The sequence below is a fragment of the Lissotriton vulgaris genome, chromosome 1_2 (genome assembly GCF_964263255.1).
Source record: "Lissotriton vulgaris chromosome 1_2, aLisVul1.2, whole genome shotgun sequence".
NCBI classification, from domain to species: Eukaryota; Metazoa; Chordata; class Amphibia; order Caudata; family Salamandridae; genus Lissotriton; species Lissotriton vulgaris.
Window position 1 is genome coordinate 294,369,238 of NC_141686.1, and position 288,358 is coordinate 294,657,595.

At 47.5% G+C, this 288,358-nt stretch overlaps 1 protein-coding gene across 1 annotated transcript; it reads right to left on the minus strand.

The window, feature by feature from the left end:
• Positions 1-83,913: 83,913 nt before the first annotated feature.
• Positions 83,914-218,361, minus strand: ANKRD13D (ankyrin repeat domain 13D). Its single transcript, XM_086953269.1, has 15 exons — positions 217,708-218,361; positions 194,321-194,456; positions 188,373-188,497; positions 188,151-188,196; positions 185,847-185,990; positions 183,309-183,498; positions 182,907-182,973; positions 161,110-161,191; positions 141,530-141,591; positions 140,875-141,005; positions 133,852-134,009; positions 118,569-118,742; positions 117,424-117,596; positions 101,912-101,994; positions 83,914-86,568 (listed from the first exon to the last, which is right to left on the minus strand). The coding sequence occupies exons 1-15, from the start codon at positions 217,795-217,797 to the stop codon at positions 86,325-86,327; spliced, it is 1,905 nt and encodes a 634-aa protein (XP_086809395.1). The 5' UTR covers positions 217,798-218,361; the 3' UTR covers positions 83,914-86,324.
• Between the last annotated feature and the right edge of the window lie 69,997 nt (positions 218,362-288,358).

The following is a 288,358-nucleotide window of genomic DNA, read 5'->3' on the forward strand; positions in this document are numbered from 1 at the left end:
CTTTGGTATTCAAACTGAATGAAATAATCTTAAACTTTGAAACACCAGTTGTAAATATCATATCAACCACACATAATGCCCAGTAGGAACCCACTGCCACAGGACCTGGCCAACTGGTCCATTTTAACCACGGAACTAGGATATGTGACATCAAATCTCAGTTTTATGATGCAAATAATCCCCATGTTCTAAAGCCGTGGCGATTTCCTGGGAGGGGCAGCCGCTTCACCTTGCCATCAGAATCACTGACACTTCAGTCGTGGTCTAGTGAATTAGTCAGAGATGTGGAAAGAGGAGAAGTATTTTTTTAACCCTGGTCTCCCATTTGGCCTAACGGTGTGCTCTTGGGTAATCAATTTTCTGATTTTTTTGCCACGCCCACTGGAATAATGCTATTGTGCGGCCACTGGATTTTTCACATAATCAAAGATTTCCTTCATATTCCATCATCTGCAGGTTTTAACAAAAATATGTTTTGTTTCTAGCTCAAGTGTTCCTAATAACACACATTTTGCTTTGAATGGAGTCCCCTGTTACAACTTAAGAAAGATTTGATTTTTGTCTGATGTGCACCAATACAAATGGAGATTGGGTTGATGTTCTAACCCCCTGGTGCTTTGCTTTTGGGACTACCACTTTGTTGTGCACTCCATTGTAAATTAAGAGGAGGCACTTACTTTAATTGGTGTATATATATTCTTATATATTTCTTGTATTTAGGGTACAGATAAGTGTTTGTTGATATTGTAAATGTTTTGTATATTTGTATATGAAGTATATGCGATGTTTTGTATATAGATTGTTGGTTGTCGTGCCTCCCTGGATGTCCGCTCATATGTGTGCATATGAATTAACCTATATATTTTCCCAATGTTTAATTTGTTATTCACAAGATAATTAATTGTCTCTTGTTTGAAAATTAAAAGTGGATTGATCCCTTCGGTACCCCTTGTTGCTACTTTCTCATCCTTGGATGTCTCCTGCTCAGGTACGGGAGGGTTAAGTGGGCAGAACCCCTAATCATTTTTGCTAGTCCTAATAACACAATGACACATGTGGCCCACAGCCGAACATCCTTTGCAACGCTAGACTGGTTACCTTTCTGTTGCTTATTGCTACCTTTGGATGGAAACTAGTACTAATTAAGTGCAACCAATGCCAGGAGTTGCTAACAAGTGCAAAAAAGGACAATATAGTGAAGTAATACTATCATAAAAAGTGCAGAATCACGTCGCATAGTCTGCCTTTTCTTGGTGCAGAGTTTACTCAGAAACACGTTTGGACCCTCCCCTGCCACATAATGTCAGTGGCTCTTCCTATTACTCTGCTGCTCCCTTTTCTGGCAAGATTGGAGTATTTTGATTCAATGTAAAAGCTGCCATTCACTGAGATGATTTTTTTTAATTTACAGAATATTCCCTGAGAGAAGCTAGGTTCCCACTCATATGTAATAGGCACCTAAATGCAGTACAGTGGGAAATATATACCTTTGCATCAAGCAGCAGTGTACTGTCGTCCTAGGTGTAATAGTTTAACAAACAGTTTGATCCTGGGCAAATGATACTCTTTCAGTGCCTCGTTCACTGATCTGACTACCCAGCAGCAGGTTGAAACAGGCTTAATGTGAGAAATGGACACCAAGGGACACTGCAGGGCCCCTCCTGTGCAGAAATGTCCCCTCAAGGACACTGATAAGAATCTCTTACACCTGCATGGTGCAGGACCCATCCTGTGCAGCAATATCCCCTCCCGTGCTGTGACAAGTATCTCTTTCAGAGCCCATCAAGGGCTGAAAGAGTGAGAGTTACCTGTCTTTTGAAATGGCCCCTTTCCCTATTCCTGGCGGGGCTACATGTGCCTGCGAGGCCCAGGAGAGAAGAGCCCCTCCTCAGTCCTGGAGCATAGGTGTGCGGCCCAGGTTAGGAGAGACACTGGTGCGAGGCCCCCTATTGGTGGGCTGAGCGTGGAGCCCTGGGCAGCTGCACATGCTGCCCACACCTAGCACCGGCCCTGTCAGGCACCAAAGGCACACGAGCTGGGGGTCTCTAAATGACATGGCACGGAGACAGGAGTTACACAATTTGAACCCAGAGTTCTTTTTGGACATCCTACACCCTTAAAAAAAAAAATCTGAAAAAATGTTTGTCAAAATTGACAGGAGTTAGCTCAACAGATCTGCACTGACTGGTACGGAAAGAAAAGAACAGCGGTCAGTGCGCCGAGGTGGTGCCTATATAGATGACGAGGATGTCACCACAACGAACTCTACGCCATACAAAGTCACGTGGAGTCGATCAACGCCATCTACCATCACGTCGGGGTACTAAAAAGAAAAATCTTCTGGATTCAGCCTGACGCCTGGAAGTTCACAGGTAAGGAATCTGCAGCTAGATGTCTCTATCAGATAGAAGAAATTATTTCAAAAAACACAGAAGGAATCATATTAAAATCTCCCATTTAAGAAAACGTCTAGTCACTTTTAAGTAAAAAAAAAAAAAACCTTTATAGGAAACACAACTTATTTCAAATGTTTTTGCTCCCATGAGCCACCTGTGGGTCAGAACAGGAAGTACACCCTACTCAGAGATCCTGCAGGGGGCTTTCATTGTCGGTGCTAATAGGCCATTTCATCACGGATGCCATTAAACATGCCATGAGTCATGTAATATGTAAAGCCCTAAGCCTTGTATGGCAGGGGTGTAAAGATAGTTTGCTCTGATAATTAGAACTGGTGAAGTTTTTGTTCAGAATGGTATGTTTTAACTGACATTTTCACCAAACTAAAACATCACTTTAACCTTTGTTTTTAGTAAATTCCAAAGTTTTTTATTTAAATGTTTTACAATAGGTAAGACATTATTACCAGACCCAATAAAAATGATGCATATGGTAGGTATGACTCTCTTGGGTCCCTCCATAAAGGCCTTGACCACGGATATCCTGAACAAGGACATGTGTTGTCTGCTCTGCATGGAACCAGCAACTGCTGGTAAATGGATGTGAATGGAGGTGTAGAGCTTGCTGATTGGCCACGGTGTCCACACAATAATGTTATGTAAAAGTGTGCGTGGTTGATCTGGTGACTGCTTTGCAAATATTGGCTAAGGGTCTGCTGCGGTAGTAGACCCTTTCTTGCGAGCAGTTTACGACCTAAGAAGGGCATGGAGAACCCTATTTTTCTTTAGTTAGCTATATGCCAGCCTTGGAGATAAACTGCCCGTGTGAGATTGAGCAAAGGAGACAAAGACCTGGGTTGATGATTTGGTCCCACCGATGTTGTACATGAGAGATCTCTTACCATCTAATGTGTTCAATGCTTAATCTAACACAGCATGCAGCTGGGTAAAGGCCAGGAGATCTATGTTTTGTTTAAGGTGGAAGGGTGACACCTTCTTAGGGAGGAAATTAGGGCTAGTTGTAAGACCTGGATGAAAGTTTCCTGTATTGGCAGTGCTTGCAGCTTGCTGCTGTGCCTAAGGGAGGTGATGCCACAAGAAGGGCAGTGTTACAGGAACGTCTGGTGAGGACTATATTGAGGTTCCATCCCAGAACAGGAAATACTCTGGTAGGTATGACTCTCTTGAGTACCTCCATAAAGGCATTGGCCACTGGTAATCTGAACAAGGATATATGTTGTCTGTTCTGCATATAAAGCGGCAACTGCTGTTATATGTATGCCAACGGAGGTGTAGGCAAGAATCTCCTGCAATGTGGGTTTAACCTTTACCTTTAACCTTTAGTTTTTTCATTATATATATATATATATATATATATATATATATATATATCCGAAAAAACTCCAAATACCACTTCCTGGTCAACCAACGTCGAACCGGCGAGGCAACATAGGAGACGGACCACAGAATGCGCTGCACAGGATCTTTTATTTTGCAGAGAAGCCGGTAAGCCAGAGGGCACTACGCGTTTCGGGCTGGAAAAGCCCTTGTTCACATGCAAATGAACCAGTTTCAACTTTTTAATTTTATACTGCTGTGCACACCCAATTGGCCCGCCCTGCCACATGGTATACAACTGCATAGACATAAAAAACATTTTACTCCCACATCTTGAGGAGAAAGGTACTGCCCAGTCTACAGTTTTCCCTTGTTTTCAAACAAACCACATTTCAATATTGTATATTATATATTATTTGTATACAAATTAATATAAAAATAAAAATGGGATGTCATGTTTTAAAATCAAGATAGTAGGCAGATTTGATAAATACGGTATCACAAATTTCATAACAGGATAAATCCTTATATACATAACCGTAAAAATGTCTATATACAGTATTGTAGTGACTGGGGAATTGTAGGATTGCTGAAGGTGCCAATATTTACATTTTAGCCTGGTTCCAAGTCTGCGAATAGTGGAGAGTGATAAAGTGCATAGGGAGGAGAGGTAGGTGAGAATAAAGTGCTGAATCCACATGTTATTAAGTACCTTTTGTCATCATTGCATAAATGCATAAAGTCAGAGATAGGAACATGAACCTATATAAATCTCATACAAAAGTTTAAAACAATGGATACTTAATAAAACCACCATGTATAGAATTCATAGTTGCTAAAAATACCCGGTGTAAAATACAGTGATAAAAAGTGTACAAAAATATTTTTTCATTTTTTTGATAAAACACGTGTATCTAAATTATTATATAACAATATTTACAATGTTAGAAGAAGGTAAGGAGTTACATTTATCAATGGTAGGTTGACCAACAAGGAACTTGACTGGTCAACTATACAGCTAGTGAATACGGCACCATAATACATTACTAGGACTCAGAAGATTTGACCCACTAGATAACAGGGAACCTGACTATCTAGTGGAAAAGGAACCTAGGTACTGTTTACTAAAGAGCATCTCATAGAAAGTGACGGAGATCCTCAGTAATGTTAAGCCCGTTAGGCCATTTACTGTCAAATTCGAGGATCATTTGTGATTCCAATTGCCTGAGTTTAAGCTCACGGTTGCCCCCCCGTCTTAGCTTTGGAATCGAGGCTATCACGTAGTAAGATAGACAATTAATATCTTTACTGTGAGTGCTCAAAAAATGACGTGCTACTGGGTATGTTGGATCCGAGTGCAAAATTGCTCGTAAATGCTGTAAAATTCTGACATGTACAGGTTGTATGGTGCTGCCTACATAATTGAGGCCACACGTACATGTCAGGACGTATACTGCATATTCTGTTTTGCAAGTATGCTGGCCTTTAATTGGGGTCTCTGTATCACTGAAGGGAGTCGTGTAATGAGTCTTATTTATTCCGAATTTACATGCTCTACAAGTAGAGCATTTCCGGAATCCCTCCTTGATTAGCCAGTTCTGTTTGCACTTGAGTTCAGGGCTACTTTGGTCAAGCACAGCGCCCATACTGAGAGCACGTCGAAAAGTAACCATGGGTTTGTTAGGAAGCATATTACCTAATACGTTGTCCGTTAATACAATAGGCCAATTATGGTTAATGATTTGTCTTATTTTATTTTGTTGGCTACTGTAATTGGTGATGAACCTGGGACATTCCTGTTTGGTGGTATCAATTGTCTCACCAGGTAAGTTAGTTGTTTCAGAAGATGTGCTTAACAGACTTGCCCGGGTTCTGTCTTTTGATTTAGCTAATGCTTGATTAAACATTTTTTCAGTATAACCTCGGGCTTTCATGCGAATGCGTAAGTCGTTAACACTACTCTCAAAATCATTTGTACTACTGCAAATTCTTTTCAGCCTAAGTATTTCCCCATAGGGAATACTTTGGATCGTGTGCCTAGGGTGTAAACTAGAGGCATGAAGAGTAGTGTTGCCTGCAGTAGCTTTGCGATGGAGAGTAGTTTGCACTCTATCATGTTCATCAATGTATACAGTCACATCCAAAAATTCTGCTTATTTGTTACTTATTTTGGAAGTAAACTTGAGGTTATATGGGTTATCATTGATGGCATTTATAAACGCACATGCTTCTGTTTCATCACCTTGCCACACTAAGAAGATATCATCAATGTAGCGAAGGTAACGGACAATTTTTTTACGTACCCACACCTGATGCGTGACATTGAGGACCCGCTCCTCCCACCAGCCAACGTGCAAGCACGCATAGCTGGGGGAGAAGCAGGCCCCCATAGCCACGCCTCTCAGTTGCTTCCAAATCTCTTTGCCAAATAAAAAATAGTTGTTATACAAACACCATTCTATTAAGCCCAAAATCACTTTGTTGTGTTCATAGAAATCAATTGGCCGTTGGCCTAGAAAGTGAGAAACTGCATTTATACCATCTGTATGTGCAATGCTGGTATATAATTGTTCAACATCCAAAGTTATTAGGAGCATATCATTCTGCCATTCTAAATCCTCTATTTTGGCAAGAAAGTCTCCAGTGTCGCGTACAAAACTAGGTAGTCCGCTTACCCACTTTTGCAGAAAGAAATCCACGTATTGACCAACTCTTTCACCACAGCTGTTAATTGCCGAGATTATTGGCCTCCCGGGTATCGGTGATTGTCCTTTATGCACTTTCGGGATCAAGTACATAGTAGGTAGAGTTGGATGTTCATTGAGCATAAATAAATACTCTTCCTCTGAGATAAGGCCCTCTCTTCGATGTTTTTGTAGCAATTTGTTCAAATTCTCATTAGCCTTAATGTATTCTTTGTTTGTAGATTTCTTGTAACAAACTGGATCCGATAGGTGAGGACTATATTGAGGTTCCATCCCAGAACAGGAAATACTCTGGTAGGTATGACTCTCTTGAGTACCTCCATAAAGGCATTGGCCACTGGTAATCTGAACAAGGATATATGTTGTCTGTTCTGCATATAAAGCGGCAACTGCTGTTATATGTATGCCAACGGAGGTGTAGGCAAGAATCTCCTGCAATGTGGGTTTAACCTTTACCTTTAACCTTTAGTTTTTTCATTATATATATATATATATATATATATATATATATATATATATATATATATATTAAACCACTGTTATACCTAGGGATTTCCTAGCCAGCACGTGGGTAGTATGGCACAGAGGGGAAGACTAATTCCAAAGGCTAAATGTGTAAGCTTGCGTAAAACCTCTCAGGAACTCAGCGCCCATCCATTCCAAAAATGACACTACACCTTGTTAGGAAAATAAGGTTCGTACTTTATAAAAATAGACTGTTCTCTTTGGTTTGATAGCTTTCTCATTACATTAGTACATCACCTTTCAAATGAATGCAGTTCTTATCACTTCTTACGTTTCATTACATTACACGTTGCAATTTCAGTTTACATGACCCTCCTTCTTCTTTTTAGAGAAATCAATACAATTCAGTTGCTTACAGAAAGATTAATAAACGATTCCCAAGAAGGAACCAGAGTATACTTCACCCCCGCTGCTTCAGGTTCAGATCACTTTTAACATTCACTGTACACAATACTTCACAAGGGTTGGCACGGCTGTTACACTAGGAAAGAATAGGCAAATTAACATCACATTTCACTTCGGCCCCAGTAACATCACCCCCGCTGACATATAGGCAGCTTAGTAGGTTCTGCTTACACTGTTACCTCAGATTGGAGGACGGTATCTACACTCTTCCCTATGATAGAGATTGTGCCTATCTCCCCACAACTCCTTGTTTTCTAACCCACAGCCCCCTACGAGTTCCACTCGATCCTCTCACTCTCCTCGTGTTTATAAGGCTTGGTCCTTTACTGGCTTACTCGTATTGTGAAAGTCAAGTTCAGGGAAATACTCTGGCCGGCTTCTAGTTCATACGGGAATCGCCCGTCACCCCTTTCAAGCGCTGCTCCTCCAAGAACCGATTCCACCCTTCTCCCCAGCAATGCCCCAGCTTACTTTCGACACTGCCGGAGTTCGTCGGCTTGGGCGAAACAGTCTCGGGAACCACCTCACCTCAGAGGTCAGGGGGTCGGCATGCGATACTTCTCCACAGCGACCAGGTCAAGGGCGGGACGTCCACCGGCGGTGTTGACAGAGCGCGTCACCACTCCTCCCGATCTCCTCACCAGTGCGAGCGCTGTACCTTCCTCTGCGTAGGACCGCCCTCACCGATGTCGCTCGGCTCTCCTTCAGAAGCTCTTCCTCGACCCCGCCTTCGCTGTCGTTGGTCCGTCTTCCACCACTACAGTATCGCGGAAGTTCCGGCCCTCAGATACACCAATGCCGCTTCAGGTGATTCCGAGTGGGACGGATGATCTCTTCCTCGATCGCTGCCACAGGCTACTCTTCCTTTTACACGGTAAGTGTGCCTCGCCTGTTGTGAAGACAGACACAGCGGTTGTAACTTCAGCTCCTCTCCCTTCTTCACGTTAATGCCGTTTCAAAAGGGGTAATTCAGTTGAATGTTGACAGGAGCGACCCAGGGGTGTATGAACCCCCGCTAAGATCAAAGTGCACCAAGGGGATTTCCGGTGCCTTTGAGGTGAAAGTCTAGGTGCGAAGATGATACTCAGACTCAGTGGGGTTCGGTCGGATCCAAGGGGGGTCACATCCAAGCAGGACACAGTCGGCCACAGGACAATTGGGCCCCTACTGGTGCAAAGCTCTCCTCTGTAATTCGCCTCTCTCCACACTGGTCACTGCTACCTCTCTGGTCACAGGCTTACACAAAATGGCCACCTGAGTACTGGCCTTTTATAGGCTGACCCTAGTCCGTTGGAACTTGCCAGTTGGTTCCAGAACCTTCCTCAGGCAACTCAATGGGTCAGCTTGGTTGGGATGACCGTTATGTCAGTTGGTGGACTCCATTTTAGGTTTCGGGGATCTCACTAAATTTTCCTGTAGATGACTAGGCCTCAAGGGTAAGGCACAACGTCCTACTCAAGGAACACCTAGCCCCACAGTCAATGCTGACAACCAAAAATCTGGGTGGACATAAAAAAAAGAATAATAACACTCGGAGGCCAAAGGGGGCAAAATAAATCATAGTTGTGAGAGGAGCCCCAGAAGCAGACAGGTCTCACAACCACATAAAGAAGAAAAATTTGACAGGGATGAGAAGGATTATAGCCAAGGCAGAATATTGACTTTTGCCAAAAAAGATGAGAATACAAAGAAAGAGTTAAGGCAAAGATTGCCGCAACATCAGGTGGCAGTCCCTGAAACATCGGAGTCTGAGATTACAGGAGATGAGTCCTCAAATGAAGATGGAGGTGGAGTGTCATCAATGGAGCCTCCTTTTCACGAGGAGTTTAAACTCATCAGAAAACAGCAGCTACAAGGAGGCAGAGGCAAGCCTCCGGAGCAGTCCACAAAAGGAAAACGAGGCAGGGGTGGGGGCCAGAAAAATCGAAGGCTCGCCACTAGTAGCCTGGAGCAAAAAGTTTTTCAACAAGCGGAAATGAAACAGTAATCTGTATTGAAACTTGGTCTCTCCTTTTGTCCACATAAAAACATCAAATTTACACAAAGAATTGACTTGTTTAAATTCACGTGCATGTTAAAACTGCATAAGTACTTTAAGCTGAAACATCTTCACAAAAAGGGAAAATCCTGGGACAAAGTGGATCAGCAACTGATGGTTTGACTAGCAAGGATATTGCAGCATTGAAAGTATTAGAGGGCTTAAGAACGGGGAATACTGAAATGGAAGACAGTGATCTTGATCTTACGCAATTGGTGGCTCAATTCGAGATGCCATAGATACTTTCTCTGAAGCTGTAATAAAAGATCTCAATCCCTTTCACAATGATAGCAAATATACCATGAGTAATGGAAACCTTACTAAGCAACAACAACTGGCACTGAATGGATTATCTCAAGATACCTCCTTGGTTTGCAAGCCTTCTGAGAAAGGTGGTAATATCGTCTTGCTCACCAAAGACCACTATGAGAAGGAAGCCTATCGCCAGTTTGATGATATCATGTACTACGAAAGAACCAATGAACATGAGTATAATCTAAGCATAACTGATTTCCATTTATTGATCACCTCTTGGTATAAAAAGAATATGTTGGACTCGGATGAGTACCTATTGCTGCGATGTTTGAATCCTATCACTCCAACATTCTATTACCTGCCTAAGGTTCATAAGGACATCAAGAACCCGCCAGGAAGGCCGATCATCGCCTCACAACGAAGTTTAGCTGAAATTTATCTATGTATATCGATTTCTTTATTTCACAACATGTGGTGACCTTGAAATCGTATTTGAAAGACACAAAATACTTTCTGACACACATATATGAAATTGAATGGAAAGAGGCCTATTGTCTCATGGTACTTGATATCACCAGCCTCTATACATGTATCGCACATGATGACGGCCTTACAGCTATACAATTCTTCTTGGAATCCCGTGAATTGAAGTATTTTGAACATAGCCGTATGATATGTGAATTTGTTGCTTTTTGCCTGACCCATAACATTTTTTTGTTTCAGAGACAGCTGTTCAGACAGGTATCTGGGACCGCGATGGGCACCTGCTTCGCCCCCAGCTATGCGAACTCGTTCGTAGGCTGGTGGGAGGAGCAGGTGGCCTGGGCGGAACCTAATCACATGTGGAACAAAAGGGTGAAGGCATGGTATTGTTACATTGACGATTTGGTCATTGTATTTGATGGCTGTCCGGATTTGGCTAAATCCTATATTGATATTTTAAACTGTAGTGAGGTCAACCTAAAATGTTCAGGAAGAGTGAGCATTGAAGAGGTCAACTATCTAGACTGGACAGTGTTTATAACTGATGGACAGATTCACACAAAACTCTATCGAAAGATAACTGCTGGGAATTCTACCTTATTTGCTACCAGTAGTCATCCCAAAAAACTCATTAACAGTATGGAGAGTTACTGAGATTAAAAAGGAACAACACATGTGAGTTAGAGTTCCAAAAAGCAGCAAGGTTGAGTATGCAACGCTTTAGAGTGAGAGGCTATAGTGAGGCTGTTCTATCATCTGCTAACTAGGGTTACTGACATCCGCAGAGAAGATCTATTAGTGGACAAAGGGAGCAAAAGATCAGGGAATGGTTCCTTTTGAATGATAGTTCTAGCTTTTGCGCAAGGTAGGTGGGGATTTTGAAGTGGAGGGCTTTGTGGACTATGGACAACTTGATATAATGGAAACATTACCATATAGAACAATGAATTGAATTTTAAATTGATCTCAGAAAGACCTCTCTTTTCTTCTCCCAGATTATGGGAACAATATATTTTTTCGGTCAGCTGTTGGGTCCCGTTGTGTATTTTCCTAGGGACCTATATGACTTTCAATGTTACCTCTGGCTATCCATCTATCTCTCTGGACCTGTTCATCCTCTCGGGATTTCAAACCTTCCTGCTTTCCCCCTTCTTCTCTTTGCAATCTGGGGAGGTGTTCAGGGTCTTGAGAGCCAGTGGTCTGACATTGCAAATGATCAAAGACAGATGCCCTATGCATGGTTTTGTCCTGTTAAGAATGACCATTTCTTCCTACCTAAAAGTACACTTGAATGTGATGTTTGTTCTGTGGTTTTTACCAGATCTAATCATGTAGTGTAGGTTAGACGAAAAGCAACCACACAGTGTAGATATAAAAATAGTTCTATTTATTACACAACACTCAATAACAAATTGATAGATCTCTTACCGGGAGATATAAACACAAATACACAAGAATACTTCAATTGCAATAGGTAAGCACAATATACAGTAGTCTCCAGGGGGAGGGGTGTGGGAGACCAAACCATTTATTTAGAAGGTGGAATGCAAACTACTACCAAAGTTGGGACTTAGAGCAGGAGACTCAGAGGAGCTGGTGACACAAGGAACCACCCAAGGTAAGTTCCCAGGAACCCCATGGAGGCTGTGTGCAGAGGGGAAACATCTGTGTTTAAAATGGAAGTCAACAGGGGAGTTGCAGCTGCAGTTTGGAAGAAAAAAATACCCTCCCAGTGAACATTGAAGAAACCCCATGGAAGACAAAAGGTTCAGGAGTCACCCCACCCATGGTTACTCCAGGAACCAGGATACCTATAACAGGGAAGCGGGTGCATAGATGCAAATTGGCGTCGGCAACCGCCATAGACCACAATGGAGGACTTCAGGAAAGAACCCACAGGAGTAAACTGTACAAGAGCCCGGTGGAATCCAAGGCTGGATTCTAGAAGAGGAGAACCTGTAAGCAGAGGGGACAGTGTCTATGCCAATCAGAGGTGACCAGGAGGCATGGAAGAGCAGTGCCCACCAATGATGGATGATTTAGAAGGGTTGACTGTGTCCTTGTCGCTGCAACTGTCAGGACCAGGCGACGCTGAGGAACACCAGGAGCCATGCACGAGCTGTCCCACATTGGATGTCGAGAAAGGGGGGCCGGGGGAATCCGTGCCAGCCAGAGTACCAACAAGCCTTGGCAGCTGCAACAGGCATGGAAAGCAAAGAAGGAGCAACGTTGGGACAAGCAAGGTCTAAGGGACTCACCACAAGCAGTAGAGTCAGAGCAGGCCCCAATCAATCAATCAATTAATCAATTTATAAAGCGTGCTACATACCCGTGAGGGTCTCAAGGTGCTGGGGGGGTGAAAGGGGGCCGCTACTGATCGAAGAGCTAGGTATTGAGGAGTTTTCTGAAGGCCAGCAGGTCCTGAGTCTGTCGTAGGCTGGTGGGGAGAGCGTTCCAGGTCTTGGCGGCGAGGTAGGAGAAGGATCTGCCGCCGTCGGTGGTTTTCCGGATACGAGGAACTGTGGCTAGGGCGAGGTAGGCTGAGCGGAGGCTTCGGGTGGGGGTGTGGAAGCTGAGTCGGTTGTTGATGTATGTAGGTCCGGTGTTGTGTAGGGCTTTGTGTGCGTGGATGAGTAGTTTGAAGGTGATCCTCTTGTTGACGGGGAGCCAGTGCAGGCCTCTCAGGTGGGGTGTGATGTGGCTGTGTCGGGGGACGTTGAGGATCAGTCGTGCCCAAGCAAGCAGGGGAGCCCACTGAAGCAGGAGAAGACCCTCAAGAGGTTCCACAGGCCGAAAGCACAGGCGTTGCAAGAGGACCTCGAACAGCTCACCAAGAAGGAAGGCCGACGGTGCAGAGAATGCAGTGAAGACACTGTACTTGGCAGAAAGAGATGTTGGAGGCTGGAGCTTCTTGTAGCCCGAAGATCTTTGGAGTGTAGAGCCAATAAGCCTTGACAATAACAAGTCGACGCGGTGCACAGGGGTTTTGTTCCAGCAGTTCTGACGAGGGATACTGGCCTCACAATTGCAGAGAGGACACAACAGAAGACTGGTCAGCTGTGTTGCGGTGCCTGCAGATGGAGGAGAGTGACTCCACTCCAAGGGAGATTACTTTGGGTGTTCTTGATGACAACAGGTCTGTTGACGATCCTGGAAGAAGCACAGACAACAAAGACAACTTGCAGAACAGCGAGACCAGGAGCAGCAGGAGTCAACCTTGATGCAGTCTCTGTTCCAGGCGAAGTACAAATGCCCAGACGGTCGAAGGGTGACCTGGTTTCAGGGTAGATTCTTGTCAAATGATGAATCTGAAGAGACACACATAGGTAAGCCCTCAAGTACCCTAGGGAAAGGGATGGAACGACTCAGGGGTCCCTCCTAGAGGAGGAGCTGGACAGAGTGTAGGAGGAGCTGGGCAGAGTGTAGGATACTCCCATGTCCTTTGTCCAGTTTTGTGTCAGAGACAGAGCCAAGGGCTCCCAGAACTGGTTCCAAATGGAGTATGCAAGGAGGGCACCAAGTGTGCCCTTCAAAGCAGTCTGGTGGCGCTGAAATGCGCCCCATGCCCACTCCAATACACTAAGTCATATTTGGGGGGTGGTCACACCTCCCTGTAACAGGAAACCTATTGTTCGGCCTTCCCCTGCTCGAGCTTAGCTCAGCAGCATGAGGGCAGAATCACGTCTGTTGTCGGCAACAGCACTTGCTTGCTGTCAGATCCTGAAAGGCTGTATCCGCGAGTACAGGGGATACCTTAAGGGAGCCCCCAGCACATGGGATCATACTTCCAACACTGGAATTGGTGTTGGGGTATAACTGCAACATGTTTGATGCCAAACATGACCGGGTTCGGTGCAGCCTCTATATTGCTAGACATCTCAGAATGACTGATGTTCACTATATGTATTAAAATGGCTGACCGCACTTAAAGCCTGAAGAAGCGACTCTGAGGTTATAGTGGTGTCCTGCTCATGCAGGGGCACCCTCACACTTATATCCAAGCACCCTGCCATCAGGACTGAAAGGCCTACCAGAGGGGTGACTGATAGGTTTTAGGTGTAGTGACCTCAGATAAGAATATGTATATCTGTTGTGAGGCGGGCTAGCTCTCACTCACACAGGCTGCAATGGCAGGTCTGTAGTCACAGTTTGAGTGGTCTGTCATGGGAAGCACAATACATGCTGCAGGCCATGGGAGACCCCTGGTGTACCTATGCCCCGAGTATCTAAGTACCATATACTAGAGACTTACAAGGGTACACCAGTAGCCAATTATGGTGGTACAGAAGTGCTTACCATGGTAAATTTATGGAGGAAGCCCATTGACTGTGGTCCTAATTAGCAGGATCCCAGTCAGACTAGCCAAAACCATACAGACACCAGTAAAAATGTGGGGGTAACAATGAAAGCAGATCCTACTTTCCTACAGCTGGGACCTTTTGAGTTATCTCGCCCATTTCAACTGCCTTGTCATTGAGGCGAACTGCCTGGAAAATAAAGGGGGTGGGTGGGGGCGGATTATTATTCTACCCTTCCTGAAGGATGAGCTTAAGGACATATTAGTGCAAGTGGTATATAGGGCCAATAATTCCAATTACATAATATATCTTGTTTTACAGCTAGACCATTGCTAGGCAGAATGAAGGAATGAAAAGAAGAGCAGCCAGTCCCGATTTCCTCTTCGACCAGATCATATTAAGCCTCTTCAGGAATCTGCTGATGAGCCAAGGCACATAGGTTCCATCCGGTAATTGTTAACCAACCAAGAAAAGGAGCATAGACGACAAGGTAACCTGTGTATGTATTGTGGAGGGGAAGGACATTTTGTAAAGTATTGTGGGAAAAAGTCCAAGAAATCTTGGAGGCCACCTTCCCACCATGGGGGAAAGCTACTGCTGCAACCACACATCAAGTTACAATGGACATATCCTTGTTTTTCCCTGGTATACTCTGTCTAACAATATCCGTAAAGACAGATTCTGGGGTGACTGGCAGTAGATCAACAAGCACAAGATCCTGGTGTCCTGTAAACTACCACCAGAACAAGATATGGCAGTTGATGGCTCCTTGTTGTCATCGGGTCCCTTTACTCATCAGGCCCAAAAACACACTATGTTGAGCCATGGGGTCATATAGAGGAACTCACTTAGAGACCTCCGACACCCCCCAGTATGGCATCATCCTTGACCTTACGCCAGCACAATCCATTGATCATTTGGGTACAGCGTTCCCCCCAATTCACCTCCACATATTGTAGCAAACACTGTCTTACCACTGCACGCACAGCATGTTCTATTCAACTGGAAGGCCTGCCCAATGAATATCATAATTAGGAGGAAATGTTTAGCAAACAAATGGCTGAAACTCTACCTTCTCATTGCCTTTTCAATTGCGAAATCTACCTCAAGCCAGGTTACCATGCAGTCGCGTCTATGCCCTCACCGAACCAAAGACGAACACCTATGACTATACCTGGACAAATACTTGCCAAATGGATTCATTCACCACTCTAAGTCACCGTTTCCATCTTCATTATTCTTCGTTCCCAAGAAGTATGGGGAACGCGGCCCCTGAAGCGACTTTAAGACCTTGAATAATATGACCAGAAAAAATCAGTACCCATTAAACTATAGCCCAGTGTTATTGGGCGAGGTAAAGAAGGCCACCTTTTTCTTCTAAGCATGACCTTTGGGAAGCTTATCACCTGGTGCAGATAAGCGAGGGGGATGAGTGGAAAAATTGCCATCTGCACATAATTTAGTCTATTTGAGTATCTGTTCATGCCATTCAACCATTCCTCACACCCACACTGTCACCACCAGAAGTTCAAGGAGCAAGCACAAGGGGAGGGTCTAGAACACACATACTAAACTAAATCAAATTAATGAAAAAAATGATCAACTATAACAACAGTGTGGCGAAGGGGCTTAGACCTGTATATGGCAGCTGAGAGGGTCACATACAAAGCTAGGGGTTGTCCTAAAAAATTTGGTAGAGTCTGGAGTAAGTGGAGAAAATATTGTGGACTTGATGGGGGACTGTAAGAGGGGAGGGAGGAGGAGGAGGGGACACCCAGATCTGAAAGAGCGCCGAAGACTTATGGACGAAAGTAGACGGATTGGAATACAGTCAAGGCTAAAGCATAGCTGTGGGAAGTACAGTGAACTATTGTTTTTAATAGAGTGGTCTGGTTGGTGGGGGGCTGGAGGTCGGGAAATGTTGATCAGTGATGACATGTCTGTTTTGTTACAAAATGAGAAAATGCAAATAAAAATGTTTATAAAAGAAAAAAAAACTATAACAGTGTCTCGCAGAGTGGTAGTTGGGCAATCATACAATTCCCACAGGTTACTGCGCCCCTTAACACCAAGAACGACCAGATATCCGTTGCCTCACAGGCTATGAACCCTGGCCGGTAGACAGCTGTTACCTCACGGGCTATAGTATAGGGCAGGGCCAACATTCAGACTACTTACAGTAGTTCCCTTACAATGCCAGGTTGAGTGCCTGTAGTGCCAGAACTCCAACAGTAATTTCCATGGGATGGACACAATGTAACAACACACAAACAACAATAAGTCTTTCCTCCCTTGGAGCTAAAGGCGGGAAGTCCTTCTGAAAGGTCTTGCTGCTTGGTGCTGTGCACCCAACATCATTCCCTCTGATACCAAAGTTTTTTCTTCAAGCGGAATGCAAGGCGCTAGGCGGCAGTGGTGTCTTCTGGGTAGAGGCAGAGATTACAAACCTGTTGTTGGTCAGAGCAAAGGTATTTGGCATACTGGAATTAGTTCCATTACCAGTCGGGCATTCTTGGGCAACAGTAACTAGAAACAATGTTGGGCCCCTGAGTGTTTTTTGATGATGACTATGATCTTGGAGGCATGAAGGCTTTCTGGCAAAAATAGAGACGGAAATAGAGCTCAAAGGAACCGGATGCAATAACTGAAGAGGAAACGCCAACAGGACCAAAGAAGCACAGCAAACTCTGAGCCCACTCTGTGCATATCCGAAACTGATGACGGGGGGGAAAAAAACAGTCTAACAGGGAGTCAGTTTACATGCGCAAGAGGAGGACCTACAGCAAATTCCATGTCTAGAAAGACTTCTTTGAAGAAAAACGTACAAACTTCCAAGGCCAAAACTAGGTAGCTGGAGTACGCTCTTAAGATAAATATATACAGGTATATCACCTTGTAAGCAACTGCTCGTGACATGTAGTGCTATAGGTTCACATGGTCTGCATGCCATATAGTGTTGGGCTCGGACGCTTGCAACTTGTTTTTCTTCGAAGAAGTCTTTCGAGTCATTAGGTATAGTGATTCCTCCTTAATTTGAAAATGAGCATAGGCATCAGCTCCATTGTTAATTGTTTTCCACACATTGGATGGTGGTAAAGATGGAGCTTCAATAGGAAAGTGTGATGGCATGCAAGAAAGGATGTCCCAGGAATTTAATTAGGAGAAATTTACATCTACAACAACCAAACGTTTCGGGTGAGGTGGGTGGGTGCATGTGAATTAACAGCACTACCGGCCACGAACAGAAGCCTACAAATTAAGTAACATTCACTTCGTAGCATATGTGGCTGTAGATACAGATGCTCTGCATAGACTGTGAAGCAGGCCCTCCCATAAGCGGAGGCTAGCTGGAGGATGTTGCAGAGGACTGAAACAGAGTTCTTAGAACAGCTTGGCCTACTCTTGCTTGTTGGCGTTCTGAGAAGTCCACACAATAGTGCTTGGTGACTATGTGTGGAGTGGACCATGTAGCTGTCTTACATGTCAGCTATGGGTTTGTTTCCTGGTAAAGCCATAGGGGCTCCTTTTTAGCTTGTGGAATGAGGCTGGGGGGGCAGGCAGATTCCCTTTATCTTTAATGTTGCAGGTTCGGATACATTTAATTATCATTTTCGCTATGCCCACCTTTGAAAGAGTGTACCCTTTGCATGGCTTGGTGAAAGCAACAAAAAGTTGCCTAGTCCTGCAAAAGGGTTTGGTACTTTCAAAGTAATACAAGAAGGCACACTTGACATCAAGGGTGTGAAGGATCCTCTCTGCCACAGAACCTCGCTGTAGAAAGAAATCCGGGAGTCAATAGTTTGATTAAGGTTGTATGGGGATACCACTTTGGGAAGGAATTTTGGGCTGGTTCAAAAAATAATTCTGTTATGAACCAGTTAGAAAGACTCTTCAAGGGTGAGAGCCTGCAATTCGCTAACAAGGCCTTAAAGATGTAATGGGGACAAGGAAAGAAATATTCCAGGAAATAAATTGTAATGGGCACGAGTGTAAAGGTTCAGAATGAGGGCCCATGAGTCTGGTAAATATATCACTAATATTCCAGACAGGGGAGGTGGTACCCTAGGTGCAGTAACCCACCCGAGTCCTTCCATTAAGGTCTTGATGACCGGAGTCATGAATAAAAAAAGAAAGTGTTTCTGGTTCTGCACGTAATCTGTGATAACATCGAAGTGAAGCCGTAATGAAGTGTAATCGAGACCGGATTTCTGCAGGCAATATCCTTAAATGCAGACTTAACAGGTCTATGTGCTTTGGGATACAGTAATGGACATACCCCTTCCATGTGGCAGCTTAGCAGGCTTGTGTGGTGGGTCTGCATGCTTCTTTGAGGACAAGCAGATTTGAGGGAGGTTAAGATAGCTAAATTCTAGAACCTCCAGAACTAGATCACTAGATTGAGTTGCCTGTGGTTGGGGTATCCAATTGTGCTGTTCTGTATGCAAAGGTTCGGCCTATTAGGGAGCTTCTCTTGAAAGAACTACCATCACCTCACGAAGGTTCAAGAACTGTGGTTTTCTGGTCCATGTGGGATCCACTAGTATAAGAGTGAGGGACATTTGCCAAAGCTTCTGGACTAAGTATACAAGGAGGAGGGAAAGCATAGGCAAATATCCCTGATCAATCCATCAACAGAGCACAATCCAAGGACTGTGGGTATGGGAACGTGGAGGAAAAGTTTTGGCATTCTGGGAGTGATGAAGAAATTTATCGCTAGAAATCACCGGTGGAAGAACGGGAGTAGGACCAGCGTGTGGAGTTCCCGCTCATGGGCTCGATGCAGCTACCTGAGGAGGCCTGCAAAATCATTGTTCACTGCTGGAAGGTACTCCATCAGCAAGTGTATCTGGTGGTGAGGCACCAAATGTTTGTGCAAATACCAACAGTTCTGGAGAGTGTGTTCAGTCTTGCTTTTGGAGAGAATACATGGCAGTCATGTTGTCAGTTTATGCTGAACCAGGTTAAAAAAAAAGGCTTTGAGAGATAGCTGGATGTCCAGGAGCTCGAGGTAATTGATGTGGATGCCTCTTTGTTGGGGTAACCACATGCCCTGAATGGTCAGATGCTGAAGATGTGTGTCCACCACCCAGAGAGTGAGGTGTCTGATGGTCACCTGCAGAACCAGATATATGAAGGGCCAACTCTACAACAGGCTGTTACTGTTCTACCACTGCAAAGAAAGATGGGTGCTGGCCCATATCAACACTAGATCCTCTCAGTGACTCTCCTCTTGCAACCACTGTGTTGACAGGCGTTGTTGGAGCGGATGTATGTGAAGCCTGGCATGGTAAACTATGGCTAGAGGCCATCATGCCAAGAAGGTGCATGTATAACTGTTCTGATCATCCATTAACGAATTGGCTGAAAAAGAAGCTGCATGCACTGGAATGCTTGTACTCTTGCCTAGCTGGGATACGCCTTGCTGGTGATTGTATTGTGTAAAGCTCCCAGAAACGATGGAATCCGAAGAGGCTGAAGGTAGGACTTTACAGTATTTATGGTGAAGCTCAGATTGTGGAGGAGGTACATGGTGGTCTGGCTGTGAGCGAGGCACTGTTGTCCGCTTGCACTCTTGATCAAACACTCATCTAAGTAATGGAATATATGAATGCCACTCATTCTTAGATGTGCAGCTACCCCAGTAAGGCATTTTCTGAATAACCTTGGGACATTAGTGACCAAGAATGGTAACACTTTGAACTGAGAATGCGTACCACTTTCCACGAAGAGAAGCTAGTGGAGATAGGTAGGGTGGATAGGAACGTGAAAGTAGGAGTCCTTCAGATCGAGAGCAGTGATGAAGTTAACTTGCTGCAACAGTGGGATGACACCCTGCAGAGTGACCATCTGGAAATGTTCTGAGAGGATGTACTTGTTGAGGGGCTTGAGATAGACTATTGGCTTTTAAAGACAACCCCTAGGAGCGCTAGGTGGCGCACTAGCGGAATGGCCACGGCGACGTGAGGCTCCCGCTGTCCGGAGAATTATCTGTTAATTATCCTATGTCTACGGTCACCTAACCATCCCAGATTCACTGCTCCTGCTTTGCCAGACATGGGGGTGGCAGTGGAGCGCTCAGATATTTGCTCCCGCTGCAGACGTGAGTTATCTGGCGGGCGGAGAGGCAACGGGAGAGCCTGTGCAGCACTGCGGAGCTCTGAGGTGGACGATGTTGCTGCGCGAGTGCCGTGGTTCCCACGTGGAGAGTGGGCCGTGCAGGTGCGGGCGGCTAGCTCCATAAGCCCAGCGCACTGTGAGTCGGTGGGGCACGAAGGAGCGCCCCTGAGATCGGGCAAATTGGATCGAGGAACCGCGGGCTGTTTGCCTTGAGGATACTCAGTGACAGAACGGGACAGGGCGACTGCTCCGGTAAGAACCGCAAAATGGCGGTGGCAATGTTGAAAGCCTAAACTGGAGGACTTAACTGTTGCCACACACGGGGAATGTGCTGTGTATGACGCTCGAGGGACAAATACCATATGCATAGTGAGCAGTGCACCAATGCTGGTCAGTAATCATCTTATACTCAGCAGAGTTATTGAAGTGATTCGAGTTGTGGAAGGCATGCCTTCCTGGTGTGCAGATGCAGCGTGGTGATGGACTACCTGTTACCTCGTCTACTCCTGATTGAATTGTGATCACACTGCTGCATGACAGGGCCCTGAAGAGCAAAACGCACATTCAGCAAAGCTGCGGAGGTTCTAGCAATATCGTGCTAGCTTTTATTGAACCATACCTGGGAGCATCTACTGACGGAGCTAGGACGGGGTGTGTACGGCCTAAATCTGTGGTATCATATACTAAGTTGGCTGTACCATTGCTGAGATTGTGGATTGAGGCCGCCGCATTGGGCTGGTTGCATGGCCTAGCTAATAAAGTTAAGATCGTGTACAGCTAACTAGGCTGCATTCTTACGACTAGCTTTGATACAGAGATTGGGTGCTGTATTTGCTAAGCCCAGGTGCTCCAATATGGGCAGGATGGATTCAAGACAACCACGTCTCACTTTTGAGGCCAAAAAGACTGCAAAACAGAAAACTTTGGAGACGGGGACTGAAGTGCCAGAGACGGCGGCGGAGCGGAATCCTAGCGCTGACAGAGATATGCGCACCATACTGACGGAAATGAGACAGGGGTTTTTGTCAATAGCATATAAGGTGGACTCTCTCACCACCCTTATGGACAGTATAGTGCGGAAGCTGGACACTCAAGATACCCGGCTCAAAGAAGGGGAGCAAAGAATATCGGATTCGGAGGATGTCATGGAGCAGTTGAAGACAGCTGTGACTCAATTGGACAAGCTCATGAGGATCATAGATTCCAAAAATGAGGACATTGAAGCCCGAAGCAGACGCAATAATGTACGAATCCTAGGTGTGCCAGAGAGCACCAACACTGGGCGGCTGGAGAATTACGTGGAAAAAATGTTGGCGGCAGTCACTGGTGAGGGTGTGCTCTCTTCCCAGTTCATAGCCGAGAGGGCGCATAGCACACTTGGCCCAAGGCCGCCTCCAGGAGCCACCCCTAGACCCATTATAGCGCGTCTTCTAAACTACCGAGATCGAGATGCGGTCTTGAAGGTTGCAAGAGAGAAGAAACAACTCAATTATGATGGTGTTATGTTTACTGTCTTTCCTGACTTCAATTTGCGGGTGCAGGAGGAGAGAAGAAATTTCAACAGCGTGAAGCAGAAGTTGAGACAGGAGCAGGTGGACTATGCCTTGTATCCTGCGCGGCTTCGTGTTACCTACCAGGGAAAGCAAACTATACACATGATGCCACAATTGGTGGAGAAGTTTCTAAAGACACTCAGACGCCGAAAAACAGTGCCTATGGAGCGGGATGATGTAGAAGAGGAGCCACTTTCTGAGGTGGAATGATCTGTAACGTGGCTGCTGGGCCGTCGCACATCGAAGAGACTGCACCTGGATGGTTGCTGAGAGACATTGATTGCGCTGTGGCAAACGCCAACTGTAATGTATATTTTCTTCTGTTGCATTGGTTTATGATTCCTGATATTTGTAAGCTGCTCACCACCTAAGGTATGGGAGGGCGTAGCACGTTGTATGTCTCTCACCGGACGCCCTCGCTGCCTACTGTGGACCGGCGAGTATAGGCAGTTCCCTGTTTAGGGGTGAGGTTCAAGTGTGCCACCTAGTAGGAAAACCTCAATGGGAGAACCCTTGTTTTTTTTTTTTTTTTTTTAAACCTTTATTGAACATTTGCAATCAAATACAGACAAGGGCCTACAACCCCCAGGGCTGACCGCTAAGCATAGGATCTCAATTCACGAAACGCATCGGTTGCAAAGGTAATACAATCCAAACACAGGATAGGAGGTTTTCATGTTTAAATAATAAGTCGAAAGAGCCAGGTATCGCACAGTGCCTCGGATCACAAAGGGGGCGAGCAAAAAAACAACGTATCCAAAAGAAACTCTTCATCAACTAAGTCAACAGAGTTAAGACGTAAGTCATCAGGATAAACTAGCACATTTTTGTTCATCTACTCCCCCAGTATTGTCCGCCCCAGCGCACCAAAACCTCAGAAAGTCAAGGTACAGTTATAGAGTCAAGGATGTAAGAAACCCGAACCCACTACACTAACCCGGAAAAGGAAAGGAAGAGAAGAAAGAAAAGAGGCCATAGAACAAAAATAAAAACGAACACCCATCCCCACACCCCCCCACCCTGCACCCCTGCTGATGACTAATGCCACCCCCCTCGCAGCGTGCCTGTCGCCCAGTAATCAGAACCCGAAATATAGAAGAAGAGAAAGAAGAAAAGGCAAAGAACCCCACTCGGTGAGGGAAATCGGAGGAGGGCATATTTTACGGATTCCCGGTCTCCTTTCCCCGTCACACCGCCCCGGACTCCGTTAGATCAAGAAAACAAACCCGTTATACCTAGTGCACAATCAGAGACCCAGATAACAATCTCAACCCTGGCCACTTCTATCAAATTCACAAAAGTCGCTAATTAAAAAAAGCCCTTTCCGCAAATTATTGCAAGAGTCTACAGAACAGGAGTACACAGATGAGAAAAGTGCGGCAGATCTCAATGTGGATGGTTGGTGCCAGTGATGCCCCTCCCTGTCCCCGAAGCCAAGCTTTAACCCATCCGCCATCTTGAAAGACCGACAGGGTAGGGGAATCGACAAGGTCCAAAACAGCAAAGGATAAAAAGTAGAAAGTTCCAGGATAGAGATGTCATGTAAATGTTCCAGGGGATACACAATCGAGAGTTCCAACGGCTCCATTGGGTAATCGGGCACAGTACCGTCGGGTAGATCCAGTACAGTAGAAGCAGACCCTGTTTCCAGCGCCGGGTCAAAACAAGTCTCCGAGACATATGTTGAAATGCGGGCTGGTTGCCGGGGCACGGGTGTCGAGTCAGGATCCGCTCTCAGGTCTGTGCGTCCATCCGTCGCAGACAACAAACTGCAAGTCTGGACTGCAATGGTTCCCTTAAGTGCCATGAGTGCCTCCAGAACCGTTCTCAGTGTCGGGCCAGTTCGAGCCTGCCTCGCTAGCTGCCTTTCTTCCTCCAACATGGTGGTCCCCACGGAGTGACGCCTTCTCCGGGGCAAAATTAGACGGAGCAGGAGTAAGCCATGAGGGATTGATGGTTAGCAAGCAATAGTACACAGCGAGGTACCGACCCGGGGGGGGTCGACAATGTGAATGCCGAACCCCCGGTCAGGGACCCCCGCGACACATCCCCGTGCGTCACTCGTCGCCTCACCTACTGTAGGGCTGTAGGCAGTTGGTGGTAACAGGCTAATCAAAAGTCCGAGCGTTCCGGAGAGCGGACCCGATCACCTTCGCCAGTCCGTTGTTATTCAACTCGGACCCGGCAGAGCCCGCACTCGAGACCCCGGCGTCTCTGCTGGGTTAGGCCTCAGACGACCATCGATGTAACTCCGCTCCACAACGGCGGAGAAACTCCGGGATTGCAACACTAGAGAGCAGGTCAGATCACACACACGGATCCGGTGCGGGTAACCAGGATAGGCGACAGGATAATAGGTCGGAAGACGGAGGTCAGCGGAGCCGGGAGACTATGCGGCCATCTTGGTTGGTGTCGTAGCTCCTCCGGGAGAACCCTTGTTGACTTATGGTTTTGATGAGGGGGAGGGGGATAGGGAGGGGAGACGTATGGTTCATTACTGGCATAATTGGGATGCTTCAGTGGGAGGGCGGTGGTGGGAATGGGGAGGTTTGTTACATGCAGGATGATGTTATACACAGTATGGCTCAGCTGAATACTATGTCGAGGGGAGGTTTGATCATCTTTATTACTTTGCAGAAGTATTGTACAATATATATTGGACAGCATTGAAGGGAAGGAGAATGATTCGGCCTTAATGATTAGGACTTGGAATATTAGAGGGCTAAATGATGCGAGGAAATGCAGGAAGATATTGGCATACTTAGACAGACATCAGGTGCATATTGCACTATTACAAGAAACGCATATTCATCCACAATCGCATAACACTTTTGCTAGTAGATGGGCGAGTGTCCGATTGTTTTAATCTTTTTCTTCATACTCCAGGGGCACTGCCATCTTGATAAAAAAAGAATGTACCCTTTATGCTCGCTGGAGAGATTCTGGATCCAGCGGAGAGATATGTCATTATATGGGGTAGATTGGGTACTGAATCTGTGACCATTGCAAATTGCTACGCCCCTAACATGGCACACCGGAGTTCTTTACAACACTCTGTGGTAAAATACTGAACATTGGATCTATGCACATTTTTGGGGGGGACTTTAACGTCGCTCTGATGCCTACTCAAGATAGGGCTGATGGGGTAGCACATTACCATAGTAGAACTAGGAGAACTAGGGAGGTGCTGCAGGGTATTGTAGTGGAGGGGAGGTTGCTGGATAGTTGGAGGTTCGTTCATCCTCTACGTAAAGAAGGATCACACTACACGTCATACACTGGCACCTGGGCGTGTCTAGATTATGGTTTGATATCCAGAGGACTGAGCACAGGGTCTCACTGCTGCTACACACTTGGCCCGGACATATTCGGACCATTGTCCTGTTCTGATTAAGTTGCATATCCCTGGATATGATAGACCCAAACCAGTGTGGCGTCTTCAGCCTCAGGCCTTGCTGGATACCGTATTTCAGATGGAACTTGGGGAAGAGATCGCAGCTTTTTTTCCACGCAATAAGGGGTCAGTTGATAGTGTCGAAGTAATTTAGGAAGCCTTTAAAGTTACGGTGCAAGGGTACTGTATATCAAAGAGCTTCGGAGTTCTAAGGGATATACAACAGACACTGCGTACTTTGGAACGAGAACTGAAGGGATTAGAGGGGCTCATGCTACTTGGCTACAAACACACAAGGACTTCAGGGCCAAATTGTCAGAATATGAGCAGGAAGCTGCTAGGGAAGCCAAGTTTAGGGGTCGACATTGGGTGGCGCGTAGGCACGGTGAGGGGGAGAGGCTGGGGAAGGCATTGTCTGCAATTACAAGAAGTCCATGTTTTCAAAACAGTATTTTGGAAATAGGCAGACCAAAGGGAGGGACATGTCAAGACACTAATAGTATTCTGGATGTTTTCACCACCCACTACACGCAGCTGTACACCACGCAAACTACAGGAGAGGTAGATATTAAGGGATTTATGGGAGATATTGCCCTATGCTGGTTGAGTGATGTTCACAGGGAATTCCTTAGTGCTCCCTTGGAGATCGACGAGAGTAGAGAGGCGATAATGTCACTAAAGAATGGCAAGGCACCGGGACTTGACGGGTTGCCTGCTGAGTTTTACAAATGCTACATCGATATTATGGCTCCGGTGCTGCAGGAGGTGTTTACAGAATCACTAGAGGTAGGGATACTTCCTCAGACGATGCGTGAGGTAGTGATCACGTCCCTTTTGAAGCCTGGTAAAGCTCCCGAGAATTCTGATTCATATCGCCCATTATCATTGATTAATTGTGATACGAAAATACTAGCTAAATTATTTGCAACTCGGTTGTCCCCATTAATGACAATAATTATACTCCCGGATCAGTCGGGATTTGTCCCTGGCAGAGCCACTAACCATAATTTGCGTACACTGTTTTCTTTGATACAGACTGTGGCGTCTGATTTTCCGGTTGCAGCGGTGTTCCTCGATGCCTCCAAGGCATTTGATTCAGTTGAATGGAAGTATTTATTTGCAGTCCTGCAGCGAATGGGGTTCCCTAAGATGTTTATATCCTGGGTGCAATTGCTTTATACCCAACCCACTGCTAAAATACTCATAAATGGCCATCTGTCCTCATCACTTTCCATAATGCGGGGTACAAGACAAGGCTGTCCCCTCTCTCCTCTCCCCTCTCCTTTTCGCCATAGCAATCGAGCCTCTGGCATGCCGTTTGCGACAACTTCATAGACATAGTACTTTCAATTGCTTCCAACGCCAGATTTCGATTTCCCTATATGCCGACGATTTTACGCTTTATGTTACCGACCCACAACACAATCTAAATCCGTTGTTAAGGGAATTCTTGGTATTCAGGAAGCTATCAGGGGTGCACATAAATTGGGGGAAGTCGCAATTCTTCCTACTAACACCTGTAGTAGCAGACTTTCAGTTGGATTGCCCTCTCAAATGGTGTTACTCTGATCTCCGCTATCTAGGGATTAAAGTCTCAAGGGATAGGGAGGAATCGCTCAGACTCAATTATGGTACTGCAATCTCTAAGTTGAATGCCAACATTACGCGCTGAATATCACTGCTGCCCTTGTCGATGGCGGGTAGAGCCTCACTCATTAAAATGATAATACTGCCAAGTTTTTTATATTTCTTTCAAAACATCCCTTATTATCCGGGTGCCTTTTTCTTTAAAACTTTACGCTCGGAATTGATACGTTTGTTGTGGGGCGGCTAACAGCCACGACTCAAATGGTCGGTCATGGCGCAGCCTTACGATAAAGGCGGGTTTGATATACCTGACTTTGAAACTTATTACATTAGTGCGCAGGCTCACTATGCATACCATTGGATGGTGCCCACGCCCTACATGCCTCAAATAGCTACGGAGGATTGGTTGGTACGTCCCCTGCCCTTAAATGGCCTAATACATAGTTCTATTGAAATACTGGAGACACCACCCACAACGGTAACTGGCACGATTGATGCTTGGAGACGAGTGGCGAAGATATTACAGGTGACACTATTGTATTCGCCGCAAATGCCTCTCACCTACCACTCAAAATTGGTGCTATTACAGGAAGGGGGTTTCCAAGCATTGTGCCAACGCCTCCATGTTGCTACATGGGGTGACTTGTTTCTGAAGGGAATATTTCGATCCAAGGCCCTATTTTTTAAAGACATATGTCCCACACCGCTGGAAGTCTTATTATGTGAGGCTGAGGCAGGGTATGCTGGATATTTTACCGGATTTTCCAAGGGAGCCTGAGTGTTTAGCTCCGCTGCATCTCATGCTCAGCTCTGAGGATGGAACACATTTGGTATCTAGAATATATGGCAGTATCAGGATGCAGAGGCAAGAGGTCGAAGGGTCGGCTCGTGGGCGTTGGAAAGAGGACATGGGTAAAGAGATTTCTGATGCCCAATGGAAATATTGCTGTGGGGTTACGGAGACTATTTCTGCGAGCAGTAGATTCAAAATTATTCATTATATATTCTTGCAGAGTCTACTACACACCCACCAAGAAATATAGATTTCACTTGTCTGATACCGACAGATGCGAAAGATGTAGGAGAGCCGGAGCTGGTTTTACGCTCCTAGCATGGGAATGCCCAGATGTATGGGAGTATTGGACACAAGTGCATAAGGCGCATGAGTCCATGTTGGAATTCGCGTCGTTCGAAAGAGATCCCTTACTCATGTTGTTAGGATACACTGCACAAATACCAACGAAATGTAGGAAATTCCTGGACATCACCCTACTGCTTGCTAAGCGGAGATTACCCTGTCGCTGGGGTAGAGGAAGAGCTCCTAAGTTTAAGGATTGGCTAAATGATGTTATATATTGTCAAGAGCAAAGTGTTATTCATGCTGAAGCGCAGCCGCTAGCAAATAGGCCCAGACACATATGGGGACCGCTACAGACCTATCATTTTCTTGCAGCGGATCAGGACTCGGATGTGTCGCCTCAGACTACTGCTTAGGACTGAGAAGATGGGGGGGGGGTGTATTCCCAGCTTCTGCGGTGTAAATGTGATGATGCTGCTGATTTTTTAATGAATCGCGTACAGGGATGTATTACAAAATGAGTTGATACTAGGAATTGTGGACACTCCAGAATGTCTGTTTCACCATTTAAACTGACGTGAATTGTCTTTACTCAGCTAGTATTATGTGTGCCATGCCTACAGTGAATGTTAGTTAATGACCTCGCACTCTATGGATATGACTACTGGGGATCGAATCCTTTTCTTCAATGTACGACATATGGTCTATAATTGTCAAACCTCAGATAATGTATGATGCATGAAAAAGACCATACCGATGTATAACTATGTTTGTATTACAAAAAGCTATAAATAAAGTTAAAAAAAAAAACCTGCCCTTTCTGGGGATGAGAAGGAACAGGAAGTACACCCCCTTGTCAAACCAGATGGTATTACCTTAAATAACCAGCTCTTGCCTATGCCATCTATACTAGTCAGGACGTGCTGGAGGAGTTCCTCCATCTCAGGAGAGTAGGCTAAGAGATGCAGCAAAGTGCCAGTGTGTGGCTGGTTGTGCTGCCAACCTCTTGCTCGCTACATCAACCTTTTTACTCTTCTCGTCAAAGAGTGGAGAATCCCCTATACCCTGGCGCGTTTATGTGCTGTGTGGACCATGCAGGGGTCCAGTAAAATGTGGGCACTGATGTAGGGCTGTTAGAATTGAATATGGTATTGCCCCATCATTCATGCTTTATACTGTGTTATGTTAGCATTCATGTAGGTGTTTTTGTATTGACCACTACTGTATATGCGTGCGACCAGTCCCTTCTAACTTTGTGCGAGTTAAAGTTTGCATCTGTGATGCCATTTCGCTGCCATATTGCACTGTGACCAAAACAAAGCCTCTGTTACCCTCTCTGCTTGCCTCAGCAGAAAAGCTGCTGTTCAGTTATTTCCCCTTATCGCCTTAAAGGCTGAAAACCATATGTACTAATGAATAGCTTATTCTGCTTTCACATGCCTCTCCCCGATCGCAGCTATGCTCCCACACTGGAGAGAGTTGAGCCTGACCAAGACGATCGTGGGAGTCGGATAATGTGTACCCATTCTGCAGGTGGTAGCTCATCCTTTTGTGTCTCCTTTGTTTAGCTTCTGTCCAAGCAGTATTTTTCTACCAAGGGCGGGACTTGAGAGGTGTTGGAAAGCTTATTATGTGTTGCCAAGTGTTCTGGAGTCAGTCCCCTCGATAGCATCTAAGGAGGTTAGTCTGATTGGACTCTGCTGTAGCGCATTTACAATACAATTCCTTGGTTTGTATTCTCCACTGCGTCACCGACTCTTTATTTCTTGGAATGCTAAGAGGAGGTCGTGTGTAACCCAGGTGGCCCATTACGGGTCACTCCCTTCCATTGGCGGCCAAACAGGGGCTCCGCAGGCTAACCCATCTCACCCGCAATCAGGTGTGGTGGACAGGGCCATGTCGGGTTGGATCGGGGATCGCCACACAATAGAGCTTAGTTCTCTCAGCAACTCCACCTGTATGGTCGGCGGTGCCTAGTCCAGAGGTCCTGAAAAGGCAAAACACTTGGATCTGACAGTTTGGTCCGAAGAGTAGGTGGTGGAGAATAACCTTGCTTGACCGGTGTGCACCAGGTGAGTTTGTCTTGCCTCTTGGTAAATATGGCGTCATCTTGAATATGGTCTGAGGACCCTCCTGGCAGGTCGCTCCCCACGCCGCACAGCACCACCTGTTGTGCCTGTGTTCCCTGTCACTGCTGCTGCCCTTGCAGCTGGCTCGAGGCTGTGGTTGGCCGTAGGTTCACTCTTGCTTGTTCTGTACTGCCTATCGTGTTTTTGCTTGTACTGGATTGCCCCTGTGTTAGGGTCTAATCATTTTGCTTTGTTTCCCCTCCTGTTTTACTATTAAACTTGCCCCATTTTTTTCCTAGTATTCAGTGCCCTGTGCCCTCACCACTCCTTGCCCCAGTTCTCCTGCCGCTGCCCCCCCTGCCCTGTACTGTTTTGCCTCAGTTTTCGCTTGTTTAAATTAACTCTTTTTTCCTCCTAATCATTGTACTCTGTGCCCTTTTTCCTTCTGTTCCCTCGCCGTTCCCCGATTTCCCTCTGCTGCGGCCCGCCCCCCGCTCGTCTATGTGTCCGCCCCCTCCTCCCAGCTGCTCCTCCCTCCCACCTCCCCTTTCTATGGAAGCCGCTGCGCGGCCACGCCAAAGGCGCACCTAAAGCAAGCCCGTCTGCGCCCGTCCGCACCTGGACCCCTGGCCCCCGCAAACGCCACAATGCCAGTCTCCTCTGCTACTCCAGCACCCTCCACGCACTCAAAGCCGGACGATCACGCACCTGCTACCTGGCCGCCCCGAAGAGCACCCAAGGGCCCTTCTCCTGCCGGAACTGCAGCTTCACCAGCATCTGGCCCACCGACTCATCCACAAGGAAAGAACCCAACTACCTCAGATGCTTTCTCCTCAACACCCGCTCCGCCTGCAAACACGCCGTTGAGCTCTGGGACCTACTTGACTCAACCTCCCCAGATGTCGCCTTCCTGACGGAGACCTGGCTGAATCCCTCCTCGGCACCCAACATCGCCATTGTCATCCCGGATGGGTACAAGATCACCCGCAGGGACTGCACCAATGGAGTAGGAGGAGGAATCGCCATCGTCCATAAGAACACTCAGTCACGACCAATGCTGACAACACCCTCAGCACCGCCGAACACCTGCACTTCCAGATCCACACTGACCTCAACACCACCCTCAGAGACCCCCCCCCCCCGGACCCCGACCTCAGTTCAGCGACTCCATCGCCTCCAGGGACTACATCCTCCTCGGGGCACATGAACTTTCACCTAGAGAACAACAACACCAACTCCACCACCCTGATCGACAACCTCGGACTCAGACAACTCATCACAACACCCACCCAAACTGCAGTCCACACGCATGACCCCATCTTCTCCACAAGCCCCCAAGTCTACTTCTACCACTCCACGAACTCCACTGGACCGACCATCGCTGCATCCACTTCACCTTCCAGAAACCCACCATGCACCATCGTACCAAACAGATTCCTCTCCGCTGCTGTAGCAAAGTCACCAAAGACCAGCTAACCGCCACCCTTGCCCGAAGCACCCCCGCCGAACCCACTGACCCTGACACCGCCGCCCGCAACCTCAGACAGTGGATCGACAACCGCGCCAAACACCCTCGCCCCGTTCAAGAAACCCTCCAACAGCCACACCAGCAAGAAAGCCAGCTGGTTCACTGAAGACCTCCAGGCCTCCAAGCAAACCTGCCGAAAGCTAGAGAAGAACTGGCACCGTGAGCAAACACCGGACAGCTATGCAGCCCACAAAAACGCCACCCGCAGACACCATCACCTAATTAGATCCACTGATGACATCAGGGCCCTGCTAGACAACCGAGAAACCGAGGCCCTCATCCTCCTGGACCTGTCAGCCATCTTGGACACAGTCGGTCACTGCACACTACGCACACGATGCCGGAATCCAAGAGAAGACCCTGGACTAGACCACCTCCTTCCTCTCCAGCAGAACACAGAGTGTCCGCCTCCCCCTTTCCGCTCCTAAGCCACCAAGATCATCTGCAGCATACCCCAGGGCTCATCCCTCAGCCCAACGCTGTTTAACATTTACATGGCACCACTCGCCCAACTGCACAACCTCAACATTATCTCCTACGCTGATGACAACCAGCTGATCCTCTCCCTCACCAAGGACCCTCACACCGCCAAAACCAACCTCCACGCCGAGTGGATGAAGAAGAGCCGACTGAAGCTGAACTCGGACAAGATGGAGGTCCTCATCCTCAGCTCCACCCCTCAGCCTGGGACGACTCCTGGTGGCCGGACACCCATGGACCACACACGCAACCTAGGGGTCATCCTCAACTCCACCCTCTCCATGACAAAACAGATTAACGCCGTCTCCTCCTCCTGCTTCAACACCCTCCACATGCTCCACAAAATCAACAAGTGGATCCCCCCCGAAACGAGAAGAACAGTCACCCAGGCCCTTGTCAGCAGCAGGTTGGACTACGGAAACGCCCTCTACGCAGGAGCCTCGACCGAACTCCTGAAACGACTTCAACGCATCCAGAATGTCTCTACGCACCTGATCCTCGACATCCCTCGGTGCAGCCACATCACACCCCACCTGAGAGACCTGCACTGGCTCCCGGTCCACAAGAGGATAATCTTCAAGCTCCTCACCCACGCACACAAGGCACTCCACAACATCAGACCAGCGTAGCTCAACAGACGACTCAGCTTCTACACCCCCACCCGCTAGCTTCGCTCTACCGCCCTCGCCACAGTCCCCCGCATCTGAAGAGTGACGTCGGCCGATCATTCTCCCACCTCGTCGCCAAGACCTGGAACACCCTCCCCATCCACCTACGGCAGACCCAAGACTTGCTTACCTACAGAAGTCTCCTCAAGACCTGGCCTTTCGAGCAGTAGCAGCATTCCCCCCCCCCCCCCCCCTCCCAGCGCCTTGAGACCGTCAGAGGTAAGAAGTGCGCTCTACAAATGCTATAACTGATTGATTGATTCCTAGCTTGCTTGAACTTGGTGGGTCTGTGGACTCTTGAGATACAGTGTGTTTGCGAACGCTCTGCCAGGCCACCTGCTGAATTTGGTTTACTCTTGAAAAGGCCTGGGGCTAGAACCTATCTTCTTGTCTTGGTACAGTCTCCAGACTGTCTTGGTTTTGGTGCAGTCTGTGGGCTGCATCTTGGGTTTTCTTTGTTTTGTGTGTTATTTGTTTTGTATGAACAGTGAACGTGTCTTATATAAAGATGCCTTGTCTGAGAAAACCATGGTGTTGTTCTGCCGAAGCTCGGCTGGAGGAGAGACAACATGCACCTCTGGAAGGCACACGGAATTTTGATATGTATACCAAGCACGGCATTGGGACAATGCAGAGTTGAAAAAGACCGTTGATGGGCACTTTTGAACACAAATAATAGTAATAATATATATGGTTGTTTTCACATAGGAATAGGAGGCACTCTGTGTTTGATTACCTTTCAACATGGCGGAACGAGGCTAATAGAGGTGATCAAGGATGGAAAGGAATTTAAACAAGCATTGGCATAGCCAATAGGTCTCACCTTTGGGACCGTATACGTTTTTAGTTATCCAGCACAATATCCTTGGTGCAACAACATCAAGTGTTGCATGGCTAAACACTTATATGGTTCCAAAGGCGAGACCTACTGGCTATGCCAATGCTTGTTTTGAGTGAGTGGCTCGTGCAGGTATACCACTGTGCGGTAGAGATGTGGTGAGAGTGGATGTGGTGGTGGAGGTGGACATGGAGGAGGTGGACATGGAGGTGGTGGACATGGAGGTGGTGGAGCACATGGTGGTGGTGGAGCACATGGTGGTGGTGGAGCACATGGTGGTGGTGGTGGACGTGTTGGTGGTAGTGGACGTGTTGGTGGTAGTGGACGTGGTGGTGGTGGATGTGGTAGTGGACGTGGTGGTGGACAACGTGGTGGTGGACGATGTGGTGGTGGAGGATGTGGACCTGGTGGTGGACATGGTGGACCTGGTGGTGGACGATGTGGTGGTGGATGTGGGGGTGGTGGACGTGGGGGTGGTGGACGTGGGGGTGGTGGATGTGGGGGTGGTGGATGAGGGGGTGGTGGACGTGGGGGTGGTGGTAGACGTGGGGGTGGTGGTGGGCATGGTGGTGGTGGACGTGGTGATGGATCTGGTGAATGTGGTGATGGACGTGGTGAATGTGGTGCTTGGATTGGTGGATGTGGTGGTGGACATGGGGTGGTGGTGGACGTGGTGGGGGACGTTGTGGTGGTGGTGGAGGATATGGTGGTGGACGTGGTGGTGATGGTGGTGGTGGACGTGGTGGAGGGCGTGGTGGTGGTGGACATAGTGGTGGAGGGTGTGGTGGTGGTGGACATGGTGGTGGACACAGTGGTGGTGGACGTGGCGGTAGATGTGGTGGTGGTGGATATTGTGGTGGACATGGTGGTGGTGGTGGACGTTGTGGTGGTGGTTGTGGTGGTGGATGTGGGTGTGGTGGTGGTTGACATGGTGGTGGATATGGTGGTGGTGGTGGACATATTTGCGGTGGACGTGGAGGTGGTAGACGTGGTGGAGGGCGTGGGGTGGTGGGCGTGGTGGTGGGCGTGGTGGACATGGTGGTGGTGGTTGATGTGGAGGTGGTGGATGTGGTGGTTGACATGGTGGTGGTGGACGACGTGGTGGACTTCGACGTGGTGGTGTTTGACATGGTGGTGATGAACGTGGTGGTGATGAACCTGGTGGTGGACGTGGTAGTGGTGGACACGGTAGTGGTGGTGGTGGATGTGATGGCGGTGGACGTGATAGAGGTGGACGTGGTGGTGGTGGACGTAGTGGTGGACATGGTGGTGTTTGACATGGTGGTGGACGTGGTGTTCAAATAGCTGGCAAATTTGCAGTTAGGATCCATACAGCATACTGATACAGGACATTTGCTTCAGCAAAACTTCCACCGGGAATTGATTAAAAAGTGCTGTCAGTAATAAAGTTAAATAGGGGAGATGAGTCATCGGCAAGATGACAAAACAAGGAATGCCCGCGATGGAGAGGGGGAGCAGGAGCCGAGCCCGGGAGTGGTGCGTGGGTTCGCAGTCTGCTCATTTTCAAGCACTGCACTCGTGCTTTGGGCGTGCCCATGCTCGCTCACACAAGGTGGATTCCGCCACAAGCACAAGTGTGGGCTTGAAAATGAGTAGAGCGACGGCTAAAGGCCCTCCTATGTAGCGCATGTGCGCTGCGTAGGTGAGACCTAAAAAGGGGGAAGAATGTAAACTAAAGTTATAGTGCATGATGTAAAAAAAGTTGGGAGGGGTGCGTCCACCCGGATTTCATCTATAGCTTCAGGCATTGTTCAATGACAAAAGCTGCTTTGAGTCGCAGATGTAAATTGCATTTTAAAAGTGGCATGCAGAAATTAGGTGCGTGACAAGAGAGAAAACAAAATGAAAATTCATGAATGAGGCATGCTCAGATGCGATCAGTCTAATGTAATATGATAATTAATTAATTCATGATTGATTGATTTGAGTGTGCTTAATTTAGGTTTGACCTCACTATAGATATACATTTAATTTAGGAAATGTATTATGAGCTTTCAAGGTAGTATGTATTTTTGCTGAATAAGAACACATTTTAAAGTGTAGGAGAAAAGGCTGAAATACACAGCTCGTGATTTAGTCTGCTTTTGAAGGTTCACTATTCAGCCTTGAGATAAGAATGGAATTTCTTTCGCTGTCTCAGCTCTGTATCTTCATGGAAAGGACTCATGCAGAAATACAAGTGGGGGGGGTGGATTGGGCAGCTTCTGTGAGAAGACACAGAGAAGCAGGCAGAGATAATTGCAGAACGAGGGCGATTTAGATGCTAAAAGTCTTCATTTTATGTTTTCACTAACAGACTTTGTAACATTTTAATTTGTCCTATGCATTTATTTCTCTTCATGGTGTAGTGTAGTTTCTATTTTCCCTATAGGCCCTGCGCATTGGAATAACATAAACAGTAGTATAGACGTAGAAGTGTGGTCTTCCAGGTCTCCACTGACTATGCTAAACTTAATTGGGTTTGTACCAACTAGCTCAGAGGTCACTGGAAACTTTCTTGACTGAATAGGAAGTGATCAGCTTCCCTGGTACAGACAAGAAGGGATTCAGTTTTCCAACAACCGCATAAACATGACAACTTTGCTCCTTAGAATAAGAGTCAATCTCTAGAGTCGTGTGAAAAAATAGACAAGTATTTTACTCAGTCAGTTGTGCAGATTACTTTCACTAAGATGCAGAGAATAGAGAGACGGGCGTTTTCAATAAAAGGTATTATTTATTGAACAGTCTTTCTTCTCATGCAAGAGAAATGAATTGCCACAATTGCAAGACTTGTTATTATAAAAAGTGCGTACAGTAAAATGAGGATTGCGAAATAATACTGTAAAAGCATTGATATGGTTTATTAGCCATACAATGGTTAAAATGAATAAAATATATACATTCATATATACATTTTAGCTAACGTACTCAACTGGTGCTTCTAACTACGCCTACCCCAGTGTACCTGACCTAAGCCTAATACTTGGGAGGGAGTAAGTAAGTAGCAGTTTTAGTTAAGTTGGTTTTGCCAAGGTTTGCTTCAAGAATTCTCTCTAAAGGTTTAGTCAACACCATACCTCTGAAATAGAATGTTGGAGGTCTTGTATCTCCTTCCAGGACTCGATATCCCAGTCACTCGCAAGAGTAGGCTGGAAACGCCTGAGCTGGATTTTCTCGGCAGGAGAAAAGACAGCGTCTCTCTCAGCGCGTCAAGGAGGAGGAGGGGCAGCGTCCGTGGGCTGCTTGCATCTGCTGGGCTCTGCAAGGGACAGCTGTTCTGCTCCTGTATTCACCACACCATCGCTATCATCGATGTCGCCGCATTTGCTTAAGGCAACGTTGGTAATATTTATACCTGAAAGGTGCCTTGTTTGACGTAAGTTTTTGGACATAAGACGTCAATAAAGATGTCACTAGGAAGTGATCGTCCTTTCAGTGCTCATTAGAGTTCTATTACTAATCAAAACATAGCAAGTGGGGCTTTCCCAGGTTGCTGAGTTTTATCTTGTTGAAGAACTCGGAGTGTAATCTAGGAATCTAAGATAAGGGCTTCTGCTGTGTCATCTACTGTAATGAGCTGCAGAGGTGAGTTTCAGAAATGTGGCTGAAATATGGCTCTGATCGTGTATGCCATTCTAGGGGTATGAATGGATTATAGCCGTATAGGGGCATAAGGTCACAGTATTGATCGGGGTCCTAGATTAGAACACGACACCCACTCCACGAATTTAAGTCCATCAAATTACTAAAAACTAAAGCAATAAGATGCATGTGTAACATTACCCACCCCAAAATACATATTTGCATTTGAAATGGCGTATTTTGAAATACATGAAAATATAGGTACTGTACGTCTTTAAGCATAGAAATCATTCAAAAATGATAGCATATGTAATCAGTGAACAATTTTGCGAAAAAATTACACATGAAATATCTCTTTATACAGAAAAGAAGGGCGAGATTATTTCATCACATATAAATGCATTTGCTGTAACATGTGCTAGAGGCTGATGTAAACTTATTATGTCTCTAGATCTACCTAAAAATAGAAGTTCTGTTCTTTATGAATAGGTCTACTTTAAGCAAAGAATTTCGTGCCAGAAAAAAGGTAAATATTTTGGAAAATAGTTCAATTCCCCCAAAAAATTTCTTGGTGAACCGGGGAATAGAGTTCCAACGCTTTTCAGTAGTTTTTGTTGATCAAAACTGAAGGCCGAATTCAGAATTCATGGGAATGCTGTGTGTCGGAAAGCTTTGCAAAATTATTGTTTCTGTTCAGGGGAGAACATCATATCAGACAGGCTCTCAAAGAATTGGTCTACAAAATCAGTTGACAGTTCGACCAAGTTCGATAATGCTGTAACTTGGCAGGTGTGAGAATGATTGCTATCATCAAAGTCTGGATCAGCAAGTGTTCACAGAGGGTCGTACCTGGATGATGTTGCTTTTATTTCTCGCTCCACTGTCACCACCTAGTCGTAGCACAGGAGTCTCAACGAATGCTGTCATCAGGATTGGTAGCCGCTGGGGACAACACAATGTGTGAGCCGTTACAGGACTTAGCAAAGTATCGATATCCATTGGTACTGCTGATGGAAGTGCAAGACAGGTGTCTAACACGCATTCTTCTCCGCATAGCATACATCGAAGCACAGGTAAGATGCAGGTCTGCCATATAGGTCTGAATGAAAGAAACCAGGTCATGTTCAGATCTCTCAGCCTGGCCAATCCAAGGACTCTAGTTATGCGGTCCCGGTAGCGTATTGCTAGGATCGTTTCTTCCATCCCTGCCGGAGTCATGTCTGTATTTTGGCTTGCCATATTGGAGCAGGAGGGTCAAAAATAAAATGCCTTCTACAAGTCCCAAAATCAGGGGTATGCCGCCAAAAACTGAATGGACAAAATTAGGAATGATTCCTAGAATTGCTTTGAATGGTGTTAACAGTCCCGAAAAAATGGTCTTAAATACGCCTGGGATGCCTATGGCACTTGACATATTTAGAATTTGGCTAAGCATTTCTGTGAAATGCACGGGGCAATTTGTTGATAAAAGGTTATGAATCTCTGATGTTGTCTTGCAACTTGGAGATCATACGTCTCTTTTGATGACGTGATGGGCACTGTTGTCTGCAAAAGCACAGACTTCATTCTGCTTAAAGTATCAATTCGTATAGAAGAGCCATTCAAACGAGGCCAAATGGGAGTCTCGGAGTCTCGGAGTCTCCAGGGCCGTTTGGAAACAATGCTTGCATACAGCATTTGACCATGGAAGTTACGCTTACGAGATATGCTTTCCCTGGCAAAAGGCCACAACAGCTGTGATCCGTTATTTGAATGTAACTCCCGTTCGAGAGCTGCTTAAAGAAAGGCTCTATCTGCGTTGCAGGTGTGACGTGTTGGTGGCATGAAAGGTTGTTTGAATTTCCTTCACAGGCCCCGTGTAAATTAATACCTTGGCACAAAAGTATACCGCTTAGTGAATGTTTGCAGTTTTTACCACTAAGAAATACTTTTTTTTGCTGTCACTATAGAATGTGTGTGTGTATGGTAATTTCCATGCTGACTTAATGTACCCTTTACCCAATCGTTCATACTGGCCAGTCGGTATGTATTCAAGGCAGTTTTTAAATCGGAAAGTTGTTATCGGAATTGTGATAATCTCGTGTATTATCCATTCAATGACAGGACTTTCTGACATTGTCAATGGTAATCTCTCAAGTTTTTCGATGGTCAGGATTGTATAGTCTGCTCCTTTCTGTGCCAAGCTGATTTGTTTATCAGTAAGGTTAAAGATGGAAAACAATGACGTTGTGTTGATTAAACGCCATGGCACATAGCCTGAACGAAGATTTTGCAGGGTCCAGCCTAACTGTACAATAGAACGCAATTGTGACTGGCCATGCTGTAACATTATCAAGTCTTTATCTATTATATCTATGGCAGATGATACAATACTGTCCAGTGAATATATTCTGGAGGACAGAGTCATTAACCCATTGTCCACAACAGAAAGTGATTTCTCCAAATTAATACGATCAATTTCTCGTATTTTTTTCAGCTGTTTCAATTTGTGTTACTTTCCAAGCCTCGTTGTAAGCCGCATATATACTGGTCGCTATGAAACGTTTTTGACGCTGTTTGCGTGGTCCCAGAATGAAATTGCACAAATCAGCACCATCTTTAAGTAAAGATAAGTGTTGCTTAATTTCTGCCAGTGTGGATGATTCTAGCCATTCAAGGCACAGCTTCCCTACACTGTATGTTGTTACTATCCCTGGATGTTGTCTCTGGGAGTATCTAGGGTCTGGTCTGGTCAGTTTTAACCCCTGTGTTTTGTTCAGGAATCTATCTTGACAGTTGTTCGTGTCAGTAGGCCAGATTAACCACTTTTTACAATCAGGATGTGTTCTGTTTAGATGTAAAATTTTAGATACGTCTATTTCAATATCTGTAGTTGCATTATCAGGTATTGGCTTTGGAATAGACGGCTTGTTAAGGTCTTTAATCTTAGCTAGGCCAAGACAGGTTGTTTGGTGAATTGTGTCATTTAAGAACATTATTTGTTCTGGGATCATGCAGGCTCAAAATAATGCTTCTAGGCCTTGTACCTGCCAATCTTTTGTACCCCAGATTGTTTTTGTTTCAATGTTATTTCTCCAAAAATCAAAACCAAATGTCATCATTTTTTCATAAAATGCTTCTGAATATATCAATTTAGTATTTGTCAGCATTGTTTTCAACCCTGTTTTATCCAACAGTATATAATAAAACGTTTCTGCATCACTGGTGTTAAACCCTCAGAAGTACTGGAATTTCTCATAGAATGTTTTAGAACTGCTTTTAGGTGGAGTAGCACAATGTTCCCATTGGTTATATTTAAAAACATTTCTAGGTTGTGCAGATTTATGTAAGTAATGATCTCCGTAATGTGAGAAGCAGTACATTTGTTCATAACTAGACGAACCTTGTAAATAATCATGTTCTGTAAATCTTGCTGACAACACTAAATCAGACATCATATTATTAATACTTTCAAAATCCCAATCATCAGAAAATGTACTTGGTTTTACAAAGTCACTTAAGGAAACCTTGAACTGGTGAGGATATTTCAGGATGTCAACCGGACCATATACTTCATAGTCAGTTTTGTCCCATACTACCCCCCCCCCCCCCCCGGGTATTGGAAGGGCTGTGACATTTACAGTTGATAGTTCTCTTTTCTTCACGTGGGATGATCTGTGTGGTTTGAGGACTAAGTTGATGTTCTAACTTGCTGTGTCCATTGAACTGTATTTTCCCTCAATGAATTTTCCCAAAGTACCATGATGAGCCAAAGCAGGAGGAAAAATACACCTAGTCCAAACCAGAACTCTAACCATGGAGATATAAGGTAAATTTCCTTGAGTTGATGAAAGAGTTCTGTTGCTTTTTCTTTAAAAGTCTTTGTTTCTGGCATCACTTCAGGGTCGTTTTGATCTTCAGAAAAGTTGTCGAAATTGATGAAGTAGCCAGAGGCAGTTCTGTCAATTGTTGGAATTGTTTTCTCAATTTGTCTTTCGTTAGCACATTCTGATGCCACATCATTGTAGACTGGTGTTTCTTGACGAACTGATTCAATCTGTGTTCCAAGTGGCACGAGTTCCATGGCATTATTGCATAGTCCCTCTCCGTGCACTGCAGGTTTATCAAATGTGATTAATCTTTCAGTTTGAACCTCTTGGATTGTTGCAAGTTTGGGTATTCTGTTGTTTCTCGGGAGTCCACTGGGCCTACTGTTGATTATAGGCCACATGATTGTGGTTTTACCAAGTCGATTGATACAACTCGGTTCTCCTTTTTACCAGCAAGGGGCGGTAGTACTACTGATCTTGTTCCGTTGATTGCCAAGACAGGTACTGCTTTTCTGTAAGAAGGCCCAAATTCCTTCTTCACCGCTATTTTTTCTCTGACTAGATCCCCAATCTGTGGAATCCAGACAGGCCTTGCTGGGGCTGGTGGTGCCTCGTCAGTGGTAGTTGGCTGTTGCTTTAACTTTATGTTGCTTATGGATTTTCTTGTTTCATTCAAGTCCTGTAAAACAGCCAAACGATCTTTGATGTCAAAGTCTTTATTCTTATCTTTTACCACTGATACCTGACTATCTAAGTCCTGAATGTGCATTCTAGTTCCGAACAATAGTTCGTATGAGCTGAAACCTTTTACAGAATTTCTTGGCAAATTGTTTAGACTAAGCTGGACACTTAATAAATGTTTGACCCACCCATCACCCGAACCTAATACCTTTGCTGTTATAGATTGCTTTATGTCCCGGTTTTTTCTTTCCACTACACTGTTCCCTTCGGGGTGTGATGGACAAGAGTATCGCAACCCAATGCCCATAATGGCCATGGCCTCCTTATAAGCTCGAGAGCTGAAAGCAGGACCTTGGTCAGAATGGAACATGGCAATTGTGTATGTGCCGATAAAGACTCGCAGATCTTTTATAACCGTTCTGGCGTCAGCCGAGCGCTGGGGTCACATTTTTTAAGTGAATGTAGTCTTAAATGATATACAATGGGGCGCATTTCTCTTGTTTGATTATGCGTATAGATCGCCTTATGCTTTCTATTAGGGTTCCTGACACTACGCTGGCCGGTTCTCCACTGCGATCTCTGTTGCAGTCTTCACAATGTTTTGCAAAATAATGAATATCTACGCTCATTCCCGGCCACCAGTACTCTGACTGTAATTCTTTCAGAGAGTCCCTGATTGTTTTGTGTCTCAGACCCAACCCCATATGTGCTTCCTGTGTGAGGAAACCTCTCCGGTTCGTGTTTGGAATTACCCTATCCCCCACTCCAGGGATTCGAGCAAAAGGAACGGAGTTTGCATCAATTACGTATGCATAATTGAGTGGATAGTTCACGGGTAGTGCTGCACAGTCGCCTTTTAAGGACGTTTTTATTGCCAGCATTGTTTCCCCGTCTATGTATTTTTCTGAACGCTTTTTTGTGGCTACGGAAGCCGGTTTAGTTGCTTCCGCTATGGCTGTATTAGCCAATGAATTCCCAGCAATGTAAACGCCATCACGTTGATGACTCAGAGTGTGTATCACGTGAGTCTTTTGTAGTTCTTTTTGTAAAAGAACTACCTGTTTCCAAAGCATTTTATGCTTGATTGTGGCACCTGTGTCATCTTTGTAATCATTTTGAACCCAGCTCTGTAACTTGTTATTGTAAGAGTTGACGCAAAAATGCGAATCGCACACGATTAGTGTCGGGAATTCACGTTCTGCATTTTCAAGCGCCATCTTTAAACATCTGATTTCAGCTCTCTGAGCCGAACAGTTTCTAACTGATTCAGTTTTTGTTATTTTCGGTCTGAATTTACCGCACAGCCAGCGACCTTTAACAATCGCGCAGGCTGCATCGTAGGATTTGTTCTTTACGTTGTAGTGCTGTACAAATCTGTCTGTGTAGATTATACAGGAGTATTGTTGGAGAGGCAGAATTTCGATTGGCAGAGGATATTCTTGTTCATATTTTAAATCATTCAGTTTTTCGAATTGCGGAGCAAAATAGTATTTCACGTCGTCCGCAGCAAGAGAATTTACATACTGTATCCATTTCGGATCCAGTGACACTGTAGGAAGGTTTACTGGGCTGAATAGCGCCTCGAAGGCGGATTTCGCTGTGAGGACATTGATCCTTTTGCTGTGTGCTTGTTCTCGTTCATTAGCTATTGCAGTTAGTACTGCTTTCACAGTATTTTCTGTGAGACTGAATGTATTTTCTGCTTGTGTGTACAAGTGAGATTTGTAAGCTATTGGTACCTTTTCTCCCTCATTAGAGGTCAGGTACGTGAATCCGCATCTTCCTGGGATGACTCGGATTACAAGGTTGCGTGTGTTATCGCGTGTTTCTAATTTAGTTTTAGCTAACATGTCTGTTTGCAATGATCTCAAAATTTCTGTGTGTTTTTGAGTCCAGTTGATTGGTTTAAAATCAGGTTTAATTAGTTCGTAGAGAGGTTTAACTCTCTCCGCATAATTTAGAATGTAAGTTCTTCCGAAATTCAGGAAGCCTAGAATCGATTGTAAGTTCTTCAGCGTTTTCGGTGCTTGGAGTACAGCGCACTTCTCTAAGAAGTTGTCTGCTAGGCTTTTTCCTTCACTTGATAATTTGTATCCTAAAAATAATACTGTCAGAAGGGCAATTCTTGACTTTTTAAATTTGAATTTGTAACCCTCTGCTGCGAAACCAAGTATTATGGTGTTCACTCTTTTCAAGTGAGTCTCCAAGTCGTCGTCTGTTATATAGATGTCATCGACATAAGATAATGCCTCATCATCATATATTTGTAGTAACTCTGTGACTCTGGCTGAGAATAGTCCTGGGCTGTTCTTGAATCCCTGTGGGAGCCCACAGAAATTTTTCTGCGACCCCATTACTGAGAAAGCGGTCAAGTATCTGCTTTCTGGTGCAATATTTTGACAAAAGAAACCATTAGATATATCTAATGTCGTTTTATATTTTTTCCAAACTATGTTATTCATTAGTGCAGCACTATGCGAATTCTGTACTGCAAATGTTTTGCAACATGAGTTAAGGTGTCTGTAGTCCAAAACTAGACGATATGAATTGTCTGGTTTGGAGACAGGAAACAAAGGATTGTTCATTTGAGAGGTGCATGTTTCAATCACCCCCTGGTATTCAAGTTGATCTAAAATCTCCCTGACTTGCTTTTTAGCTTCTTGCTTAATGGGATACTGCCTTTGTGCAGTCGGTTGACTTTTTAACTGGATTTTGTGAGGAGGAGAGTTCTCATCCCATCCTACATGATTTTTATATAATGCTGGTGCCTGGGCCACTGCCCATTTCCTTGCATATATATATATTTAGTGTGAATCGGAATGTGATTCGAGAAGGCAGGCATAATCATTTCTTCGCCACGAGGGCACTCCCTGACAAACTCCGGGGGCCAATCTTTTTCAGCTAACAGTATATCATAGCCTTTTGAGAGTTTATCCCAAAATAGACCCCTTATTTTCCTAGTCTTATCACCCTCTATACGCATTGTTATTTCGTATATCTTATGAGGTTCGCTAACTCTGGTGTCGGCAGTTTCTACTTGAATGCATTCATTCGGGTCCACTGTCTCCAGATGACTCATCAGGATCTTGCGAGCTATGGTGATTTCTGCTGCACACTCTAGCATTGTCTGTGCCCACTCCCCGTTTTTCAACTGTTTCCTCAGTATTCTCGGCATGTTCGATTACTCTAATACTGGCTACCTTCTTTCTTGGAAATTGAGATTTTTTACTCTGAGCAGGTTCCTTGTCTTTGGACTTGGTGTGCTCTCCTGGGTCTGACCGTCCTCTTCTTTCCGATTTCTGCGAAAAAGATCGAGAGGGACGTGTATCAATACTTTGATATCTATCAGGCTTTTTCAAGTTATCCCTATTTCTAAGGTTATATCTTTTCTCAGAGGGCTCCCTCTGGGGAGACTGGTGTTCTCGAGTCGGAGTTCTTTCCCTCAGTCGAGGAGACCTTCCTCTGGACTGGAAAACTTTTTCCTTGGGAGTGGATTGTTTATTTTCATCCCAGCTCTTTTTAGGAGTGTTTGAATTATTTTTAATAAATAATTTTTCAGGATTTTCGAGCAGTTGGGGCTTTACTGGTTTTCCACCCAAGCTGTCTCTACCTAGTTCTTCATAACATTTTTCTATAATTCTGGCAAGCTCAATTGGTTGGTCTGTTATATCTGTTTCCTTCAACTTCTGGCGGATCGTTTTATCCTCCATTGCCAATTGAACTAACTCTCTATATGCCTTTGTTAATTCTCTTATTTTAACTAAGAGTTCTTCACTTGACATTTTATCAATGTCTGGATGTGGTGTGTAGCTGGCTAGAACCGGCCACGTTGCACCTGGTCTATCTAGTGGACCGAGCCTGGTAATATGATCATTATGTTTTAGGGCGCCTTTAAACCAGAGCAGGTGCTCTTGGTATTTTGGATCCCCTATTTTGTAATAGTGGAACTCGTTTGTTGCAGCGTTTGCCGCTGGAAATTTTATCCATGAATAGAATACCTCTGTCTGCTGATATTCGTGTGCCTCTATCACGAAGACGACTGTGCCACCTTGTGTGGTCAGTCCATTTTCTATAAGTTTTGACATTATAGTTTTTCTTATGTTGACCGGGATGATTATTGCACCCGGTTCAGTAGTCCCTGTACCATCGGGACCCTGCTGAGTCGCATTTACTGCGGCATCAACGGTTCCGTTTTCAGTGTCTGACATTTTATTGTCAGAAATGTTTTGCAGAGCAGGTCTCCAAGGAGAAAAAGATTAGGTGCACAATATTTTGGAACACTGTATCCTTCAACGTTGAATAAACCAGAGCTTTACATAGGAATCGCTTCCTACTAAGTTCGGGCGGATTTTAACCTTTCACCCACTCCAGACGTCTAATGGAGTATTTACGGGAGAAAGGGTCTGTGTGAAAAATGCACGACTGAGTTACTCTAACGTCTTGCGTTACTTTTATCGCCTTACCAAACGTTGGGCGCCATGTAGTGTAGTTCCTATTTTCCCTATAGGCCCTGCGCATTGGAATAACAAACAGTAGTATAGACGTAGAAGTGCGGTCTTCCAGGTCTCCACTGACTATGCTAAACTTAATTGGGTTTGTACCAACTAGCTCAGAGGTCACTGGAAACTTTCTTGACTGAATAGGAAGTGATCAGCTTCCCTGGTACAGACAAGAAGGGATTCAGTTTTCCAACAACCACATAAACATGACAACTTTGCTCCTTAGAATAAGAGTCAATCTCTAGAGTCGTGTGAAACAATAGACAGTTATTTTACTCAGTCAGTTGTGCAGATTACTTTCACCAAGATGCAGAGAATAGAGAGACGGGCGTTTTCAATAAAAGGTATTATTTATTGAACAGTCTTTCTTCTCATGCAAAAGAAATGAATTGCCACAATTGCAAGACTTGTTAGTATAAAAAGTGCGTACAGTAAAATGAGGATTGCGAAATAATACTGTAAAAGCATTGATATGGTTTCTTAGCCATACAATGGTTAAAATTAATAAAATATATACATTCATATATACATTTTCGCTAACGTACTCAACTGGTGCTTCTAATTACGCCTACCCCAGTGTACCTGACCTAAGCCTAATACTTGGGAGGGAGTAAGTAAGTAGCAGTTTTAGTTAAGTTGGTTTTGCCAAGGTTTGCTTCAAGAATTCTCTCTAAGGGTTTAGTCAACACCATACCTCTGAAATAGAATGTTGGAGGTCTTGTATCTCCTTCCAGGACTCAATATCCCAGTCACTCGCAAGAGTAGGCTGGAAACGCCGGAGCTGGATTTTCTCGGCAGGAGAAAAGACAGCGTCTCTCTCAGCGCGTCAAGGAGGAGGAGGGGCAGCGTCCGTGGGCTGCTTGCATCTGCTGGGCTCTGCAAGGGACAGCTGTTCTGCTCCTGTATTCACCACACCATCGCTATCATCGATGTCGCCGCATTTGCTTAAGGCAACGTTGGTAATATTTATACCTGAAAGGTGCCTTGTTTGACGTAAGTTTTTGGACATAAGACGTCAATAAAGATGTCACTAGGAAATGATCGTCCTTTCAGTGCTCATTAGAGTTCTATTACTAATCACAACATAGCAAGTGGGGCTTTCCCAGGTTGCTGAGTTTTATCTTGTTGAAGAACTCGGAGTGTAATCTAGGAATCTAAAATAGTGGCTTCTGCGGTGTCATCTACTGTAATGAGCTGCAGAGGCGAGTTTCAGAAATGTGGCTGAAATATGGCTCTGATCGTGTATGCCATTATAGGGGTATGAATGGATTATAGCCGTATAGGGGCATAAGGTCACAGTATTGATCGGGGTCCTAGATTAGAACACGACAATGGGAGATTTTTCAATTATTACTTGTTAATATAACTAAATGCGGAACAAACTCTTGCATCATATTTCCTGAACGCTTTTAACAGTCCCGGCTGCCTCACTTTCCATAGACATAGGGTTTCCTTCCTTTATGAAGTGCTTTGCATGCAATATATAATATGTTTTGTATTCATTCTGTTTTGTCCTTTATTCAATTCTATAACAGGATTGACATTTGACTAATGAATAGAAGAGTCAGGGAACATAAAAATTTGATTAGAGAATAAAAAAAAATAAAAAAAGAGAAAATATATACACATGCCTTACTATGGTCTTAAATATTCAGCTGTTCTTTTTATTTCTGCTGCTACTGATTCAGATGTTGCTCAGGATGTTTTGGGCTACGGCACAGCTTGCCTTTTCTTTGTCTCCACCACCTGTGACCATTATAACTGTTAGTACTTTTGACACAGGTTTTTCATCCCCCGCTATTAGTGAGTACTGGGACACAGGTATGTAGATTTGAGGATAGAGACTGATGAAATTGGAGGAACGTGTGAGTTCGTGCCTGTGATCTGAAGTGGGAAAGAGGGTAATAGCTAATAAAGGTGCTCAGTGGGTTTGTGTGAAATGTGATAAAAGTTATGAGCCTTTTGGGCACCAGCTTGTCTTTAGGAATATGATGGCTATATTGCTTGGTTTCTAGGAGCAATGTTTCCAAAAATGCTGCGCTGCAGATTTTGTGTGAACTCAACAGGGATACTCATTTTGCTGGGCTGCATTGTCATGCCTTTGGGTTCGCTTATTCCACCGAGAAAAGGGATTGTGGTAAGTTAACGGCTTGTCGCCAGAGGACAGATGAGAGTATGTCTGATGTTTTGTACTTGACTTGAAGGTGTTCTTAGATTATAGTAGGCAGGAGTTGCCTCCTGAAAGGGGATTTGATGGTTTGTTCATAGATTCCTTCATAATGTGTTTTCTGAAATAGCGGTCTGGTTGTAGACATTTGAGAGTACTTGGTCTACATTGCCTCTTTCTGTCACATATTTAACATAGCACAATATTATGACTGTTTCAATGGGTTTTTCCCGATGTATTAGCACACGTTTTGCACCCTCTTGCTTTGACTATTGGTCCTGATTACTGTGGATTCTCCATTAGTGTTAATGTCTAATTGTGGTGAGAATGTGATGGGTTTGGTATCCTACTATTATTTGGACGCCCCCTGAGTTTTGCAAATGCGCAATACACTTTGTGGGCGACAGGCGAAGCAGAGGTGGGATTGCTACAGATCGTCGGTTTGGACCTTTGCGATAGGCAATTCTACTTTGCCTCGTGTCCGTTCCCATCAGATACGATAAGCGGGGCGGCGAGCCTTGTGTGCATGATGCAGGATTTGGTTGAGAAAGGTGTTGGTAGGGAGATGACTGTTAAAATTCCAATAGCCCCATTATTTCGATTGTGTCTACAATTTTGTGACCGATTATTGTGAAGTTAATGAAAATGTCGTTTTCCAAATTCCTGCGGTTCTAGGAATTGCTCTCCTTCTGCTAATGGTTCTTTCTGCTGCTAAATATTTTTCTATCACTGATCTAAAATACATTCTTTGCCGGTACTATTTATTTCAATAATAGGTCTTTGTCCGGATTCACATTAACTGGTAGGAGTCATAGGCTCTGCTGCGCTTCTATGCAGAAAGACAGAGTATCTAATGTTTCAGACACAGGACAAAGGTGTAGAGACAGAACAGTTAAACAGTTATTGCATCTAGCTTCGAATGACCATGAAGAATGCTTTTCAAGAGGTAAGTATTGTTGACCGAAGGTCACCTACTTCGGTCACCTACTGTTGAAGGGGGGTAGGAGCTTAGCTCCTTGGTGAACTAACACATTAAAGAAGTGCATGAGGTGCCTGAGCCTTTATCCTGAATGCCTGAAGCAGTCTTTTGGGCAACTAACAAACTGCACTTTCTGCAGCCCCTGTGCTTGGTAAACAAATTGTTACGTGCGGTTTAGTGTTGTAAATACACAAGATGCTTGTTGCGCGCTTTGTCTTTGACGCTCCCGCAAGAGCCCTCCCGAGCTCTCTAGGGGCGGTAATGACGGTGGCAATCGATTTGACTCGTTTTAGCCACATGATTTCACATATATGGTACTCCATGCTGTGACCACACCTTTGAACAAAGAAAGACACAGCATTTTACCAGTGCACGTCTAACTGGCTACAAATCCAAAAAAAAAATGTATCATGATTAAAAGGTGTGTCACATTGAACTCAGCCATGTTACTTCCCCTCCCTTCTGCAAAATGATGGAATTGAAAAGGAGATGAAAGGACGGGTAGACTAGAATGATGTTCCCTTAGCGGACCCTCAACGGGAACTATATGGCTCTTGTTCAAATTCCCAGGTCGCACCACCAGTATAGCTTATATTACAAGCAACACTACATACAATCGCAGAGACATCACAAGCCCAGTATCAGTTAGTTCGAGTAACTGAACTAGCCGTTTTTTGTGTAAGTGTAGTGCCCAACGAAAAGTACCTGATGAAGTGGGAAGGGATGATTGCAGATCAGACAGCTAAGGACAATGATCAAACTGAAATGAAGAGAATGTTTGTAGTAGACCCGGCTGGGTGGGTACCGGAAGTCACGATGTTGAAGTTGAAAGTGCGGCCAATTGAAAGGATGAGAGATGGTGAATTGATAGGCTAGGGAAGAAAAAAAATAATGTTGCAAGATGCATTTGTATTTCCTGCAAGTTGTGATGACCCATTGCCCAGCCCATGTACTGTATGGTGCGTATAATGCACAATTCTGAAAAGGGTAACTGTATGCCTCCCCCTGATAATTTTGCACCACACATTTTTCCTCTTTGAGGTTATTCAGATGAATAATATAGGAATAGACCGATGCAATGATTCGAAGGATGTCGTGAATGTTCTTTAAGAGCTTAGATAATGGATTAAGGCTTACACCACTACTCATTGTGGGTAAACAAAAATATATTTGCCAGTTAACTGAAAGTTTGTATTTTATTCGATCATAGGTCCGGGACACATCTGAGGGGCCCAGACGCGATGCCCAGCCTGGCTGCTTGTTATAAGCAATTTCAAGAAAATAAGACTAAGAAGAATATGCAGAGTAATGAAGTACTGAATAAGGCAGTACCACCGTAAAACAAAATAGGAACTATCCAGGAGCCCCAGCATGTTGGTACACCTGTGCTTGAGCCCCAGCCTGTGGGCTCACCTCTGTTTGAGCCTCTGCCCCTTGGTCCCCTTGAGTCTGACCACCTTTTCCCTGAAACCTCTGTGCCTGGAGTGATAAGGTACAATCTACTCCCCCGATAGAGGAACAGTGGACCAAAAGGAAAGTCAGATTAGTAGGGATGGACCTCATTGTCATAGAATAGGGCAAACGTACCCTGCCCGTGGTACCACCGATAGCTTGGGGAAAGGGAGATTGGTGCATTGTTTGGACAGTCAACGATCTGGGCAAATGGACTGTGATTCTAAAGATAGAAATACCTTGTCCTGCAACGTGGGATTTAGATCAGAGCTAGAAGAGCAGCTTCACCGCCAGTTTTCAACAGCGCCTATGCCATATGAACAATGAGAGCCTGCCAATGACTGCTCTCTGAAGTACACTGCAAAGATGAGTTTTGCCCATCCTTTTGTTCCCTGGTCACCAATTCCATTGTATTGCATTTCTCTCCCAATCACCATGTATCCTATTGGTCGCTCTATTATTCAAGGAGAACAGCCATTAGCAGCACCGCGTTTAGAGCGGCTGGTCCAAAAAGAGAAAACCCTCACTGCCTGAACATGTTGTAGGCCCTGCATAAGGCCACACATAGATTGTCCTATATTGAAAATGTTTTCTATCAGCTGAAATATACGAAGGAACAGGTACATGGATATTATCTGGGTAGGTTTGGATTTTGTTTGTGACATGGGGTTCGAAGATACTTTTTGGTTAAGTCGCAATTGCCGATACTATTTTTCCATGCTGCTTCTGCATACACGGTCTCCCAGTTAGTTTGCTTGCAGTGTGAGTACTCTGACCCCTCAGCAAGGATATCCATATGATACAAAATATAAGATTATGCTTCAGAAAGATATTGAAGAGATGGGCTTGCATCTGACATACACCAAGAAAATGACACGTGTTCACTCACAGAGCTTTTCTTCTCCCCCTCCTCCTTTAGAATTGTAAAGACCATTACTGAATAATAATAAAAATGTAGCTATGAATGCTAAAAGGGGGGTCTGTTAGAATTGAATATGTTATTTCCCCATCACGCACGCTTTATACTGTGTTATATTAGCATTCGTGTAGCTATTTTTGTATTGACAACTACTGTATATGCATGTAGTCAGTCCCTTCTAACTTTGTGCGAGTTAAAGTTTGCATCTGTAACACCATTTTTGCCTTTTAGCCACTATATTGCCCTGTGATCAAAACCAAGCCGGTTATCCTCTCTGCTTGCCTCCGCAGAAAAGCTGCTGTTCAGTTATTTCCCCTTATCGCATTCAAGGCTGAAACCCAGATGTACTAATGAATAGCTTATTCCGTTTTCGCATGCCTATCCCTCATTGTAGCTATGCTCGCACACTTGAGAGAGTTGAGTCTGAACAAGACTACCTTGGAGTCTGATAACGTGTACCCATTCTGCAGGTGGGAGCTTATCGTTCTGTACCTCCTTTGATCCGCCTCTGTCCAAGCTGTATTTTTCCACCAGGGGCGGGACTTGGGAGGTGTCGGAAAGCGTATGTGTTACCAAGTGTTCTGGAGTCAGTCACCTTGGTAGCATCTAAGGAGGAGGCTAATCTGGCAAGGCTCTGCTGCCGAGCATTTACAATAAAATAACTTGGTTTGTATTCTCCACTGCGTCATCGACTCCTCATTTATACGTTTCGGGTCACTTGCTTCAGGGCGGGTCATTAGGTGAGGGCTTGCATTTTTTGTTGACCCGCGTGAGTGATGTCCGGGGCCTTGACTGGCTCTTTAAAGGTCTCGAGCATCCCTTTCAGCATAGGGAGAAACTGGAGAGTGCGCAGTGTTTCGAGAAGTGTTATAACCAGAAGTCACAGTCTTCCTGGATGACGGGCAAATCTACTTTATGAAAAGTAGCTGCACTTTGTATAACCTCATGATACAAGCTGCTGTCATGAGGTGGGAATGGTTTGTCGGGTAGAAGTAAGGGTTTGTATCACGCCCCCTGCATGATACAAACCCTTACTTCTACATCAATATCTTAGTCATCCTACTAGTTGTTCCTGGTTTCAGAATCATAGGGGTCATCATAGGGTTCCTATGGATAATGTGAGCTACCATAACCATAAGAAGAGTGCTGTGACCCCTCCTGTGAAGCTCAAGCAGGTGTTGCGTATGTTGGTGGCAGTGAGGAGGAGGAGGAGGTGCAGGGAGGGGACAGGTGCCCCTGTCAATGGGATATTTGTGCCTTGGAGGAAATGTGAGTTACAGGGCAAGTTGCTCCTCAAAAGATAGCTTCCGCTTTCTTGGCTGTGGCTTAGGTGGTAGCTTGGTGGTGATTTTGCAAGTCTGTGAATGTATGAAGTCACTTCTGGTGAGCTTCTAACTCCTCCTACATTCGGTGGAGAATAGGCAGCTCCGAGTCGCCTGAGCCAGCCATCCATGTTTTCTGTGCTGCAGGCAGCTTTTATGTTGACGCAGAGTTCAGCCCAGGTGGCGACACCAGTTTTGATTTCACCTTCAGCTCCAAGGAAGGCAACAGCTTATATGGGGTTTTTGCACACGGCAGAGGGAGTGGTGTTGGCTCCGAAACCTTCTGTCAGTGCTGACCATGGCCAAAGGCAGTGGTGGACCAGCGTGATGTTGTTGAGTCTCATGGATCAACACTCAACACCCTCTGGGGAAGTCCTCTGCCTGTTCAGGGGGTTGCTAGGCTGCCCTGGGCTGTTACTGGGTAGGGATCATAATCACTGTAGAAGTCTTCTGGGGATCTTGATGTTGCTCTCTCTCTAATTCAGAGGGCAAGCATACCTCCAAACTGGAGTACACCAGTTGGGATTCAGAAGAGCTAGCATCTTTCTCCAACTCAACATAATGTTACCTGAAGATTTTGGAGTTGTCATCTCCATATCGTCTCTACATTCTTTGATGGATCAACCTCGGCTCATATTGGTATCGATGAGTCAGTCACAGGCCTGGCACATGGTTTTGTAGTGTTCTGGGGAGAGACAAAGATTGCAGACTTGATGGTAGTCAGTCAAGGGGAACTCATAGTGTCACTGGAAGCAATATTGGAAGGGTGTCTGGTGCGTCACTGACCTGGCATTCTCATTGATAGGGGCATCAAAGATGCGGGCGATGCACCAGCAGAAGGCATCCTAGTGAGCGAAGGTATCAAAGTTCCTTCATTGACAATGAAGCAGAATCACTGATCCGTGAAGACTATTCCATAAGAACAGGAGTCTAATTGTTGCGAAGGCCCCGTGTTAAGCAACATTATGGGCTGAACACAGAGCCTGATCAGTAAACATCCAAACCAGAGGGAAGAAAAACACATTCTAACAATGGAGCCAATGACCATGCACATTACACATTATGTATGGTAGGAAATGTGAACTGTGGAAATATCGGTTGGGTGTAGAGCGCAAGGCCTCTCCACCGTACAGGCCAGAGTTTGGGTCACAAATTGAGTCGGATAGGCCCTACTAGATTCCATGTTAAAAAGTCAACGCTATTTAGAACTGCTACCAAGGAATGAGATAGAATGACATTCGCGAGTCTTTGTCTCATATAAAAATTCATAGAGCATAACTCCGAAACACTTGCAAGAAAGAAGTGATATTTGCAACCTCACACGTAATCAATGCTAAAGAGCATCGCTAGCAAGATACAAAGAAGTGACTTGATTTTAGGGGTAGTTACCTGCCTCTGGAACAACTTGCCTGTGTATATATGCCTATCTCAATGATGATTAAATTCAGACCCAAGTTAAATACCCACCTAGTTTATTTCCTAAACCACACGTTCTCACAATAATATCCTTCCACTTCATCTCTTTTTTGTTTAAATATTTTGACAACTTCTCACCCAACCTCTGTATGTCCTTTTATTATTTTTACTATTATTTAAGGGGATGTCATGGAATTTCCAGCCTATACACTTCACTTAATGTTGGCCCAGCAAAGTGGCTGGACTAGCAATAATGTCACTAAACAAGATGTCATGTCTTCAGAGTTTTGAATAGATTCCAGTGGGGGTTGAGAAGGGGTTCCACTGTTTTTCAGAGTTCTGTAAATCAATTATACAGTCACTACTTCAAAAGAATACACACACACACTATTTTCCAGTATTTACATACCATGCTAGTTTCATGGTGGTGTATGTACGATAAGGAAAATGCTACTTACCAATATGCTTCTGTTCTTGGCATGTAGAGCTGTAGATTCGTACACTGTAGCATGGATCGCCATCTGGTGTGGAGCTCGGATGTTTGCACTTTGTTATTGTAGAAGTTTTGTAGTCACAATATAGGTGACTCCTCCTTAGCTTAGTAGTGCGCATGGGCATCGACTCCATCTCCAGATTGTTTTCGCCATAAAGGGTGAGGATAGAGTTAGTTAGAAATAGAAAGATGCCCATGAGTAATGTATATAAGTAAGATATTACTGCAAAAGGCACAGGTATCCGGGTTGGTGTATACAAATCTATATGTGCACCACATATAGAAGTTGTGCAAACTAGGTCACAAGCTTGACACAAGAGAAACCAAAAATCAATTCCAATACAGTTTTTATGATAAAAACTGTTTTGGAATTGATTCTTGGTTTCTCTTGTGTCAAGCTTGTGACCTAGTTTGCACAATTTCTATATGTGGTGCACCTGTGCTTATAAATTTAACTGTATTTATGTTCTGTATAGAACTATCATTGTGATGGTGGGTGGATTTCGGTGTGCACACTTTTCCCTTCCTCAGATTTAAAGGGAAAATATTATTTTGGTTATTGTGGTCAGGTGCATTGGTAAAGAAGGTTCCACCATCCTTTTGACTTCTTTTATACAAATCTACATCTCTACATGCCAAGAACAGATGCATACTGGTAAGTAGCATTTTCCGTTCGAGGCATATGGGCTGTAGATTGTATACTATAGCATAGACTATACAGCAGTTTTGCCTTCGCGGTGGCTACCTGTATCGGTTGCAGCAGTTTGAAACAGTGTTCTTAGTACAGCTTGGCCCACACTAGCTTGTGGTTTTGCTTGTACATCCACACAGTAATGTTTAGTGAATGTGTGGTGTAGACCATGTTGCTGCCTTACAAATGTCCTCCATGGGGATATTCCCCAAGAATGCCGTAGATGCCCCTATTTTGCATGTGGAATGCACCCTAGGGGGAATTGATAATATACGTTTTGCTTTTTAATAGCAAATTTGAATGGTTTTAACAATTCACCTGGCAATTCGCGATTTTGATATAGGATTGCCCTTATGTGGTGGTGAGAAAGCTACGAAAAGTTGTTTCGTTTTCCTGAAACTTTTTGTTCTCTCAATGTAGTAAAGAATAGGTCTCTTAACACCTTGGCTGCTAAGGCAATTCCCATCCTGTGCTGGAAATTGCTATTCTTCTTTATTCATGACGAGCTCAGCTCGTCATAAGCACAGCTCCAGTGTGCCTCATGACGAGCTGAGCTTGTCATGAGCAGGGAAGGGGTTAATGTCAATTGTATGAAGAGCCCGTTCTGCTACTGAGTCTGGTTGATGAAAAGAGACTGGGAGCTCAACTGATTGGTTAAGGTGAAAAGGAGAGACTACTTTAGGTAGGAATTTAGGGTTTGTCCTAAGAACCACTTGTTGTGATGTATTTGCAAAAATGGTTCTTGTATGGTTAATGCCTGGAGTTCACTAACTCTCCTGAGAGATGTGATGGCCACAAGGAAGGCTACTTTCCATGTGAGAAATCGTAACTCACATTTGTGTAAAGGTTCAAATGGGGGACCCATGAGCGTGGTAAGGACAATGTTTACATTCCAGATTGAAGAGGGTGGAATTCTGGAAGGAATTATCCTTTAAGACCTTCCATGAATGCTTTAATGGCAGGAACCCTAAACAATGACAAGGGTTGCCTGTATAGCAGGTAAGCTGCTATGGCAGCAAGATGTAATCTTACAGATGTGTATCTTTGTAGATGCAGGAGATAACAAATAATGTTTTGAATGGAAGCATCTAATGGATTGATTAGGTTGTTATTGCAGTAAATCACCAATCTTTTCCATTTAGCTGCATATCAAGCTCTAGTAGTAGGACGTCTAGCCTCATTGATAACATTCTTGCAGTCAGGTGGGAGGTTGAGATATCCACACTCTAAGACTTCAGGAGCCAGATCACTAGGTTCAGTTGGGCTGGATCTGGATGCCTTATGTCTCCATGGTTCTGTGTGAGAAGCTTTGGAGACCGGTGTGACTTTTGGTGTGGAACTACTGAGAGTTCTAGTAGTGTTGTGAACCAGTGTTAGCGGGCCCTTGTTGGGGCAACCAGGATCATTGTGAGAGACTGTTTCAGCTTGCATACCAGTAGCGGAATGAGTGGGAGAGGCTGAAAAACATTCGCAAATCTGCCTGACCAGTTCATCCATATTGCATTGCCCTTGGACAGTGGGTGTGGATACCTGGAGGCGAAGCTTAGGCATTTTGTGTTTAAGTGTGTGGCAAAAATCTATGTCTGGATGGCCCCACATTTGAAAAACTGGATGAAGAACTTTGGGATGAAGTTCACACTCGTGAATCTGTTGTAGCTGCTGCCTGAGCAGATCCGCTATCTGATTGTGTGTCCCAGGTAGAAGCTCTGCTAAGAGGTATATTTTTTGAGGAATGGCCAATCTCCATATGCTTTGTGCTAGTTGTGAAAGCTGTAGGGTGTGTGTCCCCCATTTTTGTATGTAGTACATTGCTGTCATGTTGTCCGTCCGGACGAGGACAGCTTTGAATAGGAGTTGTACCTGAAATGACTTGAGCAAGAAATATGGCCAGTAACTCCAGATGATTGATGTGAAGGAGTTTGTTGAGGGGTCCATATACCCTGAATGGTATGGGTTCAGAGATGAGCTCCCCAGCCGGTGAGCGATTTGTCAGCTGTAAGCACTATTTGTGGAACGATGTCCAGGAACGGCCGCATCTGGAAAGATTTTGTGTGTTCCACCACTGCAGAGAGCGATGTATGTGGCTGTCCACCAACCCCAGATCTGTAAGCTGACCCTCTGCCTGGTTCCACTGATGTGCCAAACATTCCTGTAACTTACGCATTTGGAGTCTTGCGTAAGGGACAATTGAGATGCAAGAGTCCATCATCCCTATGAGCTGCATAAAAACTCGAGCTGGTAGTGATTTTTGTGGTTGACATTTTGTTGAAAGCTAGCATAGTGGCTATTGTGGCAGGATTGGGCAATGCTAGTGCCTTGGAAGTATCTATTGTTGAACCTAGATACTGTTGGGTGTGGGACGGTTGAAGATGTGACTTGGTAAGGTTTATTGTAAACCCTAAGGTGTGCAGCAGAACCATTGTCTTGTGTGTTTGTTGTAGACAATCTATGTGTGAGTTGGCTTTTATGAGGCAGTCGTCCAGGTAAGGAAACACATGAATGTGTTGTCTTCATAAGTGGGCTGCTACCACTGCAAGGCATTTTGTAAAGACTCTGGGTGCTGTTGTGACTACGAACGCAATGACTTTGAACTGGTAGTGTTAACCATCCACTACAAACCGTAGGTATTTCCTGTGAGCAGGGTGAATAGGAATGTGAAAGTAGGCGTCCTTGAGATCTACAGTGGCAAGGAAATCGTCTTGTTGGAGCAGTGGAAGAACTTGTTGCAGAGTTACCATGTGCTTTTAGAAAAGGTCTCAAAACCTGGTTGTTTACCCAGTAGGCCGCCTTGCTGTTGTGTGTCCTTTCTGTCTGTGGTCTTTTCTTCTTTTAACTGTGTTATGTTATTACGCTGTAGCCCTCCTTACTCAAAGCGCCGGGACACTCTTTTTGAGTAGCCGCGCGCTATACAAAAGTAAATATAACATAACATAACAAGTGGTCGGATTGTATGTACAGGTTTAAGGGTCTGAGGTCTAGTATTGGCCTGAGATTACCGTCCTTCTTTGGAATGAGAAAGTTAAGGGAATGTACCTTGATGGTGTGGAGGCACTGGTTCGATTGCATTTTTTTGCAAGAGATAGAACCTCATGCTTTAGAAGTGTAAGATGCTCTGTGGCCATTGGTCGTTGTCTGGGTGGTATGTAAGGAGGGGTAGAAGTGAGTTCCAGGCAGTAACTATACTGGATAATTTGTCTCACCCACTTGTCTGTGTTGCTGTTGTCCCAGACAGATAGGAACTGTGATAGTCTTCCTCCGACCGGAGTGGAGTGGTCTGGAGGAAGTGGAGGAAAGTCATAGTTTGGTAGTGGGGGAGGTTCAGTTGTAGTTACCTTGAGCTCTCCCTTATTTATTTTCTTTGTAACCATCCCTAAATTATCCCCTGTTGGGAGATGTTTGTGTAGGAGTTTTATAGGAGGAAGTTGTGTAATGTTTTTGGATCCACCCCTATAGAAGGAGCAACAAAAGGAGCCTGTGTAGTCTGAAACTGTAATGCTCCCATAGATTTGGCAGGGTCAGTGTCTTTCTTCATCTTTTCTAGAGCTGTGTCTACAGCTGGCCCAAAGGGTTGTTCTTGATCAAATGATTGATTTAAAATAGTTGTTTGCACTTCCTATTTCAAACTGGAAATGCGCAAAAATGCATGTCTAAGGAGTAAGACACTTGTTAACAGATGTAGCTGCAGTGTCTGCTGCATCAAGGGCACATTTGATAGTGGCATTTCTAACTAACTTGCCCTCCTGGACCAAATCATTGGCTTTGTATTGGTCAGGTAAGTGTTACATGAGGTTTTCTAGCTCATCGTAGTGAGCCCTACCATATCTGGCGAGTAGAACATGTGCATTGGCAATCCTCCAATGATTAGCTGCTTGGGAAGGAATATGTTTGCCTGATGCATCCAGCAGTTTAGATTCTTTATCTGGGGGTGGTGCATCACCAGAAGTTTGGGAATTAGCCCATTTTCTTGCATTGAAGACTACCAAGGAGTGTAATGGGAGTTGCGCCTTGATGTACATGGGACCTTTAGGGGCAGGTCTATATTATTTCTCAATTTGTGGATTGAGAATCCTGGCCCGACAGGGTCTTTAAATATGTTGGGTGTGTGTTTAGTTATCCCTTTAAGCATGGGCAATGTGTGGATGATTTTATGGGACTGAGCAAAAGTGTCCATTAAAAAATCTTCCTCCATGGGGTCTGAAAGTAGTGACACTCCATGGTATTGAGCAGCCCTATTAATAAGTTGGCTAAAACCTATATTGTCGTCTGGGGGTGATGGCTTAGATGGGTATGCTATAAACAACAATGGGCCTCACCTAAATTTCACCCAATCCTAACAGGAACGACAATACAAGGGTTTTCAATATCCTTCTCAATTACCTTGAGTGTGATTACTTTCACTATTCTGATTGTCACGGTGTATCGATCACTATTTTAAAACCCATCTATGCTAGGTTCCACCTCCCACTAATAGATATATAAAAAGAGTGTGAAGAAAGAGAGTACCTCACAGTAGTAACAACAAGGGGGCTGCTGACTGGTAAACGCCAGCTTTCCCGCTTATCATAGGTCACTCTCTCGCTCTGTGGGGAAAAAAGAAAGGAAAAGTGTGTGTTCGCCTTTTGGAAGAACTGTAACGTAAATGTGGTGAAAAGTGATAGTAAAACTTCGATATAAGTAAACCATTAGTGCCTACTATTTTTATAAGTGCCCATTGAACCCCTGTGAGAATCAGTGAACATAATTCTCACCTTTAAAAACTGGTGAAGCTTGCTGGACTGACAATCTTATAAAGATGCTGCAAGCTTCCCCAATTAAAAATGGTTTCCGCCAAACCATAAGCAATTCTAGATTGCCAACATGTTTTGTGCTAAACCATCTCGCAACTTCTTCAGGGCTAAAAGGGGTTCCAATTCTCAGCTTCCCTCAAAATTCATCTAAAACCACTGATGGTACCAATAAAAAACACACAAAATTGAAGCCAGTTGTAATATCCATCTGCCTTCCACGAAGACACAATGAATTCCAATGTTGTTTAAGCACTTAGTTTGCTACATATAATGTACATAATCTTTACCTAACGGTTGCGAAGCCTCAGCGTACCTGCAACCGTCTTCACAATGGACAACGCGTCCTATGATCACGTGTCTTTGGGGTGACTGCCCAATGTCTAGCCCCCCTGCAGAAATGTAAAGAAGGCATAACATGTTATTTCCTTATTCTCTCATGTAACATCAAACTTCCCATCAGTACGTGGTACGCAAATATTTCAAACCACTGTCCTGCTCACACACTCCACACATCACTGCAGTCTACGTGAGGTGCAGAGCCCAAAGCCCAGAATCTATATACACCAACTCCACGTATGACAACACCTCCACATACAAGTTAAGGCCATGGCAATCATCCACACACTCCTTCAACGTACAGTGCACGTACCTGTTCACCTCTAAGCTAAAAGCCCCCTTACCCCGTCCCACCAGCGTGTTAGAAGCTCCGACCATGAGCTAACACGGCCCGCGGTTTAAGGGTATTCTCAGCCCCGCCCAATCTAGTGTGGCTGGCAACCACAAACATCCGGGGCCGTATCTTGCCGCTCGTATGGGGCAGCCATCTTAGAGCGGGAGACAAACTCAAACGTCCACCAAATAAAGTTTTAACTGAAAAGACCCGGCTGCACAGTGTAATGTGATTCCAAACACCCATAGATCAGCCACTACATACACATCCGGGGCCGAGTAAACACAGACTCCATCTTAGAACTGAAAATAAGCCTCAACAATGCCAGAATAAAGTTTTAAACTGACTCCTAAGAAGAACCAAATTGTCTTTGCTCTTCACTAATGTTTATAAAAATGTCTCTTTACTCCATTAAAGCCATCTTGTGTCTACACAACACTAATGACTTGTCCCATGATGTACTCAAATATCATTCTCACATCCCTTCAGATTTATTGCAATGGACACTGCATGCAAACTTCAATTTCCAATACAGTCTACAACTTAAAAACGGCGACATCTTGAACTGTTATTAATATTGGTGGCATGTAAGAGGATAGGTGTTTTTATAATGCTGGATGCAGTTCCCTAACCGCAAAGGCATTCTATTTTACTAACCTACTAACAACGGTATATCATCCAGAGTCCACATAACCATTAGAAAAGCAGCTGGAAGAATGGGATAAAAACGGGGGAAAAAGCCTATCGGTAAAGATCCAACCCTGAAAACGGACCAACATCTCCACATATATCTGTCACATTAGTGTGTTTCCTACATGACTGGCTATGACCCCATTATGGTGTGAAGGAGGGAATGCCACGACAGACTATACCTAATATTCATAGCATGTGGGGGAACAAGTATTTTAAAGTGGTAGTCTCTCCACACACACCTCAATATCGCTGATATACTACCTCCATAACTTGCTGTTACATTACAGTCTGAAGGGGGGGACCAGGCCCTTAAAATGTCAAGATATGAATGTCCAAACACACATAACTAAGCACACCCTCCTCAGCGTCTACTGATCCTGTTCCATTCAATGGAATCATTCAGTCCCTCCCGGTCTACTCGTTCAGAAAAAAATCCATTCAGCTTCTTTCCTTGCCAATATGGTTTCAACATTGTGTGCTTCACCCAGCACCTTCTCAAGAACGGTCCATCTCAGGTCCCTGGGATCATGTCCTTTCTCATTGAAGCGTTGCACCAACCGCGTAGTCCACTTTTTGGCCTTGATAGTAATCAAGTGCTCTTGTATGAGCACTTTCACCTTTCGTGAGGTTAAACCAATATAATGTAAACCGCAACTACAGGTCAGTCTGTAAATAACATTAGACGTATTACAATTATTGAACCTGTTCAGGAACCAAGTTTTACCATTATGCAGGGTTACACTCTTGGTCAGGGTTACACTCTTGGTCACTTGTGTTATAAAAGATGAAAAATTAGTTGGCCCTCTTCAATGAATACATTTAAATGAACCGTAGTTTATATTAATTTATGCCTGACATCTGCCTGTAAATGATATGAGCCACTCATAATGGAAGGTAGCTCCATGCTGCACAAATGGTTAAAATTAAGTTGTCTGAAATTCAGCTGAAACCAGAAAGAATGGCAAGTGAACGTGTACGTGCCCATTCTGCTGTAACTCCAACTTGTTTAATGATTCACTAGCTTTCACCTCGGTATAGAGCCAGTTCAGCGAGCCAATTCCTAGAAAGGGTTCGCTGACCTAGGACGTGCCAAGTTTGCTCTACCCTTGCCCGGTTAAGTGAAAGGGTAAAGTGTTTGCTCAGCACAGATAGCAAGTGCGTCATTTGTATGGGGAAAGCAGAAAACACGGGCCTCTGCTGATAAGAGCAAACAGTGCACATTGACATTTCAAAGATAACCGACCAAAGGCTGTGGGTCAGGAGGTAGTGGTGTAAAGATTAACCAGCATCTGCATGGTCAGATCCGTCAGGAATAATGTAAAGTGTGAACGTAGACATATTTCTGAAATGCACCATGATGTTGTAATGTACACGTGGCTGAGATGGTCACACCACAATGTATTAGTTAATGAATAATGTGTCAGGGGTCTGTGAAAACATATATAAAGACTGATTTCCTCACTGAAAAACCAGATCACTTTGCAGTCCTGCAAATTGTCTCAGCTGCAGCTTATTGGCAATAAAGCCATTTTCTTTTGAAACCTTGTATGTGCCCTTCTTATCCCTATTCACAAAATTTTGTGCTTTTACAGATGGTGCCAGTGACTCGCTGGGAACTGATGGTCTCTGCAGGGGGTAAAGAACTGCGGTCTCAGGACTCTTCAGGGGCCTTCCAGTCTCGGTGTATGCTGCGCAGCTGCTGATTGGACATAGTTTCCTGCAAGGCCCAGACAAGAAGGCTCCCGTTGATAAGCCTTTGACAATAGACACCACCAGCTTCCTTCGAGCCATCAGGTGATTTTGCCACAGCAAAGAAGGACGCATACAACGGCATTACTGGTCTGATGATCAGGTAGGCAGTGCTTAACTGCACTGAACTCAATTTTATCAATTGAATATTGTTTTTCTAAATACATCAGAGGGTACACACTGAGATTCATTAGGGGTCTCTAGGGGAGGTCTGAGGGCGCCTTTAAGATGTGTGCCTGAGGAGGACTGTCCAACCTGTGAAAGATCATAAGGATCCCAAGGACAGGAGAGGGACCGTGGGAGGTTGCCTCAAGACAGAGCATGCTTCTGAAAGACGTCTAAAAAATATGCATATTGTTGAAGTAAGGTGTACAACAGTGTATTTCTAGAAAAGAAATATAAAGTGACAAAGGAAGAAAAATAATTAAATTAGTAACTAAATAAAATTAAAAGTGCTTAGCAAATTATTTCTGAGCACAGCTAAAGGCCGCAGGGCAGCCTTAGATGTCACCCAACCGACACCTCCTCGTGGCACACCAGCATGGTACGTGTCACGGAAAAAAGGGTACCATACAGCTGTTCATCTAGATCAATGGACTCATTATACCAGGAAAAATTCTGATTTACAATGGCCAGAATATGGCACGTTTGATAGAGCTAAAATGCTTTATTTAGAAGATTGTTTAAGGGAACGTGAAAAGAAAGGGAAGAAAGTACGTTTATTACAATGGGATGCATTTCATGCATGGCGAACATATGCCGCCAATAGATGGTCAGGGGAACCTACAACAAGGTGGGCAAAGGCCATAGAACATGATAGAGAGAAGGCACAAGAACGACGTGTAACTAATTGTAGGGACAAAGAAATGGAAATAGACAAATGCTTCACAGTTCATAAAGCAATACCAGATGTGTACCCCACTCTACCTAATGCTCCCTTAGAACAGGAAGATACAGAGGATCCTGTAATAGAAGAATTATTAACAACTCCTCCTCCATATAGCCCACAAACGTCACAAAAAGCATCACCGGAACAAAAATACACAACTACTATACAACAGAAAGAAGTATCTGGTACCTCTATAGGAAAAAGGGGTCTGCGATCACAATTAGCACTTTCACAGAAAGAACAGAGTGAGGTACAGGCATGGGTAGATGAAGTTATGAAGAAAGGGTCCTCATTGTGGTTGAATGAAAGGTGCGCATTCCCAGCGCATTACACACCAGCATTTCAACATTTTGCTTTGATAGATTTGGACACCAAGGCGTTTCACAGATTTAAGAGTTGGGAGAGGTTTTGGCCCTCTTCTGCTGGATACCCACGTGTTGAAAATTTGCCTAATAAAATATATAACAAATTACTAACTGTACTAGAAGACACAGCAGCAATAGAAAAAGAGAGATTAGAAGCACTCCAGATATTAACTGAATGGGTGGACGCACAGATAATGATAGAAAGAAAGTGTGAAGGGTTTAAGAAAAGTAAAGAGGAGAGGGAACTACAACAGCCATCTAAGTCTTGTGTTCTTTCACCTGATCACATCATGCCTTTGAGAGAAGTACCAGGAAGTCAGTCAGGACACACTACTATTAAGGTGCACACACCATGGTCTAACGTTGAGTTACATAGATTTGCACTTCAGTTTCCAGATATTAGACAAGACAGAGAAGAATGGTATAGACAGACAGAAATAATACTAAGAGTTGGCACTCTCACCCTGGATGACATAGAACAAATGTTTTCTATTATAATGCCACCAGACATTTGGGGAAAAATAAGGAGAGAGGATGATGAAGGCTTAAAAATACAATGGGAAAATATTACTAAAGCAAAAAGGGAACAAGGAGAGGATATATCGGATGATATTAGAGACTTACCAGCAAAAATATTGGCTAAAGTAAATACACTGGTACCCAGAAAACAAATAGACTGGTCAAAATTAAATGCATGCATTCAAGATACTGAAGAAACAGTATCTGGGTTTTTCGCTAGAATACAGAAAGTCTTCACAGCTTCAAGTGGTTTAGATACTGAAAAAGAAGCAACACAAAGCGCACTTGTCTCCTGTTTTGTAAATAATTTAAAACCTTCAATTAAAAGAGGGATTCTAGAGTACAACCCTACTTGGTCATGCAAACCTCTGACAGATATTTTACAATTAGCACAGTATTACGAAATGCTAGGGAAAAAGGATTTGGAAAGTAAAAATAACAAAATAAAGGAGTTAAAAACAAAGGTTTTGATTCAGCAAGTAAACCAGTATAGCGGCAGAGGACAAAGAAGCAGGGGGAGAGGAAGAGGCCGTGGAGGCCCACAAAGGTCATTTTCGGGTCCCCCTACACAGCATACCACCACAAATGAACAAACACACACACAGGGATGCTTTAATTGTGGGGAACATGATCACTGGAGAGCTCAATGCCCACACCCTGTCAAAGAGTCACAAAGAGGGGGTGGGATGGGGAGATCAAGAGGCCGGGGAAGGAGCATGGGAAGAGCTGGATATCAACAGCAAGGACGTGACTCACAACCTGGCCCAACAGGGTATCCCCCCAACACAAATTTCTTTTATAATGAACAAATACAAAAAATGCAGGTGCATCACCCTTATGATGGAATATATCAGGAAGGGCCCCAAGGGGAATGGGACTATTATGCACCATAGGGAGGCCCGAGAGAGTTAATACAGAGGATGGTAATCCCTGTAGATCCCACTGGACCATATGTGAGGGGTAAGATGGAAGGTACACCTGTGGAATTACTAATAGATATAGGGGCCACCAATTCCTCTTTAACAAAGAAAAAGTTTCCAGATGTTCCTCTCTCGGAAAAAATAAATAAGTCAGTGGGATTCACCAACATACTTGTAACAAGCCCAATTTCAGCACCCTTGAAATACAGTATAGGCCCAATTCAGGACACGCATTCATTCCTTATATCAGACAAATGTGCATTTAATTTGTTGGGATTGGACTTGCTAAAAAAAATGAATGACACAATTAAGTGCACTGCAGACGGAGTTTTCTTGGAAGTAGATGGGCCAATGACAGAGGAAATGGGCAACTGTTTCCTATCAATAGGAATACAAAACATTACAGCACAAATAATGGATCAGATAAATTCAAGGATATGGGCAAAACACAAAAATGACACAGGGAAAATGAACATCACACCTGTAACAATTACAGTCAAACAGAATGTGAAATTACCATGAATACCACAGTACAAAATAGCTCCAGAGGGTCTAAAGGGATTGCAGGATATAGTAGCTGACTTACTAAAAGAAGGGATTGTTAAAGAAATATCAGACAGTCCTTGTAACAGCCCTATTCTTCCGGTCTTAAAAAAAAGCGATGGAAATACTAATGAAAAAAGTTACAGATTCATAGTTGATCTCAGAGAAATTAATAAAATTGTGGTGCCACAGTTCCCGGTTGTCCCAAATGTAGTATCAATATTGTCAACATTGTCACCAGAAATGGCATATTTTTCTGTAGTGGATTTAAAAAATGCCTTCTTCTCAATTTCAGTAGATGAGGGTAGCATGTACCTCTTTTCATTCTCTGTAAGTGGGAGAACCTTCTGTTTCTGTAGAATCCCTCAAGGGTTCACAGAGAGCCCGAGCATTTACAACCAGGCCTTGATAAGAGAACTAGACACATTCAATTTATCACCTAATTCTGTGCTAATACAATATATAGATGACCTGCTGCTTGGTAGCATCTCTGAGACACAATGTACAACTGACACAATTAATTTGTTAAATTTCTTAGCTGAACGTGGTCACAAAGTTTCACCAGAAAAGATACAATTTGTTCAACAGGAAGTATCCTACTTAGGACACATCCTGTCAAAAGGGCAGAGAAGATTGGATGATAAGCGCATTAAATTGATTCTACAGACACCAGTGCCACGCACCCAAAAACAGGTGTGAGCCTTTTTAGGTATGGCCAGTTATTGTCGACATTGGATTGCTAACGTTTCCTTGATTTCAAAACCTTTATTGGCCCTGACCCACAAGGACACGCCCGAACCCCTTCAGTGGTTGCCAGAACATGAACAAAGCTTCCGTGCCGTTCGGCAAGCTCTCTGCTCTGCTCCTGCTTTAGGCCTACCAGACTATTCTAAGTCTTTCCAACTCTATGTTCATGAGTCTGACGGGAGTGCTCTTGGGGTTCTATGCCAGCAGTTTGGCGACCACAAAAGACCATGCGCATATTTCTCTGCCACCTTGGATACTGTAGCCAAGGCTTTACCTTCCTGTATACGTTCTGTTGCAGCAACTGCCTTATCACTACAACGTGCAGAAAGCATAATAATGGGACATGAAGTTGATGTCTATGTTCCACATGCCGTAGAGCTGATACTGAATAAGACACGTACGCAGCACCTCACAAATGCCAGGCTCAAGCAGTATGAGATCTGTTTATTTGCAGCACATGTAACACTTCACAAGTGTAATGTGCTTAACCCTGCCACTCTGTTACCTATTCCCACTGATGATCTAGTGGACTCAGACCATGATTATATTTTGTTAACTGAGGAGCAAACAAAAGGGAGAATAGATATGACTGATACACCCTATGCAGATGCTGAAGGAGAATTGTGGGTGGATGGTTCCTGCCTTAGAACAGAGGATGGAAATACATCAGCAGCCTATGCAGTTGTAACAAATAAAACTGTAGTTGAGTCCTGTAAGATACCTGAGTTGTCTGCACAAGCAGCAGAACTTGTGGCACTCACACGAGCTTGTGAATTATCTGAAGGATGGTGTGTTAACATATATACAGACAGCCAATATGCCTTTAATGTGGCACATTCCTTTGGAAGACTCTGGAAGGAAAGAGGTTTTATTACCTCACAAGGCACAAAGATACAGCACGGAGTGCTGATCACCAAATTACTTAACTCCCTGGCACTTCCAAAGAAATTGGCCATAGTTAAATGCAGTGCTCACAAGAAGGTTACAGACAAGGTAGGCCAGGGAAATGAATTTGCTGATGCAACAGCAAAACAGACAGCACAAAGTTATTCAGCATTAGTACTAACAGCCCAAGAATTACCTGATGAAGCGAAGTCACTAGATTAACAACTGAAGGTATAAGACTAATGCAACAAGGAGCAACAGCAGAAGAACAGATGGGTTGGTCAAAGGACGGGTCATTTGATCAAGGATGTTGGATGAATGATACCAAGGAGAAATATATGTTATCAGACAGGATGGTCTACTCCATGTGTTTGGCCATGCATGGCCCGGCACACATATGCAGGGATGCCATAATAAACTGTATGGACAAATTCTGGGTGAACAAGAACATAAGAAAAATAGCACAGGAGATATGTCAAACATGTATGGTATGTGCACAGTACAATGTGGGTAAGACTGCTCCAGTACCCAAAGGCCACTTTAAAAAAATAACAATGCCATTTGAAGCCCTGCAAATAGACTATGTGGAGATGCCCCCTACAAATAAGTATAGGTATATCCTGGTGGTGGTGTGCATGTATTCAAAATGGATAGAGGCATACCCGGTAAAACACAATGATGCCATCTCAACAGCCAAGTGCCTGATAAAGGAGTTGACACCACGTTTTGGGGTCCCAAACACAATATTTTCAGACAATGGCAGTCACTTCTGTAATGAAATAATAAGATTGGCATGCAAAGCCTTGGGAATACAGCAGAAGCTACACTGCGCCTAACATCCGGAGGCCGCTGGTGCAGTAGAAAGAAAAAATGGCGTGCTCAAGGGCAAGATAGCAAAAATATGTGCTGACACAAAATTGACCTGGATGGATGCCTTACCTATTGCCCTAATGAGCATGAGGAGCACACCAGATGCCAAGACCAAACTCAGTGCACACGAAATGGTCACTGGGTTGCCAATGGTAGCTTGGGGAGTTCCAGACAAAAATGCTCTGCCTATTATGACGAATGAATTGTTGAATGATTACTGCATGTCACTTACACGCACTCTTGCTTCTATCAACCAGCACATGAAGGGGGCCCTTCCAGAGCCACTGCAGGTCGAGGGGCACAAGTTCAAGCCCGGTGACTGGGTACTCATCAAAGCATTCCAGAGGTCCAACTGTCTCCAAGCTCGCTGGAAGGGTCCGCAGCAAGTCCTGCTCGCCACAAAGACAGCAGTGAAGTGCACCAACAACAAATCTTGGATACATGCCAGCCATATAAAGAGGGCACCTCCTGAGACGGCATCCAGCCAAGACCCAGGTCAGCAGCACATGCCAACACCAGAACTGATCAAAGAGGAAAAAAGGTACAATTTGAGGTCTACAAAGAAGGAGATGAAATGTCAGTAATTCTGGTAACTGATCTTCTGCAGGAAATAGATGAAGTACTACTATTAGATATTATCCTAACAGATATTTTGACAACACTTTTTTACTTTGAGAATAGCAGTGAAGAAGACAACGAAGACGCACTCATTTACCTTGAGGAAGTATTTGATCAGCTAGAATACCAACTAATGCGAGATTTAAATAGTATAGCATTACAAGAAGCCTTGAGTAGAGTACTTTCTGACTAAGAAAATTCAACTAGGGTATATTGCACACTACCACCAGGAGTAATAGCTCAGTTGCAAAACAAGAAAAGTTTAGCACACTTCATCAGGGAGTTCTTAGTAAAAAGTGGGCCAGTACAACGTTGAGTAGATGAACTGATCCAGGAGGTATTTGCGAGTCCTCCTGTAACTGCATAGTGCCCGTGCCACTGCAGCAATTAGTAGATGAACTGATCCAGGAGGTATTTGCGAGTCCTCCTGTAACTGCATAGTGCCCGTGCCACTGCAGCAATTAGTAGATGAACTGATCCGGGAGGTATTTGTGAGTCCTCCTGTCACTGCGAGCACCCGTGCTGCTGCAGCAACCAGCAAATAACTTTTCACAGGTTGGCAGGACAACCTGCTTTAAAAAGCTACCTTTAGGGTGAGGTACAGTGGACAATATTGTAAAAATTAAGTAAGGTTGCACTAAAGGTTGAAATACGTGACCAAAGGGTCGTGCATTACAAGAATTACATGCATATCTTTGAGAGGCGAGAAGTACCAAGAAATTCTCATAGACCATCTGAAATATTAACGAATAGCTGTTCGCAATATATTCTATACTACAGCCTCACCTTATATGTGTTCATGCTTTTTGTGTGTTTAGCTTATATTATAGTAAAGATTCATAGTGATAATTCACAACATAGTGTCATCAATAGCACTACATCCAATTAAAGAAAGTATAAGATTAGATAGGTATGGATAGGGAAAATACAGCTCTAAAAATGAAGAAAAAATGGTATAAGTCTAAAATGTGCATACCTGGGGTGATATTCTGTCTGTTATTGCTAGCATTAATTACTGTATATCTATTGGATGTGTTCTATCCCATGGAACAGTTGATCCCAACACCAACAACACCTGCTACAATACCTGCATACACTTTGTCACCTGAAGAAATAGCCCACAGAGAAGATATGCACCACAATTCCTTTGTAACTTTGTTGCATCATACAAATAAGATATTACCAAGGGGAATTTGCTGGATATGTTTGCAATTCCCAGCTTCGGTGGACCAAAGTTTGCCCCTGGTTCAAGTCCCACTGCCTTTTGCAGCATCCTGTTATGCCATTTACATAACAATAGTAAAAATAGAACTAATAGCCGTTTTGCAGAATTAAAGAAAAGTACTACTGGTGCAGGGACAACTATGGCCCAACCTGCAGGAACATTATATAACAAATATATGGCAGATATTCTGACACTGGGGAACTGCACGGAGGTAATAGAACAGAATGCAACATTCCCCCTGTCTGACATCTTTACTCCGCTCTTTCCAACTCAGAATACAAGCACTGGGATAGCAGGCCCATCAAAAGAGGCAAATAAGAATATACCATTTTTGAAGTTAAAATTAAAAAAACACAACGCAATAGGGAGTATTTGTATTAAGAGTAATGGGGCCTATCAGGTGGGCAATAGTACAAATTGTAACATGGCATTTGAAATGACGGCCGGAAATATTAGCATTCCACTTTACGTAGGTGACTCAATTTATTTCATTTGTGGAGAGAAGGCTTATACATGGCTTCCAACAAGTTGGAGTGGTTGTTGTCACCTAGGTTTTGTATTACCTGCTATAGCAATAAAAGACACAAAGGAAGAACGAAGGGACATGCACCACGGCGAGGCAGGAGAAGTGTGGATCAAAGAGATGCAGCATCACAGATAGCGGGTGACATATTTAAAGGAGTGATACCATGGATTGGTCCATCTATCAACTCAGGGGATATACGTACATTGTCCAGACTACTAGAAGCAACAATAAATGAAACGACAAGTATACTTGAAAATATTACAGTAGAGCTTCAAGCTGTGAGATTAGTTTTGTTACAAAATAGAATGATTCTTGACATGATGCTAGCAGAAAGGGGAGGAGTCTGTGCAATTATAGGGGCGTCCTGTTGCACCTATGTCCCTGACTCCTCTGTTACTGTCAGGGAGGCAATAAAAAGATTGCATCATATAGGTGTAGAAACACATCAGGATTCTGGTACATGGGATATAGGAGGTTCACTTTGGAGTTGGTTGAGCGCATGGGGTTGGAAGATAGGAATGGTGTTCATAACAATTTTCCTACTAATAATAGGCTATTGTCTATTAATTAATTGCTTGCCAATGTGCTGTCAACTATTGGGACAGCTGACAAAATGCCAAGTGAGGAAATTAGAGGAAAAAGAAAGAATGCTGATGCAAACAGTCACTACTGAGTTGATGAACATAGACATTTCTGACAATGATAAGAATGGACAATATAATTATTAAATTGTGATATGCTTCGTGATGAAATTATTTTAAACTAAGGTTCAAAGGGTCGTTTTGTAAAAGATGAAAAATGAGTTGGCCCTCTTCAATGAATACATTTAAATGAACCGTAGTTTATATTAATTTATGCCTGACATCTGCCTGTAAATGATATGAGCCACTCATAATGGAAGGTAGCTCCATGCTGCACAAATGGTTAAAATTAAGTTGTCTGAAATTCAGCTGAAACCAGAAAGAATGGCAAGTGAACGTGTACGTGCCCATTCTGCTGTAACTCCAACTTGTTTAATAATTCACTAGCTTTCACCTGTGTATAGAGCCAGTTCAGCGAGCCAATTCCTAGAAAGGGTTCGCTGACCTAGGATGTGCCAAGTTTGCTCTGCCCTTGCCCGGTTAAGTGAAAGGGTAAAGTGTTTGCTCAGCACAGATAGCAAGTGCGTCATTTGTATGGGGAAAGCAGAAAACACGGGCCTCTGCTGATAAGAGCAAACAGTGCACATTGACATTTCAAAGATAACCGACCAAAGGCTGTGGATTAGGAGGTAGTGGTGTAAAGATTAACCAGCATCTGCATGGTCAGATCCGTCAGGAATAATGTAAAGTGTGAACGTAGACATATTTCTGAAATGCACCATGATGTTGTAATGTACACGTGGCTGAGATGGTCACACCACAATGTAGTAGTTAATGAATAATGTGTCAGGGGTCTGTGAAAACATATATAAAGACTGATTTCCTCACTGAAAAACCAGATCACTTTGCAGTCCTGCAAATTGTCTCAGCTGCAGCTTATTGGCAATAAAGCCATTTTCTTTTGAAACCTTGTATGTGCCCTTCTTATCCCTATTCACAAAATGTTGTGCTTTTACAGTGTAAGATTACAAACCGAGCATCCCCCACACGGGTAATGACCTGTTGGAAGAGAAGTGGACTGTGTTGTCATGGGAATAAGAGTATGGACCAACTTGTCCTTGAGATTGGGCTCTCTTTTAAACGCAAAACGGGGCAATGGCATTTTACTCGTGGCGGTGTCAAGAATAGACCAGTGTTTTTTCACTATCTGTCTCATTTTTGTTGAGGGGATCAAAAGTGGTGACCACAGGGAGGCAATCTTTTCTCTCCTTGATATTCCTCTCCAACAAAGTTTCACGCAGAGTGTTCAAAGTCCGCTTACGGGCTTGCTTGATGACTCGATGGGATATTCCCTTTCCTTCGCTTTGGTCACCAATTCTTCCGATTGTTCCATAAATTTACCAGTTGTTGAACAGTTGCGGCGATAACGCAAAAACTGGCCCACAGGGAGATTATCCCTTAGGGCTCTAAGGTGAAACGAGCGATAGTGGAGGAGGGAATTACTGTCCGTTGTTTTATGATGGACATTAGTGGCCAGCCTTTGGTCCACAGTAGTGATGTTAACATCTAAATACACAGCAGATGGATTGCTGATAGTCCACGTGAACCGGAGGAACTCATCAGCCTGGTTCAACCAGGTCAAAAATGTCTTGAGATGGTCCTCTGTACCTGTCCAGATACACAGGACTTCGTCATTATACATCCTCCACAGAGAGATATTCTCTTTAAAGGGGTTGGAGGTGTGGTGGATCCCACTCTCCTCAAACTGGCCCACATAAATGCAGACCAGACTCAGGCCGAATGTGGCCCCCATTGAAGTCCCCGAGACATGTGAACACAGTTTGTTGTACTCAAAAAAACTCTTGTAAGTGCTAGTTTAATACATTGCAGGAAAAATGACTGGGGGGTGTCATAAAACCATTCAAGTGCCCCCACAGCCCGCGCTGCTACCACCAGCGTGGCATCCTGGGGGATGCTGGTATATAATGATTCAATATCAGTAGTGACCAGCAGTTGGTTCCTTGGATCAAACTCAACGTCCTTAAGAATGTTCAATATGTCAGTTGTGTCCTGCACATATGAGCGTTGCGTAATGACTGCCTTCCTCAAGAAAAAGTCCGCAAATTGGGACAAGGGTTCCAAAACAGATTGAATACCCGAAACAATCGGGGGCCCTGGTGGCGGATGCTGTGGCTTATGAATTTTAGGCAAGATGTAAAATGTCGGAACTTGCGGTTTCAGATTGATAATGAAATCCGCCTCTTTAGAGGTTATCCATTTCTTCCCTACTGCGTCCGCCAACGGGCTTTTAATCATGTCAAGGAGTTCAGGTGTGGGATCCCGGATCAATAGGTGGTAATTTGTGGATGATATACAGCCGTTAGTAGGCTAGTGAAATAGAATGTCTTTGCAGTTAGGGAACTGCATCCAGCATTATAAAAATACCTATCCTCTTATATGCCACCAATATTAATAACAGTTCAAGATGTCGCCACTTTTAATGGTAGACTGTATTGGAAATTGAAGTTTGCATACAGTGTCCATTGCAATAAATCTGAAGGGGATGTAAGAGTGATATTTGAGTACATCATGGGACAAGTCATTAGTGTTGTGTAGACACAAGATGGTTTTAATTGAGTAAAGAGACATTTTTATGAACACTAGTAAACAGCAAAGACAATTTGTTTCTTTTTAGAAGTCCGTTTAAAACTTTATTCTGGCGTTGTTGACGCTAAGTTTCAGTTCTAAGATGGCATTCGTGTTTACTTGGCCCTGGATGTGTAGGTAGTGGCTGATCTATGGGCGTTTGGAATCACATTACACTGTGCAGCCGGATCCTTTCATTTAAAACTTTATTTGGTTGGCGTTTGAATTTGTCTCCCGCTCTAATATGGCCGCCGCATACGAGCGGCAAGATACGGCCCCGGATGTTTACGTGGCTGCCAGCCACACGAGATTGGGCGGGGCTGAGAATACCCTTAACCCTTTCGCTGCGGCGGCTATTCCGCTGCAGCACTAAGGGGGTGGGGCGGCCGCACGGCGGTTCCGTGCTTGTGACGGAACCGCTCCGTCACGAACCCGCCCGCCCATTAATTCTTCAGCGCAGGCACGGAATTCGCTCCGCACTGGCGCGGCGAGCGGGCCGTGACGGAACCGTTCCGTCACAAGCACAGCTCACCAGAGGCTTGTGACGGAACGGTTCCGTCACAAGCATACAAGGGGTTAAACCACACGGCAGTGTTCGCTCATGGTCGGAGCTTTTAACACACCGGTGGGACGCGGCAGGGGTAGGGAGGCATTTAGCTTAGAGGTGGACAGGTACGTGCACTGTACGTTGAGGGAGTGTGTGGATAATTGCCATGGCCTAACTGGTATGTGGAGGTGTTGTCATAACTGGAGTTGGTGTATATAGATTCTAGGCATTGGGCTCTGCACCTCATATAGACTGCAGTGATGTGTGGAGTGTGTGAGCAGGACAGTGGTTTGAAATATTTGAGTACCACGTACTGATGATGGGAAGTTTGATGTTACATGAGAGAATAAGGAAATAATGTTATGCCTTCTTTACATTTCTGCATGGGGCTAGACATTGGGCAGTCACCACGAGGACACGTGATCATAGGACGAGTTGTCCATTGTGAAGACGGTTGCAGGTACGCTGAGGCTTCGCAACCGTTCGGTAAAGATTATATACATTATATGCAGCAAACTGTGTGCTTAATAGGCAAAGGTTGCAGACCTGGTGATGATCACTGTGTGGAAATTTAGCTCCACACTGTGGGCATTTTTTAAGTGGAGTATTTTCCACTAGCCGTGGGCCCAAATGGCGTCGACAACCAGAGTCGAGAAATAAAAGTTAGCGCGTCGATGGCACGCGAATGAGACAATACCATTGAACATGATAGATTGCGCGTCGAAAACATTTTAAAAACAGGGTGCCGAGCCAGAGGGCAAGTCCCATCCGAACCCGATGGCGGAAAAAAACAATCTGGAGATGGAGTCCATGCCCATGCGCTCTACTAACCAAAGGAGGAGTCACCTATCTCGTGACTACAAAACATTTACAATAACAAAGTGCAAACATCCAAGCCCAACATCAGATGGTGATCTATGCTTTCATTTTAAGGAGGAATATTGCAATATAAGTGCAAGTCCTCTACAGCTCATATGCCTCGAACACATTTTTCATTTTAAGGAGGAATATTGCATTATAAGTGCAAGTCCTCTCCCCAATGGCAGTAGGTACAATTGAATTATGGAATTCTCCTCTATGCAGTTTTTTTGTGCTTTACACTGTTCTATATCAGTCACAGTGGCGGCTCCCATTACTCACTCTGCTAGGTAATATGCGCTCATCGCCTCGTACTCATCCATTCCTAGGACTATATTTGGTTTATAGCGCAACAAAAAATAATCAAGATGCTATTTAACAAATACATGCATATACACAGCTGGAGATCACTCATTTAATGCATTGTAAAAATCGTAACATCTCTAGTACAAGATAGCCCATTATGGGACTTTTAAATGTCCAAATTGCACTAGATTTAGATCCCTGCATTCTTGAATACACAAGATCTTGTTCAGTCTTTGTTTTGCACTGCTTAAATTTTTGGAGGGTGCTGCAACTGTGTGGACAGTCATAGTTGCCATGTGTAACCCCTTCAGAGAGGTCTTCTAGCTAGCATCAAGTTGCATTCTAAGGCTTGCAGTTGTAACATTGTAGAAATGGGCTCAACAGCCCAGGAATGCAAAGTGCTGTAGGTTAACGTGCCCCACATTACGAGGCCAGGTGGTAGCAAGGGTTATTGATATTAGGCGGTTTATCAGTATCCCATGCAGATGCTCCGCACACCCTTTACAACATACCGGCCAGGCCTTCATATACTGAATCATGACAGGATGGGATATTTGGCTTGTGTTGGGCCTTGCATGCGGGCAGAAGAGCATTTATTCTTGTAAACCAGCCATTTTGACTACCACTAACAGAATAAAAACATCATGAACAGATCAAATATGGTTTCCTTTTTTTTCCAATTTTGCCTACAATGCAAAGGTAATTTGATTAAAAGAGAAAGCTTGATAGTATACCCTACATTTCTGCAGCAAGGGGAAAAAAGAGAAAGGAGTAGTTTCTTACCTGTAACTCCAGTTCTGTAGTAGAGGTATCTCTGTGATAGTCCTAATCACTGAATAGTACCGCCCATGTACGGGGACCCCGGATCAATCAAAATAATCCCTTAAATCGTCTTCTTCTGCAGTCCTGCATAGACACTTTAGAGAAAATGAAAGAAATAATGCAGCCTGCAATTAACAAGGCTACACTGGCCAGCACTTCATCCTGAAGTGAAAAGGATAGCCAAATAATATCATTAAATTTACACATTTTACAGAGTTTCACCACACATAGAGAAACTCCCCTTCCCAAAATCCTTTATCATGATAGAGAGGAAGGGTTGGACAGACAAGCCTCATAGGCTGCCATTATGTGTCTGGAAAAGGGATACCGTGCCTTTAAGGAACCCTCCAGAGACCCTTGGTATCCCATGATGCACAGCCAAAGGCAAGTTACTTTCAGATCTTTTTGAAGGTCCCTTAAAGCCAGGCCTGTAGCATCCAGGAAAAACTTTTTCTCCCACCGGGGAGGAGGATGGGTCGCTTATGACTATCACAGAGATACACCTACTACAGAACTGGAGTTACAGGTAAAAAACTATTCCTTCTGTAGTAGGGGATCTCTGTGTATAGTCATAATCTGTGAATAGAATGGCAAGCCCATCCCAACAACCAATCCAGCGGTGGAAGAAAACTAGAAGATAAATCCTTACTGAGCAAATAAATTCTTCCGCGAAGGCTGCCCAACTTGCGCATCTGTTCTGGCATCAGAATCCAGGCAGTAATGTTTAGCAAATGTGTGGACAGACTTCCACGTAGCCACCCTACAGATTTCTGCAATGGGAACGTTACGTAGCAAAGCAGCTGTAGCAGCTTTGCCTCTAGTCGAATGAGCCTTAGGCTTACCCCCTAGAGTTTTGCCTTCTGGTAACATAGTTGTATACAGGACACAATCCACCTAGATATGGACTGTTTGGAGGTGGCAAGGCCAGTCTTGGCTGAACCGTAATTCACAAACAACTGATCTGACCTATGAATGTGTTGGGTCTTATCTAAGTAGAATTTCAACACCGCCTAACATCAAGTGAATGAAGGGACCTCTCCGCCTGAGAGGATGTTGAAAAAACGTAGGTAACATGATCGTCTGGTTGACTTGGAAATCAGATATCACTTTAGAGAGAAACTTGGAGTGAGTCCTCATGACAACCTTGGAAGCATGAAATACAGTATACGGCTCCTGACAGCACAGAGCCCGAATCTCACTCACCCTGCGAGCCGATGTTATAGCCACAAGGAAAGCCGCCTTCCAGGACAAATGCTGTAGAGAAGCCTTATAAATAGGCTCAAAAGGCTCCTTCTTCAACCTGGACAGCACCACATTCAGCTCCCACGAAAGACGCCTAACGGTGGGGGGGAAATACCTTCTTCAAACCCTCCAGAAAATCTTTAATTACAGGTATCTGGAAAAAGGAGGTTTGTGAAGGGCATTTCCTATACTCAGTTAATGTTGGTAAACCTTAACTCCTTCGACGCTCATGACGAGCTCAGCTCGTCATGGTGTACACCTCCATACACTCATGACGAGCTGAGCTCGTCATGAACAATGGGAATCAACATAACTCAGCACAGGAGGAAAATAACACTAGCATCGATGGTGTTAATGGAATGGAAATTAAGGCCAGATTTAGCTAAATGCAGTAGGTATGGAAGGATGACATCTTCCTTGCAGGAGGTAGGGTCGGCATTCTTGGACGTGCACCAATTGCAGAACCTTTTCCACTTGTAGGCATAGGAGGTCCTGGTGGATGGTCTCTTAGCCTCCTTCAGTATGTCCATGCAGTTGTCAGGCAAGTTCAAGTGTCCATACTGTACTATCTCAGGAGCCATGCACCCAACTCAACGATCAGAGGTTGGGGTGCACCATCTGCCCCTGTACTTCTTTAGAAGGTCCGGCCGACATGGAAGCCGCAGATGGGGTTGGAGAGACCAGTGGAGCAGGTCTGTGAACCACCACTGTCGAGGCCACTCTGGAGCAATGAGGATCATTCGTGCTCTGGATTGAGACAGCTTGATGAGCACTGCTGGAATCCGGGAATGGGTGGAAAAGCGTACAGAAAGCTATTCGACCAGCTGATCCATAGTGCATTCCCCAGAGTCCCTGGTTGGTAAACCCTGGAAGCGAAGTCTCGGATTTGCGGTTTTCGGCGGTGGCGAACGGATCTATTTCCGGAGTGCCCCATCTTTCGAAGATGTTTCCTAGCACCTCGTTCTTTAAGACCCACTTGTGGTTTTCCTGAACGAGCCTGCTGAGTGCATCCGCCTGATCATTCTGCACACCTGGTAGATGGGTAGCCGTTATAGTCAGTCCTCTGGGAAGCAGCCAGTGCCAGATCCCTTGAGCTTCCTGAGAGTGTGCGTGATCTCGAGCCCCCCTGCTTGTTGAGGTAATACATTGTGGTCGTATTGTCCATCTGTACAAGCAGGGAGCTGGTCCGGAAGGACGGATGAAAGGCTTTCAGCTCCAAATGAACAGCTCTGACTTCCAGAAAATGTATATAACACGTGGACTCCGCCTGGGACCATGTTCCTTGGATCTGTAGATGGTCCGAATGCACTCCCCAGCCCTGGAGAGAAGCATCCATCACAATGGTCTGTATTGGAATGTCCTTGTGGAATGGAACCCCCTTGAGGAGATTCTCTGCTGAACACCACCACTTCAGGGACTGCTGAGAGTGCGGAGACAGTCTGATACTGTCCTCCCAACTCCCTCGTTTCTGGTCCCATTGATCTTCCAGACATTCCTGCAGTTGTCTCATGTGAAGGCGTGCATGTGGTGTGAGGAAGATGCAAGCAGCCATCAACACCAGGAGAGACGACACTGTCCTCACCGTCATAGATGGAACGGACATAAGAGTCTGAGCCTTCCGAAGGATCGATAAGCGGCGCTCCTTCGAAGGACACACACTTGCTCTGACAGTATAGATGGAGGCTCCCAAGTACTGCAGACACGGAACAGGAGTCAGAACGGACTTGGACATGTTGAAGTGCAGACCCAGTTGGTTCAACAGAACAGCCGTCGTGTTGAAATGCAATTGCGCTTCCTGGAAGATGGAGGCTCTGATCAACCAGTCGTCTAGATACGGGTAGACAAACACCTTGTTCTTTCTCAGGTGCGCTGCCACCACTGCCATGCATTTCGAAAACATCCTGGGTGCAGACTTCAGACCAAACGGAAGTACAGTGTACTGATAGTAGTTGGTGCCGACTAGGAAGCGCAGGAACTTGCAAGGTTTCTGTGCAATGGGTACACAGGAGTATGCATCCTGCAGATCTCTTGCGCAAAGCCAGTCTCCTCGATGCAGCCGAGGATAAATCTGGTGCAAGGACAGCATGCAAAATCTATTTGTTTGTTTGTCGCAAATCCAGAATGGGCCTGAACTCGTTTTTGTCCTTTTTGCGCACAAGAAAGAACCTCTAGTATAGACCCTTTCCCCTTTGAGACAGAGGGACGCCTTCTATCGCCCTTTTTCGTAACAGGGTATCAGCCTCCGCTTGAAGTTCGCGCAGCAGGTACTGTGAGCGAACCGGTGGGATAGCTTAGAAAACGTAACTGTATCCATTGCAAACAATATTCGGCACCCACTTGTCCAGAGTCATTTTTCTCCACTCTGCCTGGTAATTCTGAATGCTTCCGCCCCCCCACCGGAGTGGGTAACAGAAAAAGGGGGGGGGAAGTAATCCCTTAGGGCTTAGACCCAGCCGGGCCCTTATTCCCCAAAGCGGACTGGTGGTTGCCTCTGCCCCTCTGACGCTTCTTGAAGGGCTGCCTCTGATATTGTTGTTGCTGCTGCTGTTGCCCAGCTTGGCGACCCTGTCTGCGCGGGAATCGCTGGGAGGAGTAGCACCTTTGGTAGGGACAAAAAGACTCCTGCTGTTCCTTTAGCTTCTCCAAGCCCACAGCCTTCAGCGGTTCCACTTCCGCCTTCATGCGGGACATTTCCTTGTTCGCATGGATCGAGAGGGTAGAACCCGAAAAGGGCAAGTTGGCAATCCGCTGTTGCACCTCCGGTTTTAAGGAGGTAAGTCGCAACCAGGAATGGCTTCTCAAATTCACCCCGTGGCAGTACCCATTAGCAGCCAGGAGAGAAGTGTCTGCAGCCGCGCTGATTATTTGATTGGAGACCATCATTTCTTGAAAATCTTCTCTGTCCCTCGTGAGTTCAATGAATCGTTGGAGAGACTCCCATAACGAACTGTCATAACGACCCAAAAGCGCAGTTGAACTTGCTGCTTTCATGGAAGAAGATGCTGTACTGCAGACCTTCCTTCCCACCGAATCCATTTTACGGCTCTCCTTCTCCGGAGAGACCGTAGAAGAAGGAGCAGTAGAATGTTGCTTCTTGGCCACTGTCACAATGACTGAATCTGGGGCAGTATCCGTTCTCAGAAATGCTGGATCCGAATCTGGGTGCCTGTACTTCTTCTGAAGTCGGGATGGAGCAGACTTCACCGAGGCCGACGTCAGGAGCAGCTCCATGGCCGGTTGCTCCAACCGTGACACCAAATGCAGTAACGGACGAGAGAGGTGCTTACGCTGTAGCATTTCGCCAGTGATATCCCCAGTTTCGCTGCTCCCCTCAACAGCATCCTGAAACGTAACAATGTCATCCACTGACGAAACTATCGTAGGCGGAGAGTCCGACAAATTGTCAATGGAAGAGTCTGTGTACCTTGTATTCCTGGACCGCAACCTTTCTCTACGACGACGATGTTGTGATCTGGTCGAAGATCTGCGCCCACTGTGAGAGCGATGTCTTCCCCGTGATCGGGACCTTGGCCTCCTGGGCCCCGCCAGATACACCAGTACAGGTGGTTGCGGAAGAGGTGGCGGCTGAGCCGAAAGCAAAGGCCTCGGAGGCGGTGGAGGTTGTTGAAGAAGAGGAAGAGGAGGAAGAGGCGTAGGTGTCCTAGGCCATGTGGGTGAGTAGGTTCTGGAGTATTCAGAGTCCAGAGACCGAATTACTCTCCTCTTCTTACGAGCTGGCCTCGGGGAGGGTGCTCTGGAGGTCGATTTCCCTGATGAAGAGAGCCAGCGCTGCCGCGACCGGGGACTCTCTGATGTGGAAACGCTAACCACAGAGGATGAACTTCCACCATACACTGTTCTGGGCATCGACTTTCCCTTAGACGACCTTCGCAGCGATGTTGACCTTCTCCTCCGCGTCGACGGCGAACGGCGGTGTCGCCTCGACGGCGAGCGCCGATGTCTTTGGGACTCAGCACGACGACGATGGTGTGTCGACGTCGGCTCTGAAGTCCTCGACGTCACTCTCTTCCGAGGTCTCGACGTCCTTCCCCCTCGACGCCGAACGTCTACGTCACTTCGACCCAGAGCCCTGGGTCGACGGGGAGCATATCCTCATCATACCTCTCGATGCAGACGTCATAGCCATCGACGTCGACAGGGACCAGTGCAGTTTCTGGGCCTTCTCTTGACTGGGAGCCCCCTAGAATCCGATGCACAGGCAGAGGACGAAGAAAGAGTCCCTCAAGGCCCAGAGGTCCTACCTGCTTCCTCATGTCTTCTATGCTCCAGGCCTTGAAGACGGATCTTCTCCCCGTCACGCAGGGTCATCCTGGAGAAAGAATAGCAAGTATCACAAGAGTCAGGCACATGTGTAGATGGAAGACAGAGTATGCATACTCTGTTGGGGTCTGACTTGGCCTTCTTCCTACCACGCTCAGGGCACTTGTCAAATAAAGCTGGCATTTTGACAAGAAGAGGTGGTTAGGCTGTTCAAAAAAGACAGCAAATGAAAGAGAAAGACCCCAGACGTCGAGTGAAACACTAAATATCATATATACCAATAAAGGTAGAGCTCAATGCTCCAGGGTCATGCTAGCAGGAGCCGGAAAAAAGAACTGAAAGTAATTTGCCTTTGGCTGTGCATCATGGGATACTGAGGGTCTCTGGAGGGTTCCTTAAAGGCACGGTATCCCATTTCCAGACACATAATGGCAGCCTATGAGGCTTGTCTGTCCAACCCTTCCTCTCCATCATGATAACGGATTTTGTGAAGGGGAGTTTCTCTATGTGTGGTGAAACTCTGTAAAATGTGTCAATTTAATGATATTATTTGGCTATCTTTTTCACTTCAGGATGAAGTGCTGGCCAATGTAGCCTTCTTAATGTCAGGCTGCATTATTTGTCTTTCATTTTCTCTTAAGTGTCTATGCAGGACTGCAGAAGAAGAATACTTAAGAGACTATTGTGATTGCTCCGGGGTCCCCGCACAGGGGCGGTACTATTCACAGATTATGACTATACACAGAGATCCCCTACTACAGAATCAAAGTATAACAAAACACACTTGAGAAGTAGTATTACTACTCCGGTCTGGTTTAGCAGTGTTCAAGAAAGTAAGCAATCAGAAGTCTTGTGGTATGTCCCTTTGTTCTTAATTTTAAACTTTATTACATGATCATCCAAAAGTCCAAAATCTGGCAAACATAAAACAAAAATAAAATTGCCACGTCATAAAGGTGCCAAAAACATTATTATGCGAGTTATATCCCTTTATACTCTTCATTTATGCATTTTTAAAAAACAAAAGATAAATAAATTAATTTAAAAAACAGGGAAAACCCACAGAAACAGTCTCACAGTGGTCCACGCTGACGGCAGTTTAACTGCTGGACAGGTAGGACGTGCGCTTGTGGACGGGGAGGCTTCCTCTCATTCCCGACAAGAGTTGTTCCTTTCTCCTCCTGTACATAGGAAACTCTCTTCCCTTGTACAGAACAGGCTCTTTCTCATTCTGGACAGTGGAAACTCTTCCGATGTACAGAAGAGGCACTTTCTTATCCTGGATTGGGGAAACTCTCCCACAACCTGGATGGGGCAGGCTCCTTCTGATCTTGGACGAGGGGTCTCTTTCTCACGTTGGAAGGGGTCCCTTTCTCATCCTGGACATCTGGGGGGGCAAGGAAGGGTATCTTTCTCATTCTGGACATTGGGAGGAGGTAGGAGTCTCTTTCTCACCCTGGTCATCAGGGACTGTAGTGAGGGTTCTTTCTCCTCCTGGGTACAAGGGGTCTCTCTCTCTCATTCTGTGCATGGATGGCTCCTTCTCATCCTGGACACGGGGAAGATGCTGTTCATCTGACCAAGTCAGGTTCTTGATCATCACAAATGAGGCTTGTTCTTGCTCATCGTGGAGCAGAGGACTCTTCCTGGTGCTTAAAGCCAAACTATGAGCAATGGTAGAGCTAGTGGCAGACAAGGATGAGGAACTAGACAAGGTTGCGGGAAATAAATATAATATATGGGACAAAGGTGGTGGGAAAAAGAGCAATAGATCATCTTGAGGTTTTGCAGTGACTGCAGACTCAAGCTCATTTGCTCTTTAGCAAGGAGTTCTTTGCTGGATGCCAATGTGTCAACAAAAAGATAATTTGGTGCAGCTTTAGTGACGCCACCAAACATGGAGATTTTACAGAGAGTGGTTGGAAAGTCAGTGTGGTGTTAAAAGGTAAGAGATTAAATCAGTCCAGATGGGGATGTGGGGAGTTTCTCTAGAGCATTCTCTATGATCCCCTAACCAGGAAAATTGGCAAATAAAAACGGCATTTTGCCGCCAGCAAAAGAGACACCCTTCTACTCCTGATGAATGGACATGCCATAGAGGGCTGAGCTCTGCATCTGTCACAGACATGGAACTAGAGAATGGAGCAAAGGAGACTACAGGCAACATTCCACACATGATACACCTCAAAACATCGGGATCAGCATCTCTATCTAGGTCACTGATTGTCCTTAAATGTTGAGCCTTTTTATTTCCTCCTGTTCAGGCCAGGCTATTGAAAAAGAAACCTTAGCGATGGGGATGGATGGTTGCATTGGTTCGTGTGGATAGGATTTGAATGTTATCTGCGCTCATGATCCAAGAATAACTTTCACCTCTCTTCGGTTGTAATCATATCTGGGCTTTTTTTGCCAGTTCCCCTTTAACTCAGAAGAAGGGGATCCTTTACACTTAATGTCCACTGACAGCCCTTTGCACTGAGAGGGTGCTTTTCGCCTTGTTGCTGGGATAATCAGCTGGATGGCAATTAGAACTGTGGTCTTCATGATGTTGACCCAGTGACCCACTTCACATTAAATGGTTCGGAACCAGGGAGAGGAACAGAAGCAAATCGGTCTAAATCTGCAAGCTTAGAACCCAAAAACGAAAAATTGTCATCCCACTCAACCGGGTCTCAGTGCCACTGAGCTCCCCTGCGCCCCTTTCTGACAGATTCCTCACAAACCCTAACACTACTATATCCCCATCCCCACTATACCCTCTTCACTAATGAGTGGCCCATCAATGAATCCCAGTCACTCCATCTTGCCCATCAAGTTATCCCCCACCAATCACTTCTTGGCTTCTCCTTGCCATCCAGACCCCACTGCCCCCTTACACCTCCACCCTATCCTGAGACTCCGAATCTCTCCAATCAGCCCTCGTACTCCCCAAACACTCCCATCTGCCCACAACCCCATTTCTCTGTACGTGCTCCTCCTATGCACCTCACTCTTTCCTGCCATTTAGCCTCACTTTGACCCCTGTCCCTCCATACTCAAGGCTCAGCTGAGTCTTCCCACTCCATCGGTGTGCCTGTTACTCTCGCCCCTCGCATAAACCCCACCCGTTCCATTGGTGTATACCCCCAACCTAGTCTGTCCTTCATCGAAACCTCTCCCCCTCACTTTGACCCCACCAAGCTGTCTGAGGGTTTCTAACATAAAGCTTATGAAGGCCCAAAGAGGCTCCTCCTCCTGAGGAGTGTGGTGGCATGCAGCCCAATCGGGTCACTTTTCGGTCAGTGAGAGCTGCAGGATACGCTCCAGCTCCTCCTCTTCCTCCTGTCGGCGTCGTTCACGCTCTTCCTGCTCCCGCGTGGACAGCTCCATGGCCAGCCGCAGCTGCTCGTCAAAGTTGCTGTAGGAAGGTGGGAGACCGACTGAGTTGGCAGAGCCATTACTGCTTGGAGCAGGGCTCAATTCTGCTGGGGCGGCGTCTGCAGGCGAGATGAGCAGGCTCTCCTGGAGAGCACTGTGGAGAAAGCGGGAAAGACACAAGCAAGTGAGACTGAGTAAGTGAAGCATAAAAATCAATAATGGACCTCCTTAGCTCAGAGCAGCTGTCCATAGTATCTCATAATGCCAATGCACAAACTATTGTTACCAGAAAGTGGCCTGCTATCTACAGCTGCTGAGCCTTCCAACATACACAGGCCCTTAACTGAATCTTAAGAAATATCCAAACGCCAAGGGAGGAGTAAGTAGTCTACTACCTAACACAAAAGACATCTGAGGAAGACCCATACCATCGAGGAATGACCATTGGAATATGATTCAGATTCGAATGCCTGAAAAATATGGATGGATTTCCACCAGGAAACGGCTGCTGTTCCTGTGAGGTAAAAGGGCAGTGCAAATTAAAATATTGAGAGGCACGGATAGAGCATGCAGGTGAAAGCGGGCAAGCCACAGCAATCACAGAGATAAGAGGGAGGCCAAGGTTCAAAGAATGCTCTGATACAATTTTAGCTGATTGAATATTTAAATAAACACACAAACTGAACTCGCTGTGGAACCCATCCACGGTTTCCCTTAACACAGAGTTGATTTTATCCTCATTCGAAGCGAGGTCAGCTCAAGGCGTGTCCCCACAGTGGAAGCAGTCAGCCCTTCTGAGGCTCAGCTGGCGTGCTCCAGTTTGGAGGCAAGCTCGCCTTCCGAATCAGAGGAGGACCACCATCAAGATCCAGAGAAGACTTCAACTGTGAGTGTGGTCACCACCCAGTCACAGCCCATGGCAGGCCAGCGACCCGTGAACTTGAGGTGAGCGCAAGGGGTGTCATCACAGTGGAAGCCTCGAATGAGGATAAACCTGCTTGCATTCCAAGGGAAGAGGAGATGTCACCCTGCATTCTGGTCTAACCTACACCATTTAGGCAGGGGAAAGATGGTTTGCATATGACTTGATCCCCAGCACAAACAAGCTTAAAACAACAAAATGGAATGCTACCCAGAGGACCTCCTAGTGAATAAGAAGAATTGGCTGAGATATTGTTATTAATCATTTTTAGCTGTATCACTACAGATAAACATCTATTCTAACACGGGGTAGAACACATCAACTACTTAGATGTAACAATAGTTTTGAAGCTTGAAACTGGAGTGTTGCACACTGTACATTTTTCTCAATAAAGCACTAGAGTCAGTATTGTGTGTTCTTTCACAGACCTAATTCACCACATTCGGTTCCTGAACAAACAATACTAAGTGGGCTACAAGCCAGGTCCACTGATCCAACCTCTCTTCGGAGTACTCAGAGAGGTTCAAATTACCCCGGTGTCCGCGTGTATGCGGATGTACGTACACAATGTTGAGGAATGTGACCTGGTGAATTAAGTAAGTGAAAGAACACACGAGACAGGAATATTTTTGTTTTGGGCTAATGAAAGAAACTGCTTTCAGCTACGGATGCGGAGAACTCTGATCAAGTCTGAAGATGAAACTTGTTGGCTAACTGGCAAAACTGCAACTTGAAGGTTAAGTGGTGAAATTGGAACATCTGAAAGAATTAAGTAAATAACTGAGAAATGGGACGCCACTGATCTTTATATTATTGATTTTGGACAATAATGTGGATTGTGAGCTCGAGGGTATTGTTGTAATCACCCGCAATGATGCAAGGCCTATTTACAACCAGTTTGGGCTTCAAATCCCCAGCTAAACATGTAATATGCGACACAGTAAAGGTGTTTCATAACTACACGCAAGAGGAACAAGGGGTGGAGCCAAATTTACAAGTTTAAAGTTACTGCAGCCAAAAAAGGAGCACCAGCAAGTCCAGGACCACAAATGCTCAACCACTGATGCTACAACACCCTCCCATAGAAAATAATATTGGCACAGTTTAAAAGCAACCTCATAGGAAATAATGTTAAAATAACTAAACTGACTTTTAAAATATAATCTCAATGCATTGGATCAGCTAAATAGCTCACTTGAGGGTTGATGAGCAATTAAGTGGATACATTGGGAGCAGTGCTGCAATGTTTCATGTATACAACAAAACAACTGCCAATACTGCCAATTTACTTCTGCTTTTAGTTTTGAAAAACGCATTGATCTCAAACAATATGTATTCTAGGCTTCTCTTTCTGTCTGGCGTACACATTTTAATTAATTTTTTTCCATATCAAAATGTACACATTTAATACAATTCTAACACATATTTGACATTTGCACCTCATAATATCATCAAATCAGCTAAAACATTGTTTACTTTGTCCACTCAACCTTCCCACACACCCTAGATTTTAAATTCAAAAAGAAGACATTTTGCTTGTGTTATTGTGAGAAAGTGCCATCTTTCTTGCATTGGTATCCCCCACTTTTTTCTGAACTGCTGATGTGCTTTGACTGAGTGTAGGGTTCCTGCCAACCAGGTACCCAGGGCCTGTGTTCCTTCCATAAAACTGTGTTGAAACCAAAACCAAATTGGCATCTCTGACCACCTATCAGCCCCTAGTAAATGGGACCCTAGGTACCCAGGGCATGGTGACCAGAAGACCCCTGAGGACTGCAGCACTGATTGTGCCACCCTCATGGAACCTGTACCCTGGCACCCACACACTGCCTTGGCAGGCTGAGTGCCTAAGTACAGAACCAAAACAAGAGTCGACAGGGCACACAGCCATGTGTGCCCTGCCCACAGAACCCACTGCCCTGGCATACTTCAGTCACCCTTCTAGCTGGGTGCCCTTTGCCAGAGGTGAGGGCACAGGTGCATGAGCACAGTGCCCCTACAGTACCAGGGTAATTCCTGGGCCCTGTAAGTGCAGAGATGCCAGTTAAGAGTATTTGGTGCTGGGAGGTCATCATTACGAACTCCACAGCACCATACTGGCTACACTGAAGACTGACAAGTTTGGTACGAAACTTCTCAGCACATTAATCCCGCACTGATGCCAGTGTGGGATTTAATGTCACATGCACGAGAAGGCATCTTAGAGATGCCCCCCTCAACCTGAACCTACAATCCACGTCTGGGCTGAGTGGCTGCAGAGGCTGTCACCCAGCAGACATGTTGCTGGACCCCTGGGTAGGAGAGCCCCCGCTCTCCTGGGCCGGCAACAAAGCACATCCTGGGCAAGGTGCTACGTCTCCTCCCCCAGAATGGACAGGGGGAAGCTTCAAAGGCATACCGCCTCTGAGAGCTTCTCCAGACCATTTGCTGTACCCAGCAACCAGCCCCCCACCAGCTCTACCCCCACTCTGGCGGGAAGACTGGCGGAAAAACTACGTCAGGAAGGGGGGTGTGCCAACCTGTGCGAAATCCACCCCTCAGGTGAAGGAGGTGAGGTGAAGCACGACCCCGGGCTCCTGCCATCTTGAAGATGGGGAGCCCTGCCCAATCCCAGCTAGGTTCCTGCCCCCCCCCCCCCGTCCCCCAGGAGAGGAGCAGGCTAGGGGGCCCATTGGCCCCTGCCCTACCTGTAACGTACCTACATTTAGTATTTAGGGGCTCCCTGAACCTCCCTTCCTCAGATTCCGACAACAAGAAGAAGAAAGAATACCAGGACGACGACGACCCGCCGCGCAGCTACTAACAGGACAACCCCAACTGACTTGGCTCCAGCCCTTCAGGCCTGTTGCTCCTAGAACCTGCTCCTGCCTAAATCCGGCGACTACCGTGAGCAGCCACCTAGGGACACCCAGAGGACCTGCCTGCCTGAACCCCCTAAACGATTGGCACTCCCACCAGCAGAGGCTCTGCTGCAACAACCCACCTGGTGCCGATCAGGAAGCTCCGGACCAGCCCACTCTGCACCAGCAGAGCCCGGGCCTGGCCAACCCGAACCAAGACCACAAGGACGTCCCCCTGGCGACTGGGACCCGAAGTCCAGTGCCCAAAGACCCTCCTCGACGAACCAGGCGACTCCTGCAGACTCAGAACCAGGGCCCCCCTACCGCGACCAGCCGAGGGTAAGCTTTTCCGACCCCTAAAGACACAGCTGCACCCGGCGTCCTACAGACCCCTGTGCCTACCTTTGGGGAACCTACCCGTGCTCCAACATTCCAACTTACCTCTCGAAGTGCTGGTCGCCCCTGGAGTGTCTCCGTCCCAAGCCTGCAGCCTTTGTTCCCCTTTGACCTTTCCCATTGGATAACATTGAGCGCCCGACGGCTCAAAAGCACCCTGCACCCAGCTGCCAGAGTGCCGCTGGCTGTGACCTCTTTGCCCTAGCCTACTCCCCACTTTGTCCTGAACAAGTGACCAGGAGCTCAGCTCCCACAGCCGTGTGGCCTGCTAGCCAGCAGTCACCAACCGGAGGCCCTCTTTCCCTCATTGGATTATTTTGGGCCTAACTACCTCTGCATCCGGCCACCCTGTGCCGCTGGGACTGAACTAACTGTACTCACCTGACCCTGGGAGACCCCTGAGTCTATGCCCAGAACTATAACCTCATAAACCAAGTACTCACCTGGAAACCGGTAATTCCCTTACCTGCCATCGGATAACTTAATGTTTAAATTGTTTTGCAGCAAGGAGAAAACACATAATAAGCATGTCAGTATCAAGCCACACCCCGCACTCCCACCCCTTATCCCCCCCACTTCCCTCATGGTCCAGTACCCCAGTGCCAGATTTCAATCAAATGTGTACATGTTTGTGCCTCCTTAGAGTCCTCCATCTAGTCCATGATAGTGTCTCCATTTACCCCATACTCTGCACCCTCTTGCTTTGTATGTGACCCTTTCGGCCGCCATGTAGAGGTCCATACCCCTCCTCCATTCCCCTAGCTGTGGTATATCTGGCGCCCCCCATTTCCTAGCTATGTCCCTCTTGGCCACTACCAGGTCTAATACTAGGAATATGCCATTGGATAACATTGGCCCATTTTTGACTCGAAAATTTTTTAAGTGTGAAGATTTGAAAACTGAAAATATTCACATAAAATCAGCCGAAGTCCGAATTCCGAAATACTCACCTGGGATCAGGAGAGAAGCCAGTACTGTACCTTGTAGCCCAGTACTGAATCGTTAAAGTAATCCTTACCGTGTTTCCTGATAACCTGTATTTTCTCCATAGGAACCCATTATCTGATTTTCTCTGAAATTTCTTTTAAGTGTCTACTTTTGAAAACTGCTAATATTCTTTAAAAATCATATGAAATACTGAAACGCAATTACCTGTTTTGAGTTAAGCCCCTAGTGCTGGCCGTAAGAGACCAGGGCTGGGTTACAAAAGTAACGCGAACGTACTTTACCTGCAACCTGAATTTTCTCCCATTGAATAACATTGTCAGATTTACCTTGAAAAAGTTTTTAAGTGTGAACTTTTAAAACAGCTTTATATTCCTGAAAATTCACTACAATAACTAAAATGGTTTTGTGTTTAGACCCCAGGAATGGACACTAGGCCTAGTCCTGGAACTTCCAAAGTAATCCATAAAGTAATCACCTGTAATCATATGTGGAAACCTCATTGAGCTTAATGCTAAAGTATGTTCTAAGATTGTGTCGCTTACTTCCAATATTGTAACCTGTGTGTTCGAACTTTATTGCTCCTTAGCAAAGTAATTACATGAGAGTACTCATAACCTGAAAAGTATATTTTTATAACTGTTTGTTCTAAAAATAAAACAACTATATCTGAGGATATAATACCAATTGGCCTGGAGTTCAGTTCTTGAGTGTGTGAAACCTTTTGCTGACTGAGTGTGTACAACAAATGCTTTACACGGTCCTCTGGCACTCCCTTACTGCTCGACCAAGCTACCACTTTGGAGAGTAAGGTCAGTTCTGACTTTAACCTCTGTTATACCTCTGGGGTTGGTGGACTCTATATACACTGTACTGCATTCTAGTCCAGTACATATAGAGCCACTTTCTCACAGTTATTTACAAAAAACAACCATGGGAAACAAAAATCACAATATATCAAACAATTCTTTGCACTTAATCATTGAGGATTCCTAAGGCTGAAAGAAGAACTGGTCTACGCGTTTCGAACTCTCTAGAAATTAAGGAGTTCTCGTCAGGGCCACGTAGCTCAACACTGTTCAAATCAACAGACTCTGTTGGAAAGAAGGATGTACTCTCGAGGTGCCCGTCTATTTGGGAATGTGAAATGGTTGCTGCCGAGCTTGTGCAGAAGCTCTCTTGAAGCTTACACCTTCCGTTTTTTAGTATAAGCCGATTTCTTTATCATGAAGGTCCCCAGGGTACCTTAGTTTACTCCCTTAGGAATCCTCAATGATGTTTAAGTGCAAATAATTGTTTGACATATTGTGATTTTGTTTCCCATGGCTGTTTTTTGTAAATAACAAGCAACATTTCTTCTTTTTGAATGTAGAATCTAGTGTGTGAGGGAAGGTTTAGGGGAGAATATAAGAATGCATGTAGAGAGCATGAGAGAATGACAAAGTAAAGAATGTTTTAGCGGATTTGATATTATGAGGTACAAATGTCAACTATGTGTTCGAATTGTCTTAAATGTGTAAATTTTGATATGGAAAAACTTGAATTAAAAGAATAAGATTTACTCCAGACAGAAAGAGAAGTCTAGAATACATATTGTTTGAGATCAATGTGTTTTTCAAAACTAAAAGCAGAAGTAAATTGGCAGTTGTTTTGTTGTATAGTTTATTGAGGCTTGGCCTTACTGCTAAGAGCCCCAACCCAGTGGTGGTTTCAGCAATGTTTGATGAGCCATCTTTGCAAAATTACGTCCAGTCCGAAAAGCACCAGTCTTGGGACTACCGTATGGTGTTCAATGAACGGAGGTGTTTTTTTGCTAATAAAGTCACTAACCTGTGAGTGCACTTCGCCTGGGAGCACCTTTTTGATTAAAATAATACAGCCGGCTGGGTTGTAAAGTTTCACCACCACACAAAGGAGAAGCAGGTCCGTAGCATGTTTCCTTGAACAGCAACAGACAACCAGGATGGCATGGTATTTAAAACTGACTTTGTTGTGATTGACACTGGCAGCAAGAAGGTTTTCTGGGCACAGGCTTTCAGGGCAACCCACAGGGTAATACTGGGTCTCCCTATCCCATAATGCATCGTCAGCTAAATAGCTCACTTGAGGGTTAATGAACAATCAAGGGGATAATCTGGGAGCAGTGCTGCAATGTTGTATGTGCCACCTTTGAAAAAGGACATCAAGGCCGAAACACAGGCATGCGGATGCCGTATGGTGTTCACTGAATGGTGCTCCCACGGGAAATGTACTCACAGGTGATGATTTTATCAGCAAAAATCCAACTCCATTCAGTGAAAACCAAGCGGTAGTCCCATGCCTGATGGATTTCTGACTTAATGGATAAATACATATATATACATACACACACACACACACACACACACACACACACAGTTAACTGTTAACCCCTCCGCTGCAGGGGTTATTCCCCCCCTGTGCTGGGGGGGAGGGGGCACGCACAGCGCCCGCATGCTCATGACGAGCTCAGCTCGTCATGAGGCACGGCGCTCCTGTGCTTATGACGAGCTGAGCTCGTCACAGGTGCATTGGCTCCCATGGAACGTTCAGCACAGCAGGGGAATTCTCCCTGCACCTGAGCGTTCCACGGGCCATAACGAGATGAGCTCATGGGAGGGGTTAAAACTATAAATATAAAATAAATATTTTATGATCAAATACTTTTTAACACTTAATTTGTGAAATAATTCCAATTAATTCTACACAACATTTGTAATTTTTAATACCTAATAGATACATATTTTATTTTAGGAGGCATTAAAAAAAAAAGGTCTATAAAATAACAATGGTAATTTAATGTATATAAAAATTAAATATTTAATGTAGAATTCAGTTAAGGGGCTTTAGCATTTTTTTCTATATATGAAATTAAATATACAAGTCATTTACATTACTATTCAACATAAAACTATATTTTAATAACCCCCCGCTCCCCCAAATTTAATTATTTTTTTTAATATATTTTCCTACACTTTAAGATATGGCACCTCTGTCCTAATGACTACAGCACTGTTGACTTAATGTGTGAAACCAGTCATGGAAATCATGTGGCGCGTTAGGAACGGTGTAAGGCAGCTCACGTAGCACGGATTTTGAGAGAGTCTAAGTGAACTGCGTACATTTGATGAAAAAGATTGAGAAGTTCCTTTTTTCAAAATCTTCAGTAGTTTCCAAAATCTGTTCAGTACACAGACACGACAAACAAATTACTTACTTTCGGTAATGTTCTATCTGGTGGAGACTCCAACCACAAAGTCCTCACTTTTCTAATATTCCATCATCAGGGATGGTCTGCAGAAGACCCCCAGCACAAACTCCTGTCTGCCACTAGGCGGAGCTATAACCACCTCGCACTGCCTTGGAAGTGGAGCGGAGCCTCAAAGGTGCCGACACTGTGTGCTGACATCAGTTTCTACATTTACTTCCTTGCCCGCAGACTCGCATATGTCTTAACACATTTCTGAGGAGTGTGCAAATATCTGGCTTGGGACATTCTAACAATGTTCACTCCACAGAAGGGGAGGAGGGAGGGCTGTGAGCAAGCTGGTGCATCCACCAGAAGGAAACGAATATGCTACTTACTAGTATGCATCTGTTCTTGGCATGTAGGGCTGCTGACATTCATATCTGTGCATAGATCGCACTAGGCGGCGATCTATGCACAGATATGAATTCAGCAGCCCACATGCCTCGAACCGAATATGCTACTTACCAGTATGCATCTGTTCTTGGCATGTAGGGCTGCTGACATTCATATCTGTGCATAGAGAGCCGCCTAGTGCGATCTATGCACAGATATGAATTCAGCAGCCCACATGCCTTGAACTGGTACTTACCCTATAAGGATCTCTTTGTAGTGTGGAGTGCTTCAAATTCACATGCTCTGCATTCACCTGCCATCTTGTTTTGGGCTCGGATGTTTATAAATTTCAAAGAAGATTCGAGTTGCGACTCCGCTCTTAGTTCACAGTGAGCATGAGCGGTCTTAGATTATTTTTTGCATGGTGAGTTGGAGAATGTATGGAGTGTCAAGCGAGCATAGTTTGGTATATGCTACATTTTTCCAGTGTAAACTGGGTAGTAAAAGAAGACAAACTTTCGGGGAGAGGGTGGGTGCATGTGAATCTATAGCACTACTTGCTGACAACAGATGCGTATACGTTTGTACATTTCCAATCATTGAATCGGTGACTGTAGATACAAATGCTCTGCATCGACAAAACCAGGGCCCTCCATAAGCAGTAGCTAGCGAGTAAATGATACAGACGTCTGGAACAAAGACCATACAAATGTCAGGCCAATCAGCCCGTTGGTGGGCTGAGGTGTCCTCGCAGCAGTGCTTGGTGAAAGTGTGGTGCTGACCAGGTGGCCGCTTTGCAGAGGTCAGCAGGATGTTCACTAAGAAAGCCATGGTGGCCCCTTAAGGGTGGAATGCGTTTTAGGTGGAACAGTTAGTATTCTTATGCTTGTGGCAGCAAGTGTGGATACACTCGACTATTCATCTAGTTATGCTTACCTTTGAGTTAAGGGTCCATTATGTGGTTCCGCAAAGACTACAATGGGCTGATCACATTTGTGAAAGGGCCTGGTCCGACCAAGCAATATGTTTAACATTGATCATGTGTAAAACTCTTTCTGCTACTGAATCTGGCTGTGGAAAGAGGCCTGGGAGCTCTACAGTCGGACTGAGGTGAAAGGGGGATACCACTTTTGAGAGAAGCTTAGGATTGGTCTCGACAACAACCTGCTCTTTGTGAACCTGAATAAACAGTTCTTGTAAAGTGAAAGCTTGCAGCTCATTAATGCATCTGAAGGAAGTTATGGCCACTAACATTGCGACCTTATATGAACAAAGGGTGGCCCGTGACAACTTTATTCAGGTACCACACAGGGTGGGAGGTATTCATATTCACGGAGGTGCGACCCTCTTAAGCCTTGACTACAAGCATCCTAAATAGGGATGAATGTTTGTGGTTTTCTAGGTCACCTGCTTCAGCTGCCAGGTGTAGGCATATTGATGTGCAGGCAAGGCCCGACTTCTGCAGCTGTAAAAGATAAAATGCAACGTTTTGGATGTTAACTCTTAGGGTGTCCAGGTGTTTGGCACTGCTGTAGTGGGGTTTTCAGAGTAGCATGCCTCGATTGTGGGCCTACAGAATGATCCTGCATTCCTGGGAGAGGCAAACTCCAAGACCTCAGATGTCTGGTTGCCAAGTTCAGCCGTCTTAGGTCTGGGTGTCAGGTATGGCCTTGCATCTGCATGAGGTCGAGCCTGATCAACAGCTTCTCGTAGGGGCTGTTGGACATCTGCAGGAGAATGGAGTACCAGGCCTGCCCAGCCCAAGAGGGAGCCACCAGAACGAGCATCCGAAATGTTTGTCGTATCCTTTGCACCACTCACAGGGGTGAGACAGGAGGAAAGGAGTAGACCAAGATTCCTGACCATTCATCCATAGGTCATTGCCATGGACTGTGAGCGTTTTGGCAGGAGTAGTAAAGGGCTGTGCTAACAAGTTCATTTACAGGGTACCTTATTCCGGGAAGTACCTGTGTAGGATTTGTGGGTGCGGTTCTCACTTGTAGACTTGTTGAGAAGTGATTGTCCATGCCCAGAAGATGTTCTCCAGAAGTTCTAGGTCGTGGCGGATTGCCCAATACCAAACACCCTGCATGGGTTCCCTGACTGGTACACACCAGCCTGCCACCATGAGAGATGATTCTGGACCCCTGGGGTGGGAACCTTCGCTCCCTGATCCCCGAAAAAATATACTTTCTTGCCTTTTGGTGTAGTTTTGCAGCTTGAAGAATGTTCTGAATTCACATGCTGTGAATAATTCCGCCATCTAGTGGTTAGGTCCAAAATTGTTGTATTTCTTCTTTTTTGGTGTTGTTGGTGGGCGTCGACATACCACCATCTGGTGTCCTCCTGTGACGTCGAAGTGCTTCCTCCGGAAGCTCCCACCTTTGGTCCCCATCTTCAGATTCTTTTTTTCCGCCATTGGGTCTGGATCCCCTGCCACCACAAGATAAGTTTCTGGACCCCTGGGGTGAGAGCCTTCACCCCATGAGCCCAGATACAAAGCCTTTCCTGGGCGGAGGTGGTCACACCTCCCCCAGGCCAGGAAGAGCCATCTGTGGCAGGAGAGCTTCAAAGGCCTTTACACCTTTGTAATGCAACCCCCAGCCTCTCCTGCTATCAGGAGCCGGCCCCCTTTCAGTCTCCCCTCCTTTTCAGCGTGAAGACAGGTGAGAAAAATTAGTACAGCCCAGAAGGTGTGCCCACCTCCGCCAACCCCCCCCCCCCCCCTCAGGTGGGGGGAGGAGAGGTGAAGCCCACTCCTCAGTGCCCGCCATCTTGCAGATGGCAGGCACTCTATAATCAGGGCTAGGGATTGTGCCCACTCCCCCACGTGGGGTGAGCACGCATAGGGTGTAGTCACCCTAAGGTCAATAGCCCATTGGCTACAAACCTCGAGACCCCTAAAAACACCCCCTAAATACAGTATTTAGGGAGCAAGAAAGCAGATTCCTGCAACCTAAGAAGGACGAAAGAAGAAGCCCAGCAGAGAAGACTGCAGGAAAGAACTGCCTTTGCCCCAGCCCTCCCGGCCAATCTGCAGGTTCCAGAGATCCTGTGCCAAAAGTCGCCTTGTGCCTTCAACAGAGGCCAGATCTCCTGTGAACAGCAGCTCTGTTCAAAAGAAACTCAAAAGATAGATCTGAGCCTGCTGAGGACAAAGAAACACGATGCCTGAAACTACCACTGCACCAGTCGCCTACGGCCAGAGTTAGAGTGGCCCACCGGTCCCAGCGAGGTCCTCTGCAGGATGACCCCCTTCACCCCAAACCGCAAGTGGCACGGTAAGTTGAAATCCGACCTCAAAAGACACCCCTGCCTCCAGTCGCCCTGCGCCCTGGAGAAGTGAACCTGAGGTGCACCTATGTCCCTGAGCCCTTCAACTTACCTGCCTAACTGTTGGTTTCTCCCAGAAGTCTTCCTGGTCCGAACCTGCAGTCAAAATCCAAAACCGGCAACTCCCATTGAAAACACGGCACCCGACGCCAGCACAACACCCTGCACCCAGCTACCTCTGCGCAGCTGCAGGTGCACTTGGTTTTCTAAACTGGATCCCCCTTTGCCATGAGTTGAACAGCAGGAGCTTTGCTCCCACAACCCAGTGGCCTGCTCGTGCGCAGCCACCAACCAGAGGGCCCCTATGCTCCCACTGGAAAACATTGAGGCTCAGCACTCTGCACCCGGCTGCCCTAGTGCCGCTGAGAGTGTTGAGAGTGCATCCTTGACCCTGGGGGAACCCTCACTCTAACTTCAGTATACCAACTCCTACAACAAAGTACTTACCTGTTAATCAATAACTTAATTTCTCTCCACAAGAATATATTGATTGTTTTTCCTTGAAAAATATTAAAGTGTGGAGTTGGTTATTTATGGAACTTTGAAAAACCAAAAAGAACTAAAAATTGCTTACTTACCTTCTCTTTAGGAATATGTCCCAGTGTGATATCTATGTGTATCAGACAGAGTAGAAAAAGTTATCCAGAAAGTAATCTATAAAGTAATCAAAAGTAATCTAACTGTATTTCAACTGAATTGAAAAGATTTACAAACCTGTAACAAAGACATTTTCATTCAGCTTGCTTGTATTGTTCAGCCTGCCCTGAAAATTATTAAATATACTTACCTGTGCCAGACTTGCTTGGTTCTAGGAAATAAATATAACTAAATATTTTTATACAAATCAAATTGGTCTGAGTTCAATCTTTAAGTGTGTGACATCATTTGCTGATTTTATTGTGTAGAAAAAATGCTTAACACTACCCTCTGATAAACTCGCCCACTACCACAAATAGAGAGTGAGGTGCTATCTACTTTTACCTCTGCCTACCTTTGGGGCTCCACTGGACTCTGTGCACACTATACCCCACTTTGGTATAGTATATACAGAGCCAGCTTCCTACAAATGATCAATACATGACACACACAACTCAAAAAGGAGATCTACTCCAATTTATAAAAATAGCAAGGATATTTGTATGTTTAGGCATCATAGAGAAATCGTTCAGGTAAGTAAGGTTAAAAAAGTGGAAATTTAGTGCATTTTTTGAGTTGTGCAACGTTATCCTATGGAAGGAAGAACATGTTTTGCAAACAGGTACAGTACATCGACTTACAGGACCAATCAAGAGTTAAAGTGATAGATGGGCAAGATCTAAGGCAGCACCACCAGTGTCACAAAGGCGGCCAGGTGCAGGGTGCATAACTGTGTTGGGAGTCCAATGGTTTTCTACGGAGATCTGCTTCTGCGAAAAGAGGCTGCAGGCTCTGGCTAGAAGGCCAGTTGGGCTGAACCAACAGGGGGCTGAGGCCTTGCGATACTAAAGGACGTCCCCTTCTCCACAGCCGGGGGCGAAGAATGAAGAAGTGACTTTAGTCGTCGGGTTTTCTTAACAGGAGCAGTCGCAGTAGAGGGGACCTGAGTGCAGATGCTGCAGGCAACACCGGAAGGTTCACGAGGAGTGAAACCACAATGGATTTGAGCTCAGAAGGGGCTGTGGGACCTTGTTGACAACGTTGGTCCACTTCTACTCAGGCTTGAAGTGATGGGTGCAGTGGTGTCTTCAGGTGGCTGGTTTTGGCTGTTCCGGTGGCCTTAGAGTCTTTGCTTCGGAGTTTCTGCAGTATGTTTTGCTGGGATAACTTTTTTTTTTAATGCTGTATGGTTTTGAAGGCCTTTGGATTCTCATCATGAAAAAGTTATCTTCCTTATGACGATTAAGATCTAGTTCCTCCGACTCATATTGAAATGAGAACACTTCAATATTCTTGGACACACTACTACACTTTAGGCAGCTGTAGGTATTACTTTTTATGTATCAATCTGCTGGTCCCATGACAGAGCACCAGGCAACATGTACCTTCTTTGGTTTTGTCTTTCCTCCTGGTCTCCTTATCCGTTACTTATTAGTTCCCAACATTCAGAGATTCAGGAGATTCAGTTTAAAATGTTCTGTACTAAATGGATTGAAAATATGGGATAGGAAACTGAATCGCATGCAATCGGTTTCTAGTAAACTAAACATATGGAATTATTAAGAAAAACAGAAGCTTGATTTCTAATGAGACTGCTACTATCTATGGTATGTTGACCATTACATGAGCTTATGAGAATTATTTCTCTCAAGAACAACCTATTGTCCCTTACCTTCTAATTATTGTCGGAGTGCGCTTGGGTTTGCGATACAAGACTTATAGCTGTTGATCATGGAACAAGTTTGCACATCAAATGATTGGTACTGCAAGATGCAGAGGATCTCTTATTAAAACAGACTATAATCCACCACATAAAGAGGTGGTCTAGCTTGAACACATTTGCAACAATACCACAAGTACCCAGTATTTGAGAACGGGTCAAAGATATACACAATCTAATTTTGGCGGTAAACCTTGTACTTGTTTTCAGTCTAGCTTTTCCCTCATTTAAGGTTGATAACATGAAAAGGTAAAAATGTCTTGAAAAATATAAATTATCTCAATTTATCAATTCTTGAAAGACCTTCATTAAAAAAAGATGAGAAACCGCACAAAACTATTATATTACTTATTTCTGCTTTTCTTTTTTTCTCTCTTATGTGTTGTGTGTTTTACAGCCTTGAAAGGTGCTCAAGCATTGCGAAACACGTGCTGGCTGTACCATTTTATAACTTTAATCCAATATAATGTTTGACATGTATTGATATTTGTACTAACAGAAGGCCTGTTTTAATATAGTACTGTGATTGAGTACACTATATGCTTGGTAATACAACTGCCTATATATCAAAGCATTTTACATATATAGACCCTTAGACCCAATAATAAACTTCAGATTTCAAGGAGAATCTTCAATTCACAACCAGTGAGTGTTACATTTAGATATATGTCCAGTGATAGAGGGGTAACTGTCCCTAGGGGAATCACCTTGTCCTGGACAAGATGCTCCAAGATTACCTCCAATTATTTAGACATCATTACTTATTAGCCAAGGTCCTTTAGCTAGGAAATCATTTGCAAGTGACTAATGTGGGTACGTTTACTCAGGAAAGAAACACATGCTGAAGAACAATCCACTTCTCCGTGTAAACATCTGAATGGTTTACATCCGCCTTGAGAAAGTATTGAATCAGTTTGCAGATGTTCGGGCACTGGCTGCACTTTATGGAATCCTTGAAGCCACAATGGTGCTCAATCTGTGGCCTAACTTACTCTTTCTGTGAGATGTTTCTGTACAGAACTTACAACGAATGAACACATTCTCTAAGGAGGCCTTTCACGACGATGACCAATTCCAACCTGCTGAAACACCGACAATACTCACCGCTCCAGTTGAAGTTCATCCTCGTATGGAGGTGGCGGGTTGGATTCGGGTCTTGTATTTGTAAGTGCCTCCCAGATTGTGACCTGAAAAAATGGAAGAGATTGTTACTCCGCAAGCTTTTGCTTTTTACTCCTCAGTTCCCTCCTGGGAATATGTTGGCTTTAAAGACTGTTGTACTTCTTCACACTAGTCTTCCAACCCCTTCAATAAGAATCACTAGTGTTCATTATATCATTAAGCATAACTAACCACTGGCTCCCTTTCCGCCAATACTACCTCTGCTCTAGAACCAACCCTCAAACACTGTTTTAATCAGAAATTGGTAGTGCCAGTCCTAGTGCACCAACCTTCAAGCACGGACCCTGCTTCAGTGTTGTTTCTGATGGTATTTTACCAGGCCATGCAACTATATAAGTGACTGTAGGAAGAATAGGATACCCTGCACTTCTTTGAACAACCTCAAAGTATAAATGAAAGAGAACTCCGCTACATTCTCTGCTAGAGGGGTCTGGGATATAGGAATTTTCAAAACAGGAGAGCCAGTGACCCACACTCTGTTCTGGTGACAATTTCTCAGTTAAATCCCTTCTCTGCTAAATCTCCTCCTTTCCAAACCCAGTACATATCTTTTGCATTTTATTATATATTTATTTGTAAAAGTGTGCTGCTATTCTCTTTGCGCAGAATAGTTTATCCATAGTTTTGAAGGCAGATGGGGCAGGCCGCAACAGAAATGTGAATGCATGAAAGTCTTATATGGGCTCCTTAGGGGACCAAACTGCCACTTTTTAGGGCTCGGCCTACGTCACCACTTCGTCAGAAGTGGGGCGGAGCTCCGAGCCGTCTTGTTACGGGGCTCAGAATAGTGAAGTACAAATTCCTCACTGCGCGAGATTTTTCCGTAGTTTATTTTGGCATCTGCATGCTAATTGGTCCTCGCAGTGCTGTGTTTCTAGTAGCCTTCACGCAATAGGCCATATGGATTTCAGTTTGTGCACTTCCTGCATATTCTGTGCGGTTACGCGCAGGGGAGTGTAATAAATAGTCAATTACGAGCTGTCAGGGTGCCGCTGTAATTGAACCCAGATGTTCGGGGGCGTTCACCAGTTTGCAGTGAGTTTGGTGGGCGCGTGTTCGTCTGCATCCTTTCATGTGTAAGTGTTGGCCTTTGAAGAGCTGGCTTGGTCGTGCGCCGACAAAGAGACACACAGTCTTCATTACCCCACAAAGTATGTAAGTGCGTTTGTATTGGAGACAGTAATGTCCAGGTACGAAACTGAATTCTTTTCACTGGCTTACGAATAGTCCCACATTTTGCCGCATTCTCCTGATCTCATCAAAGGGGCTCATGTCTTGTTCAGCAACAAAACCAAACCTCCGAGAGCAGGAATGTGTTTCTGCCTGGAGGGTCCCAGCAGCCGAGTTGCAACAGTTGGGCTTGTGTGTCTAACCTTGGGCCTCATGACAAGTAGGTTGATTTTAGGTACAGGGATACACAGGCACTGCTCACACACACAGGCACTTCTCACACACACAGGCACTTCTCACACACACAGGCACTGTTCACACACACAGACACTGCTCACACACACAGACACTGCTCACACACACAGACACTGCTCACACACACAGACACTGCTCACACACACAGACACTGCTCACACACAGACACTGCTCACACACACAGACACTGCTCACACACACAGACACTGCTCACACACACAGACACTGCTCACACACACAGACACTGCTCACACACACAGACACTGCTCACACACACAGACACTGCTCACACACACAGACACTGCTCACACACACAGACACTTCTCACACACACACAGACACTGCTCACACACACACAGACACTGCTCACACACACTGCTCACACACACAGACACTGCTCACACACACAGACACTGCTCACACACACAGACACTGCTCACACACACAGACACTGCTCACACACACAGACACTGCTCACACACACAGACACTGCTCACACACAGACACTGCTCACACACACAGACACTGCTCACACACAGACACTGCTCACACACAGACACTGCTCACACACACACTGCTCACACACACACAGGCACTGCTCACACACACAGGCACTGTTCACACACACAGGCACTGTTCACACACACAGGCACTGTTCACACACACAGGCACTGTTCACACACACAGGCACTGTTCACACACACAGGCACTGTTCACACACACAGGCACTGTTCACACACACAGGCACTGTTCACACACACACAGGCACTGTTCACACACACAGGCACTGTTCACACACACAGGCACTGCTCATGCACACAGGCACTGCTCACACACACAGACACTGCTCACACACACAGACACTGCTCACACACACAGACACTGCTCACACACACAGACACTGCTCACACACAGACACTGCTCACACACACACAGACACTGCTCACACACACAGACACTGCTCACACACACAGACACTGCTCACACACACAGACACTGCTCACACACACAAACACTGCTCACACACACAAACACTGCTCACACACACAGACACTGCTCACACACACAGACACTGCTCACACACACAGACACTGCTCACACACACAGACACTGCTCACACACACAGACACTGCTCACACACACAGACACTGCTCACACACAGACACTGCTCACACACAGACACTGCTCACACACAGACACTGCTCACACACACACTGCTCACACACACACTGCTCACACACACACTGCTCACACACACACACACTGCTCACACACACAGACACTGCTCACACACACGGGCACTGTTCACACACACAGGCACTGTTCACACACACAGGCACTGTTCACACACACAGGCACTGTTCACACACACAGGCACTGTTCACACACACAGGCACTGTTCACACACACAGGCACTGTTCACACACACAGGCACTACATACACACACAGGGTGCTCACACGCATAGGCACTGTTCACACACACAGGCACTACATACTCACACAGGCTGCTCACACACACCGGCACTGCGCGCACACATAGGCACTGGTCACAGTGACTGCAGTATGTGAGTGTGCAGGGTAAACAGTGTGTAGTGAGTGCGAGAGTGCCGGTGAGTGCGAGAGTGACGGTGAGTGCGAGAGTGACAGTGAGTGCGAGAGTGACAGTGAGTGCGAGAGTGACAGTGAGTGCGAGAGTGACAGTGAGTGCGAGAGTGACAGTGAGTGCGAGAGTGACAGTGAGTGCGAGAGTGACAGTGAGTGCGAGAGTGACAGTGAGTGCGAGAGTGACAGTGAGTGCGAGAGTGACAGTGAGTGCGAGAGTGACAGTGAGTGCGAGAGTGACAGTGAGTGCGAGAGTGACAGTGAGTGCGAGAGTGACAGTGAGTGCGAGAGTGACAGTGAGTGCGAGAGTGACAGTGAGTGCGAGAGTGACAGTGAGTGCGAGAGTGACAGTGAGTGCGAGAGTGACAGTGAGTGCGAGAGTGACAGTGAGTGCGAGAGTGACAGTGAGTGCGAGAGTGACAGTGAGTGCGAGAGTGACAGTGAGTGCGAGAGTGACAGTGAGTGCGAGAGTGACAGTGAGTGCGAGAGTGACAGTGAGTGCGAGAGTGACAGCGAGTGCGACAGTGAGTGCGAGTGCGACAGTGAGTGCGAGAGCGACAGTGAGTGCGAGAGCGACAGTGAGTGCGAGAGCGACAGTGAGTGCGAGAGCGACAGTGAGTGCGAGAGTGACAGTGAGTGCGAGAGTGACAGTGAGTGCGAGAGTGACAGTGAGTGCGAGAGTGACAGTGAGTGCGAGAGTGACAGTGAGTGCGAGAGTGACAGTGAGTGCGAGAGTGACAGTGAGTGCGAGAGTGACAGTGAGTGCGAGATGACAGTGAGTGCGAGGGTGACAGTGAGTGCGAGGGTGACAGTGAGTGCGAGGGTGACAGTGAGTGCGAGGGTGACAGTGAGTGCGAGGGTGACAGTGAGTGCGAGGGTGACAGCGAGTGCGAGAGTGACAGCGAGTGCGAGAGTGACAGCGAGTGCGAGAGTGACAGCGAGTGCGAGAGTGACAGCGAGTGCGAGAGTGACAGCGAGTGCGAGAGTGACAGCGAGTGCGAGAGTGACAGCGAGTGCTGCAGTTGAGCGCAGAGCGCAGTTGAGCGCAGAGCGTAGTTGAGCGCAGAGCGCAGTTGAGCGCAGAGCGCTGTTGAGCGCAGAGCGCTGTTGAGCGCAGAGCGCTGTTGAGCGCAGAGCGCTGTTGAGCGCAGTGCTGTTGAGTGCAGAGTGCTGTGTGCTTTTGAGTGCAGTTGAGTGCAGAGTGACAGTGAGTGCAGAGTTCTGAGTGCAGAGTGAGTTCACAGTGAGTTCAGGTGCAAAATGAGTGCCGTTGCAGAGTGAGTGCAGGGTGAGTGTTGCTTGTACAGTGAGTGGCTGCAAAGTGCAGAGACAGTGAGTGCACAAAGAGTGAGTGCAGAATTATTGTCCAGTGAGAGTGAGTGAAGCTTGTGATTGACTTCAGCTTGTGAGTGAGTGGAAAGTTAGAGAAGCTGCAGAGTGCAGACACAGTAAGTGCAGAAAGAGTAAGTGCAGATTTAGTGTAGAGTATGAGTGACATAATAATAAGAGTGAGTGCAGAGTGAGTGAGTGTAGAGTTATTTCAGAATAATTGCAGAAAGAGAGTGAGTGCAGAATAAGAGAGAGGGCAGAGTAAGTCCAGAGTGCAGAGTGAGTGTACAATCAGTGCAGAGTGTAAGCGAGTGAGTCCAGAGTGTGACTGAGTGCAGAGTGCGTGCAAAGTAAGTGGAGAGTGCAGCTGTGCTCCTATTGCGGAGCGCTCTGATGCCTTCCTGTGAAGTCCATGCAATGTAAAACCATACTTATATTGGACAAACTGATAATTCAGGGTCTAAGAAGTCTGCGCAATGTAAAACACCTAGAAACTCACTGGGTATCCTAGCTCCCACACGTTCATCATGCATTGTTCTGCTGGCACAGAGGGGCGCTGAGCTGGGGCAGGCTCATTCAGTTTGTAATACATAGTTCTTGCTACACAGAGGGGCTTCTGTAGGACAGGGTCAGTCTGCTTGTAGGGGAGAATTTTTGCGATACAAAACTGCGCTTAACTGTGGCAGTGTTACTGTTCGCCAACACACACCACATGCTTCCACTCCAAAACACATGCCTAAAACACATTGCCATTTACAATGCCATTATCTCTAACTCAAACAAACCCGAGCCCTAATGCATTCCTAATGCTGGTTTCCTTTTACTGCCACTTCTTCCCTCCAGTCTCTGTGCAACTGCTTCTAACTACACCATTTCACACCTGCCATCCTGTGCAATGCTGTGATGCAGTGCGGGCTGCTGCTGGTTTTTATGCGCTCCGAAACATGCATTGCAGGATAAGAAGCTCATTCTAGTGCGAGCCCACTCAGCAACTATGGGTTTATGTCGGAGTGCTTCAGTGTTCCAGTCAGCGCTGAGACAGAATGCTTTGGTCTCCATCAAATGTTTATTCTATGACTAAGATGCTCTATGGTCCACTGTACTAAATAACAAATTACATTTCATACCAATTAACCAAATCCAGTGCAGTACAGGTAGGTCAGCATTCTTGATCATGTCTAGAGAGTAATCTAATTTTATAGTTGTATGACAGAATCGCGCATGGCTAAACCACACGTGCCTTAACAACGCGGTGTGAACAATGAATACGTCTTAACCACAATTTGTCTTAGGGAAAGCGCTGGACTTTGAACAGTAACATTTTCGATTCCAACTCCAGTCAGTGCAACAGTAGGGAACGCATTGGATTTTAAAGTTCAATGCCGATTTACCGTAGCATGTCATCATAAGAACATGCGTGGTAAAGGAATGCATGATTAAAACACATTTGTTGATTCAATCACATTGCAAAGGCAACAAATGGTTCGGCCATCGTTATTGCTGTTTCCCTAATTTTATATTTGATGGTAAGGCAAGAAGCTTAGCAAATAACTCTATTTACTCACGAGTAGACTTTGAGGTCTTTTCCAACAAGTCATCTTGTTATAGCAAATTCATACAGATATTGCAAATGATTTGCAGAAACACTCTGGAAAGCTTTTTGGAGGTGCATCTAGAAACCCTTCATTGTCCTCAGTTGTTAATTCACGGAAATGAACCTCTTGCTTTCTTCCAACCAACCTCTAATGCTCTCATAAACCTCACCTGATATTCTCTAGAAATCGGATTCTGTAAGTAACCACCCAGAGGCAGTAAAACCCTAGTTGCGACTCTTCCTCTATTGCACTGCATGTTTTGTCCACTATAGAACCCAGGAAGACTCTTTTTTTACCATCTGCCTCATTTTCTGAGCTGTAGCATTCCCCTATACTCCTTGGTCTTTTCCTACCAATCATCCAACCCTGGGATGAATTTTGGTAGGTGGTGGTAAACGAAGTCCTTTGTTTGCTATTCGTCCAAATGCCACAATTAAGACTGAAAGGGATTTCATTGTTGGGTGCTGGGACTACAAGTCCTGTTATTAGTGTTCTCAAATCAATTTTCTGTTCTTGGATTCGGTAACTTTACTGTTTGAAGACACTTAAGGTTTCTATGTACACAGAGTAGGAGAGCTTCACTCTACCTGATATTTGTCTGGCTCTAATACCTTTATACTCCCAATTATACTCTAGACTGATCACTTCTGGATAATTGCATCAATAATCTAGGATTTCTTGAAGCGTGCAAATAAAATATTAATAGTATTAAATATTAATTATATATATATATATATATATATATATATATATATATATATATATATATATATATATATATATTTTTTTTTATTAATATGTCCTCATGTAACGCAACTAGTGCTATGTAAAGCGCTCTGATACCAGATACCGGGTCAAGTTTGCGCTATTTAAAACTCTGTAAAATAAATAAATAATATTTTCACTGGTACTGGGACTGGAAAACAGTTCAGGAAATTTGCTAAGAAAACAAGTTACTTACCTGTAACTTTGTTTCCCCAGTATTGGTAACTTTCATAGATTCCCATGCTTTGTATCATTCCCCGTCGTCGGAATGGGAGCCTTGGTAGTATCACAACCATAGAAACAAAAGAGAAAAATAGGCCTAGGCCTCATCACTCTCTTTGTGTAAAAGAGACCAAAATCCTGCCAGGACCAATCAGAGCAGCCTCACCCCATAGAACCTTCCTGAGAGAGCTCAGAGCCTCAGATTTTCGTAGCCGTTGTGCAAACCGCCACTAACTCTGTAAAAAGACTGAGCTTTCCCAGGGGAGGAGGGTGGGCGCATGGGAATCTATGAAAGTTACCAATACTTGTGAACCAAAGTTACAGGTAAGTAACTTGTTTTCTTGCCCCAGTATTGGAACTTTCATAGATTCCCATGCTTTGTATCAGAGTAGCTAGCAGTAAATTACCAAGACACATTTTGTAGATACATGGTATCACATAACCACATAGCAATACTTATAGCATAGCAAAAAACAAGAAACAAAATGTGCTCACCAGGAAGGAAGGACTGTAGGGAAAGCTCACCTCTCAATGAAAAAGATTCCGCAGAACTGCTTGACCAACAGCCGCGTCGTCTCGTCCTGCAGATTCCAGGCAGTAGTGTTTCGTGAAGGTATGAGTACTGCTCCACGTTGCTGCCCTGCATATGTCCTTAATGGCGACTCCAGAGAAAAGAGCCACAGACTATGCCACAGACCTTGTGGAATGTGCACGGACCTTTCTGTCCAGTGGCTTGCCCGCCTCCTGATGGCAGAATTGAATCGCACTTGAGATCCAGCGGGAAATGCCACTCTTTGCCAAAGGAAACCCTTTCCGTGGTGCGCTGTAGGACACAAACAATTGGGATGATTTTCGAAAGGGTTGTGTGCGTTCTAAGTAGAATTTCAAGCATCTTTGAACGTCCAAAGAATGTAATGAGCGTTGCGCAGGCGTAGAAGGGCGCGGAAAGAAAGACTTTAAAATCAAAGGTTCATTCAAGTGGAACTCAGACGACACCTTCGGAATAAATTTCGGATTGGTGCGAAGAATAAGCACATCCTTTTTGAATTGAAGGAATGGATGCACTATGGATAGGGCTTGAAGCTCACTAACTCTTCTCGCTGATGTTAGAGCAAGAGGAGGGAAAGTTTCCAAGACAGGAATTTCAAGTCCGCCTTGTGCACCGGCTCAAACGGAGCTTTCATGAGTTGAGACAGGACAAGATTGAGCTGCCAAACTGGCGGAGGAGGACGAACAGGAGGATACATCCGAAAGAAGCCTTTCAAGAATTGTTTAATAATCCTAGAGGACGAGGAGGAGCCAAGCTCGCAACCGTGATGGGCGCATTGTAGCTCGGCTCCGTCAACCTCCTGCCTGAAACGCATATCCTGTACCTCATCCTACCCCGAGGAGACACATTTGGCGGAATATGGGAAGGTGAAACACTGCTCGCACTTAATGTCTGGCCTGGGGGCTCCGGGGTGCCACGGATCTGGAGTTGTGCTCTTGTTTGCTCCGGAGCCTCCGCGGCGTGCGGGCCGGGTACTCGCCTGTGACGCTCGGCCGGAGCGGGGCATCGACGCCGGCCCCAGGTGGAGGAGAGGGGGGGTCGGCTGAAGTGGCCATTGTGCGGTTGTGCCTGTGGCGACTGACCGGGCCCGGTCTGGTGGCCCGGGGGCTCTGTAGCGGGGCGCGGCCCGCCTCGGACGGGGGTAGACCGTACAGGAGGCTTGTCCGCCTTTTGTTGTCCTGTCCGGCCATCTTGAAGCCCTTCGCCCGGAATCAGCGAGGGGCGCCCGTGAGACGGTGGCGCCGGCGACCCCTTGTTTTTTGGCGGCCCATCTTTCTGCACCAAGATTGCCATTACCGGGGCTCGACAGAACTCCGGTGGGCCTTATTCGACGGCCCGGTCCGAGGGTTGAGGAGCGGAGCGACCCTGCTGCACTGACAAAATGGCGGCTGGCGCCCTGGGTCCCGGACCTCCTTGGGGCGGCGAGTCTGGTCTGTCGAAATGCACAATGGCTGAAGCTTGTGGGAGTGAGCCCACGATTGGCGATGTCCTCGCCGCCCTATGTTCTTGACGTGCTGCCATGGCCTTTGACGCAGCTGTGCAAGATAGCGGTTCTGCCGCCATGCCTGTTGGGCCGTCCCCCATGAATGCGGCCCGACTGAAGGAGTGTGCTGCTTTGCCTCCCTCGGCTGTTGCAGAGAGGGATGCCGCCGCTCATCTGGGAGACCATATGTCTGCAACCCCGAACCTCCAGGAAGTTTTGATTGTGGCGGACATGGGTGAGGGCCCCATGTCGGGGCCCGTCCAGGTCAGTCTGGCTGGGGAGCTCAGCTGCTGTTTGACTCGAACTGCTTTGGTGGGGTCCCACGGCTGCCCCGCGGGGGATACCTCGCCCCCTTGGGCAGCGGGACCGCACCCAGACTGTTTGCTGCTCCTGATGTTGCTCTTTGACAATTTGGGCTGCTGCCGCCATTGTTTGCATTGCTGCTCGGGACTGGGATGCCCTGTTCTGCACCCTTGGCCTGCCTTGTTTCGATCCTGTGTACACTCTATGCCGAACTGCTTGCTGTATTCTACTTTATTGTGTACTAAAGTTATGACCAGGAGAGGACAGGGGTGAGACAGAATTGCCTCAACGGACTGCTAATTATGGTATGGAGATGAGGACTTCTCGCAGCTGTAACAATATGACCGATTCCTCTTCATGTTCCTGATATTTGAGGTTGTGTCGATCTCGTTTCGATGTGGGTTTCATCAGTGTTAAGGCGGGGGGTAGGTGCTGAATGTTCGATTGCAGATCTCCTATGCCACTGGTTTTCTTTCCCCCTTCCTTTCTCTTTTTGTCGGTTGTGCTCTTTTCTCACTTTCTGATTCTGCTATATTTCGGGTTCCACTTAGGGGGACAGGCACGCTGCTGGGGGGGTAGGCCGTAGCCTTCTGCAGGGGTGCAGGGTGGTGTGGGAGGGATGGGGTCTTTATATTGTCCGTTCTTTCTTAGTTCTATGGCTCTTTTGTATCCCTTTATCGGGACGCTGTGTCTGCGCGCGTCCTTCATGGAGTGTTAGCCGGCAGTGTGGAGTATGACTTCCTAACGTCCATGATAATGATAGCACATATATCATGACTTACTCGCCTCGACCCCGATCGTGGGTCTCTAGTTCTGTGTACTTTATTCGCCATGGGACGCGTATAGCGGCGCTGCGTTCTTTCTTTCCTGTTTAATATTCCTTTTTCTGCCCTTCCCCCCTCTTTTTCCCTTTATTTGGGTTAGTATAGTGGATGGCTATCTTAGCGTTGCTGTTCTGATTCCTTTGAATTGTACCAGCACACATTCAGGTGGTGACGGGTGGATGGTGGGCAGCGGTGGGAACTGATTTGAAACGGGGCGACTATATTGATTTTTGCCAATTGCTGCTATTACTTCCGCTTCTCACTGCTCCTTTGTACTGATGCTTTACCAACTGCCCGCCATAGGACTTCAGATGTCAAAAGTTGATACTGCTCCTGCTATACTTCCTATTATATTATAAAATTAACCTTCTTTAATCCTGCTCCTAGCGGTTATATTCGGCCTCTTAATGTTGATTGCTTGTTTATACACTGCTGAGAAACTGCTGGGGAATTCTAATGCTGACTTCGTGCGCTTATAATGTGTCGTGGCCGGCCTGATTGGTTGTAGGCCCGTATTTGTATGCTTCTACTTGCACAATAAAGGTTTAAAAAAAAAAAAAATAATAATAATAATAATCCTAGAGAACCATAAGGACGGGCCTGAAGAACTGCTCCTAAACCTCGATATGGCTGCAAGATGTACCTTCACAGACGAATGTGCCAACCCAGACTTAGCCAATGATAGTATATATGGCAAAAGTTGATGAGGCAGAGATTTGTAAGGATGGAGACCTTGTCTTTGACACCACAGGCAGAACCTCTTCCATTTCGCCTTGTAAGTTTTATTAGTGCTTGGTGCCCGAGCCTGGGATAACACTTCTCTACACTCCTTGGGGAGATTCAGATGACGGAACTCTGTGTTCAGGAGCCACGCTGTCAAGTGCAGCGATATCGGATCCGGATGAACACCTGCCCCGGATTCCTCGATAATAGGGATGGAATTGGTCTCAAGCGAATTAGATGATCCTGTGAGTAGAAGGAGCTCTGTGCACCAGAATTGCCGGGGCCACGCCGGTGCAATGAGAATCATCTTGCAAGCTTCCGCCTGGGGGATGGTTGGGGGTGGTGAAATCCTGAATGTCAGACCTTCCGCGATATTGTCTTTTACTAGCCACCACTCGCATGCTGTTCTCATTTGTGGCGTCACCAACACCTTGTCGTTGAATGATCCCTCTGCCTGGCACCATTGCTTGTCTAGCTCTTCTTGCAGAGGACGCATTCGCAACCTGCAATGCGGTATTAATGGTATGCAGGATGACATCGACCCGAGCAGGGACTTGTATTGTCGGACTGATAGGCATTTCTTGTTGAGCACCTGGCGAGCCGAGACGATCAACTTTTGTTGACGTTCCTCCGAAGGACGAGCTGTGCATTGCGCCGTGTCCAAAATGGCCCCAAGGAACCTTGTGGATCTTGAGGGCTGCAGAACTGACTTGTGTTTGTTTAGCTGAAGGCCCAGGTGATTGAACAACAAGATGCAAGTTGAAACGGCTTGAGAAGTTTCCTTGAAAGATCGAGTCTTGACGAGCCAGTCGTCCAAGTAAGGGAAAACTTCCAGGGATTGTTTTCGTAGAAATGCTGCTACTGGTGCTAACACTTTGGTGAAGACCCGTGGTGCAGACCGACGGCCAAACAGAAGCACCTTGAATTGGAAATGGCTCTTGCCCACTGTAAAGCGTAGATATTGTCTGTGAGCTGGGTGTATCGGTATGTGGAAATACGCATCTTCTAAATCCAGAGACGCCAAAAAATCGCCTGGGTTCAAAAGAGGAAGAATATCTTGGAGAGTGACCATCCTGAAAGAGAGTTTGAGGAGATAAGTGTTGAGCTCTCGTAGGTCTAGTATGGGACGCCAAGTCTCTGCTGTCTTCCGAACCAGGAAGAACCTGGAATAAAAACCTCTGCCCATCTGAGAGAGAGGCACCGGTTCTATTGCCCCCTTGATGAACAATTGGTGGGCTTCGAGGTGGAGCAGACTCAGATGTTTTCTGCGGTTGGCGCCCGGAGCTCTTGTTGGAGGAAGATCTTGGAATTCCAACGTATGGCCACTCTGAACAATATTCAGGACCCACTGGTCCGATGTTATACACTTCCAGCTGTTCAGACAAAAGGATATCCTGCCCCCCACTGATGTTACTGGGAGGGAAGGAACAGTAGGTAGAGCCAGGAGGCCGCTATTGCATCTTGGCATTGTCACGTCCTTGGCGGTTCCGACGTCCTTGCGGAGGCTGGCGAGAGAAAGACGCAGATTGTCCCTGCCGTTGATTTGAATATTGAGTCTTGTAAGACTGCGAAGGCTGTGAGGAATATCTTTGCTGGGTGTTTCCTCTATAAGAAGAGAAGCCTCTCCCTCGTGCACCTCTAAATGGGACCTTACGATAGTTCAGTGATCCAATGACTTCGCCGTGTCCGTAGCTTTCTTTATACTTTGCAGGGCATCATCAACATGTTTACCAAAAAGCATCTCCCCATCAAATGGGAGGTCCAGGATTTTATTTTGGACCTCCTGACGAAAACAGGTGGCTCTCAGCCAGCCCTGACGACGTAGTACTGCTGACCCTGCTAAGGCACGAAAAGCTGTAGAAGCAATATCCATAGCACAGTCTATTACTTCGGAGGAAGATTTTTCTCCCTCCATAAGGACTCTCCTGGCCTCTTCCTTCGCGGAGTCTGGCAGTTGTTCCACAAATGGCTCCATGTCACACCACATCTGGCGATCGTATCTGCCTAGAATGGCGAGAGCATTTGCTGCTCGGACAAGCAAGCTGGCCATGGAAGAAAACCTTTTTCCCACGTTATCCAGGCGCCTACCGTCCTTGTCCGGAGGAGTAGTCAAAGGCGTTGATGGGTTTTTGGATTTGCTTTGAGCAGCCTGGGAGATCACCGAATCAGGCTTCGACTGACCAAGAAGACAAGCTGGACTGTCCTCTGGAGCCTTATATTTCTTTTCCAGCCTAGGAAGAACCGGGATAACAGTAGCTAGATTTTGCATGATTTTTATCTCTTCATCCCACACATGCTCAATTATGGGAATGGATTTGAATGATTTTTTGTATTGTCTTTGAAGTCATACAGGAAACATTCAGACTCTTCCCTTGTATTTGGTAGTCCAAACCTCTTTGACGCTCTCTCCATGAGGTTATGGAATCCCCCTATATCGACTGGAATGGAAACAGAAGTATCTCAACCAGTGGCGTCTGGATCTTGTAGTCCACTGTCACCGGGATCCAAGTCTCGGTCCTGCAATGGATCAGTCAAAGGATCCACCTGTACTTCATCATCAGAAGAGGAGTCCTGCTGAACAGTACTGGCGGGCTCGGGATCCGATGTCCGGGAAAGGACCGTTGGTATGACCACTGGCGTGAGAGGTACCACTTGCGAAGGAGGCTGCACGACCACTGGTTGCGCTTGCGGCAACACCTGAGGCGGAGGTTGCACAGGCTGCAATAAAGGTTCCGAAGGAAACCTGGTTCTATAGTCCTGCAGCATCATCTGTAGATCAGAGATTAGAGAGGCCGGCATGGCCACCATGTCCTGTCCTAAACCAGGTGGACGTCGCTCTTGAGGAACATAGCAATGCACCTCTTGATCATATGCATGCTCATAATATTCCTCCATGTTAATTTGACATGTAAATCTGAGGGACTGTAGGAATCCCCATATTGGCCTCCATCATCCTCTTCCTCATCCGACTCGTCATCCAGAATCAGTGTAGGTGGAAGCGTTGAAACCAGTCTTGGAGACGTCATTTCAGGTGTAATCTTCAGCTTTTGAATAGGAAATTGCAGTTTTTGACCCGTGGACGACCTAGTCGACGGAGCAGTCGTCGACGGTGCGGCAGTAGTCGACGCTATAGTCGAGGGAATCGTCGACGGTACAGTGGACCTAGTCGACGGAGCCTTGGACGTCGTCGACGGTATTATCGTCAACGGTTTCGTCGACGGACTCGGCGTCATCACCATAAGCGTCGTCGAAGTCGTTGTCGTCGACGACGAGGCCGTCGACAGCACCTTACCGGAGATAGTCATCATCGTCGACGAGGAAGAAGTCATCGTCGACGAACCTGGTACCTTAAACGAAGATGAAGTCGTCGACGTCGAAACCGCCACCGACTACGATCCCATCGACGGGGCCAAGGAAACAGCGGGAATTTTCATAGAAGCACTCGTCGTCGACATACCTGATGTTTTTGTCGTCGACGGACGCTGTTTTTTCACAGGAACGGTCCCTGGATTGACTGTAGAGTATTTTTCACCAGTCTTTTCCTTTTTGGACAGAGGAGAAGTGATAGAAACCTCCTTTTTGTCCTTAGTGGCTGTAACTAATCCAGCAGCCTGTCCCTGCCTCTCCTTTGCACTTCTGTGAGGAGATTTAATGGGACTAGCCCTCTCAGACCTGTCAGAGATCTTATGAGGGGCCTTGATAGGGGGCTCGGCTGAAGAAGAAGAAGGAGACCTACCTCTCTTCTTGGATCTGTGAGAGGAAGCCATAGATGTTGAATCCTCTTCATCTGATGAGAGCACCTCCTTCCGAGTCTTCATTTTCTGAAGCCAGGTCAATAGCCGGCCCTCTGTCCCGAAGCATTTTTGTAGAGAAGGTTCTACAAATCTTGCAGTCAGTCAGTGGCCTTGTGGTCCGGGTATAAGCAATATATACAGTTTTCATGCTTATCTTCCACAAAAAGTCGTTTTTTCCCCACAAGAGGCACAGGACCTTCTTCTCCTTGTCAGACATGTCTTGATTGTAGTAGAAAAGTTGAAGAAATAACTAGTAAGAATGAGAAAACTGAGCAGAGCTCAGCGGAGACCCCCTAGCACAACGTGCAGTAGAAAAATCTGAGGCTCTGAGCTCTCTCTTCGGAAGCTTCTATGGGGTGAAGCTGCTCTGATTGGTCCTGGCAGGATTTTGGTCTCTTTTACACAAAGGGAGTGATAGGATACAAAATGAGATGAGGCCTAGGCCTATTTTTCTCTTTTGTTTCTATGGTTGTGATACTACCGAGGCTCCCATTCCGACGACGGGGAATGATACAAAGCATGGGAATCTATGAAAGTTCCAATACTGGGGCAATACCCAATTATTGACAGCATCTGCAGTATAGTGTCCTTAATAACCCTCTTGAGGACCATTTCAACAGGCCTATGATTCTTTAAAACAAAAGCATCATCTTTGCTAGGCAAACTTGACTGTTGTCCCCAATTTCTATATGATTCAGTGTCTTGGTGACTCTTATGGTCCCTTGACATAACTCTAGGACTAATATCTCTCCACGATTCATTTTATTGGTGGGACTAGACAACATTTCTGTTGCTTCCTAACCATGTGTTCCGTTTACCTGGTCAGTCTCTGTGCCCGCCTCAAGAAGACTCTGTTGGATGGCAAACTGCAATAGGTCATCATCTTCATCTCTCATTGGTTCACTTCTACCAGCGCCCAATGTGGCGTATCCCTCTGGCACCTCGAAGACTGAGGGATCCACCTGACATGGGAAGGGGGACACGGAAGCTCCTATAAGTTTGAGAGAGGTGGAAAAAAGTTACACATACCTGCATAGGAACAGCCTCTCAGGCTACTTGTTACCAAAGACAAATGTGTTTACTAAAAATATATGGCAGAACCTCTTAGTGCCTTCTTTAAAACTAGAACTCAAAGACCTCTCACTATTACTCAATGCATTTGGTTTAGCTTTACAGAGGATAGAGCGGGTCATCCCAAGGGTGTACTTTGTTACTTGATAAGGTTTCCATTTAAATAGCTTGTAAAATTGCAACCAGACCAGTAGATGGAAGATGCCGGAGGTTAGGAAAACAGGGGCAGGTATGTTGGTGGAGACCTGATGCTAGTTTCCTGGATAGATGGACTACTTGTTCCCAACCAGTATTGCTGTTGGTCCCTTTATCATCTGGTATGTAATCAGAGTAGACCTTTGAGATAGCACTTCATGGAATGCTGGTCCAGCCTGCCACTGTTCTCCGGTGTCTGCTAGAATCTCTTCCAGGGGAACTTTTACTGGAGCTCCTACTGGAGTACTGCTTACCAGGGATACTAGCAGCGCATTCCTGCATCGGAGGCAGGATATGTGGTTTTAATAACTGAGCTGCCAGCTTTGGATTGCTGAGACCAGAGTTCTAATGCCGGCTCTGGATCTTGAATAACTTTGTAGGATTCTGGAAAAATCTGTTAACCTGTGTGTGCCTAAACCTGTAGTGCACATAGGTAGAGCCTACTGCTTTGAACCTTCCAGGTGATTGCAATAGCCTATTTACTTAGAAGCCACAAGGAGTGCCTACAGTGCTAGGGAAGGGTGCTGCTTCCTCCTTTCCTTACAGAAGAGGTTTTTCTTTATACTATACAAGGCGGGCCCAAGCCTGTGCTCCTAGGATACAATGTATGAAAAGCCTCCTACTTTACTGGTTGATAGCTTCCCACCATTCCCTTTAGCAGAAGGCCTAGCTAAAACTTCTGTTGGATGCTGCTTACCTGGGTTACCTGTGGATCCCCCTTCTTCAGTGCCACTGCTGCTGCCCAGGCTGTCGGCACTAGGGGACTGGCTCGGTGCCCTCTCATTGGCTTGCACACTGCTGATAGGCTCATCACAGCCGCACAAATTACTGAAGGTGATACGGGCATTCAACACGTGAAATAGAGGGATTTCTGCGAAAAGACAAACAAGGAGTAAGGGGTCAGCACAAGCCAACAGAAGCAAGAACAAAACCAAGATAAAACATTTAGAAGAAATGTATTTTTACAGCACGGCCAACCAAGCTTCCCATTATACTCACAAGAGGTTAAGCAACGTACGTCCAGTACACTGGAAGGAAAGTGGGCTCACTACTGCTCTCAAATGGTGGAACCATCTCTGTCCTGCTCACCACGATTAGAGAACCGAACAATCTTGAACAGTCTGTCCTCACCACAATCAGATCAATCTCTGTCCAGCTGAACAAGTGAACCATCTCTGTCCTCATTACGATTAGAGCAAACTCTGTCCAGTTGAACAATTTTGAACAGTCTCTGTCCTGCTCACTTTGATTACAGCAAATTCTGTCCTGCTGAACAATCTTGGAGCAGTCCCCGTTCTACTAAGCAGGGTGGAGTGACATCTGCCTTACTGATCAAGAAGAAAACTCTCTCTATGCTGCTCACTAAGTATATCTTCTTATTAAGGATGGAGTAGTGTATGTTCTTACTTGCTATGAGTGGCTAGTTGTCTATCCTGATCGCTTACAGTATAATGGTCTCTGCATTGAAGAATCTGTCCTGCTCACCAGGTACAGAGTGGTGTCAGTCCTTCTCAGCTGAAGTGGAGAAAGTCTGTTACGCTAACCAGGGAGGAGCAGTATGTTATGCTTATTAGTAGGGAGGCGGTGTCTGACCTGCTGACCAGAGGAATCTGCCCATGCATATCACTACCCAACACCTTTTTCATTCCTCTTCATGTCAACGTTTTCTTCAATTATCCACCCTAAGTCTTCTCCTCATTTAAACCCCTCTCTGCAATTCCATTTTCTCTTTTCTTATACAATGCTCTTCTCTGATTCTCTGCTCTAGCCCTCAACTCCTGAGCACACTTTTCATTTCACCATTTATTAAGTGCAATCTTCCACTCTTAGCAATCTTGGTACTAAATTAAGTTGGTTAAATGGTTTTACAAGCTTTCCTTTTATTCACTGCACCACTTTCATCTAAAGGCAGTCAGCTAGAGCAAAGTTTTCAGCGGATTCCTAAATTGATCAAGTAATCATCTCGCATACTATTCCACAGTTAAGCCTCAGCCACTGAAAAGGGTTCTGCATCCCAATGACACTCTACATCATTCGATAATTTAGCCTTTTCTTACCTCAGACTGTGAATGAAATGAAATGAAAGCAAATTTATAACGCGCGTACTCAGCCCAATGGGCATCATGGCGCCTAACCAAAATGTTTGCATGACCAGAGAGCTAATTACTAATGGGCTTTCTGAAACACCATGTTTTGAGGGCCTTTTTGAAGAGGGGCAGTGAGGATAAGGACTTAAGCTCCAAGGGGAGTGCATTCCAAAGACGAGGGGCAACTGTAGAGAAAGCTCTTCCTCCCCATCTAGTCTTCTTAGTCCGAGGGATCACCAAGAGATTCAGTTGTGATGAACGTAAACATCTGCTGGGGACATAGCCAGAGAGAAGTGATCCCAACCCATCAGATGTTCCAGCTCTCAGAGCCCTATGCACTAGACAAATGATTTTAAAGGAAATACGGTGCTCTATCGGAAGTCAGTGGAGGCTCTTTCTGGCTTGTGTCGCAGAGGAAGAGCAGGGAATGTCTAGTACAAATCTTGCTGCCGCATTCTGTACTGTTTGGAGGCGTTGGATCAGTCCCTTATTGATCTCTGCATACAGTGCGTTGCAGTAGTCCAATCTTGAACCGACCAACGCAACCACTGTCTGTTTCCTAGCTTGCGGGGAAAGATAATGCACTATTTGTCGGAGAATTTTGATAACTCCCCAACAGGTGGCCACCGTTCTATTGACCTGAAGGGTCATTGCCAGCGAGGTATCAAAAATGACCCCAAGGTTTCTAGCTGAATGAGAGGGGACCGGGCAGGTTCCCAAGGATGGAGGCCACCATTCATTTCACCACACATCCTGGTCCCTTCCAAAGATCAGCACCTCGGTCTTATCGCCATTCAGCCTCAAGGAGTTGAGTATCATCCAGTCAGAGACTGATTGCATACAACTCCTGAAGCTGAACGCGGAGGCGCTAACCAATTGGCCAGCGACACCATGATCTGAGTGTCGTCTGCGTACGACACCACCTCCATTCCCTGCGCTTTTACTAATCTCGCTAGAGTGGCCACATAAATGTTGAATAGGGTCGGGCTTAAAGCCGACCCCTGTGGTACCCCACATTTCAGAGATTTAGCAGGGGAGAGGTATTCTCCCAGTTTGACCCTCTGTTCTCTAAGGTCTAGAAAAGAGGACAGAAGGCTCAAAGCTGGCCCCTCCACTCTTATCTCCCTCAAACGAGATGTTAAGATCGAGGGAGATAGGGTGTCGAATGCTGCGGTCAGATCGAGTAAGACCAGCAGCGTTGTCTGTCCCTGGTCCACTTTCATTCTGATGTTGTTTGTCACCATAGTGAGCGCAGACTCCGTGCTATGGAGTTTCCTGAACCCATGCTGGGTCTGATCTAAAAACCCAGAGGAGTCCAGGAAGGCAGACAAGTGCGAGTTCAGGTGGGCCTCAAGCATTTTGGCGGGGCAGAAAGTAAGGAGATGGGTCTGAAATTTTTCAAGATTGCGGGGTCAAGGGAGGGCTTTTTAAGTAGCGGCTTGACAATCGCTTTCTTGCAGACTGAAGGAAAAACCCCCTGCAACAGGGCACTATTCATTACCTCCAATAGAGGAGGGAGTTATGTGTCCCTACACTCCATCACTTTGAGAGGACAGGGGTACAAAGGAGAGGAATATTTGGTCCTATTCAACAGTGAGTTAATGTTATCAAGAGTGATCGGTGGGAAGTTAGAGAGGGTCTTGGCAGGATCTTTAAACCAGGCTTCTAAATTTGTGAGAGCCTGGATAGTGTGGTTCCCAAGTGATTTTTTCTGCATTTCCAGATTAACGGAGATCTCATCGATTTTAGCATAGAAAAAGGTTGAGATCTTGTCACAGAGCTCCTGCGATCCTATCACTGGATCGGGAACTTGTAGTGAGCAGAGGGAATCCACTACCTTAAACAGCTCCTTCGCTGAGGTGAGGGAAGTTGTAAGGTCAGAGAAGAATTCTTGCTTTGTCTTGATGACCGTGGCCTTATATTCACCTAACAGTCGTTTATGAGTCTCTCTGTCCATAGTGTCCCATGTTTTCCTCCATTTTCTCTCCTGCCTCCTGCAACCCTGTCTCATCAATCTAAGTGGCTCAGTAAACCAGGGGGCGGAGGGCCTGCGCCTCGCTGAATATCGGCGAATAGCTGGAGCTAGAACATCTATTGCTCCAACGATGGAATTGGCAAGTTTTTGTGCTGCCTTCTCTGGATCTGACGGCAGAGAGACAGAACTAATGAGAGGGGCCAGGGAATCATTAGTGATGTTTTTATAGTTCCTTTTACCCTCTCCCTGAGCCTATCCCTTCTTGGATGGATCAGAGTGAGAAAGGGTCAGTTCTATAGGTACTGCCAGGTGGTCTGTCCAGACCAGAGGTTCAGGAGTACCCGTCTTAACCCTGTGGCTTAGATTACAGAATACATTTTGGTTTTGGTCAATGCTTGCATTGTGGTCCCTACAGTGCTCTTTCAACCAGACCAATTGCTTTAAATGCTATTTATTAACTAGCTAGTAGCCAATGATGTTATGTTATGTTATGGGGTTTTGTAGAGCGCACAGCTGCCCCAGCAAAGGGGCGTCCCGGCACTGATCCTAAACAAAACACAACAGAGAACAGAAAGACAACCAGAAATTAAGGAAATAAAAAAGTTTTAATGGCTTTCCTGAATTGGTACAGTTCATTTATTTCTCGAATGTGGCCTGGTAGAGTATTCCATAGCTTAGCTGCTAGGTACCGAAAAGAAGTCCACCAGCTCTACTGCGCTTGAACCGGGGGATTACAACCAGATTCTGACTGGCTGAGCGAAGGGCTCGCGTGGGCACATACATCTTCAGTAGAGGTTTTAGCATTCTGGGGATAGACTGTCTTAAGATTTTGAAAGAGATGCAGAAGGCCTTAAATTGTATTCGCTGGGCTACTGGAAGCCAATGTAGTTTGCGAATAGTGTTGGAAGTAGAGCTAAAGCGGGGCTGGCCAACTAAAGCTCTTGCAGCCGCGTTCTGAACGCGTTGCAGAGGGGCCGTTTCTGTTTTGTTGGTCCCAAGAAGCAGAGAGGAGGCATAGTCCAATCTGGACAGCACCATAGATTGGACAATCACTTGTCTGGTATCAGACTCGAAAAATTTCAAAGTAGTTTTTAAACTCCGTAAAATTCCGAAGCAAGTAGCGGCCACTTTTTTAGTTTGGGTAATAAAACTTAGAGCAGGGTCTAACCAAACTCCCAGGTTTTTGACTTCTGGCTTAGGTGTAGGAGCTTTTCCTAGATTGGAAGGCCACCAGTGATCTCCCCAAAATTCTGGGTTTTTACCCACCAATAGCACCTCCGTCTTTGCGGCATTAAGCTGTAGACAGTTGGCAGTAAGCCATTCTGCTACAGCAGCCAGGCCTGAATTGAAATTGAGAGGGTCCATGTCCCTTCCCTCCGATAAAGCAACCACTAGCTGCGCGTCGTCAGCGTACAACACGATGTTAAGGTCCCACGCTTTGGCGACAGCAGCCGGCGGCTGGACGTACAAATTGAACAGGGTGGGACTCAAGGCTGAGCCCTGAGGGACCTCCTGTCCAATAGAGTAAGCCTTGGAGAGGAAGGGAAGAGTGGAAACCCGAAAAGACCTGTTGGTCAGAAATGACCTAAACCAGGCAAGAGCCACATCAGTGATCCCTGCCTCTTCGAGCCGGCGAAGCAGAATCTGGTGTGACACAGTGTCAAACGCGGCACTCAGGCCTAATAAAATAAGTGCCGCTGTTTGGCCCAGGTCTAGGGAGGCCCGAAGGTGCTCAGTCATAGCCAGGAGCGCCGTCTCCGTGCTATGACCAGCACGGAAGCCATGCTGAGTGTCATCCAGAGTGTTATTGATGTTTAAAACATTAGTAAGAATGGTGTTAACATGGGCCTCAGCGATCTTAGTGGCCCAGGGGAGCAACAATATGGGTCTATAGTTTTCGGGCTTCTGGGGGTCTAAGGTAGGCTTCTCTAGTATGGGGGAGATCCGCGCTTGTTTCCATTTAGCTGGCACCACTCCGGTGGAAAGGGAGGCATTAATTATACTGTGCAATGGGACAAGACAACACAGGGAAGAGTCTCGGAATTGGGCAGGCTTAAGAGGGTCAATCGGGGAGCCCGATTTAATGAGCTTAGTGAATCTTTCAGTGGATATTTCGGGGATAATAGATAACCTAGAAACAGAGCTAAGTCTAGCATCGAAGCCTCTGCTGGATTTCAGCAGTAAAGGCCAGGTAGATGCCCCGGATCTTTTCCAAGAAGAAGGAGGCTATTTCTTCACATTGAGCCGCTGATGTAATAACATTAACAGCGGATCTCTTTGTGTTGAGTTCCTTTAGGATTCTAAAGATCACTTTAGCAGGATTGGGGCTGGTCTTTATCTCAGTGGCATAATAAGCTGCCCGCGTCCTACAAATGGCTTTGTGATAAAGTTTAAGTTGTTTTAGGTAGTCCGCTTTTTTTTCTGTGGAATATTCTTTCCTCCAGTTGCGTTCATAACGTTTACAGGTCTTTTTAAGGCCTGCCAAAGTCACGTCATACCAGGGATTAGCATCCTGAGTTCGTCTTGTGCACCAGGTTTCTGGAATGAGCCTGTCCAGTGCCTGGGTAAACCAAGTACAAAACGAGTCATAACCCGAGTCGACATCAGAAAAGGAGTTCAAAGGATCACTTTCCAGAAGGGCATGGAAATCCGTAAGACGGAGTTTACGCCAGGGTCTTTTATGTATGACTGTTTAAGTTTTACAGTTATTGGGGGTATATGTGCAGAAGGACAGTGCAACCATTAAATGATCCGACCAGGCAATATGTATAGGAGTAGGGGAGCTCGAAGAATCAATGTTGGTAAAGATAGGGTTCAGCGTATGGCCTCCAGTGTGCGTGGGACCTATAACTAATTGGACGAGCTGGAAGGCAGCAAGATCCACAATCAATGTACAGATCATCGGTTCATGCTCCAGCTCGAAATGAAGATTGAGGTCACCCAATATGCTAAAATTAGCTGATCTCATAGCACATGCTTCCACAATCTCCAAAAGAGACGTGTCAAAACCACACATTGGGCCAGGAGGTCTATATATAAGTAGCCCCGAAAAAGTAAAGTGGGCTTTAATAGAAATGTTAAAATATCCACATTCAGCCCCTTTTAGATTAGTTTTCTCAAACGAACAAGGATAGATAGTTTTAGTAATTACAGCAATACCTCCCCCTCTTGACGCCCTATCAATCAGGGTAATCGAGAAACCAGGCAGGAGTGCTAAATTAGAGATAGTCGTTAGATCATCATTCATCCACGTTTCAGTAATGAGAAATATATCGGGGGATTCGTCCACTAAAAGATCGAATATTTCAGCATGGTGCTTAGGTAAAGATCCAACATTAAGCTGAAATACTTTGTTGACACTGTGACATGGGAAGACTAAAGGCTCCTGTGGTACTAGGGACCGGGAGACTGAAAAGGTTACAAGAGCAGGTGACTGGGCCGCTCAAAGGCTCAAAGGGGGGGAAGACAGTCCTTAATTATGGTGGGGCGTAGGCTCAGTAGCTCAGTTCTAGAGTAGGCTTGCTTATCTGGCCTAATTTCACCAGCATCTCTGGGGACAGGCGCAGGACTAGCGCGGACGGGCGCAGACGGGCTTGCCTTTGGCGCGCCTGCGGCGCGCAGCCGGCACGCCCGCTGCGCCCACCCGCTGCGCGGACGAGGTCCTATGCACATTTATAGGTCGTGAGGAGGGTGGGAAGGATGACAGCTAGTCCGCAACCCTCCAGTTTCCCCCAAGATGGTGGCCCGCCCATCCACAGTCCGGCGTCAGCAAGCAATCTGCTGAGCGAGGACAGGGGATCAGGACCACAGAGGAGCCAGGGCAGATCAGCCCCTAGAACAAGTAGCAAGCGCAAAGCACTTCAACAATTTTAAAATCAGGTAATTTTTAAAATACACAAGTTGCGAGCACACAGTCTCCCGGCTTCCGCCTCAGGAGCGCTTCACAAAGGATCTGCGCGTGAGCGCTATGAGCTGGGTTTTAACTACCTGGGAGGGCGGGAAGGATGACAGCTAGTCCGCAACCCTCCAGTTTCCCCCAAGATGGCGGCCCGCCCCTCCACAGTCCGGCATCAGCAAGCAATCTGCTGCGCGAGGACAGGGAATCGGGACCACAGAGGAGCCAGGGCAGATCAGCCCTTAGAACAAGTAGCAAGCGAAAAGCACTTCAACAATTTTAAAATCAGGTAATTTTTAAAATACACAAGTTGCGAGCACACAGTCTCCCGGCTTCCGCCTCAGGAGCGCTTCACAAAGGATATTTAGCCAACACTGAGGAATACAGAATCATATTTCCTAATGTTAAAAATCTATGTGACCTTCACATTCTGAATCATTTGCAGTCCTTTAATCAGTCTGGCTGGAAGTTCACATTAAAGCTCACTGCAGGGCTGGGTGGTTCCTCTGGCCCCTACACGGGTTCTTTTGTGCATCACTGATGGATTTGATGGTAGCAGGGCCGAAAAGCGGTTTCTGAACACGGCCTTGGTGGTAGCAGAGAGAGATATCGCTGCCCATTGGCTGACTGCTACCGCACCAACATTGGCGCGTTGGCGCAGGGAGATTGACAGGTGTGCCACTTTATGTGGCTAGGGGTTGTCCCGAGAAATTTCGCCGAATTTGGGGAAAGTGGGTGGGAGTGGTAGAGAGTTAAGATGGGCTGATTTGATCTACAGATTGCCTCTGGATATGTTGACCGTACGTCACTTTTCGTATTGTTGAATGTGCTTACCCTGGACTACTCTAATGCGATGTAATTCTGAATGGTGCTGTTTGTTTGGTTATATTGAAAACTCAATAAAATTGCTTATTAAAAAAAAGCTCACTGCAGCAGTCCAGACTTGCTGACCCCAGCACTCAACGGAGCCACCCTCGCTCCTCCCTAGCGCCTGGAGACCCTCAAGGGTGAGTAGGAAATGCGTTACTTACCTGTAACAGCAGTTATCTAGTGTTGGTGTCTTTCATAGATTCACATGCCTGAATCATTCCCCGTCGCCGAGACGGGAGCCTCCGGTACATAAAAAAGTAATGTCCTAAGGACATACATAGAGAATATAGGCCGAAGGGCCTCCCCTTTGGGGCCTTTCCACGTCCTTATGTAAAAAAGGACCGAACTCTCATCGTTAGCCAATCAGCTCCGACCTCCCTCTAGAACCTTCCCGGGAGGAGCCTCAGTCCCTCAGATTTTCGTACGCACCCAGCTAGGGTGTCGCACTGTAGACATAGAGGTACGTGAGTCCTTACCGGGGAGGCGGGAGGGGTGCATGTGAATCTATGAAAGACACCAACACTGGATAACTGCTGTTACAGGTAAGTAACGCATTTCTTATCCAGTATTTGGGTGTCTTTCATAGATTCACATGCCTGAATCAGAGTAGTTAGCAGTTACACATGCATAGTGGTAAAGCACATTCCTACAATCAGCAGGCCTGTATAAATCACAGACAATGTGAGAGAAACATGGTACTATACAGTCATGCATACAGCAGAGATAAACAAAGACCATGAAGAATGTGCATACCTGGATGGCGGGACGAGGTAAGGCTCACCTTATTGGAAGAGATGGCGCAGCACCGCTTGTCCCACTGCAGCGTCCTTCTGCAGTTCGATGTCCAGGCAGTAGTGTCTGGAGAAGGTGTGAGGGGACTTCCAGGTCGCCGCTCTGCAGATGTCCAGGATCGTCACTCCAGCGAAGAGCGCCACTGACGTTGACATCGCTCTGGTAGAGTGGGCAGCCACTCGGTCCGTCAAAGGCTGTCCGGCCTGATCATGGCAGAAAGCAATCGCTGAAGAAATCCAGCGGGAGATGCTCTGTTTCGTCAAGGGCAACCCCATGCGTGGGTTGCTGTAGGCTACAAAGAGTTGAGAAGACTTTCTGACGTCTTTGGTCCTGTCCAAGTAGAATTTGAGACACCTTTTAAGGTCCAAGGAATGCAGCGCTCTTTCCGCTGCTGTGGAAGGGTTCGCAAAGAACGACTTGAGGACAATCGGTTCGTTCAGGTGAAAGTCAGACGGCACCTTAGGGATGAATTTAGGGTTGGGCCTGAGCACCACCCGGTCGTGCCTGAATTGGAGATACGGTTCCTGAATAGACAGCGCCTGAAGTTCGCTGACTCGTCTGGCTGACGTCAGGGCTAGCAGGAGTGCCGTTTTCCAGGAAAGGTGTTTGAGTGAGGCCCGGTGTATGGGCTCGAATGGGTGTTTCATGAGTTGGTTGAGCACCAAGTTCAACTGCCAGGTTGGAGGGACTTTCCGAGGCCTCGGAAAGGATCTGTAGAGCCCTTTCAGAAATTGCTTTATCAGTCGACTGGACCATAGGGAGGGTCCAGATGGGGTCCTGGTGAATCTTGAAATCGCAGCCAGATGAACCTTAATGGAGGCGTGAGCCAGCCCCGATTGAGCCAGGTGGAGGAGGTACGGTAGCAGCTGCACCGGGGTGACCCGGAGGGGGTGTAAGTCGTGTTCCGAACACCACAGGCAGAACCTTTTCCACTTCAGCGAGTAGGTTTTGTTCGTGCTGCCCGCCCTCGCCTTGGCTAGTACTGCCCTGCAGTCCTGCGGGATCTCTAGGTCTCCGAACTCTCGGTGCTCAGGAGCCAGGCCGATAAGTTGAGCGAACGGAGGTTCGGGTGGTGTACCTGGCCTCCGGACATCGTTAAGAGGTTCGGGTGTTGTTGCAGGTGAATCGGGGGCCTGATGGACAGGCGAAGCAGGTCCGAGAACCATTGTGTCTCGGCCAGTACGGAGCAATCAGTATCAGGGTGCACGGTTCCGTCTTCATCTTCCGGAGGAGCCTCGGTATCAGCGGGAACGGAGGAAAAGCGTACGCAAACACGCTGAACCAGCCGATGGAAAAAGCATTTCCCAGTGACCCCCGTTGGGGATGCCAGCTTTGGCATTTGGCGTTCCCTGCCGTCGCGAAGAGATCGATCCTCGGAGTCCCCCATTGCGAGAAGACGTGGGCTACCGTGTCGCCGTCCAGCTCCCATTCGTGGGAGAGAGAGGTCTCTCTGCTGAGGGCGTCCGCGATAGTGTTGTCCTTCCCGGGAACGTACTCCGCTTTGAGGGAGAGTCCGTGCGCCACCAACCAGTTCCAGATTTTCTGCGATTCTCGTGAGAGAGAGAGAGATCGCGTTCCCCCCTGTTTGTTCAGGTAGTGCATCGTCGTGGTGTTGTCTGTTTTGACGAGCACCGGGGAAGTGCCGATACGTGGTAGGAAGGCCTGCAGAGCCAGGTACACCGCTCTCAGTTCCAGCAGGTTGATGTGTAGTTGTTTCTCCTGGGCGTCCCATTTTCCGCTGACGCGAAGGTCCAACAGGACTGCTCCCCAGCCTTCCAGCGAGGCGTCTGTCGTGATGACCAGTGGTGCCGGTGGCAGGAGGAACTGCAATCCGGCCGTCAGGTGAGTTCTGTTTCTCCACCACCGAAGGGCCTTTGTGATGGCCGGTGTGATCGTGATAATGTCCTCGAAGGAGCCGGAACTCTGTTTCCATTGCCTCGCCAGCGCCTCCTGCAGGGGCCGCATGCGGAGCCTGCAGTGTGGTATGAGGAGAATGCATGAAGACATCATCCCTAGCAAGGAGGTGAATGTCCGTACCTTGATGCGAGGCTTCTTGGCCACCGCCGCGGCCAGGGACAGTATTTTGTTGGTCCTGTCCTCTGAGGGGAAAGCCTTCGCGCGCTTCGTGTCTAGGGTAGCCCCTAGGAAGGTGATCCTCGTTGAAGGGGTAGTGCAGGATTTCTTGAGGTTGATCGTCAGACCCAGCTGTTGAAAAAGAGCGCTGCAGGCGTTGGATGAAGCCGTCGTGCCTTCCGGGGAAGGCGCCTTCACTAGCCAGTCGTCCAGGTAGGGGAAGACCTGGTGACCCCTTTGCCGCAGGAAGGCCGCCACTGGCGCTAAGCACTTCGTGAAGATACGTGGTGCGGATTTGAGGCCGAAAGGCAAAACCTTGAACTGGTAATGTCTGCCTGCTATTTCGAACCGTAGGTACTTCCTGTGCCTTACAAGGATGGGGATATGGTAGTAGGCATCCTGTAAGTCCAGGGAGACCATCGAGTCTCCTCTTTCCAGTGCTCCCAGGATCTCCTGGATTGTGACCATCCGGAAGGGTTGACTCCGCAGGAAGGCGTTGAGCGCCCGAAGGTCTAAGATCGGCCTCCACTTGTCCCCTTTCTGTTGGACTAGGAAGAAGTGGGAATAAAAACCCTTCCCCTTCTGGGACTTTGGGACTCTTTCGATGGCTCCTTTGACCAACATGGCGGATACTTCCTGGAGAAGGAGGTGCAGGTGTTTGTGAGCACGCTTCAGCGGCGGAGTGTTGGGAGGGGTGTTGACCAGTTCGAGGGAATGTCCAAATTGAATTATTTGCAGCACCCACCGATCCGTAGTGATTTTTTGCCAATTTTTGAGGAAGTGGGACAGTTTTCCTCCAATTCGAAAGGATTGAGACGGTGGAGGGACTGGCTGGAGTAAATGGTCACTGGCGGCCGCCAGCGCCCTTCTTGGCGGATTTGCCTCTGAAGGACGACCTCCCATAGGACGACTGACGGGACTGTTGTTTGTGCTGGGGCTGGTTCCTGTTGTTGTAGGAATAGGACGATCGATTTTGGTAGGAACCCCTGTAGGAGTACTGACCTCTGGAGCGGCCCCCCCGAAAGGATTGGTTCCGGGACTGTAGGGAGCCCAGAGCTCTCGCCGTATCGGTGTCCTTCTTGATGGCCTGGAGCGCTTCGTCTATCTTCTCTCCAAAGAGGAATTGACCGTCGAACGGCATGTCCAGCACCTTAGATTGGACCTCCTGCCGAAAGGACGTTGCTTTGAGCCAGCCTTGGCGGCGGAGCACGGCAGCCCCGGCCAACTGGCGGAATCCCGTCATGGCTGCGTCGATGGCGCAGTCGATAAGTTCTGCCGTGGAGTTTTGTCCTTCCGCTAGAAGAGCTTTCACCTCGTCCTGGACCGCGGCTGGCAGACTTTGTAGATAAGGAGCTATGTCTTCCCATAGCTGGCGGTTGTAGCGGCCAAGGAGGGCGATGGAATTCGCTACCTTGATGGTCATGGCGGACGTGGTAGAGAACCGCTTGCCTATGGTGTCCAGCTTCCTTCCTTCCTTGTCAGGGGGCGCGGACAGCGGCGAGGAAGGGTTGCGGGATTGTTTTTGGGCCGCCTGCGTCACAACCGAGTCCGGTTTGGGGTGGCCGGTCAGGCAGGCAGGTGCGGTGTTCGGGGCCTTATATTTCTTGTCTAGGCGCGGAACCACCGCAGGCACCGAAGCAGGCGTGAGCATCAGCTTCTTGCCCTGTTCCCACAGAAAGTCTATAAGTGGAATAGAATTGGCCAATTTCTGGCTGTGTTCCTTGAAATCATGGAGGAAGCATTCCGTTTCCGCGGATTCCACTGCCATGTGAAACCTCTTTGCAGCTCTGTCCACCAGTTTGTGAAAACCTCCCACGTCCGCCGCCTCAGAGTGGCGCGGTCGCGGGGATGCCGGGGCAGACGAATGGTGTGATGACGCAGCATCGGCATCGTCGTCTCTGTGGTCCGAGGCGGCGTCTTGCACCTCGCCTTCCTCTAAGTCCGTCTCCTCCTCCTCGCTTTCCGACGAGTCCTCCGCCTGAGTTTGCGGTCGAGTGCGAGGTTGGGGTTGGTTCCGAGGACGGGCCTGGGGAGCGGAAGGTTGCGAGGACGATGGTTGCGCCTGGGTGACTGGCACGTGGGTGCCGCTGTCGGCGTCCGGGAACCGTTGTTTATAGTCCTGCACCAGGGATTTCAAATCGTTGACCAGGGACAGCGGTAAACAGATCATCGGGGTGTTCACCGTGTCGACGTTCCGGGAGCGCCCCTGATATATAAGTTCGTCCCGGATCTCGTGGACGTCCTGGTGTTCCTCGTGAACCTCCTGTTCCTCGTCTGACTCCTCACTCTGGAGTGTCTCCTGTTCTTGCTCGGGTGCCAACTCCACCGTAGGGTGAACCGAGGGCGTTGGAATCGAGTGAATAGAGGCTTCGACCAATCTCGATTCTTTCCAAGATGGCGCCGGGGTCTCTTCCGACGACGCGCGTGAAGATGGCGCGCCCGCCGTGTGTGTTGGTGACTTGGGCACCTCCGTTAGGGTCGATGGCGTCAAATTTTGCGGGGATAAGAGTTTCGCCGGCTTACTGGTGGTAGGGCCTTGGACTTGAGATATCGTCGTCGAAGGCGTGCCTTTTGAACTTGACCTTGACCGTTTAGGTGACGATCCTTCGGTATGAGATGTTTTTGGCGAAGGTGTACTTGTAGATTTAGACCTCTTAGGTGACGAGGACTTGGTATTCGTTCTGGATTTTGTATTTGTACTGGATGAAGGTTTCAGAGGAATGGTCGAGGAGACCGGTGCGCCTGAGGACGCAGTGGTGGTCGTCGTGGCCTTCGCGGAGGGTGATGAGGCCGTAGTGGTCGACACAGTGGTCGTGACCGAGGTGGTCCGCTTAGTAGATGGAGCGGGCTTCTTGAACCTCTGACCATCCTTAACAGACACGGAGGAGGTGGTGGAACGTGCCTCCGAAGGTTTCCTGTGCGCCTTCTTAGGAGGAGTGTCTGTCTCTCCAGGGGACTGCACCCTGGGTCTCTTCTTGGAGACTTTAGAGGTCGCGGAGACACTACCCTCGGAAGATTCCAGAGTGTCTCGGACCTTAAGCCTGTCGAGCCATTCGCGGAGGCGAGTTTCCCTTTCCTTAACAGTCTTCTTTGGGAAGGCTCTACACACCCTACACTTGTCAGTGACGTGGTCAGGGTACAGGCAATATAAGCACAGGTCGTGCTTGTCCTCCGCTTGAATCCGTTGCTTGCCGCAGGAGGAACAGGCCCTTAGGAGGGCTTTCTTCTGCGAGTCCGCCATGGACGAAGCTTTCTTATCAGATTCCGACATGTAGTCGAAGATAGGATATATAACTTTTCCGTACAAAGTGTACTTCAGCGAAGTTTGAGACTTCGAAGTCAGGAAAACCTGAAGAGCTCAGGTTGGAGACTCCCTAGCACAACGTGCGGTAGAAAATCTGAGGGACTGAGGCTCCTCCCGGGAAGGTTCTAGAGGGAGGTCGGAGCTGATTGGCTAACGATGAGAGTTCGGTCCTTTTTTACATAAGGACGTGGAAAGGCCCCAAAGGGGAGGCCCTTCGGCCTATATTCTCTATGTATGTCCTTAGGACATTACTTTTTTATGTACCGGAGGCTCCCGTCTCGGCGACGGGGAATGATTCAGGCATGTGAATCTATGAAAGACACCCAAATACTGGATAATCACGATTTACAAACCCCTGATAGATTGAAACATCCACATTCATAGTTTGAATTCTTTGCTGAATGCTAAAGATGTGAATTATATGTTTCAATAAACTTAACTGGAAAAAACATCTTTACCACTGAAACCACTTCCGGTTCCTTTGTTAAAGTTCCATTGTTAAACCGGAGTTGAGCATTACACTCAGATGTTTTACATTTTGGGACACACTGGGTTCCTGCCCCATTCTAAAAGGCGAGAATGTTTGGTTGCAGAATCCATTTGTCTAAATGGGCACAGAGTTTTAGTCTTTTCTCCATTTAATTGAAGGTGGCTCTGTGTCATGTATTCCTGCATGTTTAATATACAATCAATAAGTTTGCCATTTATTTACCCAGCATCCTTTAGCCAGTTCACATCTCTGACTGGCTCTCCTCACCTCCACTGAGCCAAACTCCCCTTTTCTCCATCTTCCTTTTTAAACACTTTGTCATGCTGCCTCAACTCTTGTCCTATTACTTCTTAATTCACAATTTCACATCTCTCAGCCATTATGTACAATTTCCTGTTTCTCAGTCACCTCTTTGCCCCCTCTCGAATGCCATCCTTTCACACCTTTCACCCACTCCTTTCTATTGCCCAATCACCCCTCGTGCTCTCTATTACCAATCTTGACAGGAAATCCTGGTGGCAGCCGCAGCATGATGAAGTCCCGGAGCTTTGCAAAGTGGGCATTGCTGATCGCCATGAGATCAATGATGGGGGTAACCTGCTCGACCAGGGAGAGGGGGTGATCCTCGCAGAGCCAGAGCGTCGCCTTGAACCTGCCAATGAGAGTCAAAAATCAAGGCGCAGTATGGAAAAGTTGCATCTCTCTTGTCAAGCAGCAGAGGGTAGCCATAACATAACTACACAATCCAAAAGAAACAGAGTCAGGGAGCAGTGGGGTCTGGTCAGGGCTAGGACAAACACTACCTTTGTCCACAGAGAGCAAAAAATAGCAATAAAAAACAGCATCACTTGAGGGGTGAAGTATGGTGCAGTACAGACAAACAGTATCCTCGTCCGGTGGACAGCACAGCGCATCAGGAACAAAACACTATCACCTGAGAGGCGAAGAATATTTCAATATGGAGACAGGAGACAGCAGAGTATCAACAACAAAATACACATCTGAAAAAGGAGCCAGGGATCGTCATTGGCTAGAAGTGTTTCAGCCCTGCAAGAGCAGATGGCAGTCAGCACAAAACACGATGATCTTAGAAGCAGGATCTGGGAATGTGAAGGAAGCTGGCTCTTAATGTGATATATCAAAATGAGAATATATTGTGTAAAGAGTCCATGGGTTCCCTTATGAGTGGACAAGGGCTTGCTATGGCTAGAGGGTAGTGTGGTGGAGAAGCCTTAGACTTATCATAGTGGAGAGCAAGACATCTGAAAATATACACAATAGTCAATAAGTAAGACACAAGACTCAAGAAGGAGATCAACACCAATTTATAAAAATAACCAGTATCTTTATATATACTTTGGCACCAGAATCAGTTTCTTCAGGTAAGTACGTTTTTTGAGTTCAACGAGTCGACAGTGCTAGTTTTGGAGGCTGAAATGTTATCCTATGGGAGGAAAAGTCAATGCAGCATTCAGTTATATTACAGCAACTTATGGGACCAATTTCCAGAAGTTAAAGTGAGTGGTGGGCAAGGTCCAAAGCAGCACAACCAGAACACCACCAGCAGCACTAGGGCGGACGGGTGCAGATGTGGAAAATAGCTTTGGGTGCCCAATGTTACTTTATGGGGATTGGTCTTCACATAAAGAGGCTGCAGGCTCAGACTGGGAGGCCAGTTAGGCTGAACCAACAGGGGGGCTCGGGCCTCACAATGCCTGTGGGCGTAGGGACACAGTTGGCCCTCTTCTCTGAGGCCCAGGGGTAACAGGAGCAAATGTGTCCTTCGGCGTCAGGTTTTTCTTACCAGGAGCCGGCGCAGTCAAGGGCGTCTGCGTGCAGAGGCTGCAGGCTACGTCGGGGAGGCTATGAGGTGTCACCACATTGGACCTGGTCTCTAGAGGGCTGTGGACCAGCTTACCCTGTTGGTCCACTTCAACTCTGGCTTGGAGCAACAGGTGCATTGGTGTCTTCAGATGTCGGGTTCTGCGGTCACTGAGTCCTTCCAGGGTTCTCTGGGTGTCTGCAGAATGCAGGGAAGCAGGTATGCTGTTTCTCGGGGGCTCTTGGATCCTGGGTGAAGTGCCTTAGGTCTACCGGGCTTTGGGGACTTAGCAGCTGCAGGAAAGTCAACTTTTGAACCACTGGCGAAGGCAGCAGGCAGCCCGGCAGGATTGGAGTCAAGTGGCAGCCCGGCAGGATTGGATTCAAGTCAGTTGCTGGATATTCTTTTCTTGCAGGATGAGACTCTTCAGATCCTTCTTCATTGGTTCAGGGCCGACCCTACTGAACAGGTTTTGGGTGTCTTTAGAAGACTTTGTTTTTGTCATTTGCTTGATCACCAATTTTCCTTCGGTGAACGGCTTAGCAAACCCTTTCTTTTGGTCACCTCACCAGTGGTAGTTTGTCACCCTTGTTTTGACCCAGTAGTCGGCCTTCTTTCTACAACTCATGAGGAGAAAGTGGACCTAGGTCTACCAGGTACTGACGTAACTTCTCAGGAACACAATAACAGATGCTCTTTCATAATTAAATTGTAAAGCCCATCATAGTCATGCACATTGTTACCTTTCAACCAGCCAAATAGTGTCTTCACTGAGAAGTCAACAAAATCTACCCAGGTCTGACTCTGGGTTTTTAGAGTCTCCCTGATCCTGTATTCTTCAGTGGTGAATCCAAAGCCCTCAATCAGGGTGTCCTTCATGAGGTCATAGGACTCAGCATCTGCCTCCTTCAGTGTCAGGAGCCTATCCGATCCTTTCCTGAGAACAGATCCCATGGAAGAAAGCCCCAATACTTCTTGTTGAACTACCTTGTTTTACAAGCCCTCTCAAAGGCTGAAAAGCATTTGGTGAGATCATCACCCTCCGAGTACTTTGGGAGCATCCCTACGGGGATTTTAGGGTTAAAAGCGTGAAAACCTATGTATGATTTTGCTGCCGCCAGAGATAAATCCTAGGCTCATCTCAGCTCTTTCCTTTTCTATAGCCGGGAGTTTAGCCTCTAATGCTATCCTCTTCACTAGTTTCTGTAGATCTGCACCTTTCTGTGTATATCTCTTCTGGGACACTACTAGGAGGGTTCTCTTAGTGGAGTTGCTTTCGAAAGGGGTAGTGGTGGAGTCTGTGTCAACATCATCCTCGTCTAGGTTCTCATTTTCTTCCCCAATGGGGGCTCCTTTACTTGCCAGAGTTTTGTCATTTTCGGCTAGCAACTGCTGCAGATGGGCTTTTGTGGGTCAAGGCCCCATGGATGGCAGGTTTCTCTGCTTTGCAGAACTTTTTTTTTTTAATATCGTGAACTAGACCAGAAACACCGGGGTATCAGAGCGCTTTACATAGCACCAGTTTCGTTACAGATGGACACATTCATTTTTGTTAGGCATGGGGAGATTATAAGTGACTTGCCCAGAATCCCAGGATGTTGAGCGTCGTTGCCCAGACTCAACCGGGTTCCTTGGCTTCGAGGGTGACCGATCTAGCCGTAAGGCTACATCGTCTCCTCAAGTTGGAGTAACCCAAGGTGCTGATAGGGTACCAGGTTGAGCTCCTGGGAAGGTCCTGCCTCATGCATGGTTTTAGAGTGAATATTTTAGAGTTCAAAAAGTCGTCACAGTGCAATTTCTGGAGGCTAGAGTGTTATCCTATGGGAGGAAAAGGCATTGCAGCATTTGGTTACATTACAACGTCTTACAGGACCAATCTCCAGAAGTGAAGATGAGTGGTGGGCAAGGTCCAAGGCAGCACCAGCAGAACACCACCAGCGGCACTATGGCGGCCATGTGCAGAGGTGTAAAACAGCATTGGGTGCCCAATGTTACTCTTTGGGGATCGGTCTTCACGTAAAGAGGCTGCAGGCATGGACTGGGAGGCCAGTCGGGCTGGGAGGCCAGTCGGGCTGAACTAAACAGGGGGAGTGGAAATCAGCCCTCACGATGCTCAGGGTTGATGGGCCACTGTTGGTCCTCTTCTCCACAGCCCAGTGCCGACGGGTGATGAGATGTCCTTAGGCATCGGGTTTTTCTTAAAAGAGCAGGCACGGTAGAGGGGGCCAGCTTGAGATTGCGGCAGGCGACATCAGGAGGTCCACAAGAGGTGTCACCACACTGGACTCAGTCTCTAGAGGGCTGGGGGACAACGTGGACATCGTTGGCCCACTTTACCTCTGGCTTGGAGCGACGGGTGCAGTGGAGTCTTCAGGCGTCTGGATTCTGCAGTCACGAAGTCCTTCTGGGGTTCTTTGGATGCCTGCAGAATGCAGGGAAGCAGAGCCGTTGCTTCTTGGGAGGTCTTGGTTCCTGGGTGAAGTGCTGGCAGGTTTCCCAGGCTTTGGGAGCTCAGCAGCTGCAGGACCGTCGATGTTTGGTGTAATTGGCGAAGGTAGCAGGCAGGCCGGCATGGTTGGTGCAAAGTCAGTTGCTGGTTCTTCTCTTCTAGCAGGATGCAACTTTTTACGTCCTTCGTCTTTCAGGTCAGCAGGATCTGCTATTCTAGAGCCAGGGCCTCCCCATAATAATGAATTTAGGTGTGTTAGGGGACTGTAGGGTAGTAGCCAAAGGGCTACTGATCCTCACCTATATGACCACTTCCTGTGGGAAGTAGGCATAACCCTATCCCAGAATTCCTAAGTATACCATTTTCATGACTACTTCTGAAAAGTTATGTCCAAATCAGTTTAACCTCACTCCCTGGGTCCGGGGGTACACATTTAATAGGGACTTGCAGAGGGTGCTAAAGGTTTTGCAAATTGGGGGGAAAATTGTACAATTTTGGGAACGAGCTAAGACACTGGGGACCTGGTTAGCAGGAAACCAATGCACTTCCAGTCAAAAACATTTACCAGGCAAAAAGTGGGGTTGACCTTGGAAAAAAAAGGGCACTTTCCTACACCAGCCTGACTGAGAATGGCCCAGGCATGTGAATATATCAAAGAAACAGTGCTGGAGAACTGGGCTTCCCTTCACAACATGTCAACATGCAGAGGGAATTAGAGGTCACGCCATCATCCAGCTCTCTGCTAAACAGTGAAACTAGCTGCGCTTTACTCTTCACAATGAAACCAATCGAATTGCCTTTTGAAAATCTTAAAAAACCTGGTGTCAGCATTTACTGGACTCTCAGTCCCACCTACTATTCAGTGCCAGGATTGTTTAACTGGCATTTAAGCTCTTAGCACAGCATATGAATTAAATATAAATATGGGATAGTTTCATATCGCAGATTCTGGCCTCTTGACAGGACTCCTGTCCCATTAAAATAGGGTAGATTCAAAACACAGGCCTGGAGCTCCTTTCATATCTGAGGGTGGAGCAGGTCCATAAGCAAACACTGGGGTTTCTTTCACATCTGAAAATAAGCGAGATTAATACAACACCTTGCTGTGTCTCTTCTCAATGTTAAAATTCTGGCTATTTCTAGCCTCACCTTGGGCATGTTCAGCAGGGAATGGTGAAAGCCTAGCATAGACATTAGCACATGGTCCCTTTCTGAAAGAGTAAAATCCATGGAACAGCACTGGGGCTGCTCAGCTTTGAGGGTGAAGTTCATTGCAGATGTTTTCACCTCATACATCCATGACAGGGAAGCCACATAATTGAGTCCTGCAACTCCTAATCTCCACGGATAGGAGAGGTGAATGGCACAGAAAAGATCATTGCACTTCCCACCGCTGAGACTGGTATAGATTCAAGCAAGCAAGGAAAGCTTTATTCGACTGCTATATTAACAATCATAAAAGCACATAAAAATACAGTCATAGCACAGAATTACAATCAGAATAAAAATATTAAAAATCCAGTTAAAGGTTTACACACCATTAATAAAACACCCATCTAGAAAGCGACGTATGCCTTAACATTTATAGTCCGTCCATTCTGATAGACTTCATTTAATAAAGTACTTTCTTTAAGAACATAGCCACACACCAGGCAGAATATTCCTCTGCTAAAAACTGTAATTTGAGCAGCAATGGTGGGCGGCATTGCTGCAACCCATAACTATTTAAAAGTGGGAAAATCCACGCTTTCCTTAAGACCGTATAAAAGTTGCAAAAAGAAATAAAAGACTAAATGGGTAGTAGATTGGGCAGATTGATTGTCACACGGACATGATTGTAGTTTACGTGCCCAATTGTTCACACTTGGAAAAGTCACAAGTCTGTGGATAATATCAAATCTGAACCTGGTAAGTAATTGCCTATCGTAGCCACCTGGCAGGTTGCATATGTGAAGTAGTGACAGTTAGCTGATGTTGGCTTACACTTGGCTTTAAGATCTTTCCTGCATTTCTTATTGTGGCCAACAGGTGAAGACCTTCCTTCCTTAGGTTCTTCCTGGTTATTGACTGCATGGACCCGGGTCTGTAAAATATTCTAGGTGTCCTAGGTCGCTCACAAAATTATGCACAAAACTCATCTTTAAGGCCCCCTCCAGTTTAAGGCAGTATTGTAAAATCTCCCTATTTAGCGTAGTCTGGTCTTTTAACCAGATTCTATGCCACAGGAGAATAGGTTCCAATTGTATACGGTCTGAGATATAGGAGAGGCCCACCTCGTCGTGGCAGGCATATGAAGATGTACTGGCTGGGACTGATAAAATGTATCTCAAGAAAGTCTTTTACAGTTTGCAATGCATGGGTGTTGGTAAAGCCCCAAACACCAGCCCCATACTTTGCGGTGGTTATGCATTTAGCTTTATATATTTGAATAAGCTCACCAGGCGGTTTTTATGCCTAACTTCTTCGAAAGAAGCCAGTGCTTCTATTGTCTTTATAAATGCCCGTTTTTTCGCAGTTACAGCTATGGGCCCATGCATCTCCTTGGTCGAATAGGATCCCAAGGTAAGTAAAACTCAGTCTGCACCAACTTCTGCCTCTGCACAAACATGCCTTTTAACCTCTTGCTCCGACGACCACAGGACTTAGTAAATGTCTTGGAGATATTAATAGCAAGACCAAGGTCCTTCATAAAATTACTAAAACTATTAAAAACCCTCTGGAGATCAATTTGAGTTCCTGACATTAAAACTGCGTCATCCGCGTAAAGGAGAGCAGGTATGGGTAGTCCATTCACTGAAGGAAAGTCTTGATTATTATTAAGCAATGCCATGTCCAGACCGTTAATATACAAATTGAAAAGAAAGGGGGTCATCACACAACCCTGCCTGATTCTCCCCCCCCCTTTTCTGATGAGAAAAGCCACTGTGGGCTCCCTGCCCAATCCAAAGCACACGCTGGCTGTTACATCACTATACAGGCCCCTTAAAAAGAGAATAATGTAAGGGTCCACCCCCGCAGCCTCGAGAACCTCCCACAGCCTATCATGCATTACAGAATCAAAGGCCACGGTGAGGTCCACGAATATAGATTCAAAGTAAAGACTTTCATACTTCCTACAACTGTAGATAATTGGAGCATAGCCCTGGGACCATACCATACCGCATGTGAAACAAGAATTACAGCACAGCACCACAAGGTCACTAATCTCCCAGCATGAGACTCATAAGACTGACTCTGGTTCCTCACCTCTGAACCTTGGTGGACAATTCAATAGGTCGGCCGATGTTCCGGGTCTCCAGGTCAAAGTTTTCATCAAAGTATTCTTCCGGGGTGATGGCAGTGGGGTTGGTGGGAGTGGCAGGCTGAGGAAGAGAGGCCTGCGGGGGCAGGAGTAAGGGGGGAAACCGTAAGATAGGGGAAAGGGCAAGGCTGGAAAGGAAAAGAAAACAGAAAGGGAATCGTGGAGGGAGAAGATGAGAAAAGAAGAATGAAATATTGTGGAGAGAGATGGAGAAGGGGAGGAGAACAAAAAGGAAGAGTGACAAAACATGGGAGAGCGAGGGAAAGATAGGTACTGGGACAGATAAATGGAGCACGAGTGGACTATGAGGAGGCACAGGACGTTAGACAGGCACAGAGAAGGACAAAGAGGGCATCGTATGTAGAGCAAGGGGTACAGCGACCGTAGGAGAGACACAGACAGTAGGGGGGTAGGGGCAGACTTTTACAGGGAGGCACTGAAGGAAAGGGAAGGGCGGGGGACAGAGGACTGGTTGTGTAAGAAACAGAAGGAAAGAGTGATAGCTGATGCACAAAGACAAAGATCAAAAACAAATACATTCTGGTAGAGTAGCAGGTTTGGATGTGGGCAGATGGACGGCCAGATGTAGGCTGTACTCACCCCATTCTGTACAGAGTGCTGCTGAGCTATTCCTAGGAAGGACTGGAAAGGTGTCTTGGATCCTGTAAATTGGAAAAGACACTATTAGGGAAAAAGGACAGCAGACACAAAAATGGAGTATATCAGAAAAAATAGAAGCAAGAGGATGTATATGGAGAGGCAAGAGTAGAGGAAGGAGAAGGAAAATAGATGAGGGTGCAGGAGAAACCGAGGTAATGCAATAGCTGGAAAAAGTTGAGAGGATGGAGCAAAAAAAAGGTGAACAGACAGCAAAAAGGTGACAAGGTACCAAAACCCTGAGGCTAGATAGAAAAAACATAAGTCAGCAGAAGAAACAAATGTAGGAAGCAAGAGAAACACATAGGAGGAAACAAGGAACAGTAAAGAATTGGGTGCAGAAGACATAGGAGCAGGATAAAGAAAAGGAAATCACATGGCCAATGGGGAAAAAAAGAAAGGACAGGATAAACAGGTACTAGGTGATATCACGATAAACAGGCTTGAGAGTAGAAAGCAAAGAGCAGGGATATGAGAAGGTATGAGAAATTGAAGAAAAAGGGAATGTTAAAAGAGCAGAGAAAGACGTACCAAGGTAGAACTGCAAAGAGGAGACAAAAGAGAAACAATAAGAAAAACAATGTGTGCCAGGGAGCTAGAATAAGAAGTGAAAAAGAGGGATGAGGGAGAGCAAAGATAGCGTATGAGCTAGAGGTGTAGGACAGAAATGGAACATGAGATGTACAGAGAGAAGGTAGTGAGAAAGAGGTGAAAAGAAGTTGAAAGGAAGGATACAGAGTGACAGGAACAGCGTCTCGCACTTGACATTGCCTTTGAGTCTTTTATTGCACACACTGCAGCTGAGAAAATGCATCACTCAGTCCAATCTAAACAGTCACAGCACCCTGGCCCAAAGTCCATTACTGAGCAGTTATGATGGCAGGCATAAGCAGATTGCGCACAATTTTACTCTTCAGCACCCAATTCCATTCCATTCATATGATTCTAATAAATAAAGCAGAATTCCGCCCTTCTCAAATGCAGCATGTTGTGCACTTGGATCTAGCTCGATGACTCAAGTGTATTTGTGTGATCAACCTAGCCAATAGACACTGTGCGGCTCTAAGCAGAAATAGAGGAAGTACTGGGCAAAATGATGCTCTGTCACGCACAGCAAGGTTGATCCATCTTGCTGCATGCTTAAGGAAAAGTGTGCACCATGTTTCAGGTGCATGCCGAGATGTATTAACTGCCCGCTGTGGAACACATCACATTAAATGCTCTCACCCGCTACCACTTACAATGCAGCCCCCACCCCTTTAATACCTTTATTTAGAAATGTCCACTAGCCACGGGCTAGCTTTAGTGAGAGCTGCAGAGCATGAAGAACATTTCTGTGATGGTCCTCAAGAGCACACAAACTCAAAAGGAAAATGCTACTTATCCAGTATGCATCTGTTCTTGGCATATAGGGCTGTAGAGTCATATGCTGTACATAGATCGCCATCTAGTGTTGGGTCCGGATGTTTGCACTTTGCTTTTCTTCGAAAAAGTATTTTCCAGTTACGAGGTAGGTGACTCCTCCTTTCGGTGATAGTACGCATGGGCATTACCCCCATTGTTAGATTGTTTACCCACAGAGTGCGATAATGGAGTTACGTAGAATAGAGAAGTTCATGTGTATATATCTAAGTAAGGTATTACTGCAACAGGTATAGGTACCTGGGGAGGCATGTGAGCTGTAGATCACATGCTATGCATAGACTATACTATTGAAGACAAAGATCCTTAGCTTTTCAAAATCAAACAAAATAATAAAATATAGGCCATAATATAGGAGACTATATTATTCACTGTCCAGCCATATTGGGGAAATCACACAGATGGGACATCGCTCCCCTGGCTCTCGTATTGCAGATTGATGCACAGTGAAGGAACCCCGCTCAAAGTGAAGACCAATCGGTATTCCAAAGCGGTCCCCCAATATCTACTGTAATGTGTGGACCCGGTCATTAATTAGACAATCTATAAATACACAAAAACCTGGAGGTCTGAAATGAAAACAGTGTGTTCAAAAGACCATACAGAATATTAAGTCAACAGAGTACTATTTGGAATAGCAAAATGGTCTTTTTTATAAAGTTTAATAATCCAACGCATGTAACCACCAGCAAAGGTAGGTGAGACCAAAGATCCAGAGATGGATTACCATCAAAATCTTGTTGGTGATCTATTTTCTCATCTGGTCATCCACAGTCACTGTATTTGATTTCTTTATTATTTTGAGTGTGGTTTGCACTAGCAGTAGCAAAAGTTGTTTAAGAACAGACGCCCTGAAGAAAGCCAAGGGAGTATTTCCTCCGCTGCTCTCGCTGAAGCATAGAAAGGGAAATTTCTTCCACTGCTCTCGCTGAAGCATAGAAAGATCATCGTGCAGGCTTTGATAGGTTCGCGTCTGGATTACGCAAACGTTCTCTATCTTGGCCTGCCGAAATATCTTTTGGTCCGACTGCAGATTGTGCAGAACTCTGCGGCTAGAGCCATTTTTGGCCTCCAGCGCAGAGCTGGAGCCACAGAGCTCCTAAAGAAATTGCACTGGCTTCCAGTCGCTAAAAGGATTGCTTTCAAGGCGCTCACTTTCGCCTACAAGTCCCTTCATCGGATAGGCCCCAAATACCTTCAGAAACGCTTGGCTTTTTATGTGCCTCGCAGGACGCTACGATCTGCGGCTCTATTCAAAACCTTGATTCCCTCTATCCGCCTGACTAGAATCGGAGGACGTTCCTTTCGATTTCTAGCGACTCAAGGCTGGAATGACCTGCCTGTTCCGCTCAGGAAAACTGAGGATTTGCTTTCCTTTAGAAAAGGACTTAAAACCTGGCTTTTCACCCAGTAATTGGTCTCTGTTTTCTTTCTTTTCGTGTTTGTTGTGCTATGTTTCTCCTTATTCCTTAGGCTCTTTGCGAAAGCGCCGGGACACTCCTTGGAGTAGCCGTGCGCTATAAAAGAGCATTTTTAACATAACATAACATTTCCCCTATTTGGCAGAAACATGTCGGCCCCTAAGCAGTCATTTCTTTATACTGCGTTTTTGCGCCTTTCTGGTTTTTAAATTGAAAGAGGCTTACAGCCATTAAAGTTTCCTTACTGTGAGTTCTCTATTCCTTTTTAACTTCACTTTTCTCTACACTTTCACCCTTTGCACTGCATTTTGTCCCATTTGGTGATCCCACGCATGGTCAGCAAGCGATTGTGGGCTTGACCCTAGTCCTGCCAGGCGGTTCTGGAAGTAGTCTCACTGATCTAGAGACACTCCAGCCCAGCCCTGTGGATGACCAGATGAGAAAATAAGATCACCAACAAGATTTTGATGGTAATCCATCTCTGGATCTTGGGTCTCACCTACCGTTGCTGGTGGTTACATGCGTTGGATTATTAAACTTTATAAAAAGACCATTTCACTATTCCAAATAGTACTCTGTTGACTTAATATTCTGTATGGTCTCTTGAACACACCGTTTTCATTTTAGACCCCCAGGTTTTTGTGTATTTATAGATTGAGTATCAGGGGATGATAACCTGGGCAGGTCTTTAAACTTCCCTTAGACCTTCCAACCCCCGTTTTTGTTTTCACATTAATTAGACAACACAAGTCATCTTCACAGGCGGTTGTTAAATTGTTTTAATAAATCTGGCAGGCAAATGCTGTTAATATGCCAGTACCGATGATGGTCCCATAAAATTGAGCATAAGGGATCGAAACGTCGACTACTTACAGTGCTTTCACGACTTAACTATTATGTTGAATCGTCTGGCACTCATTTGGCATAACTTTAATTTGACACTGATTGAAAAGTGGCCAACATATGTTCATTTTTTGCCTGTAAAACTCTACCTAATTGTTGTTTGTTTTCCCCAATATGGTACAGGATTGTGCCTTATTACCAGTTGTCTATTCTCTTTACACTGTTGAAAATAAATATCCTGTCCGGCTGGGCAGTGATTAATATAGTCTCCTATTATGGCCTATATTTTATTCTTTTGTTTGATTTTGAAAAGCTAAGGACCTTTGTCTTCAATAGCATTGTTCACCCACGGTCCTCAGCAAACTGTTTGAGTTCCCTTGTTGTATAAAAAAATGCATAGACTATACAGCAGTAATCTCCAAAAGCCGTGGCAAACCTGTAGTTGTTGCAATGGTTAGAAAAATTGTTCGTAAAACTGCTTGGCTCACACTAGCTTGCAGTCTTGCTAACACATCTACACAATTATGTTTTGTGAATGTGTGAGGTGTAGACCATGCTGCAGCTTTGCAGATGAGAAAAAGGACAAGGGAACCCAACTAACTAAGGAACCTGGGTAGGTAAATTGTCAGAAACAGTGCTTCCTGTGGAATAATAGAATCAATATAGATAATAATTTTCACAATCCCAATGGAAGGGGTAAAATGTCAGAGGGTGAAGAAACCACATACACCTATGGTGAAACCACATACACCTATGGTTTAAGTTTGATACAATCATATTTTCTATTTTACAAACAAAATTGTATTATACAATGAAAAGAAAAATGTGTGTGGTGTCCCCAGTGAGACACAGGAACCTACAATATTGGAGACATAATTGTGACAGTATTTTAAAAGGTTTCCAAGGTATTGAAAAAAGTTGACCATTTAGCAACTCAATACATAATATACAGCAGCTATATACAATAATACGCGCTGTGAATGGTTCACTTTCTTTTGTTGTTGGTGGAGCTTTGCAGATGTCAGCTATGGGGATGTTTCCCAAGAAAGCCTTAGAAGCCCCTAGTTTGCGAGTGGAATGTGCTCTAGGGGGAATTGTTAAGGTTCTTTTTGCTTTTGCATTGCATGTCTGAATACATATGACTATCCACCGTGCAATACCAGATTTTGAAATTGGATTGCCTATTTGAGGTGGAGCAAAAGCAACGGAGAGTTGTTTAGTCTTACGGAAAGGTTTTGTCCTTTCTATGTAATAGAGTAATGCTCTTTTAACGTCTAAGGTGTGTAGAGCATGTTAGTCAAGTCAAGTCAAGTCATAAAATTTGTATAGCGCACTACATACCCAGAGGGTTTCAAGGCGCTTAGGAGGGGAGGGGGATTATTTGTCAAATATCCACGTTTTAAGCTGCTTTCTGAACGCTAGGTGATTCTGGGTGAGGCGAAGGTAGGCGGGGAGTGAGTTCCATGTTTTGGCAGCCAGGTATGAAAAGGATCTGCCTCCCATGGTGGTCTTGTTGATGCGAGGTACAGTGGCGAAGGCTTGACTGGAGGAGCGAAGTTGGCGGGAGGGGGTGTAGAAGGACAGTCGAGAGTTGAGGCAATCTGGTCCGATGTCGTAGAGTGATTTGTGTGCGTGGGTAAGCAGTCGGAAAGTGATCCTCTTATTGACGGGTAGCCAGTGGAGGTCTTTAAGGTGACTCGAAATGTGTTCGTTGCGTGGGATGTCCAGTATGAGCCTGGCTGAGGCGTTTTGGATTCGTTGTAGTTTCTTCTGGAGTTTAGCGGTGGTGCCTGCGTATAGGGTGTTTCCGTAGTCCAGTCGGCTCGTGACTAGAGCGTGAGTGACTGTTTTTCTTGTTTCAGAGGGGATCCAGCGAAATGTTTTTCTGAGCATGCGAAGAATGTTAAAGCAGGAGGAGGATACGGCGTTGACTTGTCTGTTCATGGAGAGTGAGGAGTCTAGGATGACGCCAAGGTTCCGTGCGTGGTCTGTCGGGATGGGTGCTTTTCCGAGGGCTTCCGGCCACCAGGAGTCGTCCCATGCAGAGGGGGATGTACCTAAGATGAGGACTTCTGTTTTGTCTGAATTCAGTTTCAGACGGCTTTGTTTCATCCATTCGGCGACTTCTTTCATTCCTTCGTGTAGGTTAGTTTTGGCGGTGCTGGGGTCATTGGTGAGAGAGAGGATCAGTTGAGTGTCGTCCGCGTAGGAGATGATGTTCAGGTTGTGTTGGCGGGCGATGGTCGCGAGGGGGCTCATGTATACGTTGAAGAGGGTGGGACTGAGTGAGGATCCTTGAGGTACGCCACAAATGATTTCAGAGGCCTCGGACTTGAATGGTGGGAGGCGGACTCTCTGGGTTCTTCCGGTGAGGAACGAGGTGATCCATTCCAGTGCTTTTCCTTGGATTCCGATGTTTCTGAGGCGTTGTAAAAGGGTGCTGTGGCAGACAGTGTCGAAGGCTGCAGAGAGGTCGAGGAGGATGAGGGCGACTGTGTCTCCATTGTCCAGTAGAGTTCGAATGTCGTCTGTTGCTGCGATGAGGGCGGTCTCAGTGCTGTGTTTGGCTCGGAAGCCGGACTGTGAGGGGTCGAGGGATTTGTTGGCTTCGAGGAAGGCGGCGAGCTGGTTGTTGACGGCTTTTTCGATGACTTTGGTCGGGAATGGAAGAAGCGAGATGGGGCGGTAGTTTTTGAGTTCGGTGGGGTCTGCTGTTGGTTTTTTCAGAAGGGCGGTGAGTTCAGCGTGTTTCCAGTCTTCTGGGAAGGTAGCGGAGTTGAAGGAGCAGTTGATGACGTCTCGGAGGTGCGGAGCTATGACGGAGTCTGCTTTGTTGAAGATGTGGTGAGGGCATGGGTCTGTGGGGGATCCGGAGTGGATGGAATTCATCAGGCGGATGGTGTCCTCAGTGGAGATTAGGTTCCAGGCGTTAAGGGTGTTTACGGGGGGAAGATGGTCAGCAGATGGTAGGGTGGGTTGGCTTCCGGGTTGGTTGTCAAAGCTGTTGTGGATGTCAGCAATCTTGTTGTGGAAAAAAGAGGCTAGGGAGTCGCAGAGGGTTTGAGATGGGGTGATGTCGTTGGAGTTGGCCGCGGGGTTGGAAAATTCCTTGACGATGTTGAATAGTTCCTTGCTGTTGTGGGCGTTGTTGTCAAGTCGATCCTTGAATGCTGTTTTCTTGGCTTTTCGGATCAGTTGGTGGTGAGTGCGGGTGGCGCTTTTGAAGGCGTCCTTGGTGCTGGTGGATGGGTCTTTTTTCCAGGCCTTTTCAAGGGAGCGGCACAGTTTCTTGGACTTCTTGAGATCATCGTTGAACCATGAGGCCTTCTTGTTGCCAAGTTTGTGTTGACGTTTTTTCAGTGGTGCTAAGGTGTCGGCGGTGTTGGATAACCAAAGGGTGAGGTTGGAGGCGGCTTCGTTGGCGTTAGAAGAGAGGGCTGGGGAGGTTTGAAGGAGTGAAGTGGAGATCTGCTCTGTGGTGATTTTGTTCCAGTTTCTTTGTAGAGTTGGTTGGGGGTGGTTGATGGGTTTCGGCTTGTTATAGGTGAAGTGAACGCAGCTGTGGTCAGTCCAGAGGAGATCCGTAGTGTGGCTGAAGGAGACATGGTTGCTGGAGGTGAAGATGGGGTCGAGAGTGTGACCTGCGATGTGGGTGGGGGAAGTGACCAGTTGTTTAAGTCCGAGGTTGGTGAGGTTGTCCAAGAGGGTGGCGGTGTTGCGGTCGTTGATCTTTTCAAGGTGGAAGTTGAGGTCTCCCAGAAGGATGTAGTCTTTGGAGGGTAGCGCGTGTGGGGTGATGAAGTCCGTGATGTCTTCACTGAATTTTGCGCGGGGTCCTGGTGGTCTGTAGAGGAGGGTGCCTCTGAGTGTGGTCTTGGGGTCGATGTGGATCTGGAAGTGAAGGTGTTCGGAGTTGGCGAGGTTGGCATCAGAGCTGGTTGAGATGCGGATTGTTTTCTTATGGACGATAGCGATTCCACCTCCTGTATGGTCGGTGCGGTCCTTGCGTGTGATCTTATAGTCATCAGGGATAGCGATGGCGATGTCAGGGGCGGAGGAAGCGTTCATCCAAGTTTCCGTTAGGAAGGCGACGTCAGGAGAGATGGTGTCTAGTAGGTTCCAAAGGTCAATGGCGTGCCTGTGGACCGAGCGGGTGTTGAGAAGGATGCATTCTAGGTGGTTGGGGTCGGGAATCTGTGGTGTTGTCGTAGCGGAGATGTTGTCGGTGCCGCTGAATTTGCAGGAGAAGCAGGAGAACGGTCCATGGGTGCGTCCAGGAGCGGCTTGGACGCAGTTGGGGGCGCGACCAGGGTTAAGGGCTAGGAGAGTGGCGGCATCGTAGGTAATGCGGGGGGGCTGGGCAGCGCGAGGGGCAGGGGGTCTGGCGCTGGGCGCGGTCCAGGCGCGGACGGGCGTAGACGGGCTTACCTTTGGCGCACCTTCGGCGCGGGTTGGGCGCGGTCGCTGCGCGTGGACGCTGCGCGCGGGAATAGCTGTCATATATGGAAGGTGGAGGGGGAGGGGCGAGGGCTGCTCAGCTGGGAGGCGGGGCGGGCTCTAGGGATCACAACAACAACAAAATGGAGGCGGGGGGGGAGCACAGCGTCGCGCTAGTCAGAGCGCTTAAATAAAGTGAAAAGCGGCACTAAGAATTAATTAAATAGCGAGAGAGAGGCGGGCACACAGCAGGCAAATGAAATAATGCACAAAAACAATGGCAGAGGCAGCACAACGATACCGAGTGCGGTGAAAGCGGCACGCTTAATTAATTAAATAATTATATAGCAGCTCGGCAGGCAGGCACACAGCAGGCAAATGAAATAATGCACAAAAACAATGGCAGAGGCAGCACAACGATACCGAGTGTCACGAGGGGACACTGGGGAGCGACCACTCAGCCTGAGGGACAGGAGCGAGTCACGGCGCTCTAAGGTTCTGCGGCGCTGATGAGGTCTGTGGGAGGGCTGCTCAGCTGGGAGGCGGGGCGGGCTCTAGGGATCACAACAACAACAAAATGGAGGCGGGGGGGGAGCACAGCGTCGCGCTAGTCAGAGCGCTTAAATAAAGTGAAAAGCGGCACTAAGAATTAATTAAATAGCGAGAGAGAGGCGGGCACACAGCAGGCAAATGAAATAATGCACAAAAACAATGGCAGAGGCAGCACAACGATACCGAGTGCGGTGAAAGCGGCACGCTTAATTAATTAAATAATTATATAGCAGCTCGGCAGGCAGGCACACAGCAGGCAAATGAAATAATGCACAAAAACAATGGCAGAGGCAGCACAACGATACCGGTAACACAAACAGATTGGTTGACATGGAAGGCAGAAATTACTTTGGGTAGAAATTTAGGATTAGGCCGAACAACCACTTTCTTTTGGTGTTCTTGTAAAAATGGTTCTTCTATGGTTAGTGAATCAATATTGGTAAACAGTAAATACAATAAGGGCTCACTGCAAATCCAGGGGAAGTAAAAGCAAACAGTATATCAATGGTGCTCCAGGAAGAAAAGAGGTTGGTTACCACAACCCCAATATTATCCACACTCGTGGAAAACACAATAGATACAAGGAGATTCTTCCGAGCACTCTGACTCAATAAAATATTAATACCAGTCCTTCTCGAAATGTTCAGGTTCAGTCGGCACAGTAGGTACGTGTTTATCTTACAATATTGTTTTATTAATGTTGATATTTGATATTTATTGATTTGTATAGCGCTGAATCACCCATGAGGGTATCTCAGCGCTTTGGACGGAGGAACATCAGAACTAGAGGGAGGAATTAGTAGAGGTGTGTTTTTAGCATTTTTCTAAATTGAGATAAATTCTGTCCTGAGAGTAACAGAGAAGGCAGACTATTCCAGAATCGGGGGGCAAGATAAGAAAAGGATTTGCCACCAGTACGAGCTTTTTTGATTATGGGGACGGTTAGCAAATGCTCGTTACTGGACCTGAGATTACGTGTTGGTGTATAGGAGGAGAGTTTGTTAGTGAGATACTTGGGGCCCTTGCCATTACGAGCCTTGTAAATAATACAGCCTATTTTGACTTTACCCTTTTCTTTATGGGGAGCCAGTGGAGTTGATTGAGGAGTGGTCCGGAGGGTGTTCTGGATGGGCCAGATTAATAGGGGTGAAATGCAGATGACGTGCTCTTTTATTTTTATATTTCTTGCAGTGACTTATTATTTCATTTGGTGTAGGAAGTATAATTATTATGATTCGAGTTGAACACGCAATGTGAAGGAACATTGAATGTATGACCAGATAACATAAAAGGTTGGTAGCAGCCCTTGTTACTTGAGAAATATAGAATCTGAAATATTCACTGAATGGCACATACTTTGGGTGACATCTTGTGGCGAACTTGGTTCTATCCCTCCGTTCTTGCTACATGGGTTCTTGGCTTGTGGCTGTTTAACTTCTTTTGATTAAGTAACAGTATTTGCAGAAATGTGCAGATGCATTATGTATTGTTATTTTGGGTTGCAGCCCTGAAGAAGTCGAATGCTAAATTTCAGCAAGACTAAACACTTGTTGGCTGCTTATATTTTGAATTGGAGCTGTGCTCATTGGATTTCAAATTGGAACATTAATAAAACAATATTGGAAGATACACACATACCTACTGTGCTGACTGAACCTGAATATTTTCGAGAAGGACTGTTATTAATATTTTATTACTGAGTCAGAGTGCTCGGAAGAATCTCCTTGTTTTTATGGTTAGTGCCTGAAGCTCACCCACTCTCCTCAGTGATGCAATAGCAATGAGGAAAGCAACTTTCCAAGGGAGAAATTACAGTTCACATTTATGCAATGGCTCAACAGGTGGACCCATTAATCTGGTGAGAACAATATTAAGATTCCATACTTGGGGGAATAACTCGAGTTCTTCCATAAATGCCTTAATAACAGGTACTCTGAAAAGAGACAGATGTTGTCTATTTTGAAGGTATACAGCTATTGCAATGAGATGTAAGCGTATGGGTGCGTACGCTACATTTGAACGTTGCAAATGCAGTAAATAGCAAATGATGTTTTGAATTTATGCAAGTGGGTTGATCTGGTTGTTATTACAATAAATAACAAACAACTTCCATTTTGCTGCATAGCAAGCACTTTTATTAGGACGTCTAGCCTTTTAACCAGTTTGATGCGTCAGCAGTCCCCCGGCGTCCGTCGTCACGGTGGGCATGTGCGAAGACAGCCGGGGGCCATCCGAACCACGCCCACTCTTTATTTTGCCCGCACTGCGGCAGAATTTGCACCGGGGTAAAAGGGTTAATAATGTTCATGCAGTCTGGCGGAAGATTGAGGTAGCCAAACTCTGACTTAAGGTGCCAGATCGTAAGTTTGAGATGACTGGGATCTGGGTGTCTTATCTAGCCATGGCTCTGTGTGAGGAGATAGGATGTGAGATCTAGTTTTTGATGAGGAACAACTGAGAACTCCAATAGGGTGGTGAACAAAGGTTGACGGGCCCTTGTGGGAACTACCAGGATTAGTGAGGGACGTTCGCCTGAGCTTCTCAACCACTTGTGGAATGCGTGGGAGAGGCAGAAAAGCGTAGGCAAATATCCCTGACCAGTTCATCCATACTGCATTGTCCTTGGACAATTGGTGTGGATTCGTGGCGGCGAAGCTTGGGTATTTTGCGTTTTGGTGTGTGGCGAACAAATCTATGTCTGGGAAGCCCTTCATCTGAAAGAACGGTAGGAGAACTTATGGGTGGAGTTCCCATTTGTGAATCTGTTGTCTTTGCTGCTGAGCAGGTCCGCAATCTGATTGTCTACTCCTGGAAGTGTACTGCGAGGAGATATATTTTGTGACGTATGACCCACCTCCAGATGGTCTGTGCAAGTTGTGACAGCTGGAGAGTGTGTGCCCCCCCCTGTTTCTGTATATAATACATGGCGGTCATGTTGTCGGGGTGTATCAGGACAGTTTTGCCTACAAGGTGAACTTAAAAGGCTTTGAGCGCTAGAAATACTGCTAGAAGCTCTAGATGATTTATGTGAAGCTGCTTTTGCTGCAGACTGCACATGCCCTGAATTTTGTGGGTTTGTAAATGAGCTCCACAACCAGTGAGCAATGAGTCTGCTGTTAGCAATGTCTGTGGAAATGGGTCGATGAAGGGCCTCCCTTTGGAAAGGTTTTGTGGATTCCACCACTGCAGAGAGCGATGGGTGCGGCCGTTCACCAACACTAGATCTGATAACTGACCCTGAGACCGATTCCACTGACGTGCTAAGCATTCCTGAAGGGGGTGCATTTGAAGCCTTGCATAGGGGACTATTAAGATGCAAGACGCCATCATCCCCAGTAACTGAATGAATACCCGAGCTGGCAATGAGTGTTGAGGCTCGAACTGGGAAACTAGAGTTTGAATGTTGCGGATTCTGCCCGGATTGGGACAGGCCAGAGCCTTTTATGTATCGAGAGTGGCTCCCAAGAAAGTTTGCGTATTAGAGGGTTGGAGATGGGACTTGGACAGATTTACTGTGAATCCAAGATCATGGAGCAGCTGCACTGTTTTTTAAGTGTGATGTCGACAGTTTGCTTGTGAGCTGGCTTTAATGAGCCAATCGTTCAAGTATGGGAAGTCGTGAATGTGTTGTCTTCGCAGATGAGCTGCAACGTCTGCCAGGCATTTGGTGGAAACTGTGGGAGCAGTGGTCACTCCGAATGAGAGCACTTTAATTGGTAATGTTGTCCCGCTACTACAAACCTGAGGTATTTGCGATGATCGAGTGTATTGGAATATGGAAATAGGCATCCTTTAACCCCTTGTCGGCGGCGCGAATTCTGCCGCGGCACGAATTCCGCTGCGACGTTGGGAGGCGGGCGTGGCGCTTCAGCGCTCATGAGGGAACAATGCCGCCATGAGTCACGAGAGGAGTGTGCTCATGACGGCGTGGTTCCGTCACGGCCCCGCCCGCTCATTAATTCGCCTGCACAGGCGGGGAATTAATGCCGCGTGGGCGGAGCGGCAGCCGCATGACGGAACCACGCCGTCTTGAGCACACGCCGCCCGTGGCTCATGACGGCGTGGTTCCGTCAAGGGGTTAAATCGAACGTGGACAGAACGTCACCTTGCTGAAGGAGCGGGAGCACTTGTTGAAGAGTCACCATGTGCAAGTGATCTGATTGGATGTATAGAATTAGATTTTGGAGGTCTATTATAGGTCAGAGAGCCGTCCATTTTGGAAATTAGGAAGCATAGGGAGTATACGCTTGCCCCATGGTATTGCAATGGAACTGGCTGCATAGCTCCTTTTTCCAATAGAGAGAGAACTTCTTCTTTGAGAAGGTTCAAATGTTCTTGTGACATTGTGTGTGATCTTGGAGGAATGTTTGGGAGAGTGTCGGTAAGTTCCAGGCAATAACCATATTGGATAATTTGTAGAACCCATCCGTCTGATGTGACTGTATTCAAGATGGGTAGAAATTGGGAGAGACGTCCCCCGACAGGAATGGAATGATCGGGGGGTAGAGGAAGGAAGTCACAGTTTGTTGTTTGCAGTGGAAGTGCGTGTTGAGTTGCCTCTACCTCTTCCCTTGCGGTTATTCCCTCTAAAGTAACCTCTTGACGAGAGCGATTGATTATTGCCATTGTAAGATGAGGAGGGATTTTCTGATGACGTGTTCTAGGAGCCGCCTCTGTAAAAGGAGCGACAAAAGGAGCCACGATTGGAAGGGAGTAGCAACCTCTGTATCCTCCTTCTGAAGAAGTTTCTACTGTGGGACCTTCAGGCAACCTGAAGAAACTCAAGGACTTCAAGACCACAAAAACCACTATGCTGAAGGAGAGTACTACACCCGTCACTCCGAACCCGAGATGAGGTGGGCCAATGGTGCCAGCGTGATTCCCCAGCCCTCCAGAGACAGAGTTCACTGTGGTTTCACCTCTTGTGGACTCCCCGACATCACCTGCAACCTCTGCACACAGGCCCCATCTACTGTGACTGCTCCCATTAAGGAAAACCAGACGCCTGAAGACATCTGCACCCATCGCCCCTGGGCCGTGGAGAACAGGACCAAAGGTTCGAGCATCGTGAGGCCTGAGCCCCCTTGTTGGTTCAGCCAGACTTCCCCCGCCTACTAGTCAAAGCCTGCAGCCTCTTTACGCAAAGACTGATCCTCAAGAGTAACACTGGGCACCAGACGCTGTTTTGCACCTCTGTACACAGCCGCCCTAGTGCAGCTAGTGGGGTTTTGCTGGTGCTGCCTTGGAACTTGCCACCCACCCACAATAACTCCTGAAGACTGGTCCTGTAAGTCGCTGTACTGTATCTGAATGTTGCACTAGTTCCTCCAAAATATGTTCTAAAAAGACTCCAGGTCATGCAAAAAACTGCAGCAAGGCTTATCCTCAAACTCCCAAATTATGAACCAGTAAGGGAGTCTCTGAACTTGCTCTACTGGCTACCTGTTGAACCAAGGATTACATTTAAATCAGTTTGCATTGCACATAGGCTATGAAAAACAAAGGTCCAGCTAAACCTAGAGGTCTGGTCTCTCCCCGGTGCCCCAGCAAGGCACCTAAGATAGTCTCAAGAACACCTTCTTAGAACCACCAGAATTAAAAGAGCGAGATGGGGCAGAAGATCATTTGCACACCTGGTCCCAAAGTTATGGAATGGTCTGCCACTTAAGAATAAGACTACTGGAAAACAAACTCACCTTTAGAAAAAAAACTTAAGATTGGTTTATTCCCTCTGTAACCTTTTACCAGGTATAGTCACCCAGTCCAGCACGCACCAGCGAAGGGAAGCCCTCGGGTAGATATGCGCTCTACAAGTCCTAAACATAAACCGCACTACCCCCTAGAAGAGCACCTTGGAATTGCTAGAATAAGCCCCTGTCTCCTAGTAAGGGAAGACCTGGACTCTTTGCAAGCTATTCCTTTTTTTATTTTAAATATTTTTATTTATCGATTTTGCAATAAAGGACATAACAATACAGAACGGAAAAAACAAAAGCAACATCAGTCACAATCATACAATACGCATAGGGCCTGATACAGTGTGGGGGATCCATAACATATAGCAACACAATGACACATAACCGAACATGCATAATACATGTGACATGTTACATAGCAATCAAAAACCACAGAAGAAGTCAAATCAAACATTCAAAGGGGGGTCCTTAAGCAAGTCAGGGTGATCTCGCAAATAATTGGTGAGGGGAGCCCAAATATCAGAATCGGCAGGTAATTCTTCTGCGTATAATGCAAAATTGTCCCTACAGTATACAGCATCCATTATCCAGTCTCTGAACGCAGGTGATTTTCTGCTGTTCCAGTGTATAGACACTCGTCTCTTTGCAAGCAATAACATTATAGCCACCAATTTTTTTGCCATAGATCATAAGGGTATGTTGAGGCCCAGTTAGCACAGTCTCGGGGTACACTCCAGAGCACAAGATACCATCCTCCCCAGATGTTCCACCACTGTTTCCCAATATTGCTTCACCTTCACACAGCACCAAGCAAGATGAGCAAATTCCGCATTATCAATTCCGCATCTCTTACACCTGTCCCTGTCTCTCAACCCGTATTTATATAATTTAGCTGGAGTATGGTAGCTTTGGTGTATGTACTTATAATGGATAAGCCTAAGGTTACCGTTAGGTGTTAGTAGCATAATCAGTGTACAGCAAGCCGTCCAGTCCTCTTCCGTAAGGGGGGCCTCGAGAAGAGTGGACCATTTATCACGTGCCTTCACCGTTTCAGATCTAATATCTAACTAGGCCTGCTTGTATAACCGAGATATGAGATGCGCAGGAGAGGCGGAGGACACCAGCATCTGCAGCGAATGCAAGGGGGGTACATCAGGAAAGGAAGGGTATATAAGCCGAGTAGCGGCCTTCAGTCTATGATATAGGAACCGAAAAAGTAGAGATTGATTGCAAATGTATGACAGATCATCTAAGGTGATAAACCTGCCATTCGGGTAAAGGTCGCCTAGTTGTGAGATGCCGACCTGTTCCAGCAGGGACATATTGTTCAGCTCCAGCGTTCCTGACAATGCAGGATGATGTGATAATGGAAGTGCAGGGGCATATATCGGCGTCTTATGTGCCAGCTGACTAATACGCTGCCACGCCTGAGAGGTGGTTCTGACTGTATTTATCTCGCGTGCGGTGAGATGGGAGCGAGTTTGTCTAAGTACACTGGTTAGCGGGATCGGGTTGGCATCCCCATCCTCCACCGTGAGATGTGGGAGATATCTTACTGGGTGGAACCAATCGTGAGCCAAGTGCGCCAGAGCGCATAGATAGTAAAGATAGCATTGGGTACCGAAAAGCCACCTGCACTGTATGAAGTGAGAGTGTATGAAGACTTATCCGAGCTTGCTTACCCGCCCATATAAGTTTTACAAAGTTAGTGCGTATTCTAGCAAAAACCGATGAGGGGGGGCGGGATTGGTATATTTATAAATAGATAGAGCAGCTTGGGCATGAGCACCATTTTTATCAGAGAGATACGATCTGCCAGTGAGAGGGGGAGTGTGATCCATCTCTGTATTTGTGTCTCCATACGATAGACAGCCACTCCATAATTCTGTCTAATCACCAACTCTGCGTCTCTATGTTATGTTATGTTAGGTTATGTTATTTATTATTTGTTAAGCGCGCATACGCCCTGGGGCTTCTTGGCGCTGGTGAGAGAATCAAACATAACAGTGCATAAAAGAAATACAATTATTTTTTACAGTAGGCCTGGGAAAAAAGAAGAGTTTTAGATTTGCACCAATTTATGTGCAAACCAGAGTAGCGTCTAAACTTCACATATTCTCGCAAAAATGGGGAGAGATTATTTTCAGGGTCTCGAAGGTAGAGGACCATATCATCAGCATATAGTTATATTCTGATAGGACGGAGATGGAACCGGAGGGCAGTGTGGGCATAATGCTGACGTATCCTACAGGCAAGGGGCTCCAGCACTATAGAGAATAGGAGAGGGGATAGCGGACAACCCTGCCTCGTACCACGCTGAATTGGGATACAGTCAGATATAAATCCGTTTGGTGTACAAGAGAGAAATCCACATACGCACCCACAAAGGGAATCCTATCTGCCCCAATATCATCAGCATGTAAGGCCATTCCAAAGAGTCAAAGACTTTAGCAGGGTTGAGAAGCACCGCTACTGCCTCAAGGTCTGGATGAAGCTGGTGTAGGAGGGCAAAGATTGTGCGCAGACTATGACTGGTCGACCTGGAAGGAATGAAGCCCGATTGGTCGGGGAGGACTATTGAAGACATAAGAGGTTGGAGTCTGGTAGCGATAATCTTTGCGAGTATTTTGACATCTGTGTTGATTAACGAAAGGGGTCTATACGAGTCTGCCTTTGTTGGACTTTATCAGGTTTTAGCAGGGTTACCACAAGTGCCCCACGTAACGTTTGTGGAAGAATCTCATTTTCATAGGCCTTGCCATACATTTTAAGGAGACGGGGGATCAGCAATTCAGAATAGGCTTTATAAAATTCCCCAGTAAACCCATCTGGACCTGGTGATTTCCCATTCGGCAATGCATTAATGGCTAGAAGGGTCTCCTCCTCCGTTATTGGCTGAGCCAGATACTCTCGGTGAGCGTCCGAACGCCATACTAGCTCTAAGTCTTTAATATAGTCCAGAATCTCAGCCTCCAATGCCGTATGTGGTGTTGTGTAAAAATCTGTGTAGGTTTTTCTAAAAGTCTCCAGTATACCTGGAGTGTCACAGTGCAGTATTCCCTCGTCATCTTCCAACTGCGTAACTGTGTGTTACCTAGGCTCCACTCGTATTTTCTGCGCTAATAAACGCCCTGGCCTGCCTCCTTCACCTAGTCTACGTGCTTTATGCCGCCGAGAGGTATACCTAATCTCATCTTCGGCCAGATCATTGTACCTATTCATCTCTGCGCGCAGATCAGCTAAGCTAAGCTATTCCTTTTTTTTGGTGTGTCATAAAGAGCCAGCATCCTGTACTGACCCAATCTTGGATGTCAACTAATTGAAGCTGAACCCCAAAGACAGACATCCTCCTGTTTGCTAACGGCATCAATAACCCCAGATTAAAGCCTGGATCTCCAACGTAAAGCCACTTTTGACAGACCATATACATTCTCTGGGATTCACCCTAGATACAAATCTCTCAATCAAGGAAAGCATCCCTGAAAAGACCAGGGCAGCTTGGCTCGAACTACCCCTTTTTAATAAAGTGAAGCCATTTATTCTTCAAGGTAACTTTAGAATAAACGCACAAGACATCTCCCATCTGGACGGAGGCAACTTCCTGTTCAGCGTTCTAGCCAGACACACCCCTACCACCACGGAAAGGTATACTAAACGCAGAGTCACGACTCCTGAAGCACTCGGGGTCCTTGATTAGCCTGGCTGCTTCTCCAATCATCTTCCCAAGCAGGGAGATCTTCAGGAGTGTTAAGGTTGTGTAAACAATTTGAAGCTTGATTCTTTTGACTTTCAATCAGCCAGTTCCTTGAAACATGTTCTTGAACTCAATTTGCATCTCAGCATTTGCAAGGTTTGAGTGTGAAGGTGAACTCGAGCTGAATTGTTTCCACAGCCAGGTGGGTGACTCAAACTACAATGCATGAACCTCTGAAATTTCATGAGACCTCATGCGAGTCTACATGTGTTGCATTGCAACCTTCATGGTTCTTCTAGTGCAGGGGTCTCCAAACCGGTCCTGGAGGGCCGGATTTGTGCCAGATTTTTGGGATATCCCCATTGAGATACATGTAGTTATTTAAAAAAATCTGGCATGGATCCGGCCCTCCAGGACCGGTTTGGAGACCCCTGTTCTAGTGTCACAAGAATTATCTTGCTGTAGAAGCTGGCCTGAATTATTTTTCACATGTTTTGTCAACAAATTTGTACATGTAGAAAAGAAAGGAAGGCATTGATGGTTTCCCTGGTCTTGTTGGTTTGAGAAGCAACCTCTTATAATGCGGGTTCACAGAGGATCCAAAAGGTGCATTGTGCACCACTAGTCCTGCGTTATAATTAGCGGTCAAGCCAATGGCTAATAAATGGAAATGGTTATGAACCTGATCCATAGTGCTGTGAGTAAGCAATGGTAGCCCGACTGCATTTTAAGTTTCTTTGATGGCAGTGAAGTAATTTTCACAGTTTGTCTGCTCCTTTAGCTGTTGATACAATGTTGAATTGGGGGCAGTGGGGTTAACATTGCTGGAAGCATACTGGATGATGGCCACAGTGCAGGACTGAGTGTGCATTCAGGCCAACCGAAGAAGCCTCAAAGCAGGAGATGCACGGGTGACGGTGGAAGGAGGCAGGCCTACAATGCAGCTTCGAGGAACCATCAGAGTTACCAGGCTAGGATGACGGGCCAGGAGCATGTCCGCAACTAAACACTGTTTGGCCAGGATGAACCAGTGAATGCTGACACCAGGGAGTGCAAGATGGGTGTGCTGCACATGCATAGAGGAAGCATAGCCTCAGGTCACCAATTTATTGTGCTCCAGGGTTTGAAGAAAAGAAGAGGCAAGCTGCATGGATCACATGACACAATAGGAGCTGTTAAGGTTTCCTCAGCATACATTTCTTGCGACGGCAGGTTTTGCAAGAGAGGATTTATTAGTGAATGGCAGTGATGAAAGCAACACTAAAATGACATGCCACAAAACTGTAAGATCCCCAGCCAAATAAAGAAAAAACATTCAATTACTTTGGACATCTCAGGAATCGTTGCCTTTGAACAGTAATTATGCCTCTCATTCCTGCTCAATGGTCTGAGGATCTGCACGAAGATGTCCGAACCACATGGAGAGTTATATAGTCTTCCTAACTCAATTACGCCTACCTTTGTTTTTAGACTTGTCCTGATCTGAAAGGTGCTCCATCCGGGTCTTAGTGACAAGTTCCACATTACTGGCACTGTAAACCTAAAAGGCAACAGAGAGAAAAACAAAAAAAACTGGATGAGGCAGCTCTAAATACCCATCTGAAGAAGATGAGGTTGAATAGCACACTGGGTTTATCTGCCTAGCCCTTTTGGGGTCGGTCTCACAATTTAGAAAAAATTGTACCTGCGACAGCCATCTTTGTTTCTTTTTGAAAGAAAGGAGCAAAGAACATGGGAAAATAATCCTCTTCAAAATGCAGTGGAAAAGAATATAATGTCCACAATCATTTGTAGCCATATGGCAACATGCCCTCTATCTATGGTGCGCAGAGACTCAAGACAGAAAATTGGAGGTCAGTTAGCCGAACCTTAATACCTGGACTCAAATGTGTGTGGGAAAGTGTCGCCAGCTTCCTAGAAAGTGGCGGTGTCTGCAGAAGATAAAAAGACGTTCAAGAAGAGAATTTGCAAATTCCAGGAAAGCGGAATACACAAAATAGTGATGGTACTGTGGCTTTCGGACCATTTGAGGGCTCTATATCCTGGCAGCACAAGGACAGCGCGAGCATCTAATCACAAAAATGGTTTTAAAAGATGATTCTATATCTTTACATGTTAATAGGTGGTTTCAGACGTTTCAAATTCCATTAAAGGCATTACAAACAGTTTATTTTCGTTCCTGGAAGCTTTCTTATGTCTAATTAGTATCCAAAGGGTCTGTGTATCTCAATCCATTGGTATTTGTACTACGTGACTTATCACCCCGGGACGTATTCAGGTGCTGAGGTATTGGGAGCTTTAGTCGAACAGACAGGTCTTGAGTTCCAGTAGTCAGTGAGTGAAGGGGAGGTCCGGCCTCCCCTTTGGACTGCCCCTTAACGGGACTGTATATGCTATACATGGTTAGAGAAGAGGAATTATGGAAGAAAACAAGAACGCCAACTGTCCAATTGGCACAAAGTAAAAAAGTTTATGATCTTATTGGGTGTCTCGAATAGAGGGCCTGTCACCCAGCAATGTGGGACAGACTGCTGTTTTTGCTCTTCTGTAAAACACAGGTGAGATCAACTATTAGGGAAATACTATTAATCCACGGTATTACAAGTGGATTGTAGGCAGCTGGCTCTCTATGTGATGTATCAATAAGTTGTTATACCGTGTAAAGAGTCCAGGGGTTCCCTTATGAGTGGACAGGGGATTGCTATGCAATGCCAAAGTGCTTTATTAGAAGGTAGTGTGGTCGAACAGCCTTAGGATTAACTCAAGAAGGAGATCGACACCAACTTCTAAAAACAGCAGGTATCTTCATATAGGTTTAGACATCAGAGAAAAATAATTCAGGTAAGTATGTTTTTAAATATAAATTCTTTTCACTTTAAAAAGGAGGACCCTTAATGAAATTTCTGAGTTCTGCAATGTTATACTAAGGTTCGGATGAACAAGTTCTGCAAACAGGTACAGTACATTGACTTGCAGGACAAATCTCCAGGAGTCAAGGTGAGTGGTGGGCAAGGTCCAAGGCAGCACCAGCAGTAAACCCCCAGCGTCACGAGGACGGGCGGACGGGCGTATGGTGCAAATCCACATCGGGAGCCCAATGCGTTTCAATGGGGATTAGTCACTGTGAAAAGAGGCTGCAGGATCTAGTTACAAAGCCAGTCGGGATGAACCAGCAAGTGGGCTCAGGCCTGGAATTGATGGGGGTGGGACAGGACATCTTTGGTCCTCTTTTCCAAGGCCCAGGGGCGATGTATGCAGGGGTGTCCTTAGGTGTCGGGTCTTTCCTTACCGGAACTGACACAGTTAAGCGGGCCTGCGTGCAGAGGCTGCAGGCCACGTTGGGAGTTCAGGAGGGGTGAAACCATGATGGACTCTAGCTCTGGAGAGCTGGGGACCTTGTTGGCACCAGTGGCTCACTTCAACTCGGCGCAGAGGCATCGGGCTTCGGGTGTCGGGTTTTGGCAGTTCCAGAGGCCTCACAGTCTTCTCTTTTGGAGAATCTTCAGAACAGGTCCGCTGTTCACAGGAGTCTTTTTCAAAGGCATGCAGTCCTCCCACGTTTCTGGAGTCACAACTGCAGGATTAGTAGACTTTGGCACCGTTTTCGCCAAGTGATACAGACTGGCCTGCAGGATTGGCACTGGGTCAGTTGTTTCTCCTCTCTTCACAGCTTTTGCTGCTCTTGGGTGTATTCTCTCTTCTTAGGTCATCAGGATCTGCTTCATTGGTTCCAGGGACCCCCCTAAATTCTTAATTTAGGGGCGTTAGGAGAGTGTAGAGTAGTAGCCAATGGGTTTGTGACCCTTACGGTCACTATGTCCCTTATATGTACACTTCCTGTGGGCGGGCATAACCCTGTTCAAGAATTCTTAAGTATGTCACCACAAAGATGGCTATTTCTGAAAAATCACGTCCACCTCCCAGTAGCCCACCTTAGGAGTGGTACTATCCTGGAGGTGGCGCGCTTAACTGACTAGCAAATGTTCCCACCTGCCCAGGTGCCACGGGGACTTTGGCCTAGGGGGGTGGCTTCCTCTCCTTTGAGGGTAGCTAGATTTGCAATCCAAAAGCATCAGCTTCTTTGAAGCTCGTCTGCCCAAGGAGGCGAATCAGCAGGTCATCTTAAGGGGAAGGTGTGTTATACCCTCTTCCTGTTCAAGGACTAGTTCTGGGTCTCCTGAGAGCAAAGACTCTCACCCTAGGAGGTCATAATAGCGTCTAGAGTAGCAGGCTGGCAGAAATCGGCCTGCAAGAACACTAGAGGCGGTTAGGTTTTCAAGGGGCACCTCTAAGGTGCCCTCTGGGTGCAAGTATTAGTAAATGCAACCCTGACAGCGTGGGTTTACCAATACAAGATGTTTAATACCAAACATCCCTATTTTCAGTGAAGTCCTCTTGTCGCTGGAGAACTCTCTTTCACCAGAGTCCAGCACATGTTTTTAAATGGCTTACCTGTCCATTTGCACTGGCAGTAATAGGACTGAGCAGCACAGGGGCATGTCTGCTCATGCAGGTGTGCCCTCACATGTAATATTCAGCACCCTTGCTTAGGGCTGTTAGGCCTGCTGTAGGGATGACTTACAAATATGACATGCAGTGGTAGAGGACGTGGCACACAGGGATGTGCGACGTGTTTTTACATTTGTCTGCACCAATACACGCAGTCTACAATGGCAGTCCTGAATGTGCTTGGCGAGGGGACCCTTAGGGTGGCACAAATCGTGCTGCAGGCCTTATGGGCTCTCTCTAGTACCCCAGGCCCTAGGTACTAGGGGTATCATATACTAGGGATTTACAGAGGGTGCTAAGGTTTTTGCCAACGTAGAAAAATAATTATGCTATAGCCCAACTGTATAAACATATTTGCACCATAACATGACCAAAAACAACAACGCAATATATCATAAATGTTTTGCTTGTAAAACATTGTGTGTGCGTTTAGATATTGTTTTTCTTTGAACAAAGAACCGGATCCATGAATAATTTTGGGGAAAATGAAGTGAACAGATTTTGTAGTTTTACGCTGCATTCACCATCAGAAAAAGAACAACCTTGGTTTTTACCAACCAACAGGGTTATTTCTCACTTTTTAAAAATGTGGAAACTGTAACAGCAGTATTATTTCTAATGTAAATATCAAAATATCAAAGAAATTTAGTTTACTCCTTTCCATTTCTTTTTTTTTTTAAACTTTATTTTTTGGTTACACATGTATAAACCCCCACCCCTCAAAATGGCATCGTTACAATACATGTAGACAGTTCGATAACCTCATTGCGGCACTTGAGGACAAAGGTATCACCGGAACAGGTAAGACACATGAGGAGTAACAGAATGGCAAAGAGTGAAAAAGTAGCATGAGGAAGCAGCCGAGCACCACCCAATCCCTTGTAATAAATAAGCCCTAGCAGTGCCCCCCTCCCTCCCAGTCAGACCCCGACCTCACTGGCGAGAACAATTCGTCACTTGCCCCATCAGAGTCACTCTGGGATGACCGCCCCCTTCTGCCAGCCCTGAGGCACACATAGTTCGCCAAGCGAGTAAATCATCCTGCAGCTTCTCGTCCCTCTGCGTGAGCTGCATATGAGTTTCCTCAGCCAGGGACATTCCCTCACATCCTTAAGCCAGGTGGGCACCTCTGGGGCCCTCTGTCCCATCCAGGTAATCGCCACCCTACGCCTAGCAAGTACCAACATTAATTGCAATAGTTTGTAGGAAAGGTTCCTTCTTTTGGGCTTGGGAACCAGCACCAGCAAACAATCAAGGGGATTCATGACTATCAGAAGGCTTGTGATGATGACTATGCGCTCTACTACCCCCATCCAGAATCTCTTGACCAATGGGCAGTCCCTGGCTAAATGTAGGAAGCGCGCTCCCCCCACTCCACATCTGGGGCAGCTGTCTCCCCTTTCCAATTATTTTTCAATGAAATACGCTCCTTTCTCTGCTGGGAACGGTACAAAGCAGTACTCCTCTTTCTGTAACTGTAAATAGTCTGGCCCCAATAGGTTCATATTCAGTCGAGGTCTCATTTTAGCTGTGTTGGTGCCCTTGCTTCTCTTAATCTGGGTGCCCAGGCCTATTAACACATCGCGCCTTCTTATTGCATTGTTCTTGCTATTCTTCTTCCTTCCTCTTTATTGCTGTGCTTCTTTTTAATTGCCCTCAAGTTGTGGAAATATTTACTTAGATTATTTTCTACAACTACACATTGTCTTTTCTTTCATATCTGGAAGTCAAGTCAAGTCAATAAATTTATATAGCGCGCAACATACCCAGAGGGTCTCAAGGCGCTTGAAGAGGGGTGGGGAATTACTTCTCGAATATCCAGGTTTTAAGTTGCTTTCTGAATGCTAGGTGGTTTTGAGTGAGGCGAAGGTGCATGGGAAGCGAGTTCCAGGTTTTGGCCGCTAGGAAGGAGAATGATCTTCCTCCCATGGTGGTTTTGTTGACGCGGGGAACAGCAGCGAGGGCTTGGTTGGAAGAGCGCAGCTGGCGGGGTGGCGGGTGTAGAAGGAAAGACGTGTATTGAGGCATTCGGGTCCAAGTTCGTAAAGAGCTTTGTGTGCGTGGGTGAGGAGGCGGAAAGTTATCCTCTTATTGACGAGGAGCCAGTGGAGGTTTTTCAGGTGACCAGAAATGTGTTCTTTACGCGGGATGTCTAGTATGAGTCTGGCTGATGCGTTCTGGATGCGTTGGAGTTTTTTCTGAAGTTTTGCGGTGGTACCGGCGTAAAGGGTGTTTCCGTAGTCCAGGCGGCTTGTAACCAGTGCGTGTGTGACCGTTTTTCTAGTTTCGGTGGGGATCCAGCGAAATGTTTTTTTGAGCATGCGAAGAATGTTGAAGCAAGATGAAGAGACGGCGTTGACTTGTCTGGTCATCGAGAGTGAGGAATCCAGGATGATGCCTAGATTCCGTGCGTGGAAATGCCTCTTTTATTCCCCCTTTCCCCCCCAAAGTTTTTCGACTGATGCTGCTGGTTTCGACTCAGAGCATTGAGGCCTGCTAATCAGACTCAGCGACAGTGCCCCAACTGTAAAGTGTGGGTCAAATTGGCTATACTCAATTGGAAATGGCTATCTGACCTGCAAGTCCCTAGTAAATTGTACCCTGAAATTGTATTTTTATTTTAGAGTTTTATATAACGCAAACTCTACCAGAGCTCTTTAAACAAGCACCAGTTGAGCTACAGAGGACATATAAAAACATTGTTAGGCACGGGGAGATTAAGTGATTTGCCCAGAATCGCACGATGTTGAGCTCCCTTGCCAAGACTCGAACCCAGTTCCTAAGCTTCGAGGTCGACCGCCGTAGCCGTTAGCTCAACTCCTCTTTCATTGCATGGAAGTTAGAGGGTTACCAGAGGGCTCACAGTAAAACAAGCAAAACATACATTTCAACTGAGTGAACACTTTGGTGGCCTAATCAGCAAGTAGAGGGTTACAACTCGTTACATTAAGCCCAACTTGCATCCCAAGTGGAAATAACTATAATTTGATGCAGTGTGCAGCTTTAACAAAGCTGCCACTTTGTTGCCTTTAAAACTCCTGTTCCTTCCCAGCCATAAATGGAGCCTGCTCTACGAGACAGCTTTCTGCTCTCCTGGAGAGAGAACAATGAGGGATTGCAGGCCAGGGATGTGTCCCCTCCCTCCTGCAGAAAGACACTTGGGTGTTAGCTCCAAAAGGCAGGCTTCAAAGGTGAAGCCGCCTTTGATGAGCGCTGGACTGGGAACACAAAGCAGCCTGGCAATTTTGTTAGCCCAGCCCTAGGAGGGGGGGGTGGGGGGGGGTGAAGCTTTTGTTAGTAGGGGCCAATATTGCAGCACCGCAAACAGTAACAAAATCGGCCTCCATCGCTGAAGAACTAGCCCCCTCCCAACCAATCTGGCCCTGTGTGTAGCACCAGGGGGAGGTCTGCCCCATTGTTGAGGTACACAGGCTGGCATAGGAGGCCAAAAGGAGAAACCAGTTGCCAAATATGTTTACCCAGAGGCGTGTAGCCCTGAGGTAGCCACCACCCAGGGTGGGCTTGTGAGGTCTGCATACGAGGAGAGGGGTCTCACCATCTTGGGAGTGGGCAAAATAGTGCATCCTGGGATAGCCAGATGCCACACTGCCGAGGAAGTGGTCAACCGGTGGGAGGCAACCTGGTAGCCCATTGACCACTACCTGCACCTGGTGGCTAGTGAAGAGAGGGGCTCAGAGAGAAGCTGTCTCCAGAGTCTAGTCAAGCCAAGAGAACTCCAAGAGTCAGCTGACTAGCCTCCTGTTCACAGCACAGGGACAGCGGAGGCATGTTGGTAGCCCAAAGTGTTTAAGCCACTACCACCACCACGGTACAGCACAGTGTATCAAGACCCGACGCATGGAGTTGCAGCAGAGTTCTCAGAGCCCGGGAGTGCTGTCCAAGAGATGCTGGGTACCCAAGAAGGAAAGTTATCGCCCAAGAAGGAATGGCATGTGACCTTGACAACGGGCAACTGTTAGTCCAATAGCGACTAGACTTTGGCCCGACGGGAGAGGACTTTGTGGAACACTGACCCACACAATCAGGACCCCCTCGCCATCTGTGCAGGAAGACACCTGTCAGTGTCCCATTCACAGCAGGAAGCATGAAAACTCCCATCAACAGTGTCACGTACACAGCTTCCTTAGAGCATCGTAATCACTTGCATACGGACCACTCCTCAGTAATCCATTGTAACGCGGATATCATGGTTCTGGGGGTCTTGCTGGTCTCCTGGACTATCTCCCTATCAGATTGGGTTGCCCCAAATACTTCTAACTGAACGCATTGACAAGTGTCCAATGCATTGACTTTGCCAAGGCCGGTTTATGGTCGAGTAAAACTGCTTTGATTTATTATTACTTGAAAAATGTATATCTAAAGAACCCTCTGCTGGATCTTTTTGATTCTAGTGTCTAAAATCTTATAAAAAATACAGTATATTTGAGCATCGTGTCAATTTCTTCTTCAATTGTTTTGGTGATGTTTAAATGCTGAACACTTGCTCCTCTGTGTAAGCCCTACTGCCCAGTGCCACAGCTACCCAGGGTTTAGCTGAGGGGTTAACAGATGAAACCTACTGAACCTAGAGGGGTTGGTAAGTGTCTTTACTCAGGGAGGTCACCCAACCACACCATATAATACAACCCATTCCCTCACAACAGCATTGTCGTTTCTCCAAATGGTCACTCTTTCTACACATTTCTTTAATTTTCCTACCCATTCTGCATATCATAAAATGGTCCGCTCGCCTTCTCTGCATACTATAATCTCTTTTTATAATCACAGCCTCATTTCAAGACTTACCTTTTCCAGCATCTCTCGACGTTTGCTGGTCCTCTTGTCTGCTAAGCACCTTTTCAAATATCACCTGCACTCCACATACTTGTCATTATGTGGCTGTGTAAGGAAATGCCTTTTTTGGTATGGCCCCCCACAATTTTCCACCGATACATCTGGTTTTTCCAACTGAGAGTGCAGAGAGGTCTGCTAACCAGACCTCCGTGCTAGTGTCCTTACTGTAAAAGATGTATATTTAATTGGCCTATATCCAATTGGCATAAACAAACTTACTTCTAATTCCCTAGTATACAATACCAGGGGTATCCCAGTTCTGTAAGTTACAGAATCCCTCAGGGACTGCAGCACTTGTTGTGCCACCCTGAGTGGGACACATTAAAAACAGGACTCCTAACCTGCCACTGCAGGCTGGCCCAGTAGTTTAAAACTGCTAACTAGACTTTGCCATTTTAAGCAAATGGCAAAGCCCCCAAATGCCTTCTTAGTATTTGCAAATCATGACCTACAGCAGGCCTATTGAATCAGAGCGCAGGGTGCAAAATACCAAAAAGTAGAACGTGATTCACTTATTCTAACAGTAAAAATGTGTTTTTACTGTGAGAGAGATGGTAGCAAGTACATGGGTACAGGCTGAAGACTCAGCGAGGCTAAGCTCTGAATGGTACTACCAAAGATGGTATTTCAAGGTTTTAAACAACTCCTTACATTAAGCCTGACTCCATGCCCAAGCCGAAAATAATATACTTTGTTGAAACATGCAACTTTTAGAAAGTTGCCACTCTGTGGACTAGTTTTGCGGTGACCATTTGCCGAGGCTGGCCACAAGACAGCCTTCTGCCCACCTCGGAAGACGTGAACACAGCTACCAGAACAGGTAACAATAGAGGCTTTCCATTGAGGGTGTTACCTACTCCTGGAAAGAAGCCACATGGGGTGTTGGATCAAAAGGCGAGCTTCAAGGGGGAGCCACCTTTGAAGGACAAACAGTGAACACACTTGAGAAGGCTGTTCTTTTGTTCAGGTAGACAGGATGGCATCGGGAAGGGGGAAAACACTGGTCAAACTTTTTCGACTGGCGTGTACTCTTGAGGTGGCCACACCTCTAGGGTGGGCTACTGAGCTCCACACACCAAGAGAAGGGTTCAGTCATCTTGGGATTGGGCAGAATAGAGCAATCGGATAGCCAGATGCCATTTTCAATCTGGCCCCGGAATCAGCGGATATCCTGGAATGAATTGGTGCATCACTAGGTGAAGAACGGCATCTGGTACATAAAAGATTAAAATGGACTACTAACCTAAGCACCAACCTCATGGAGTATGTAGCCAGAAGGGAAGTGGCATTCCAGACTCCGCAAAGATCATCATTGATCTCTGGGAAACACTGACAAAGGACCTACAGCGCTACCTGGGAAATGCCAACAGATCACACAGGAACCTAAACCCTATTCAATTGGCGCCATGATATACAGCACCAAAATGCTTGAAACAACTTAAACGTGAGCTCAGAAAGGATATTAAAGCAAAAAGGAATGGATCCCCGCTGTCACCGTCGACTTTAATCTCGGCCCTCCGAACCACATATGAAAATAAAGTGTGGGAGCTGAAGAGATCCCACATGGAAAGGAACTGGCTCAAAGTTTTCACTACAGCAAGCTATGGAGCTTTATTAACAGCCTTGGCTCTTGCACCCACCTAAAGAGAATAACATTGCGGGCAATGTGTAGGAACAGTACGTTTAGGCGCAGTATACAGGCGCACGAGCAAGGAGGGTCCTTCCAGTGTAGAATGGGCGCAGGCCACAGCCACAGTTAACAAGTCACAAAAGGTGCAGGGAGAACCCATAGCCCCATTCAGTTCGATGTATGTACACCAGGACCATCTAGGCTACCAGAACCTAGGGCCAAATGGCATTCCAGCTCAAGTCTTTAAATCAGCTCCAGTCTTTTTTGCATCCACGCTCACGCCACTATTAAATCCCTCATATCTCACAGCAACGGTTCCACAATCTTGGAAAGACTATGCTGTGTCCAATATTTAACTGGAAGCCTGGGGTAGCCAGTCCCCCCTTTAAAGGCCATAAAAGCCCTTTATGAGGGGATACGGGTTCAGGTTAAACTAACCCCAACATCAGTAACCTCAAGAATCTACTCCAACACCGGGCTAAAGCAGGGATGTGTTCTGGCCCCTCTACTATTTAATCTGTACATGGCAGAATGGGGGCTTGCTCTGATAGACGCTTGCTTAGTACCTCCAAGATTCGGCCAGACGACCCTGGGCACTCTCCAATATGCAGATGACACCAGGGTGGGGTCCAAAGAACATTAAAAAGTCAGGCAGCCTACACCCAGGAAAATAATCTGCAAATCAACGAAAACAAATCAAAGATAATCATCTTTGGGAAATACTCCCATAAAAAGCAAGCAACATGGTCCTTTGGCGAGCATCGAATTGGAACTATAGCTATAATTATTTGGGGGTTTGGTTAACAGAGAGGGCCACAGCGTCCAAACATATAAGGGAGCTAAAGCCGCAAATCAACAAAATAATTCTGGCTCTTGGACGACTAAGTTATCGTCTAGCTAGTCCATCGATGGAGCCCATGTTGACGGTACTCCGGGCCAAACTAATGCCCCGCAATTACTTACGGCCACTTATCCTTTCCAGGGGCCTTAACGAATGCTATCAATGCAGCTCAGGTAAAAGCATACCAAACAGTGCTGCAGGTGCCTAGACATGCTCGAAACACCAGGCTAAACAGACCAGACTAGGTTCTTCACTGGGACCTAATAAAATATTACATCAGAGGATTGAAAGCGTCAGAAAAGAATCTTAAACACTCTTTAAAGTGGATCTTTAGGACAGAGAGTTCCCCGTGGCACGTGAAGCTGCACCAAGCCATACATCGCTTAAAAACAGAGGCAGGGAGTATGCCCCTCCATGAAATCCCCTATTCCGTTTGGGCTAAAGCCGTGAAGCGTCAACTTCAGACTCTCCTTCGAACTTGATCAATCCTCACTCCATTATAATTATCTCACATTGCCGCCAAACAACTCATACACCCCTGGGTAAGCTCAACCTTATGTGTGTGATCCTCTCTCAGCCCAGGCTAGAATGAAATTCCTGTTTTCCCATCTCACCGCCCTTAGGATTCTGGACTTCAACACAAAATGGATGCAAAAAGACAATTGCGTCTCGTCGGTTATGCAATTACCACAGGGAAACCTAGCTACTCCTATGCTGTTGCCCAAAACTAGCCACGGACCGTCATCGTCTGATGTGCCCAGCACTAAAGGACAAGGGCCTGAGAACATGGCGCTTTTCGGAAACATCTACTTGCCTTCTTGCTAGAGTCAGCAAGTTCACTCACCAAATAAGAATAGCACCTGACCACCAGCTACCGGTTGCAGACCCCGGGACTTCCTTCTCACAGTAATTAAATCAACTGGCACTCCAGCCCTGGTGGAATACATCTAACTTAGGGCCCACAGTGTGCTCAAAACAGACTATAAGAGAGAGCGGGTCCTTGTAGGGTGCTCAATTAGAACTGGCAACCATGACTGATGAATTCTATGTAAACAGGGATTTTTACAGAACAAAGTAATCATTGGTGTGTTCAGGAGTGTCTTCATGATTTTTAACTTATTGTAACGTAGTCTCTTTCAGGAGCATACTGCTAAAAAGTTGCACCTACTACTCCTTGGGCTAGTGAGGTATAGGACTGGGGCTGCTATGTCCTACTCCTGGAGAAGTCGTCCCCAGAGCTCAACCAGAAGCAGAGTCCAAGAGCAAGTTGAAGGACTTCTTGTTCACAGCACAGGGTCACAAAAGCTGAAGAAGCCTGCCTGGGACAGTTGATGGCCAAGATGAACGGATCGTCACTCCACTTCTCAGTGCAGCTTAAGAGAACGTGACCCGTTTAAAAACAATTTTTTACATCTTTTTATTATTTTTATCAACAAACGTGTAAGGTTGAGCACGGACTTACAAAGCATAATGGTCTTGTATAGATGACCAGTTACGATCCCTTCGAGCCCGATACCCAGGAGTAATAATTAAGAGTATACATCTCAAGTAACCAATATATTCATCAGTAGAACTTCCCAGGCCTTCACAGATTGGAAAGTAACAAGCGTTCTTGCCAGAATACTCCATGCAACAACCCGTCCACATCCCACCCTGAGAACCCTCTTCTAACCCTCCCTCCTGCCGGCGCGAACTAAGAAAGTGATCAGAGCCATAATTTGTACCAAGGGATCATTTGTTGACACCATCAGGGCATCCACGTAGTTCAGAGTGACAGATTACGGAATCGGGGAGCCATAACGTTGTTCCTATCCCAATCAGCTAGGTGAGTGGCCCACTAGTCCCCCTCCACAGTCATATCACTCATCTGAGTCAGTATCCTCATCCTCCCTTTTCAAGTCCACTACCAATGCCTCCCATGCCCGAGCTGCCTCTAAAGCCCTATCGTTGTGAGACCTATGAGCCTGCTGCAAACGCACTGTGCCCTCACTGCTGGCCCACTTAAGCATCTCCGCCCTCCATCTGAGATAGCCAGGCCCTACCTTATCTTTCCAGTGGGGCGTGATTTCACGTTTGGCGAACAGCAGCCCCAAATCTAAGAACTTGTTTGTCACCTTTGTTTTGCTTGTGTGTGGAAACAATGCAAGAGACAGGCCCTCTTTTCCAGGTCTATCTGCTTCTCCGTCACCTTGCAGAGTAAAGTGAGGACCTCCTCTCAGTAGGTACCTAGATGTGGGCAATCCCAAAGCATGTGCACTAAATCTGCATTTCTCAATCTACATCTGGGGCATTTTGCAGAGTCCGTGTGAAAATACAGATTGATCTTTTCTGGTGTGAGGTATGCTCTGTGTAAAATAAAAAATTGAATTAACAGGAAAATAGCGTTCCTAGTACCTTTCCATGCCCTCCTTAACACATGTGACCAGGCTGAGTCCGGGATCTCCCTGCCTATATCCGCCCCCCACTGCACCTGCAGCCTCTGCAATGGTGTCGACCCTTCCCCGAGCATGCGTCTATATACACAAGTTACGGCCTTAAAGGTACCTGCCACCATCACTACGTACTAACACGCTGCATTTACCGGAGGCTCCGACAGGCCCGCCCCCCCATTGTTTCTGAATGGCGGTAACTAGGGCTGCATGAATTAGAAAATGCCCCCTTGGGAGTCCAAAAGTCTACTGCAATGCACCGTAAGGCAGCAGTGCGCCGTCAGCGAATACGTCCCCAACCATCTGCAATCCAAACATCTCCCAATTAGCTAGGGCTGACCAATCCCACCATGTGGCAGAGCTGTGCACATACCTAACGGTATCTCTGGAGCGTAAGGTCTCTGCACCCCTATCCTGTTGTGATAGCGTTTCCAACAGTGCCTTAACGCGCATTCTTCAACCGACAGTCCATCAACTCTCAACCTTTGCTGTAGTACCACACATGACAAGAGATGCCGCAGCACATCAGGTTCAAATTCCCGCTCCGGACCACAAAATTCCTGCGCCACTGCCTGGGTGAAGCTCTGAAACTGCGCCGCTAGATAATACAGTTCGAAGTCAGGGACCGCGAGGCCCCCCTCCGCTCTAGGCCCTATTAGCGTGTCCAATGCTACTCGGCGCCTCCCCGCCCCCCAGATAAAGCCACCCACCGCTGAGCGGAGTAGACAAAACAATGCAACAGGTATTTGTATAGGCAGGGTGCGGAAAAAAATACAGCAATCGTGGGAGTGCCACCATCTTCAATAGTGCCACCTGACCTGCACCGAAAGTGGTAAAGTACTCCAGAAGTGCATGCTGCCCTTGAGCCCCCTGAGTGCCCATCCAAGGTAACCCTCAAGTAGGTCGTCCTGAGTATGGTAGATATGAGTCCCCAGGTAGGGGAGGCACCTGAGTTCCCACGTCACATAAGGCAGGTGCAAAGGCGGGCCGTGAGCCCTAGTTACTGGAAACACGCAAGTCTTTGCCCAATTGACTCGCAGGCCCGAAACCTCTCCGAAGCGACCGAGCAGGTCCCGCGCTCCTACTAATTCCTCATTCGTGTCGTTCAAGAAGAGCACCAGGTTGTCCGCATACAATGAAATATAATGCCTCCGCCCACAAAGCTGTATGCCCGGTATGCACTCCCCATCCTAGCACGCGCCGCTAACGGCTCTATAGCCAGAGCAAATAACAACGGAGAGAGTGGGCAGCCCTGCCTGGTGCCTCGTCCCACTGGGCACGAAGCGGAAATGACCCTACCTACCTTTATCCTAGCGCTCGCAGCGGAGTACAATATTTCTGTCCAGCGGATATACCCTTCTCCAAGACCAAACGCCCTCATAGCTGAAAACAAAGAAGGCCAATTTAGCTGTCAAACGCTTTCGCAATGTCCACAGAGAGGACCACTGCCTGGTCAGTGTCGCCACGCTCACCCCCCAGCACTCGTATAAGCCTGTGAATACTGCCAGCAGTGTTACGGGTAGGGATAAACCCAGATGGATCGGGGTGAACCAACTGCGTCATAAAAGGAAGGAGCCGAGTAGCCAGCACCCGACTTAGGATCTTATAATCCGTAGTGAGCATTGACAAAGGACGATACGCCGCTGGATCCGTGGAATCCGTCCCAGGGTTGAGAAGGGGATCGATAATGGCCTCCCTAGTGGACGCCGGCAACACCCCCAGCAACTTGGCCTCGCCATACATCGAAAGCAGTCTAGGAGCCAGCTCATCAATGTAAGTCGAGTAAAATTCCACAGGCAGCCCGTCTCCTCCTGGAGTCTTATTCCGCGCCAGCTGTTTAATTGCACATCGGATCTCGGCGAGCGAGATATCCCATCCCAGAGAGTCCGCCTGCTCCTCCTCTATCATAGGCAGCTCCAGACCCGCCAGAAATGCCTGAACATCAGTCTCCGCGGCGTGCAGGCGACTCGTATATAGGTCCGCATAGAAAGAGCGAAACCGGTCATTAATTTGATGCTGCGTATAAACTAGGTTCCCCAATGGGGGCGCCGACGCCAAGATAGGGATGTTTCTAGGTATGGGATTAGCCAGCCACGCCAACAACGTGCCAACCTTATCTCTCTCAGCGTGCGCACATGTTCAGCCTCCCTGAGGGCGCTCTCCGCAACCTCAACGTCCTGCAATAACTGCTTTAGCACCCCGACCCATTTGGCGATGCAGAACCCCTGGGTCACCACCTTAAAGCAGTTGTCTCAGCCGTGCCCTCGTTCTCTGCAAAGAATTGTGTAATACCCGTGCCCAGCTCCTTCCGGAAGGCAGAATCCTCTAGTAATTCCGGGCGCAGTCTCCAGGTCTGGATAGCCGGGCGCAACTCAATCCAGCAAAACCCCACCAACAGGGGGTTGTGGTCAGAGATCGTGCGGGATAAATATTCGCTGCTTGCTGCCATAGTAGCCAGACCAGGACTACACAAGATCGCATCAAGTCGTACATGCAGATCATGGAGTGCAGAGGAAAAAAGAATAATCACGTTCAGCCAAGTGCTGTGCTCTCCAAATGTCCACTAGCCCCCAATGATCTTGCCACTGGGCTCTAAATTTAGCTAATCTGTGGATCGGAGCACCAGGCAACGATGGGTGCGATCTATCCATGTCCACGTCTGTAATGGAGTTGAAGTCTTCCCCCAGCAACACCGGCTTCGGGAAATAGCCCGCCAGAGCGTCAGACAAGCACTCAAATAACGGTATCTGCTCCACATTGGGGGCATAAACACTACAAAGGGTTACCTCCCGTCCATTCAAGCAGCCTTCAACCGCCACATAACATCCTTCCGGGTCAACTAACTGCGCGGTCATCTGAAACGGGACCTCCGCTCTAACTCAAATCAAGACCCCCCTCGCGCAAAAGCAGAATAAGTAGTGTAGTAAAGTTGCCCTCGCCATCTTCGCTGCAGTGCTGCCCCCTCTGCCTTGGTCAAATGTGTTTCTTGCAGGAACGCCATCTGCGCACCCCTTCTAACTAAGTAGGAGTGGACCTTATACCTCCGCTGCATTGAGTGAAATCCCCGCACATTCCAAGTCACACATTTCACGTCAGGCAATGGACCCATTCTATAGGTGTGAGATCCCTCCAGAACTCCTCCTCTGCAGCCGCGCCGGCAGGCTCTTCCCTGTAACAAAAACAATCCCTTCCCCCAACAGGCCCGCCCCACCCAGCAAGTTGCCCTCCTCCCCAGAACAGGCACCAACATAGTGAATCCCATCCAAACCAACCCAACAATTACCATCCGGTGGGGATGGATAGAGCCTAGCAAATACTCTGTAGTAAATCAAAACATCGCCCTATTTCCAACTTAGAATCCCCATGAAACAAAAACCCCCCTCCATGAACCCCCACTTATTAGCTCGTATAGCGAATCATTATGGAGTCCCATCGTGTCACGCATCCAACTGTTCTTGGGAGGTACTACCAAGCCCTGTATCGTTCCTAACTAGAGCCAACGCCCCCACATCACGTTAGAATTATCAAGTCTACTCATCTAACAGAGCATCCGCAGTCCCAGGAGTAACCAGTGGCAGATGTACACTGTCCGATGCAGACGAGTCCGCCTTCGATTGCCCCTTATCAGTGTCCAAGTCTGATCCTTTCGGGGAGGACAGCGGCAAGTCCCCGGAGATCTCAGTCACCGCCTGCAGTGCTCCCCCACGCTCCAATTCAGTCTGCGAAGTTGATGGTCTTTGCAGGTCCCTCTTACGGCGCCTCAATCGCCGGGATCGACGGGGCAAGGATTCTCTAGCCACTTCTCGTGCTTCCGCTACCTGTCCATCTTTGCCTGCCTTATAAGATTCCAGTCATGTCCATGCCTCCTCCAGTGTTTCATAAAAAGGAGTATTCCCCTCCAGAGCGATGCGCAGCTTGGCCGGAAATAGCAAGGAGTATTGAATCCCCTCCGCGCAGAGTTCCTTCTTGGTGGCCTGGAAAGACATACGGCGCTGCTGCGTTTCAAACGAGTAATCTGGGAACAGAGTAACTCTGCTGTTGTCTACCTGGAATGGGCCATCCACCCGGGCTTTCTGTAGCAGCAAGTCCCTGTCCCTAAAGTGCAACAGGCGCGCCACCACAGGCCTAGGAGGGCACCCCTGCTGCGGCGGTCTAGCTGGAACTCAGTGCGCACGCTCCAGGGTGTAGAAGGAAGATAAGCCCTCCGGGACCACCACTGTTCGCAGCCAGGTGTCCAAGTAATTCACCATGTCGGATCCCTCAATCTTTTCCGGCAAGCCCACCACTCGAATGTTATTCCGTCTATTCCTCCCTTCCGCATCCTCCGCCTGCTTTTCTAGCACTGCGATCCATTCCAGAACACTCGCCATGCCTTTGGTTAGTGCGGCTTGAGCAGGTTCGATCTCCTGAATCTTGATCTCCGCCTGTTTCACCCTGTCTGCCAGCTTCGAGTCATCTGCCCGTAGTAGGCCCAGTCCAGTCGCCACCTGTGCAATGTCATGTTGTAGGGCAGTGCCAGATTCCAAAATGGCGGTCAGGATTTTATCCAGCTATAGTTTCAGTCCTTGGTCTTGCGGTGGCCGGGATGAGTCTTGTTCGTCTTGGGCTGGGCCTTCTGCATCGGAGGGTTGCAGGTCCTCATTTTTCCTCCCTCTGGGCTTGCCCATATCAGAGGCCTCCAGTGCCCTCCGCAGCAGATCGAAACGTAGGACATGCTAATGCGTAGCAGGCCCTCAAAATGGCCCCCCGGCCCGTCGATCGTAGGCCCCGCCGTTCCAGCACCTCAGGCTTCTGGTCGTCTCCAACCCAGCGGTCACACGGGCACTCTCTCCAGTTATCGTGTGCACCTAGTTGGTCCTCGAGGAGATCCGCCCCACACTCCAGGCCAGCACCATCGCTCACCACTCCGCCAGTTCAGTGGGCGCTTACGAGGGCGACGCCGCCATCTTAATTCTTCTATCCACGACCGGCAAGGGCCGAAAATTGCTCCGTATCTCCGGATTTTGCCGTCCAAAATCACTGGCTCCCTCCAGGGCAGCTACCAGTCACATCTATGTCCCCCCTGGCTACTCAGGGGGGTCTAGGGGTCGATTTACAGGATAATTGCGGAGTTCACGAGCGGAGCTCGGCGCTCACGCTGCCATCTGCCTCGGCATCCAAGCCACGCCCCAAGAGAACGTGACCTGATGCTCAAAAGTTGAAGGGTCTGCTGGACCCAGAGACTTGTTGGAGTGTGGATTGGTAACCCAGAAGGAGAGATCACCAAAAGAAGGGAGCAGCTGGTTTTGCTGTGCCATGTGAAGTGTGGCATCTGAACCTTTGCTGGACCAAAGAGGACTTTGAGGGACGTTCACCCCTGTGGCCAAAGTCACCCCACCAGCACAATGGACCGAGGAGTGGCCTCAGGAAGAGCCCTGTCAACCACACATCCGGCAAGGGACCACTGACGCTAGAATGGATGGAAGACTGCTTCTTTTGTTTTGGTAACTGTTTCTTTGGACCTCGCTGGCCCCACTGGTTGGCTCCCTGCTGGAGTTGGTTGCCCAAAGTAACTCCAAGTAAAGGCATTTCACTTTGACCAAATTTTCTTGAAAAAGTTTTAAGTGCCAAATTTGTTGAATTTGCCAGTGTTTGTTCATGGTTAAGAGAATAGTCTGGATTTGTTGTTCCTTTTAAAATCTATATCGCTGGAATCTTCCAGTGGACCTTTTACATTTTAGTGTCCATAAATTCATAAAAATATAGGCTATTTCTATAAACTGGTGCCAGATTTCACGAGTTTTTCTTCTTCAATAGTTTTGGTAATGTGTATATGTTCCTTTGCTAAAGCTTAACTGCTCAGACCCACAGCTACCCTGGGTGGAGCTAAGGTTTGACAATCGAAGCATGACTCTTCCTAGGAGGGTTGGTCGTGTATTACACAGTGAGGTCTCACAACCACACCATATTATACACCTAGTTTCCTCACACCCTGCATTTAAAATATATGCTCATACTATAAAAGAAAAAGATCCCTTAATGGTCTGAAAGAATAAATAAATCCTCTGTTCTCATTGGGGCACGGGTGAACATCTATTCTGGGGGAACAGACAGTAAGTGAGCAGTAAGCTCGGACACTATTGGGCACCGGAAACACTTGCACCATGTAAAGTAAGCTATACAACTGACAAGTTTTGTAGGCATGCATTTTACAGCACCAGACGTAGCACCACAGACACCACAAAAGGAGGTTTGTGTTCACACCAGGCATGATGCGGATATGTATGGCTGCATCCATATGGTTCACCGTCTTCCCCTAGTGACTAGCTGTCTGCACCGATACTTGGCCTCTCTACCACAAGTGCTACTCACTCTGCCGAGGGGGGCATACTGGGTGTTAACATTTGGGTACCCAGACAAATCATGTCAGATGAAGATGTAGCGTCTATGTGGGACAGCGCGGCAACAACGATCCTGCCCCCATGTATCACCTTTGAGATGTAGCCCGAGGAGGGAAACTAGCTGGCAGCACTACATCCCAAGTACTTGATTGTGAGGATGGTCCCTGATCATGTCACAATGAGCACTCTCTCATAGAATCTCCTAAAGGTACGGTATCAGGGTCACGCAACATAATCCCACAGACCTGGCAGTTCATTGAGCAGGTCAATAACATTTGACAGATCCAGCCATCTGTAGTTGTCACTCAGCCGGACTCACACAACCCTTGAGCACATTCATGAAGATCAAGTTAGTGCACGTTGGACACTAGGGAGTTATTAATAAAATCCAACCTGCAGGAACTTATGTTGGTCCCAGGACAGATAGACTGTGCTGCTCAATGTGCCCTGGGGCAAGCAAAGTATCTGGTGCCTGTGCGATCACAGCATCTGATTAAGACACCCAGAGAAAATCTCAGCCCTGACTCATGGAGCACACCTGATGGACCCGAGTGGACTCCGAGACACAGTCTCAGTCAGTAGAGGTAGTACTACCCAAGCTGGCGACTCTGCTTGCCACCCATGGCATTCCCCAAGAAATCAAAATGGACATGGACTTCCTAAAGGGTCGTGTCTCCATTGTGAACAGCAGGTCAATGAAAGGCGGACCGGATGTTTGGCGCCAGGGGTCGGTCTTTCACTCGAGGTGGCGTGACCCAGGCGGACGCCCATTGTCGTAATCGCGGATACGCGAACTACGTTTCCCGGCATGCTCCGGGGTTAAGACTACAATCCCCATGATCCTTCACGACCCGCCGCATTCTCGCGAGAATCCCATTTAAGAGAATGGCGGTCGGAGGATCAGCGTCGGGAATTCCGGTCTTGGTATTCGTTTTTGGCCTTGCCCTAGATCGAGTACGGTAAGGGTGCTTGCACCACTGCAGCCTTGCAGCGTTTCGCTGTGAGTTGTTTGGAGATACTCTGTAGACTTGCAGCGCTGTGCTGTGAGTTACTCGGATATCTGACTTTGCTTAGGAGGTTGGTGGTAACGTGGGCTCGTGTTACCAGACCTTTGCTTACTGTTGGGAACAATTTTGTATTTGACTCGGTTGGCAATTCGGCCAACGGTGGTGGTGTTACATCTAGTGCTATCAGACTTTGGATAGCCCTTCTAGCTAACTGGTTACATTGCCTTGTTTTTGGATTACTATTTGACTTACCAGCTAAGAAGCATTAGCTGTGATTGGGGACTCTCTGAGCCCAGTGGAGTTTTGTGGATATCGTTGAACTGTGCGGAAAGGCTATTTCTCCTATATTTGTTTTAGGCATTAACTGTGTATTGAATCTTCTATTAACAGGGGTTCAGGAGGTGTGGCTACACTCTTCCCCTGTGATGTTTATTGGATTCAGTCATTGGGTATGTTACAATATCATGTGTATGTTGTGTGGCAGATGAACCCTCTTTCTGGTTGCCAGGTATTACATATCTGTTTTGTCCCTTTATTTAGTTATGCCATCGTGACCCCTACGTAGCCTCTACACATCCACAAGATCCTATTATTTTCTTTTACAGGTATAGGTTGTTGTAGTCATTTGCTATATGTATATATCTAGTGTGCTTGTTACAATACAGGACTTTGTCTTATGCTTGTGTTTTGTTCCTGTCTTTCAGATCTCCCTCACTGCTGTTCCCTTCCTTTCCTTCCCTGGTCTTTTCTATTATCCCCTCGGCTAATCAGACATTGGCTAGATTTAGAGGTGGGCTTACCATTCGACAAACCGATCCTGAGGACTATTAACACAACACCCATCTTTAATATGGCACATATGTTAAGGCAATTGTGCAAGGATAAGTTGTGAATCTGCGACGGCATATCACAGATGGTGCAGCACAAGCGTCTGCAGCTCGATCTCGGATAATATACTGCCCAGGGGCGCAAACAGCATGCACCCTCGCTCTCCCGGGGACACTAGGTATAATACACTCCCAGATGCACTCTAATAAACGATAAACGCAAACTGAATAGAAGAGCACAAAATTATTAAAGCAACTGAAAACGTTATGAAACTAATAACTCTGAAGCTCAGCAGTGATAGAAAAAAATCATAATGGTATTGAAGAGCAGAGTTTTTGCAAGGTGATTCTAGGTCATGGCAATTACAGCTTTGTACAAATATTCCCTCATAAAGGATTACTTTATATTCTAATATCCTAACAAGGGAGAGCATTTAGAGAAGGAGAAGAGAGGGTTCGAAAGAGATGGGACAAGGGGGGGGGGGGGGGGGGGGGGGGGGGAAGGAGTAGTGAAGCAAAATGGAACAAGGGAAGAGAGTGTCAGAGACAGCAGAGGAGAGTGAGCGAAAGCAAGAGAAATAAGGGCATGCACAGAAGAGTCTGAAGAGGAGATGGAAAAACACAAAAGCAGGAATAAAGTGATAATGAGTAAATGGAAGGGGGAGCAAAGTAGAGGTAGAGAAAGATGCTAGCCTGGTTTCTTCCTCCCTGCACTACAGTGAGGCAGTAAATCACACCATTGTACTGTAACAACCCATAAGAAGTGACCCCTTCTTACCTTCGCTTCATACCCGCTGATGGATTCCATCTTCTCTGACCGCCAGCCCCAGATCCCTGACCTGTTCCTGAGGAGGCAGGAGAGGGGATATACTGACCAGAGGGCTCCTGAGAAATGATCACAGTCGGACAAACACAAGCACACATGCAGGCATCCTCTGTCAAAGCATCTCCAGCTTGGAGCCACCTCTTTGTGTCTCCATCTCGCTCACAAACAGACTCATTGAATGCTACACACACACCAGCTTTGGGGGCACCCAACACACACATGCAAGGAGGGAGCGATGAAGGCACACACTCCCCTCTACCAGTCTCTCAGAGAAGAAAGTACAGGCAATGGGAGCAATATTCATCCACAACATTCACATAACTTTCCCCTGGCGCCGCTAGCAAGCATGCTCACCGCTCAAAGGAGACATGCTTGGTGTCCAGATGAGTGGAAACGATGGGTGCAGTGAGGCGATTCGCCACGTGCTCCTCGGAGGGCTTCATGGCGGGCAGCATGAGGTCTGGGTCATGCAGAGCGAGGGACAAGGTCTCTGTGTACACCACTTGCTTGTCATGGTCCACTTCCATCACTACAGCGCCGTCCTCTGCGGGGAACAAAAGCAGACGCCTGAGTGCAAGGCCTTCAATAGGTCTGCGCGAGGGACAGAAACAAGGGCACAGCTTTGAATGAATGATTTTGTATAGCGCACAGCTACTCAAAGAGTGTCCCAGCAGTACGGTAAAAGCTGGGCGGGGAGCAGGACTTCTAGATGAAACAGGCGGGTTTTCAGGGCTTTTCAGAAGTTTACTTCATCTGTGACGGTATTTGGTTGAAGCGGGGGCTGGTTCCATATCTTGGCAACAAGTAACACGAAGAAAGCACCACCCCTACCCAAACCCCACCTTGTTGCTCTCTTGTAAAACAGGGAACAGCAATCATTCGAGAATGTCTACAGCGCAGGGCCCTGGCTGGACAGTATTCAATGATCCTCTAAGTATGGTATTTGGGACCTGTATTGTAGAAAGCTCGAGGCGCGATTGTTAAGGCCTTGAACGTCACTCTCCCGGACTAGCAACCAGTGCAGTTGTTCCCAGAGGTGACACCGAGGAACATGGCCGGACAAGGAGGAGTGTTTAAACACATTGAATAGCAGGCAGATTACGGTGTTCTGCACCATTTGCAGATGGTGCAACAGATGGTCTGGAAATCCTACCTGGACAAAACCAGTGCTCCAACCACCGTTATCAGAGCATCACATGGAAGGAAGCACAGGAATCTCTTTACCATTCTTAAAATCCAGAATCAGTATTTCCCCACTGCTGCTATCTGAGTTTTGAAGGAGTGCTGTGTATGAAACAGTACTCCCAGGTTCCGTACTCTCTCTGTTGGGGGCGGGAGGGGATGGAACACCGCTGCTTGACCAAGTGCATGTCCAGCCCGGAAGAGGGTCAGGGCCGAACAGCTGGACTTCTCTTATCCAGGTTTCACTGTAAGAGATAAGTTCTAGACCAATCCATCGCCGTTACCACACAAGATGTAGACGCTTATTTGGCAGTGACTGGGTCGCACTCACAAGACAGCAGCAGCTGGGTATCGCCTGCATACAAGAAGATTGTGCTGCTGAATTACACTACTAAAACTGTAGAGGGCGCCATATAGATATTAAAAACATTGGAGCTCAATGAAGAGTCCTGTGCTACCCAAGATTTTCATTATTTGAATGATTTTTAGGCCATCATAGTCACTTGTTAACACAATATCCACATCTGGAGCTTCATTGTAGTGAAGAGCCCCAGCAGTTCAAGGGGTGACATGGCAGGCTCTTAAAATACAACCCAGCTTATCGAGGAATAGCCCTACTGCAGAACAAGGATGGTGGGGGAGGGGTAGAAAACAAATACAAAAAAAGAACATTCAGTATAATGTGTATAGTGGGGGCGAGGGTACAAGCAGGAGCAAAATATGGGACACTGAAGTGAGTACACAATGTATTCACAATTTGAAGTTCTGACCTGGTCAAAGGGAAACACAAATAAGCATGTGACATGCACTTCCAGGTCAGCTTTCCTATCAACCAATGTAATCCTGAGCCCAGCTTAAATACTCACTGCCCCCTTCTTTCCACACCCACGTAAAAGGTGCTCCACAAAAATGGCTCTTAATAGTATAGTTTTACAAAAGTTGCAGGTATGTAGAGCTATTACAGTGCCACTGACTGGGCGGAGTCTGGGACTCATGTGATGCACCACCATACCCACACCTCACAGTTGATCAATCAGGTGGTACAAATACCCACAGTGGTACTGGCAGCAAGATTAGAACTTCCAATATAGCCTTCACACTTTAGGAGCTAGCCACAAGGTGGAAAGTCCAGACTGCACACTAGCCACCTATTGGGGCGTCTCCTACACCGCAGCCCGCGTTATCAATTGCTCCCACCCTGGCCAACCCGACCATTTACAAAGCATCACACTCTGCACCTTGTTGATCCAATGACAAAGTCCCCATCTCTGGTGGCTCTCAGCACACCCGCAGCCAGGACCTCCACAGCCTGGAGACAAGGAATGGTCAAAGAAAAAACACTAGGCCCCAGTCCTTCTCTGTTTACACCCAGGGTCTGGAACAACAGGAAGATACACCCCTTCAAAGAGGGCTTCATCACAACACAGTAAATAGTTCCCCTCCCCTATAAGCAAGCACCACAATTAGATGTACTTTCTAATTATATCTACACTGCGGGTCATGTTCACTGCTCTGCAGCCTTTTGAGTAAGTTTGTGTTATATAAAAAAATACAACTAAACTTTAAGCTGAAAATGACCGCAATGACAATTCGGTCAGCCTAATTTCTGTTCTGCGCCACTGTGCGACTATTTAAGTATTCAGTTCCATTTTTCATCTCGAATCACAAGGTCCAATGAATCCCCTCCACCCCCACTGCCCCAATATTAACCTTCGCCCTTGAAGATGTAGCTCCGCCTGCCCCGCTGCCAGGTCATGTGCTCGAAGCCCAGGAGGGTGGTGTCCACTCGGAGGTTGGCCCCCCGCTTCCATACTCGGTAGACATCACTCGGGCAGACCTTGGAGACAAGGGGGACTGAAGAATAGGACAGGGAGAAGACGACATGGAGGAAAAGTCGGATAAGTAGAGAAAGAAGAGAAGACATTCATGAGAGGGCGAGAGAAAGAAAAGAGACAATACATTGCAGGGATGAGAAGTTGAAAAGATGAAAGAGCGAGTAAGGAGGCATGCACATGGGGCAGATGGAAGAGACAGAAGAAAAAAGATGAAGACAGCAAAAAGAAATAAGTTAACAATTGGTTAAAAATCAATTATCCAATTTTCTTTTGTAAGGACACATGCTTTTTGCAGGTGTACCCCCCACCTTTTGTCCCCATTTTGACTACTAGTTACTGGTGTAATGACTATAAAAATCCCTTAGCCCTGCTAAACAGGTCTCACTGCATGTACTCTGACCCTTAAAATGGCACATGTTTAATTGGCCTGTCCCCAATTGGCAGAGCCTAACTTACTTGTATGTCTCTAGCACATTTATTTTTTTATGTGTTTTATATCAGAGCACTTCACGGAGTAAGGACAACGGCAGTAGCATGAGGTTCATAAAGAATAAAAAAAATACATAGCAACAGTATAAAAAAAATGAACCATACACAGTGGGATGTCTAAATAAAATATAGTGTGAGTTATGTAAACAAAATACCAGCATTTACCCTGGTTACATAGGCTTAAGTAAAAATACTCGGTAACCGTATATTAAAGAGGTATAGGATAGACAGTGGAATAAGTGGATGCTAAAGTTCTGAGGTAGTTGTGGTTCAGTGCTACGAGGGTGGGGGGAGTAGAGGCACTGTTAACCTCATGATAGAAATGTTAAATTGAGATACTTATTTATTTGGTGTCTTGCTGATGTCTTTTTCAATTGTCGTGGTGCTGTTTAAATGCGTAACACTTGTTTGTTTGTGTAAGCCTTGCTGCTGAGAGTCACAGCTGCCCAGGGTTCAGCTGAGTGTTTAACAAACGAAACTCAAGGGTCCTAAAGGGGTTGGTAAGTGTATTACATGACGAGGACGCACAACCACACCATATAATACACACCATTTCCTTACACCCGCTGCTGCCTTGCAACTGATATTTCAGTGAGTGACGCTGGTGCCCCATGCAGCACTCCCAAAGTGGGTGAAACTTTCGCAAAGTCTCACTGCAGAAGCATTGGACCATGGCACAGGCAGTGTGAAAGATGTGGGCAAAACACCTCACATTCACACCAGATTTATACAATTCCTTATAACTACTCAAAGAGACGTTTCATAACATTTCTGAGGTAATTGTAGCTATTTTCGGGGCTGAAATATAGGGGTGCAGATGGGTGTGCGAGTGACCGCATTAGTGTTACATGTGCGAGCAGCCATGAGGATGCTAGTAATGGCTGGGTAATTAAGCTAATTTGATATCCACGAAATCGGAGTTTACCATTTTTCGTCAATCTATTTCCTTTTGCACAAATTGAATGTGTCTTTTTAGTTGGCACAAAACATTTCTGCGCCATTCCTGTGTCAGTGTCCCTCGGACCTGCGTGAACGCAGTGCGCAAGTACCACCATACAGAACGAACCACTGGTTTGTCCATGAATTCCTCTAGAGATGACTGACCCTCAATATGACGCACTCCGCAGCGGAAGGCAGCCCCTGGAACTGGGTCAATATATTGTGTTGGCCGAACTGACTCAAACAGCTGGACTAGGTCATATCTGGAGTACCTTCTTTCTGACCCATTTAACTGACACTTCCATTCTTTCTGCACTCAGTCACTTTTGATGTATCTTTTATTTTCTTGTATTATTTTAGTTAGTGGGTTTATTGTGCTTTATGGTAGGCTCTAACCTAAAAATCATTATGTATTCTTTGTGGGTAATCGGTCTGCACCAGACCTCTGGATGAATTCAGCAAGAGACGTCCTCATTCCACTGGTGACTGGAGTTGAACAAAAGCCGCCCAGCCCTCAGTGGTCCTGGAGCCTTCGGGGCACTGTCTAGTGACAGACATCAGACCCCAGGAGGAGGCTCAGTACCCAGGATAGTAGAGAAGGTTAGAGGAGGCCACTATCAAACGAAGCGCCACACATTGTTCTGAAAAGTTCTTGACACCCCCACAGATCCCACTAGGACCGTCCCGTGGAACAAGAAGCTGCATGACACCCAGGAATATAGTGCAGCGAGGCACGCATGTTCAGACCTACCCCAGCTGGTGAACTCCCATTTCATTTCCACATAGAAATCCGGGGCCTGGAAAAAAATCAAAAAAATATTGAATTATGTCTCAAAATGGTGAGACGCATTTGTCTGAAAACATTTTGCAAACTGCTTGTATAAAACCAAACGTAAGCATTAAAAACAAAAGCTGCAGGAATCCCCCACTCGGGGAACCCCGGGGCTTCTGCAGGCAGATCTCGGGTCTGTACCTTGCGCAGGGTGCTGAGGAGGTCTGGGATCCCGGCCAGCCGCTCCGTGGCCCGCTGATAGTCCCGGTACTGTAACACCAGCTGCACCATCTCGGGGTCCCCTGTACTGACCGCCTCCTGCAGAGCTGGAAGAAAGACAGGGGGTCAGCTGAGAGAGAAGAGACATCAAGTGAAGGAGGAAGGGAAGACAAAGAGGAGGGAGACATGAAGAAGGCAGGAATACACGAGGAAGGGTACGAATGGGGCATGGAGCTCTGTTTCCTTGCTTGCATTACAACAGAGGGCACTTTTGCCGCATAAAGTAAGGGGGAAAATGTAGGAGCTGATTTCTTTTCGTATAGGGCAAGATTTGATGGTCCGGCATTGTGTGGATGGGGTGAAAGAAGGAGACAGCCTGCATCACAGGGCCACACCTATCATTAGTGTAGCAGCTGCATTACGGCCCAACAGTGGCAGGGGCTCTTGGCACCCAATTATTGGGAGTAGAGTTTTTGGTCGATTCTATTTGCTCTTTAAAAGTGTTGCACTTAGAGTGGATTATGAGCTGCAAGAAAACGCTTCTGTAATAATCTCATAACCCCCTCCCCCCTGCAGACGTGCCCCTCCCACACCCCAGTTTTTGCCATAAAACCTTGGAGAGGCCAGGCTTCAAAACATTTTACTTAAAAGGAGGGTTGGGCGTGCTCAGTGCAAAAAAGTTTGAAGCGCATATTTGATTCCCAAAGTGATTGGGGCCGTTTAAAAATGTGACGCTGTAGAGCGTCACCAGTGGGTGTTCCCTGTGGAACCCCGAGTATTGCAGGCTAAGGTCAGCCCTTAGACTAAGTTAATACAACCCAATAAAATCCCAAGAAACCAGCATGACTATGCACTAGTGCATGTGCGTTAGAAACTGCCTGATAATAAGCAAGAACGTGAGTATTAGGCAAGCCAAGGCATTATTTGAATAGAAATGGTGATGGTAACTGGTATTTGCCATTACCATTGACATTACTCAAAAAGTTTGGAGGTGGAGCCCGACATCCAGCATCAGCAACCACCACTGGCCTATACACTGCCCACACCTAAACCCTCAAAAGCACTACGTATAACTGTACACTACCAACCACTGCACTGTAACAAACCAGCACAACTCATCCCTGAACCCTAAAATATCCTTGCCATCCACAAAACTTTAACATTCAATTTAAATTACAAAAATATATATTTTATTATCTTATACTGTTAAATATAATGTTTAAGTTACATTTAATCTATATTTATTTTGAACTAATATTACTTATTAAAACCCTAATACATAAATTACTAAATAACTTAAATAAAATATTGATGAAAATATAATGTAACTTAAATGAAAATGTAGTTATGTACTAATTGGTTTACTTAAAGTAATTAATCACAAATTAACACAAGCATTTACAATGCAATGGTCTCGGCATTATTAAAGGTAGAGCTATTGGCATTGCTCATTACTTTTTTTTTAAATCTTAAATAAATGGCATTGTCATTAACATTGCCAATAGCCTAATCGTTAAATAAATGTAATTGTCATTTACAATGCCAATAGGTTAATCGCTCGCAAATGCATGACCTATTGCATTTACACCCACACAGAGCCACACACACAAAGCCACCCACCCACACAGAGCTGCAGACACACAGAGCCGCACACACACAGAGCCGCACACACACAGAGCCGCACACACACACAGAGCCACATATACACACAGAGCCACATATACACCCAGAGCCACATACACACACAGGAGAGCAAGCACAGCCAGGGGGCAGGGAAGCAAGCACAGCCAGGGGGCAGGGAAGCAAGCACAGCCAGGGGGCAGGGAAGCAAGCACAGCCAGGGGGCAGGGAAGCAAGCACAGCCAGGGGGCAGGGAAGCAAGCACAGCGAGGGGGCAGGGGAGCAAGCACAGCCAGGGGGCAGGGGAGCAAGCACAGAGAGGGGGCAGGGGAGCAGGCACAGCCAGGGGAGCAAGCACAGCCAGGGGGCAGGGAAGCAAGCACGGGCCGGGGAAGCAAGCACAGCCAGGGGGCAGGGAAGCAAGCACAGCCAGGGGGCAGGGAAGCAAGCACAGCCAGGGGGCAGGGGAGCAAGCACAGCCAGGGGGAAGGGGAACCAGGGGGCAGAGGAGCAAGCACAGCCAGGGGGCAGGGGAGCAAGCACAGCCAGGGGGCAGGGAAGCAAGCACAGCCAGGGGGCAGGGAAGCAAGCACAGCCAGGGGGCAGGGAAGCAAGCACAGCCAGGGGGCAGGGAAGCAAGCACAGAGAGGGGGCAGGGGAGCAGGCACAGCCAGGGGAGCAAGCACAGCCAGGGGGCAGGGAAGCAAGCACGGGCCGGGGAAGCAAGCACAGCCAGGGGGCAGGGGAGCAAGCACAGCCAGGGGGCAGGGGAGCAAGCACAGCCAGGGGGCAGGGGAGCAAGCACGGGCAGGGGAGCAAGCACAGCCAGGGGGCAGGGGAGCAAGCACAGCCAGGGGGCAGGGGAGCAAGCACAGCCAATGGGGGCAGGGGAGCAAGCACAGCCAATGGGGGCAGGGGAGCAAGCACAGCCAATGGGGGCAGGGGAGCAAGCACAGCCAATGGGGGCAGGGGAGCAAGCACAGCCAATGGGGGCAGGGGAGCAAGCACATCCAGGGGGCAGGGGAGCAAGCACATCCAGGGGGCAGGGGAGCAAGCACATCCAGGGGGCAGGGGAGCAAGCACATCCAGGGGGCAGGGGAGCAAGCACAGCCAGGGGGCAGGGGAGCAAGCACAGCCAGGGGGCAGGGGAGCAAGCACAGCGAGGGGGCAGGGAAGCAAGCACAGCGAGGGGGCAGGGAAGCAAGCACAGCGAGGGGACAGGGAAGCACGCACAGTGAGGGGGCAGGAAATAGGAGGATGGAGGGGGAGATAAGGGAAAATGTATGTGAATATTTCTGTGAATTACCTAAAACTTCTAACTCAAAGTTCTTCTATTCTCTACTCTCTCTGCACCCCAACACTACTGCACCCCGCTTTACTCATTTTACAGGATTTGGGGAGACTCCTAGATTACACCGCACATATTCAACGCCGCCGAGCCCAGGCCCGGCAAGAAGGTGAGCTCCGCCTAACTGTAAAAACACTTCAGGCTGGCAGGAAAGACCTAATCAGAACCCCATGTGGAGGCGAGGCCTGGCCACATCCGCAGTCATTTCATTCTGACAACGGCACATGTGGTACAAACAGAACATTCATTTTTATGTTAATCTTGAAAGTAGTGAAGGATTGCATTGCCCTGGATTCGCACGCACGCACACCCACAGGCACACACACTCACGCACAAATGCTTTTACATACACAGGCAAATACACACACACAGAGGCAAACACACATACACAGATGCGCACACACGCCCAGGCACGTGCACGCACACACACACAGATGCGTGCACACACAGACACGCACACACACACACACAGATACGCACACACACACACACACAGATGCACACACTGATACGCACATGCGCCCAGGCACGCACCAACACAGATGAGCAAACATACACACACATACACAGATGCGCACACACAGCCACGCGCACACACACAGACATGCACTCACATACAAAGGCAACCACACACAGGCATGTACACATACACAGATGCACACACATGCCCAGGCACGCTCACACAGACACACACACACACACACACGTTTCAGGCTGGGAGAAAGAGCCCCATAGACCCAGCACATTCATGAACGCCCCGCCACACTGGGCTCCATTAATATCCCAACAGACCAACATGGCCCGTAACATGCCTCTGGACTGCTTGAGAAGTTTTAGCGGTCTGGCCCCCTGACGCCCTTTTGGTGGCGCTACACACCATTGCCTAACAGATCGCTAGTTCAGTCGGACAGAAAAGCCTTCACGCAGAAAAAACGGCTTACCTCAAGACCTTCCCCACGGCTTGTAGGACCATTTTGCAACTTAACCCGGTCTTGGAGCTGGGAGAGAGTCCGGGACGGTCCCCGCTGAAGCGGCTGTGATCGCCTACCATGATAGGGAGAAGGAGCAGGAAGGGGGCTCGTGGGAGGGGAGGGCTAGGGACAGGGGGAGGCAAACCCGAGGGGTATCAGAAGGATTCGTGGTGGCGCGGAGGCTGAACATATCACGGATCCCAGCACCCAGTCCCCTTCCCAGAACTTGTCAAACTACCTTCGTGCTGGAGCAGCTAGCCGCAGGAGCCCTGGCCCTGCCCCCCGCCCACAGCCAATGGTCGGAGGAGGAAGAGGAGGGAACGGGAAGAAGATGGCAAAGGCAAACAACGGGCCTTATAGGGATTCTGGCAGCCGCCAAGTCTGTGCAAACACGGGGGCTCAATTGCCTGTTTCACGGGGGGGGGGGGCGCAGCACAGAGGTGGTTCCGTGGTCGGGGCCAATACACGCGGCAGCAAGAAAAACGCAAAATGGCGGCCGCAACTCCGAAAATTTTGGATTCGGGGGCGTGTTTTTGGCGTTCTGAGTGACGGATGAGGTCACAGTCGAAAGAACATAAAAAAACACGACCCGAATCCTAAAGAGACGGGGTTTGAACTGAGTGATGCCCCTCTCATCCAATTGCTGGCCTCCGTTTAGGTAGCCAGCCAATGGAAGAGAGAGGCGGGTTCAAGCCCCGTACTCCAAATCATTAAATCTCGCACCGGAGACTGCGCAGCCTTTGGTCCTCGACCTAAAAAAACCTTAATTTTAAAATAAATTCAAAATGTATCTTTCCTCATATGTGCAAATATATATATATACCCACACAATCATACACACACTTATACATAGACACATTTATAATGACTGAACAATAAACAATAAAAAAAAATACGTAGCTGAAAATCTAATTCTGTGATGCAAAGTAATGAAACAACTACCTGCAATGTAAAGTCTCAAGAAGTAAAATCTGCCAAGGAAGCGTATCAGATCCCTTTCCAATTTTGGATTTAACCCAAGAAGAGCTCAGCCAAGTTGAAATCATTGGCCTGATTCAAGAGACTGCTGAATCTCCAGCTTTACTACCATTATCGAGAACTGTTGCGGAGCAAGAAACAACTCCACGAGTAAACCCTGCTGCAACTACATCTACATCTGACCTTGTGTACCTTTTGTTGTTAGGTTTCGTTTGGTCAGAAGGAATTGTACATACTATGCTTGTCATATAACTGTTGTGATATTAAGTATTGTTCAACATTTTCTCGAGTGATTTTTTTCTGATTTGTTCCTGACTCTGCTTGTTTGACCTTCTTTTACCACCTTGTTGGTCTTATTTCACATGCACAGTGTTCAGTATGGTATGGAAGGAATGTGAATGTAAATGTGGAATGACTGATGTGTGAAAGATTCTTGTTCACAACACGGACTGTAGGTCCTACTTCGTAATTTATTTCCTCCATCTCTTGTTTGTCTCTTTTTCATATATATATACTAAATACAAAAAGTATTTTGCCAATGTCTGTTTGTTTATACAAAAAAATAAGGTATATCAAGATATCAAAATAAATATATTTGATTTGTTTCAACAGCCGGCTAGCAATTGATTCATTGTTAGTCTGGTCACCAATTGAGTTGTTGTTTGTCTGTGAAATCAGTCACAGTATTTGCACCTCTTTTGTTTACTCTAGTATTGGACTCTGCTTTACTGTGGATGAGTCAAAGCCCTTGTTTGTTGTTCTATGCAACTACATCTGCAGCACTAAAAGAATCTACATTCGATAAAGACGCTGTACTTTTGCAAGAAACTACATTGTGAAGAGATTAACTCTTGATTGATGCTTCATAACTCCTAGATCTCCTGGTACAACTCAGAAGCTTCAATGGTTATTCTGTAGGAAGGTGCTCCATAAAAAAAAAAAAAAAAATACAAAAATCAAACAGTTTAATTTTACCAGAAATGTTTTGTCAAGTCTGCAGCGGTGCCACCTACCTGACCAGCCACTGCTGTTCTCATGGCTGACTTTAGCGTTGAACCGCAGCAGTGTCCGGGCTGATTCCAAGTTCCCCAGTGACACAGCCAGATGCAAGGGAGTGCGTCCTCTGGGATCGACCAGCTCTATATCGTGCTATGGGGTAATAAGGAGAGTAGTGTTAAAGGGATCCCGGATCCTGGTCTCACACAGACATTGATCCACCATCTCAGAATAATTATGTATCCAGACTCTCTCTGTCCCACCCACACAGGCCTCCTCTGCTTCGCCTCTAAAATCATTTCATATAGCTAAAGAGGAGATGTGTTGTGGACTCACCCTCCCTGCCGTCACCTACCCAGCCGGACCTTTGGTGAATTTTCCCCTCGACTCTACGTCCTATCTTCCTCCTACCCCTTTACCCTATCCCCTTACCCTTCCTTGCTCCATTCACATGGTCCCCTATATTCGTTAAATGCTTTTCTTAATACGTATGTAACTTTTAACTGTTGTAAATTGCAACATTATTGTCCCTCATGTAAAGCGCTCTGATTCCATCTGGTCTAGCCAGCGCTATATAATAACTCATTTAGTACTCTTTCTCTCTTTGTCTTCCTCCCTACCTTGTAGCTCCTATCCACTCTCCCCTAAATCTCTCACCTTGCCTGCTAGTCTGCCTAGCCCCATGTCCTTTGTGCCCTTTGACTAAGCACTCCTCCCCTTGTTGGGGAAAGATCCAATATTTATACTCTGGAGTCTCAGCGTACCCGCTGAGAGAGTCCACTGCACCAAGGGAGCCACTCACAGCTGAGGTATGGTATGGCACCCCTTGCCAAAGCACTCCCTCTCCCCTTTTTGGGGAAGGATCCAATTTGTAGGCCTTGGAGTCTCAGAGACCCCTCTGAGAGAGTCCACTGCGTAAAGGGAGCCTTCCGCAACAGAGATAGGGAAGTGATACCACTTCCCCTGGGATCACAGCTTACTGGACTTTGGACGTTGCTTTGACTCGTCTACCGGTTTGTGTCCCAGTCACCCTTCCCCTCCTCTTTCCTTGCGGTGTCCTTCACCCTCCCCTCCTCTTTCCCGCCTTCATTACCTGTTTACTTCCCCAGCTCCTTCCCCCTCCCCTAAATCTTTCCCCTTGCCTGCTTTTCACCTTACCTATTTGTGCTTATTGTTTATCCTGACCTTACAAGTAACTACGTTGCCATGCTCTAATAACTGTGTAACCTTTGTAACGATGTAACCTGTAACTACGATCTGATGCTCATGTAAAGCGCTCTGATACCTCCGGGTCTAGCCAGCGCTATATAAAACATTTAAAATAAATAAAATGTCAACTAAAAAGAGGAGCAGAAAACATATGTAATGGAGCACCTCTCTGACACATTTTATATGTATACAAATACTACCAGGGCCCTCTGGGCTGACACATTTTATTAGCATACAAATACTGCCAGGGGCCCTCAGTGCACATGGGTTGGAGACGGGTGGCCTGTGGAATGACTGGCCCACAGCTAAGATCAGTTTTTCCACAGGATAAGCAGCCTCTAATCCCACAAACTCCACTTTGGACACAAGTAAGAACACAAATGAGATAGGTTTAGGAGAAGGTGGTCTGCACTTAGTAAGCGGCACTCAAGACCTTAGTCAGTTCTCTAGATGCTGCAATGAGCTGTACAACGACAGCCTAGAGGGTCCTATGGTCTGAATGTGATGCCAGTACATCTGAATCTTTGTAAATCAGAATTGCTTCGGATGCAGATGAACAGTCATACACGATGCACCATAATGCAGCTAGCTGGTTGACCTGCTTGAGCTCGTTGATGTCACAATAATCACTTCGTTCACAGAGATGGTCACCATTTTTTAAACCGTGTTAGGGTTTATGTTTCTCTGTAGTAAGATGGCATGTGATGCTATAAGAGCACGTAAATACTGCCCATTGTGGTCTCCATACAGACCCAAGTCATCCTTTGACCTGCATAGGTTGATAGTCATCCACATCCTATCGTCCCTGATCATGCTGAACGCCCGTCTTTTATATCAAAATATTGAAGTGAGTCAAAACACAGACCTCATGATAGCTTGGTCAATTGATTTTTTTTAAAAACATTTTATTGGGTAAATAGCACAAGGGTCAACATAGGACACATTATACATTCAGTCATCCCACATGTCTTCATTAAAAACCCCAACTCACCCCCCAAATAACCCTCCCCCCCATTGCTGTTGGTGTGGGCATAGTTCAAGCATATAGTACAATGGTCAGAAGAAACCTAATGGATCAATACTCATTTTCAGCTGCATCCCATGGAACTCAATGCAATTCTCACCCTCCCTAGTCTTCAACTTCCACTCAAGAGTTGCTTAGCGCTTGCAGTAACGCCTCCCATGCCTGTGCCATCTCTAAGCTCCTCATTTGCTGTACGGGTGGCCTGCCCAAGTCTGACAGTACTCTCACTGCGGGCCCATTTATATAATTCAGCCGTCCATCTCCGACTGGATGGACCTTCTCTCGACTTCCAGTGCCATGTTATTTCCCTCTGGGCTAGGATTAAGCCTAAATCAATGAATTTGCTGGTCATTTTTGTTTTAGCCGTGTGAGGAAAGCAGAGCAACAGGCACGTCGCCATGTCATACTCCACCTGCCTGTCAGTAACTTCATTAAGGAGCGTCCCCACCTCAGACCAGTACTGCCCCAGCTTCGGACAATCCCATATCATATGGTCTAGTTCCACATCAGGCATCAAGCACCTAGGGCACGCCGCATCTTGTGCGTGGAAATATTTCCGGATCTTCCCTGGGGTGAGGTTTGCTCTATGTACTATGAAAAAGTGTACCTGCTGGAACCTAGCATTCCTACTCTCTTTCCATGTCCTCCTCAAAATATGGCCCCTGGTTGTGTCCGGTATGGGCCGCCCCACACCCGCCTCCCACTTTAGTTTCAGTACTGTCAGTGGTTCTAAGCCCTCGTTTAGCATTCGAGAGGGTAGGCAAGTGACCGCTTTGAATGTTCCTGCTGCCATTACTACATACTGGCAAGCCATGGTGGTCAGTGGTTCCGTCTGCCCAGTCTTCCAGTGTTTCGGTATCGCCGTTGTTATAGCCGCATGTAATAGGAAACTCCCATCAGGAAGGCCAAATTGGTCTTGCAACACCCTGAATGGTAATAACTCGCCATCAGTATAGGTCTCCTATCACCTGAAGTTCCAACTCTTCCCAGTTCATGAGCATGGACCAGTCCCCTCCGTGTGGCAATGCTGTTAACATCCCCAGAGGAATTTCTGGTGCGTATGGGTGTGCTACCCCTGCTCTCCTTTGGCTTCTATTCCAGCACAATCGCAGGGTCCTCTTCTCTAATGTTAAATCCTGTACGTCAAGCTTTTGCTGCATGATTATATACGAGAGGACATGCCTCTATATCCCCGCCCCTCTGGCCAGGTCAGGGCCCCTAAACTCTACTGCCATTCCTCACTCCGTTTTAGGCATCATCAGCATTGTTAGTGCTACCAGTCGCCTTCCGTGCCCCCACAAAACTTCTGTGGTTAGTGTTCTTAGTTCCCGAAATACCCGCTGAGGGATCCATATCGGTAGTGTGCGGAAATAGTAGAGCAGTCGGGGCAAAGCCACCATTTTGAGCAGTGCCACTCTCCCCACTACTGAAAGGGGAAGAGTCGCCAAGAATGCCATACAGCCCCTCAGGGCTCTTATACAGCGTCCTATGTTCCCCTCCAACATGTCGTCAACTCCATGGTAGATACGGACTCCCAGATAGGTGAAACATGGCCGTTCCCAAATAATGTCTCCAGCGAGCTGCGGTTGGGGCGTATCTGCTCGTATCAGGAAAAGGCAAGTTTTACTCCAATTGACCCTAAGGCCTGATAATTTTCCAAATCTCAATAACACTTCCATCGCCCCCTGCAATGCTACTCCCGTGTTCTCCAAGAACAACAGGTCGTCCGCATATAGTGATATGTATTGTGGAGTCCCACAGCACTCAAGACCTCTATATTCTATCCCTGTCCTAGCCTGGGCCGCCAGAGGTTCAATCGCCAAAACGAACAACAGATGGGAAAGTGAACACCCCTGCCTCGTCCCTCTCTGTACAGGATAATCGGGAGCTATCACCGACCCCAGTCGCACCCTGGCAGTCGCTGAGGAGTATAATACTTTCGTCCAGCGCCCAAATTGAGCGCCTAAGCCGAACTTCTCCAACACCTTATAGCTTGGTCAGTTGATAAGCTAACTTCTCTTAGGAGGGCATAAGACTGACATTTACATGTTACTATCAAACTAGATCACCATAAATACTAATCTTTAATTTCCAATATCTGCAGAAATATCGCCCACAGATTCCAGACCTGCCGGACATTATTGGTGTAAAGTGAAATTACTTAGGCTATTCCAGGTACCTCCAATACAGAATGTCCAAACCTCTACCAGAGCATGGATGTTATTTACTCCACCTTTAAGTCAAACAGAACCGTGGACAGCGGACTCTGTGGTGTTGGAACCTGCAGTTTAGACTGCAGCTGGGGTTTGCACATCAATTTTATTCATTGCAATATTTGTATAATGCCAGAGCTTTCCTGGGACATATGTAAGCTGTAATCAATTGAACACTTTTCCAAGTGCGACTGTGTAATCCATTGCTTTTGCATTTGTTTTACCCAGGACTAAATGCAGCTCGTATGGTTCAGGATGTTGCTTTTATTGGGAATGAAGCCAGATAGAGCGTACATAAATGATCATCAATTTATCCACACAAACCTACTCCAGGAGCCTTACTGGAAATGATGTTCAGTAACTAGGGACAGAGATCTATAAGCCTTGCATCCTTCATCTAGCTGGGCAAGCATCAACAGTGGAGCCCTGAGGGCTTCTTTTACCAATGATGGAAAGATGCATTTTCTCAGAATTCCATATACAAGGAAGGGCTCTGGATAGCTGACAACCTGGAATGTGAGACCACTGATGTCGATCTGCCTCAGTCCAGGATTTCAACATCCTATCCAGCCCTGCCACTTACACCATAGCAACACTGAACAATGTCCTCGGCAAACTAAAAGAAAAAGGGTTAACACTACTGGGTTGTTTTAATTTATGAAAACAAAGCCCCAAAGTGGGGCGTGTTTTGGGGAAAATAAACTAAAAGCTGAAAGGTCTTCTGCCATGCAATGACCTAAGACAAGGTTTAGGTTTCACCAGAGGGACTTCTGAACGGGAGGAGGGGGCTGCCTCTGCAAAAAATCAGCAAAAGAGAATAAGGTGGCGCCGTAGGCGGGCAGTCTTCCAAGCCGTTAGGGCACTGTACCGCCAAACATTTTTAAGATCCCCCAAGTCACCTTCACTCTAGTCATGCTAATCTGCATCACAGCTTCCAGGGGCCAGGTGTCAGATAGTGTCCTGTTCAGATACCCCACATACGTGCCCCTTTGGTACATTTATAAATAACTTATCAAGGTCTGTGAAGAATTATGGAAATGTAACAACCTGAACCTCTCACTGCTGTTAACTTCCAAAGACCTTGTTACATTCAGTGATGCCTTTGAGGTCACAGCCAACGGCGTGATACATATGTAGATTTAGCAAACAGTATAAAAAAATAGATTTAAAATCCAACATCTATGTTTTGTTGAAAAAGGAGGAGCAATCTATTACAGTGTCATTGGTATGGCGCCCACCATGGTGCACTGCTGCTTATACACCTACTATGCATCCCTGTGGGATGTTTGCATCTAAAAGCCAGCATTAGGTCCAGCCGAATCAGCACCCCTCTGAGAAGGATATACATGATTAAGAAAACTCAGTTGTGATGAACATCCCCTGCTTGGCTTTGGATAAGCTGTGCTGCCACGCCCTTCTGTAGCCTTCTCGGCAACTCGACATTCATGCGAGCAAACTAGAGCTGCTCCCATTCATTACCATTTTGAGACGTCAGAGCTAGCCTCTGTGTCATGGGGGCCTCAAACTATTTACCCCTGTTTCAGCAAGAATGGCTAATATCTTCCCAAACCAAGTGATTATAGTCAAGGGCACAGGCCTTGTTGGTCCACCTACTAGAAAGGGCCTATTGCGAGCTTACCATGAACTTTCAAAAACCCACCTGATTGCCTACCAGTGGATGGCTCCTTCATTGCCTTACCACACTGCCTCCCTCCCCAGTTTTTTTTATTGATATCTGGAGGATCAAGCAGAACATGAATGCAGGTCCTCCACAAAAGTGCTTTTGCACACTTACAATTTTTTTTACATTTATCGATCTAAGTGGTGTCAGCCATTTTAGATCGGTCAATTAAAAAAGAAAAAAGAAACAGAGTGTCTGGTGACGCATGCAAGTGCCTACAGAATGATAACTGCTTCATTGCGACCTTTCTTTTTGGCTAATACTAAAACAGCGTTGGCAAAAACCATTGCTTATACCAATACTGGATGCTGTTCAGCATCGCTAAAAAGCATTGGTAAAGCCAGTAAGTACCAAAGGCAAGATACATCATCTTTACCAATGCTTGTTTATACATGTCTGTGTAAACACGGCATGCAGGCACTTTCTTGGGAAAAAGCCTGTTCAGTCACCATAAATGATGTCCATGGCCATCGTCCTGTCAAGGACATGCAAGACGGATTCCTGAAACATGTATGTAGAGAGAATGGGTCAGTGAGTGCGGAGGTCCATTTGAGTTTGCGTGTGTGTGTGTGCTGTACATGACAGTGGGGTCCTGGTGGTGCTGGGCTGGTAAAGTCCAACCTGGCCATCCTCCAGGTTCACCATAATGCTTCTTTCTTCAGCAGGCCTCACAGGCACAAACCTGTAGACATATTCTTACTGTTTGTAAAATACACTGCCCATTCTTCCCACCAGCCTCCCTTAGCCTGCTTTTCACCAGGCAGTACAGAGTTCTATTAACTGAACAGCCCTCTCAGCTGTACACCACTGTCTGACGTTCAACATGATCCACCTGCTGATATGCATGTATGAGCGATCTACCTGAAAGATTAATGCACAGTGGCAGAGCCAGGTGGGGCCCAAGATGGCCTTTCTGCCTGGGCTGTGCGGCATCTACTTAGCACTTATTCTTTCCAGATTTTTAAATCACCCAAGGGCACCTCTTATAAAGGTGTGCTGTGGCCATGGAGGGACTTACAGCAGGAGAAACAGTACTTTCAGCTCTACTAACACCCTGATGTATCAGCAGGCCATAAAACTAACAATTTTATAGTAAACGTTCGAGGGGAAACTGGTAGGACCTTCGAATAAGGTGAAGGATTTGGAAAGGGTGTAGATCTGATCAGAACAGAGCTGAGAGTCCAGAGACTGGAGTGTTGTTCCAAAGATAGATGCTGACATCAGAGAACTGACATCCTTTAAAGTCGTGGTGACGGATGCGATCATCAAATAAGATGTAAATGTAGGATACTTGTAAAGCACACAGATGCCCATCACCGGGGGGTCCCGGCGCTGTATAACGCTGTGGAACCCTTCCTGGCTCTCCCTGTGAGAGCCCCTCCTGGGCACCCCCAGGGTGAAGCCAGGCATCCCAGTGTTGTAGGGGCCGTTGTGGAGATTAAGCAAGCTATTGCCCAGAGTTGCAGCGTGGGACCCCATGATTAGAGTAGGCGCCGAGGCGAGAATTATCGAGTCTGCTGACAAATGAGCCCAAGACCATGCCGCGTCGGGTATTGAACCCAGGTCCCGGGCCAGACCTCTGCATCAGGGTATGCCGCTCTAACCATTGAGCCACACTCCTCGAGTGAGAATTGAACAGTTGCACAGTATGGGGCTAGGAGCCCTTCTTAGTGTTTTGGGAGCTCCAGTCCCATTTATACTGAAGCTCTATTTGGGGAGATATGCAAGATGCCCTCTGAGCTAACAGACTCTGGCGAGGACCCCATGCGGCGGAAGGGCAGCAGGCCTCTCGCCTCCCCTCCAAACTACATGAAATAGCTGAGCCAGGAGAGACAGTAATGGTTGTTACACCGCACCCTGCAGGGGAACTGAAGGCAAAACAAAGTAGTACGACCTGCTTTTTAGGTCTCGCCTACGCAGCGTGCATGCGCTGGTTAGGAGGAAACCTTTAGGAATCGATTCACTTTTTGGGCCAAAAACGTGCACGCTTTGCATTGCTTTCAGTGCACGTTTGGCGATTCCCTTGCTAGAGCGAGCTTTGAAACCATCTGTTTGTATTTAACTTGCAAACAGATGGTGCCTCTGCTCGCTCCCGCAAGGGAAACGCCTAGTGTGCTCTCGGCTACACTCCCCCTACCCCTCCCCCTGCATTTATCACATCCCACAGAGTTTAGCCTGCAGGAGCGAGCATTGCCTCCTTGTTTTAATTAACACAGAGTGCGTGGCTTTTACGTGGAGAAGGTGCATTTTACGCAGAGTTAAGTAAACAAACGTAACTAGATGGCTATACTTTGGGATAATACTATTGAGTGGGAAGAGACATTGCTTCTGTTTAAAGGAAAGCAAATGGATAGTGCAATCTAAACTCGAAATCCATAATGGAATTTAATAGTTTAAATTCTTAGACCCCGAGACAGACTCGAATAGTGTTTATTGTTTACACCTCACACAACCTCAGTCGGATATCGATTTATTTTAATGTTTGCACTATCTCAATAAGAGGTTAGGCCGTGACCTTCAGCCTAGGGCCCTGCAGCTCATGGAACCGAAAGCTCATGGAACCGAAAGCTCATGGAACCGATTCTTGTCATTCCCAGCGCAGCCTTTCATCCTTGCGAGCTCGCAAAGTGTGTACCTACCGTTCTATGGGATTTCATGAGCGCCTTATCTGTGCACGCCATGAGACAAGGCAGTTGGTGCTGGGTGCTATGAACTTGTTTATAAAATCGATCTCTTGTTTCCAAAGACAATGTGTTTGTGTAGGTGTGTGGCGGTATGGGGGTCACGAGGATCACTATGGGCTATTCACTTCTTTTTTAAAATAACTTTACTAAAGTAAAGTTTGTTTATTTTTGTGCAGGCAACCGAGGGGTTTATTTTCTTCCAATTAAGTGTTAGTGTGCGAGATAGTGTTCAGATATTTTCCTCCAGGTACAGCCTGTGCACAATAAACTATGACCAAGCCACTTCACTTTTAGCTTTTTTTTCCGTTACAAGGCGGAGATTTTATTCAGAAATGATTTGGTTAATTCTATATTTCGAAGCTTCAGGCCCAAAGCACAAACTGTACACAAGCCACTGGCACACCACATCCTGCCACTATAGCAAGATTCGCTGTCTTTCCCATTCCAGGGTGTCTTCCACTCAGCTCCAGACTCCTCAAATAGGCTGAGGGAGACCCTAGGCTTGGTTTGTTGCAAATCTGCGCATTGGGAAGACTAATCGGGGTCAAGAGGATCAGTCACAAACACATGAACCACCTTTACGATGTCCGAGCCTGTGTGCTGGGCTCAAGGGCCAGTGCTTTAATAGAGAGGATGTAACCTTGCAGCTAGAGCGGTGGACCTCGAAGCTGGGGAACCGGGTTCGAGTCTCGGAAACGACACTCAACATTATGTGATTGTGGGCAAATCACTTAATCTCCCTGTGCCTAACAAAATGAATGTGTCGTTCTGTAACAAAACTGATGCTCATGTAAAGCGCTCTGATACCCAATGTCCTGGGTCTAGTTCACGCTATATAAAACTCTAAAAACAAAAAAGCTAACAAACAATCTCACTCTGGCCACCCAGCTCTTAATCAGACTTATGCTTGTCCCTTCTCTACTGGATCAGAGAGTACAGCTGAAGTGTGGTCCCAGAAGAAAGGCATAGAATTTGGTAACCATGTGGTCTCATCTCCTCTTCTTTGGCCAGATTAGAAAGCTGGGCTGAACTGAAGAGTACAGATGGTCAGGCTGGGTCAGTAAGGGTAGCCGGGACTTGGCCCTAGACTGCAACTGAACATGGCATTGAGCAGCTCCAGTAACTTGGCTGCCGGATCCTCCTCCTCACATCACAACGCTCTACTGAGAAAGGTCCTCAGGACCGGATTACTTCTTTGACCCCGCCAGTGGTTTTCAGGTGCAAGTCCTATATTTGGGGGATTATTATTCTAAAATAGAGTTATAGGAGACTGATGGAGCAATACAAGATCTCGGAAAGTTTCAGCAAAGTTTTACAGCAGTCAGGAGATTAAATGTGGTAGGGAGCTATATACTTTAATTTAGATCTTTTATTAACTTTACTATAACATTTATTATTAAGAAAATATATTATTATTATGTTTATGTTTCTTATATAGCGCCTGAATCGACCCCGAAGGGGTATCTCCGCGCTTGCCTTGGGAACCCGTCCTGGCTTTTCCCTGTGAGATAGCCCCTACAGGGCATCCCCAAGGTGAAAGCCAGGCATCCCGCCGCAGGGGGCCGTTGTGGAGATTAAGCAAGCTTAATGCCCAGAGTTGCAGAGTGTGAACCCATGATTAGGTCAGGCACCGAAGCGAGAATTATCGAGTCCATGGACATTTGAGCTCAAGACCCTGCCGCGTCGGGAATTGAACCCTGGTTCTGGGTCTGACCTCTGCTTCAGGGTCTGCCTGCTCTAACCAGTGAGCCACACTTCTCCACACTATACATAAAAGGAAGCTAATTTACTACAGTAGGTGTTAGCCACATGTAAATGTTTGACAGTAGCCAAGAAGATGAATAAATATTTTGTTAACTTTAATGCCAGGCAGCTGCCCAATCACCACTCTATAGAAAGCGGCATGACCTGCACTCAACAAACAACTGCATATATGTGGTCACAGTCATACAGTACAATGGTGCAAATAAACCAATCCCTAGTGTAGCCACAAGCTCAGAGCAGCACGTTAAGTTAGGCCTGCTGACACCGCACTCAACTGCAAACAGGATCACAGTTGAGCACAGAGTCCAAAGGCACAATAACTGCGATATATGGTACAAGTCGCAGTGACATCCTCCAGGTATCCTGCCTATCGCCGTTAATTTTCAATATTCAAATCCGTCCAATGTAGAAGTTTACCAGATCCTTTGAGCTGAAGGCAGTTTCCTATGCCTATGACACTCGAATGAATGAGAATTCCAGTCGTGCGGCATTGATTTCCGACCATTGAAGTTTTAGACCGTTCTGGCAACCTTAATTACCATACAAAATACAATACTGCAAGACTCCAACCGGATGGTGGATGTCTCCAACTCTTCAAATATTCTAGACAATCTTACTCAACACAAGACTCCAACCGGATGGTGGACGTCTATGATACCTCTTTAGGATTCAGTCAAGGATACCTCTTTAGGATCTAGTCTAGGATACCTCTTTAGGATCCCTACTATGTCCTTTTAATTAATAGGACGAACGGATTCCCATCTCCTGCAGGACATCCGCACCGGATCTCCGTTAGTCATTACGCATCTCTAGAATCCAATTATCGGATTCCTAGTTCGTGTGGCTGTTCGCATCGTTTCTCACAGTCCTGAGGAAGACACGCCTTTAAGCTTGACCAACTGAGCAATTCCCGGGTCGAAACCTTAACGATATGATCATTCATGTCCATACAGTCTCCTTGACCCGACTTAAAAAAAAAAAAAAATCACTATTGGGTCTTGTGAATTCATTTTACAAAATTGGATATAGGACAGAAACATTTACAAAAAATCATACATTTATGTCACATAGGTCATGTATATAGCCTATCACTGACTTCACTTGTCACTTTATGTCACCTAAATTCACAATAGTCTCCTTCTTTGTTTTGCCGCAATTTAATTGTGCCTGTGACAGCCATATTGGATTCTTTTGCAAACCAGAAAAGAGTAAAAATACCCTCCTCACAACTTATGTCTTTTTTGGTATGCTCTTATCGTAAATATACGGTCTTAAAATGTCATTTATTGAAAAGTTAATTTAGGATATATGACTGCTTTTGTATTTGATTACATATAACACAGCAATTGTATTACCCAACAGAATCAATTGTTGATTATAGAGGACACTCAGAACCTCATCAGATTTGATCAGTTGGCCCCCATCTCAGCTATGAGAGTGAAGGATGGACTTACATCCAGTGGATGAACTCTAAAATATGAAATTAACTCAACATAGGCAAAAGTGACAGCCATCTCTTGGGAGAAGACTACGCCTGATGGTGCAACACACTGTCGCAAATATGCCTGTGGACACATCCAAATGCAGTTCACAAAGCAAAGGTTTTGTGAATCACCCTCAATTCAGATTCTTAGTTTAGTTTAGTTTATGCATTTATAGCGCGCGTAATTCACCGTCAGACGGTCTCAGAGCGCGAACAGATGTACCCAGACAAGAATGCAGTGTCAAGCAGAGCTCATGGGAGGTGATTTAGAATACCAATGTTTTGAGGCTTTTCCTGAAGGATCGGTAGTTATTATCAGCTCTGAGTGACATTGGGAGGGAGTTCCATAGATCAGGAGCGAGTTTAGAAAAACTGCGATCTCCATTCCTCACTGTGCGAACTTTAGGGACACATAGAAGGTTTTTGTCAGCCGATCTGAGGGTTCTGGTCGGAAGATAGCTAGTTAGTTTTTTCTTCAAGTAGGCAGGTCCCTGGGCATGAACTGACTTGCGTACCAAGCAGCAGATCTTAAATTTTACCCTTTTCCTCACTGGCAACCAGTGGAGCTTAGTGAGGGTAGGGGCAGAAGGGGTGCGAGGAGGCAAGTTAAGAGTCAGTCTGGCTGCTGTGTTTTGCAGCACCTGCAACTTTGTCAGTGCTCCTTCGTTGATGTTCGCAAGCAGTGCATTCCCATAGTCAAGGCGACTAATTATGAGGCCTTGGATGAGGGGTTTGCGACAGTCTATGGGAAGCCACCTAAAAATCTTCCTGAGGCTTTTCATGATTCCAAAGCTCGTCTGGACTACCTGGTTGACGTGTGGTGACATAGATAGTGTATCATCTAATAGGATGCCGAGGTTCTTCACAGTTTCCTTGGGCATTGGACACTGCCCTAGCTCGTTTGGCCACCAATCGGCTGACCAAGTCTTCTTTGCCGGGCCAAAGAGCATGATCTCAGTTTTAGCCGTATTCAACATGAGATAGTTCTTAGCCATCCAGGTGTTTATGGCTATTCATGCAGTTGCTAAATCTGGTTAGGACATCTAGCAAATTATGTCCCCACTTAATCAAGATTTGGGTATCTTCGGCATAAGATACCGTATCGAACCCAAAGCTTCTAATAATATTTGCTAGAGGGGAGAGGTAAACATTGAAAAGGGTGGGGCTGAGTATTGAGCCCTGGGGGACTCCCTTATCATTCTCCACCATGTCAGATAGGAAAAGGCCTATTTTGACTCTAGATCGTCTGTCCTTGAGATAGCTCTTGATCCAGCTAAGGGCATGGCCCCCGACACCAATCTCTTCCAGCCTCTCTAAGAGTATGCTGTGGGAGATGGTGTCGAAGGCTGCCGACAAATCGAGCAGGATGAGAATCGCAGATTGCTTGGAATCAAGAGCTAGTCTGATGTTGTCCACTATCTCTACAAGAGCCGTCTCCGTGCTATGGGACGCTCTGAAGCCTGATTGAGATGTATCCAGGATGCCGTTATCCTCTAGAAATTTGGTCATTTGAGCGTTAATGGAAGCTTCCATGATCTTACTAAAAAGTGGAAGCAGGGCGATGGGGCGATAATTTATCGATTGGTTGGGGTCAGCATTGGTTTTTTTCAGGATGGGTTGGATCAAAGCTTCCTTCCAAACGGAGGGGACAGTAGCTTGGCTAAGTGATACATTAAAGATGTTGGTTACGATTGGCACCAGTGCGGGGCCAAGTTTGGTCAGGATCTTCCAATAATGCAAAGCTCTTTGCGTGGTGCTAAACAGGTATATAAGCACACAGTAATTTAAACCCCCCAGTGATATAATAAGCATCTTTTGCGGTGACGTTAGTAATGTTAAACTTATGGTTTAAGCAGTAATGAGGATGACTACGGATTTGTGTAAAGTTGATGCATACAGAGTCTAACTAGCACTGGCCCCGAGATCGCTTGCATTGATAATGTTTTTTTTAAAAAAAGGGCTGTAGTAACATTGGTACTATTTTATAATAATATATTATTCATTATTATTCGTTTTTCAGCTACCCCTGACGAAGGGCTGGACTATAGCCCGAAATGCATTGGGTTCTATATAAAATAAAAAGATTGCTGCTCTGAACATTTTTTGTGCATTTAAGATCTTATTTACAAAAGAGGTCCGGATGGGCACATTGAAATACGAGAAGTTACTTACATGCAGTGCGAGAATCATGTGGATTGGTTAAAAGTGACAACAACGTAAAAACAAGAAAAGACAAACAATGTATAAAATGTGAAATGGTGAAACGAGTTTAAATGAAGCTGGATTTGATATCCCCCCGAGCAGTGCACCTGGGAGTGGAGTATGTGCATGCATGCTCCCCATATGTTTATACTTTTCAGTGTATTCGGGCTTGCACAATCCCAGGGACGCACGCATTTGTGTAAATATTTTGGTTGGAAGAAACATGGATTAAAATAGATCAATATTGGAGTGCGGACCACCACCAATGTTCAGGATCTGAACGGAAGCAACGTCGTTGGGAGAGCCTGATTTAGCTTTATTCAGCCTGATATTTACCTCTTCCTCTGTGATTGGATTGAACTTAATGAGCTTGTAGTCGCAAGGAGAGTTCAGAGGATTGAAGGGTTCATTCTGGATTGCCCGCACCCTGTCAATGGGTTCATTGGGAAAGGTCCTATGGATGGCATCGATTTTATCCTTAAAATATGAGGCAAGTGTGTCTGCCCATTTCTGAGATTCAGGGGTAGAAAGTTGGCATTGCAGGGGAGAAGTAAATCCTTTCACTATAGCGTATAGTTCCTTGTGTGAATTACCTGCCTTCCTTATCTTTTCACTGAGATATGTTTTTTTGGCCAGGGCAATGTTGTTCAAATATCTTTTATGAAGGGATTTATAGAGGGTTTTATTTTCGTTAGTCTTGGTCTTCCTCCATCTGCGTTCTGCTACCCTGGCTTCTTGTTTATTTTGCTTTAACTCTTCTGCAAACCAGGGGAGCTTTATTCGAGGGGCATTTTATTTGTCGTTTAGGCGCTATGATGTCCAGAGCGTTGACTATAGCTCCATCCAAGTCGGAAACAATTTTATCAATGGGGGATTCAGAACCCAAATCAGGTGGAGTAAATATTTCCGCAAACTCGGTGACATTGATGTTTTTCCACGGACGGCAGGATTTTAGGTTCTTGTTGTGAGATGATACCCTTTCATAACTTTGTATTTCGAAATTAATAAGACTGTGGTCAGACCAAAGAATAGGCACTAGATCTATCAGTCTGGATTGTTGGGCGTTGGCACACACTACATCCAGCGTATGTCCAGCTTTATGTGTCGGGCCTGTCTCTAACATCCTTAGATCCAAAGAGTGGAAACTATTTATTAGCTCCACTGAATGAGGATCTTGGGTCAGCTCCAAGTGATAGTTAAAATCTCCCAATAATAGGAAGTTAGAGCTGGTCAAAACATGAGGGGCTATAAGCCCGACCAGCTTGGTAACAAAATTGGCTTTGGCGTCTGGTGGTCGATATACTAGAGCACCTTTCCAAGAGGTATTATTACCAATTTTGAGCAAGAAGATCAGAAACTCGCCTTCCGCTATCTGGTGTGAGTCAATGATACTAACTTTTAGCCCAGCTTTGTGAATAATCGCAAGCCCTCCACCCCTTTTTATTGTCCTGTCAAGATGGCATATTTTATAATCCTCGGGTAAGGCCAAGGCAATATCCGGTAGAGATGACTCCTCTTCTATTTCTGCACAAACTGACTGCGTTACTGCATTATGTTTCTAGATGATCCACATGCTTAAGCAGGTCCTACATGTCATTGTGTGGCAACAGCTCTGGTATATCTCGGTTAGACTACTACAATAGTATTCCAGGAGATCTACTGCCCAAATTGAAGTTCACCCAGAATGTGGCTGGTTTTCAAGTTATGCAAATGTGACCATAGCTCGAATACACTCGGCTTTTACACTGGCTCCCTGTTAAAAATGGTCCAGTTTAAGGCAGTATGTATTGTACACAGGAATATCTATAAGGTAGAACCTCTTGATCCCATATATCTCCAACCCTCTCTGTGTTCAACTCACCACCTCCAGGTCACCGTTCCTTGTTTGAACAAAGGGCAGCCCTGGGGGCTTACTGGAAAAGCCTGGTCTTCAGCTTCTGGCAAACGTCAAGTAGAGAGAAGGCTCTGATGTGTTGTGAAAGGTTGTCTGGCTCTGCCCATTTATGAATCAATCAATCATGACATTTGTATAGCGCGCTACTCACCCGGAAGGGTCTCAAGGTGCTGGGGGAGAGGGGTCCGCTACTGCTCGAAAAGCCAGGTCCTGAGTAGCATCCTGAAGGTGAGATGGTCCTGGGTTAGCCGAAGGTGGATGGGGAGGGAGTTCCATGTCTTGGCTGCCAGGTATGAGAAGGATCTTCCTCCGGCGGTGGCTCTGCGGATGCGTGGAACGACGGTGAGTGCGAGGCTGGTCGACCGTAGCTGTCGGGTGGGCGTGTAGAAGGTCAGGCGGTTGTTGAGGTACTTGGGGCCTTGGTCGTGGAGAGCCTTGTGTGCGTGGGCGAGGAGTCTGAACGTGATCCTCTTGCTGACGGGGAGCCAGTGCAGGTCTCTCAGGTGGCCGGAAATGTGGCTGTGTCAGGGGATGTTCAGAATGAGTCGTGCGGATGCGTTCTGGATGCGTTGGAGTCTTTTCTGGAGTTTGGCTGTGGTTCCTCCGTCGAGGGGGTTTCCATAGTCCAGTCGGCTGGTGACGAGTGCCTGGGTGACCGTCTTCCTGGTTTCGGTGGGGATCCATTGGAAGATCTTTCGGAGCATGCGTAGGGTGTTGAAGCACGATGAGACGGCGTTGACTTGTCTGGTCACCGAGAGGGAGGGGTCCAGGATGAAGCCCAGGTTACGTGCGTAGTCCGTTGGCTTGGGTGCGGTGCCCAGGGCCGGAGGCCACCAGGAGTCGTCCGAGGCGGAGGGCGATGACCCCAGGATGAGGACTTCCGTCTTGTCTGAGTTCAGTTTCAGGCGGCTGTTCTTCATCCACTCGACGAAGTCTCTCATCCCTTCGTGTAGGTTGGTTCTGGCGGTGGCTGGGTCGTTGGTGTGAGAGAGGATCAGCTGGGTGTCGTCGGCGTAGGAGATGATGTTGAGGTTGTGTTGGCGTGCGAGGGGGCTCATGTAGACGTTGAAGAGGGTGGGGCTGAGTGATGATCCCTGTGGTACGCCGCAGATGACTTCTGTGGCCTCGGATCTGAACTGGGGGAGGCGGACTCTCTGGATTCTTCCGGCGAGGAATGAGATGATCCACTCCAGTGCCTTCTCTTGGATTCCGATGTTGCTGAGGCACTGCACTAGGGTGCGGTGGCAGACAGTGTCGAACGCTGCGGAGAGGTCCAGGAGGATGAGGGCCGCTGTTTCCCCGGTGTCCAGCAGGGATCTGATGTCGTTAGTGGCTGCGATGAGGGCAGTCTCGTGCTGTGGTGGACTCGGAAGCCGGACTGCGAGTGGTTGAGGGATCCATTAGTCTCGAGGAAGGCGGCCAGCTGTCTGTTGACGGTCTTCTCGATGACTTTGGCCGGAAAAGGGGAGGAGCGAGATGGGGCTGAAGTTCTTGAGGTCGGTGGGGTCCACTGTAGGTTTTTTCAGGAGGGCGCTGAGCTCGGCGTGCTTCCAGCTTTCCGGGAAGGTGGCGGTGTTGAAGGAGGCGTTGATGACGTCCTGGAGTTGGGGTGCGATGATGGAGTCGGCCTTGTTGAAGACGTGGTGGGGGCAGGGGTCGGTTGGGGATCCGGAGTGGATGGTGTTCATCGTGCGAGTGGTGTGTTTGGTGCTGACCGGAGTCCAGGCACAGAGGGTGGTGGTGGGGGGCATTGGTTCGGTGGTTGGGTGCATGGTTGGTGTGCCGAAGCTGTTGTGTATTTCGGCGATCTTGTGGTGGAAGAACGAGGCGGGTGAGTCGCAGAGGTCTTGCGAGGGAGCGATGTTGTTTCCGGCGCTGGGGTTGGAGAGCTCTTTGACGATGCTGAAGAGTTCCTTGCTGTTGTGGGCGTTGGTGTCCAGTCGTTCTTTGAATGCTGTCTTCTTGGTGGTGCGGATCAGCTGGTGGTGTTTGCGGGTGGCGTGCTTCAGGGCAGTCATGTTGTCTGCGGTCTGGTCGTTGCGCCATGCTTTCTCGAGGGTGCGGCAGTTCTTCTTGGAGTCCTTAAGTTCGTCGGTGAACCAAGAGGCTTTCTTGCTTCTGTGTCCGCTGGGAGGGGTCTTCAGTGGTGCGAGGTCGCCTGCGCAGTTGGTGATCCACTGTGTGAGGGTGTTGGCTGCTTTGTTGGGGTCAGCTGTGCTGGCGGGAGCGTTCTGGCTGAGGGAGGTGGTGAGCTGGTCGGCGGTGATCTTGTTCCAGTTCCTGCGAGGAATCTGTTGCGGGTGGTGGTGGGTCCTGGTTCTTCTGAAGCTGAAGTGGACGCAGCTGTGGTCAGTCTAATGAAGTCCGGTGGAATGGCTAAAGGAGATGTACTTTCTGGAGGAGAAGACTGGGTCAAGCGTGTGGCCGGCGTAGTGGGTGGGGGTGTTCACCAGTTGTTTGAGTCCGAGGGTGGCGAGGTTGTCCAGCAGGGTGGTGGTGTTGTTGTCCTTGTTGTTCTCCAGGTGGAAGTTGAGGTCCCCTAGGAGGATGTAGTCGACGGAGGGGAGGGCGTGCGGGCTGACGAAGTCTGTGATGTCTTCGCTGAATTGTGTGCGTGGTCCCAGGGGTCTGTAGATGAGGGTGCCTCTGAGGGTGGTCTTGGGGTCAGTGTGTATCTGGAAATGGAGGTGTTCGGCGGCGGTGAAGGTGTTGTCGGAGCTGGTTGTGATGCGGATGGTGTTCTTGTGTACGATGGCGATGCCTCCTCCCGTCTGGTTGACGCGGTCCCTTCGGGTGATCTTGTATCCGTCCGGGATGATGATGGCGATGTCGAGCGCTGAGGAGGCGTTCATCCAGGTTTCAGTGAGAAGGCGACGTCTGGTGATGTTGTGTCGAGCAGGTTCCAGAGCTCGACAGCATGTGTGTGGACGGAGCGGGTGTTGAGCAGGATGCACTTGAGGTGGTTGCTGCTGGTGCTCGGCTTGGCGGGTGCGGTTCAGGTCCGGAGGCAGGTGAACTTGCAGGCTTGGCAGGTGAAGGGTCCGTGGGTGCGTTTCGGGGTGGCTCGGTAGCAGGCGGGGTTCCGGCGGGCATTGAGTGCTTGGAGGGTTGCGGCATCATAAGTTTGTCGGGTGCACTGGCATCGACGAGGACCAGGGGTTCGGGTTCTGGCGCTGGGCGCGGACGGGCTTGCCTTTGGCACGCCTTCGGCGCGTCCGCTGCGCGGTCGCTCTGAGGGCATCATAAGTAAGGAGCCGGGAGGGAAGAGCAGCTGGGTGGCGGGAGCGGGGCGGCGAATGGGCTGGAGGGGGGGGCCGCACGGAGGCAGCGGCGGGAAAAGGAGACTGGAGGTGGGCGGCTCAGCGGTGGCTGGGTCGTCCGAGCGACAGAGAGCGGCAAAACAGCGGAAAACGAGCGAGGCAGGAAGCAGCAGTGCGTGGAGCGACCTCGCCTAGTTACAGGCTCAGCGGTCAGTGTCTTTTCCCAGTGTGTCCCATCCAGTCCAGCCTTCAGATCTGTCTAGATTGCTACGCACTGCCTCCAGTGCCAGGGTCTGCCTAGTTTCCATCTCTTTTCAGTTTTCCTGGCTCTGCCCAGTCCTATCCTCCATCTGTGAACTCAGTCTGTCAGTCGCTGCACAGTCTCCAGTTCTGCCTGGTTACAATCGCTCACCCCTCTGTCCACTCTGAATGGTTCTGCTCAGAGTGCTAGCCTCTGCTCAACCCACACTCTACACAGCCTCGAGCTCGGTCTCTGCAGGAAGAGGTGTGGTGCAGCGGCCAGGGTGGCTGACTCCGGAACACGGGGGCTCATGGTTGGATCGCTGGCGGCAGGTTAGCCCAGCACCTTGTGACTGAGCAATACCTCGCTTAATCTTCCCGCCGCCCCCCAGCGCCGGGACACCTCTCCGGAGGCAGCAATGCGCTTTACAAATGCTGGTATTTAATTTATTTAATTTCTGTTAGCCTCTGCCCTGTCCAAAGACCAGCTTAGTCTGCCAGCCTTAGTCTGGTCCAAGCCCTACAAATACACCCACATCTGCCCGGCCCAGTCTCTGCCTCCAGTCTGTCAGACCTGGTCCAGGATACAGCCCAGCATCTAGCATGCCAGCTTCTGCCAAGTTCCCAGCAAAGTTCAGTGTACCAGGCTCTGCCCAGATTGACAGATTCTAACCAGTCTTCATCCCCTGTCAAGACTGCCAACCTCTGCCTAATGTCCACCTCTGTCCTTACCCAGTCCCCGGTCTATCAGGATAGGCCCAGGCTCTGCTTCCACTTGGCCAGCCTCTGTCCAGACCCCAGCTGTATCTCTAACCAGTCTGTCAACCTCTGCCTAGTCCCAGCTCTGTCTGGGCCTCATTTAGTTCAGCAGCAGTGCCCAGTACGCCAGGTATGTAGAGTTTCCAGCTCTGCCCAGTCGGCAACCCTAGCCCCCTGCTCTGCCGCCCAGACCATAGCTCTGTCTGTACCAACTCTGTCATCTCCTGCCCAGACTTCACCTGCGCCTCCAGTTAGTCCCAGCTCAGGTTCTGCCTCCAGTATGCCAGACTTCAACCAGTCTCCACCTCTATCCAGAATCCAGCTCCCTCTGTATCAAGTCTAGCTGCCACTGCCCAGTCCCCTAGTTCGATACAGCCTCCATCTGGTCTCCAGATCTGTCTCTGCCCAGTCTACCAACCACCATCTCTGTCTGGACTTCACCTAGCTCTTTAGTAGCTTTGCCCAGTATACCAGGCCTACCCAGTTCCCAGCAGCTCTGTCTAGTTGTCCAGCCTCTGTTCAGCTTCCACCTATGCCTCCGGTCCGCCAGCCCCCACTGAGGCTCTGCCTCCAGTCTCCCAAACTTTACCTATGCTGTCGGCTCTTGCTGTCTCCAGTTCTGCGCAGTCTTCAGTCGCTACCCATCCTCCAGCTCTGGGTCTGTCCTGTCTGCCATCTTCTACTCACCACCCATTCCATCTTGACCTCACGTAGTTCTTCAACAGAACTGCCCAGTATGACAGGCTTGCCCAGTTTGCAGCTCCCCAGCACTTCCCAGTATGCCAGGTGCGCCCAGTGTCCAACTCCCCCGAGTCTGCAGCCTGGGGGAAGCTGGAAACAGGCAGACCTTGGATACTGAGCAGTGATGTTGAGATCCAGATGGAGCTCCTGTCCAGTCCCATCTGCTGTCTGTAGCCAGTCTGCCAAACTAAGCCCACTTCCACCTCTGTCGCCAGTCAGCAAACACAAGCTCAGTGTCTGCCTCCACCCTGCCAGACTCCATCTCTGCTCAATCTTAGCCTTGCTCAGTCTAGAGCCTCTACCCAATCGCCAGCTGTCTCTGCCCAGTCTGCCAGCCACCGCCCATTCGGCCAACCTCTGCCCACCACCAGTTTCATCGGGATCTCACCTAATTCTTCTGGAAGCAATGCCCAGTATAGCAAGTGTTTAGCTTTGCAAGGTCAGCCAGCCTGACTGGAACCCATGTTTTCCTTTACCCAGTACGCCAGACCCTGACCAGTCTGCCAGCCACAGATCCCTCTGTACACATGATTCCCATCCCTCACAGCCCACCGACGTCTTACCTAGCTCTTCAGGAGCAATGCCCAGAATGCCAGGACTACCCTGGCCCCACCTCTTCCAGTCTTCTAGCTCATGCCCTGTCTGCTAGTTCTCCTAGCCTCTGATCTAGCCCCCTCTGTGCCACGTCTGTCAGTTCCTCACCTAGATCTTCAACAGCACTGCCCAGTGTACAATGTCTGCCAGCCTCTGCCAAGTCCCCAGCTTTGTATCTGCCCATTTTCCAGCTGAACCCAGTATGCCAGCTCCTGCCAAGTCTACCTGGTCCTCAACTCTGCCCAGGCTCCCCCGGATCTTGCAGAGCACTGCCCAGTATGCCAGGGCTGCCGGTACACCAGTCCCTAACCAGTCTGAGAGTACCCTGGGTTTGGCCTGGACTCACAAGCCAGGCCTACCCACTGTGCCAGCTCCCTCTGTGCCCACTTTGCCAGCTCCCCCATCCTCGCCTGTTTATTCTGCCACCCTGCCCAGTGTGTCAGCACCCTGGTCTCTCTGTATCTACTGTGCAAGTCTCACCAGGTTCTTCAGCAACACTACCCAGTCTGCCCGTCCCCCAGCTTCGCCTGGGTCTCACTTGGTTCTTCAGCAGCACCACACATTATGTCCGGTCTGTTCGGTGTCCAGCTCTGTTCAAGGCTCCAACCTCTACTCATTCTGTCAAGCCTGCCATCTAGCTCTCTACCCACTCGGCCACACGCCCAGCCACATTCTAGTTCTTCAGGATCACTGCCCAGCGTACCAGCACCCTCTGTACCAACCCTGCCAGCCCCCACAGCCTCACCTAGTTCCTCAGCAGCAGTGCCCGCCTCCTTTGTACCAACCCCCCTCCCCCACAAGCCCACCTGGTTCCACAGCAGCACTCCCCTCCCCCACCGCCCCCCATCACCTCGTTTCTCAGTAGCACTCGCCTGGTTCCTCAGCAACAGTGTTCAGTATGCCAGGCCTGCTCAGTGTGCCCGCACTCAGGTCTCTCTATACCCACTGTACAACCCACACCGGGTTCATCAGCAGCATTGCTCAGTCTGTCAGTCCCCCAACTTCGCCTGGGTCTCACTTGGTTCTTTAGCAGCACTGCCCAGTATGCCAGGTCTGCTTAGCAGATCAACCTCTACCCAGTCAGTCAAGGCTGCGTAGTGTGAAATCTCCCTCTGTACCAACTCTGCCAGCCTCCACAGTCTCTTAGTAGGAGCCCCAGCCTCCTATGTGCCAACCCCCTAGCCCTTACCCGGTTCCATAGCAGCACTCCCCGATACCCCCACCCTTCGTTCCTCAGCAACAGTATCCAGTATGCCAGGCCTGCTCAGTGTGCCAGCCGCCAGCCCTTTCTGTGCCCTCCTCCTCTCACCTGGTTCTTCAGCAGCATTGCCCCTTCACCTGGTTCCTCAGCAGCACTGCCCCCAGCCCCCTCTGTGCCCCCACACCTGGATCCTCAGCAGCACTGACCGCCCCTCTCCTCTCACCTGGTTCCTCAGCAGCATAGCAGCCAGCCCCCCTATGTCCCCCCTGCCCCCCTATCTGGTTCTTCAGCAGCACAGTCCCTTCAGCAGCATTGCCTTCCAGTACCCTCTGTGGCCCCCCACCCCCCAGCCCAGCTCATCTCACCTGGTTCCTAAGCAGCATTGCCCTCCCCCCAAGCCCCCTCACCTGGTTCCTCATCAGCATTGCCCCACTAGCCCCCTCTGTGCCCCTCACCTGGTTCTTCAGCAGCTCTTCCTCCAGCTGCTGGTAGTGGTTGCCCCAGACCTGCAGGTGCAGGGGGTATCTTTCTGCCACCCACGTCATGGCGCCTGCATCTTCTGCTCTGCTGAGTGGGGAGCGTCCTGAAGGGGGGGGGGATCTCACCCAGGTGGGGGGTGGTCGTGGGAGGGGTCTTTGGAGAGGGGGGGGTTATTCGGGCCCACTGTGCACCTGCCGCAGCGGCCGGGCCTCTGCTCTGCGGCCCCGGAAGAGCCGCACCGGGGGCCGGAAGTGCCGCCCCCACGGACGAGAAGAGGGGGGGGGGGGTTAGAATGGACGAATCAGCAGAATGAAGCCGCAGAGGGGGCGGGAGCGGCGCGCGGGCGGATAACCCGGAAATGGCGCTGCGGCCCGCGGGCGGAAGTCTTTATTGACGGGGTGACCCGGAGGGGTGGGGTGTACCGGGGGCGGGAGGGGGTGCACCGGGTGTGTACCGGCGGAGGGGGGTGGGGAGGGGTATGTTGTCAGCTGCGCCCCGCGGGAGTGGGGGGCGCCACCAAGCACCTCCGGGTCACCATGGAAACGGCGGGGCCGCCCCTCCCGTGCCGCAGGGGCCGCCGCAGCTCCTCAACTGTCACCGGGCCTGGGCGCAGCCGGGCTTTGTGTGTCAGGGGAGGGGCGAGGAGGGGAGGGACCGAGGGAGGAGTGAGAGAGGCAGGAAGGAGGGACAGAGGGTGGAGGGACTGATGGAGTGTGAGAGACAGAGGGAGGGAGAGGGACTGATAGAGTGAGGGAGGCAAGGACTAAGGGAGTAATGGAGGAGAGACTGAGGAAAGAGAGAGAGGCAGGAAGGAGGGACAGAGGGAGGAGGAACTTTAGGAAGAGAGGAGGGACTATTGGAAGGAAAGAGGGATTGCAGAGAGGAAAGAGGGACTGATGGAGTGAGGGAGGAGAGAGTGAGGGAGGAAAGAGTGAGAGAGGCAGGAAGGAGGGACAGAGGGAGGCAGATAAAGATTGAGGAGAGACTAAGGGAAGCAGGAAGGAGGGACTGAGGGAGGAGGAACTTCAGGAAGAGAGGAGGGACTATTGGAAGGAAAGAGGGATTGCAGAGAGGAAAGAGGGACTGATGGAGTGAGGGAGGAGAGAGTGAGGGAGGAGAGACTGAGGAAAGAGTGAGAGAGGCAGGAAGGAGGGACAGAGGGAGGCAGATAAATATTGAGGAGAGACTAAGGGAAGCAGGAAGGAGGGACTGAGGGAGGAGGAACTTCAGGAAGAGAGGAGGGACTATTGGAAGGAAAGAGGGATTGCAGAGAGGAAAGAGGGGCTGATGGAGTGAGGGAGGAAAGAGTGAGAGAGGAAGGAGAGCCAGAGGGAGGCAGAAAGGAGGATCTGAGGGAGTGTAGAGAGACAGAGTGAGGGAGGAGATTTAATTTTTAATTTCTCCCCCCCCACATCAGGCATCGCTAGCTTCCAGTCCGTCATGCTGTTTATCCGCGATTGGATGAATGCGAACCACCTCAAACTCAACTCGGATAAAACAGAGCTGGTTCTAACTGGGGGCAGCGGCAACCCTTGGTCTCCCTCCTTTTGGCCCCTTTCCCTTGGTCTCCCTCTCACTCTGTCAAGACCCTCGGAATCACACTTAATCATCATCTCACACTTCATTCCCACATTAGTTCTGTTGTCTCCTCTTGTTTCTTTACCCTGCGTATCATTAGGAAAATATCCAGTTTTTTTTCTTTCCCTGCACTTAAACTGATCGTAATGACCATGGTCCTAACTAAGATCGACTTTGGCAACATCATCTACAAGGCGCCCCTGCCTTGCACTTCAACGTCTCCAGCTGGTGCAGAACCAGGCAGCCCGACTGGTATATGGCCTATCTAAATCCCATCACTCCTCTCCTCTCCTCCTTTCTCTTCATTGGCTTCCTATCAAACAACGGGCCCTCTTCAAACTTGGATGCCTTACTTTTCAAGCTCGGGCGGGCACGGTTTCTGCCTTTATCAACTCTGCCATTACCAACTACTGCCCCCCTAGAGATCTTCGTTCATCCACCAAATCTCTATTAGTCATCCCCCACTTCAAGAAACAATGATCGGGAGGCCAGAAATTTTCGGTCCTGGCACCCACCTTTTGGAACACTCTTCCGCCCTCAGTCAGACACTCCCCTTCCTATATGGAGTTTCGCAAGGCCCTCAAAACTTTTTAGTTCCAGCAAGCTTTCAGCCCCTAGTACTTGTGTCCTTTCAGCTCAGTGTTCCCCCCAGCGCCAAGAAACTGCATAGTGAACGAGCGCTCTATAAATCCTTAAAAATTCAAATTGAATGAGGTTGGAGGGACTGATGGAGTGACGGAGGAGAGACTGAACGAGGGAGGAGAGCCCAAGAGAGGCAGGAAAGGAGGGACTCGGGGAGGAGCAACTTCAGGGAGGGAGAAGGGCGTCATGGCAGGAGTGAGGGAGAAGAGAGACAGAGCGAGGGAGGAGATACTGCGGGAGGACGGACTAAGAGAGGAGGGACTGCAGGGAGGGAGAAAGGACTGATGAAGGAGGGACTGGGAACTTAAGGCTTTTCCTAACAGCTCTTTCCGCACTTTTGAATGCCTATCCCTTGAACTTCAATTGCACCACCGCTCACCCCTCAAATTCCATTTACTCCAATACTCGTTTTTTTTTTTATTGAAGAATAAGGATAAAAATAAAGACAATACAATAAATCTTTAAAGGTACAAATGAACAAATTCTTGGTATCATGACACTTACAATAATCAAAAAGCAAATCAAGGGAAGAAGATAAGAAAAGGGAGAGAGAGAAAGAGAGGGAGAGGAGAGAAAAGATAGAGGAGAAGAGAAAAAAGAGGTGAGAAGAGAGAGGACAGGTGTATCCATAGGGCAATAGTAGTTGGTTTACCCAGACTTGGCACGCTGTGGGCGACCAATACTCGTAAAGTGACAATCAGATCATCGTGGGTGACTTCAATCTCCACTGGGGCTAGTCTCAAGACTCCTCTGCGAATTTGCAGGCCACCTTCCTCTCTGCAAACTATCTTATCCAACACTGCACAGAAACAACACACTCTAAGGGCGCAATCCTGGACCTTGTCATTTCGAAAAGAGGCATGCTTACTATCGCTACCCCCTTTTCATGTAGACTGGTCATCCCATTCTCTCTTCACCTATCACAATCTATAACTCTCTGCCAACCTAAGAGGGCTACCTCCTGGTTCCGTGACCTCGGCACCCTCTGTGAATCGGCTTTGCTTTCACTTCTAAGGCTAGACCTGAACCTAGATGTTAACAAACTCACCTCCCAATGCCTCACAGTCCTTGCAGTCGAAATCAATAACATCGCTCCTCACCAAAGCAAAAAGAAAAGGCCCACTCCCTCAGCACCTTGGTTCAACAAATCCCTCTATGAAGAAAGGAAGTACCTAAGATTCCTGGAGAAACAATGGAGACAAGCGCCCTCCACCGATAATTTGGCCATGCTTCGTTCAGCAAGATCAGAGTACCACAAGCCTATCTTCCTGGGAAAAGCGGCGCACTTCAGAACCCTCCTCGACTCAGCCAAGAATAGACCCAAAGGGGAGGAGCCAAGACGGCGGCCAAAATGGCCGCATAGACGCCGCTCGCCCTCACCTCCCACACTATCTTGGCGTCGATCCTGCATCCCGACTGCGGCCAAGCATGGCTGAATGTCCGTGGAGCCCGGCAATGTTACTCCGGCACGAAATCCGCCCCTGATGGCCGAGATCCATCGCTCCGAACTTTCAGGCCCCTGCATTGAGTGAGCCGGGGCCTCGAGTGGCGCTGCAGCCGGCGCGCGGCTGAACAACAACGGCCCCGAGCGGCCATCTTTGCCCGGTGATCCAGACCGGGACTTTTGAATGGACGCAGCCCGAGACGGCTGCTCGGGGATTGGCGCTGGCACCCCGGAGCAACCCAACAAAGAACACCGTTGCCTGCCATTGACCGTCAGCTCAGCTACACCTACCAACACACGACTAGACTTCGCCCTACCCCATGGATTGACGGCGACCGATGGACCTCCCTGCAATGCTGCTCTGAGGAAACGCTCGGATGCGCCCAGTGAGTGTTTTGCAATGCGGTGGGTGTTTCTGGTCTCTAATGTGCCTGCTACGACTTGCTAGTGTGTTGTGGACGGCGATCGACTTCCTGGCTACCGGTGGGGCTTGTTCCTTTGCCTGTTTTGGGGTCCCCTACAAGAGAGGCGCGCTACGTTGACCCGAGCAGAGGCGATGGAACCCATGATGCGAGACGTCCTACTGGCCCTTATAGATTTGCACTCCGCATTGAGGTGTCGCTGGATGCCCGTTGATGACTTGCAGATGGCGGTGATGTGTCCAATGGCATACGGCCAAACTGTTGATCCGAAGCCCGACCTTTCCAGGTTTGCCGACGCTGAGGACCCCCTGAATTGCGTGCTATTAGATTGTGGACTTGGTGGGTCCTGCAGCCAAGCTTTTGTGTCTGCTGATTTTTTCACCCCCCAGCCGGCTATTACCGCTCCTGCCTTTCATTACCCTGTTTTCGCTACGGATAGCGAGTTATGGAGTTGCACTATAGCATTGACTTTTTTCCCTTTCCTCGCTGCTATATTGGCTCCAAAAGTGACTGTGGATTCATCGAACCTGCCTTCCCACAACGTGCGGCGCATTTCTACTTTGGCTCGGACCAGACAAGGCTGAACCTGGACTTTTTAAGTACCTGCTGGGTGCTCTTGGTGCCGGATTGTGACATGGCTTATGGCTGTGTCTTGGAGTGACTGGGATGGCTCTACAATGCTGTTTGCCCTCCATTACGGTGGGCTCACTTGTTTTTCAGGATGGGTGGGGGGGGCGTGTCTGGGGCCGGAGCTAGGCCCTCCTCCTGTTTTCCCTTTTTCGGGGCTCTTTGGGGCGATAGGCATGCCTATGGGGGGGTGGGCCGTGGCCTTCCGCTGCATGCAGGGTGGGGGTGGGGCGTGTTTTGTGTTTCTCTTTGTCTCTATGGCCCGCTTTTTCTTTCTTCTTTTCTTGTTCCTTCCTAATATATCTTCCTTTAATATCTCTTTATAGTTGGAGTCGGGGGTCTGGGTTCCTCGGGAGGATTATTGCTTGTGTCCTTTATGTTGCAAGATCCTGTTAATATTGCTTGCTTCGTTGGCGGGTTACTGTGACTCAGTGGATTGTTTTCGGACTTATATCCTCTTGTTGTTTTCCCAATGATGCACTCATTTGAAGGCTACTATCCTGTCACGAGAATAGCATGGTGAACAATGTCGTAATATTGCCTTTAGTCTGATCCTTCAACTTTATTTTAAACTGGACTCCTCCAACATCCTGTACCACTGCTGACAATTTTGCTCGTTAATCCTGATTTAATGTACCCGGTCTCGCCGGAGAACGCAGTGTCATTATCCTCTGTTGCGCGATGATTTGATGTCTGGATGTTATTGTTTAATGGCCTCTTGGCCTCTATTTGATTTGCACGCAATGTAATCCTGAGGTTTCCAAATAAAAATCTTTAAAAAAAAAAAAGAATAGACCCAAAAAACTATTCGATCTCATCAAGAATCCAACCTGCTCTCCCCCAACCTCCGAGTTGGAGGATTCTACAAAGAAAGCAGCGGATTCGCTATATTCTTTGACGAAAAAGTGAAATCCCTTGTGGATCAGGTCAGTCATCCTACCCCTCCAGAGGAGCGCAAATCCTTAGCCATTTGGCAGAACTTTGACCCCCGTCTCCAAAGATGCCCTTCTCAAATGCATCCTCGACACAAAGCCCTACAACCATTCTCTTGACCCCATCCCTAGTGCCATTGCCATTGACTTCTATTCCCATTCTCTGTCCTATTGGACCACTTTGGTTAACCTCTCCCTCGGTCAAGGCTCCCTTCCTGTTTCCTTCAAAACTGGGCAGGTCATCCCTCTGCTTAAAAAAACCCACTGCTGATGCGAATGACCTCAACAACTTCCGCCCCATTACTAACTTACCTTTTCTTACGAAAATCACAGAAAGATGTGTAGCGAAACAACTCTCCCGTCATATCAAGGAAAATGATCTTGACAATTTCCAGTCCGGCTTAGTTCAAAACTGCAGCACTGAAACAGCACTGCTGCAAGTGATTGATGACGCGCTGCGGATACTTGATTCTGGGGAGTCTTGTCTTCTTATTCTCTTTGACCTTTCTGCAGCCTTTGACACTGTCAATCACAACACTCTCATTAACACTCTTCAACAGAGAATGGGCATGGAGGGCACTGTGCTTAAATGGTTTGCTTCCTTCCACTCTGATAGATCCCAAATTATCAAAATAGCGAATAGTCTTTCATCTCCTTTGGCGGTAGGTCAAGGTGTTCCCAAGGCTCTATACTTGCACCCACATTGTTCAATCTCTATTTAGAACCACTGGGAAATCTCCGAATTAAATCCGGGATCCACTACTATCTCTATGCGGACGGCACTCAAATTTACCTCAAGGTTGCCGCCACTCACGATCTCTCCATTCTAAGCTCTACTCTCGACTCAATTCAACTCTGGATGTTTACTCATCAACTGATTCTGAATCCCTCTAAAACTGAATTCCTCCTCCTCTCCTCCTCACTTTCTCGTCCCCCGGTTCAATCATGGATGGATCAGATGGATCTACTTAACAATAACCCCATCTTTGCCGACAGCGCAAAATCCCTTGGTGTCATACTTGACATAAATTCCATTGCAAATTCTGCTCGATACCAACTGCGCCTTCTTTGGGGGATTCGTCGCTTCTTCCCGCAGCATGACCGTAAAACCCTGGTCCAATCGCTGGTTCTCTCCAGACTGGACTACTGCAACTCTCGTCTTACTGGCCTCCCTGTGAGAAGTTGGCCTGATAAGTGATATCCACTATTCTAGTGGGCACCCTGTATCAGTCCAAACAACCCTTATGGTGATGGTTGTAAAGTCAACCTTATTGACCAGCTATCCTAGTGGTAGCATGGACAGAGCAGTCTTAGGCTAAACTTCAAGAGGGCATGTGAAGCCAGCTGTTTTACCATATGTAATCCCTTTAATACCAAGTGAAAGGACACCACACAGGTTATATATAAAAATATATATGTATTTATTACGAACACAACCCTCTGAACTCTTTATGAGGTCAGAGGCATAAGCACATAACAAGATACTTAATTATCATACAATAAGTTGCACAAAATACAGTAGAGCCCTAGGGGCACGTAAAACCATATACTAAAATAGTGGTATAAAGACCATGTCACGAACAAAGGATAGGCCTAGGGCCTAGGGAATTGCTGGGGCTACGCTGTACTACCAAGAGTTAGGAAGCAGGAGACCCACCGGAGGCGTGTGCAGTGTCTTAACACACACACACACGAGTTACCATAGAGTTAGAATGGGAACGAAAGAATTGAAACCAAGTTCTTTTAGGGCACTTCCGGATGGACTAGGAGAAAGCTACTTGAAACTTAGACACTAGGATAGTCAACACTTTTCTGAATATTAAGGCTTTTTGGATGATATCCAGCCTTCCTTGGCCAAGAAACTTTTTATCCAGTTCAGACACGGCTCATTGCCACTGAGGGCTGTAACATACAAATGGCGGAACGCCCCCCCAACAACCAGTACTTGCCCGGGGTGTTCGAGCGGCAGAGAGACAGATATGCACGTTTTGCTCTTCTGCCCCACCTACGCTAGGGCAAGGGAGAAATGGATTTTGCAGCTATGCAGGCTAGGAGCTTTAGGGACTACAGCGAGGTCTTCAGGATTCTTAAATATGACACTACCCCCCCTGATAGTGTTCGCCACAGCTAGATTTCTTCAATCTATGTTGCATACAAGATGTGCAATACTAAAGCTGGAAGCTCATACTTCGCCCTAAGGGTTATTTTTAGGAGGTGTCATACCTTTTTATATATTTTTATATACTGATATTTTGGTGTTTTAACCAATGTTCTTAATATTTGCAGGAACTGTTTATACAAGATTTTTAACATATTTAAGCTTAGTTTTATCAGTTCTATTTTGTTATCTTGATGTGTATCTTGTGTATGTATGGCCTTTTTATGGTATGTTTACCGAAATAAAGTACTTTGACTGACTGACTGGTCTCTGCAGCCACGTGGACCAGGAGGTGTCGACGACGACCAGGAGCTGGATATGGACTGTCCCACAAAGGCTCTCGCTGTTGGCGGTGTCGGCTTCCGGATTAGAGTCAACAAGCCTTGGCAAAGGCAACCCACGCAGGAATCGGAGATGGCTTCTTGATCAGACCAGCAAGGTCTGATGGACTTCTCCTTTTCAGGGCAGCAAGGGCGAGCCTCGAGCAACCAGGCCAGTGGTGTAGATTTGAAGGTTCGTCGTCACACAGGCCACTGCAAGCGACAGGATAGACGCGTCGAGCAGGAAAATGCAGAAGGGCCCCATGCAGAACTCGTGGAGTGTGGGGGGCTGATCTTCGGTGAAGTTGTTGCTCGGGGCTGGGGCTTCTCAATCCCCAATGCACAACTTCGAGGGTGCCTCAGAAGCTGCACAAGTAGGAAAAAGCAGGCTTTTCATGATGGCCGGTCTCTCGTCGCCTCCCCGGGTCTCAGCTTTGCACGGACTGTGGATCGGGGTCTGAGAAGTCTGGAAGTCTGGCTCTTGTCGGACTCTGTGCTCGGGCTCCTGCGGGAGCATCGACAAAGTAAACTGCAGATTGCTGGATGGTGCCTGTAGGTACAGGGTGGTCACTCCTTGACCACAAGGGAGATTCTTTAGTCGTCTTCTGTGAAGTAGATCGTCGAAGGTCCAGAGTTTCGTTTCAAGTTTCAGTTCAGGATAAATCTAAAGTCTCTAGACTCAGCTCCTACCTTTATACTAATCAAAGGGGCTGGATTACCTGCTTGGTCCCTCCTATAGGTGGGACCAGGGAAGGGGGTGGTTCCACCCCTTTCCCTTTGTCCAGTTTCGCGCCAGAGCTGGGACTGGAGTGCCCCAGCACCGGTTTGAACTGGACTATGCATGGGACACCTCGTGTGCCCCAGGCAGTGTCTCATTTCATTCAGCCCTCCCATCCCCAATACACTATGGCCTGTCTGGGGTGGTGCTAGCATCTCCCAAGATAGGAAACCTATTGTCCAAGCTTCCCTCACTGGAAGGACTCCCAACAGCTATCCACTCTATTCCATCTGCTGCCAGTCGTTGACTACAGCGTCAGTCCCAGACAGTTGGAAGTTGGCAATAGTAACACCACTGCTAAAAAAGGCTACTCTGGACCATCTATGCTCGGCCAACTATAGACTTATCTCGCTCTTACCATTTGCGATAAAAATTCTCGAGAAGTGGGTCACGAGAGCCTTGTCCAACTTCCTGGAGACAAATTCATGTTTGATTGCAGCCCAATTTGGCTTCAGACCGGCCCATGGCACCGAGACCGCATTGATTACCGTGTTGGACGATCTACGAACGCGTGTCGACAGGGGTAAGTCAGCATTTTTAGTGCTGCTTGACATGTCGGCCGCGTTCGACACGGTGGACCATGAGGTTCTACTGGGCCGTCTTCGGAGCGTGGGAGTAAATGGTCTGGCTCTAAGTTGGTTAACATCTTATCTTTGCAACAGACAGCAAGCTGTGGCGTTACCACCATTTCGATCAGCCACACGACAGGTGAACCAAGGTGTCCCCCAAGGGTTGGCGGTTAGCCCGATCCTTTTTAACTTATACCTCCGACCCCTGGTAGATCTGATAAAGTCATTCGGCATATCAGTTATCAATCATGCCGATGACACTCAATTGATTTTTTCATTTGAGGGTATGGAGATAGTTTCGAGGGACACCTTTCACCGCTGTATGTCGGCTACAGCAGAATGGCTGCGAGCCAACTCACTCCAATTTAATGGGTCAAAAACGGAGGTACTCCATTGCTCCCTAGACCGCCTCCCCCGCGCGCTACCGGATTACTTTTGGCCAACTTCTATTCCGGGCTCGGTGGAAGCCGCAGAATCGGCTCGTAATTTAGGAGTTCTGTTTGAACCCAATTTACAGCTCGATGCCTCTGTAAATAGGACTGCAGCGACATGTATGGGCCTGCTTTGTGCCCTACGTAAGATCCTGCCAATACTCCCCAGGGGAGCCAGAGCAGAGGTAGTGCGTAGTTCTATTCTCAGTAGGTTAGACTACTGCAACGCACTACTTCTGGGAGCCCCTAAGATCTTGATCCTAAAGTTGCAGAGGATTCAAAACATGGCTGCTAAATTGACTCTATCTCGGCCACGTTCTGCTTCTTCATCTGCAGCATTAGCCGACCTTCACTGGCTACCGGTCCAGCAGAGCGTTGCCTTTAAAGCTTTATGCCTTGTATTCAGGGCTCTGCACCGACTAGGACCAATACCACTGCAAAATCTTTTTTCTTGGTATCAAGCTGCCAGACTTCTGAGATCCTCCTCTGCGTTCCTGTTGAGGATTCCCAGGATTAACAGAGTGAGGATGGGCGGCCGTGCTTTTAGTTTCACTGCCGCCACGTTATGGAATACTCTACCTCTGGCTTTGAGGAGTAGCCAAGATCTGTCTTCTTTCAAAAGGGAACTTAACCACATTATTGCTAGTGAATATTCCCGCTGTGCGCTGCAATTTTCAAAATCCCATTGTTTGTGACAAGGTCAACTCGTCATAAGCACAGGGCAGATAAAACCCATGACGAGTTGACCTTGTCACAAGCATCGAAGGGGTTTAGACCTACCTGTTCCCAAGAGCAATGTAGTACACCTCACCTGATGGTTAGATATGGTCTCAGCGCCAGGATACCCTTCTGGGTGACAGTCGCGCTTAATAAGCATTAAATACATACATACATACATACAGCAGGAGTTCAGACTTGTGTCTGTGGCAGCAGCATCCATTTTGTGATGCTGAGGCTCTGGTTCACTTTAACCGGGATTAGTAGGAACAACATGTCTTTTCCCTCTAGAAGGGGGGAATTCTACCCCCGTCGCCAGAACTGGCGAGGGAGTAGTATTCCAAAGCGAATGACACCTTACACGACATGTTTTGATAAAGCCAAACCAAAGTTAGCATTCAACCGCGAGGATTATAATGCACTTAAGAGTATATGGTATGGCTATATCATAGAACAGCTATAAGAACATGGTTCCGAAAGCTGCAGTCAGGCTTAGCTCATGCTATCAATCAATCAATCATCAATCATCGCATTTATATAGCGCACTACTTACCCGGAGGGTCTCAAGGCGCTGGGGGAGGGGGATCTGCTACTGCTCGAACAGCCAGGTCTTGAGTTGCTTCCTGAAGGCGAGGTGGTCCTGGGTCAGGCGGAGGTGGGTGGGGAGGGAGTTCCATGTTTTGGCAGCAAGGTAGGAGAAGGACCGTCCCCCTGTGGTGGCTCTACGGATGCGGGGGACGGCGGCGAGGGAGTGGCTGGTCGATCGGAGCTGGCGTTTGGAGCGTAGAAGTTGAGGCGACTGTTGAGGTATCCTGGGCCTTGGCTGTGTAGAGCTGTGTGTGCGTGGGTGAGGAGACGGAAGGTGATTCTCTTGTTGACCGGGAGCCAGTGCAGATCTCTCAGGTGTCCGGAGATGTGGCTGCGACGGGGGATGTCCAGGATGAGTCGTGCGGAGGCGTTCTGGATCCGCTGGAGTCTCTTCTGGAGTTTGGCGGTGGTTCCGCGTAGAGGGTGTTGCCGTAGTCCAGACGGCTGGTGACGAGGGCCTGGGTGACCGTCTTCCTGGTCTCGGTGGGGATCCACCAGAAGATCTTACGTAGCATGCGCAGGATGTTGAAGCACGACGAGGAGACGGCGTTGACTTGTCTGGTCATGGAGAGGGAGGAGTCCAGGATGAAGCCCAGGTTGCGTGCGAGGTCTGTTGGTTTGGGTGCGCTGCCTAGGGCGGGGGGCCACCAGGAGTCGTCCCAGGCGGAGGGTAAGGATCCCAGGATGAGGACTTCCGTCTTATCTGAGTTCAGTTTCAGGCGGCTGTTCTTCATCCATTCGGCTACCTCTTTCATCCCTTCGTGAAGGTTGGCTCTGGCGGTGGCGGGGTCGTTGGTAAGGGAGAGGATCAGCTGGGTGTCGTCGGCGTAGGAGATGATGTTAAGGTTGTGCTGGCGTGCGATGTCTGCGAGGGGGCTCATGTAGATGTTGAAGAGGGTTGGCCTGAGCGAGGAGCCTTGAGGGACGCCGCAGATGACTTCGGTGGCTTCAGATCTGAACGGAGGGAGGCGGACTCTCTGTGTCCTTCCGGCGAGGAAGGAGATGATCCACTCCAGTGCCTTCTCCTGGACTCCGACGTTGCTGAGGCGTTGTACTAGGGTACGATGGCAGACAGTGTCGAAGGCCGCGGAGAGGTCGAGTAGGATGAGGGCCGTTGTTTCTCCGTTGTCGAGCAGCGCTCGGATGTCATCGGTGACTGCGATCAGGGCGGTCTCGGTGCTGTGGTTGGCCCGGAAGCCAGACTGCGAGGGGTCGAGGGATCCGTTTGTCTCGAGGAAGGCGGCCAGCTGCTTGTTGACGGTCTTCTTGATGACTTTTGCAGGGAACGGGAGCAGCGAGATGGGGCGGTAGTTCTTGAGGTCGGTGGGGTCCGCCGATGGCTTCTTGAGTAGAGCGCTGAGTTCGGCGTGCTTCCAGCTCTCTGGGAAGGTAGCGGTGTCGAAGGAGGTGTTGATGTCATCGCAGGTGGGGTGCGATGATAGCGTTGGCCTTGTTGAAGACGTAGTGAGGGCAGGGGTCGGTCGGAGATCCGGAGTGGATGGAGTTCATCGTGCGGACGGTGTCTTCGGTGCTGATCGGAGTCCAGGCGCGGAGGGTGGTGGTGGTGGTGGTGGGGGGCGGTGGTCCGGTCGTGGTGTTCGTTGATTGAGTGCTGAAGCTGTTGTGTATGTCCGCGATCTTGTTGTGGAAGTAGGAGGCGAGGGAGTTGCAGAGGTCTTGCGAAGGGGTGATGCTAGAGCCTCATCTCACATAAAACCAAGCACTCTGCCTTCGTGATTGTTAAGGCCTGCCATAGGAGTGACTTATAGGTATATATGTGTCTATATATAATGGTAGGTATAGGAATACTATACCTAAGCAAGGGGTGATTACACAACCTTGCCCCAGCTGAGTGATCCGCCAGGTGTGTCAGTTTGGATGGCCAGCCAGGGGTGGCATAAGATATGCTGCAGCCCCTGGTAGGCCTTAGGTGCACCTATGCCCTGGGTGCCTATGGTACACTGTACAGAGACTCACAAGAGTGACCCATTTCCCAATTGGTGATGTACCTAAAGTACATGGTATGAATTTAGAGAGAGAACAGCTGGGCTGTGGGTCTGATTAGCAGGCCCACAGCCACAATAAAGTCGAAAACCAGTGAAGCAAAAAGTGGGGTGACCATAGGAAAGCAGACCCTACTCTCCTACATAACCCCCCCCAACCCCAAACGCAGGGACATTAGACTGACCTTGACCAGTTGTGTCTTCATATTCTAAGTGGAAGTTCCTGGAGAGACCATCTGCATTGCCATGGTCAGTCCCTGGTCTGTGCTCCACTGTAAAGTCCATCCCCTGTAGGGAAATGTACCACCTGAGCAGTTTGGGATTTTCACCCTTCATCTGATTTAGCCACAAGAGGGGCTTATGGTCTGTCTGAATTTTGAAGTGAGTGCCAAACAAGTATGGCCTCAGCTTCTTCAGGGCCCAAACCACAGCAAAGGCCTCCCTCTCAATGGCTGAACAACGTTTCTCTCTAGATGTCAGCCTTCTGCTAATAAAAGCAATGGGCTGGTGTTGACCATCTACATTCAGTTGTGAAAGCACAGCTCCCACCCCCAACTCAGAAGCATCTGTTTGGACAATGACCTCTTTGGAGTAATCAGGACTCTTCAGATAGGTGCAGAGCACATGGCCTTCTTCAGGTCTTCAAATGTCTTTTGACAGCTTACTGTCCACTGAATCTTTTTTGGCATCTTCTTTGAAGTCAAGTCATTAAGTGGTGTCACAATGGACCCATACTTCTTAAACTTTCTGTAGTAACCAGACAGGCCTAAGAAACCTCTGACCTGTGTCTGGGTGGTTGGAGGAGCCCAGTCCTTAATGGTCTGGATCTTACTCTCCAGTGGTTGAACCTGACCCCCACCTACAAGGTGGCCCAGGTACACAACCTTACTCTGCCCTATCTGGCACTTTGTGGCCTTGATAGTTAGGCCTGCCTTCTGCAGGGCCTCTAAAACCTTCTTCAGGTGGATCAGGTGATCCTCCCAGGTGGAGCAGAAGACGGCAATATCATCAAGATAACCTGCACAAAAGTCACCCAACCCAGTGAGGACTTGGTTCCCCAACCTTTGGAAAGTGGCAGGTGCGCCTGGATACCATATTGTGCACACCGGACGTGCATGCGAAAGTACTTAATAGTGAATATTTGGTGAGAACAATATCGCATTACAACTCACGGTTAGCTGGACTCGGGAGAGACCTGCGATTCCAATGTGGTGCTTACGACCGGTGGCAATGGAGGACGCTGTCTTCTGTAAGGATATCGAAAGGGGCATTGAGCAGTATTTTGCTGATAATGAGGGGACAGCGTCGTGTGTGGCATTAGAGTGGGTCGCTTTTAAGGTGGTAGTGAGGGGACTGCATTGCCAGGAGGGCAGGTGTGAGGAGGACGTTGCTGTGAGATGTGGAAGCGGCAGAGCATCGCTTGCGCAGAGAAGAGAGGGAGCGGCCTGAGAACCCGGAGGCGCAGGAGGAAGTGTCGGGTGCCAGGGAAGAGGTGGCGACCCAGATAGAGAGGCTACGTAGTTATGATTATAGGGCATACCTAGCACAGGCACATGCGGAACGTGACAAGGTGAGCACGCTGTTAGCTTAGCTAGCTAACCCGACACCCGGGGCACACCCATCCTGGCATTGCACTCCTCATCGGGTACTCCGGTTTACACTCAGAAGGGGATTAATGGTTTGTTTTCGGAGTACTATGATGACTTATATAGAAGCCGGTTGAGGGGCACTGATGATGCACTAGAAGAACTTTTGACTGATATAACACTGCCACAGTTGAGGAGGAGCAAGCGGATCTCTTAGGGCAGGACATTACACTGGAGGAAATGCGTGTGGCCATTAAACACATGGCGCGTAACAAAACACCGGGCACAGATGGCCTACCCATTGAGTTCTACTCTAATTATATTGATATACTAGCCCCAAGACTGTAGGTGGATTATAATGAGGGGCGAGTGGGGGGGAGGGGCTCCCAACCTCGATGAGAGAAGCGATTGTTATCCCGCTTCCGATGCCGGGTAGGGATCCACTGGATAGGTCGGCGTATCGCCCGCTATCCATGCTGACGGCTGACTAAAAGTTACTGAGCAGAATTTTGGTGAATCGGCTCCTCCCCCACATGGCCCATCTGGTGCATCGTGACCAGGCAGGTTATATCCTGACTCGGAATACGGCCTCCAATATAAGACCATTTAACACTGGTGAAGCATGCAGGAAAAAAGTAATTCGAAAAAAGGGGGGACTGTCAACTGTTACTGATTAAGTCCTATCAGCCCACCTGATGGCGGAGCCTCATCATCTAGGACTTCCAAAACCAGGTCTGTGTGCAATTACCCAGTTAGATATCAGCAATGCATCACAAGACCAAGGTATGGTCACCACAGTTGTAAGTCCTGATAGTGGGACTGATATGTGCAGTGCAAAAAATTCAAAAAACGTGAAGTGCATTAAAATGGCTATCAAAGCAAACAAAGACCTTTAATGGTGTTTGCCTGGATGTCAGATTAAAATAGTGGACTGACAGTGTGAAAGAATCACTGTGTAGCTTGCTTGGTGGAAATCAAGACAAAGATCTATACAGGGCCAACATGTTTCTGCCTTATCGTGAAGTATCACTGGCATTCGTCAGGGCCAAGCTATAATCTGCTACTGCAAAGGCACTATGATATGTGCTCAACTAAGTAAAAGAAAATGAACATAATAGTGATCAATTGGAAACCGTCCTACCACATCTTCTCAATATTGTGCTGTTGATGCGATAGGTCATTCCTGTGTGAGAATAAAGATAGAAAGAAAACATTGTAGACATTACATGTGTATCATCCTCACAGTTAAATCTGCAGCAAGAACAAAATAGAAGTTGCTGTAACTCTTGCATACCCAGTGGAAATATGGCATTTTCTCAAACTGGACCATCACACCTCTGTGATAGTCACATCTAAGATGTGTATTACATCACTAAAAGAGAAAAACATTAAAGAGTTTGACACTTACCCATCAATTTATGGGAAGTGGACCTCACCTCACCCGGCAACTGCTCGGACGAATAAGGCCCCGCTCTAAACATACAAAGACAAACTCAATGATAGATGCATGTCTTGAGGATACAACCTCAGTGTACTGTTTAATAAAACCCACCTATTTTCTTATCTGTCTATAACCAGTAACACACCGGAGTCTCTGATGGCTATATCGGACGACTAAGGTATCTAATCCCCTTCCATGATTTCTAACAGGGTGCTGTATGGTTGTCCCACTGCATCTCATGATGCCTATATAAACAGCTTCGTAATTTTGCTGTTTATAGATGGGGAAAGGAAGGGGGGGGGGGGGGGGGAAGTATGTATGGGATCTCCCCTGTACTGTAGCTGTTCCTCAGCTGGGAAAGCTAAACTGTTGATTTCTTAGTTGGTTAATCCTGGAAAACCCGGTATCAAAAACTGACCCAGATACCCAGTCCCCTTATGTGGAGTTACAAGGGGGTTTGTACCACAGCATTGTACCAGGGCATCTACTGCAGTCTAAAAAGGCTGTTAGTTGTTAGAACTCTTGGCTGGTGGAACAATGGCCCCTCAGTCTTGACTATCCCTCCACTAGAGTGGCAAAACTGTGAGCTACTACCTGCAACCCCTAGGTCTAAGCGACCTGGTCCCATCTCACCTGTCCGTCGGTACCTTGCGGCGAAATCACGAGCCGAAAGGGGGGCACCGACGGGCAGGACTCGCGTCTATTTATAGCGCAGCCGAGTGAATAAACAGACTCAGCTGTGCCATTCTGCTGCAGCGCTGCCATTGCGCTGTACATGCCAGTATTCCTTGGCGCATGCGCACAATCCGGTAGACAAAGGACGCGCATGCGTGGTGACGAGCACGCCGGCTGGGATATTCGGCGCATGCCCGTTGGCGGTGTACTGTCTCTCGTTACCAGCCGAGAGCGGGACACTGCCTGAATACCTATCGCGCGTGCGCAATGATGTACGCGCGCAGCACTGCCATCGCGTCCGTATAGAGACTGAAAAAGCAGTATTGTTGTTGCCAGAGCTGGCGCCGCGGCGCAGGTGTTGTCAGATCTGAGGCAACACTCTTTGTTATGTTGACAATAATGTGATTGCTCACATCCATGGGCGATTGCTAATCATAGGTGGCGTGGAGGACGCTATGCAACCTAAACCAGCAATGACTGGATGTAGATCAGGGAAAGGACATGCTCATATGCTTCCCTTAACCACTAGACACTATTGTCAGATATAAATCAAGGGTGGGAGATCTAGATGCAGATCACTGATGGGTATGATCAGGATGCCTGCTGTATTGGTAAGGCTGAAATGGGTGGGTCAGTGGACACACCAGTATTGAACCTGAAAAGTAATTAAGAAGGTGCCTGATATAGTGAGCGCCACAGAGATGTGGGAAACTCGATCTGAAGTGGTCAGCGCACCTTATTGTGATATCGAAGAGCACCCAATGGCAAGTGTGGTGCTCAGATAGATAACCATGGAATGCTGTCGTTGAGTCCGTTAATATCTGATTTCAACCTATAAATCCACCGTTGTTCTTTAACAAAGAGGAAGTGGGAGACATCAGTAATATGTGGTGGAATATGTGGCTGTTCCAGCACCACCCAGGACAAATCCTCAACTTTATGTTTTGCTTCAAGAAAGTGATTAGTGAGGCCTGTAGATTGCTTCCTGCAGCGGATTGTGCTTTTGTGTTCGCTAATGCGAGACTTAATCATCCGCGTTGTATGGCCCACATATTGCTTCTTGCAAGGGCAGGTGATCAGGTATATCAATTTATCGGAATTGCAGTTTGTATGCCTTGTCAGTCTCCAAGGTCTGCTCGTACCAATGTCAACTGTCAAGGTCTTACGTGTCTGTGGACAGGCAGCACAATTCCCACAAGGGTAATGACCTTGGACTGGATTGCTATTCCAGAGAGTGTTGGTGATCTGTTTTATCTCGGTGCGGGGTCTAGTGTGCACCAAGTTGTCACGAATGGATGGTCCTCTTTTAAATGCAAACAACGGGCGAGGTATTGTCCCTGCACCTGTATTGAGAATTTTCCAATGTTTCAATATGATTTTCTTCACTTGATTGGAAGATGTAGTGAAAGTTTGAACCATAGTCATCCGGTCTCCGATGGTCTCTGGCCTCTGGTGTTGTAGGAGTGCCTCTCGATTGTTGTTGAAGGCTCTCTTTCGCGCCCGGCGTATTAGCTGGTTAGGGTAATGCCGATCTTTCAGGTTGAGTGCCAGTTCCTTGGCATGATGTTCATATAGGGTGTTAGACGAACAGTTCCGTCTCACCCTCAGAAATTGGCCTACAGGTAAATTCTCGCGTAGTGATTGAGGATGGAAGCTCTGAAATGACAAGAGCGAGTTACGTGCCATAGGTTTCTTAAAAAGTTCGCTCTGTAGGCCACCCTCTGCCGGGAAGATCTGGAGATCAAGGTACGCCAATTTATCCTTGCTACTCTCCATGGTAAACTTAAGGAACTGGTTCCTAGAGTTTAACCATGTGTGGAAGGACGATACCTCGGTAACGGTCCCTCTCCAAATCACCAAGATGTCATTGATGTAACGTCTCCACAGTACCACCTGATGGATGAAGGGGTTACTGTGGTTCAATACATGGTCTTCTTCGAATTGGTGCATGTAAAGATTTGCCAAGCTAGGCGCAAAGACACTCCCCATTGAGGTCCCTGACACCTGGAGGTAGAGGTCGTTTTGGTACTGGAAAAAGTTTTCCATCATGGCGATCCTTGCACATTCCATGATGAAAGGAACGGGTGTTATGGTGTCCATTTGTCTGACCTCGAGGAGGCTCCTGATACAATCCAGTGTTTCTTGCTGCGGGATTGACGTATACAATGATTCAACGTCGAAGCTGACTAGTAGGTCTGTCTCAACGTTGAACTCAATGTCGGCCAGTAGTCTGAGCACATCACCAGTATCCTGGAGGTATGTCGGTGTTTCCTTCACAATGGGTTTTAGGAAGAAATCCACAAAGGTGGACAAAGGCTCAAGCAATGAGCCTATGCCCGAGATGATGGGCCTTCCCGGAGGTGGTCTCTGGGCCTTATGTATTTTAGGAAGGCAGTAAAAGTAAGGAATGACCGGGTTTGTAGTTATTAGATATCTTGACTCGTGAGGGGTAATCCAGCCTTCTGCTGTTCCTTCCTCCACCAGACTCTTGATGTCATTCGAGATTCTGGGAGTAGGGTCTTCATTGAGGAGACGGTAGGATTTGGTGTCATTTAGCTGTCGTTGACATTCTTGATGATAAATAGTGGTGTCTTGTAGCACTATGGCTCCGCCCTTGTCAGCCGGCTTAATAGTCAGAGAACTGTCGTTAGACAGAGTAGAAAGTGCTGATTTCTCCAGGTTGGACATGTTATGAAAGATCTTGCGTCGTTGTTCGGTATTGGTAACCGCGTGTGTCACTGCTTGTTCAAAGGCTAAGACACTTGCTGGTACTTGCTGATTCAGGGGAGTGAATGTCGATTTGGGTCTGAGGCCGGTATTCTGTTCAACTAGGTCAAGCGTATTAGACTCGTTCACAGTAGAGCTAGATGTTTTGAAGAAAAAATGCAGCCGTATTTTCCTAAAAAAACTTTCAAGCTCGCACCTCAATTTGAACATATCGCCAGTGTTGGTAGGAACAAAGCCCAGCCCTTTGTTCAAAACAGTGTTTTCAAGAGGTGTCAAAATCCTCGAGCTTAAATTCACTACTAGATCGCAGCTCCTGTTGTCGGGCCTGTCTTGTTGGGTTGAGGAGCCCAATTCACAGTTTGTTGGCCTCTCCTTTTGCCGCGGTTCCTGCCTCGGCCCTGCCATAAAAAAGACTGGTCATAGTAGAATGACGGGTTTGGGGGATACATGGGCATAGGCTTTGTTCCTACCAACACTGGCGATATGTTCAAATTGAGGTGCGAGCTTGAAAGTTTTTTTAGGAAAATACGGCTGCATTTTTTCTTCAAAACATCTAGCTCTACTGTGAACGAGTCTAATACGCTTGACCTAGTTGAACAGAATACCGGCCTCAGACCCAAATCGACATTCACTCCCCTGAATCAGCAAGTACCAGCAAGTGTCTTAGCCTTTGAACAAGCAGTGACACACGCGGTTACCAATACCGAACAACGACGCAAGATCTTTCATAACATGTCCAACCTGGAGAAATCAGCACTTTCTACTCTGTCTAACAACAGTTCTCTGACTATTAAGCCGGCTGACAAGGGCGGAGCCATAGTGCTACAAGACACCACTATTTATCATCAAGAATGTCAACGACAGCTAAATGACACCAAATCCTACCGTCTCCTCAATGAAGACCCTACTCCCAGAATCTCGAATGACATCAAGAGTCTGGTGGAGGAAGGAACAGCAGAAGGCTGGATTACCCCTCACGAGTCAAGATATCTAATAACTACAAACCCGGTCATTCCTTACTTTTACTGCCTTCCTAAAATACATAAGGCCCAGAGACCACCTCCGGGAAGGCCCATCATCTCGGGCATAGGCTCATTGCTTGAGCCTTTGTCCACCTTTGTGGATTTCTTCCTAAAACCCATTGTGAAGGAAACACCGACATACCTCCAGGATACTGGTGATGTGCTCAGACTACTGGCCGACATTGAGTTCAACGTTGAGACAGACCTACTAGTCAGCTTCGACGTTGAATCATTGTATACGTCAATCCCGCAGCAAGAAACACTGGATTGTATCAGGAGCCTCCTCGAGGTCAGACAAATGGACACCATAACACCCGTTCCTTTCATCATGGAATGTGCAAGGATCGCCATGATGGAAAACTTTTTCCAGTACCAAAACGACCTCTACCTCCAGGTGTCAGGGACCTCAATGGGGAGTGTCTTTGCGCCTAGCTTGGCAAATCTTTACATGCACCAATTCGAAGAAGACCATGTATTGAACCACAGTAACCCCTTCATCCATCAGGTGGTACTGTGGAGACGTTACATCGATGACATCTTGGTGATTTGGAGAGGGACCGTTACCGAGGTATCGTCCTTCCACACATGGTTAAACTCTAGGAACCAGTTCCTTAAGTTTACCATGGAGAGTAGCAAGGATAAATTGGCGTACCTTGATCTCCAGATCTTCCCGGCAGAGGGTGGCCTACAGAGCGAACTTTTTAAGAAACCTATGGCACGTAACTCGCTCTTGTCATTTCAGAGCTTCCATCCTCAATCACTACGCGAGAATTTACCTGTAGGCCAATTTCTGAGGGTGAGACGGAACTGTTCGTCTAACACCCTATATGAACATCATGCCAAGGAACTGGCACTCAACCTGAAAGATCGGCATTACCCTAACCAGCTAATACGCCGGGCGCGAAAGAGAGCCTTCAACAACAATCGAGAGGCACTCCTACAACACCAGAGGCCAGAGACCATCGGAGACCGGATGACTATGGTTCAAACTTTCACTACATCTTCCAATCAAGTGAAGAAAATCATATTGAAACATTGGAAAATTCTCAATACAGGTGCAGGGACAATACCTCGCCCGTTGTTTGCATTTAAAAGAGGACCATCCATTCGTGACAACTTGGTGCACACTAGACCCCGCACCGAGATAAAACAGATCACCAACACTCTCTGGAATAGCAATCCAGTCCAAGGTCATTACCCTTGTGGGAATTGTGCTGCCTGTCCACAGACACGTAAGACCTTGACAGTTGACATTGGTACGAGCAGACCTTGGAGACTGACAAGGCATACAAACTGCAATTCCGATAAATTGATATACCTGATCACCTGCCCTTGCAAGAAGCAATATGTGGGCCATACAACGCGGATGATTAAGTCTCGCATTAGCGAACACAAAAGCACAATCCGCTGCAGGAAGCAATCTACAGGCCTCACTAATCACTTTCTTGAAGCAAAACATAAAGTTGAGGATTTGTCCTGGGTGGTGCTGGAACAGCCACATATTCCACCACATATTACTGATGTCTCCCACTTCCTCTTTGTTAAAGAACAACGGTGGATTTATAGGTTGAAATCAGATATTAACGGACTCAACGACAGCATTCCATGGTTATCTATCTGAGCACCACACTTGCCATTGGGTGCTCTTCGATATCACAATAAGGTGCGCTGACCACTTCAGATCGAGTTTCCCACATCTCTGTGGCGCTCACTATATCAGGCACCTTCTTAATTACTTTTCAGGTTCAATACTGGTGTGTCCACTGACCCACCCATTTCAGCCTTACCAATACAGCAGGCATCCTGATCATACCCATCAGTGATCTGCATCTAGATCTCCCACCCTTGATTTATATCTGACAATAGTGTCTAGTGGTTAAGGGAAGCATATGAGCATGTCCTTTCCCTGATCTACATCCAGTCATTGCTGGTTTAGGTTGCATAGCGTCCTCCACGCCACCTATGATTAGCAATCGCCCATGGATGTGAGCAATCACATTATTGTCAACATAACAAAGAGTGTTGCCTCAGATCTGACAACACCTGCGCCGCGGCGCCAGCTCTGGCAACAACAATACTGCTTTTTCAGTCTCTATACGGACGCGATGGCAGTGCTGCGCGCGTACATCATTGCGCACGCGCGATAGGTATTCAGGCAGTGTCCCGCTCTCGGCTGGTAACGAGAGACAGTACACCGCCAACGGGCATGCGCCGAATATCCCAGCCGGCGTGCTCGTCACCACGCATGCGCGTCCTTTGTCTACCGGATTGTGCGCATGCGCCAAGGAATACTGGCATGTACAGCGCAATGGCAGCGCTGCAGCAGAATGGCACAGCTGAGTCTGTTTATTCACTCGGCTGCGCTATAAATAGACGCGAGTCCTGCCCGTCGGTGCCTCCCTTTCGGCTCGTGATTTCGCCGCAAGGTACCGACGGACAGGTGAGATGGGACCAGGTCGCTTAGACCTAGGGGTTGCAGGTAGTAGCTCACAGTTTTGCCACTCTAGTGGAGGGATAGTCAAGACTGAGGGGCCATTGTTCCACCAGCCAAGAGTTCTAACAACTAACAGCCTTTTTAGACTGCAGTAGATGCCCTGGTACAATGCTGTGGTACAAACCCCCTTGTAACTCCACATAAGGGGACTGGGTATCTGGGTCAGTTTTTGATACCGGGTTTTCCAGGATTAACCAACTAAGAAATCAACAGTTTAGCTTTCCCAGCTGAGGAACAGCTACAGTACAGGGGAGATCCCATACATACTTCCCCCCCCCCCCCTTCCTTTCCCCATCTATAAACAGCAAAATTACGAAGCTGTTTATATAGGCATCATGAGATGCAGTGGGACAACCATACAGCACCCTGTTAGAAATCATGGAAGGGGATTAGATACCTTAGTCGTCCGATATAGCCATCAGAGACTCCGGTGTGTTACTGGTTATAGACAGATAAGAAAATAGGTGGGTTTTATTAAACAGTACACTGAGGTTGTATCCTCAAGACATGCATCTATCATTGAGTTTGTCTTTGTATGTTTAGAGCGGGGCCTTATTCGTCCGAGCAGTTGCCGGGTGAGGTGAGGTCCACTTCCCATAAATTGATGGGTAAGTGTCAAACTCTTTAATGTTTTTCTCTTTTAGTGATGTAATACACATCTTAGATGTGACTATCACAGAGGTGTGATGGTCCAGTTTGAGAAAATGCCATATTTCCACTGGGTATGCAAGAGTTACAGCAACTTCTATTTTGTTCTTGCTGCAGATTTAACTGTGAGGATGATACACATGTAATGTCTACAATGTTTTCTTTCTATCTTTATTCTCACACAGGAATGACCTATCGCATCAACAGCACAATATTGAGAAGATGTGGTAGGACGGTTTCCAATTGATCACTATTATGTTCATTTTCTTTTACTTAGTTGAGCACATATCATAGTGCCTTTGCAGTAGCAGATTATAGCTTGGCCCTGACGAATGCCAGTGATACTTCACGATAAGGCAGAAACATGTTGGCCCTGTATAGATCTTTGTCTTGATTTCCACCAAGCAAGCTACACAGTGATTCTTTCACACTGTCAGTCCACTATTTTAATCTGACATCCAGGCAAACACCATTAAAGGTCTTTGTTTGCTTTGATAGCCATTTTAATGCACTTCACGTTTTTTGAATTTTTTGCACTGCACATATCAGTCCCACTATCAGGACTTACAACTGTGGTGACCATACCTTGGTCTTGTGATGCATTGCTGATATCTAACTGGGTAATTGCACACAGACCTGGTTTTGGAAGTCCTAGATGATGAGGCTCCGCCATCAGGTGGGCTGATAGGACTTAATCAGTAACAGTTGACAGTCCCCCCTTTTTTCGAATTACTTTTTTCCTGCATGCTTCACCAGTGTTAAATGGTATTTCTCAGCTCCACTTGACCTACAGGCTTTGTTGTCATTGAGGTAGTTACACAGGGGGTATTAGCCTGTTTGGTCATTAAACACCTCCCTCGGACCCTCTCTTACGAGTTGTTATGATACTCCAATATAAGACACCTGCTCCGCATACTGCATGCAGACTATAGGGATACTCTCAATGCCGCGGTACTATCGGTGGACATAGAAAAAGCTTTTGACAGCCTGGTATGGCCCTATCTGTATCGAGTTATGGCGCGTTTAGCCTTGGGGAGGAGTTCGTGGGAGGGACAGGGTTGCTGTATAGCACCGCAACAGCGAGGGTGCGAACTGGGATGGTGATATCCTCCCCATGAACCATAGGTCGAGGCACACAACAGGCATGTCCGCTGTCACCATTGTTGTTTGCGCTGGCCATTGCACCGTTAGCTGTGCAAACCAGAATGGGGCAATTAGAAAAGAACACCCTGCCAAGGATGATAATTAGTGGTCCTATACAGGATCCGATTCTGGTTAGAGGGGAGCAATATCAAATGAATATCAGAACCCAAGACAACAGATAGACAGCAGTCAATTCATCTTTTTATAGAAAATATATGTTTTTTTATTATTATTTGTTTTGATAGAAAATATATGTTTTTTTATTATTATTTGTTTTGATGCAATCAGTCATATTTACGAAACAATCAAAAAATGACAGGTTCTAGAATTAATAAAACCATCAATAAAGTTCATCATTTCATGTGGGGAAGAATTTTCTTCAGAGAATGGTAGGGATAACTCGAAGCAGCAGCCAGATTGGACATTGTATCCAACTCTACAGACTCCCAATTCCATGGAGCCTCCAGTCCTTCGAGAAAAACATCCGAAGAACCGTTCTGGACCTCGGTTATCCCTACCATTCCAAGTGGAAAGACTGTCCGAGAAGCAATCCGGACTTCACAGCAGATTAATACTGCCCGGACCTCGACCAGTTGCGATTAAGCACAGAGGTCTCTCATCCACTCCAGCCACAGGCGCTGTTGGCAAGACTAGATCCCACCCCATCCCCCCCGGTCTCATTTTACTAATTGAATTCAGGGCGGATTCTAAAGTAAATCAGGCAGGCAAATGCTTTTAAAACCTTAGTCCTGAGGATGATCCCCACTAACTAGAGCAAAAAGGGATTGAAACGTCGACTGTTGTAAACACTTTCACAGCCTAACCATTGCATTCTACCTTGCTGTGCTGAAGGACTGGGTTCTTTAAGACCCAGCGGTGCCAGGGCACAACACCTGAAACCTTCGTGGGTAACCTGCTCCGGCGTACGAATGACAGAGACACGGGACACTTCCTTCGGCGTCAAAGATTCAAGGTTTATTTGCTGCAGGGAACACAGATATCACGACAAGTACAACTCGTGCAACTTGGGGAGACTGCTTCAAATTGGTTCTGTGGATCGCTCCTTTTATACAGTTTTTACCCATAGGACAACATGGTACACAAAGGTTTACAACCCGGTTCCCACCATTATCCCCCAGAGGGGTCGCTTTGGTCACTTTGATACACATAAGGTCCGGAACATAAGTGCGGAAACATTTGGCGGTTCCCAACTGTAAAAACCCATCTTCCCAACATTAGTGCATTCCAATCGGCAGTAAAACAGATCGAAATAGGAACAAAGACAGGTGCAGAGGAAGACGGAGACAGTGGGGAGATCGGAAAGGGTGTAAAAGGGGAGGTATCGGGAAACACGAGATACAGGCATCAAAGGGACGTGCCTAATGAGATGCACGGCTGAGACAATAAACCGGCACGGCGAGATGAGCCTCGAGCGGGGCCATCTGCCTTACAGTATCATCCCCCTCGTCATAAAGACACTTACAAAGGACATGTGTCTTCCGCGAATATCTTGGGAGTCCCAGGGTCGCGAAGCGGACAGCGTCCGTTCGCTGGCTACTTGAGGGCAAGAGACAAAATGGATGCCGTATCTAAGATGGAACCCGTGGGTACAGATGAAAAACCCACATAACAAACGAACGGTTTAAGTTAGCACAGCGAAACTGCGCACACTTACTAAACTCGTCATTTGCGGTTCATAGATACCAGACTCGACCATATTCGTGCGAGTCGAAAACACCACTTACAATTGTCACGGAACCTCAGACGCTCCTTTTGCCCTCATGTAGGCAAGCACTAGTCGGAATCATATTCGATATTCATCAGACCATCAAGATGTTGCTGTAGCATAGCTCTGTCCAACCGAGTCCCCTTGGTAACAGGTGGCTGTCTCATACACGTTGTAGCACAGAGGCCACATAAGGCAGGACCGCACTGTACACAAAGGCAACACGTGAACAGGAACACCACAACGACTCCGATGATCATCAGAATCTTCCAACCCCAAGTCGACATCAGGCCCCAAAACCATCCAAGTAGCGTCCAATCCCCTACATCCACGTGTATGGATTCGGAGATCTTATGCAACCTCGAGATGGCTTGATAGACAGTCGGAGCGTTATCAGGAATGAAAATGCAGCAGCTCGAATGGATCACCTTACATACCCCACCTTGATCTGCTAAGATGACATCTAAAACCATACGGTTTTGTAACGTCATAAGCCTATCCGCCTGAAGTTCAGTGGTGATATTACCAAGGGCACTGGCAGTAATATTAGCTGTCGATTCTACCACTCGAGTCAACTGTCTCAGGTTCCTACTATTAACCATAGGACCCCAAAACGGGAGGAAACCCTTGAAAAAGTCTCCTGCCTCTTGACCGGCAGTATCCTCTTCGCTAATTACGCCTCGCACAACTCTAGTCTTATGATAATCGGCATCTACAGTGAACGTCGGAGGCAACAGATTTGCAATGAAGCATGAGCCCATGAAGTCAGCGGGCAACCATGCGTATGCACGATCATGACAGATAAAGTATGTACCCTTGGCAGCCAGAAACACAGGGGACGAGAACATCGGCAGAATGTAATTTTCAGTGCAAGCACTCGCTCCAAGTCGGGCTTGCGATCTTCGGCCACGACCCATGAGACAAAAATTACCAATGTGGGGTACGACCCATATCGGAGGCGAGCTTTTAAGCTGCTTTTCACTGGTGAACACACTATATTCGCCTCTACTTAGGACCCTATAGGCTTGTACCTCTTCTTCGGGAATAAGCGAGAGATCATAGATATCGCTATCTAAATCCTCTATTGCTATCGACAAAGGTTTTTGATACGAGGTAGGACCAGAGTAGGGGGAACGTGGTTCTCGAATGGGGTGGAAACCCAGTGCGCTTCGAAACATTGTCTGAAATGCTCGAGCAGACCCTTGGGAGCTATACGGTAACACCAGATATGGAATTCCCTTATCCGTAGTATGTGGCATCAACCCACACACCCAACAATTAGTAGTGTTAACCACTAACTGATGTTGATGAAGGAGCTGAATAAAGGAATTATTGCGGAATTCTACACGTCTAGCCTGTTCGTGTTCGGGTAAGATATGAAAGGAATGGGGAGAAACAGTGGAGGTAAGTTTAGGGTCAGGAGTAGGAGTAGGTGTAGCAGAAGGTAAGAAGTAAGACATCGTGTAATACACCCCACCCGCCAATAATGCAGAAGCAGTCAAAAACAATACGAATAGTTGGAATATAAAACATTTGGTACGACTAAGTTGCTGCAGCTTGAATCTATGAGCCTGAGCTCCTTCCAAATCCTTCAACTTCGAGAATGCCATTCCCTACGACCGTCCGCAACGTTTCTTGACGCACTTCGTTCTGTGTAGCAATAGTCAATCCCTAGGAGTTCCCAGGAACCGACGGCCTTTAACCTAGCGTCAAGACCTACTATCCAGAAGGAAGTACGCGCGCGGCCCTACGGCCTTTAATGCACAATATATATGCAAAACAATGTCTCTCAGCTTTGGAAGCAAAAAGTGTAAGGAACGAAGCTCAATGAATATGTACAAAATAATCACAATGGTACGAATGTTCAAAACTGATCACGGAAAACGGGATAATGCAGTTGTCAATACAGCAAAGCAGGATCTTTTATTAGTCTTTAGTGCTAGATCGCAAAAAGTATCGAGTTTTCCCAGGACGTGTCTGTTCGTCAAACAAAGGATCCGTTGAAGGGACAGCGTCCTGTTGATCAGCTGAATGTTTTGGTCTTGAGTCTTTTGCTGACAATTGTTCAACAGTGTCTCTCTGCTGCACTGAGGATTCTCCGACAGGTTGTGCGTCGCTGAAAGGTACAAACGCCGGCAATCCTTCGGTTTCAGTTGATGCAATGCCTTTCCTCACCCACGAGTCTGCTGGCAACGGGATGGGGACTTTCTTTGTGTGGGTGGCGTGCACCCAATTCTTCCGCCCCTCAAGACGAACTGCAGTTCTCGTGGCAAGGAGGACCTGGTAGGGTCCAGTAAACCTCGGGTCCAAGTTGTTCTTGCGCGAAAAGTTCCGCGTCACCACCCAATCTCCGGGCTGGAGCTGGTGGCCTGGACCCTCCGTCTGCGTCGGCAATGCTTCGTGAACCTGTTGGTGAATTAACCTCAGTTTAGCAGTCAAGTCATGAAGATAATCGATCAACATTGGGTACTCAAGATCACAGAAAATACCTGGCCTAGGAACCCCCCACACATTCGCAGGACGACCGAACACTATTTCATAGGGACTAAGCCCTACTCGGGAGTGTACAGTCGCCCTAGTTGACAGTAATGCCAAATTTAAAGCGTCAGGCCACGAAAGACCAGTCGTAGCCTGAATCTTCGCTAGCTTTAGTTTAAGGGTGCCGTTATACCCTTCAACCAAACCAGCTGACTGGGGATGATTGGCGCTGTGGAATTTCTGATTAATTCCAAGGCCCTTACACACACTCTTCATCACACTACCCACAAACTCACTTCCGTTATCTGACCACACGACTCTAGGCATTCCATACCGAGGAAAATATTCCTTCAGCAGGATTTTCGCAGTAGACAAAGCAGTATTGTCTTTGAGAGGATAAGCCTCGATCCATCGGGAGAATGCGCAAACCACAACTAAAACGTATTTCAGGTTATTGCATCGCTCCATATGGATGAAGTCCAATTGAATCACCTCAAAGGGACATGGAGGGGGAGCAAAACTGCCAGGAGGAGTTGGGGTTCCCTTGCCAGGATTGTACATCATGCACACCATACAATTCTTCACCAGACGTTCAGCACATTTCGTGATACCATCATTCTTCCATACAGGGGACAGCAATTTGCAAATACCTTTCGCGCTAATATGTGCTAACCCATGCGCCATTGTCACAACGGCCAGCACATACGCATCCGGTAACATCCATCTTTTCTGATCAGACAAATCAATCCAACAACCATTCGCATCCAACTTTCCCGTACTTTCTTTCCACTTCGTCTTTTCAGTGTCGGTGGCCTCATTCTGAATTGCTTTCACACTCTCGATAGTGTCCTCACACATACTCGATTCTGTAGGCCACCTAACCGAACTCGTCACATACATTCGAGTGCTAAGGTTCCGGGCAGTCTCCTTAGCAGTCTCGTCCGCAAACGCATTACCACGACCAACATCATCCGTCACCTTACGATGCGCACTACATTTAACAATCGCAACTTGTTTAGGCAACGTCAGTGCATCCAAGAGATCATTCACAAGCTAGCCATGCTGAATCTTCGTACCATGCGACGTCAAGAAACCTCTCTCTCTCCACAATCGTCCAAAACTATGTGCGACGCCAAATGCATATTGGCTGTCGGTAAACACATTCACACGTTTCCCTTTCGCTAACACACACGCTCTAGTAAGAGCAATCAGCTCTGCAGCTTGGGCAGAATTCTGATTTAATCTTGCAGTCTCAACAACAGTATTCAACGTTACAACAGCATAAGCAGTAGTCACATCGCCATTCGGCAACTTAAAACATGACCCATCCACATACAGCGTACCATCCGGATCTTCCAATGGGGTGTTTTTAAGGTCCACTCGACCTTTTGTTTCTTCTTCAGTCCTCAAGTAACAATCATGTTCTGCTACTTCATCTGACTCTGTGCTAATTGGTAACAAAGTTGCCGGGTTCAGAACATTACAACGTTTTATTTGAATGTGGCTTGCCAACAGCGTCAACTCGTACCCAGACAACCTTGCACTAGTCAAGTGCTGAGTTTTCGTCCGATTCAAAAGAGTATCGACTGCATGCGGAACCATCACCGTAAGCATATTATCCATGACCAATCCTGCTGATTGTCGGATGGAGACCGCGGCTGCCGCTGTTGCTCGTAAACAACACGGCAATGCTCTAGCTACCGGGTCCAAGGTCGAGGAAAAATATGCACATGGACGTTGCTTACCACCAAAAGGTTGCGTTAAGACACTCAAAGCACAACCTTCTCTCTCGTGAACATATAATGTAAACGGCTTGCTGTAGTCGGGAGTACCCAACACAGGAGCCGAACATAATGAATCACGCAGCTCAGAAAAACTTTTCTGACATTCTTCCGTCCATGGTAAAGGAGTCGAAACATCCTTGCACGTAAGAGCCACTAATGGTTTCGCTAGCAATGAAAAATTAGGAATCCATTGCCTGCAGTACGACGTGATACCTAAAAAGGCACGCACATCTCTTTGGGTTGTTGGCACAGCCATGCGCGCAATTGCTGCAATTCTCTCTGGGGTCAACCTCCTTCCCTCCTTTGACAATAAGTGACCTAGATAGGTTACTTCTTGACAACAATATTGGAGTTTAGAAGGGGACACCTTATGATTCAACTCACAGAGATGTTGCAGCAACGATACCGTAGCAATTTTGCAAATGTCCTGAGTATCAGCAGCTACCAATAAGTCGTCGACGTATTGGATTAAGGCCGCACCAGCCGGCAACCTAAACGCATCCAGTTGACCCTTCAAGGCTTGACTGTAAATTGATGGACTTTCACAGTAGCCCTGAGGAGCGCGTTTGAACCGGAAGCTGCGTCCACCAAGAGAGAAACCGAAAAGGTCTCTGCTCTCCTCGGCAATCGGGATGCTGAAAAACGCATTTTTCAAGTCAATCACCGAAAACCACGATGCAGAAGCTGGAATCAGAGTCAGTAGCGCCGTGATGTCAGGCACAACGGGGAATTGAGGAACCACAATTTTATTCACCTCCCGTAAATCGATAACAAAGCGATAAACAGGTGGTTTCGAAGGATCAGTACGTTTTAGAATGGGCAGTACAGGACTGTTGCACACGTTTCCCCGAGTCTCTTCAATAACATCTTTCTCGATCAAATCATAAATGATCGCTAACAGTGCTCGTTCACCATCAAGGGAGATACAATATTGGGGAATACGTGGCAATCGCACATTAGACTTCAACTGAACAACATATGGTGAGATATCAAGTAGGCCCACATCGTTGGGACCTGTCGCCCACAAAGACGCAGGAAGAGAACTCAATTCCGGTGGAAGCTTGTCGAGAGACAAGTACATGGGAGAGACAACCCTCTCTCCTAACGTAAGCTTTACACCCGCAGGAGAACAATACAAAGTCGCATACAAACGTTTGAGCAAATCCAGGCCCAAAAGATTTTCACCACAACCCGTGGTTAGAATCAACGGAGCTTCTAGCTCACGTGGCCCAATTTTAAGGGGCAAAGGGCACGAAACTGGATTGCTAACGGGGGCGCCAGAGAATCCAACGGAAACATTTGTTAAGCCAGACAAAGGTGCGCCAGGGAGTTTCGAATGCTTAATGGAACTTTTCGCTGCACCAGTGTCCAACAGAAAAGGCTCAACGACGCCCGATGTAGCAACTGCGACGTAAGGCCCTCTCTGATCAACCGGAACTGATACCACTCCCTCTCCTTGTCTTTGGCTGTCCTAGTAATTACTGTCGTCAGTTCCCTGATCGACGTAATAATCGTCTACATTGTACTGTGCAGATCGTCCTTGCGACGATCCACGTTGATCAAAACAATTATCGGAATTTGATGAGTTATCTGAGCGATCGTTCTGAGCTCCACGACCTCTACCACGTGGTGCCTGCTGCGAACCACCACGACCTCCTCTAGACGAGTTACCACTATTACGTTCATTTAGAACAGGACAATTGAATTTAATGTGACCCTCTTGTCTACAATAAGCACATTGATTGTATCCTAACGAGGATCTTTGGGAAGAGGAGTCATTACGAGTTTGGGATCGGTTCGATTGCGGCTGCGATCTATTTTGTTGCGAATTATTCTGATTCGAACGTGGAGGATACGCTTGCTGAAGCAGCACTTTAGTTTTTAGCTCTTTCGTCTTTTTATCAGCACGGTCACTCTCTTCTTTCTCTCTATTCTCATAATATTGTGCCGTAGCCAATATCTGAGCTGAAGTAGAAACGGCCCATGCACTTTCTGAATTCTTCAATTTATTGCTCAAATCGGGCAGCAAGTTCGAAACAAATTTATCCACGAACAACCTTTGACCACCCTCAGTGCTCATATCCTGACCACTATGATCGATGAATGCCTCCTCGAACCTCGTAAAGAAGTCGGAAACACTCTCGTCCTTCTTTTGCTTACAAGCTGACAATTTGTCCCAATTTACCCTCATAGCTGGCATAAGAGTTTTCATTAACGTTATTATTCTTTGAGGGAGAGCAGTAATCAACTGTTCAGGCTTAGCACCACCAACTTGCAACCCATCTGCCGCTATAATGGCCGCCCAATCACCACCTAATTCGTTTGCGTGATTTTCCTGACGAATCTTAGCCCATACCGGTTGCGGTACAACATTGCCAAACAGCATGTCAATATCGGCAAGATTCATTATCGTGGCATCTACAAGCTGCGATAACTCTTTGTAATACCCTGCAGGATTTTTGCGAGGGTCAGGCAAAGATTGCTTCACCTGTAACACTTCTGAGCGTTTCCACGGGAGATGTATCCATACTCTCTGGAAATGCGGCGGAACAATAGGAATAGCAGTAGCATCACCTGGCATCCACACTGGTGGAACTTCGCGCATAGGAAATTGACCAGACTCATCTGGTTGTCTTTCGACATCCTCAACAAACAAGGCTTGGGGTATAGGAGTGGGACGAAAAGATAGCAACCGTTCAACAGCACGTCGAACATTGGTATCCACTATCAGTCCAGTCGAGAACTGAAGCTGTAGGTCAGACAAAGCGGTCAGCACCTCGTCAGGTGCGTCGGCCGATATCTGATCGCGAAGGACCTTGCACATTTCCTCGAACACAAATCTCTGGGTTGGTATATTGAACTGACAAAACGTGTCGAGTACAATACGGGGTGGATTTCTAAGGGGGTGCGTCATCCAACCCATCGCCATATTATATAGCGAAGCACGTTCCCTATTACCTGGAAGCTGACTACGTCTCTGAGGACCATCTGAACCAGCGGACCCAAGAACAGGTCCAAGCGAATGAAAGAAGCTAGCCGCAAGAGGAGAATTACGACTACGAGTAGAGGGAGAAGTATAGGACACAAGACTAACAAGTGAAGGAGTAGAAACAGAAACAACAGCAGGGGTTAACAAAGCAGGAGCAGTAGCGTGAGCAGGAGTATGTGGAAGCGGAGGAGCAGTAGGAATAGCAACAGACGAAGGAGCAGGGACAGTCGGAAGAACGGGTGCAGGTTGAGGAACAGGCAAAGGAAGAATAGGTGCAGGAACAGGTACAGGGGGAATCACAGGGGCTGTGGTACCCTGTACATACGGAGGTGGCGATTTCATAAGATAGGACATTAAAGGATCCTCAACTGACTCATCCTTCTTTTCCGGCTCCGTAGGCAAAGCAGGATAGCATTTATCTATAGTCATACGCTGTAATCTGTCAAACACTTCCTTTTCCCTAACCTCCTTATCATGCTGGAACTGCTCTGCTTTCTTTACAATAGTACCAGCACTATCTCTCTGATTTCGCTTAGTCTGTCTGATTTCTTTCTGTCGGGCTTCTTTACGCCACAACCGAAAGGCATCAAACATGGCCGGCCTTGACTTCTTCGCGAACAATTTAACCTCTAGATTATCTAAGATCGGGGCCTCGAAGCTACCATGTGGTGGCCAGCGAAGGTCACCATCTTTCTTCGTATATTTGATCCAGTATCGGGCCTAGCCCATGTTTGCTGTACAGTTCATAAGTGGGAGTTCCAACCGGAGGTATCGGACACGAGTCCTCCAGTCGGGAATCCGTACCACAAGGTCTGAAACAACTAAACAAAGTACTGCGACCAGGCATCTTGCACACTAGCCGAGTTTCACAAACTTCAAGGGTTACGGGATTTACCAAGTCCCAGCAAAGAACAAAACCCTCGGTTTTTGGCGGCTGCAGTCGTCAAACAACACAACAAAGTACCAAGAACTACAAATGCAATGGAACCATGCAACCACTAAGTAACCACAACCAAGAACTCTGGGAGCGACCCACAAATACTTAACTCAAAGATCGATGGCGTCTCCAGGAAGGCCCGTCAATCGTCTCGCTATACCAAGATCTACGCCAGGCGCCAAAACAGGTCTACAGTCAGGGCAGCAGTCCGTCGCAGCCGTCAGGAGGCGGGAATCTTCGCGGGAAAAGTCTTCGGGCCACTTATTTCGACAACAGGATCGATGAAGCGGAGTGCACCTTCCCTCGGAGATTTCACACGAAGTTCCTCACGATCGTCGGGCTTGGACCGGTACCACTGATGCAGCCCCACGTGGGGCGCCAACTGAAGGACTGGGTTCTTTAAGACCCAGCGGTGCCAGGGCACAACACCTGAAACCTTCGTGGGTAACCTGCTCCGGCGTACGAATGACAGAGACACGGGACACTTCCTTCGGCGTCAAAGATTCAAGGTTTATTTGCTGCAGGGAACACAGATATCACGACAAGTACAACTCGTGCAACTTGGGGAGACTGCTTCAAATTGGTTCTGTGGATCGCTCCTTTTATACAGTTTTTACCCATAGGACAACATGGTACACAAAGGTTTACAACCCGGTTCCCACCATTATCCCCCAGAGGGGTCGCTTTGGTCACTTTGATACACATAAGGTCCGGAACATAAGTGCGGAAACATTTGGCGGTTCCCAACTGTAAAAACCCATCTTCCCAACATTAGTGCATTCCAATCGGCAGTAAAACAGATCGAAATAGGAACAAAGACAGGTGCAGAGGAAGACGGAGACAGTGGGGAGATCGGAAAGGGTGTAAAAGGGGAGGTATCGGGAAACACGAGATACAGGCATCAAAGGGACGTGCCTAATGAGATGCACGGCTGAGACAATAAACCGGCACGGCGAGATGAGCCTCGAGCGGGGCCATCTGCCTTACAGTATCATCCCCCTCATCATAAAGACACTTACAAAGGACATGTGTCTTCCGCGAATATCTTGGGAGTCCCAGGGTCGCGAAGCGGACAGCGTCCGTTCGCTGGCTACTTGAGGGCAAGAGACAAAATGGATGCCGTATCTAAGATGGAACCCGTGGGTACAGATGAAAAACCCACATAACAAACGAACGGTTTAAGTTAGCACAGCGAAACTGCGCACACTTACTAAACTCGTCATTTGCGGTTCATAGATACCAGACTCGACCATATTCGTGCGAGTCGAAAACACCACTTACAATTGTCACGGAACCTCAGTGTCTAGTGTTTTTGGCAATACTTGAGATTTTTATCACTGAGTTAGAAGTGGCCAAACATTGCTCAAATTTGCCTGTGTAACCCCTTTTCCTTATATGTTGTTTGTCTCAAAGTATGGTACAGGATTGTGCCTTCTAACCAAGTATCATCTTCTTATCATTTGAAATAAATACCCTGCCCGGCTGGGCAGAGGCAAATATAGTCTCCTATTATGGCCTATATTATTGTGTTCATGGTGATTCTGATTAGCTAAGGACCTTTGTTTTTTCAGAGAATACTTCCCCGTGATCTTAAGCCATTGTCTGGGTACCCTTGTTATAATTAAAAAGTCGGAGATTCCATAGGGCATGTGTACTGCCCACCCTCATGGGGGGATTGGTCGGCACTGGAGGAATGGGAGACGTTGGGGGTCCAGGTGATGGGTGACTTGTATGAGGACGGGTGTTGTTACCCTTCCAGACGTTGCAAGAGAGGCATGAACTGCCGCAAGGGGATTATTTGCTACATGCAGCCCTGGTATCGGCAATACAGCATCCCTGGAAAGAGGGGCTTTTGAAACCAAAGACCTCTATGACATGTCACTATGTCGTAATGGCGGCGGGGACGACGAAGGGGATCACCTGTGTGTATAGGCGACTGGTTGCAGAAGACCTGCAGCCACTGCAGGGCTTACGGCGAAAGTGAGAGGTGGATCTAGGGAAGGACATACCAGAAAAAACGTGGGCGCAATTGATTCAGAAGGCCTGGAAGAGTACTAGGAATGCCAGATTTCAATTAATACACTTCTTTATGTTACACAGGGCTTACTTAACCCCAGCCAGGATGAATCGGTACTTTCGGACAGATACCACCCGGTGCCCATGCGGCCAATTAGAGGGGGCAGAGCTGCATCACAAGTTGTGGAGTTGTGGACAGTTAGGAACATATTGGGAAGAGGTGGTCGAGCTGCTCTGTGGGATAACAGACTGCCACACAGACACTGACATGGGCACATGTATACTACGCTGGTTTCCGCTTACCCCCAGAATGAGAATGGACTTGGGCCTACTGCTAGCTGAGAGAGATCACGGCTCAATGGAAGTCAAGGCAGAGGCCTAGAATAGGGAAATGGAAATCGAAGTTACTCAAGTGGGCTAAGCGCGAGAGCGCGGTTAGATTGCAACAGGCGGTACGTGCTAATAATGAGAAGGCAATGTAGGCGGCGAGGGCGTGGGAGGCCCTAGTTCTAGCTTTACAGATGCCTGACACAGACTCGGAAGTGGGATCCGTCGGGGAGGCGGCAGTGGACCTCCCTTGCCTGACCCGAGAATAGGAGTGGTCCTAATAATTTAGCCCAGAGGTGAATATTGAGAGTCCTGCGAGAAGAACAAAGGCAGCTGACATTGTCCCCTAATTATACTGAAACGAGACACCAAGGACATGATACTAATATTGAAAAGGGTAAAGAGGGAACTGGATACACTGGAAGACGAGGGAGGGGGTGTTATTGTGATGGATCATTGTCATTTATTCGAATCTCATCATTATGCATAGATATTGAGTAGTCCTAATCTTGGGCCCGATTCACAGAACTAACTTAAGACAAAATCCTAAACTTACTACTTTTGGTATTCACAGAAGTTAGGATTTTGTCTTAAGACAGACTTAAGTTAGGATTCTGTCTTAAGTCTGTCTTAAGACAAAATCCTAACTTCTGTGAATACCAAAAATAGTAAGTTTAGGATTTTTTCTTAAGTTAGTTCTGTGAATCAGCCCCCTTGATCCCAATCACATATGAGAGCATATATAGAGGAGTTGGCAGAGAAGGTAATAATAATGTACCATAAATGAGAGGTATGTCACAATCCCGAGAGAGAGGGCGGGGATAACAGGATGGAGGGGATGTATGGAACAGATGTAACTAATTGATGTACGATTGCCATGCGCTGTTTTGGGAAAAAAAATAAAAATGGATTTAAAAAAAAAATCTGAGGGGGTATCCTGGCGCTGAGTGGGGGTGGGTGTGTGTGTGTGTGTGTGTGTGGGTGTGTCTGGCCCTGCCCACGGTAGGTTGGTTAATTCATTGAAAAGCCAGGAGTCAGCTTCTTGCATAATTCAAGAAGAGAGGAGAAAGGAGAAGGCTCTGATGTGGAGCTGGAGGCCGTCCCATCCTTTAGGAGCGAAGAAAGAGAACGCCCGTCCTCCTGACCTGGTTCTGTGTACCCGTGAGAACAATAAATGTTGCACCTCGAATCCCCTGAAAATGTAGAACAACAGAGCCTAGGCTCCTTTCAGACCTCAATTCCACACTGCACTCGCGGGTACACCGGGATTTGAATGGCCAGGGTTACTTTCCAACACTGTGTCTGTGTTTCCCAGGGCTCGAGTCGGGGTACCACGCGGATGGATGGCGTCCCCCCCACTTATTTTACCGGGAGCTCGATAACTGGAGCAAATGGAGCCGTACATTCACTCTTTGGCCTCTCTGGGGCGAGATCGGAGCTCATTAAGAACGCTGCCCCCGCACTGGCTTCTCTGATGCAATCGCATCTAAGGGCTGCGCGAGCGAGGGGAGGCAATGAGTCTGATGGTGCAAGCCACCTTTTGTGACGTCACTTCTTGTCGTGACGTCGGCGTCCCCCACTTTTTTTTAGGACTTCCCCCGAAAAGCCCATCCCGCCCGCATCACATACGACGCCACTACCCTCTCTGCCCTTAACATCGGCAGACTCCATAACTGCTACCAAGCTGCCCCAGGACACACCCATGGACCATTCACCTGCTATTCCTGCAAGTTTACCTGCGTCCGAACCCTCACCAAATCCACTGACACTAAACGGAACATCAACTCCAATCACCTAAAATGCATCCTTCTCAACACCCGTTCTGTCCACAGTCACGCCATCCAACTCTGGAATATACTTGACACCACAGCTCCGGACGTCGCCTTTCTCACCGAAACATGGATGAATGCCTCATCTACGCCCGACGTCTCAATAGCCATCCCTGAAGGCTACAAGATCATCCGCAAGGACCGCACCAACCAGATAGGAGGAGGCATTGCCATTGTTCACAAAAACACCATCCGCATCACGACCAGTTCCGATAACAACCTCGCAGCATCCGAACACCTTCACTTCCAGATCCACATCGACCCCAAGACCACACTCAGGGGAACCCTCATCTACAGGCCACCAGGACCCCGTACACAATTCTGCGAAGACATCACTGACTTCATCAGCCCACACGCCCTCCCCTCCGAGGAATATATCCTTCTAGGAGACCTCAACTTCCATCTGGAAAAGAACAACGATAACAACACTACCACCCTTTTGGACAACCTCGCAAACCTTTGTCAACACCCCAACCCACTGTGCAGGACACATGCTTGACCCAATCTTCTCATCTAGCAAATACATCTCCTTCGATCACACCACAGCTCTCCATTGGACAGACCACAGCTGCGTATACTTCAACTACCGAAAAACTATAACCCATAACAACCCACAACAAATTCCTCGCAGAAACTGGAACAAGATCACCACCGACCAGCTTCTCACATCACTCAACCAAAACCCTCCCACCAATCCGTCAGACCCTAACCAAGCAGCCACCAACCTTGCACAATGGATAACCCACAGCACTGACGAATTAGCACCCATGAGAAACAATCCAACCAAACAAGGCCACAAATAAGACCCCTGGTTCAATGAGGATCTTAAGATATCCAAGAAGACATGCCGAACCCTCGAGAAAGCCTGGAGAAAAAACCCATCCACCGAAAACCTAACCACTTTCAAGAACGCCACCCGTAAACACCACCAACTGATCCGTTCCGCCAAGAAATCAGCATTCAAAGATCGACTCGACAACAACGCCCACGGATTGGTGTCACTACAACGCGTTTTTTTACAACGCATTCCGTTACATCGGAATTTTTACAACGCAGGATCCATTACATCGGATGCCATTACAACGCATGGCATTACATAGCAGATGCTATTACAACGCATGGCATTACATCGTAAGTATAGGTAAGTATACCTTTTTAAAAAAAATGTAATTAAGTTAATTTAATTAATTTCATTTAATTAATTTAATTAAAATACATTTTAAAATAGTAATTAATTTAATTTAATAAATTAAAATCTATGTATTTAATTTAATTTTAATAAAAATTGTAATTAATTTTATTTAATTAATATAATGAAATTAATTTAATTTAAATATTTTTTAAATTGTAATTAAATTAAATAAATTAAAATAATTTATTTAATTTAATTAATTTAATTAAAAATGTAATTAATATAATATAATTAATTTAATTTAATAAATATATTTTAATTAATTTATAAATGGTAAATATAATTTAATTAGCCCTAAACACAAACCTACCCCTGAACCCTAAAATACCCCTGTACCCCAAAACCCAAACCCAGCCCTAAAACCTAAAAATACCCCTGTACCCCAAAACCCAAACCCTGCCCTGAAACCTAAAAACACCCCTGTACCCCAAAACCCAAACCCTGCCCTAAAACCTAAAAACACCCCTGTACCCCAAAACCCAAACCCTGCCACCTAAAAATACCCCTGTACCCCAAAACCCAAACCCAGCCCTAAAACCTAAAAACACCCCTGTACCCCAAAACCCAAACCCTGCCCTGAAACCTAAAAACACCCCTGTACCCCAAAACCCAAACCCAACCCTAAAACCTAAAAATACCCCTGTAACCCAAAACCCAAACCCAACCCTAAAACCTAAAAATACCCCTGTACCCCAAAACCCAAACCCAACCCTAAAACCTAAAAATACCCCTGTACCCCAAAACTCAAACCCTGCCCTAAAACCTAAAAGCACCCCTGTACCCCAAAACCCAAACCCTGCCCTAAAACCTAAAAATACCCCTGTACCCCAAACCCAAACCCTGCCCTAAAACCTAAAAATACCCCTGTACCCCAAAACCCAAACCCAGCCCTAAAACCTAAAAATACCCCTGTACCCCAAAACCCAAACCCAGCCCTAAAAGCTAAAAATACCCCTGTACCCCAAAACCCAAACCCTGCCCTAAAACCTAAAAATAACCAAACACCCCAAAACATATACCTCAGTACCCCAAAACATATACTCCTATACTCATACTTATTATAAAAATTACTTAAATTAATATATTTAATTTATAATATTAAAAACCATAAATAAATATATTTATTTATAATTAATAATAATTAAATTAATTATATAATATTAAATAAAATAAAAAAAATTATATACTTACCAATACTTACGATGTAATGGTATGCGATGTAATAGCATCTGCTATGTAATATCCTGCGTTGTAATAGCATCCGATGTAATGGAACCAGCGTTGTAAAAGCTGCGTTGTAACAGCATTACGATGTAAAAAATGCGATGTAACAGTAACATACCAACGCCCACAGCAGCAAGGAACTATTCAACATCGTAAAAGAATTTACCAACCCCTCAGCCGGCACCAACGACATCACTCCCTCCCAAGACCTCTGCCACTCCCTAGCATCTTTCTTTCACAACAAAATTGCCGACATTCACAACAGCTTCATAAACCAGCCAAGCGATCAGTCCACCCCATCCACCTCTGAACTGAAACCCTCCCCAAACAACCTTTGCACCTGGAACCCAGTCACCACTGAAGACACCATCCGCCTGATGAACTTCATCCACTCAGGATCGCCTACAGACCCTTGTCCCCACCATATTTTCAACAAAGCAGACTCCATCATCGCACCCCATCTTCGAGACGTCATCAACTGCTCCTTCAACTCCGCTACCTTCCCCGAGAGCTGGAAACACGCCTAACTCAGCGCTCTCCTGAAGAAACCCACGGCAGACCCCACTGAACTTAAGAACTACCACCCTATCTCGCTCCTCCCATTCCCTGCCAAAGTCATTGAGAAAGCTGTCAACAGTCAACTCACCGCCTTCCTTGAATCCAACAAATCCCTCGACCCATCACAATCCGGATTCCGAGCCAAACACAGCACCGAAACCGCCCTCATCGCACCAACAGACGACATCCGAACGCTGCTGGACAATGGAGAAACTGTCGCCCTCATCCTGCTCGACCTCTCCGCAGCCTTCGACACAGTCTGTCATAACACCCTCATACAACGCCTAAGTAACATCGGAATACAAGGAAAAGCATTGAAATGGATCATCTCGTTCCTCTCCGGGAGAACCCAGAGAGTACGTCTTCCTCCCTTTAGATCAGATGCCTCCGATGTCATCTGCGGCGTACCTCAAGGTTCTTCACTTAGCCCCACACTCTTCAACGTATACATGAGTCCCCTCGCATCCATCGCTCGCCAACACAACCTCAACATCATCTCCTACGCAGACGACACCCAGTTGATCCTCTCCCTCACCAAAGACCCGAACGCCGCCAAAACGAACCTACATGAAGGAATGAAAGAAGTAGCCGAGTGGATGCAAAGCAGCCGCCTAAAACTAAACTCGGACAAAACGGAAGTCCTCATACTTGGATCGTCCCCCTCCGCTTGGGATGACTCATGGTGGCCACCAGCACTGGGAAATGCCCCCAAACCTACGAACCACGCAAGGAACCTGGGCTTCATCCTGGACTCCTCCCTATCCATGTCCAGACAGGTCAGCGCTGTCTCTTCGTCTTGCTTCAACATCCTACGTATGCTCAAAAAAGTCTTCCGCTGGATCCCCACCGAAACTAGAAAGACGGTCACCCACGCACTAGTCACCAGCCGATTGGAAACGCACTGTATGCCGGAACCACAGCCAAACTTCAGAAAAGACTCCAACGCATCCAAAACGCCTCAGCCAGACTCATCCTAGATATCCCCCGCAAAGCTCACATTTCCAGTCACCTGAGAGACCTCCACTGGCTTCCTGTCAGCAAAAGAATAACATTCCGTCTCCTCACCCACGCACACAAAGCCCTCTACGACCTAGGGCCCGAATGCCTCAACACGCGCCTTTCCTTCTACACCCCCACCCGCGAACTTAGATCGTCCAATCAAGCCCTCGCCACAATACCACGCATCCACAGATCCACCATGGGGGGAAGATCCTTCTCCTTCTTAGCGGCCAAAACATGGAACTCTCTCCCCTCCCACCTTCGCCTCACTCAGAACCACCTCTCTTTCAGAAAACAACTCAAAACCTGGATTTTCGATAAATAACCTCCCCCTTCCCTCAAGCGCCTTGAGACCCTATGGGTGAGTAGCGCGCTATATAAATGCCAAACTTGAACTTGAACTTGAGATTATAACAGAGTGCATGGGGGGGGGAGAGAGAGAGAGACTGAGGGGCGGGCATGGACACTGTCAGGTAGAGCTACACAAAGGAGGGGGAGGGACAGATGAGGCAAGAAGGAGGGACTGCAGGGAGAGGAGGGAGACATGGAGCCAGGAAGGAGGGGCTGCAGGCAGAGGAGGGAGACATGGAGCGAGGAAGGAGGGACTGCAGGCAGAGGAGGGAGACATGGAGCCAGGAAGGAGGGACTGCAGGCAGAGGAGGGAGACATGGAGCCAGGAAGGAGGGACTTCAGGGAGAGGAGGGAGAGACGTGAAGCCAGGAAAGAGGGATTACAGGGACAGGAGGGAGACATGGAGCCAGGAAGGAGGGACTGCAGGGAGAGGAGTGAGGCATGGAGGCAGGAAGGAGGGACTTCAGGGAGAGGAGGGAGAGACGTGAAGCCAGGAAAGAGAGATTACAGGGAGAGGAGGGAGACATTGAGCCAGGAAGGAGGGACTGCAGGGAGAGGAGGGAGGCATGAAGGCAGGAAGGAGGGACTGCAGGGAGAGGAGGGAGAGACGTGAAGCCAGGAAAGGGGGATTACAGGGAGAGGAGGGAGACATGGAGGCAGGAATGAGGGACTGCAGGGAGAGGAGGGAGACATGGAGGCAGGAATGAGGGACTGCAGGGAGAGGAGGGAGGCATGGAGGCAGGAAGGAGGGAGAGGAGGGAGATATGGAGCCAGGAAAAAGGGACTGCAGGGAGAGGAGGGAGGCATGGAGGCAGGAAGGAAGGACTGCAGGGAGAGGAGGGAGACATGGAGGCAGGAATAAGGGACTGCAGGGAGAGGAGGGAGATATGGAGCCAGGAAGGAGGGACTACACGGAGTGGAGGGAGACTTGGAGCCAGGAAGGAGGGACTGCAGAGAGAGGAGGGGGGCATAGAGCCAGGAAGAAGGGACTGCAGGGAGAGGAGGGAGACATGGAGCCAGGAAGGAGGGACTGCAGGGAGAGGAGGAAGCCATGGAGCCAGGAAGGAGGGAGAGGAGGGAGACGTGGAGCCAGGAAGGAGGGAGAGGAGGGAGACGTGGAGACAGGAAGGAGGGAGAGGAGGGAGACGTGGAGCCAGGAAGGAGGGACTGCGGGCAGAGGAGGGAGACATGGAGCCAGGAAGGAGGGACTGCAGGGAGAGGAGGGAGAGATGTGAAGCCAGGAAAGAGGGATTACAGGGAGAGGAGGGAGACATGGAGCCAGGAAGGAGGGACTGCAGGGAGAGGAGGGAGGCATGGAGGCAGGAAGGAGGGACTGCAGGGAGAGGAGGGAGAGACGTGAAGCCAGGAAAGAGGGATTACAGGGAGAGGAGGGAGACATGGAGCCAGGAAGGAGGGACTGCAGGGAGAGGAGGGAGAGACGTGAAACCAGGAAAGAGGGATTACAGGGAGAGGAGGGAGACATGGAGCCAGGAAGGAGGGACTGCAGGGAGAGGAGGTAGACATGGAGCCAGGAAGGATGGACTGCAGGGAGAGGAGGGAGACATGGAGCCAGGAAGGAAGGAGAGGAGGGAGGCATGGAGCCAGGAAGAAGGGACTGCAGGCAGAGGAGGGAGACATGGAGCCAGGAAGGAGGGACTGCCGGGAGAGGAGGGAGACATGGAGCCAGGAAGGAGGGACTGCAGGGAGAGGAGGGAGATATGGAGCCGGGAAGGAGGGACTGACTACATAGAGATGAGAGAGACATGGAGCCAGGAAAGAGGGACTGCAGAGAGAGGAGGGAGATATGGAGCCGGGAAGGAGGGATTACAGGGAGAGTAGGGAGGCATGGAGCCAGGAAGGAGGAACTGCAAAGAAGAGAAGGGCTGCACAGTGGTAGGGGGAAGGCCTAAAAGTATGAAGGAGGGACTGCAGGGAGGGTGGTTATAGGGACTGATGGAGAAATGGAGCCAGGAAGGAGGAACTGCAGAGAGGGCAGTTATAGGGACTGAGGGAGACATGGAGTCAGGTAGGGGGAACTGCAGAGAGGGCGGTTATAGTGACAGAGGGAGACATGGAGCCAGGAAGGAGGGACTGCATGGAGATGAGTGATGCAAGGAGCCAGGAAGGAGGGAGAGGATAGAGACATGAAGCCAGGAAAGAGGGATTACAGCGAGAGGAGGGAGACATGGATCCCGGAAGGAGGGAGAGGATAGAAACATGGAGCCAGGAAAGAGGGATTACATGGAGAGGGGGGAGACATGGAGCCAGGAAGGAGGGACTGCAGGGAGAGGAGGGAGACAAGAAGACAGGAAGGAGGGAGAGGATGGAGATATGGAGCCCGGAAGGAGGGACTGCAGAGAGAGGAGGGAGGCATGGAGCCAGGAAGGAGGGACTACACGGAGAGGAGGGAGACATGAAGCCAGGAAGGAGGGACTGCAGAGAGAGGAGGGAGACATGGAGCCAGGAAGGAGGGTCTGCAGGGAGAGGAGGGAGGCATGGAGCCAGGAATGAGAGAGGCAGGGAGCCAGGAAGGATGGACTGCAGAGAGAGGAGTGAGACATGCAGCCAGGAAGGAGGGACTGCAGAGAGAGGAGGGGGGCATGGAGCCAGGAAGGAGGGATTACAGGGAGAGGAGGGAGGCAGGGAGCCAGGAAGGAGGGACCGCAGAGAGAGGAGGGGGACATGAAGCCAGGAAGGAGGGACTACACGGACAGGAGGGAGACATGGAGCCAGGAAGGAGGGACTGCAGAGAGAGGAGGGAGACATGGAGCCAGGAACGAGGGACTGCAGGGAGAGGAGGGAGACATGGAGCCAGGAAGGAGGGACTGCAGAGAGAGGTGGGAGATATGGAGCCAGGAAGGAGGGATTACAGGGAGAGGAGGGAGCCAGGAAGGAGGGACTGCAGATAGAGGAGAGAGACATGGAGCCAGGAAGGAGGGACTACACGGAGAGGAGGGAGACATGGCGGCAGGAAGGAGGGACTGCAGAGAGAGGAGGGAGACATGGAGCCAGGAAGGAACGACTGCAGGGAGAGGAGGGAGACAAGAAGCCAGGAAGGAGGGAGAGGATGGAGACATGGAGCCAGGAAGGAGGGACTGCAGAGAGAGGAGGGAGACATGGAGCCAGGAATGAGGGACTGCAGAAAGATGAGGGAGACATGGAGCCAGGAAGGAGGGAGAGGAGGGAGACGTGGAGCCAGGAAGGAGGGACTGCAGGGAGAGGAGGGAGACATGGAGCCAGGAAGGAGGGACTGCAGGGAGAGGAGGGAGAGACGTGAAGCCAGGAAAGAGGGATTACAGGGACAGGAGGGAGACATGGAGCCAGGAAGGAGGGACTGCAGAAAGATGAGGGAGACATGGAGCCAGGAAGGAGGGAGAGGAGGGAGACGTGGAGCCAGGAAGGAGGGACTGCAGGGAGAGGAGGGAGACAAGAAGGCAGGAAGGAGGGAGAGGATGGAGACATGGAGCCAGGAAGGAGGGACTGCAAAGAGAGGAGGGAGGCATGGAGCCAGGAAGGAGGAACTGCTGGGAGAGGAGAGAGGAGAGAGGCATGGAGGCATGGAGCCAGGAAGGAGGGACTGCAGGGAGAGGAAGGAGGCATGAAGGCATGGAGCCAGGAAGGGAGGAACTGCGAACTGCAAAGAAGAGAAGGGCTGCAAAGTGGTAGGGGGAAGGCCTATAAGTATGAAGGAGGGACTGCAGAGAGGGTGGTTATAGGGACTGAGGGAGAAATGGAGCCAGGAAGGAGGGACTGCAGAGAGGGCGGTTATAGGGACTGAGGGAGACACGGAGCCAGGAAGGAGGGACTGCAGGGAGAGAAGGGAGAGAAGGGAGACAAGAAGCCAGGAAGGAGGGAGAGGATGGGGATATGGAGCCCGGAAGGAGGGACTGCAGAGAGAGGAGGGAGACATGGAGCCAGGAAGGAGAAACTGCAAAGATGAGAAGGGCTGCAAGGTGGTAGGGGAAGGCCTATAAGTATGAAGGAGGGACTGCAGAGAGGGCGTTTATAGGGACAGAGGGAGAGAAGGAGTCTGGATGGTGGGACTGTAGACAGAGAAGAGGGTTTGAGAGAGGAGAGCAACTGAGGCATGGAATGAGGGCACACATGGAGGAAGAATTGTAAGGGAGGTGAGGGGGCATGGAGGGAGGATGAAGTGACTGCCGAGAACAGAGGGAAACATGGTGACAGGAAGGAGGGACTGCAGGGATGGGGAAGGACAATTGGAGCCAGAGCGGAGAGACTGTAGGTTGGAACTGTAAGAGAAGGTAAGGGAGACATGAAGACTGGAAGGGGGGATTGACTAAGGGACTGAAGTCAGGTGGGAGGGACTGCAAGGAAGTGACAGAGACATGCAGGAAGAAGGGGCTGAGGGAGGCCTGCCCAGACAGAGAAGAAGGAGTGACTACAGAAAGTTGGGGGAAAGACCTAGAAGGATGGAGGAGAGCCCGAGGCAGAGATTGCAGGGCGGGGGAGGAATGGAACCCCCAAGGCAGGAAGGAGGTACTTCAGGCAGGGGGTCAGGAAGCACTAGGCTTGTAGTCCTGAATCTGATAGGGTGGGAGCATGCAAGCTTTCACATTTCATCCTAAACTACTGTTATACGGATCATGTCTCCCAGCGCAGGGACTCCATTTTAATTTCTGTTTGAAGAGGTTTTATTGAACAAGTAGCAAGGGATGCATTGATATTTCATCAATTGCAAGTTTCTGGTATGTGCTTTATTTTGTAAATGTATAATGAATATGTCTGATAAGCAGGATCAATCAAAAACACATTAGCTTATAATCCAGTGACTATTTGGCTTCGAAATTGTTCCAGGAATGTCATAAATCTTGTGACGGTTTCCCTCCATAATTCTATTACTGTAGCCATTTTACTAACTTGCTTTTAGGCTTCTTTGAGTAAAAAGGCTCTTAAACACACACAGGACCAGTTCCGTTTTACCTATAGTCTCTATTTTAGTTAGCCTGTGCAGCTTGTTTACCTTTGGCCCCAGATCCATCCTAGGTAATGGAGGTCGCCATCTTTGACAATGGAGGCTGCCATTTCCCGCCAAATTATGCAGCATCATCAACATGTCTGCCTTTGATGCAGATGTCATCGGTGCCTGTCTTTCCAACAACTGTGAAATTGTCAAGTCATTCGGATACACACATCAACAAAACCCTCAGTGCTACATCAGTCTGGGACAGGCACCTTTTTCAAGGTAATAAAACAACCAAACTCAAATAATGTAGTCTATGTTGATGTATTTTTACTTTATTAGTACATTCACTGATGTATATGATTCTGTCAAATATTCCTGAGGTTACATTGCAAATTGCATTTTAGATAAGATACAATATATGAGGACTGCCACTCGACCACTTGGTTAGTAGAGAAACGTCATCCAGGCCACAGATGCAGATGGTAGATCCAGATGAGCGCAGCACCAGATTTCATCTCTATCAAAGAAGCCTCCAGCAAGACTCCCAGAGAATCCGCAAAGCATTCCATTCTACCATCACAAACTGGAGCCAGGTTTGCGTTCTTTGCTCGATGCAATTCCCTAGCTGTTAGCCTAGTAGTCAAGTCAAGTCAAGTCAAGAGATTTATATAGCACGCTACATACCCATAGGGTCTCAAGGCGCTGGAGGGAGGGTGGGGAGTTACTTGTCGAATATCCAAGTTTTAAGTTGCTTTCTGAATGCTAGGTGGTTCTGAGTAAGGCGAAGGTGAGTGGGAAGTGAGTTCCAGGTTTTAGCTGCCAGGTAGGAGAAGGATCTACCTCCCATGATGGTTTTGTTGATGCGAGGTACAGTGGCAAGGGCTTGGTTGGAGGATCGCAGCTGACGGGAGGGGGTGTAGAAGGACAATCGTGTGTTGAGACATTCGGGCCCAAGTTCGTAAAGTGCTTTGTGTGCGTGGGTTAGGAGGCGGAAAGTGATCCTCTTATTTATGGGGAGCCAGTGGAGGTTTTTCAGGTGACCAGAGATGTGTTCTTTACGCGGGATGTCTAGTATGAGCCTGGCTGAAGCGTTTTGGATACGTTGGAGTTTTTTCTGGAGTTTTGCGGTGGTACCGGCGTATAGTGTGTTTCCGTAGTCCAGGCGGCTCGTGACCAGTGCGTGGGTGACCGTTTTTCTAGTTTCGGTGGGGATCCAGCGAAATGTTTTTTTGAGCATGCGAAGAATGTTGAAGCAAGATGATGAAACGGCGTTGACTTGTCTGGTCATCGAGAGTGAGGAGTCCAGGATGACGCCCAGGTTCCGTGCGTGGTCCGTCGGGATGGGGGCTTTTCCAAGGGCTTCTGGCCACCAAGAGTCATCCCAGGCGGAGGGGGAGTTGCCTAAGATGAGGACTTCTGTTTTGTCTGAGTTCAGTTTCAGACGGCTGTGCTTCATCCACTCGGCTACTTCTTTCATTCCTTCGTGTAAGCTGGTTTTGGTGGTGTTAGGGTCTTTGGTGAGTGATAGGATCAGTTGAGTGTCATCCGCGTAGGAGATGATGTTGAGATTGTGTTGGCGAGCGATGGCCGCAAGGGGGCTCATGTATACGTTGAAGAGGGTGGGGCTGAGTGACGATCCTTGTGGCACGCCGCAGATGACTTCAGTGGCCTTTGACTTGAATGGTGGGAGGCGGACTCTCTGTGTTCTTCCGGTGAGGAACGAGGTGATCCATTCCAGTGCTTTTCCTTGGATTCCTACGTCTCTGAGGCGCTGTAGAAGGGTGCTGTGACAGACTGTGTCTAAGGCAGCGGAGAGGTCGAGGAGGATGAGAGCGACTGTGTCTCCATTGTCCAATAGAGTTCGGATGTCGTCTGTTGCTGCGATGAGGGCGGTTTCAGTGCTGTGTTTGGCTCGGAAGCCGGACTGTGAGGGGTCGAGGGATTTGTTGGTTTCGAGGAAGGTGGCGAGCTGGTTGTTGACAGCTTTCTCGATGACTTTGGCCGGGAATGGAAGAAGCGAGATGGGGCGGTAGTTTTTGAGTTCGGTGGGGTCAGCTGTGGGTTTTTTCAGAAGGGCGCTGAGTTCTGCGTGTTTCCAGCTTTCCGGGAAGGTGGCGGAGTTGAGGGAGCAGTTGATGACATCTCGGAGGTGTGGTGCTATGATGGAGTCTGCTTTGTTGAAGATGTGGTGAGGGCATGGGTCAGTTGGGGATCCTGAGTGGATGGAGTTCATCAGGCGGATGGTGTCCTCAGTGGAGATTGGGTTCCAGTCGTTAAGGATGTTCAAGGGGGGTGAAGGTCCTGCAGAAGATTGGGTGGGTTGGTCTCCGGGTTGGTTGTTGAAGCTGTTGTGGATGTCTGCGATTTTGTTGTGGAAGAAGGAAGCTAGGGAGTCGCAGAGGGCTTGGGAGGGGGTGATGTCGTTGGAGTTGGCAATGGGGTTGGTGAATTCTTTGACGATGTTGAATAATTCCTTGCTGTTGTGGGCGTTGTTATCTAGACGGTCTTTGAATGCGGCTTTCTTGGCAGACCGGATTAGTTGGTGGTGTATGCGGGTGGCGTTTTTGAAGGCGTCCCTGGTGCTGGTGTTAGGATCTTTTTTCCAGGCCTTTTCGAGGGAGCGACAGTGTTTCTTCGATTTCTTAAGATCATCGTTGAACCAGGATGCGTTTTTGCTGCCTAGCTTGATTTGGCGTTTTTTCAACGGTGCTAGGGTGTCGGCGCTGTTGGATAGCCATTGGGTGAGGTTGATGGCTGCTTGGTCGGGGTTTGAGGAGTGGGCGGGGGGGTTTAGTAGAAGCGATGAGGAGATCTGGTCGCTGGTGATTTTGTTCCAGTTTCTTCGCAGGGTGGGTTGAGGATGGTTGTGGATTGTGGTCTTATTGTAGGTAAAGTGAACGCAGCTGTGGTCCGTCCAGTGAAGAGTTGTGGTGTGACTGAATGAGATATGTTTGCTGGAGGTGAAGATAGGGTCGAGCGTGTGACCTGCGATGTGGGTGGGCGAAGAGACAAGTTGTTTGAGTCCGAGGTCGGCGAGATTGTCCAGAAGGGTGGTGGTGCTGCTGTCGTTACTCTTTTGCAGGTGAAAATTGAGGTCTCCCAATAAAATGTAGTCCTCGGAGGGGAGGGCGTGTGGGGTGATAAAGTCAGTGATGTCGTCACTGAATTGTGCACGGGGTCGTGGAGGCCGGTAGAGGAGGGTGCCTCTGAGTGTGGTCTTGGGGTCGGTGTGGATCTGGAAGTGAAGGTGTTCGGCGCTAGCGAGGTTGACGTCTGAGCTGGTTGAGATGCGGATGGAGTTCTTATGGACGATAGCGATGCCTCCTCCTGTATGCTTGATGCGGTCCTTTCGGATGATCTTGTATCCTTCCGGAATGGCAATGGTGATGTCAGGGGCTGATGTGGCGTTCATCCATGTTTCTGTTAGGAAGGCGACGTCTGGAGAGATGGTGTCTAGTAGATTCCAGAGGTCGATGGCGTGCTTGTGGACTGAGCGGGTGTTGAGCAGGATGCATTGTAGGTGGTTGGTGTCAGATATTTGTTTTGTGTTCGTGGATGAGAAGTCGTTCTTGGTGCCGTCGAACTTGCAGGAGTAGCAAGAGAAGGGTCCATGGATGTGTCCGGGAGCGGCTTGGACGCAGTTGGGGAGTCGGCCGGGGTTTAGGGCTAAGAGGGTTGAGGCGTCGTATGATATGCGGGTGGGGAGGGGGTTACAGGGGCCAGGGGGTCTGGCGCTGGGCGCGGTCCAGGCGCGGACGGGCTTAGACGAGCTTACCTTTGGCGCACCTTCGGCGCGGCCGCAGCGCGTGGACGCTGCACGTTGGGACATCTGACATAAATGGAGAGTGGAGGGGGGGCGGAGCGTGGGCGGGTCAGCTGGGAGGCGGTAGCGGGGAGGGTAGGCGGGCCAAAGGAAGGCAAAACAAACACGAGAAAATGGATCCTGGGAAAGTGAAACTGGGGCTGAGGAAGATGCAAATCACCACAAGCATACAAAGCAGCACGAAGTAATATGCTAAAGGCGGCGGTAGCTTCAACAAATCAACGTTTAAAGCAGCACACAATGCACAATGCTAAAGGCGGCAGCAGATTCAATTAAGCTAAAGTTGCGCTTCAAAGTAAATAGAAATCGTAATGCGAGGTTTGGCGCTATAATGCGCTATGTTCAAAGTCAGCCTACGATACCACAGAGATAATCCGCCAGCTCTTGGGGCCAGGGAGCGTGGTGGGAGCAACCGCTTTCACCGAGGTCCAGACATAGCTGACAAGAGATTCAAAAAGACAACAAACTTTGTTGTCAAATTATGTGCACCATCTCTGAAACTCGTATTTATTCATTTGCAAGAACTAGCATAATGCTTAGAGATAGCACAGTAAACGTTAAAGTGCTATAAATTGTGAGGTTACGATTTTTCCCAGTAATTATAAAGCTGAACTGCTTTTTATTATCTCCTGGGATGTTACCAATATTATGTGATCTAGATCGCAAAATTATAAAAACTATTTGGAAATAAATATGTTGAAATACATATTCTGGGGCAGATTTACAGTAACTGGCGTATCCCTGCATATCAGCAGGGATGCAGCAGTTATTGTGCGTCACAACTCCACCACGAAGGATGCGCCGCATTTACAATAAGGCGCACCATGGGGCAAAAACAAACAGATGCATGGCGCCTCTGTGCCGTAAAGGAGGTGCATTGCTGGAGTTGCGTTGCAAGCGCGACGCAGCTCCAGCAAAGCTAAGGGGTGCCTTATCTTGATAATGCTGCGTCAATCCTTACACCTGCTTCAAGCAGGCACAGGGCTTTGATGCAGCATGGGCTCAAAAGTGACTGAGTGCAATCTTGTAGATTTCACTCAGCCACTTATAGGAGGCGTTCCTGCGCCAGAACGCCCCCTCCCGCGCAGGAACGCCTACTTCTGGCGCAGGGCTTTACAACGTGACGCATCTCCCAGATGCGTCACGTTGTAAGTACCCCTCAGCATGGCGCTGGTTTTGCGCCGCCGCTGCATCACAAAAGTGACACAACGGCGGCGTAAAACAGGCGCTAGGGGCTTGTAAATCTGCCCCTCTGTTTCTAGTGCTCTTGAGTGTGTTAATCATTAATGAAGGATTGTTTGGATTACCACTGTTCCCTGTTAGTAACCCAAAGCAATGACACCACCTCATTTATATATTGGGTTAGGTTCTATGGGGTTACACTAACCTGTCTTTCACATTCAGTGCTGGTGCACTGGACTAAGTTCAGTTGTGTCAATGTGGGTGTGAAAACAAAGCTTGTAGAGCTGAGCCAGAGACTCAGTGTATGCAACACTACCAACCCAGCACACTGGCAGCAGACCTGATGAAAGGGGGAAGTGTAAGAGAGCAGAGGCACTGGAGATCACAAAGGACTCATCAGTTGTGTGTGATGACTTCTGGTCGTAGTGGTGATTATACTGCATCTAATTCTAGAAATTAACATAGGCAGTGGTATACTTTCAGGTTTTCTCGTGCAACATGTGCTATTTCCGAAAAAATGAAAACATTGATAACACTTTAATGTTGTCAGTATATTGTAGGTTGTTCTTGTATCACTTCTAATGGAAGCCAGACTTGCAACATTTGATACATAGAACATACATTTCTGCTCAGGTCTTCTATGAACGGAAATATACAATGTAAATCAGTATTGTGTTACCTTGTGGATTGCAGTAATTACCCTCCTTGAGTTATCAGTACCTTCAATGCAGTACACACATCATACACATAATAATCATGAGTGCTAGGATCCTATCTAGTAACTTCACATAGTGTGAATCCAATGTACTGAGAAACGGTAGCTAGGTAGTCCATTTAAATTATAGTTAGTTTTGTTTGTTCGTGGTTCATGCTTTATCAAATGAAACTGTCTCCAAATGTAAAGGATTCTTCTATCAACATAGTGATGGGTTTCAGAATGTGAGGTGTCTATGTATGCAACTCTCTTTATGTTGTCATGGCTCTTAGATAGCAAGATCCTGGCTGCAGAAACTCATCATCTCAACTACCTTCCAAGGACATGATGGACCCTGAGGAAACGTATACATAACTTCAAAGATGGCCGCTGACACTCCCAAAGGACATGCGAGTTTAGGAATCATGGGCAATGTAGTTCATGCTTGGGCCTGTCAGAGTGCATTCTCTCACGCTGTGAAGTCTTTCACCAAAGGAAGCCAATGTTCCGTGTCCAGCGCCAGTGTATCTTTGACTGGAACAAACACAAGTTCACTTGAAATAGGATGCACCGGCACCGAGAGAGTAGAGAGTCAGTAAAAACTTCTGTTGCTTTTATCTCTTCAGGAACATCATCAATGAACTGGTCACCAAATACAGCAACCCGTATCTAGAACCTTACGTACCTACCTATTTACTAATAAGTAGGTTTGTAAAAGTCAAAATCCAACCAACTTTTTAATATTCATTAAGTAAATTACAATTTGTGACTTACTCCAATTTTTGGAAATGACAGAGTTGATGGCCTCCCCCCCCCCTTTGCGAATGAGTTACCACCCCAAAATTGAGGTTGGAAACTATTATTATTATTATATATTATTATATTTCTTATATAGCGCCAGAATCGACCCCTGAAGGGGCATCTCCGCGCTTGCCTTGGGAACCCGTCCTGGCTTTTCCCTGTGAGATAGCCCCTACAGGGCATCCCCAAGGTGAAAGCCAGGCATCCCGCCGCGGGGGGGGGGGGGGGGCCCTGTGGAGATTAAGCAAGCTTAATGCCCAGAGTTGCAGAGTGTGAGCCCGTGAATCGAGTAGGCACCGAAGCGAGAATTATCGAGTCCGTGGACATTTGGGCTCAAGACCCCGCCGAGCCAGGAATTGAACCCTGGTCCCGGGTCTGACCTCAGCTTCCGGGTCTGCCTGCTCTACACCGTGAGCCACACTTCTCCACGAACTACAGTCTCAAACCACTGATACATATGACTAGGAAGGAGCACTTACAATACGGCTATTTAAATAGCGATTTGTTATCCATTTCTAACCCTAATTAGCAGTCTAACTTTACAGACTCCTAAGATGGGTTTACAGGGTGTTCAAGACTGTAAAACGGGTTAGTACATCCCTTTTATCTTAATTTCAGGTATGTGTAACTCTTGAGCAAACAACATTGATAGAATTCCTTGAGTCTTCGAAAACAAAAAGTTCTTATCCATCCAAGAAAGTTGTTTTCATTGGAATTGTCAAATGTGCAACAGAAGGCTCCTTGGTATTTGCTACCCAATTGGAAACTGACTCAATATTTTCTTTTGACAAGGCAGCTCCATTCACCATGGACGACTCCAGTACTCATTGGGACATTTATGTCTCAAAAGAGATTTTCTGTCAAACATGCCGAAAAGTTTTATAGCCAATAAGCCAAGTGGAATTTCTTTTTGGCAGCAGATCACTCCAGTTAGCAAAATTTGCAGGTGAATAAGACAAATCCAAGGCCACTTTAGTTTGATCACTGGGAAATGTCACTGGCTTACACAAAAATGTGACTGACATTGATTAAGAAATAATGCATATTTATTCAAGCCCCATGAAACTTCCAGATGGGTATGGTAGGGGTCTGCCGCTCATCCAATTGCGGTCGAGCAGTCATAACTACATATCGTTTCCAGTCTCCTCTGAAACCTTGATGGAATAAAACAGGTTCCTTGGGTGCTGCGCCCACTGAGACTTCAGATCTCACGGCAGAGTCTGCAAGTGCCATCTGGCATGATTGCCGAGCAGGATACAGGAGGCGAATAGCCTCACAACCATGCTTATTGAGACCCAGGCCTGAGACTGAAACATTGGGATCATTGCCTGAATGTCCTGGTGGACCAGATAGGTTATCATGTCCAGTATAGTACAGAAAAAGAGCCTCTGCAAAGGAGTCCGTTGTGACTTGGGCTAATTGTTCATGAACCCCAACAATGTTAGATGGTTTACCGTCATCTTGAGGTAGTCCACAACTGAATGTAGCAAGCCCCCTTTTAATAGCCAATCATCGAAGTAAGGGAAGATTGGCACCCCTGACCTCCGGAGATAAGCTGCAACCACTGCCATCACTTTTGTGAACATCCAAGGGCACTGGGGAGGTAAAAAAAGGGAGCACGCCAAACTGAAAATGCTCTTGGCCCACCTTGAAATGTAAGTAGCGCCTGTGAGCCTTCAGGATGGGAACGTGGAAATAGATGTCCTACAGGGCCAGTGCAAGTACCTCGAATTTTTCCTTTTGCAGGACGAAATTGAAAGATCAAAGATCAAAAAGAGTGCGAAGGCCTCCACCCTTATTCAGCACTAGGAAATAATGGGAGTAAAGCCCAGCAGCAAACCCATACATTGTCCTCCGAAAGCTGCTCTGATGTGGGTGGAAGATGCAGTGGGATGGAAAGGAATGGCAGTGCTTAGTCCTGTTGGGCTATTTGCAGGACCCATCGGTAGGATGTTATGGCTTGCCATCCGAGGAGAAAATGCCCAGTTCGACAGCCCACAGGGTGGTAGTGTGCTACTAAGGGCACACTGAAGCTACTGGGTGGCTGCTGCTGGATGGGTTGGGGGGTGGTTTGCTGTCCTCAGAGAGTGGACATAGTATGCTTGAGTTTCGACCCCAAAAGGATGAGGTTTTCTGCTGTTGGGGTGATGGGCCTTACGGCTGCCTATAGATGAAACCTCTAGTGATGCCTTGATAGTGATGCAATTGTTGGGGATACTGCCTTGAGGGTGTGGCGAGACCGAGGGGCCTCTACTTTCTTTCTTTCCTTGAAGTGCTCGATGGGTGAGTCGGCCATCTTGCCAAAAAGGGAGAGACCTTTAAAAAGGCATATCCGTGAGTGACGTCTGTATGTGGATCTTACCCGAGTACCGTGCTAGCGCTGATCACTCTGCCTAAAGAATTGGTCATGTCCAGGCCTGCCCATGTGAGATGCTTGGCCACATCCTCCCCATCTGGAATGGTCTGTGTTACGTTGGAGCAAAAATCTTCTGGCAGGATCTCAGAGACCATATCCCCAAAGTTTATGGGAGCACCAGGCCAGCAAACAGCTAGCACTCTGACTGATCTGAGGGTGAGGATAGGTGAAGAAAACATCCTCTTCCCAAAATCCTCACTTCTCTGTCTGGAGCGAGGTGATGGCAATTGTGGAAAAATAATTGGTTTAACCCTCCTAGTGGAGGCCTGTATCACCAGACTCTCAGAAGTAGGGTCTGCACTGTCAGGCTCTCCAGTGTGGAGCGCTTAGTAAGAAATTCTGGATCACCGTGAACAGGTCCATGTCTCCCAACTGGAGGTCGATTGTTTGGCGACCAGGAACATGTTTTGGACAATGTAGCATATAGTGACAACAAAAATAGCAGGTACACCTAATGGCACCTCCTTCTCCTTTCTTAACTGCTTCGCCGCCAATCTGGCGCATCCGCAGTTTGGATGGCTCCCGGCCGTCCTCCGCACACGCCCACCGTGACGTCGGATGGTCTGGGGTCATCCGATGCATGGAAAAGGTTAACTTATATCTCAATAAGTATATAAATAGTGCGCACTCTATCAGTATCCGCCTCTTCTAGATACTTGTGCAATGCAGACAACGTTCCTCAAACAGTGGTGCCCCCAACGGTAATAAATCCGGAGTCAAAAGAAGATTCTAGGTTATTTACCCAGGAGAGACCTTGATAAATTAAGTACAGCCAAGTAAATCCTCTACGCAAGATCAGGTATATTCATACTTAAGGATTATGCTTGCCTCGGTTTTCATACACAGAGTGTGAGAACAGGTTCGCATCATCACCGTGGAACCTATGAAGCACTATTAGTGCTTTTTATGTGCATGTAGAACAAGTTACTTACCTTCGGTAACGTTATAAATGTAAGAAACAGTAGTTAGTATTAGATTCCGTACCTTAGAATATCCCCTGGCGTCAGACTGGATCCAGAAACTTTTGCGTAGCAGTACCCTTGTGCGTCCGTAGGCGTCGTCTGCGGCTCCGTGTCCGTCGTCGGCGCCGTGATGATGTCGTCGGAGTACTTAGACGCCGCCTCCGCGCGCTGACGTCAGTTCTTAGACACAGCTTTTCCGCTCCAGAAACGCAGAGCCATGTTAAAAACCAAAACTGGTGCCATTGAAACTAGGGCCCTGAAAGGGGATGACCTTAACCCTAGATATCGGTTCGCAGAACGGGGAGGATGGGTGGGGCGGTATCTAATACTAACTACTGTTTCTTCAGATATTTCGTTACCGAAGGTAAGTAACTTGTTCATCTGAAAGAAACAGGTTAGTATTAGATTCCTTACCTTAGAATAGATACCCCAGCAATACCAGCGCCGGTGATGGGTCTGCGAACCAATAATCACACCCAAAAGTCCTGGAGGACGGAACGGCCAAAGAAGCCATCTGTGAGAGCGAGGGCTTGATATGCAGGCGTGGAGGCTGCAATATAGGTTTGGAAATAGGTTTATTGATATTAGAGGGATGGGGAAATGGATGGGGATTGAGAGGTTCTTCTTCTTCTGAGGTTTCCTGAGATGAGTCGGAGGAACCAAAGGTCTGCAAAGTTGTTCTCGTGCCCTCTAGGTCTTATTTATTTTTATTTATTTTAATTTCTTTTATAGCGCTGGAATCAATCCCGTAAGGGTATCTCCGCGCTGAGCCAGCTATAGAGTTCTCAGTCAGTGCATCTAGGGGAATTAAGTGGACAGGAATGCTTCTTGATAAAGAAGGGTTTTCAATGTTTTCCTGAAAGATAAGTAGTTAGTAATTGATCTAACATCAGGTGGCAAATTGTTCCATAAGGCAGGTCCAACCGATGAAAAGGCACGGTCTCCTTGTCTGGATTTCTTTGTGACCGGAGGTTTTAAGAGCGTTTGGTTGCTTGAGCGAAGAGACCTGCTCGGCTGATATAACACCAGAGATTGAGACAGGTATTTAGGACCTACACCATAAATGCACCTATGGACCGTGCAGCAGATCTTAAAATCAATGCGCTGTCGTATGGGAAGCCAATGTAATTCCTTCAGCAGGGGTTTGGAGGGGGTTCTAGCTGGTGCGCCCATGACCAGTCTTGCTGCCGTGTTCTGGACCACCTGCAAGCGACCTATTGCATCAGCATTTGCTAGTGTCAGCAGGCCGTTGCAGTAGTCCAGACGACTGGTCACTAAAGCCTGCACAAGTGTCTTTCTGTAGGTGGCAGGGAGATACGGGAAGACACGTCTAAGTAGACCAATAGTATAAAAGCACAATCCTGCAATGTAGTTGGTGTGCTCCTTCAGGGTTAACTTTTGATCCAACTTCACCCCGAGATTCTTTACATGATGTTTAGATGTGGGTGCAGGGCCAAGATCTACCGGCCACCAGTCAGGGGACCAGAGAATGCTTGCTTTACCAAAGAGCATGACCTCAGTTTTTGTGACATTGCATTGGAGGCAGTTCGTCGCCATCCAATGTGACACCGCCCTCATACCCTCAGCAAAATTCTCTTTGACTCTAGAGTCAAGGGAATTAAAAGGGTAGAGGAGCTGGGTGTCGTCAGCGTAGGAGATCGGTGTGAACCCATACTTCCGCACAATCTCAGCAAGGGGGGCCACGTATACATTAAACAATGTTGGGCTAAGACACGAGCCCTGTGGCACCCCCTTTGTGAGCCCCCTAGAGGTGGAGCGGAAGGGGCCCAGGCTGACAGATTGTGACCTCCCGGAAAGGAAACTCTCCAACCAAGATAGTGCAGGGCCTCCGATTCCTACTCCTTGCAAACGGCTGAGAAGGATGTTATGATCCACGGTATCGAAGGCTGCTGACAGGTCCAACAGCACTAGAATCATAGAGCCACCTCTATCCTGTGACATTTTGATCTGATCAGTCACGGAAAGAAGGGCTGATTCAGTGCTGTGGTTGGGCCTGAACCCAGATTGTGATTGGTCCAGGCCCCCTGTCGCTTCGATAAAACTGGAAAGAATGGTATTTACATGCTTCTCTGCCAGTTTGCTGATGTAAGGAAGGAGAGAAATCGGACGAAGGTTGGAGAGTTCAGACCAGGGCAAGATGGAATTTTTGCGTATGGGGTTCACCACCGCTTCCTTCCAGGCTGATGGAAGCAAGCCCTCAGTGTAAGAGAGATTAAGTAATTTCTGGATGGAAGGTCCTACTATGTCAATAAGAGGGGAAATGAGTTTGGCAGGTAGCAAATCAGTGGGGGAGCCAGTCTTTACTTGATGAATGAGTATGGTCAGGCCCTCAAAAGTTATTGCTGGGATTACCCGAAGGGTCGTTACAGGGGTCAGTATAGGGGACATTACAGGGACCTCGTTTCCCAAAGGATCTGAGACTGCAGTGATTTTTTTGTATATCCCTTCTATTTTGTCCTCAAAGAACTGAGATATATCATCACACAAGGCCTGGGTGAAAGTGTCTGGGCTCTCACACACCTCAGGATTAGTGAAAGTCTGGATGATTTTAAAAAGCTCTCTTGTGGAGTTACCTGCCTCTTCAATTTGGGCTGTAAGGCCTACTTTCCTGGCCTTTTTGATATTTTTATAGTAGGAGGTCATTGCTTCCAGATAACGGGTTTTATCTTCCTCCTTGCCTGTTCGTCTCCAAATTTTCTCTAGTTTTCTGCATCCCTGCTTTTCAGTTTTTAGGGCCTCGGTGTACCAAGCTTCCCTTTTGGCCATGGTAGGTTTCTTTACGTTTTTCTGAGGGGCAAGAGTGTCAATAGCCATCGTCAGGGTGGAATTAAACTTACAGAGAGCAGTATTGATGTTGTCAGAGTTGGAGAATGTTGGCTGTTCCCATGTTTGCATGAGTTTAGCAGAAGTTATTTTATGCCAGGGTCTGCGCTTAATATGCTGGGAATGCGAGCGAATCATAGGATTAGTAAGGTGGGTGAAGGAGAAATTAATCAGTTTGTGGTCAGACCAAAAAATGTATTTAGGGGAAGAACAGTGAACATTCGGATGCGAAGTGAAAATCAGGTCCAAAATATGGCCACCTGAGTGAGTGGGTTCACTGTTTCTAAGATGGAGACCTAAAAGAGCAAGGTCCGCGAGAAAAACTTTAGTGTCCGGGTGATCCTTAATATCAACATGAAAGTTAAAATCTCCTAAGAGAATAAAATCTCCGTTAGCTTTCAAATGAGGAGCTAACAGTTCAGTGAGGGCAAGAGAGAACCCCGCATTAGGCCCAGGCGGACGGTAAACTAATGCTCCTCGCCAGTATACCTTGGGGCTGAATGCCAGGTGGAAAATTAACACTTCCATGGTGGGTAGCATGACTTGGTCTAAGACTCTGATATTCAGAGTGTCCTTATATATGATGGCGATTCCACCTCCTATTTTCACAGGTCGATCAAGCCGGAGGATTCTGTATCCTATGGGTATCCCCAGAGTGATAGTAGGGGTAGTGTGGGGTTTCAACCAGGTTTCCGTTAGGAAGCAAATCTCTGGTTGAATACTATGAATGGTATCCCATAATTGTGTATGATGTTTCGGGAGGGATCTGAGGTTCAGCAAAAAACTTTTTATGCCTCCTTGGGGGCCTATGTTGTGAGTGGGCCGTCCAGCAATAATATGGGAGTCCATAGCCTGAAATCCGCAAGTAAGGCATGAAAAAGGGCCCTCTGGGCAGCGTAAGGTTTTAGTGGTACAGGTATATTTCGCCTGGTGTTGTAGTGCTTTCAGAGTGTGTGAGGCTTACCTGATTACGGGAGTTGGCCTAAAACAGTCCATAGTGGCAAGGACAGGGTGGGTGGCCCCTGGCCCCGTCCAGTCACGGACGGGCGCAGACGGGCCACTCTTTGGCTACTCTTCGGCGGTGTCTTCGGCTCCCCTGCGCGCGAACGCTGCGCGCTCAGAAGGGGCGAGGGCTAAATAGCCCCGTCAGCCTGTCCGCTAGAGCGCTAACCGCTCAGCAAACCCGGAAGTGGTGTTCTCCTCCCCGATACACAATCACGGGGAGGCGGGGAAGCGAGCGAGTGCTCAGGTAATGCTGTGTTATCAGCGTGTATGTGTGCAAGTGTGTGCACTATTTTAATCTAGTGTCACAGATGGGAAAAATTCGTAAAATCAATTCTGACAATTCTTTTAAAATCTCACAGTTTAAATCATGCGCAACACGCTGTTTTTAGAAGAAAGTAAAGTAAAGCGGACTGAGCGTCCAAGCCGGCCAGCGGGTCCGGGAAACACTCACACTGTCCCCCCTGCCGCAGCGCGGAAAATGAAGGCTCAGCCTAAATAGCCCCGTCAGCCTGTCCGCTAGAGCGCTAACCGCTCAGCAAACCCGGAAGTGGTGTTCTCCTCCCCGATACACAATCACGGGGAGGCGGGGAAGCGAGCGAGTGCTCAGGTAATGCTGTGTTATCAGCATGTATGTGTGCAAGTGTGTGCACTATTTTAATCTAGTGTCACAGATGGGAAAAATTCGTAAAATCAATTCTGACAATTCTTTTAAAATCTCACAGTTTAAATCATGCGCAACACGCTGTTTTTAGAAGAAAGTAAAGTAAAGCGGACTGAGCGTCCAAGCCGGCCAGCGGGTCCGGGAAACACTCACACTGTCCCCCCTGCCGCAGCGCGGAAAATGAAGGCTCAGCCTAAATAGCCCCGTCAGCCTGTCCGCTAGAGCGCTAACCGCTCAGCAAACCCGGAAGTGGTGTTCTCCTCCCCGATACACAATCACGGGGAGGCGGGGAAGCGAGCGAGTGCTCAGGTAATGCTGTGTTATCAGCGTGTATGTGTGCAAGTGTGTGCACTATTTTAATCTAGTGTCACAGATGGGAAAAATTCGTAAAATCAATTCTGACAATTCTTTTAAAATCTCACAGTTTAAATCATGCGCAACACGCTGTTTTTAGAAGAAAGTAAAGTAAAGCGGACTGAGCGTCCAAGCCGGCCAGCGGGTCCGGGAAACACTCACACTGTCCCCCCTGCCGCAGCGCGGAAAATGAAGGCTCAGCCTAAATAGCCCCGTCAGCCTGTCCGCTAGAGCGCTAACCGCTCAGCAAACCCGGAAGTGGTGTTCTCCTCCCCGATACACAATCACGGGGAGGCGGGGAAGCGAGCGAGTGCTCAGGTAATGCTGTGTTATCAGCGTGTATGTGTGCAAGTGTGTGCACTATTTTAATCTAGTGTCACAGATGGGAAAAATTCGTAAAATCAATTCTGACAATTCTTTTAAAATCTCACAGTTTAAATCATGCGCAACACGCTGTTTTTAGAAGAAAGTAAAGTAAAGCGGACTGAGCGTCCAAGCCGGCCAGCGGGTCCGGGAAACACTCACACTGTCCCCCCTGCCGCCTCTTGGAAAATAAACAAAGGGGAACCATCAGAATGGAGCTCTTTTATAACAAAATGGATTCCTTCACCACACCCGTGTTTGTCAGGATAATGCAAATGGCAAGTGGTCTTAGAAAACTATGGGGTTGTGAATTTTAAAGTGCTTAGAACAGGAGAGATCTGTGCATGACTTCAAACACCTTTCAGCAATGAACATAGATATCTAGAGTAGGGTAGATTTTGTGTACCATCACTAGCATACTTCGCAAAACAGTGTGGTACATATGAGTCTCCCAAGCTTCACTTGATGTCCAAAGTGCTCTACCCTCCCACTATGCTCACTCCCGCCCCCTCCCTTTGTGTGTCCCCGAGTCAGTTAACTCACCGACCCCGCCGTAACTCTCCTCTGAGTTACGGCCGCCTTCTAGCCTCCTCCGGACACCACCAGTCCTCCGACCAGCTTTCCTCTTCAGGGTCGTCAGGTCCGACGTTCTAGTCACCGGGTCCCGCGTCTTCTCTACCGGGTCCCGCGTCTTCTCTACCGGGTCCCGCGTCTTCTTCACCGGGTCCCGCGTCTTCTTCACCGGGTCCCGCGTCTTCTTCACCGGGTCCCGCGTCTTCTTCACCGGGTCCCGCGTCTTCTTCACCGGGTCCCGCGTCTTCTCTCGTCCTCGCCGTTTCCGCGTCTGCTCTCTCCCCTTTTACCTGTCCCTGCGTGCAGTTCATTAGTTCGTGTCTCTCACTTCCGGGGTATGGGGGTGTAAATTCTGAGTCCTTACCCGTCGGGAATGGTGGAGCCCGACCCGTACTGATTTGTCATTTCCGGCTTCTCCACAGAATTTCGAGTGGGAGCACGGAAACGAGACTGCCAGCGAGACCGAGGAAAACGGGCCCTTTAAGTGGGCGTCGACTTACGAGGAGGAAGCTCCGGCCCTTCGTGACGCCACTGAGACCACATTGGTCAAAACGGAGGAAGTCCTGTATGCCGGGTGTGGAAACACCGCGGAGAGGAAGGCGAGACCTGGAGAGACGGAGAACCGGAGTTCAGCAGAAGACGGTACCAGAAGAAACGAAGTGGGAGACTGCAAAGGAGCCGAAGGAGAAGCCGAACCACGAGGCGAGCCAGGAGGCCAACGGCCCTGCGGACCGCCGTGCCACACTCCCGAGGGAGGAGTGTGGCTGACACAGGTACGGCGGCGTTTGGCGGCTTGGGTGGGCAAGCGTAACGCTAGTGCTTAGAGCGCCACTGTACTTTCCGCTCCCGCTGCATTGACCCCTTTCAGTCCTACCTTCCCCCCCCAAATCCTACCCTCCTTTACCTTCTATCCCAACACCTCCTACACTGAGCACGGCAATTGTTAAAGAGATACACCGGGTGTATACCTCACACTCCCTGGGCCCCCTGGTGCAACCCTATTGGAGGACTGTGTCCTAACGGCCTTCCGTCTTGTTGGTCTTTTCTTTCATGTGGCGAGACCCTCGGTGCCTGGAGTGAGGAACCATATTCCTGGGAAGGAAACTGTAGAAGAGCAGCGCCACGGACCCCAGTACCTTCGCTCGGGAGAGACTAACGTTAAGGACACGAAAGACGTTTGTCACCAAACCCTTAAGATCTATTAAAATAAAACCCTCGTTAAATCCTACAGTTGGTGGACTTCCAGGTTACACGAGTGATCGGCATTCCCCTGTGAAGATACAGGAGAGTCATGTGGGCGTGGACTTCCTCAAGAGGTTTCCAGACACCATGGTCGACCCTGCATATTTCGGGTAAGTGTGGGGTCTTCCTCACACCATCCCTCCTGACTTGGCTGTCCAGGCAGTAGTGTCTTGAAAACGTGTGCAGCGATGCCCACGTAGCTGCCTGACAGATATCCTGTAAGGGGACTCCCCGGCCCAGGGCACTGGTAGCCGCCGGGGCCCGAGTGGAATGGGCCCTCAGCCCAACAGGAGGCTCCTTCTTCGCCAAGGAGTAACAAGCCTTGATACACAAGTCGACTCACCGAGAGATTGCCCGCTTGTGCACCGCCCGTCCCTTCTTAGCGCCCACGTAACCAACAAAGAGTTGGTCATCCACCCGGAACTGGTGTGTGCGTTCTAGATAGAACAAAATCGTACGTTTTGGGTCCAGACGGTGGAGCCGCTCTTCCTCTTTTGAGGGATGCGGTGGCGGAAAGAAGATGGGCAAGGTGATAGACTGCCCGATGTGGAAGGCCGTGACAACCTTGGGCAGGAAAGAGGGTCTAGTCCGCAACACAACCTTGTCCGGATGGACAGAAAGGAAAGGAGGTTTGGACGAAAGAGCCTGGAGCTCACTCACTCTCCTGGCGGAGGGGATGGCAACCAGGAAAGCAGTCTTCAGAGTAAGAAGGCGGAGAGGACAGTTGTGAAGTGGCTCAAAGAGAGCGCACATCAGATAGGTAAGGACAAGGTTCAAGTCCCACTGAGGCATTACAAACGGAACAGGAGGAAACATGTGTGTGATGCCCTTCAGAAAACGAGATACAATAGGGGACTTGAACAAAGAAGGTTGATCAGGCAGCCTTAGAAAGGCAGAAAGGTAGCCCTTGATAGTGCCCAGAGCAGAGCCCTGCTGGGCAAGAGAAAGAAGGAAGAGAAGAACCTCAGAAAGAGGGGCAGAGAGGCTCCACAGCCTTTGCTGTGCACCATGCCACAAATCTGTTCCACCTGCAGGCGTATATCAACTTTGTGGAGGGACGCCTGGCTGCCAGAATAATATTACAGACTTCAGGAGGCAAGTCAAATGGCCTCAACTGTCACCGCTCAATCTCCAAGCATGGAGGTGGATACTGGACAGGTTCAGCTGAAGGACCGTCCCCTGCTGCTGCGACAAAAGGTCCTCCTGAAGAGGCAGACATACCGGGGGATCCACTGACATACTGAGTAGCTCTGGATACCAGTACCTTCGTGCCCAGTCCGGAGCCACAAGGATGACCTGGGCCCGGTCGCGTTTGATCGTCTTCAGCACTCTTGGCAGAAGTGGTATAGGCAGAAAGGGGTACAACAGACCGCAACTCCACTCGCAACGAAAAGCGTCTCCGAGCGAGTGCCACCTTGGAAATTCCAACGCGCAGAACTGATGACATTGTGCGTTCTCTTCTGTGGCGAATAGATCTAACCAAGGCTCTCCCCACTGCAAAAAGAGACCTTGCCCCACGTCTGAGTTCAGACGCCATTCGTGATCCATCATATACCGGCGGCTGAGTTCGTCTGCCTGGCGTTCAGAGACCTTGCCAGGTGTTGAACCACCAGGGTCACGCCCTGATGTCCCTACCACTGCCAAAGGCGCAGAGCCTCTTGGCAGAGGGTCCACGACCCCACCCCGCCCTGTTTGTTGCAATACCACATGCCGGTGGTGTTGTCCGTGAACACCTGCACTACACTCCCCCGGACAGAGGGGAGAAATGCCTTCAGTGCTAGACGAATCGCCTGCAGCTCCAAAAGGTTGATATGGAGCCGGGACTCCGCCGGAGACCAGAGGCCTCTGATCTCCGCCTCTCCCATGTGGCCTTCCCAGCCCTGGAGGGACGCGTCCGTCACGACCACGTGCTCCGGTTGGGGAAGGGAGAGGGATCTGCCGCTGACCCAATCGCGGTCCGTGAACCACCATTGCAGCTGTCTCGCAGTGCCCTCCGAGATCAGGACATGGTCGGACAGGTCGCCCTGATGCTGGGCCCACTAAAACTTCAGGTCCCACTGCAGAGCCCGCATCCGCCACCGGGCGTGATGCACCAGAAGGATGCAGGAGGCCATCAGCCCTGGAAGCCGCAGCGTCAACCTGACCGAGACCCGGGATAAAGGCTGAAAGAGTGGAATCAGAGCCTGAATATCCCGAACCCGCTGTTCGGGAGGATAAACCCGAAACCGAGTTGAGAACTATTCCGATGAAGAGGAGCTTCTGAGAGGGGCACAGGTGTGACTTCGGCACATTGATGGAAAACCCCAGCTGGTGCAGGAGGTCTGCCGTTGTCTGGAGGTGGCTGACGACTGTTGGGGGCGAGCCCGCCTTCAACAACCAGTCGTCGAGGTAGGGGGAAGACTGAAACCCCTAACCTGAGCAGATGAGCTGCGTCCACCGCCATCACCTTCGTGAACACCCGTGGGGAGCTGGTAAGGCCGAAGGGGAGCACAGTAAACTGAAAGTTCTCGTGGCCTACTGTGAACCGCAGGTAGCGCCGGTGGGCCGGCAGGACGGGGATGTGGAAATAAGCGTCCTGCAAGTCCAACGCTACCATCCAGTCTCCTGGGTCCAGGGCAGCTAAGACCTGAGCCAGTGTCAGCATTTTGAACTTCTACTTCCGGAGGAAGCCATTGACGTTCCGTAGATCCAAGATAGGGCGTAGGACCCCTTTGCCCTTCTTGGGTACCAGAAAGTAGTGGGAGTAGCAAACACACCCTACTTCTGGCCCAGGAACACGCTCGATGGCCCCCTTGGCCAAGAGGGCCGTAACTTCCTCCTGCAGAAGTCGCAAATGATCCCCAGATACGCGGTAGTATTGCGGTGGCATGGCTGGAGGAGTCGCCTTGAAGGGGAGGGAGTAGCCCCTTCGGACGATTTACAGCACCCACCTGTCCGATGTGACAGTGCGCCAGTGGAGGAGGTGATGGCAAACCCTGCCTCCACTGGCGTCACATGGGCCTGAAAGCACGGACTAGGAGGGTTTTGAGGCGGATGCTGCGGGGGAAGGTGTGGACTGGCCTCTCCATTGTCCCCGACAGCCTCCTCGGCGGTTTCCACGGCCGCCACCGCGTTGGATGTTAGTCTGCGTGCGTGGCTGGCAGCACGTGTGGGGGCACCCCTTCCTTGGCCACGAAAGGAGCGAAAGGACCCCGTTTGCTGGCACGGGTCCGAGAGGCCCAAGGACTTGGCCATAGCCCTGAAGTCCTTAAAGCGCTCAAGCGCATGGTCTGCCTTGTCGCCAAACAGTCGACGGCCATCAAACGGCATGTCCATGAGGGTATTCTGGACATCAGCCGAAAAGTTGGCGGACCTAAACCAGGCGTGGCGACGAATCGCCACCGTCGTTGCCATCGCTCTGCCCAGTGAGTCGGTGGTATCCAGCCCACACCAGATGGAAAACCGTGCTGCATCTCGACCCTCCGCAAGGGCTTGGGCGAGTTTAGCCTTGACCTCCGCCGGGCATTGTGACAGCACGTCCGCGACCGTGTCCCACAGGGAGTGGGTGTAGCGGCCCAAGAGGCATGCGGTGTTGGAAGACCGCAGTCCCAGACTCAGGGAGGAGAACACCTTCTTGCAGTATTGCTCATACCTCTTGGATTCCCGATCAGGCGGAGCCGACGGGAATGCGGTCTGGGAGTTTGAGGCCTGGATGACTAGGCTCTTGGGGGTGGGATCGGTGGACAGGAAACAAAGGTCGCCCGGGGCCGGGCGGTGGGGTCTGGCCACGTTCCTATCTACAGGCGCACCTGTAGCGGGCTTGGACCAAGTGCCCAAAAGAACGTCAGTCAAGGCCTCATTAAACGGCAGCAGAGGCTCAGCCGAGCTTGACTGCGGTTTAAGGACCTCAGTGAGGAGGTTAGTCCTCACGGACGCGACGGGGAGCTCAAGGCCCAAGGCCTTGGCCGCCAGCGTCAACACCACACTGAAAGTTGCCCCCTCCTCCGTAGCCACGGTAGGCGGTGAGACAAAACCAGTGTCTGGCGAAGTGTCCAGACCACTGGCATCCCCAAGTCCACCTGTCCAGTCCTCCTGGGGCTGACACTCACGTGTCAGAGGGTCCTCAGACCCCTCCAAATACTCATCACCCATCTCCTAACTACTATTCCCAAAGGGAGAGCCCCGGGACGTACATGATATCTGCGGACCTCTTCCTGCATGGTAGAGAGGTTTGGGCACCGTATATTCAGCTACTAGCAAATGCCATTGCCAATTGCTCCCCAATTCCAGATATCAGGAAGGGAGCCGAAATAATCCCTATTTTTAACAAGCATTTGCAATGCAATAGGTCTCGCATTATTTAAGTTTGAGCTATTAGCATTGTAAATGGCAATTGTTTTTTGCTTTATGCTATATTTTTTTTTTACATAAAAAGCTTCATATAAAATATGTTTTATTAAAGTTATTTATGCAGTATCTAAATTTTGTTTGCATAAAACAGTATAATAATATCTTAGTAAAAAAGTCAAATATTTTAATGGAAATTTACCAAACGTTCATTTATGTGTTGGTTTTGAAAATAGCTAAATTAATAGCTTTGTCATTTACAATGCCAATAGTTATAACTTTCGCAAATGTGACACCTATAGCATTTGTAATGCAACATTTGTATTTACGTGACTTAGATGTATTGATATTACAAATAACAATGGCTTTTAATTTTTTTTAATACTTAATAAAAGTGATTGTAATTTATAATGGCAATAGCTCAAACTTTTGTAAATAACTTTTGTGAAGATTATGTTCAGTGTATTTTATTGTAACAAAATCCAAGAACAGAAGTGAAATATTAACATCTTTTTGTGACATTTGTAATAAAGCTTGAAACATTGAGAGAACATATTTGTGCTGTGGTGGTGCTGAGTGATGCTGTGGTGGTGCTGAATGGGGCTGTGGTGATGCTGAGTGATGCAGTGGTGGTGCTGAGTGGTGCTATGGTGGTGCTGTGGTGGTGCTGAGTGATGCTGAGTGATGCTGTGGTGGTGCTGAGTGGTGCTGTGGTGGTTCTGAGTGATGCTGTGGTGGTTCTGACTGATAATGTGGTGGTGCTGAGTGACTGTACTCACTGTCACTCTGCACTCACTGTCACTCTGCACGCACTGTCACTCTGCACGCACTGTCACTCTGCACGCACTCTGCACTCACTGTCACTCTGCACTCACTGTCACTCTGCACTCACTGTCACTCTGCACTCACTGTCACTCTGCACTCACTGTCACTCTGCACTCACTGTCACTCTGCACTCACTCTGCACTCACTGTCACTCTGCACTCACTCTGCACTCACTGTCACTCTGCACTCACTCTGCACTCACTGTCACTCTGCACTCACTGTCACTCTGCACTCACTGTCACTCTGCACTCACTGTCACTCTGCACGCACTCT

Excerpts from the sequence above, each read along its gene's own strand:
- ANKRD13D (XM_086953269.1), bottom strand. The coding sequence starts at position 217,797 with ATGACGTGGGTGGCAGAAAGATACCCCCTGCACCTGCAGGTCTGGGGC. Across the intron at positions 101,995-117,423 it reads CGGGCACAGAGACTGACCAG|GTCACAATCTGGGAGGCACT; the intron begins GTAAACGGAACA and ends CCATTTTTTCAG. Across the intron at positions 86,569-101,911 it reads GATGAACTTCAACTGGAGCG|TGCTCTCCAGGAGAGCCTGC; the intron begins GTGAGTATTGTC and ends CTTTCTCCACAG.